This window comes from Ovis canadensis, chromosome 10 (genome assembly GCF_042477335.2).
Source record: "Ovis canadensis isolate MfBH-ARS-UI-01 breed Bighorn chromosome 10, ARS-UI_OviCan_v2, whole genome shotgun sequence".
Taxonomy (NCBI): Eukaryota; Metazoa; Chordata; class Mammalia; order Artiodactyla; family Bovidae; genus Ovis; species Ovis canadensis.
The window spans coordinates 100,177,202-100,409,009 of record NC_091254.1 but is presented as its reverse complement, the minus strand read 5'-3'; the positions used below and the strand labels follow the sequence as shown (position 1 = coordinate 100,409,009).

At 58.3% G+C, this 231,808-nt stretch overlaps 4 protein-coding genes, 3 long non-coding RNA genes and 1 pseudogene across 15 annotated transcripts; 3 read left to right on the top strand and 5 right to left on the bottom strand.

Annotated features, from left to right (window-relative positions):
• Window positions 1-10,079: 10,079 nt before the first annotated feature.
• LOC138446966 (large ribosomal subunit protein eL22-like) lies at window positions 10,080-10,641 on the bottom strand (annotated as a pseudogene).
• CFAP97D2 (CFAP97 domain containing 2) lies at window positions 10,080-32,214 on the bottom strand. The gene is made up of 7 exons (XM_069602470.1): window positions 30,930-32,214; window positions 25,308-26,518; window positions 20,217-20,987; window positions 18,020-18,100; window positions 17,036-17,154; window positions 16,516-16,696; window positions 10,080-10,922 (listed from the first exon to the last, which is right to left on the bottom strand). The coding sequence occupies exons 3-7, from the start codon at window positions 20,304-20,306 to the stop codon at window positions 10,800-10,802; spliced, it is 594 nt and encodes a 197-aa protein (XP_069458571.1). The 5' UTR covers window positions 20,307-20,987; window positions 25,308-26,518; window positions 30,930-32,214; the 3' UTR covers window positions 10,080-10,799.
• A 9,604-nt stretch (window positions 32,215-41,818) lies between these two features.
• On the top strand, window positions 41,819-122,614 carry RASA3 (RAS p21 protein activator 3). Of its 9 annotated transcripts, none has more exons than XR_011259630.1 (24): window positions 41,821-42,001; window positions 73,063-73,180; window positions 82,012-82,115; window positions 91,429-91,523; window positions 94,711-94,787; window positions 98,634-98,714; window positions 99,030-99,102; window positions 100,135-100,211; window positions 103,588-103,692; window positions 104,518-104,674; window positions 105,097-105,245; window positions 105,783-105,897; window positions 106,285-106,359; window positions 106,743-106,866; window positions 107,441-107,547; window positions 108,532-108,609; window positions 110,569-110,646; window positions 110,998-111,071; window positions 111,787-111,893; window positions 112,196-112,278; window positions 115,633-115,841; window positions 115,970-116,073; window positions 118,605-120,278; window positions 121,203-122,614. XR_011259630.1 is itself a non-coding variant. In XM_069602461.1 (24 exons), exons 1-24 carry the CDS (start codon window positions 41,947-41,949, stop codon window positions 121,276-121,278), a joined length of 2,505 nt encoding a protein of 834 aa, XP_069458562.1. In that variant the 5' UTR covers window positions 41,821-41,946; the 3' UTR covers window positions 121,279-122,614. The 9 variants fall into 9 exon arrangements, 8 of the variants coding, with proteins under 8 accessions (XP_069458568.1, XP_069458562.1, XP_069458565.1 ...); XM_069602461.1 differs by having other exon boundaries at window positions 120,095-120,278; XM_069602465.1 differs by having other exon boundaries at window positions 41,844-42,001; window positions 104,518-104,658; window positions 120,095-120,278.
• A 1,339-nt stretch (window positions 122,615-123,953) lies between these two features.
• Window positions 123,954-135,064, top strand: C10H13orf46 (chromosome 10 C13orf46 homolog). Its single transcript, XM_069602101.1, has 8 exons — window positions 123,954-124,134; window positions 129,392-129,443; window positions 129,905-130,049; window positions 130,134-130,181; window positions 131,200-131,247; window positions 132,331-132,398; window positions 134,634-134,710; window positions 134,854-135,064. Exons 1-8 carry the CDS (start codon window positions 123,954-123,956, stop codon window positions 134,868-134,870), a joined length of 636 nt encoding a protein of 211 aa, XP_069458202.1. The 3' UTR covers window positions 134,871-135,064.
• A 1,507-nt stretch (window positions 135,065-136,571) lies between these two features.
• On the bottom strand, window positions 136,572-146,725 carry LOC138446746 (uncharacterized). The gene is made up of 2 exons (XR_011259547.1): window positions 141,228-146,725; window positions 136,572-140,648 (listed from the first exon to the last, which is right to left on the bottom strand). It is a non-coding gene; the product is annotated as an uncharacterized lncRNA (long non-coding RNA).
• Window positions 146,726-175,321: 28,596 nt separating this feature from the next.
• On the bottom strand, window positions 175,322-178,315 carry LOC138446962 (uncharacterized). Its single transcript, XR_011259628.1, has 3 exons — window positions 177,799-178,315; window positions 176,222-176,281; window positions 175,322-175,827 (listed from the first exon to the last, which is right to left on the bottom strand). It is a non-coding gene; the product is annotated as an uncharacterized lncRNA (long non-coding RNA).
• A 17,325-nt stretch (window positions 178,316-195,640) lies between these two features.
• On the top strand, window positions 195,641-227,540 carry GAS6 (growth arrest specific 6). The gene is made up of 15 exons (XM_069602459.1): window positions 195,641-196,217; window positions 196,380-196,546; window positions 209,628-209,652; window positions 210,861-210,923; window positions 212,996-213,118; window positions 213,809-213,931; window positions 217,494-217,616; window positions 219,157-219,278; window positions 219,361-219,479; window positions 219,723-219,912; window positions 221,620-221,784; window positions 222,748-222,916; window positions 225,059-225,231; window positions 226,152-226,380; window positions 227,107-227,540. Exons 1-15 carry the CDS (start codon window positions 196,145-196,147, stop codon window positions 227,256-227,258), a joined length of 2,016 nt encoding a protein of 671 aa, XP_069458560.1. The 5' UTR covers window positions 195,641-196,144; the 3' UTR covers window positions 227,259-227,540.
• LOC138446963 (uncharacterized) lies at window positions 214,380-217,941 on the bottom strand. Its single transcript, XR_011259629.1, has 2 exons — window positions 217,361-217,941; window positions 214,380-217,158 (listed from the first exon to the last, which is right to left on the bottom strand). It is a non-coding gene; the product is annotated as an uncharacterized lncRNA (long non-coding RNA).
• Window positions 227,541-231,808: the final 4,268 nt, after the last annotated feature.

Below are 231,808 nucleotides of genomic sequence, written 5' to 3'. Positions count from 1 at the left end.
CCATTGTTTCTCCATCTGTTTGCCATGAAGTGATAGAACCCGATGCCATGATCTTTGTTTTCTGAATGTTGAGCTTTAAGCCAGCTTTTTCACTCTCCTCTTTCACTTTCATCAAGAGGCTTTTTAGTTCCTCTTTGCATTCTGCCATAAGGGTGGTGTCATATGCATACCTGAGGTTATTGATGTTTCTCCCAGCATTCTTGATTCCAGCTTGTGCTTCATCCAGCCTGTCATTACACGTGATATACTCTGCATATAAGTTAAATAAGCAGGGTGACTATATAGCTTGATATACTCCTTTTCCAGTGTGGAACCAGTTCATTGTTCCATGTCCAGTTCTAACTGTTACTTCTTGACCTATATACAGATTTCTCAGGAGCCAGGTCAGGTGGTCTGGTATTCCCATCTCTTGAAGAATTTTCCACAGTTTGGTGTGATTTGCAGTCAAAGGCTTTGGTATAGTCAATGAAGCAGAAGTAGATGTTTTCCTGGGATTTTCTTGCTTTTTATATGATCCAACACATGTTTGCAATGTGATCTCTGGTTCCTCTGTGTTTTCCAAATCCAGCTTGAACATCTGGAAGTTCTCGGTTCATGCCCTGTTGAAGCCTGGCTTTGAGAATTTTAAGCATTGCTTTGCTAGTGTGTGAGATGAGGGCAATAGAGCAGTAGTTTGAAGATTACACATCTTTTAATTCATTCCGTGAGGCCAGATTCTCCAAATGTCTGCAGGCATTAAAAGCTTCACTGCAAAAGGATTTAATAAAGTAAACACATACTCTTGAAATACGCAATCTCATACACATCTAACACTTGTTTCCAGTACATTCTTTCTTGCTCTTGATGGCAGCTCCAGAACCGTCTCCGTTTCACACGATCAAGATGATCAGGTGGCATTCGACTACGTTATGAATCTAAACGTTGAGAAAGTTTAATGTCAAAGTCACAAGAATCCTGAAGCAACAACCAATATCCAGATGAGATTTCCCAACTTTCAAAGCACCCTCCCCTGGTGGCTCAGTGCTAAAGAATTCGCCTGCCAATGCAGGAGACACGGGTTCAATCCCTGGGTCAGGAAGCTCCCCTGGAGGAGGAAATGGCACCCCACTCCAGTCCTCTTGCCTAGAAAATTCCATGTACAGAGGAGCCTGGCGGGCTGCAGTCCCTGCAGTCACAAGAAGAGTCAACACGCCTGAGCACACATGCATGCCCGTGCAGCGGTCACGCCTGAGCACACGTGCACATGCCCTCACCTCCTCCGGGGCTGTGGCAGGGTCACCTCCTTTCAGACCAGGGGTCTGAGTCCCGACGGAGCGACTGACACTTAACACGCCTCCCTCAGGACCATGTCTACCCAGCAGCTCCAGGCCAGTCTCAGCCTGGCCAAAGGGCAACCTCCTCAGTCAAGCGGCGCCATCCCACTCCTCCGCCCTTCCGCTTCTCCTCCTCCTGCCTTTCCCTCCCTTCCTTCCGTGGCCGTGGTGGCCTTGAGAAGGTGGCATGGCCTCTCTCGCCTCAGATGAGGTAGCCATTGTTCTGTAGCCAGGTGACCAGCCCTGTGCCTTTAAGGGGCCTTGATACCAAGGCCTGGCCAGCTATAGCAGGCCAGGTTGACTGCCCTGGGCTTCTCCCTTGGAAAGAGCAGCACTCTTTTCTTTCTGGAGTAGCAGCTTGGTCTGGACTTGGATTTGCTTTCCCTGCCTGTCATGTCCTCGCAGACCCTGGGACTGCTGCCTTAGTCCTCAGGTTCTAACCAGGGGTGTGAAGGGAAAGCACAGCCAGCGGTCATGCCATCTCCAGCAGCAGCAACCTCACTACAATGAGGTGTGCACGACTGTCCGCCAACTCGCCCCCTCACACCTGCGACATAAAGGCTCCAGTCAGAGGCAATAGCTCAGGGATCTGAGGGGTGGTCCCTCAAACTGCCTGCTGTTTCTGCAGGGCTCACTTCCATTGCCCTCGAAGTGGGACAATGAAGAATCACACATGGAAAGAAAACAGGACCCTGATACCATCAGTCACGTCATGAATTACATTAGACAGCAACACAACTTCCTCCAAGGGGCTCCAAACCCCTAGTTGAGGGATTCCTGGCGTGTGAACTTGTCTGAAGCCAGCAAGATACTGCGCAACAGCTGCTCACTGATGCTCTTATGCAGCGCTAAGCTCTGTGAAATCGCACACACGCGAGTCTCTGTTTTGCTGTTTCTCTGATGAGTCCCTCCTAAAATAGTCCGTGAAACACAGTCAGGAAAACACGGCGCGGATTTTCAGTCTGACCAGAACGCTGAGCATCCCAAGGGGCTTCTTAAGAAATTAAATTACTCAGAAACAAAAAGAGAGCCATCCTGCTCACTGGAGAGAGGACGGCTGTGATCACGCCGTGGCAGGAGGGCCATTTAAGAAACGCTGGACTGGCTCCAAATCAGGAGAGGGGTACATCAAGGCTGTATATTGTCACCCTGTTTATTTAACTTCTGTCCAGAGTACATCATGCAAAATACCAGGCTGGATGGAGCACAAGCTGGAATCAAGATTGCTGGGAGAAACGTCAATAACCTCAGGCAAGCAGATGACTCCACCCTTACGGCAGAAAACAAAGAGGAACAGAAGAGCCTCTTGATTAAAGTGAAAGAGGAGAGTGAAAAAGCTGGCTTAAAGCTCAACATTCAGAAAACAAAGATCATGGCATCGAGTCCCATCACTTCATGGCAAACAGATGGAGAAACAATGGAAACAGTGACAGATTCTATTTTCTTGGGCTCCAGAATCACTGCAGATGGTGACTGCAGCCATGAAATTAAAAGACGCTTGCTCCTTGGAAGAAAAGCTATGACCAACCTAGACAGCATATTAAAAAGTAGAGACGTTACTTTGCCAACAGAGGTCCCTCTAGTCAAAGCTATGGTTTTTCCAGTAATCATATATGGATGTGAGAGTTGGACTATAAAGAAAGCTGAGCGCCAAAGAATTGATGCTTTTGAAGTGTGGTGTTGGAGAAGACTCTTGAGAGTCCCCTGGACTACAAGGAGATCAAACCAGTCCATCCGAAAGGAAATCAATCCTGAATATTCATTGGAAGGACTGATGCGATACCTTGGCCCCCTGATGTGAAGAACTGAGTCATTGGAAAAGACCCTGATGCTGGGAAAGATTGAAGGCGGGAGGAGAAGGGGACGACAGAGGATGAGACGGTTGGAGGGCACCACCAACTCGATGGACGTGAGTTTGTGCAAGCTCCGGCAGCTGCTGAAGGACAGGTGCCGGGAGCCAGCAGAGGAGATCCCACCCACGACAAGCGGGGTCTCCCGTGCTGGCGGCCGGGTGCCCTGGCGAGCCCCCTCCCCCTCTACGCAGACAGGGATGCTGGGATGCTGCCATCCACGGTGTCTCAGAGAGTCAGACATGACTGAGCAACGAAAACAAAGGACTCTAATTGGCTAAAGTTGAAAAGAAAGTGAAAATCAAGTGGCTCAGTCGTGTCCAACTCTGTGCGACCCGTGGACTGTAGCCCACCAAGCTCCTCCATCCATGGGATTCTCCAGGCAAGAATACTGGAGTGGGTCACCATTTCCTTCTCCAGGGGATCTTCCCGACCCACGGATAGAACCCAGGTCTCCCACATTGCAGGCAGACGCTTTAACCTCTGCACCACCAGGGAAGCGTAATTCTTAAGAAGATAGTGATTCTCAGACATTCTGTTGTCATTTTACAATGACAGTTCTACAAATTTGGGACTCACCTCTGTCCAAACACCAGATCTGTCTCACACAGCCTTCCCCATGTCCCACTGTGTTCACTACAGACAGGCTCCGAGGGTTGCAGCTAATACCCACTTGGAAACCGGTGCTTGTGTCCCTGGTTCACCCCCAGCCATGGCCCCACGGGTTACTGCCCTGATGGACACAGATCCTTGAAGGCAGGTCTTACCCCTGCTGCTTCTACGCATGACTCTGTTAAAATTCTTGGGGAATCCATTATCTTCCCGAATTGGATTTCATGACTTGGAGACTTGTTATAAAACAGCCCATAAAATCATGCTGAAGATCTGGGCACAGGGAGCAGGTGGTGATTGTGGTGGTGGTGGTTTAGCTGCTCAGTCGTGTCTGACTCTTGCAACCCCATGGACTGTAGCCAGCCAGGCTCCTGTGTACATGTGATTTCCTGGCAAGAATACTAGAGTGAGTAGCCATTTCCATCTCCAGGGGAATCTTCCTGACCCAGGGATCAAATCCAGGTCTCTTGAACTGCAGGCAGATTCTTCCTGAGCCACCAGGGAAGCACCTGGGGTGAATGGATTCACTCATTCTTCTTGATCAGGCCTGAGTATTTTGGGTGACGTGAACTTCCAGATGTTCAAGCTGGATTTAGAAAAGGCAGAGGAACCAGAGATCAAATTGCCAGCATCCACTGGATCATGGAAAAAGCAAGAGAGTTCCAGAAAAACATCTATTTCTGCTTTATTGACTATGCCAAAGCCTTTGACTGTGTGATCACAATAAACTGTAGAAAATTCTGAAAGAGATGGGAATACCAGACCACCTGACCTGCCTCTTGAGAAACCTATACGCAGGTCAGGAAGCAACAGTTGGAACTGGACATGGAACAACAGACTGGTTCCAAATAGGAAAAGGAGTACGTCAAGGCTATATATTGTCACCCTGCTTATTTAACTTCTATGCCGAGTACATCATGAGAAACGCTGGACTGGAAGAAGCACAAGCTGGAATCAAGATTGCCGGGAGAAATATCAATAACCTCAGATATGCAGATGACACCACCCTTATGGCAGAAAGTGAAGAGGAGCTAAAAAGCCTCTTGATGAAAGTGAAAGAGGAGAGTGAAAAAGTTGGCTTAAAACTCAACATTCAGAAAACGAAGATCTTGGCATCTGGTCCCATCACTTCATGGGAAATAGATGGGGAAACAGTGGAAACAGTGTCAGACTTTATTTTGAGGGGCCTCCAAAATCACTGCAGATGGTGACTGCAGCCATGAAATTAAAAGACTCTTACTCCTTGGAAGAAAAGTTATGACCAACCTAGACAGCATATTGAAAAGCAGAGACATTACTTTACCAACAAAGGTCCATGTAGTCAAGGCTCTGGTTTTTCCAGTGGTCATGTATGGATGTGAGAGTTGGACTGTGAAGAAGGCTGAGCGCTGAAGAATGGATGCTTTTGAACTGTGGTGTTGGAGAAGACTCTTGAGAGTCCCTTGGACTGCAAGGAGGTCCAACCAGTCCATTCTGAAGGAAATCAGCCCTGGGATTTCTTTGGAAGGAATGATGCTAAAGCTGAAGCTCCAGTACTTTGGCCACCTCATGCGAAGAGTTGACTCATTGGAAAAGACTCCGATGCTGGGAGGGATTGGGGACAGGAGGATAAGGGGACAACCGAGGATGAGATGGCTGGATGGCATCACGGACTTGATGGATGTGAATCTGAGTGAACTCCGGGAGATGGTGATGGACAGGGAAGCCTGGCGTGCTGCGATTCATGGGGTTGCAAAGAGTCGGACACGACCGAGCGACTGAGCTGAACTGAACTGGACTGAACTGAACTGAACTGGACTGGACTGAACTAGTACATATTCGTTGAGAACAACTGATTACTTTGCTACAATTTACAATTTGATGAAGATGTTGGAAACAGCCTGAGAGAAAGAGCGTAACTAGGCGAGCTGGAGTTGTGGGCTCCTGGCCTTTCTCTTCAAACGGCAGGAAGGGACAGAAGCCTTGAGTTGGGCAGCTGGGGGCTCTGCGGTCCCACCCACATGGCAGCCTCTGAGCTGGGCTGCAGCCCCAGGGGCCAACACCAGAGGGCGCGCCCCCGCCGGCTCCTCCAGGCCCTGCAGAGGCTGCCGGCCAGTCAGTTCTGCCGATGCCTTGAACCGGACCTGGGCCAGGTCAGGCGAAGGGCCTGGAGAGGCCGGACCCTGAGGATCACGGAGGCCTTGTCCGTTTCGGCCAGTGTTTCCAGGGTCAGTTTGTTTTGTGGTTTCCCCAACCTGCTTCTGGGTTAATGCAGGTGACACTGGGTGGATCTCTGGGTAGGGAAGACCCCCTGGAGGAGGGCATGGCAACCCACTCAGTATTCTTGCCTGGGGAATTCCACGGACAGAGGAGCCTGGTGGGCTACCGTCCACGGAGTCGCAAAGAGTCGGACACAGCTGAGCACACAGTACATTAGTGAATACAGGTAGTTGAGTAATTGTTTCAAAACTCAACAGATAACAAGTTTGCTTGTTCGTTTTTTTGCTAAAAATAAGACATTTTTGGACAACTTTATCATGTATAACAACTCTTTTTTTTCCCCTCTGTGTGCAACCAAGCTTCTTTTGCATTTTGGAGTTGAGCACCAAGGAGCCTCAAACATCAGAAACACATTGAGTAAATTCACTGCACTGGGACTTTTCAGGGTGAAGTTGCAGAGACCAGCTACTAAAACTCACCTCTGGGAGTAAAGTGGTCACTAGGGTGGGGACAAAGGCGAGACGAACACTGGCTGTAGTTGGGACGGGCAGATGTCAACCCTAAGTAGCCACAGTTATGCAAGAGGCGCAGGTGTGACGGCTCCTAAACCAAGCATTCAATTGCTACTGGAGGGCTTTTCCTGGCAATCTGGCACTGAGCTCAAGATTCTTGACACAGTACTATGCCCGGTTTGAGGCTTCTGGACAGGGAAGGGGTGTGGACAGCTTGCAGGGGTTCTGAGGATTCCCCCTAACATAAGGAAGGCCAAATTAGCCTTGGGCCAGGTTCTGGCACCAGCTCTCTCTGCCGACAGGGGTTCAGAGAGGCGGAGTAATCTTCTCACAGTCACTCAGCGAATCCTCTGAAGGGTCAAAACTCACATCCAGGTCTGTCTGACTCCAGGCCTATGATTTTAAACACCGTCATTGAAGCGCCTGCGTGCTGGGAGCAGGGAAGAACCTGGGTAATTCCACGTGGACCTGGAAGCCTGAGAGGAGACGGGCTGTGGATCTTCAAGCGTTCGTGCAGGAAAGGGCGATGTGAGCTCCTAGCCCTCTCCTTTTATTTCAGGGGAGAATCCACCCTAAACCTGCAGTATGAGCTAAATACAGCTAAGTGTTACACACCATGGTGCTTGTGGGGGTCCAGCTCTGTGAAGCGGGACCATGTCTGGAGCCTCAGGCCTCTCCCAGGGCCTGGCACACACACACATGCACAGGCCTCTAACCGAGACCTACTGAGTCCTCTTACTTCTTAGGTTCTGTATCTTGGGACCTGGGTATAATTTCATCATATTGAGTAGGTTTAATCTGATTTATTTCTATATTTGTTAAAGTAATAATCACAGACATTTAAGGCAAATTATACAAACACATCTGAAAATTATAAACAAATCCACAACAACAGGAAATATGGGAACAGAGTATGTGTTCCTAACTAGAGAGAAAGACCCAGTTCAAAAGCCTTTAGCTCCCAGTGTTACTCTGCATAAGCTGTTTTCAGCTATCAGCCCCAGAAGCACAGAAAATAGTTTTGCTCCATCATCTGCTCAGACATCCTGTGATCACACACAGTTGGGATGCTGACTCACACGCGTGTGGCTGCCCCTGCGTGATAAGGGGAGGAGGCCTGGCCAGGGTGGGAGGCAGCGTCCCGGAGGACGGGGACTGCCCCAGGAGGCTGTGGCAGCCTTGCCGTTTGTCCACCGCTGCTTCTGGCGCGCCTTCTCCTCCTCCTCTGTTCTGAGTCCTCCCCTCCGCTCCGTCTTTTGGGTCCAGGAGGTGGCCTTGCTGAACTTCAGCTTCAGTTCCCATGGGGTCAAAAGTGCATGTTGGGAACAAACACTTTTCTTAGGTAAAGACGGTAAAATGCCAGTTTTCTAGAGCACTTGGGAAATGAAGTATTTAAATTCATTGACAATTCTACTTTATTTAGAATTAATTATATAACCTTAAAAAAAAAAAAAAAAACAGCCTTGTACGCATGCTAAGTTGCTTCAGTCATGTCTGACTCTGTGTGACCATATGGACTGCGGCCAGCCAGGCTTTTCTGTCCATGCGGATTCTCCAGGCAAGAAAAGAGTACTGGAGTGGGCTGCCATGCCCTCCTCCAGGGGATCTTCCTGGCCCTCTTTAAAAAAATAACAGCCTTATTGAGACACAACTGTAAACGTGAACTTCACCGTTTCAAGCTGTATTTTCAGTGGCTTTGCCACATTGTGCAGTCGGCCCCAAGTCCAATTTTAGGGAAACTTTCGTCATTCTGACCCAAAGGGCCGCATGCAGCCATGGCTCCCAGTTCTGCCCCCCAGCCCTTGGCGCCCACTAACCTACCTTGTGTCTCTACGGACTGGCCATTCGGGGCGTTTCATAGAGATGGAATCATGCGCTGTGTGGCCATTTGTATTGGGCCTCTCTCACTGAGCAGAACGTCTCAATGTTTATCTGCAGTGCAGCATGTGGTGAACTTATTCCCAGGTCTCCTGCATTGCAGGCAAGTTCTTCACTGTCTGAGCCACCGGGGAAGTCCCCTATCGCTTTTTATGGTTGCATAATATTCTATAGTATGGTTGTATCCTATCTTGCTCATTTGTTCATCAGCTGATGGAACATTCTCGTATGATTTTTGTGTGGACATGTGTTTCTAGTCCTCTTGGGTGTACACCAAAGGGTGGAACTGTTGAGTGGAATGGCAAATCTGTGCTTAACTTTAGAGGCCAGACTGTTTCCTAGGTTGGCTGCACAATTTCACAGCCCACCTCAACTCCTGTCTTCTGTGTTTTGATTTTAGTCACCTGGTGGGTGTGGAGTGAGTTCTCATTGTGGTTTTGACTTGCATTCCCCTAATTGTATTGAGCATCTTCTCATGGGTTTCTTAGCCATTTGCCCTTATTCTTTGGAGAAATATCTAAATAATCAGATGATCTTCTGCTATGTCAATTGTATTGTTGAAAATCTTTCTGAAATGAGTCAAAGTACTTTTATACTAGACTGGTACTTCCACAATTTCCCTTTGAACCATCTGGTTTGTTGGTGTTGGAAGGTGCCGGGCCTTCAGAAAGTCAGCCACATCCCAGAAGTTTTCTTTTTTCTGTTATTTCCCTCATCCCTCCCTGAAAGACTGTGGTGGGAACTGCCCTTGGATAGAGACTGTGGCAATGGGACCTAGTCGTCCAGGTCTCTAAGGGAAAGGGTAGATGAGAGCTGCTTTCTCTGCTGTGGACGCGGCAGGACTCGGAAGAGGAGAGAATGAAGGCTGTCACGCATGTCCTGCCCTGGAGCGTGTCTGCTTACCCCAGCCTTGCATGCTGCGTGTGTCGGGGGACCACACAGTGCAAAGCAAAGTCTCACGTGAAATACTAGGAGTTGAATTCTTACAGCTTTTATTTGCACGATATGGTTCAGGAGTAATCAGGCACCCAAGGCATCAAGGGATAGGCTGCATTGATCACAAGATATTCCCAAAACGTACTGGCAGGTGGAAGAGCCACCTCAGTCAACACATTGATGGACTCCTGCAGCTTAGAATAAGCAGAGGGGGATGGGGTGGAAGGTGGGAAGGAAGCTCAAGAGGGAGGGGACATATGTGCACCTATGACTCATCCATGTTGGTGTGTGGCAGAAGCCAACACAGTATTGTAATTATCCTTCAGTTGAAAATAAATTTTTAAAAAGCCACGCTGTTTTTTCCCCATTTTCTTAAATGGCTAAAACCTTTCACTAGAACCTATTGTTTGCTCTTTCGCCTTTACCTATAAGCCTAAAATAATAAACCCCTATTGGATGCTGAATGCTTGGTAAGTAACTGTGGCTCCAGGGCGTGTGGGATCTTCCTGGGCCAGGAGTCGAGCCTCTGTCTCCTCCATTGACAGGCAGGTTCTTTACCCTTGAGCTGCCAAAGCAGCTCCTCTTCATGTGCTCCTAATTAAGGGTTTTAGATAAATGGGATTTGGGATTTGCGTAATGTCAAAGGCCCATAAAACACATTGAATGATAATACAAGACTATTTAATAATTAAATTCAGTCACCTATGTAAAAATGTCACCCAGTTCCTAGTTCAATATTCTCATGTAAGTATTGAAATAATCTTAATGACAGCATCTCCTAATGTTTCATCATTCATTTATTTCCAGTACACACACACACACACACCAAGATTATAAAATCCTTGAAGTGGGCAAATATCTTAAAGTACCACTTGCCCATCATGTGTTCTTTTAGAAAAATTTTGGGGGGGTTGATAAATTCTATTTAAGGACTTATACAAACATTCTAGATTGAGTTTTAATTCTCACCTTCCTCCTCTTCGTCTTGATTAATCTGAAAGCAACACAGCTTATGACTTTCTTTGCTGTTAGCAACTCTGCGTAACCAATCATGTAGATTATTCTTCTTCAAATATTATTTGTAAGATATTTCGAATATCTTTTGGGAAAGGGCCCCAGAAGTTACAGTGACCCTGCCTTTGCTTCTTTCTGACTGTTGCGGCGCCGCAGCCCAGATTGCAGCCGTTTCCACTCACCTGGATCCTCTCCTGAAGAAATGGCGCGGTCTTGGCAGCATCCGTGACCGGCGTCTTCTGCAGGATGGGCCTGGTCCACAGTGCGCTTCAGGACTGGCTTCTTTTTTGGCCCCGCCTTCGCCAGAAGCTTTTTCCCCGGCACCATGGCGGCAGCAGAGGCAGGAGGGGTAAGTTTCACACACGCATCGTGGCTGCACTGGGCCTCCACAGCTGCGCGGGCTTGCTCTCTGGCTGTGGGGAGCGGGGGCTGCTCTCAGGTGCACGGACTTCTCACTGCGGTGGCCTTTCTGGTGGAGCACAGGCTCAGTAGCTGTGGCTCCAGGGCGTGTGGGATCTTCCTGGGCCAGGAGTCGAGCCTCTGTCTCCTCCATTGACAGGCAGGTTCTTTACCCTTGAGCTGCCAAAGCAGCTCCTCTTCATGTGCTCCTAATTAAGGGTTTTAGATAAACGGGATTTGGGGTTTGCGTAATGTCAAAGGCTCTGTCTTACTTTGCTAAGCTTTTTGACCCTCCTGACCCATGCCTCCCACCATCCACCCCCACCTCTGGCAACCACCAATCTGTTCCCTGTATCTATGAGTCCGTTATTATTATTATATTTTGCATAAAAGACAGATTGCACAGGGTTTGTCCTTCTCTGTCTGTCTGACTGATTTTTCTCAGCGTAATGCCCAAGAGGTCCATTTGTGTTTTCTCAAATGGCAAGATTTCGTTCTTTTTGGTGACTGGATAGTGTCTGTATGCGCAACCATACATCTTGTGCTTTCTCTACCCCTTCCTCCGCTGATGGGCACGTGGGTTGGTTCCATGCCTTGGCTGCTCCAAACAGTGCTGCTGTGAACATGGGGGGCATGTACACCTTTCAAGTTAGCACTTTTTTTGGTTAGTGTTTTCATCCTGTGTGGCAGATGCATACAGTAAAGAAGGAAACAAATAATATTTCGTGATTTCATGCTTGCCAAGCAAACGCCAGGTGCTGTGGTAGCCGTCTTTGCAAACATTTGACCCTGACGTGAGCTCTGGACAGGGTTCTCTTTACAAAGGGGCGATGGGAGCTCGTGGGGGCCGAGCGAGCGCGGGGTCAGGCTCGGGGCTGCAGGGACGCTGCGCGGCTGCTCTTCAGGGTCACTGTGTTTGCTCTGCTTTCGTTTCCTTCTCACGCATGTCGGTTATCTGGGGCTGGGGCACTAGGTTACAATAATACACACTTCCAGGGACTGCAGGCTCCAGCAAACTCAGGGTGCCTAGTGGGCTTTATCGGTTGATCTTTTAGAAGTCTTATCCTCCCTCAGTAAAAAGTTATCAAATCAGTTAAGTGATTTCTCACTTTGGAGTTAGGGATAAGTGAGGATTTGAAAGTGTAAGGAAGATGAAAGGTTGAAACCTTTCCTTCAAAATATTTGAGATACTTTGCAAGTCAATATCTAAACTAGCAAAAACTACAGAAAGATGGAGGAGACACTGCTCTGGTGAAGGAATCAGGGCGCCGGAGGAAGGGCTGTTTTTTCTGCCAAGCCAATGAGCATATTTTCTGGAATTTTAACTGTAAACTGCAGCATATCCTGTCGGTGCCTGACCAGCGAAGGCCCCAGGCTTAGCTGACCGGACGTTGGGTAGGGCATATCAGTCTTCAGACAGCTGGTCAGGGGTAGCTCCTGGGCTTTCTTTGGACCATCTTCCAACTTTCTGGTCCTATAACAGAGTTCTCTCCTCCCTAAACCTGCAGTTTTCAAATGGCTTGGTTTTTTTGTTGCGACCCCTACTCCCCCCTGGTTGCTGACCAAGTCCCTGTGTTTCCAAGGATAGAGGCCAGGGGCGTGTCAAGGGAAAGTCCTGCGGGTTCCAGGCAGGGAAGGGGACCCTCGGCAGGGGAGTTCTGCGGCGCGGCGTCCGTCCCTCTGTCCTGCGCCTGTCCCCACCCTCGTCCTGCACAGAAGCTGAGGTTGGAAACTCCACACCGGGTGTGACGGCCACTTGGGAGGGAGCTGCCTTGGGGTCTGGGCTGTGACACTCAGGTCCCATTTCTGACCTGGGATCAGAGGCAATGAGCCGGCAGTTGCCTCCTTGTGCTTTCCATGGCTGTCTTTTCACAAAGGAGCACGGAGCAGCGATGACCTCGCTGGGAGCCCAGCACTGGGACGCCTGCCCGCCGGCTCCCTGGGGTCTGGTCTTTGTCAAAACTGGGAGCTCTTCCCCCCTTCGGTTGCTGTCCTATCCTGGCAGCCCCTTGGCCCCACACTTAAACACTCGGCGCAGCTGGTGGCACTTCGAATAAAGGGCGGGGAGCCCTGCTGCGAGGCGCTTCTCTTCTCCCTTTCTTTGTGTGGCCTTAACACCTCCCTTTGCTCGTGGGCTTTATCTGCTTCCTGTTTTGTAAAAGGAGGGTTTCAGGGGAGTCAAAGCAAAGAAGTGAAGAGTGGATCCGAAGCACAGGACCCAAGCATTTTCTTGACATTTGCTGAACAAGGCGATAAACGGGGAAAAGTAAGGAAACATAAACAAGCAAAAACCAGAACTGAGAGCGAACACGACGCAATCCTTAAGGCGATGAATACAGATGGGCTAGACGGGGGGGGGGGGGGGCCGCTCAGGCTAGACTATGACGCAGAGCCACAGAGTCCACCTGGAAGACGCAAGTCTGATGTAAAGTGACACGGAAATATTGCGAATTAAATGATGTGAAAAACAAACAGATTACTCCTCTTGTGAACCCGAGGAGCAAACACGTGGCACCCCAATGGAAAAGGCCCGGCACCCACGTGAGGGGCATGCAGGGTGACCCTCCTCCATCCGGGAGGACCCAGCAGCCTTTGTGCTCTAGGGTGCGAGCCTGTAACCCTCTGCAAAGTAGTCTGTGTCAAGTATGGAAAGCTTCTGATATAATACACTGGTATTTTTTAAGCAATAAATTTGGGGGAAATTTTTCTCACACTATGAACAAAAATTTCATGTTTTTTAAATTCTATATCAACTAAAGATTTAAAGTGAATCAGGAAAACTATGAAACATTAAGGATAACAGAATATTTTTCCAATCTTAGCTTGAAAGCCCTTTCTATGTACAGCAGAAGAACCAGATGCCAAGAAGGAAAAGAGTCACAGGTCTGATGACTTAGAAATAAACTAGGTGAAATGATAACTAATAATGGGGAAATATTTGTGACACCGATGATAGAAAAATCAAATATTGAGAATGCATGTTAAAAACTAAAGGAGACACATCAGTGTAGGAGGAAACAGACAGAACAGGCTCCGTCTTGAAAGCAGGACTGCATCTTGGGCCGGACTGTGGACTTGGAGCTCTATGCCCAGTATCTATGGAAACGACATGCCAACTGGAAAACCAGGCCCCCCAGACGGAAGAACCCCAGGGCTCATACCTAGACTCTCCATCGCCTGAAAGAATGCCCTAATTATCTGTGTGACCGAACAGAATCATAAGTTCTATTATGCTTATTGGGGTGTGACCACAGGCCTATTGATAACTGTCCACTGTTAACGACCTAGGCTTCGGGCATGTGAATCACAGGTTAGCTTTGATTGTATCTTTCTCTTCGTTTGTTCAGACTAGTTTCAGAGAATTCGGGGAGGTGGGTTTGGGCACGTGCACTTAGGGTGTATAAGATTTTCACAATAACTGGTTGGGGTCCTTGGCTGAGAGAAGACTCTGCCTCGGGCCCTTCGGTGTAATCAGCTGCACTCCGCTATCTGCACTGTCCTTCTGAGTGAGTTTGTTTTCCGGAACGCGTGGCTACAACACCAGTAGGAAGTTGACCAAAGGTAGGCGCAGACAGTTACTCTGCAGAAGAAATCCGGAGGCCAGAGTGCGAGGGGACAGGAGTTTCAGGAGCAGCCGTCACCAGGAGACGTGCGCGTTGCTGGGTGCGTCTCGAGGGCAGCTTGGTAGCGTCAGAAAATTAAGTGTGCACCTTCAGATTGAGTGATCTCACTTCTGGGGCTATAAGCTGCAAAACTGACATGGGCTAGGATGGTTATCACAGATTCACGTGGAATAGCGAGCACCTGGGAACAACCGACATTTCTATAGATGGGGCTGATGGAATAAATTAGGGCGCAGCTGTGCAAAACCACTTTGTAACTGCTAGAGAGGGATGGAGATCTTTATGCACTGCTGTGAAACTGTCTTCACGATACGCTGTTGGATGAAATGAACACCTGATAGAAACTACGTAGGGTGTGGTGCTGTTTCTGTTTAAACAGGCGACTCCACACAGGAGACAAGTCAGAGCTCCGAGCAAGACGTTGGCAACGACCGCTTCCAGAGAGTTCACACTGGGAGAAGCCCACCGTTTACCTGCCCACTCTGTCCTGTTTACACTTCATTTTTTACACTGAACAAGTATTAGTTTTATAATTAGAAACAAAGGTTCGTGATGAACTGTTCATGTTTCCAATGTAAACTGCAAGCTAGATTTTCTGAGTGCTTCAGCACCTTGCTTACTGCGTTCCACAGACGCTGCGTGTCTCCCGAGCGGAAGGTCCGGGGCGGCCCTATGTCCGCACGTCCATCGGTGCCGCTTTTCCAACAGCATTTGCTCACCTTGTGTATTTGTGTCACACTTTGGTAACTGTCACCATATTTTAAAGGTTCTCGTTGTTATTATATTTGTTAAGTGACCTGCTATGTCATTACTATGGCTCGCTGAAGGCTCAGACGGCTGGCATTTTCTAGCAATAGAGTGTTGCGGTTTTTTAAATTAAGGAATGCACTTTTTAAAGACACAGTCCTACTGCACCTTAATAGACTACAGTATAGTGTAAACACAGCTTTCGCACGTGCTGGGAAACCGGAACACACCTGACTCCCTTTCCTGTGGCCTTCACTATGCTGTGGTGTTCTGGAACGGGGCCGAGCAGGTGCGCCTGTTATTAGTAATTACTTGTAAGTTACTTATCTTTGTGAAATGTATGTGTTCTTTCTGTGCCTCCGGATTCTGCAAGAAGTGTCCAAGGCAAGTAGGCAGGAAGGTGGGGGCTTCTCAACACTCCCCCCAAGTGAGGAGAGAGGCATTAGCAGAGCCAAGCCCACTCACATGCCTGCAGGCTCAGAAGGCACCTCACAGGGCTGGGCCCCTGCAGGGCTCTGGGTCAGGCTGCGGGGCGCGGGGGGAAGGGGGAGACTGGGCACCAAGTGCTCACTTAAACTTCGATATCTAGAGTCGTTCCCCATGATGGGCTGTACTTCAAGGGAAAGCAAGTCCCCGAAATACCAGAGCCGTGTCTGCAGATGGGGCGAGTGAAGGCTTTACAGCCCTTTAATTGGATTCATTGGGACATTCATAAACAGGATAATTAAGGTCAAAAGTAAAATCATTTTTTCATTCAGAATTATGGTTTTGCCAATAACTAGGACGAGACGAAAAGGGAGAGTATACAGTCCAAAGTATCTGGCAAGCATGCTCAGATCGCTAATTTCCTTCACCTCTCTGGGCGCAGCGTCATGGGACCACTATTTCAGGACTATCACAGAACTTCCCACTGAGGAAGGCTTTTCACCAAACGTTTCTCCTACAAGCTATAATTGATCAACTGAGGTCATTTTTATCTCCTTATAATTTTTCAAGGACGTTTCTTTGGTGGCTCAGATGTTTACCTGCAATGTGGGAGACCCAGGTTCAATCCCGGAGTCAGGAAGATGCCCTGGAGAAGGCAACCCATTCCAGTATTCAGCAACCTACTCCAGTATTCTTGCCTGGAGAATTCCATGGACAGAGGGGCCTGGCAGGCTACAGTCCATAGTGAGGGAGGGGTGGACAGACCCCTCAGGCAACTAACACACACACACACACACACACACGTCATTTTCAGTGAGGGAGGGGTGGGCGGACCCCTCAGCTGAGTCGCTGCTCTGCGTCTTCCGTTACTAAGCTACGACCGCTCGGCACACGTTTGCTGACAATAGAGTAGCAGAGTCTGTGTGTCCACGCAGGTGATGAATCTGATGAAGGGGATGGGAAACTCAGACAGCTCTGGGCTGGAAAGAGTAGGAAGGTGAGGTACCTCCTCTGCTGGCGGGTCTGCATTCCACAGGGTGTGTGGCGAGCGGGTCCTGAGCTGAGTGTGTGGCCCTCTCCCGAGCAGGTTTTCCGTGTGTGGCGAGCGGGTCCTGAGCTCAGTGTGTGGCCCTCTCCAGAGCAGGTTTTTCTCTCTCAGGCTGCAGAGTTCCTGCTCTCTTTTCTCCCTGTTTAGACTCCAAAAAACCGCAAGCTGTTGAAACACGGAGAGAGCTGAAGCCTGTGGTGGCATCAACTCTCATCCTCATTTCGAGAGAAGGAGCTGGGAGCCTCCTGGGCAGGAAGGTTTCCTGAGCAGGAGTGTCCCCTCTCGCGCACGGTGAAGTGAACGGGCTTGGCAGAGCCCGTGTGGACCGGGGCCTGCGACCGTGAGAGCTGCTGCTTGCGTCCAGGTGCGGCTGACGGTGGGAACCCGCCTGACTCTGGAGGCACTCGCTCTCTTTCTGCAGGGGGTGCAGGCGCCTGGCCTGCCCAGTCCGGTCCCGCCCGTGGGTGGGGCCCCTCACCTCCTATGCGCACAGGTGCCTCCGCTGCGGGTCTGCCCCCCGGGCCTCAGGATGCGGGACAGCTTCTCCAGCAGCAGACGGTTGTCCCTGTCGATGACGGCCAGCCGGCCCTCCTCCAGCTGCGCAGACACACCGGCCGTGCCAGCGCCGTGCCAGGGCCGCCCCGCGCGCAGCCCTGCCCAGGGGGCCTGCAGCCCCGCCCCTGGGCCTCAGGGCCTCCTTGCCCCTGCGCGTGTTGCTGCGGCCACTCCCTGGGCAGCTGGTGGGCTCCTGTGTCCTAACTGGGATACCCGAGTGCGGGGCGGAATTTCACAGACTTGGAGTAGAAGTAACAGTGAGGGAGAAAGAAATTAGGTCACTCCTCAAAACCTCTGAGCTGTGTCAGTGAAATACAAAGGAAATCACTTTATATTTTAAGAGGGAGATTTTATACTGCTCAGAAGAAGAGAAGGTTTGAGGCCAGAGGAAATGAAAGCCCTCCTGCTGTACTTAGGGTTTTGAACCGACTGATCTGCCAATTTGCTCCTCTGTGTTTGGCCTGGTTAGGCTGACACTGGGGGCACAGGAAGCTCGCAGCATTTGCTCTGGGAGATGTCAGGATCAGCACAGCCATGCAATGCTGACTCACCAGATGGCTTCAACTCCAAGAAACAGAAATTTCGAGGGGGTCCTGGAAGGGTCTGGTTTACAGGGACAATGCTAATTAATTACTCTAGATCTGTGCTGAATAAATTGCCGTCGTGGGTCCCCTCTGCCCCCTCCCCACTTCTGGATCCCTGCCAGGTCGGCAGGGAGACTAGAGGAAGATTTCCGGTTCAGTCGTCACCAGCTCCATTCCAGGCAAGACAGGCTTAGCTGGCCACTTAGAGGCATTTTAGTTTTGATACGTGACTTGTTTACTCCCTGTGAGCCTGCTTCTTTCATTCTCCTGGGTTTTTGTGCTGTGTAGGCTGTGACAGTAAGTGGGGCAGGACTGAAACTCACCTTGAGTTTGCCGAGCTTCAGGCGGAGGTGACTGAGGGTCAGCGGGGCGTGGCTGTCCACCACCGGCCGGGCCTCCTGCACCTGCGCAGAGCGGGCAGTGTGACCCACGCACCCTCACCAGTCAATCACCCTGAGTTTTCGCTGGGCAGCTTCTGCTCTGTGGGCCCTGGAAATACATGCAGGTTCTTTCTTGCAGCGCCGGAGATATCAAGTTGGCCTGGGCAGAAAGTTCTTGATTCAGAACCTGAGCATCCCCGGGAGGGGAACAGGCAGCCCTCAGACATGGCCCAAAACGGTCATCGTCAAGGAGAGAATCGAGTGTGTGTGGGATGAGGTCTCATCAAACAGAACTACCCGCCGACGTTTCCACTCTGCACTGCCAGGCTTTGAGACAGTGAATTACGTCCCCAAGTCCACTGGACTTAATTTCTGAGCCTCCAGCAGTATTTTCAGCATTAGCATCTTAGCCATTGATTAAGTGCAAAATGATCCATGCAGAGTTTCACATCAGAAATCATACAAACAAGGGAAGAGTTTGTATTTTAAAATGTGATGGATGAAATGCCCGAGGGCCATTAAGTGTCACACTCGCAATAAGCGGAAACCCCCATATTCTAGCCGCTTGCTCACAGACCCCCAGCTGCTGAGACCTCTGATCTGGTCACCTGGAAGTGGCAGCTCCCCGGCTGCGTCTTTCCAGTGTGAGGACCTGAGCTCCGGGCATCTGGGACCCGAACCCACGGAGCCAAGTGGTGACGGAGCAGGCGTCTTCGCAGAGAGCCAGGAGCTGGCCAGGGGTCTTGGAAAACATGCTCGGGAACCAGCACTTGTGCCCTGAAGTAAGGGGACCCCAGAAGGACAGGCAAGAAAGGGACATGGCCAGATGAGGCTGGACAGTCCGCACTGCCCCATCACCCAGGGCGTGGGAGCGGGCAGAGGTGAGCCAGACTCATGCCCTCTTGCCGTGGTGCAAGCCTGTTAGGGTGGGGTCAGAGGAAGGTGGAGGCGCTGCGGGCTTTTGTTAAGGAAATATCAGCAGCAATTTCTGTTTTATTAAGGTAATTTTCTTAGCATGAATGGGTGAGAGGAGGTTCTGAGACAAGACGGGCCCTGCCCAGACATGGGGAGGGGCCTCTCTCTGGGAGTGCTGTCGGCTGGGGGAGGGGCCCAGTCATCCTAAAACTGCACTGAGTCCCTTCCTACCCTCAGGAGTTCTCAGCCCAGCAGTGAGGAGAACTGAACCCACTTGAGTACAGAAGAGGAACCACAGGGATACCGGGGTGAGTCCTTCCCACCCACAGCTCTTTAGTGCTCCGACGTGCTCTGGGCAACCAGAGCGGCCACCCTCCCGGATGGGGGAGGTGAGGAGCGGGACAGGGAGGCTGCATGCCCGTCCTTGTTCTCAGGGAGCAGGGGTCGCAGGGAGGGAGGTGAACCGAGGTGAAGCCAAGAGGCTCCTAGGGGCTCCCACAGGGATGCAGGTGCAAGGCCAGGTGACGAGGCACCGTGCAAACCTTGTGCCCAGGCGGGCGGTGCCCCGGGAGGAGCGGGGGCCTTGGGTTCACACCTTCAGATCACTCCAGGGCGCCCTGATTCCCACACAGCCGCTTCTTTGTTTGGCCAGCCAGCACCCTGCGCCTGGATGGCTCTGAGAGGTCTCGAGGGCAGAAGACTGCCCAGCCAGTCAGGACCACAGGGCCGCCGTTTCAAATGAGACCCACGTTTGCGTCAGATAGATGGAAATAATAATATATCTCTTAACAGAAACAAAAGTCCATTCCTAGTCCCCTCAGACATGACTGAGCGACTTCACTTTCACTTTTCACTTTCATGCATTGGAGAAGGAAATGGCAACCCACTTCAGCGTTCTTGCCTGGAGAATCCCAGAGGCGGGGGAGCCTGAGGGGCTGCCGTCTGTGGGGTCGCACAGAGTCGGACACTGAAGTGACTTAGCAGCAACAGCAGCAGCAGTCCCCTCTGGAGTTTGTTGTTTCGATAGGGGATATATGCCATGATGAGAAAGGCTGGTCCTAAAGCATGGCGCTTGGAAGCCACAGTCTATCTAATGGAATTATTGCATGGCACGGCACGGCCTGCCTTTTAAGGCTTTGCCGTCTCACCTGTTCCATCTCCGAAAGGAAAATTCGCCTCTGGCTTCCAGGGGAGATGTGTCTTCCACTCTGCCCACCCGCCTTACCTTTCTCCTGTGATCCTGGTAGGCTTTCTCCCACGTGCCCTGCAGGTACCCCCTGCCATGGGAAAGGGTCAGTCGGGGGCCTCCAAGCATCTCGGAGAAGACAGAGAGTGGACACCTGTCCGGTGCAGCCCCGGTCGACTGTGTTTATTGGGTCACATGACGGTCTCCATGGCACCCAAGCTCTGGGAAGGGAGGAGACCACAGAGTGGCCTCTGTGCTTGGCAGAAGGAGCTGAATGCCCCTCCCTCCAGGGGCATCTTCTCGGTGATGCCGCTCTGAGGCGCGCACCGCAGCGCGCCACACTCGGGAACAAGGGGAAGATGTTCTCCCCCAACCGACCCCTTCCATCTCCCCTCCTCTCCTTCCCTGCGCCCTCCCCTCCCCTTCCCTCCTCAGTCCCGCCTCTTCTGCCTTTGAACTTTACGATAACTTGGGCAATTCCAAAGATTTTCATCTGCAGCTTCAGTAACTTTTTCTCCAGTGGACTTGAAGACAGAGAGGCTCAGCCGCCCCTCTCTCCCCAGCTTTTTCTGTTAGCGGCGGGCTTTCTGTGAGACCAAGGAAACAGAGTGAGGGCAGCATTGCCCTTTGAGTCATTTTTCTCTGCCAGGATCGTATGCAGAGTTTTGAGGGTGGCCTACTTGGAGGAACAGGTTAATGGCAGAATGGCAGTGCTACTTTCACTTCGGAATCCTGGTCTTCACCACATTACAGCATCCATTTCAAAGCTCTGCAGCGCAGGGTTAGTGAACGGGAGCTCACCACGCCGCTCTGTGGGAAGGGGCACATCATGAGGAACTGGGTTCCGCACAGTAGAAGATAGATGTAAGAACTGCTGCCTAAAAATAGTCAGTCCTTTAAGTCTCCCTTAAAATTTCTTAGCCTATAAAGCCTGCACGTCATAGTCAAAAGATTTCTGTGAAGTTATTTTTGTTTACCTGCTTACAGGCACTGATCAAGTGCGCAGTCCGCGGTGCTTAGTGGATATCTGCCGTTAGCAATGATGGAACACAGGACTGATGTGCCTGAGGCCGCAGCTGGGAATCTGAGACTTTCCATTCAATCGTGGGTCTACACGACTGTCTTTTCCTGGAGCCTACTGGCCACACAGGCTAGAGGTTTTTGATGGCCTCAGCCTCTTGCCAGGTGCCTGGGGCAGAAGCCGCCCTGTCCAGTCGGCTCACACTGTGTGGACAGCCCGGCATGGAGGGCAGAGCAGAGACTGGCCAAGTCACAGGGCGCTTGAGGGCCTTGAACGCGCAGCTTTGCTGCACTCGCCCTTCCAGCTGCGTGCTGACCGTCCACCTGGGCTTGCTCTCCCCCGACCACTCGATTCGCGTTTGCTATTTGATTGACTTGATGGTGGGGCCCAGGGCAGGGGACCTGGAGAAACTGGACCTGCCCCAGGAACAGAGAGGTCACCATCAGCTGCCTGGTCTGGCTCCCATTAGCCCGTCCACCCCGGCTGGAGCTGAGTTTCAGCTGCTAGGACCTTCTCAACAAGATTCGAGCAGAAAAGTCTGCTGGTCCGGAGCTCCTCAGGGCTTCTGCTGAGCGAAGAGTCTGGAACACTGGCAAGGACTCGCACGCACTGAGAAATCACTCACAGAAGTGAAGGCTCGGAAGGCCTGGAGTCCAGTTTGTAGCGAGAGACAGTGCTGGTTTCCACTGACGTTCTTTTCTGTCCAAGACCCGACCCATGGCACCATTCTGCATTCTGTGAACTTTTAAGCAGCGAATTTTTCCATAGTTCTAGATTTGAATGTTTAATATTAAAAGTTTCTACCTAGGTTCTGCAGAAAATAAACACCAGGGCCTTTTTTGATTTGCTCATTCACATGATGACTGTGTGTTTGGCTCAGCCTTAATCAGTGTTTTGGTCCAATACTGGCTTGAAAACTGAGGTCATTAGCAAGGCCTCGAGGTGTCACCAGCGATACTGCAGCCACGTGAAGCCGTGCACACGCTCGATTGTGATGTGTGCGCAGGGTCGAGCGTCTGTGGTGCAGTGCTTTGATGCAATAGCCCGTGTGGCCAACAGGCTCCAGGAAAAGACGGGCGACAGTCACGTAGACCCACGATCGAATGGGAAGTCTCAGATTCCCAGCTGCGGCCTCAGGCACGTCAGTCCTGTGTTCCATCGCTGCGTCACAGATTGGTTAGACCCTTGATGTTTGTGAGTCCCTTCTTGAGCTCTGGCCCTCTGCCTTTCCACAAGGGCAGTGTGAGCAACAGGCTCCATCCTTATTTTGCAGGAATCTCAAATTGCCTCAAAATTATTCCCTTTTGGAGGGAAACTGGCTCACAGATGTCTGTTCTGAGAAATAGGGAGGTGCCCCGGTGGCCTCTGGTGACTAGGGTCATGGGCGGCCTTGATGGGGACACTGGGCACCTCTGTCCAGTCCAGGCTGCCTCTCCTCCGGCCCGAGGCTCCTGAAAGCACAGAGAGCATCTTAACGCGCCGAGGGGCTGACTCAGGCTCAGCAGCTTCAAAGCTGCGGGGCTGCAGTCAGAGCAGGCACAGTCCTGAGCCAGCAAGGAGGAGGCTCTTCCTGGGGGCACTCCAAGCACCGGAAATTGAGGTCTCTGAGAGACACATGGGGGCCACACAGGACCACCCTGGGGGACTAGAAACAAGCTCTAAAAGCAGTTTCCAGGCTCCTGCAGGGCAGGGACAGAGTGGGGAGTCCCTGCCCCTAGCTCCTGCGCCTGGGCAGCCAAACGCTCTCACTCCACGGGACTGGCTGAGGCAGCCGGGGTTGGAGACATCCCAAGACACCAAAAAAGAGCGACGGTCTCCATCCAAGGCGCAAAACCTGCCCAGTGTCTCCAGGGCATGAGCGTCTTGCAAAGTGAGGCGACATGAATAGAACCAGTAGAGACCTCAGAACTGACTCCCAGAGACAACAGCTGCTGCAATCATGAGGCGATTAGAGGACAGCGGTGCTCCCTGTGTTCTAGATGGAAAAAAGGACGAAACTGGAAATATCTTCAGGGAGCCGGAAACCACAAAATTTTCAACACATGAGGAACACTTACAAAACTGGCAAAATTTGACCATATGCTGAGCCGTGAAAAGTCTCCACAAGTTTCAAAGAACCACGGTCATACAGACAATGAGGCAGCGTGGGGATTAAGCTGAGGATTAAGCAGAGGGACAGCTGAGAATCACCTGTATCTGGATGAGCTCCAAGGTCAACAACAAGACAGGGCGTTCCTGCAGCCGGTGAGTGCGCTTTTAGGGCACATCTGATATACTTGTCGGGTGTTTTGAAACCAGGGAGTTTTAGTTGCCAGTAATTAGTGGGTTATCTGTAGCCTCAGTCATGCAGTCACTTTCCAGGGATGTCAGTCCTGAGAAGGTTCACTTACATCTGTTAATCCTGCTCTGGAGATATTCATAGGGAGTTAATCTGGAAGAAGAGAAGAGGTTTGAACACAAATGACGAATTTCCATGTTTCCAGCGTCACTGCTGGTGGGGCGGTGCGCCTGCAGTGTCCTCCAGGGGCAGGGCACCTGCCATATCCACATGGGGTGCAGAGACCGGAAATGCGCTGGAACGAAGGGTCCTGGCCTCTGTGTGGAAGGCGGTCTGGGGGGCACTCGCTTCCCCGTCTGTGTGCCTGTGTGACCCTCACTGTGGAGGCAGCTGGCCCTGCCTGTTGTTGGGTGGCCATGTCTCGGTCCTGTGTGCGGCGGTAGTGGGGAGGTGGAGCCTTCTCGCTGGCCAGGTTAGCATAAGTAGTTACGTGTGTGGTCTCTCTGCTTTTAGACTCTGCCCTACCATCCTCACGTCGCTAAAATAAGCAGATGAGTTCTTGCAGCTTGTTTCTTCCAGGACAAAATTGAACATAAATGTCAGAAAGTGTCTTAGAGTCACCTTGTCCTGGGTCCAGAGGCACTCTTGAGCTACTTAACTTTTAATAATGGAAGTGATGCTGTGGAAACGGCCCCAGACTCAATGGATAGCAATAATACGTGTTTCAACCTCACAGGGCAGGCCTGGCTGGAGCGCAGACAGAGCTGGGTTCGGAAGCTCTGACCGTGGGTTAGGGATGTTTCCCTCTGCCTCGGCCTCAGCATCTGCCGTGCCTTGGTGAAACGACCTACCTTCTGCAGACATCACAGTAGGCGTCTTGGTGCAAAAGACACGCGAGGCAGCAGGTTTGACCGGGTCTTCAGCTGAAGATGAGCTGCTGCTTGCCTTGAGGTCATGGGGTGCAGGCGAAGCAGTTTCCCTCTGCGGCATCACTGACTGGGGGGGGGGGGCGGGGCCAGGCTAGGGGGAGCCGCGGTGTCCGACCTCCTTCGCCGGTTCACCGTCTCCCACCAGTGGTGTCCTTTGCTGTGTGAACTTCTGGGACACTTTCAGTCAGGTTTCTGATCTCAAACCTTCATGGAGACCTCACCGATCAAAATTTCTGACATCTTACTTGCTCGTTGCCAAACCCGAAGATTCCGTTCTGACCCTGACCTCGCCTTGCTTCTGCCCCGCCCGCCTCTCTCCCACTGGCCTCTCTGCAGGAGAAATGCAGATTCGCCCAGAAGCCAAAGAGCTGGAGTCCAGAGCCACCCCCCCTCCCCCCTCCACTGCACCCAAGGCCTTGGGAAGGCGCGAGCGGCCTTGCCTTCATGGCCCTAGCCCTTCCCTTTTCGAGAGACAACCCCTCCCCCGCAGCCGGCCACCCCTCCTCCAAGACCTGCTGCTGCTCCGGCCTCTTCCTTTTCTGCAGGCCCTCCCTGCTCCCGTGTCCCCTGCTGGCTGCACACCTCCAGGGGGTGGTCGCTGGGTCACCAGAGGGCGTGAGGCCGAGATGGCAGGACCCCAAGAGCCTTCCACACTCAACCAGACAGACTCTACCTGGACACATTCAATATTTGATTTTGCATTTTTGTGTGAAGAAAACTTCCTGGAACTCAGAGAAACTATGAAAAGCAAAGTAATCCATGGCTGGAATCCTAAATGTTAAAGCTAATAACTAATACACAGGGTGTAATACTTCGCCCTTGAACATGGAATAGCAATTTGCTGTGAAACCTAGTTTTAAAAGCTGTCAGTGAATTGGGCAATGAGTCAGCACAATTCTTACCAATTCAGTGGGGCAACACTGAGGTGAACCATGCAGGCACGTAGAGAACTCAGCCGGTAGACACCGCCTCCTCTCTTCACACTTGAGTCCAGTCCAGTTCAGTGCAGCTCAGTCGCTCAGGCGTGTCCGACTCTCTGCGACCCCATGAACCGCAGCGTGCCAGGCCTCCCTGTCCATCACCATCTCCCGGAGTTCACTCAGACTCGCATCCATCGAGTCCGTGATGCCATCCAGCCATCTCATCCTCGGTCAGCCCCTTCTCCTGCTGCCCCCAATCCCTCCCAGCATCAGAGTCTTTTCCAATGAGTCAGCTCTTCGCATGAGGTGGCCAAAGTACTGGAGCTCAGCTTCAGCATCATTCCTTCCAAAGAAATCCCAGGGCTGATTTCCTTCAGAATGGACTGGTTGGATCTCCTTGCAGTCCAAGGGACTCTCAAGAGTCTTCTCCAACACCACAGTTCAAAAGCATCCATTCTTCGGCACTCAGCCTTCTTCACAGTCCAACTCTCACATCCATACATGACCACAGGAAAAACCATAGCCTTGACTAGACGGACTTAGTCGGCAAAGTAATGTCTCTGCTTTTGAATATATGATCTAGGTTGGTCATAACTTTTCTTCCAAGGAGTAAGAGTCTTTTAATTTCATGGCTGTAGTCACCATCTGCAGTGATTTTGGAGCCCCCTCAAAATAAAGTCTGACCCTGTTTCCACTGCTTCCCCATCTATTTCCCATGAAGTGGACCAGATGCCATGATCTTCATTTTCTGAATGTTGAGCTTTAAGCCAACTTTTTCGCTCTCCTCTTTCACTTTCATCAAGAGGCTTTTTAGCTCCTCTTCTCTTTCTGCCATAAGGGTGGTGTCTTCTGCATATCTGAGGTTATTGATATTTCTCCCAGCAATCTTGATTCCAGCTTGTGTTTCTTCCAGTCCAGCGTTTCTCATGATGTACTCTGCATAGAAGTTAAATAAGCAGGGTGACAATATACAGCCTTGACATACTCCTTTTCCTATTTGGAACCAGTCTGTTGTTCCATGTCCAGTTCTAAGTGTTGCTTCCTGACCTGCATACAGCTCTCTCAAGAGGCAGGCCAGGTGGTCTGGTGGTCTAGAGTTTAGGGGTCTGGCCTATTAGTGAACCCAGAGGATTGTCACTCTTGCTGCAAAGCATCCTCACAGAGATGAGCTGACATGACCTTGGAGCAGACAGCTACATAAAAAAAAAAAAAAAAGAAAGAAAATTAAAGGTCAAATTACTGTCCTCAGAAACATTTCAGAAAATAGTGCATATCCATCATGTAAGAACAGGATGCTATCTTTTAACAGGCAGAAAACAGGAAAGAAATTAAAATATGGGCATACTGAACTTAAATCCCACGAAGAGCTGTCAGCCAGGACGAAGCTCAAACATAGAGATGGGGAGACCCCCGAGAAGGGCTGGAGCTGGTCTGTGGTCAGCTTGGGAGTGAAGTGTCTGAATACTGGGGTTTCAGAGAGACAGAAGGATGAGCGACCACAGGGCATAACAGGAAAACTTCCTGAGCGGCTCAGTCTCGGACCTTAGTCGGCAAAGTAATGTCCCTGCTTTTGAATATAAGATCTAGGTTGGGCATAACAGCCCCACAAGGCTGAGGACACTGGAAGTGAGACCAGCAACCCACTGCCCTTAAATAAGTTCAACTCACTTTCTGAAAAAGACTGTTCGGTTGAATCACAAAGCTGGAACTGGCCCAAAGCAGAGGGAGTCAGAGCGTGTGCGGTGGGGGCGCTGGCGGAGCCGCACCAGGCAGACGACCCTGAAGAGAGCACGCACACGGGGCTGCAGGTCCTTTTAACCAGGGAAGGCGAAGCAGCACAGACAGCCGCAGAAACGCCTGCGGAAGAAGACGCACGGTGGCAGCGCAGTGCTGGTCCTCAGGCAGACCGACGAACAAGCTAGCAAACCCAGAAACACAAGTGCACACAGGCATCTACTGACAAAGATGCCATTTCAGAGAATCAGGGAAAGGATCAGCCACACGCGGTCTGAGAGGACTAAAGGGCCATTTGAAAAATTAGCTTCAATCCACACCTTACATCTTAAAATAAATTCAAGACAAATCAAAATTTAACTGGAGGCAAAGAAAGCATGAAAGTAGTAAATGAAAAGAAGAATGATTTTAAAAATAATGTAAGAGGGAACGTTCTTTCTACAGTGTGATATGAAACTCCAGAAGACGAAAGTTGATAAAAAATAATTTAAAAAAAATAGCACAGCATAGCATCACATCACTGGAAGAATCTTCCAATAATATATGGGATCTGAGCCCTAATGAAAACAATTTTAAAATAAAAATGTTGAAAAATCAAATAAAGGTCTTTGGATTAGCTGATTTAAAACTATATTAAAAATAAATCTACCAATAAATGTCATTACAGAAAAATAAACTGTATCTTTCACAAAACACAAGCCAAAGACACAAACCCAGAGGTTTTTGCACACTATAAGCTAAGAAAGAGAGTCATTTTTTTAATGAATGAAGACGCCAACAAGTCAATACAAAAGACCACAGGCCCAACAGAAAAGTGAGCAGTAATGATGAACAGACGTTTCACAGCGAAAGAAGCGCCCTGGCCTCAAAACTGAAAAGATTCATGACCCGGAGAAGCACAAGCAAGCGTAGCCAGGAGCTGTGTGGGGGGCTGCGGAGGCCCCCACCCTCAAGGGTTTTCATGCTTCTTCAGAGCCAGCCACACCGCCTACCTCTTACGGAGCATCCTTAAACAGTCTTAATGCAGACCACAGGAATCAGGAATCGTGACCTTACACGGCGCGAGTGATGACCGGGCTGCATCCCTGCCCAGAGGGGACGGTGCCTTCAGTCATCACGGGAGCCGCCGCGGCAGCCACAGCCCTGCCGTGTGCGTGGGCCGGTCCAGCCTCAGCCGGAACCTTCCCCATCAGAGCGCCGGACAGCCCTGGGCGCCTCCCAGCCGCGACGGCCCCTGCCGATGCGGGGACCGGGCTTCCGGCTCACAGGCTGAACACAGGCGGCCGCGGTCTCTGTCTGCTGAGGGCGACCTTGGACCCTAGAACTGGGGTTGTGCTGGGGGCCTGGCTAATCGGCCTGAGGACCTGGAACTGGGCCTGCCTGTCAGCACGCACTTGGGGGAGCGCTCTGCGGGTTAGCGCTCTGCTGGTTAGCGCTCTGCCGGTTAGTGCTCTGCTGGTTAGCGCTCTGCTAGTTAGCGCTCTGCTGGTTAGCGCTCTGCCGGTTAGCGCTCTGTGAGTTAGCGCTTTTCTGGTTAGCGCTCTGTGAGTTAGCGCTCTGCCGGTTAGTGCTCTGTGAGTTAGTGCTCTGCTGGTTAGCACTCTGCTGGTTAGCGCTCTTTGAGTTAGCGCTCTGCTGGTTAGCGCTCTGCCGGTTAGCGCTCTGTGAGTTAGCGCTCTGCCGGTTAGCGCTCTGCCGGTTAGTGCTCTGAGTTAGCGCTCTGCTGGTTAGCACTCTGCTGGTTAGCGCTCTGCTGGTTAGTGCTCTGTGAGTTAGCGCTCTGCTGGTTAGTGCTCTGTAAGTTAGTGTTCTGCTGGTTAGCACTCTGCTGGTTAGTGCACTGTGAGTTAGCGCTCTGCTGGTTAGTGGCATGCTGGTTAGCACTCTGCTGGTTAGCGCTCTGTGAGTTACTGTTCTGCTGGTTAGTGGTCTGCTGGTTAGCACTCTGCTGGTTAGCACTCTGCTGCTTAGTGGCATGTGGGTTAGCACTCTGTTGCTTAGAGCTCTCCCTGTTAACCCTCAGCCAGTTAGTGCTCTGGTAGTAAGTCTTTTCCTTTCTCACAAGTTGCTTTGAAAGACAATTCAGAAATGAAGTTTTCTTTAAGAGAAACAGAGATTGTGGCAAGTAATCCGCAATTCTTTGTCTGCCTGAGACAAAAGGTAAAAGGTCCGTTTCCACGCTGCTTCTAGGCTTGGCCATGTAAATTGGTTTGACCACTGGGATACAAGCAGGGGCTTGAAATGTGCACAGATCCTGGAGTTTGCTGCTCATGGTATGGGAAACACCTTGGTGCTGAGTTAACAAGGCTTGTTTGCTGCCGTGAGAACGACTGATCAAATGTGGGGAGATGTAGCCACCCCTGCGCTGGCAAACGAGGCCACCCTAGATGGGAGAACTGCCCACCAACCCCAGAACCAGAGGGTGGTGCCACTTTCAGCCACAAGGTGTTTGTTTGATGTTTGCTATATAACTGACAGAGATTTCACTAAAATGTTAGTAGATGTAGCTAAAGCTGCTTCGTGCATAAAATGAAGATGTGGAAATGAACCTATGCACAGACATTAGAAAAGAATATAATACTTTATAAAGTCCAGCGCTGAGACCTAAAGAGGTGAAGTATATAAAATCCATCTTTAGTTTAGATGCACAGTGGCTGAAAGTTTTTTCACCTATTTGAATGTTTACTTCTTTCAAAGTTCCTCTCTACAAGAGAAAACTTCTTGTAAACAAATCCAGATTCGGTACTGAGGCTTGTTCTGTGCTCTTGCTGGTGCATTTGTGCCTCAGGAGGACGTCTGCCAGGGACACACCACATGCTAGTGATAGAACTCCGCTGCTGGGGAGGTTGGTCGGGGACACAGAGGGCCACCACAGGCCTCCCCGGACACTCCAGTCTTAACTGAGGTCCCATGTCCTAAGAACCCCCTTTGTCTAGGGCAGGCTGGGGCTGCTGGCCACTCTTTTCCAGAAACAACAGTGCAGCACCCTTCAGGATCAGAGGAAAGGCCAGTTCAGGGCCTGCCCTGGACCTGCTGAGCCAGAACCTCAGGATGGGTCCAGCGGCTTTTACCTGGCCCCTCAGGTCATGCGGATGGTATGAACCGGCTCTGGGAGGGGCTGAGGCCCAGGTTTGTCTGGTGGGGGCCCAGAGAGGCTTGTTTAACAGAGGAACCTCAGGATCCCAGTGGCTGGGGAAGATCTGGAGGAAGTCCAGTCAGCGGAGGACCTATGGTCTGACCACCGACCCTCAGCCCCACACACAGGCTCCTGGGTTTGCCTGATGGCTCCAGGCCACGTTCCAGGAGTCCTTGCCACTTGGGGACATTGTCGATGTTTCCAGCAGGTGGTACATGCTAATCACCCAATCAGAAATCTGAGTAAACCCAGCAGTTGACTTAGCTGCTGAGTCAGGCGTCTCCATTCGCAATGCAGGAGCTGTCAATCACGCCATCAGCAGTGATAAAGAGAAACGTGTAGTTGGCGTTATTAAGCACTTCAGCATTGTTGTGTGTGATAAAAAAGAACACTCTTTCGGCTCTAGTCAGGCTGAGGTTGGTAAGCACAGACTTCTAAGGAAAAAGAATAAAGGGTGATGTTCTGAATTTCAGCCCCTGTTCACTTAAACACAGCTTAGCTTTTACTGCGCTTTCACAGTGCGATGTGGCAACGCTGCCCAGTTCTGTTAAAAATCTAAGGGAGAGAAGAAAGTAAGATGGTTTAGCAATGTGTGTGACCAAGGGTGCAATCACTTTTTTATTTCCTAAGGAGGAAGTTAGGCAGAGATAATAGCTTATAAGTTTCTGTACTGTCCCCATTGCTCCACAGTTGGCTTAAAATAAAAATCATCTGGGGTAGGTTATTTCTGTTACCTGAGAAATGGCCCCAGGTCACAGCGATTCTGGTGGCTGATGTCTACATGTGGTTGTCTGCCGTCTTGGCGTGGCACCCCCTGCCACGGCCGCAGAGGACATGATTGTGGGGTGCTCTGAGCAGGACCTGAGCCCTGAACCTGCGGCCCCGCCACGGCCGGCAGAGGAAACTTGGTGGGCCCCAGCAGCCCACTGGGGCCACAGTAGAGACGTGGCTGAGAAACTCAGTGACGTGTGTGCACGGAAGATTCTGGAAGAAAAGTTAGCTTTGGCGTCAGCAGTGACATCGGCCTTCTGAGTTTTGAGTAGACAGTCTGGTGAGCTAAGCAGGGATCGAGCATCTCAGCACGGTGCTGAGGAGGCAGATGTGGCTGGCGACGCTTGATGTTCTGGGCTGAGCTGGGCTCTGTGGACTGGCTCTGAAAGGCTCAGAGAGAAATCAAGCCGCCAAGAGCATTACGCACAAGCCAGGAGTTGGTAAAAATTTGTTAGCCAAAAGCCTCTGAATATCTGAGTCCGTCTTGAGAGAGCCTCGTGCTGGTGATTACGCAACGGTCTCTGTCTATATATAGAGCAGATACTGGCATTCGGTTCAGAGAACAGAAAGCTGTGAAAACAAAGATGAAACAAAAGTACAAGATCCCTCCCAAAAAGAAGAACAGAACACAGCCTTTCAAACGAGAATTTCGAAATACCATGCAGCCATCTTTTCTTGTTTGTTTTTGCATTTCTGATTATTCTATGGGGAGACTGATACACATGTGAAGTTCACACACACCCAGCAGCTGAGGCTAAAGCCAAGAGTCAGCGGGTTAAAGCTAGATGCTCATCGTGAGCTGGAGCAGTTGTGTCTGCCTCCTTTTCTCAACTCTTTGCCTTAACCCCACTTGAGAGTTAAAGAAATTAGATCTGTGTGTGCTTCTGGCCCTGGGACTTCTCAGCTGCCTTTATAAACTCAGCATTGAGGGCTAGAAAGGAATTCGGGGAAACCCACAGACAAGGCGCACTGGCTTGCTTGGCGGTCCAGAAGTCCTGCTGGCCGTTTCCCATCTGGACACCTGACGGGGCCCAGCAAACCTCAACTCCTGGGTCCTTGAGAGTCAGAACAGCAGCCACATCAGAAACACCTTCAGTTACAACAACAGAGATGCTGATGCCACAGATCTTACTTCTCTTGTTAATCCACCTTTTAAATTCCCTCTGGGCCGAGTAACGCATGTGTGAGGGGAGCTCGGACTAGGGCACAGGCCATATGCCCAGCAGGAGACCTGGTCACGGGCTGTGTGGGCTGTGGGGAGCTGGCAGCAATGATTCTCGCCTTCTTGTGGGAAGGCCTCCTCCAGGAGCAGGAAGGAAGTGACTGGTGGGGAGTGAGTCACCGACTGCGGCTGAGAATCCTCTGGCAAGAGCGTGGATTAGCTCTGGAGGCTGGACAGATTCGACCACCCCTGGGCCTCAGCCCCCACCCCCCAGCCATCATCAGATGTAACGCACACAGTTTAGACACAGCAGTGGATGGGGTTCGGGGTGCCCAACAGACACTCGAGGCGCCGGATTAGCCGATTCCTGGGGTGCTGCCTGGCCTGCTCCCACTGGGACATTAGCTGTGAAATGAACAAGTGAGTCTTAGGAGAGGCCCTTTTAAAAGGTAAATTTCCATCTTACCTGTTACCAATTGGGGTGAGGTATAGCGCGGTTGCTGAGGTCCCCCTGAATGAACACCTGTTCCTCACCTGGCCACGAGAGCCACCCCCTGGAAGCGGACTCGTCACCGCTGTTCTGAGCAGACCCTGGGCCAGGGGCCCCGTCGTCTCAGGCCCCGTGTGGTCAGGTGCTGTTCTCGCTGCTCTGGCCTCCGGTCTCCTAGTTCTTCCATCCAGCAGCCACATATATTGTGTTCTGAGTCCTTTCCACCAAGTGAGCTGGAATTATGAGACCAGACCAGCTGGGAGCGGCGTGGCTCCCTGCCTCCCTGGCCCCAAACCTGGAGCTTCAGCCCAAAGGCCCTGCCAGTCCCCGGTTCTCCTGCCGCCTCCCCTTCCTTCTGCCTTGGGAAGCTGCTCTGCTCTATGGCGGGCGGGGGGCGGGGGGCACGGACAGTGAAGGCGGGGACTTCGGGGCCCTCTGGGAGGCTGGGGGCTCGCTGGCAATCAGGTCCAGGGCCGTGTGGGTCCCTCCTGCTGCCTTGTCATGTGCGCAGACCCGCCACCCCCTTCCCTGACCCCTGACGACCACGGTCGCTTCCATCTCTACAGTTTCTTGTTTTTAAGTCCTGTGAGTGGCCTCGTGAGGTGAGCATGGCAGGCTCTCCTCCTTCTCAAGGTCGCCCGTTTCTGGCACCAGGTCGGCCATCTGCTCCTTTTTGCTGCTGAGCTGTGTCGGTTTAAGATCCACCCGCGGAAGGATGGGTGGAGGTTGTCTCTGGTTTGGGTGTCAGTGAACAGTGTGGTTTTGTGAGCGTCCTGTATTCTGAAGATTTCTTCCTCCAGGGGAGGGTCTGGGGTGAGTGTGAGGCCTTCCTCTGCACTGGATGCAAGCACATCCTGGGAGGCAGCGGCAGGGAGAGCTGACTCCTAGGGGGTGGGTACCTGCAGGGGCCGCAGGTTGCAGGGTGGAGTGGCTGACTGCCTGCCCCAGGTCTCCCAGGTCTGATGCAGGTGCTACAGGACGGCAGGTGTCTCCCAGGTGCTGGGGGGCGGGGGTGGGGTGAGAGGAAAGTGCCCCACCCTCAACCAGAAACCACTGAATTGTCCTGAGCACCAAATGCCAGCAGAGCACCTCGCAGTCCTCAGAGCCTCTCTCTGGGAGGGCACTGCTGGCCCATTTTCACAGACCAAGACACTTAGAGACAACAAGGGGAGAAGAGTTCTGTTCACATCAAACCATTTGGAAGGGATGGAAGGTACCGAAGTGGGTGTCAGGGGCCCACGTTAATAAAAGCAGCACCCGCCCCTCACGGTCACACGCAAAGTTGACGGACTTGCATTCGTGCTCCCAGATGCCATGCTTGCGCCTGACCCACCTGGTCTCCCTGCCTCCGTGGGATGCCTGGTCCGGCCAGTGGCCCCCGTCCACTCCCTTTCTGCAGCCCTGAAGCTGGGAGCAACGGCCTCTATGAGGGGTGAGAGGCAGTCCTGGCTGGGCCGGCCACCGAGCCAGAGCGACCTTGGAAATGGGCTTCCGGTCTTCACCAAGTGCCGCCACTGTGTTCACAGCTTCGAGGCTGTGTCCACCTCCAGGATCATCTCCTCTGCTTGCTTCCCCCACCTCTCCAGGCCGAGCCTGCCCGAGGGGTGCCCAAGACAGCGGGCAGCCGCCTGCCTGAGGCGACAGGAATACCATAGTCGTGGTACTCCCACGGGATCCACAGCCTCCGGACACGTGCCCTGTGCCCAGCAAAGCAATATCTAAACAGCAAATACTCGTGCAAGCCTGCACAGCACCGTGGAAGACTGCCTATAAATAATAGCCACACCATGAAGGAAGTGTAACGGGCACACAGGGCCCATTTGCTCCTTTCACGTTCCTGTACTACGATGTTGCATCTCCCAGTCCAGCGTTTCACAAAAGCTCCTCCTGGCCACAGAAGAAGTCTGTTTTGCTCAATTGTTAACAACCTACAGAGCAGTTTGGGCCAAGGCAGCTTTATCGCTGGGTCTCTGCAGCCCAGGACTCTACAGAGGAAGAGTCTGTGGTCAGAGGCAGGGGTTTCCAGAGCTCCTGGGATCTCTCCTTTGAAGCCTGTGCTGTGATTCTATGGTGAGGAAACAGCGACAGCAAGTCTCTGCCCCAAGTGGTCTGTGCCAGGTAGCCACGCCTCTCCTTCTAGCTTCTTCTGGGATGCTTTGATGAAGACTTTAGAGGAAAAAACGCATACCCTCCTGCTATAACTAAGAAGGCAAGGCTTGGGGCCTAGTTAGCTGCTGATTTCAGGGGTATCCTCAAAGAATCTCTTGATATTTGGCAAATTAGGTAAAAAAATAAAAAGTTAAACTTTTCATGATAAAAACATAGATATCTTGAGCAAATATTCTTCATCATAAGCAATCATGACATTACCTAACTCTACATAACAGGTAAATCTGTTAGATGCCTGCAATCACACTTCGCTGTTACTCAGATTGACAGGCGCATTCTACTGATCAAAGGCATCCCACGTAAACTCTTAGGGTTTCTGCTCGTGAGGCTGGGCCAGGCCTGGGCTGCCCCTGCTGCTGCTGCTGCTGCTGCTCAGTCGCATCAGTTGTGTCCGACTCTGTGCGACCCCATAGACTGCAGCCTACCAGGCTCCACCGTCCCTGGTGATCCCTAAACCTCGCTGGCTTTACGCAGCAGGTGATGTTTCCCACAGCTGCTCACCACGGCGGCTCCAGGGCGGCTGTCTCCCCACAGGGATCGGCAGCCCTGGGCGCTTCCATCTTATGTCTGAGTCTCAAAGTGAGGCCTCCCGCTCACTGCGGATGGAGAAGAGAGGGACGGAGCTGACCGGCGGATTTTCCCAGCTTCCAAAAGAGGTGCTGTGGCTTACTGGGCACTGGACTCTGTGACGAGCTGCCAGGAGGGGAAGCAGCATGGACCCCCTTCCCAGGAGCAGCTCCCGGGCCGGCAGTGGCCCAGCCCCAGTCTCCTCACAGGCCACCGAGCCGGGCCTCCCCTCCACCAGCAGCTCAGAACACCTGGGCTTCGAGCATCTGACAGGAAGCTCAGTACAGACACCTATGCTTAAGGCTGTTCTCCTCGGTGTGGGGCAAACAACGAATACTGGAGGAAGGTTATTCAGGGGTGTTATTCCTCTTCTCTCTGGATTCTCCGAATGCTTTCTCTTGCACCTATCGGGCCACCAGAGACACCTCCTTTGACTCCTAAGAGCCCAAGTAAACCGCCAGAGAACTAGGCTGAACTTTATGAAACGGAAAGCTCGGCAGTGGCCACAGGGCTGGAAAAGGCCAGCTTTCATTCCAATCCCAAAGACAGGCAATGCCAAAAATGTTCAGACTACTGCACAATTGGACTCATCTCACACACTAGCAAAGCAATGCTCAAAATTCTCCAAGCCAGGCTTCAACAGGATGTGAACTCCCAGATGTTCAAGCTGAACTTAGAAAAGGCAGAGGAACCAGAGATCAAATTGCCAATATCTGTTGGATCATCAAAAAAGCAAGAGAATCCCAGGAAAACATATACTTCTGTTTTATTGATTACACTAAAGCCTTCAACTGTGTGGATCACAACTGTGGAAAATTCTTCAAGAGATGGGAATACCAGACCACCTGACCTGCCTCCTGAGAAATCTGTATGCAGGTCAAGAAGCAACAGTTAGAACTGGACATGGAACAATGAACTGGTTCCAAATTGGGAAAGGAGTACGTCAAGGCTGTATATTGTCACCCTGCTTATTTAACTTCTATGCAGAGTACATCATGCAAAATGCTGGGCTGGATGAAGCACAAGCAGGAATCAAGGTTGCCGGGAGAAACATCAATAACCTCAGGTATGCAGATGGCACCACCCTTATGGCAGAAAGTGAAGAGGAACTAAAAAGCCTCTTGATGAAAGTGAAAGAGGAGAGCGAAAAAGCTGGCTTAAAGCTCAACATCCAGAAAACGAAGATCATGGCATCCAGTCCCATCACTTCATGGCAAACAGATGGGGAAACAATGGAAACAGTGACAGACTTTATTTTCTTGGGCTCCAAAATCACTGCAGATAGTGACTGCAGCCATAAAATTAAAAGACACTTGCTCCTTGGAAGAAAAGCTATGACCACCCTAGACAGCATATTAAAAAAGCAAAGACGTTACTTTGCCAACAAAGGTCCACCTAGTCAAACTTCTGGTTTTTCCAGTGGTCGTGTATGGATGTGAGAGTTAGACTATAAGCTGGACTATAAGAAAGCTGAGCACCAAAGAACTGATGCTTTTGAACTGTGGTGTTGGAGAAGACTCTTGAGAGTCACTTGGACTGCAAGGAGAGCCAACGAGTCCATCCGAAAGGAAATCAATCCTGAATATTCATTGGAAGGATTGATGCTGAAGTTGAAGCTCCAAGATGTTGGCCCCCTGATGTGAAGAGCTGACTCATTAGAAAAGACCCTGATGCTGGGAAAGATTGAAGGAGGAAGGAGAAGGGGACAACAGAGGATGAGATGGTTGGATGGCATCAACAACTCAATGGACAAGAGTTTGAGCAAGCTCTGGGAGATGCTGAAGGACAGAGAAGCCTGGTGTGCTGCAGTCCATAGGGTTGCAAAGAGTTGGACATGACTGAGCAACTGAACAACAAATTATGTTCCCAATTTTTTTTCATGTGACAGTGGAAAGAACTATTACAGTCATTCAACAAGGACCAGCTGAGCTTTTACTATGCTCCAGACACTGTTATGAGCAGAGCAGCAAACCCCACTGTTAAAGATGGGAAGTCACTCCCTGACTCACTGAATATCCCTTATGGAAAAAGATTATCTTAAAAATTCCTCCAAAATATTGTCTTTTCTGAAACATGAGCACACTTCCCTTCACTAGGCAATGACGTATATGAGACAGTGTGTTCCATCTTCCCCTTCTCACCTTGACTGCCAGGAAACTCAGAGCTGACTTCTGTGTCCATTGCAGTAGCTGCCTTCACTACACAAGTTAGAAGCAACAATTTCTTCCTTCAACATATTTTTGATATGCTTTTAATTATGCATTGTCTGTTGGTCATTTATTTCATGTCACTTCAAATCCTTTGAAAGTAGATTGAGCAGATATGAAAAAAATTACTTATGCTATTGTGTGTGTGTTAGTCACTCAGGCATGTCTGACTCTTCGTGACCCCATAGACTGTGGCCCGCCAGCCTCCTCTGTCCATGGGATTCTCCAGGCAAGAATACTAGAGTGAGTAGCCACTCCCTTCTCCAGAGGATCTTCCTGACCCAGGGATCGAACCGAGGTCTCCTGCCTTGCAGGCAGATTCTTCACCATCTGAGCTACAGGGAAGGTCCACAATGCTATTTTAGCCATACACAAATATCCATTTGTTGGTAGATTGGTGCTTCTCAATAAATATTTTGGTCAGGTGCAATAGAGGATTCTATGGAAGAGGGAACATGGTAACTGTGAGTTATAAACAAAAAAGAGTACAGGTGTTTTCTGCGAGTCATCACTTTTCCCTTTGATCCCTCTCTGTCTTCTTGTCTCTTACAATCACAGGTATAAGGGAACAGATTCTGGTTTAGGAAAGAAGGATCAATCCCTTTGAGCAGAACACAGATCTGGGGAGGCATGGTACTTGCATGGTCTGTGGGGGTGAGTCTTCTCAGAGAAGGAGTCAAAAAGGGTGCTGTATGCATCTCCGTGCTTCTCGGATGGAAAGCGAGGTGCTCAACAACATCTGGCCCCACTGATGTGGGAACCCTTGTGTCTCCGTGAACTTATGTCTGACTCTCTGAGCGCATGTGTCTCAGAGCACACATATCTTCTCAGACCCTCTGATGAACTGCCAGCTTCTTGCTCCTCCGATCTGATTAAAGTGATGTCATCAGTATGGCAAACCAAACTGATGCTCTGCAGCCCGTCCAGATCTCTTTTGGCTGTGTTACAACAGAGAGCAGGAAAGCCTGAGGGTACGGAGACGTTCTGGGGTCTGCTAGAGTCTGTGCCATGTGGTATAGCCTGCTTCTGATTCTCCCCCTTGTGTGGGGTCAGAAGAGGGCGTCCCCAGCCCCGTGGCCACACACCACAGTTCAGAGGTCTGGCTGTGCACCGCCTCTGGCCCGGCAGCTGCAACCACGTGGGGGGACCCTACGCTAGAGACCTTGGGGGTTCAGTGTCATTGTCTGGAACCTGTCTGGCTTCAGACATGGGGCTGTGAACTAAACCACCGTCAGGCCCTTCCTCCGTGTCTCGATCTCCATGTTCCCTCCAGCACGCGTCATCCTTTTTGATCTCCCATCTCGGCCTTCCTTGCTGGGATGGCTCTTCACCCGCACAACAAGGGACCAAGGTGGGTGCTCTGCAGCCATCGCAGGCGTCGCTACCAGTCCCCCACCTGCAGTGCAGGGAAGTGATAGCCCGGGGGCTCACTGCGAGTTGCTCCTGGCCCCGAGCCCCATGTTCTTCTGGACCTCACAGGGTTCACGCTAAGAGGGGCATGACGATCCTTCAACTCAGAACCCGGCTCAGCGGCTCTTCAGACGTCTAGGTGTTTCCCTTTCCAAGTGGAATGACCTGCGTAAATGGCCACAGGCCCCTCTGGGGGAGGCCCCAGGGAATGTAGTCCTCTCCTCCGGTGGGCAGTCCCTGGGATGAGAGCTGGCTCACGCCTGGAAACTGGGTAAGGGGCTGTGACATTCTACTGAAGCAACTTTCCTGGGCCCCCGAGTCCTGTCTTCAGCTTTCTTTGGCTGCATAAACTGAGTAGCTCTCCTGCTGGCTGGCTTCTGTCCTGCCCGACGCCACGCTAGCCTGACCATCGCTGCAGCTCTCCCAGCTCGGCACATCGGGGCCGCCGCAGCCTTGCTGCACGGCAACTGCTCCCAGTGACTTCCGGGGCTAGACGCCACCGTCTGGCCTCTATCATGCCACCGCCTCGTCATGCCCACCGCGAGCCCAGGGCTCCCTGTAACGAAGCCTCGGCCCTCCACCCAGTCCTGCACAGCCAGCACATCCCTCATTGCGTTTGGAAATGGAGCGTCTCCTGGGCTTTCCTAGGCGCTGACCAGGTTTCCTGGGCTCCTGGAGCTTATTTCCGCTCCTGTCCTCAGGATGCTGTCCTCAGCTGTCTGCCACAACCACTGGGCATTTCCACTTCAATTCATGTGGACTGCTGCTTCTTACAAGCTTCCAAAGGCCCTACAAGGGGTGTGGAGTCCCGGCCAGGGTGCTGAATCCCGGTCATGGTCCAGTGACGCTGTGTCAGGGGACTCTAACCTGGTCCCCCGTGATGGCAGTCCTCTCCTGGGCCCAGCGCTCTTTGGCTCTGCTCCTGACTTTGCTCCCCCGGTCCTTCCAGCACATTTCCCGCATGTGCAGATCCAGCACTTTCCCAGCTGGGAGAGGCTGCTGTGCTGGGGAGGGGAGATGCGCGCAGGGCACAGCGCCCTCCCCCAGCATCCGTAAGCACAGAGGGTGCGTGTGCCTGCGCCAGGGGAAGGGGCACACCTCTGCAAGGGCAAAAAGTCTAGGAAGGCTGGGGTTCAAGGTTCTGAGTGCCTTAGTCCAGAGGACGCTCCCTCAAGCCTCTGGGTCACAGCAGCCTTCCTCGGGCTGGGCCAGCAGGTGGCCCTGGGGCGCTGGGACTTTCGTGATTAAGCCCTCACTCTGACCCACAGCTTTTTGGTTTCTCTGGTTGTAGGAGAGTTACATGGTGACAAAGAAACCTTTTTGTCACATTTTCCTTAAATGGGTGATCTTCTCATTGCCTCACCCTCAGCAAGAACCCTCTGGTTCCAAAGCCAGGTGATTCCTGCTTTTCCCAGCCTCCCTAGTGCCTGAAACGCTGCACTGTACTGTGCCTCCCCCATGCTCAGCTCAGATGCAGTCACTGGCAGGTAGGGGGCTCCTAGCTCTCAAACCCCATCACAGAGGCCACTCCTAGAACACTCCTGCCCCCAACTGTCTTATGCTGGTTTCTCTGGAAACAGACTCCGAAGCAGAGATCGGAGTGTGCAGGCCTTTTTTGGAAGTGTTCTCAGAAGGGGAGTCCTGAGAGGGGGCGAGGGAAGGAAGACTGCCCTGGAGAGCAGCTGGTCAACAAGGCACCGGCTCCCAGGGCTCAAGCAGATCCTCTGAGAAACTTGGGAGCTGGGGGTGCTTTCCAGTTCCCCAGATGGAGGCAGAGCCCTCCCAGTTCAGATCAAAGGAAGCCTGGCTTACTGCAGGAGCCCCCAAGGTCTGCAGTAGGGTGCAGCAGCTCTCACTGGGGCCTGGACCAGGGAGGGCTGCTGCCCTAACCTTCCTGTTAAACCCCAGTAAACACCTCCTGTGAAGCTCTTGAGCAGATAACCTCCAAGAGATGACTGAGGGCCTGGAAGGAGGCTCAAGTAGTCTGGGTAAAGAGGATCATTAACTTTTCTCAACACATACGTTAACATCTCTTTAAGGACGTGAGGAAAAGTAACAAAGAGAACAGGCCTCTCTCTTTATTATGCTTGTATTCTGGTGTGTGTGTGTGAGAGTGTGTGTGTGCTTGTGAAGCCAGAGGAGGGGAAGAGGATGTGAAGTCAGTAGATACAGAAAATGCTCTGAGGATGGTAGCCTGGGGGCAGGGAGGACAGACTGGAGTGCACTTGGCCTTGTGAGAAGCTAGGAGCCAGGGTGGCCCGAGGCCCGGGCCGGGCAGGTTGGCAGCTGGAGGGATCCGGTCTCACCAGGACTGCCCGTTGCTCCAGATCCCAGGTGGCCTGCAGCGCCTACTCTGAGGGGGTGAGCTGGGCCGCGGAATTCTTTCCCGTTTCCATCTTTAGATTTGCGTTTCTTAAATCCCTGTGCATGTGTCTTCCCTCCCACGCCCCCGACTGGTCCCCACACCCAGCGACACTCGCCGCCCCCCGCACACCCGGCTGCTCAGCCTGTTTCCCCGGCAGCAACCAGCCCGGTCGCCCCTCCGGCTGCTTCCCACTGCACCCCCGTCCTGCTCTCGCCGCCGGCCTGTACTCCGCACTCCCCGCTGCCCGGCCAGGATTCCAGTGTGGTTCCTGGGATGCTTCGGGGATACAGAACCAGCCCCTCGGGCCTGGGATGCGGGCTGAGCCTCCCCGCCCCGCCTCCTCGCCCTCAACCAATGAGCGGCTGGGATCGCTCCGTTGGCCGGACGGTGACGCCTCCGCCCCGCGGCGGGCTTTGAGCGACCGGGGCAGGGGGCGTGGCATCTCCGCCCCCGCCCGCGTCCCCGGCCAATGGGCGGCGTGTGGGCGGGGCAGGAGGCGGAGCGAGCGGGCGCGCGGGCGCGGGGTCTAGTCCGGACCGCCGGGACTGCGCCGCCGCTCGGGCTCCGGCTGCTCCGCGGGACTCGGCTCGCGGATCCCGGCGGACCCAGCATGGCGGTGGAGGAAGAGGGGCTCCGGGTCTTCCAGAGCGTGAAGATCAAGATCGGTGAGTTCGCAGGAGCAGGCGGGGCGGCGGAGTCTTCGGGGGGCTCGCGGCGGCCCCGCCGGTCCCCAGCCCCTTCGCTGGGGTCCACGGCCCTGGCGCCTTCCAGCGATGCGCGCTCCCCGGTTGCGGCCCCCTCCTCACCCCGAGAGAGCGTAGCCGCGGCCCCCTCCCCAGCACCAGAGACGCCCAGCAGCGGCTCTCTCCCCGCCTGCCCCGAGGGCGGGCTGGGCCGAGGGGGCCGGTGGCCCTGGGGGACGCAGCGCCCCGCCGCTGGCGTCCCCTAGTCCCCGGAGGCAGGGTCGACTGCAGCGGGGGGAGGTGCTCCGCCGGACCTGGGTCTGGTCCCCAGGGACTGCGTCTCTGCGTGTGCACGAGCGCGCGCTCGGGGGCTCTCCGGATGTGAGAATTTTAGGTGCTAGAAACACCCAGCTTGGGGTTCCGCGCCTCGCCGAGTGCGACACCCGGACACTTCCTTTGCTGGGGACGTGGGAGCTCTTGCTCCTTCCCTCCGGGACGAGGGGCCGAGCGGGTGGCTGACAGGAGCCTGGGCGTGCGGGTGGCGGTGTAGGTGGATGTGTCTGTGTGTGTGCCGGGGCTCTGGCCCAGGGCTCGCTCGGGGCAGGGCGCCAGGACAGCCACCCTTCCCCCTTCCATTGAGGACTGGCGGAGGGAGCTCTTGGCCACCAGGGCCTGTCATTCAGGTCGTGTCCCCACAGGCGCCTGCCGCTCTCACTGGACCCAGGAGCTGGGGGAGGGGCTGGGCGGCAGTGTCTGGACTTCCTGGGTTTATGTGGAGAGACTTGCTTTTTCCCACTTCTGACTGGGAAGGGTGATGTACGAGTTCCCCCGAAATAAGACTGGCACCTGGAGTGACCGTTACCCGCCACTGCCATTGGCGTGCCGGCTGAGAGGACAGCTCCTGCTGGAGAGGGCTTCTAAGGCCCGCGAGAGTTGCCCTCTCAGGGTCCTTGCTCACTGAGCCCCCGGTCCTCCACATTCCCATGTGGAAAGGGCCTCTGGGAACCATGCCAGGCCCCCAGTGACTGCTGGAGCGTCAGCTGCTGATGACGTCTCATGCTGCTCGGGAATTCCAGCCACCCCAAATCAGTGTGTTGTTCCCTGTCTGCTTTATTTTGGTTTATGGATCATCGCTGAGACGCTGTTGATATTTGGCTCAGAAGCACCGCAGATAGGATGGGGGCCGCACTTCAGCCCTGAGGAGCTTGCCTGGAGAGGGTTTCTCTTGTTTACTTGGTTGGAATCTGCTGTCACTTTCTGCCGAGAGGTTCAGCACGGCCCTCCACCTGAAGTGAGGCAGGGAAAGTGCCTCTCAGCCCCAGGGCCAGTGAGCATGAAGGGGATCCACACCAGAGGCCTTGAGCTGCTTCCTTAATCAAGGGACAGGAAGGGGTGGGGCGTGGCCGCGGGGGGTGTGCCGAGCTTCTGGGTGCAGCCGGCAGGAGGGGGTCTGGGGATTTTGGAGTTCGAGCCCCACACGGCCAGCCTGGACTTGTATCAGGAAGCCGAGAAAATTGATTTCTTTCCAGAGTGGCCCAGTCCAAGAAGCAGAGGGCGAGGAGGCCCCCACAGGTCCAGGAGAGGAACTCTGCTGGCCTGGCAGGACGCCCTCGGGAAGACTCTGGACCCACACAGATGGCCCGGGCCTGGAGGGAGAGGGCTTGGAGATGCTGCTTGGTTAGGCTTTCTCTCTTTCGTGTGTGTCGCTTTAAACGAGTGAGAGGAGCGCCCGGCTCAGTGGGGGATTAGAGCAGCCACTGAACATCTGCTGCCCCAGCCCCGCGTGGGGACGGGTATTATTAGAGCCGTTGGAGACCCCCTCCCTGTTGTGTGGGGACTGCAGCAGAGAGGATGAGCAGAAACGCCTGTCCATCGTGGCCCAGCTCCCTGGCATGGTTCCAGCTCTCAGAAGCCCCGGTCTCCTCCCGCTGTGCGGGGTTGTCCCGTCCTTGTCGCTGGGGCTTGCAGGGAGCAAGGGCCTCCGCAAAGCACAGGTAGGGCCTCCTCCTGTGCTGGAGCAAAGAGGCGGCCTGAGCCTTGCTGCTGACTTCGAACCTGGGCCCGGCCCCAGAGGCAGAAGGCGGGAGCCAGTGAAGGGGCTTGTTCTTGTTCCACTGTGAGTAGGAGGGCCTGGTGGGTGGTGCCCCGAGCTTTCCACTTTTCTCCTCCTTCCTCTGCTGTGGCCAGGCTTGACTCTGACTTGCCTGAGTGCTGGCCCATGGAGGCAGGCCAGTGAGGAGGGACACCAGCACTGGCCCGGAGGAGGGGCGGCTGCACAGGCGGCACACCCACCTCCCGGCCCCGGGAGACCCTGGCCGGTCGGCCATTCGCACTGAGCCCTGTCTCGGGGCTGGCTGGCAGCATGCCCGTGTCTGCTGGTGGCCCGGCTGGAAGACACAGGGTAAGCAACCCCGCCTTCATGGCCTCGTTTTTCCATTTGCAAAATGCCGGCAGTCATTGTCTACTGCATCCTGTGGGAGCTTCCCTACCCGCCCCCCGCCCCCAGAAAGAGACAGAGGAGCTCTCCCTCCAGTTATGCCCTCAGCAGCATCACTGTCTCTAGCGCGGGGAGGAAAGGCAGCATGTTTTGGGGAGCTGAGAGTCCTCTGGGGTGGGGCTGTAGTCCTCAGTCTGAAACGTGTGGTGGTACTTGGTCATTGAGAGGCTAACGCAGGGGAAAATGGGAAGAATCTCTTCCTTTTTTTCCTCTTCCCCTTTCTTTTTCCTTCCACCTTTTGCAAATGAGATAATACATAAGAAAGTGCTGGGGAAAAGTAAGGTATTTTTATTGTAACTATTTCGAGTCCTTGTCTTAAAGAACCTGTGTCTTTCCCCACTTAAATCTCGCAGTTATTTTGAATGGTTCTTCTGCACGCTTGGCTATCTTACCCGTGGTCTATCTTTGGTAACAGCAGTGTCTCATGTCAAGCGAGGCTGAGCACACTTCCTATGAGGCCACTTTGAGGAAGTGTGCTCCTCTGACTTTCCGTGAGTCAGGGCTTTAGCCCTGGGAGGGGCGCGACTGCAGACGCGATGGGTACAGACCCCCAGCGGGAGCCCCCTGCCCCGCGCTCTCGTTTGGGCCGGACACTCTTCTGGGACTTGGGGCACGGCTGTGCTTTCCAGTGATGTTTCCCTTTTCCGTGACAGTTACTCCCTGTTTTTAAAAGTGTCGTCTCAATAAATGTGTTCAGTTAAGAGCAATACAGAGGGGTTTCTCTCAAGCTAAAAAACAGAAAATCCTAGCCTTGCACTTGAGAATAAGAAAAGCTTCCTTAGCCCGGCCTGTAGTTGGACTGCTGTCAGGTTTGAGGGCATCTGGGATCTGTGCTGAGCCCTGAGTGAGGCCACAGGGAGGCCTTCCTTCTTGGGTCCAGAAGTGGCCCCCCTCTCCCCAGCGCTCAGAGCAACCGCCCCCTTCCTTCTCCATCAGCTGAGACTCTGCCATCGCCAAGGGCGAGGGCGGCCTGGGTGCAGCCCGCACAGTAGCAGGGAACGTCCCCGTCTCCTTGGCGGCTGTGGGCCTGCCCACTGGCAAATGCATCCTCCCAGAAGCAGGAGGCCCCTCTGGCTGGGAGGGAGCGGGGAGGGACCCTGGGCAGCCTGGCAAAGAAGCCCTGGACTTCAGGGGTTGAGAGTTCAGGATTCCAGGTCTGAGAATGACTTTTGACCTGATTTCCACTGTGGGGAGCGGTGGTGTGCCCAACACAGGGTCTACGAGGCTCAGATGAAGGCTTGTAAGTTGAAATGGTTTTTAATAGAACGGCTTAGCAGGGCTCAGTTGGAGGACATGGTCTGTGAACATGACGGGTGTTGTCACAGAGTGTGTGTGTGGGCGTTTGTGTGTGCACGCGCACCGGTGTGTGTGTGCGTGCGTGCGTGTGTGTGCATGCGCATGGGCTGTGTGTGTGTGCGCGTGCGCGTGGGGGCGTGTATATGTGCGCGCACGGGCGCGTGTGTGTGTGCGCGCGCATGCACGCAGGCGTGTGTGTGTGCGTGCACGCTCGGGCGTGTGTGTGTGTGTGTGCACGCTCGGGCGTGTGTGTGTGCACGCACGTGTGTGTACGTGGGCGTGTGTGCACGCGGGCGTGTGTGTGCACGCTCGGGCGTGTGTGTGCGCGCGCGCGTGTGTGTACGTGGGTGTGTGTGCGCGCGGGCGTGTGTGTGCGCGTGTGCGTGCACGTGGGCGTGTGTGTGTGTCTCTGTGTGTGTGTGTGTGTGTGTGAGAGAGAGAGAGAGAGAGACAGTGGGAGGAGGGGCTGTGCTGGCCACACACGGTTCTTGGCATCGGGGGTTTTATATTCTCCCCAGCGCTCCGATTCTAAAATTAACCTGGATATTCTATTAACCGAGCTAGGCTCTCAAGCTATTTTCGGCCCCTGAGGACCAGTGTGCAGGCTGGCTCTGCCTGGGGCAGTGAGGTCGGTCCTAGCCCAGCTCTGGCTTCACCTGCGTCCTCACAGCCTGCGGTGTTGCTGTCACCATCCAGGGAGGGCGGTGAGGGCACCCGCCCCAGCCCTGCCTGCCAGCTAGTGGGGTCCCGTGCTGCCTCCTCGCCATGCCGTGAGCCTGGGCGGCAGCAGCCACCTGTCCCCCTGGAGAGGACAGGCCTGTGTGAGGATGGGGCACGAGGTCCCCGGGCACAGGCACTGGGACACAGGTGGGGGCACAGAGCTCGTGCAGGTGGCATTGGACAGGAGCAGGGACCGAGCTGGCTGCCCCCACGGAGCCCGGCTCGCAGGGAGCAGGCCCTCAGGGGCAGGGCCTGGGGCACGGGGTCGGCACTTGGCAGGAAATGTCTGGACTTCTCTCAAGCTTGCGAGGCGAGTGCTCGAGTCCATACTCACACCTCCTGAGGGCGTTTGGGAGTCAGCGCGTCACGCGTCACACTGTGGAGACACCCCGAGTGGGAGCAAAGCTGAGAAGCGGCGCTTGGAAGTCACACCTGAAAGTGGAGGCTGCGGGCACCCCTCCTGCTTCCGGGGGAGGGGGGCCCACTGGGCTCTGGGCGCTCAGGACGGGCGGGGGCCTGAGGCGGAGTCCTGGGCAATTGCTGGCTGACTGCAGCTTCAGGCTCGGCCAGGCGGCTCGGCCTCAGCCTGGTCTGTTGCAGGGAGAGGAGGAGCGGGCCCAGCCCCAGGCACGGCGGAGCCCTGGAGGCCCTTTGTGTGCGGCTCCGTGAGCCGTGTGAACAAAGGCGCTGCGGTGCTCCAGCCTTGGTGTTAGCTGGTGCAGTTGGAAGCTGCTTGTGCAGTTAGTCCTGTAACAGGCTAGGGCTCCTGCTGAGTCGGGAGAGGGAGGTGAGGTGGGGAGGTGGGGTCGGATGCCTGTCCTCTGCACCCCACTGCCAGGATGGGGGCCCGTGTTTCTGCTGTCGGGCGCTGGTCGTGCCCAGGAATGCTCAGAGGACTGGGAAATGCCAGCTGAAGGGGGGACTGCACAGTGGCAGCCCTGCAGCCGGGAGGGCTCTGCAGCTCTCAGAGAGACGAGCGGGAGCCCAGCCAGGCCGCGTGGCCTGCAGGCAGCCACGGGTGTGACTGAAAAGACAGTGGTGTGAAGAGCCTGCTCGCCTCCGACGGTCCCCAATACGAGCAGGGAGACAGACACGCATGGAAACGACCCCACGCACGTCTTTCCGCGGGACCCCAGCTGGGGAGTGTGGAGACACTTGTGTAGGAAGAGAAAACGGATCTGTTGGAAGAAGCAGGACCATTACTGTTGTGTATATAGATGGCTAAATGAGGAGTTAAAGATCACAGCCGCTTAAAATGTGAACGGAACCGTGCTCTGCGGAGGATACCGGGGCCCAGGAAGACTATTTCCTGGACCGCAGAGGCTCAGGCAGGCATGACGAGTGGGGGGCAGCCACCCAGCGCAGGGTGAGGGAGGCGGGGGCCTCGAATGGACGCGGATACGCGGACGTCTTGGGCTGCAGCCCTGTGGCCATGAAGCTCTAGCCCAGATGACGGGGAACTTAGAGTCCCGCCATCCGCACAGAGGACCCGGTGCTTTTCTTTAAGTGTGAGGCAGCTTCCAAATTCAAACAGCTTACACGTTCAGATTGCAGTGTAATCGCGCTGTCTGTGGTCAAGTTTCCATGTGCAGCTCGCGCCGCGGGCTGGACCTCTGTGTGTTCCCACACGGCGCTGCTGGGGGGCTCAGAGCCGCTCAGCGTCAGTGTCCAGGACGCCTCTCTGCTGGATGTGATGGGTCAACAGGAGCCTGGGGACCAGGTGGTGGCCTTAGTCCTCCGAGTGTCTGCAAGCCCTCCTGTGTTTCTGTACACAGGTGGGTCCTGGCTGGCCGGGTCTGTCCTAGGATGTGGCCTTGTCCGTTGTGGTTTTCGAGCAAGCTTGCAGCCCGTAGTAGGGATGGTCAGTATCCCACAAGGACCCGTCCAGTAAGGCCGTGTGTCCACCCTGAGGCCTGCCCGCTGCGGGGGGCTGGACCCCCCTCAGGCTCGATCTGCATGTGCCCCTGACCCCTAAGTCAGACCAGGAGTGTCTCTGGGGCCTGTGTCCTCATCTCGGCATAGTTTCTGCTCCTGTTATCCGGATGGCTTCCGAAGCGAAAGAAGTGGCTGTCCCAGCCCCATTGCCAGCAGGATGGGACCCGAAGGTAGAAAGTCGTGGCAGATGACTCGGGGTGCCTCGGCGTCTGGAGCTGCAGCCAGTCGGGCTGTGCTCCGCTAGCCTTGTTGCCCTGTCGCTGCTCCAGAGACAGTCCCTCTCGCTTGGTGCCCACTGGTGCCTCCACAGGACCAGGACCAGGGCCTGGACGCCAGCCTCTCCTGGGACTGGTTCCCCCTCAGCCACTCTCCAGAGCTGGTGGATCCCAGGAAGGGGCCTGGGCTTCTGGATTTTGGGGACATTTAAGTGAGGGATGCTGACAATTAACCTTGTCTGGAGATTTGTTTTGAACTTGACAGTGGATCCAGTCGGGTATGATCTGTGTGCAGAGTCAGTTAAGTTCAGTTCATTTCAGTCGCTCAGTCATGTCCTACTCTTTGCGACCCCATGGACGGCAGCGCACCAGGTCTCCCTGTCCCTCACCAACTCCCGGAGCTCGCTCAAACTCATTTCCATTGAGTCAATGATGCCATTCAACCATCTCATCCTCTGTCGCCCCCTTCTCCCCCCACCTTCAATCTTTCCCCACATCAGGGTCTTTTCCAATGACTCAGTTCTTCACATCAGGTGGCCAAAGTGTTGGAGTTTCAGCTTTAGCATCAGTCCTTCCAATGAATATTCAGGACTGATTTCCTTTAGGATGGACTGGTTGGATCTCCTTGCAGTAAGGGACTCTCAAGAGTCTTCTCCAACACCACAGTTCAAAAGCATCAATTCTTCGGTGCTCAGCCTTCTTCACAGTCCAACTCTCACATCCATACATGACCACTGGAAAAACCATAGCCTTGACTAGGTGGACCTTTGTTGGCAAAGTAATGTCTCTGCTTTTTAATATGCTATCTAGGTTGGTCATAACTTTTCTTCCAAGAAGCAAGTGTCTTTTAATTTCATGGCTGCAGTCACCACCTGCAGTGATTTTAGAGCCCCCAAAAATAAAGTCTCTTGGTGTTTCTATTGTTTCCCCATCTATTTCCCATGAAGTGATGGGACCGGATGCCATGATCTTTGTTTTTTGAATGTTGAGTTTTAAGCCAACTTTTTCACTCTCCTCTTTAACTTTCATCAAGAGGCTCTTTAGCTCCTCTTCACTTTCTGCCATACGGGTGGTGTCATCTGCATATCTGAGGTTATTGATGTTTCTCCCGGCAATCTTGATTCCAGCTTGTGCTTCATCCAGTCCAGCATTTCGCATGATGTATTATGCATGTAAGTTAAATAAGCAGGGTGACAATATACAACCTTGATATACTCCTTTCCCAATTTAGAACCAGTTTGTTGTTCCATGTCCAGTTCTAACTGTTGTTTCCTGACCTGCATATGGGTTTCTCAAGAGGCAGGTCAGGCGGTCTGGTGTCCCCATCTCTTTCAGAATTTTCCACAGTTTGTTGTGATCCACACAGTTAAAGGCTTTGGCGTAGTCCATAAAGCAGAAGTAGATGTTTTTCTGGAACTCTTGCTTTTTCGATGATCCAGCGGATGCTGGCAGTTTGATCTCTGGTTCCTCTGCCTTTTCTGAAACCAGCTTGAACATCTGGAAGTTCACAGTTCACATGCTGTTGAAGCCTGGCCTGGAGAATTCTGAGCTTTACTTTGATAGCGTGTGAGATGAGTGCAGTTGTGCTGTAGTTTGAGCATTCCTTGGCATTGCCTGTCTTTGGGATTGGGATGAAAACTCACCTTTTCCAGTCCTGTGGCCACTGTTGAGTTTTCCAAATTTGCTGAAATATTGAGTGCAGCACCTTCACAGCACAGTCAGGGCCTTTATTTCTTTCTGTGCGACTCTCCTTTCCAGAGGTCACACAGAGTGGTTCCCTGGGACCTCACGTTCCAAGCCCCTCCTCACACCGGTGACTGAGGACAGCTGCTGGTGCCCCTGGGTCTTCTCTGTAGCTTTGTCTCGTGTTTCTTTCTTTTAAGGAAAAGATGTCCTTTTCCTTTTTCACTCTGTTGGAGGGACTGGAACTGCCAGTTGACCTGAGTTTGTGCTCCGGCCTTTTTCACTCCACTGGACCTGCCTGCAGGGCCCCAGACACGCCGGGGAGCGAAGGCGTCCCTGCGGACGCGGTAGTGTCTGAGTCTGGTCACGATTCTGTGCCGTGTGCAGGCATGTGTTTTCACCGGCCCCTCCCCCGAGGCTCAGAGCAGCCAGGCCACTTTCCCAAAGTCACACAGCGAGAGAGGTGGCCACCTCAGGAGTCTTGTGATGAACTTGTAATTACCCAGGCCAGTGAGGAGCAGCCTCTAGGGTGTGTGGTCAGGTCACTTCCTCAGCAGACAGCTGACTTCCCTCCAGGCACCCCGCTTCCCTGAGAATCTCGGAGAGAGCATTTGGGGACATTCTCAGCCAAGCGACACCTGTGAGGTCAGGACAACGAGGTCAGGGCCTGCTGACCACCTCCCAGCCAAGGTTCTTGAGCTGCTGGACAACTGAGCAACTTCACCTGAGATCACACTTCAGATGCGGGACTGGGGTCCACGTGGACAGAGCCGAGGGGCTGGGCTCTGAGTGGACAGAGCCGGGGGCTAGGCTCCACGTGGACAGAGTTGGGGGCTAAGCTCCCCATGGACAGAGCCGGGGGGCTGGGCTCCGTGTGGACAGAGTGGGAGGCTGGGCTCCCCGTGGACAGACCTGGGGGCTGGGCTCCATGTGGACAGAGTTGGGGGCTGGGCTCCCCGTGGACAGAGCCGGGGGCTGGGCTCCGTGTGGACAGAGTGGGAGGCTGGGCTCCCCGTGGACAGAGCCGGACTGGGCTCTGAGTGGAGAGAGCTGGGGGGCTAGGCTCCATGTGGACAGAGTCGGGGGGCTGGGCTCCCCGTGGACAGAGCCGGGGGGCTGGGCTCTGAGTGGACAGAGCCGGGGGCTAGGCTCCATGTGGACAGAGTTGGGGGCTAAGCTCCCCATGGACAGAGCGGGGGGGCTGGGCTCCGTGTGGACAGAGTGGGAGGCTGGGCTCCCCGTGGACAGACCTGGGGGCTAGGCTCCATGTGGACAGACCTGGGGGCTGGGCTCTGCATGGACAGAGCTGGGGATCTGGGCTCTGAGTGGAGAGAGCTGGGGGGCTAGGCTCCATGTGGACAGAGTCGGGGGGCTGGGCTCCCCGTGGACAGAGCCGGGGGGCTGGGCTCTGAGTGGACAGAGCCGGGGGCTAGGCTCCATGTGGACAGAGTTGGGGGCTAAGCTCCCCATGGACAGAGCGGGGGGGCTGGGCTCCGTGTGGACAGAGTGGGAGGCTGGGCTCCCCGTGGACAGACCTGGGGGCTGGGCTCCATGTGGACAGAGTTGGGGGCTGGGCTCCCCGTGGACAGAGCCGGGGGGCTGGGCTGTGAGTGGACAGAGCCAGGGGGCTAGGCTCCATGTGGACAGAGTTGGGGGCTAAGCTCCCCATGGACAGAGCGGGGGGGCTGGGCTCCGTGTGGACAGAGTGGGAGGCTGGGCTCCCCGTGGACAGACCTGGGGGCTAGGCTCCATGTGGACAGACCTGGGGGCTGGGCTCTGCATGGACAGAGCTGGGGATCTGGGCTCTGAGTGGACAGAGCCGGGGGGCTAGCCTCCATGTGGACAGAGTCGGGGGCTGGGCTCCCCGTGGACAGAGCTGGGGGCTGGGCTCCAAGTGGACAGAGCTGGGGACTGGGCTCCCCGTGGACAGAGCCGGGGGCTGGGCTCTGTGTGGACAGCCTGCAGGCTGCTGTTTGGTAAGAGCAGCGTTGTCTCTCCCTGACGCCTGCCCTCTGGCTTCTGACCATCCCTTCCTCCTGCTGGCCCCGGGGTTGCCTTATACAGGAAAAGCTCCCAGACTCGGCAGGCAACAAGTGGTGGGGGGGGGGGGGAGTGGGGCTGTTGAACTTGGGGGTGGGGGTGGGGGAGGATACTCGGTCCCAGCCCCAAGCCACTGGGCCTCTGGTTGGGCCCAGCTCACTGGGGGCTTTCCAGGGCGAGCTCAGATGGGGCACAGAGCTGTCAGCAGAAATGCAGGAGCAGGAACTGGTTCCAGGAATCCCATCAGTATGCAGACCCCAGGGGCCGCCGCCACACAGGCTCCTTGTCGAGGGCTGCAGTGGGCTGCTGTGATGGGTGGGTTTTCCCATGGCCTCTGGGGTGAGGGCGGGCTGGGGATTTCCAGATTGTTCAGGCCTGTGGCTGGCAAGCTCAGCCTTCTCCGGTGGCCCTGCTGGCCTGTCGTGGGGCTGACCGCCATAAACAGTTTTTAAGTTGCGATCAGACGATTGCGTATTTTGTCTGCTTTGTAGGGGTGACTTTCAAGGGCAGGAACTCTTCGTATATGATGCTCACATAGAGGACACACCCCACCCGGGTGCGGTATGTCCAGGGCCTTCTGGCAGGATGCAGGGTCCCCAGGCTCCCCCAGAGAGGGCTGCACCCTCGAGGCTAAGGGGTTGGCTGGGAGCAGGAATCGTTTGCCTGCAGCACCTCAGGGGGCTCCTCTTGTCAGAGCATGGTTGTGTGTGCACACACGCCCGGGGGCAGTCTCGGGGCAGCGGAGCGCTGTGCGGTGATGGGAGGGGGGCCGGCTGGCGGGACCTGCGGCGTCAGAGAACCAGCCTTGTCTGTGCAGCAGGTGCGCGAAGTTTAGAAACGGTTCCAGTTCCTCAAGCAGTTCTCACTCCATTTCTTCTGCTGGGCGCGGTGGAGGCTGCAGACACACTGCAGAATCACAGGGCTCATGTGGGCCAATCCCGGGGGTTGTGGGGGTGTGTTTGGGGCACCTGCCATCTGAGAGCCCTGAGGGTAGCCTGGCCAGGTCCTAACCTGTTGGGGCCTCGCTGCTGGGACAGCTGCCTTCGCAGTTTCTGTGACTTGAGCGTTTTTTCTGCAGTTGTTTTTGATTTCTTCATGTTTTGTATGGTGTCAGAAACCATTGGCATTTTTGGTCCACAAGCCAGGCTCTTCCTGTAGCTTCTTTTCCTGCCTGTGTCCAGCTGCTCTCTCTCCTGGCTGTGCTCAGGTGGGAGCCCCCAGCCTTTGATGAGTTCCTAGGACCCTGGGCAGGGCCGGACTGCCAGGAGACCACAGGGACAAGTGAGAGGACGTTGGTTGAGGCGAGGGAAGCACTGTGAGCAGGGCGCATGAGCCGAGGCGGGTGGGGAGCCGGGGCCCCTGAGTGTGAGGCTGTTTCCTGCCCGCCTGCCCTGGTGCGGAGCCCAGCTCCCTGGAAGCGGCACACTGCCTGGTGGGACCTGAGTCCCGAGCTGGGTGGGCTGCAGCTGCCTGACCACCCCAGCTCTCCAGGCTGTGCCCTGAGACCTGGCGACTCCTCGGTGATGCCTCCCAGACGTCAGGAGGGGCGGCCAGAGGACCCCGCGCCTCCTGAGCCCAGCTGGCCCCATCCATCTGGAGTCCCTGGCGTTCCTGTCTCTGTTCATCACTTCCTGCTCTGCTCGGCTCCGCCTCCATATCTGGAGAAGGAGTTTCTCAGCGTTTGGACCCAAGCATGTGTTTGTGCACATCCTGACCGGAAGGAAAGGGTCTTGGAGGCAGAAAATCCCTGTGTCCATGGTTTTTTGTTCAGTCTCCTGACTTTCTGTTTGCTCACTTCGTGGCGGGTGTTCCGGCCTGCTCCGCAGGGCCTTTCCCTCTTGGCCGGCGTCTTTCCCGACAGGCAGGCCTTCCCGGCAGGAGTGAAGAGGAGGGGCAGGCTGGGCTGCCCGAGTAGAGGCTTCTAAGTCTTTTTTACCTGCGCCCGATTCAGTGTGATTGGTAACAATTAGGGTCTGTTTGTTCCGAAACGGCTCCTGCCGGCTGAACTGGCTTTGCTACCGCTAGCTGGGTTAGGACCCCCAGTGTGGTGAATATAAGAATGTCGGTTTCCTGAAGTAGAGTTTCTGCAGCCAGTAGGGGCTGATGGCTGTGGGTGTTGGCCCGAGCACGTGGAGCTCTTCAGCCCCCTCGTGCTGGAGGCCAGTCTGGATTTAGTCCAGAGTTAGTATCAGGGGGCTTGAAAGTGGTCAAGGCACCCTTTTGGACAGAAGGTATCAGAACAGCTGGGAAGTTTCTGCATGTCTCATCTGGGACGTGTTAGAGTTCTGAGTCAGGGGTGGGTGGGCAGCGTGTGGAGGTCAGTATAAGGGACCTGGCTTTTCAGGGTCATTCCCAGGCAGCAGCGGGAACTTTCAAGTTGGCCTAATGTGATCACAAGGACTGGTTGCGGGAAAATTAGTTTTCAGAATCTCTTTTCCCTGCACATGGTGCTCGGAGGCCATCCCAGGGGTGATTCTGAACCCCCTGGACTGGCCCAAGGGTGGGGTGGCAGTTGCCTCCCTGGTTGTCCCGTGGCAGCTGGACGCCACCTTCACAAAGGCCTGTGGACTGATAGACCGGGCGTTCCTCGGGCCTTGCCTTCCAAGGGTTTACAGACTGATTGGCAAATCGACGCACCCGTCTGACACTCACACGTCATGGGAGTAACAGTAAGCGGGGTTCTCAGGCCTTGGGGGCCGCTGAGGAAGGCTGGGGGGGTCTGTCTGCTCCTCCCGCTCCCCCGGGAACAGGCACCCAGGTGTGCACACTCGTGCACGAGCGCACACACAGACGCGTGCAGACGTGCACACGGCACGCTCTGCACACAGCGTGCTTTCCAAACCTGGGGAACTCTCAGGAATGGCAGAAACTGTGCACAGAGATTCCTAAAGGCAGTGACCCCCGTGGAGCAGGAGCAGTGCCCGCTCTTGTCGTCAAGAACACGCCAACGGTCAGCACACCTTTTCTGTTCTAAGGCGTGGCTTGTCCGAAGGTGCCCCGGTGAGGGGGGTGCAGGGCTCTCACCACGCCGCTTGCTGGACACTGCTCCCACTCTCACCAGCAGACGACAGCGCTGTCTCGTCCCGAAGGTGTCTGAGGCCCCTTGCAGAGCAGAGGCGGGAGGGCGGCGGGCAGGACGCTGCTTGTGGGTCCCCGTTAGTGTTTCCAAGGTGCGAACCTCCTCAGGTAAAGCAGGGCCCTGGATGCGGAGCCTGCTCGGGGCCCGGCTGTGGTCCCACACTTTGGTCTCTTCCTCCTCAGGGTCCCTCGTCACCTGTGGGGTCCTCATAGCGAGGGCGCAGGGTGGGGGACAGAAGGGGAGCAGCCGTGGAGGACACAAGTTGCAGGTGAGGCTCTGGATGGTGGTGACATGAGGGAGCATCTTCTGGGAGGTCCCCTGCCCGGCGTCTCCTGGCTCTGGGAGCTGAATGACTCAGACGACACCCCAGGAGCCGTGTGGAACCAGCGGGAGGCCCACTTGTTCCTGCCTCGAGAGCAGACATCTGGGGTGGGCGACAGCCTCCCCATGGTGCTCCAAGGGGCTGCTGCAGGCTCATGGTCCCCACGAGTGCCTGGGCAAGTGTGTCCAGACCTTTTGCTTTCCTTCAGAGCCCAGTTCTAGCCAGGGAACCACCCCATGGGGGCAGGTGGTTATGCTCAGGGACTTTTTGTTTGTCACGCTGGTGGACCTGGTGGGTGGAGACCCTCCCCTGCAGCTCAGCGCCTAACTGTGCACAGGTGTGTCCAGGAGAGGGGGCTGCGGTGGACCCTCATGAACACCTGATGGGTCCTTCACACTCTCCGCCTCGCCTCAGGAGTCTGGGGGCAAGGAGTAGCTAGGTCCCGTGTTTGCCTGATGGAGAGATGCCCATGGTTGGACCAGCAGGTACTGCGTGACGGCTTGGGGTGTGGGTGAGGAGGGCAGGACCCCGGGGCAGGGACCCTGTGGCCAGGCGGCTGGGGACACCTCGACTCTGTATCCTGGGGCGAGTCATGACCTCTGTGCGCCTTGGCTTCAGTGTAAAATGAGGGCACTGAGAGCTATTCCGCAGGGTCGCTACAGGGTTGAGTGTGACTGTCACCTCTTTCCCCTCCCTCCCTTCCCTGGGAGGAGAGAGGGCTTAGAAGGGCTCAGACCTGCTGTGGTCACAGCGTTCGGTCCTTGAGCCAAAGGTGCTTTTGTGAGCAGTAGGTCCAGGGCTGGGCTGCGGATTCTAGGGGCAGATGCGGCCGTGTTGGGAGGGCCAGGCTCGTGTCCGCACAGGGTTCTGGCCATACCTCCCTGGCCCCGCTGCCTAAGCGGCATCACCACCCCCGCGAGGGAACCCCAGGGTGTGTCAGCTCCTGGGCCCGTGCGTTCTCTTTGGAGCGCGGGTGCTTCTGTGGGCAGCCGACTGTGACTTCAAGGCGAAGCGCCCACCGAGAAACTCAAGCTCACAATCGGTGCAGACCTGCAGAAGCAGATGCTGCGGCGTCACCAGGAGGAGGTTTCCCGAGGCGGCAGCGGCCAGAGGAAGCGGGGTCAGCTTCTGACTTCCGAGCGTGTCCTGGGGCACTTGGCGTGGTCGGGAGGTTCACACGAGGCTGTGTGTGTTTGGGGAGAAACAGGAAGAACAGCCCCCGTTAGGCACTTTAGGTGACAGTTGACGTTATTTACCATGTGTTGAATTCTGTGACTATTTTTCCGGATCAGTCTGTGGTTTTCTCTGTGGCTCGATGTCCTCATGACGAGAAGTGGGCGTTACTGGCCCAGTCAGATATTTTGTAAACCTGGGGTGCTGTCTGCGGTCTCTGCAGCCCCCGCTGGGTGGGGACGGCGGCCCCTGTGCTGACTTTGCCTGGAGATGCTGGGGCGCCGCCCGGTCTCTTGTCTTGCACTGGGACGAAGTGTGAAGGTCACCCACCAGCGAGGGGCGCCCTCGGCGGGCCGAGGCATCTTGCTGTAGCTGAACCCCTGCAACCACGGCCTCTCTCCGGGCCGGGCTGCTCTCTGGATGTGGACACCGGCCGAGGGGGTGTTCTGCTCCAGCCTCCGATCCCCGGGGAGTGGGGCTGCTCACAGATGACTTCAGGGGGTCTGTGTCTCTTGCACAGGGAAATGGGGCTACTGAAGAGTCAACGCCAGGCGGGGTTGGAGGACATGTTCAACCCACTCTCAGGCTCATTCTAGAAACTTGCCCCAACTTTATTAATGGATAAGAGAAAACAAAGGCTGGTGAAGAGTGAAGAAAAACAAGTTGCTTTGATACATACAATCAAATATATAATAAGGTTCCACTCATCTGGCCCGTGAAGTTTGAAGACCAACCAAGACTAAGGCGTTTCCAAGATGGGCTGAGGCCCTGGCAGCTCTGTGGCCCTGCCCTGAGGGCCCCAAAGTGTGGTTAGAGGCCACTTTGGAAGGAACGTGTCACGAATGTACTTGAAGTGACGAGTCTTTTTATGGTGCTGCTGGGAGGCCGGTCCAGCGTGTGGGCCTGGGGGCGGGCCGTACAGCCACACCTTTCCTGGAGACACCAGTGCCCTGGAATTTTCCCCAGGCACTTCGGTGGCAACCGCAGCGTTCTGTAGCTCTAGCTGTTCCACCTGGAGCAGCTGTAAGTGGGGACGGTGTCAGCCCCATGTCCTGGGCCCACGCACCTTGAGGTTGAGAGTCAGTGAGGAGCCCCGTGCAGACAGGCTGAGCTCTGAGAGAGTCGCTGAGACAGAGGTGGCCGTGAACGGGCCGTGAGCGCCTGGCCCAGTGTCTGGGCTAATGGGAGGAGCCCGTGATGAGCGGAGTGGGGCAGTGGACCGAGAGCAAGGTGGTGGCACCGCAGAGCACCCGCTGCCCTCCGAGGCCCCGGCACCAGAGCGCCCGCTTCTCCCCGAGGCCCTGGCACCGCAGGGCACCCTCTGCCTTCTGAGGCCTCAGCGCTGGAGGTTTGGACAAAAGAGAAGCCGCCAGACGTCCTGCGGCCACTCGCAAAGTCATGAGTCCAGCCGGCTGTGGGCTCCACAGAGGTGTGTTCCTGGGAGACCCCTGGGATTCTGACCCTGTCAGGCCTGGGGCACCGTGCTCTGCGTCTGGATCTGGGTCTGCCCTGACCGTTCACGCAGCTGGAGCCTCCTTCCTGCAGCTCTGCAGGGAGTGCTGACCTGCCCGCTTGCTGCTGGTTCGGTGTGCTGGACACCTCCCTGTGAGGGAGCGGGCCTTCCCTGTGATTCCTGTGGCACGAGGGCTTTGTGGAACGGCTCTGACTTGCACGGGGCCTTTGGGGTGGCTCAGGAGTGCCCGCGCTGAAGGGCTTTCACTGTCACTGGGGGCCGTGACACCCGCTGTGGACCCAGACCCCGCGTGAGGCTGTGGGCCCGGGGGGAGTGGACGCTCGGCAGGCGCCCCTCCCCGAGGCTCCAGCCCCCGGAGAGCCATGGTGTGGTGGCCCTGTCGGACCCTGCGTTGGGAGGGCTGAGCGGGAGCAGGAGGGTCAGGAGCCAGCGCCTCACGGGCGGCGTGTGCTGGCTTTCCCGACGGGGGCACAGGGTGGCAGGGAGGTCACTGGCCCCAGCTTGGACAGAGCAGCTGCCCGAGCTCTGACTTCCCAGGAGGGCGAGGGTGGGGCCTCCAGGGACAGGAGTGGGGACGCTTCCGCAGGCAGCACGGGCTGGGAGGTGGCACCACACACGCGGGGAGGGGGCACGGGACAAACCGCCAGGCCTGCCGGGCCCCGCTCGGGGCACTCGGGGTGCTAGGGCCGCAGGCTTCTGCTCCTCTCGCCCCCTTTTTCCGTGTTTCAGGAGTTCTGGGTGGCCGTTCCGCTGTTGTGACAGCACGCGCCGTGCTAGCTGCTTCCTGCGTTGCTGATCCAGGGACGGTCCCTTTGCCTTTTGCCTCCTCCTCTGACCCCTCTGCACTCTGCCCTCTGACTTCCCGGCCTTCATCCCCATTTCCCTGCCTGGCCTGACCTCCACCCTCTCTGATATTCTCGCCCGGTCCCCAGACCTCAGGGTCGCTCCTCCACCCCCAGCCCCGTGGCTGAAAGCACCCACCTCCCTCAGAAGCGTTGGTGGGTGTCAGGCAGGGCTTTTCTGTGAATGCAAGTCATTTCAATTCATGAAAAGTGGTGAATTGGGCCATGGTTGATAAACAAACAGGCAGGCTAGGCCAGCCGAGGGCTCAGATTCTGGAGCTAAAAATGTGAGTGCCGAGAGGAGGAGGTGCTCCCGGGAGGCCGCGAGTCCCGGGGTGGGGGGCGGGGGCAGGGGGGCGGTGCTCGGGCCGCGCGTCCCAGAGCCGGGGGCAGCGCTCGGGCCCAGATGGCGCGTGGCCAGAGGGATCTTCGTAAAGCCCCGTGCTTCGCTCGGGAGCAGTGCGCTGTGAGTGGGCAGTGGGTGGTTTAGTTCAGACAAGAATAAATACAGAGTAAATGTGGAGTGTTCAGCTCACTAGCTGCCGTGGGATTTAAGCCGGGAAAGATTCTGTAGGAGGTGAAGGGCTGTGTGCCCGCTGTCTGTGTGGCGGCGTGTCACCCCCTGGGGTGGGGAAGCTATGTGTGGAGGCGTGTCGTGACAGTGTTGTCCCCTTGGGTGGACGAGGGGTGGGAGTGTTAGCTTGCATAAGTGTCACCGTTAGTGGACAGACGTGGTCGACTCTTTAAAATGTCGGGTAGGTTTTCCCAGGTCCCTGACAGACAGACAGTATCTCAGAGGATATGGAGCAGATCAGAACACATGTGAGCACCTAACTCACAACAGACGCACCGTGGTTCCCTGGAGAATATGATGATGCCTTCCTTGGCCGTGTGGCTTGCAAGAAGTTACATCCTAACTCTAACCATAATAGACGAATTCCGGGTGGATTGGGTGGATTGTAAGGCTGCTGTGGGTCCAGGCGCGACATGGCCGTCCTCCACGGAGTGTGCGCCTGCTCCACTTGGGCGCAGGGCCGAGGACTCACCCCACAGCCCGCCCCCGCCTCCCAGCTGCCGGGGGAGAGGAACATTTTGGAAACTGCTGTGAATAACCTGCGGAATGCGGGAAGACTTCTAAGCTGTCAGTGAACTAAACAAGCGGCGGATCTGATTATGTGAGAGCACGGATCTCCGTCTGAGTGACGGCCCTCGCTGCCAGGGGGCGCAGCCACGCCGCCCTCTGGCCTGGAACCTGCTCTCGCCCTTGGCTGCGCTCTCTGGGAGTGCGTGAGGAAGGAGAAGCCAAAGGCTGAATGTTACTGTTTCCTCCCGCCCTAAAGCTGCCACGAAGACTCAGACCCAGTGGCTGGCGTGGGCTTGGCTGGCGGTTCTCTGCAGGCAGCAGGTTACAGGCTGTCTCTGCAGGTGGGCCGCTGGAGTGGGCCCGGCACTCCCGGAGGCTGCCGGCATCCCCGACGGGCAAGGTCCGGGGAGGCACTCCTGTGGGGCTCGCAGCCTGTGCTGGGCGGGGGCAGCAGGTGGACCGCAGTGCTCTGAGGCTGCCCTGGCGGGGGGGGGGGGGGGGGGGGGGGCTCCGGGCCCGTCTTGGCTGCACGTGGCAGGAGCTCATCCCCAGGGTTGGGTCCGTGAGCCCAGCTCCTGTCAGAGAAGCGAGGTCTTTGGGACAGACCTACTAGGCCTGGGTCCTGGGATTCTCCGTGCTTCTTGGCGCCTGCAGGCCTCTCCGACCCTCATACTCTGATGGGACGAGAACCACCCGGAGGAGGCCTCAGTTCTGGACACACCCCCACCCAGCACTCCGCCTGCAGCCCTGCTGGTTCCCGGCAACAACACAGGGGCCGCGACCTGGGGCCTGGGGCCTGCTGTGCTTGCTGGTCAGCCTGCTGTGCGCCTGCTGGCCCCCGCAGCTGTGGACACACTGATCCCTGAGCTCCAAGGGGCCCCAACCCGGCCGCTGCTCTGGGCAGTGCCGTTGACCCGAGAGGACCCGAAGCCGCACACACCTTCCGGGCAGTCAGCCCACAGCCTTGCCCTCTGCTGTTTGTGTGTTGCTCGGGACCGCTAATCATTCCTAGAGACCCTGCTTCCTGAACCAAAAGGGACGACAACGGGGCTTCTTGGGGGAGTGGCTGTGCCAGGCCTCCAGGGCGCTGCGCGGAGCGCTAAGGGCAAGAATGAAGGTGAGTCCCCGGCAGGCCCTGTGCCTGCTCCGGCCAGCACCCGTCTGTCCCCAGTGACTGGCAAACCTGCAGCGGGAGTGATGTCTTGGGAGCCCCACCACGGAGGCTCGTGCCGGCACGGAGCTCAGCATCCTGGCTTGGAGGCCTGCCCCGCTGGCCGGGGGTGCCGCCGGGATCGGAACCATCCTGGGTCTCGCTTCGGTGGCCTCCCGTGGCCCGGGGCCGCACGCTGCGCTCTTTCTCGGGGAGCCTCCACCACCCGGCGAGCAGCCGTTGTCAGAGGAATGGAGTCATGTCGGAAAGCCCTGGCCTGCAGCCGCTACCCAGAGGACGCTGAGTACCCAGGCTTCCAGCTCCAAAGGAGGTGGACTCAGCCCGCGTCTCAGACGCGCGGCCTTCTGACCAAGAGGCACCTGCAACGTGGGCAGCGGCCCAGACACCCCTTGGTCCAGATCTGTTTGGTGCCTCTGGGCCTCGGTTCCCCAGGAAGTGGGTGTTGGGAGGCTGCGTCCGGAGAGACCGCGAGGTGGGCAGTGGTGATCAGGTCATTTGACTCTGCAGGTCAGTGATAGGCCTTCCATCCCTCAAGGCACACGGGCCCCCTTCCCCACCCTGAGGGCACACGTGCACTCACCCCCTCCCCTCCCCCCAGGGGATGCGTGGCCCCGGCCAGCGGGTGGGTCTGGGGCCCTGCTGCTGCCCTCCTGCCCAGGAGGCGCTTCCTGCCCAGGAGACGGTCGTGTGGGCGAATTGCGGCTGAGTGCACAGCCCGCAGCCCTTCAGAAGGAGCTCTGAAGCTCTCATCTCTCCATTCTGCGAGCCTCAGCGAGGCCCCACCTCCCCCACTGGCCGGTGTGCCTCCAGCTGCTTCTCTTCCTGTGGCCGCAGGCACAGTGAAGCCTGTGTTCTGGAACGTTCCCTGGGGTGTCCCCCCTCCTCTGGCTCCATCCAGCCTCCAGCCTCTCCTGGCCTGCCCCTCCTGCGCCCCTCGCTGCCTGCAGGGGGTCCCCTAGCCACCACCTCCGGGGCACCCTCTGCCTCCCAGCCTGCCCCACCCCCGTGTCTCCAAGGAGCTGCCCCCTGGTCTCCGGGTGTGAAGCCCCAGCTGCAGTCCAGCAGCCTCTTCCTGCCTTCAGGGTGCCCCCTTCCGCCTCCTGATTTCCTCTGCGAGGTAGTGCTGGCTGTGGGGTTTCTGCTCATCTGAGAAAAGACGCTTGATGAGCCCAAGGTCCCCTGCAGGCCTAGGCCCCCCTGCAGGCCAGGCCCCCTGACCTCTGAGCGGGCCCATTAGTGCCAAGCATATTCCTTGCTCGCCTGCTTACTGAGAGTCGCCTGGCGTCTTGAACAAGGGGTGGGGGGAGCTGGCACCGCGGGCGCAGCTGACCTTTGCGAAATGGCAGGGGCTTGAGGACCAGGGCTGTGGGCCTCAGGGGGTCTTCAGGGGCCCAGCTGAGGGCCAGGCCTCGTCGCGGCAGGTTTGCCGGGAGACCGAGGCGCTTGCCAGGGTTCCAGTCAGTGCTGCTCCTACAGAGCTGCCGCGGCCGGCCTGCAGCACCCCCGTGCTCACACAGGCCACGTGCTCACACAGGCCACGCGTGCTCGCACAGGCCACGTGCTCACACAGGCCACGCGTGCTCGCACAGGCCACGCACTCTCGCACAGGCCACCACTCACACAGGCCACGCGTGCTCGCACAGGCCACGCGCTCACACAGGCCACGCGCTCACACAGGCCACGCGCTCACACAGGCCACGTGTGCTCACACAGGCCACGCACTCTCGCACAGGCCACCGCTCACACAGGCCACGCGTGCTCGCACAGGCCGTGTGTGCCCGCTGGAGGCCACGCGAGTGAGCAGACCAGCTGTGTCGTGGCTGCCCTCCCTCCGGGAGACACCCCGACTCAGAACAGGAGCTGCTGAGGATGTGGGGGTGGAGTGTTCTGAGTGCAGAGGGTGCGGGGGTTCAGGCCCCCCACGGCCCCCACACTCCAGAGGTAGGCATGGAGACAGCTGCCCTGGGTGAGGCCTGGTCGGGGTCTCGGACCTCAGGGTCCCCCCGTCTGCAGGGGTCTGGGCAGTGGCTCAAAGGAACACTGCGCACTTAAACTATTTCCGAAACTTCGTGTTTTGCACCAGATGTACCGGTGCAGGTTCTGAATTTTATAAGAAAAGGTTTTTTCGAATTTTCTGTTAACAGCTAAGAACTTTTTTTTCTCAACTTCAAGCCACGACTATTTCAGAGAAAGATGTGGGAAAAAAGAAGGAAAAGCAAGCATAGCGCCAGAGCAGACACGGTGGGGCCATCTTCGGTTTGTTTCTGGAAAACGAACCCGGATCCTCCCTCTGCAGATGGAGGCCAGGCGCCCGCCCCTGCTCACCGAGCCTGGTGGGGCCCACGGCCACAGTGCCCTTGGCGACTTTCCCCAGAATCATATTTTCCAGATTGTCTTCCCTCCTGGAATCCGAAATAACACTAGTGCCAACCTTTAGGAATGTTCTGCTGTCAGAATCCAGGACCCTGCACTGTTGCAGCCCTCGCCCCGGCTGGCCCACCACCGGCAGCTTCTGACCGCAGAGGGCTTCAGCCCGTCGGGCCGCACCCCACGGGCTGTTGGAGAGGAGCTAGCCAGGAGCGTAGGTGCACACACGCTTGGAAGGGTCAGAACTCGACGGCCAAGATCTTAGCTCCCTGCACCTCATCGTCACGGTTCCGTCAGAATGGGGGTGCCAGCCTCCGCAGGGCAGGTGTGGGGGACCTTGTCCTGCCAAGGACGGGGAAGACGGACAGGAGAGAGGCTGGGAGCGGCCTTAAGTCCCGAATAAGTGGAACGGAGTCAGCTCTACAGTAAGGGCCTTTTGTAGCAAATCGACAGCGGAGCGCGGAGCACGTCTGCCTCTCAGACTGGAAAGGTGCAGGGCTCAACGACCCGGTTCCAGCAGGGGTCCGGGGAGGAGCGTTTCTAATGCGGCAATCGGCTTGGCAGTGCAATGGATGTGTGTGAAAGCTGCAAGCTGTGGACCAGTGAACACACTTGAGCAGTGAAGGTGGGACGGGACCTGCAGGCGTGAGGGGGGGACCTGAACCCTGACTGACACCCAGTCAGACCACATGGGCACCCTGGGCAGAACAAGGCTGCCTGGACCCGGGTAGGGGGAGGATGGGGGTGTGGGGGGCGACGTGCTTAGTTGCTCAGTCGTGTCTGACTCTTTGCGACCCCATGGACTGTTGTCCACCAGGCTTCTCTGTCCATGGGATTCTTTCTGCAGGCAAGAATGCTGGAATGGGTTGCATGCCCTAATCCAGGGGATCTCCCCAACGCAGGGATCGAACCCAGGTCTCCTACATCACAGGCAGCTTCTTTACTGTCTGAGCCACCAGGGAAGCCCAGGAATACTGCAGTGGGTAGCCTGTCCCTTCTCCAGGGCATCTTCCCGACCCAGAAATGGAACCAGGGTCTCCTGCGTATCTGGGGGGTTCTTTACCAGCCGAGCCACCAGGGAAGCCCATGAGGGGTGATGGCTGCACACAGCCTGTGAATGTGCTGGGAACACTGAATTGTTCCTTTTAAATGGGTGAATTTTGTGGTCTGCTGACCCTATCTCAATAAATTTTTCTGCTGAAAAACAAAAATCAAGACGTGAACATACACCCTGGAGACCCCGCACCTGTGCGGTGGCTGAGGGGGCAGCCAGTGGGGGGCATCTCGCCCGTGCCCACTGCCAGGCGTCGGCCCAGCTGTGCCCCGTCCCTGGCTCTTCCTGGGCCTGCTCCCCTGTCTGAGGTCCCACAGGCGCGTCCTCTGCCTCGCCCGTGTCCCGGCGCCTCCTGGCCCTGCCCAGAGGCTCAGGGCCTCCGGGGTGGCCTCCCTGCCCGTGGGGAGCTCAGATCCAGGAGGCCTCATTCTTCAGCAGTCTCCCTGCTGCCTCCCCTTAGCTTGTTGCAGCAAAACAGCACCGTGTGACACCCCTGCCACCTCTTTGATCTCCTTCCCCCTCTCAGCTACCCCACGCCCTTTCCTGATAACCTCCTGGAAATCCCCACGTAGTTAGCAGCGCACAAAGGGCTGGCGGGCTGAGAGTCTGTGGAGCCGAGCTGGGGGGCCTTGACTTGGGGTGAGACTCCAACAGTCTGCCTTCAGCTCCTGTTATAGCTGGGATGGTGCCTCACATGAGGGCATTCTCGACCCTACTGACTTCTTAAGTAGTTTTCCAGAAGCCTCTTTTTGAGTTTGGCATGTGAAAATCTATTGGGGAATCTGCAGTTTACAGATGCGTTCAGGCCTGTCGAAGCAGGCGGTCACAGGATGCGGTTGCTGGGAGGACGCCCAGCTGTTGCTGTCCCTGCTCCATCTTTGAGGGGCCCAGATGAGGCATGGGTGCCGGGAACACCAGTGAGGGGTGTTGCTCGTTGAGGCTGGTCCAGGCCGGCGTGTGAGCAGAGGCCCCAGTGTGACCCCACGCCTGTCAGGTGGGCCGGCTGTGGGCGCCTGTGGCTGTGCTGTTGCCTGCCTGAGCCCTCTCCCACGTGCCCGGCCCCCGAGGGACCCTGAAGGGAGGGGCCCACGTGCCCCCACACCCCCACACACCTGCTGGGTGCCTGGTGCCCAACAGCAGGTGCAGCTCCAGGTCCCATCATCCGGGCAGGCTTGTCAGGGGGCTGCTCAGGTGTGTCCCCAGGAGCCCTCAGCTTCCGAGCCAGCAGGAAAGCCGCTGGGGACACAGCCGTAAATACCCTCCTCCTTTCTGGTCTCAGCAGCCCTTAGAAATGCAGCATTAGGTGAAAAAGTATTTCCTAAACAGAGGCACAAAATTTCAGTTTCCAAGGAATCAGAAATACCTGTTCACAACGTTATAAAATAAAGGAGACGCGTGGTTTCTTTTTCCCTTGACTTCACAGCTTTTATTTTAAGATTGAGTTGTTGTCCAAGAACACTATTTCTATCTCTGGCTTAATTAGAAAAGCAGAAGCGAATAATAGCATACGCTTTTCTCCGTTGGGAAAAGACGGGCACCCACGTGAGGGCAAAGTCGCCCAGCATTTTGTGTGTCTCAGGCGCTGAATGTGTGGAATCCAGTTCAGACAGAAGATCTAAGTGATTCTGGGGGTGTTGTCCACAGACCTGGGCTGAGCGTGCCCCCCACCCAGCTGCTTTGTGCCTGTGGCTCGTCTCCCCTGGGAGCCTCAGCGACACTTGTCTCTTGACCCCTCGGCCCCTTTGCCGGCAGCGCAGACAGAGGAGCGCTCCGGGTGGGCAGGTGGTCTGCAGGCTCTTCGGGAGCGGCTGCGTGAGGTGCAGCGAGGGGCAGCCAGGGTGGGGGGCCCTCACCTGCCCCTGCAGCCCCTGCTTTCCCTCTGGCTCGGAAGCTGAGGGCTCCTGTGGGTGTGGGCGCACCGGGCCCAGGAAGCCTGGAGGGTGCTGCCTGCCCCTCGTCCTGCACTTGCAGGGGTGCTATGGACCTGTGCCCCAGATTCCCCTCCCTCAGCCCCACAGGACCATTTGTTTATTCAGCCGGAGATGCCCAGCACTCAAGGTGACCCGTGCCTGGGCCCTGGGGGAAACAGAAGCTTCTGGGGTGGGAGGAGGCCTCAGGCAGGAGGGGACCCCCCGCGTGGCCCGGCTCCTGTTTGTATGTGGGTGATGCTTCTGCAAGGCCTGGGTGGTGACGAGATAAACTCTGACAGTCTCAGCGCAGGAGGGCAGGCAGGACCCCTGGGCGGGGCCGCCCTGACCTGGCCGGTGACCATCATGGTGGAGACGAGGCCCAGCACGACTGACCCTCTGAGTTCGCAAAAGGCGTGAGAGTTCTGAGTTAGAAGCGTGTGAAACCACCAGTGTTGAGTGGTGTCAGGTGATTCAGGATTGAAAAGTCACCGCATGGGGACAGCCGACCCAAGGGTCGTCCACTGCCATGCGCCCTGTGCCCTCCCCCAGCTGCCGAAGGCCCTGCCGGAGCCCTAGCCTGCCTGCCGCAGGCCGTCGCACATCATCATTCTCGAGTCGGAGGGCCTTTGTGTCAGAGTCAGATGCACCAGGGGCGCAGGGGTGCAGGGTCTTCTCAGCCGGGGGGACGCCTAGGACCTCCTGGGTGCTCTGTAGCCGGGTGCATCGCACCTTTGGGTCGTCACCGTGGGTGGGGAGGCACCTCTTTGCCCAAGCACCTGAGCGTCTGAGTGCTGCGCCGTCGCCTCTCAGGACATCGGGACAGGGATACAGGCTGGACGTGCAGCTGGGCGGGAGCTCTGGTGGGCAGCTGGTGGGCAGGCTGCCCTGCGGGCACTTGAGGCTTCTGTCACCGTGTGGGGCGCTGGAAAGCCAGGCTGGCCAGGGCCTCCTGGGTCACCTGCATGGTAGCGGGCCTGGCCTGTGGCTCCGCACACAGAGCACCAGTGTCCAGCGGCCAGCGTGGAGGCTCATGGCTGCAACCTCCCACAGGAAACCCTGCAGTTGCCCCTGGTCACTCAGGGCCTGGAGGCCAGCCCAGACCAGAGGGAGGGACGTGGGAGACCCCCGGGAGGGGCGGCAAGGAGCTCTGACGCCCCGCGCTGTGTGTTTGGGGAGAGGCTGCCGCGCGGTCAGTGCCCAGCAGACCATGTCGTCACAGGCTCGCTCCTTGACTCCCTGGAACACAGGTTTCGGGAGTGCCCACCGTCGGCCCAGCACTGCTGGATGCAGAGAGGAAGAGGGAGCAGGCGTGACTGTGGGTCACGGCGAGGAGGGGGTGACCGGAGGCTCTGGGGTCCCTCTGCCTTGCGGCCCCAGAGTCTGAGGGGCGACCCTGCGGTGTCCATGTGGGGAGCAGGGCCCGGTCGGTCTCCTCCCGGGGCTCCTGGCTGCCTGCGGGGCTCGGCCCATCAGGGGCCCCTCGCGTGCTGCGTGCTCGGCACAGGGCGTCAGAGAAGAGCTCCGGAGGGCGTTTCTGCACCTTCTGCAGCGGTGTCTCGGAAGACATGCCTGACTGTCTTTTCATAGTGTTTCCGCCTGGAGAGCTAGTGTGTTTCACTTTTAGGGAAGTCGCGAGAATTGTGCGTTCTGCCGTTTCCACGTGTTCATCGGCTCCTGGGGCCTCGGCGCCTGGGTGTGCCGCTTGCAGTGGGCTGGAAGGTTAGCACTCCTCCCTCCTACCGTATGTTGGACTCAGTCTCCTTCTAGCAGACTTCCTGCATTCTCACCTTTCACGTTGTCACCTGTTCTCCTTGGAAACTGGGGGAGGCCTGAGATATACGTCTGCGAGTCCTCCCGAGCCCTAGGTGTGCCCCCACCCCAGTGCCTGGAGCGGACCTTGGCTGCTCTGGGCCAGGCAGCTCAGCCCAGAGGCCTCCTGGCTTGTAAACTGGCCTGCAGGAGAGGAGGCTGCCTGCGGCGTGATTCAGAAGCCCAACCTCATCCGATTGTGGGGGTGCTCGGTCGCTCAGTCGTCCGACTCTTTTCGACACCCTGGACTGTGGGCTGCCAGGCTCCTCTGTCCATGGAATGTCCCAGGCAGGGATACTGGAGCGGGGGCCACTTCCTCCTCCAGGGCGTCTTCCCGGCCCAGGGACCAGCCTGCGTCTGTCCTGTGTGTCTGCTGCTTTGGGAGGCGGGGTCTTTTTACCCGTGAGCCATCTGAGAAGCTGTTCTATTTAATATCAAGTGTTAAAAGAAAATAGCAAGGCAGTCGAAAACATATTCAAGGAAAGAGAATGTTTTCATCATGAAACTGATCTCCAGTGGGAAATGGGCTTTTATGGAGCTACAAGGAGCTACACTGGCCACCAGACTCCGTAGCCCTGTAGGCACTTGGAGAGAGCACACGGGAGCCTGGGGGCTGTGGCCCCCTCACCAGGTCCTGCTCCTGTGCGCGGGGAGGGCTGGGGAGGGCTGTCTCTGCAGGACGAGGGTCGGGGGCTCCTGCAGTTGGTCACGTGTGGTTAGAGTTTGGCCTGTAGCTGAGCTGAGGACCAGCCTACATAGTAGGGCAGAGCGGAGGTCCCGCGCTTCATGGACACGGCAAAGCTGAGGCCCTGGTTCACCGCTGGCGTCTTCCCAGGGGCAGGTGAGGGCAGCAGCAGAGGTCAGAGCCTCTCAGGGGCGAGCCCATGGACGTGGGGGCTGGGCCAGCTGGACCAGCGATGGCCTCTTGGGGTGCAGACTACACTGCTTGCCCTGCAGGGCGGTGGGCTTCCTGGTCTGGGCTGAAGCTGGTGGAGCTGAGGAGACCACCCACCGCCCTCAGGAGGCCTGCCCCTCTGCCGGGTCAGGCTGGAGACCAGCCCTCTGTGGGGCTGGGTCTTTCTGGCTGTGATCGCCTGGAGTGTGCGTGGAGTGTGGCCAGCGGCGGCCAGAAACCACGGCCTGATGCGTTAATTAGAGACAGGTTTGCTGCCTGGGAGAGCCTGGTGGGCTGCCGTCTATGGGGTCGCACAGAGTTGGGCACGACTGAAGTTACTTAGCAGCAGCAGCTGCTGCTTCAGCGCTGATTTGTCACGGGTAAATTCAGCATTCAGAGATGATACTTGGCGCAAACTTGCTGTCTGGATCAGTCCACCAGCAGACAGGCACTCTGGGTGGACAGTATACATTTTGGAGTTGTGGTTAACAGGAGGGACACATTTGATAATGTGACTTATTTGGCTCTTAGAATGAAACCAGAGTTTACTTTCCTTTTTCTTTGCAGGCATTTATCCATCCATTCGTTTATCAAATGATCAGCACCTACCAAATACCGGGCATGATTTTGCCTTCTTAGGGAAACAGCTCCACACATGAGAAGAAAGAACACATCTCTTTTCTCTCTTGAGGGACGAAAAGGCCCCATAATCTGTGGTCAGGAGGAAACCGACCTCCAGCCCTGGGCATAAGTGACGGACGTGGAAGAGACGCCATCTGCTCTGGGGTGGCTGGGACCTGCCCTGCCCCCGCGGCCACGGCAGGGCCCCCAGCTGCAGGGCCCGGCAGACGACGTGGCCGGAGTGGGTGCCGGCCTCCTCCCTTCCCCCGGCCTGAGTCACTTGTTAGCACTGGCTCCGGGGCCTGGCTGGTCTCGGGTGCTGCCATCGCCATAGCAACCAGGACGGTTCTGTAGCCACGGGGGTGGGGCGGGGGGTGGGAGGCCACGTTCATCGCCTCACAGTTTTAACTGGTTGTTCAGAGAAGGCATTTCCATCTCTTCTGTTCTGGAAGAGAAGTGTCAACTGCTGCTGCTTGTGTTTTGAGGTTCTTAGGAGAACAAACAGGAAAAATCCCTATCCTGTGTTTTCTACTAAAGGCCATCTCCAGTAAGACTTCAAAAAAAAAAAAAATTTAATACTACTTTTAAGAAACACAGGCACTTTTGCAGCCAAATATCTCATTTCTTGCAAAAAAAAAAAAATTCCAACAGGAAGTGCAGTCACATCCTAGCAGTGTCATCAGGGAAGTCGGGGTGCCTTCGGGGGAAGGCTGTGAGCATCCGTTCGGGAAGCGGGCAGGAAGTCGATGGGCCCTTCGGATGCGGTTCGGCACGGTCTTCGTGCACCTGCGTGAGTACACGTGAGTGCTTGCGTCTGCCAGGAGCGCCTGGAAAATCTGTCTCTAGACACTTCATGGAATCACGTGCCCCTTTCAGCTTGTCTGTCTCTATGCCCAGCTCCCCCGGAGTGGCCTGGGGTCCCAGCGATGGTGTGGCAGGTTCCCGGAGTGCAGCAGGCGTGCGTGTTCAGGTTGCAGCCGGCGCTGCTGGGAAGCCTCAGAACACTCGATTCATTGGCACAGAAAACATCCACTCGGTTATTGCTCTCCTCCATCCCAAGTGATGACGTTAATGAAGAGCTTGAAAGAGAGGCTTCGGGCTCACAGACTCGCCTCTGCCCTTGAGAGGCTGCGGCAGGAAGCTGCAAACGGCGTGTTTCCCCGAGAGCAGAGTCAAGCATGTCCCTGGGGTGGAGGTGTGCCCGTTCTGGGTGCCGAGCTCTGAGGAACTTCTGCTCTGGTTTCAGTTTGGTCTTTGTTGTTGTTGTTTTTCCTTCAGCTTTAACCAGGGGCAGGGGTGTGGCTCTGGGTGGTACTGGCAGGTGTCGCGGAGCCGGGACTGCTCCGGCGGTGCTGGGTGCTCAGACTCAGCCCCTCCCTGGCCCTGCGTCTGGGGCCCTCAGACACCCAGCTGGGGAACAAGAGGCCCCTGGGAGGCAGGAGCTCCTTGAGGGGGCTCCTTCCTTCTGACCTGGGAGGAGACCAAGTGGGACCTCTGCTCCCACTTGGTCCACAAGCAGCGGGGCCGCGGTGGCCTGCAGCGAGCTTGCCCTGGCTCCTGGCAGAGGGCCCAGCAACTGTGGCTTTGCCGGTGGTCTCCAGTCAGACCCGGGGTCACAGGCGCCGTGGGCTGGTGGCACCAGGCTGCCTGCAGCTCGTGCCCTTTCTCCCAGCACGCGGGGGGAGGCACGGGCGTAGCTGGCCCCTGGACTCTTCCTCACTGGTGTTTGTGCGTGCGTGCCGAGCCACTTCAGTCGTTTCCGACTCTTTGTGACCCTTGGTATTGCCCCAACTTTGACCTAATACTAGCAAATTAATCAAAATAAAAAGAGAGCTGGGGATTAATAGATAAGCAAGTGTCAGCCTCGGGAAAGAAGGGGATGCTGCTTCAGGCCAGGGCATGGGTGAGCCTTGAGGACACAGCATTGAGCAACATAAGCCAGGCCCAGAATGACAAGCACAGTGACCCCACTCCTGCAAGGCCCCTGGGGTCACCAGGGCCATAGAGCCCAAAGCTGGAAGCGGGCTGCGGGAGCAGAAATGGGGCTTGCTGCCTCCTGGGTGGAGAGCCTCGGTGTTCTGAGATGGAAGGGTTCCTGAGGTTGATTGTGCAAGTGTGCTGCAGTTAACGGAGGGTGCCGCTGAGCTTGCGCTTAAAGGGGAGTGAGAGGGTAGTTCGAGTTTCTGTGTATCTTACCATAATTTAAGGTCTTCCCTGGTGGCTTATTGGCAAAGAATCTGCCTGCAATGCAGGAGACGCGGGTTCCATCCCTGGGTTGGGAAGCTCCCCTGGAGGAGGAAATGGCAGCCCACTCCAGTGTTCTTGCCTGGAGAATCCCACGGACAGAGGAGCCTGGCGGGCTACAGGCCATGCAGTCGCAAAGAGTCAGACACGACTGAGTGATTAACACACACCATGATTTAAACAGTGGAAATATTAAAGGGACTAATCACTGACTCAATGACATGAGTTTGAGTGGACTCCGGGAACTGGTGATGGACAGGGAGGCCTGGCGTGCTGCAGTCTGTGGCATTGCAGAGAGCTGGACACGACTGAGCAGCTGAACTGCGCTGACTGAATGTGGGTTAAAGGAAGCAACCCTTAATCTCCAGGCTGCTGGACCCCCACTTTCACAGGAACCCACGGTTTAGAGGTTAGCGTGTGTCACCCGCGTGCAGCAGTGCAGATGGTGTTTCCTTCAGCACTTTGACTGGTGGAAACAAGAAAACGTGCAGGATATACAGAAGTGAGCAGGTGCCTTGCCGCGGAATGAACGCATTGTTGGGAAAGATGTCTGAGACTAACTAGGAGAGTAAACAATTCCATGCGAAACTGATGGTTTACGTTTGCCTTTAGGTGAAGCCAAAAACCTTCCCACATACCCGGGGCCAAACAAGATGCGTGATTGTTACTGCACAGTGAACCTCGACCAGGAGGAGGTTTTCAGGACCAAAGTCGTGGAGAAATCACTCTGGTATGTCCGCTGCTGCCCTGTTTGAGGCTGATGATCCCTGGCCTTCCATCTCCGTGTCTCTTGGCTCACTGGGCAGTTATGAGCTGATGGTCCCTGAATGCCCCTCGTGTCCAGGACTGGGTGGGAGGGCAGAGCAGAGGCCGTCTGTGTGCTGGGAGGTGCTTGGGAACTTCCCAAGCCCAGAGGAGCGGGTGCAGCAAGAGTGCAGATCACAGGTCTCAGAGCGTGGACGTTTGGGAAGCGTTTCCACCATCTCCCTTTTCCTGAAGAGGCTCAAGGTGAGTGTGGGAGTCACTGTCCTCAGAGGTCAGAGGCCTCGAAAGCGAGTGCCGATGGAGTTAGAGGTGGGGGAGCAGATGGGAAAGGGAGAGTTCAGGCCTGGAGACAGAGGAGTTTGCAGCAGGAGAGGCAGGTCAGCTTGTGTAGAAATCCCCCGAGAGCCTGTTCAAGCCCGGTTGGTTCTGATGGGCTGTGATTCGCATTTCCCACCAGCTCCAGGCCCACTGGCCCCGACCCCACCCTAGGGACCCCACCCTAGGGTGGGGACTGTAGCACCTGTGGTCGCTGCATGCGGGGGGCGGTGCCTTGCTGCCCAGCAGGTTGGGGGGGGGGCCAGGGTGTGGGTCTGGAAGTAACACGGGGCCGGATGGGGTCTCGACCAGCACAAGCGAGGTTCTGGCTGCGGCCCCGCCCTCGGGCTTAGGACTGTGGGTTGTGTGGGTCCATCCACAGAGCTATTTGGGGCTTGAGAACATTTTTAGCGGATGAATTATATCCTTGCTTATTGCTGCTTCTAAGTGGGAACAAACAGCACCTTCTGATGACTTAATGAACTGAAGTTTTAGAAACCGTTAAGATCTCCTGCCCCCGAAACGTGGAGACACTTCCCTTTACCATCTGCCCTGTCGCTGCCCACACTCGCAGGGCGGTTCCCGAGGCCCTGTTATTTCAGTCCACACTCAGCATCCTCTGAAGTGATTTGCTGAAGCAAAACGAGCAGATTGAGGAGTTTGTCAAGAGTCGAGTGTGGCTTTGGGACAACCAGCAAGGCTATTTTCTGTGAGCGCCCCGGGAGAGGAGCCCTTCTGTGTTTAAATGGTCCCTGTTAGAGGGTCATAAACCTGGAGAGTCAGCACCGGCCCCTGTGAAGCTGGGCTCCCTGCAGGCCTGCTGGGTGAGGGTCTCTGAGAAGTGACTCTTGAGGAGCCTCTGCCTCAGGTGAGGGCAAGAAGTGAGGACCATTCCTAAAAATATTTCTCGCGAGTTTAGAAATAGAAACCATACTTTCTGGTTTTGGTGGCACAAGACACTGTACTCTGGGGGCAGGGAGGGGAGACTGTGGGCTGCACATAAGCTGGGGTGTAGTGATGTCGGGCGGGGGAGGACTCCCTGTGATATAGTCAGAACCAGAGCACCCCGGAAGCTGTCCCAGGGGCCAGCCACGGGGGGGGCCGGGTAACTCTAGGGGGGCCGGGTAGCTCCAGGGGGGCCGGGTAGCTCCGGGGGGGCCGGGTAACTCCGGGGGGGCCGGGTAACTCCAGGAGGGCCCGGGTAACTCCGGGGGGGCCGGGTAGCTCCGGGGGGGCCCAGGTAACTCCGGGGGGGGCGGGTAACTCTGGGGGCCCAGGTAACTCCAGGGGGGCCGGGTAGCTCCAGGGGGGCCGGGTAGCTCCAGGGGGCCCGGGTAGCTCCAGGGGGCCGGGTAGCTCCATGGGGGCCAGGTAGCTCCAGGGTGGCCGGGTAACTCCAGGGGGGCCGGGTAACTCTGGGGGGCCCAGGTAACTCAGGAGGGCCCAGAACACATGCTCCTTCTGACCCTCACTCCCCATCATGCTTTCCGCACAGGCAGTGTTAATATGCTACCTTTTAAGGCTAATGTATTCATTAGCTCAACTAATATTTATTGAGTGCTTATCTAATATACAAGATAAGGCCAGGAGTGCTGAAAGCAGAAAGTTAAAGCTGACAGCAAATAGACAAATTTACACAAAATAATTCCGAGAACCTACAAAAATACGAAACAGTACGCAGATGGGACCTAGCTAAATGTAAACACTTTTGCATCGTTTTTGTTTCCTTTAAGGAAACCATAAAATGGAAAGACAGCGTATGGAATTAGAGCAGGTGTTTGCAGATGACACTGACAAATGGTCAATGTCCAAAGTATGTAAATAACTCATGCAGCTTAATACCAGAAAACCAAACAGCCCAATCAGAAAATGGGCAGAAGACCCATGCATTTCTCCAAAGACACGCAGAGGCCAGCAGGCCCATGGGAAGATGCCCAACAGCCAGTTAGGGGAAAGCAGATAAAAACTAAACTGTGCAAGACGCACGGTTTTTAGTTAGAAAACCGAAAACAGAGCTGCTGTAGGACCCAGGAGCCCCGAGTCCTGAGTGTGCACGCAGAGAAAGCCGCGGGCCAGTAAGACGCAAGCACGCCAGGGTGCACGGCAGCGCTATTTACAACGGCAGAAACACCCAACAACCAGACTGTGCATCAGCAGGTAGACGGATGAATGGGCACACGATGAAACGCCACTTGGCCGTGAAGAGGAATGAGACGGTGCCGTGTGCAGAAACACAGGTGGACCTAGAGATTGTCACACTGAGTGAAGTAAGTCAGACAGAAATCAAGTATCGTACGGTATCGCTGACATGTGGGATCTAAAAAACAGATACAAATGGACTTGCTTACAAATAAGAAATAGACAGACATAGAAAACAAACTGATGGTTGCCAAAGGGCACAGTGGGGGAGGGGAGAGAGACCAACAGATGCACCCACTATATGTAGCACAGATGAACAGCAGAGGCCTCTCGTAAGCACAGAGAGCTATACTCAGTATCTTGCAATAGCCTATAATGGAAGAAAATCTGAGAAAGAGTGCGTGTGTGTGAGTGTGTGTATGTGTGTATGTGAGTGTGTGTGTATGTGAGTGTGTGTGTCAGTGTATGTGTGTGTGCGCGTGTGTGAGTGTATGTGTGTGTGTATGTGTGAGTGTGGGTGTCAGTGTATGTGTGTGAGTGTACGTGTGTGTATGTGTGTGTATGTGAGTGTGTATGTGTGTGTATGTGTGAGTGTGTGTGGGTGTACGTGTGTGTGAGTGTGTGTATGTGTGTGAGTGTGCGTGTGTATGTGAGTGTGTGTGTAAGTGTGTGTATGTGTGAGTGTGTGTGTGAGTGTACGTGTGCGTGTGAGTGTGTGAGTATGTGAGTGTGTGTATGTGTGAGTGTGTGTGTATGTGTGTGTGAGTGTATGTGTGTGTATGTGTGAGTGTGGGTGTCAGTGTATGTGTGTGAGTATATGTGTGTGTATGTGAGTGTGTGTGTGTGTGTATGTGTGAGTGTGTGTGGGTGTACGTGTATGTGTGTGAGTGTGCGTGTATGTGTGTGTAAGTGTGTGTATGTGTGAGTGTGTGTGTGAGTGTACATGTGCGTGTGTATGTGAGTGTGTGTGAGTGTGTGTATGTGTGTGTGTCAGTGTGTGTGTCAGTGTGTGTATGTGTGAGTGTGTGTGAGTGTACATGTGCGTGTGTATGTGAGTGTGTGTGTGTGTCAGTGTGTGTCAGTGTGTGTATGTGTGAGTGTGTGTGTGTGTGAGTGTGTGTGTACCACTTTGCTGTGAGCCTGAAACTAACACATTGTCAGCTAAGTATACGTCAGTTTCAAAAATGGTTTATAATATGACTATGTTTAGAATTGAGGCAAAAACTGTATTCACACTGGGGGGTCCTCGCTGTCTCCCCAGACCTTGACTCTACAGTGTGGGGGTGAAAGCAAGGAGCCCGCCTGTAAGAGAAGTCAGCAAGGGAGGCGGCCTCCACTCGTCGCCAAACGCTCGCAAGCAGAGCCGGCTCTTGTGAGTGTGCAGCCTGGATCCGTACCACACTCTGCAGTCTAGAAACCACAGTCCAGGCACATGTATTAGCAGTCCAGGGTTAGTGGTTTGTAACACCCATGGAGGCAACGATGAGCCAGTGGAAAGCCATCCAGTCTTCTTCGCTCTAGCTCTCGGGGTCTCCAGTACAGCACTCGAGGGAACCTGTGCTCGAGGAGGAAATGCGCAGAGAACACAGGAGTAAATCATCGTGTGTGTTTCCCAAGATGCACAGTAGACGGCAGGTCAGACTTGCAGGGTTCGCAGGGTGTCAGCTAACAAGGTTCGGTGAACACGGAGTAGTGAGACAAGACTATAAACAGCAGCAGGGCAAGAAACTCTGAAGAATGCCTGAACCGACTTGGAAAATTCAAATAGAGTTTCCAGAAAGGAAGATCCCAGAAATGTACATGAAAAACTCAGTGAATGAGTTAGACAGCTGATTAGATGTAGCTGAACGGAAACTTGGTAAACTGAAGGTATTACATTTCAATGATACCCAGAGACACAGGGGGGTGAGAGGGGAGAGAGGGTTAGAGACACAGAAGGTGGAGGGGTCGCTGGACACTTCCCGTGGGAATTCCTAAGGCCAGAAGCCACTGAAAGGTCACAGGAAGGAGGCGGCGTCTTGATGCCACTCAGTCCTCGAGGGGCCACACCTGGGCGAAGGCCCAGACTCAGACGGCGGCTGCGAGGGAGGGGAGGGCGCCCGGGAGGCCAGGAGGGCGTCGCCCCCAGGACAGGCCACTGACGCGGACGGGCTCTGGGGCTTAGCCTTGCCCCCCGAGGTGGCTGCATGCCTTGCTGTGTCGTGGCCCTGACTCCCAAATTTCCTCCAGTAACCACGTTGGTGTTTCGTTGCTTGTTTGATAAAGTTGCTGTAGAATCAAAGAGCCCTCGTCTGATCTTAACCCGACAGCCCGCAGGGTCTGGCGCCCCATCCAGGGGACGTATCAGAGGGAGCTCGGCCGCCTGGGCGGGTCAGCCCACCCAGTGAGCTCTGTCCTTCCACAGCCTGATGTGCAGCTGGAGCGTGAGGAGCAGAGCAAAGACACTCACCCCTTCCCTCCTTCCCCCGGTTTCAGGCTGGGCCTGCCTGTGCGGGAGTCCCCACCCCCTGGGGCTGCTGGACGCTGCGCACCCACGCGCTGGCTCACGGCTGCTGCCTTCCCTCCTGCGCGTCTGGTGCAGGACCCATGCTCACAGGCCCTCGGGGACTCGTAGGGTCAGGTGCCGCAGGGAGAACCAGCCTCTGTCCACCCCAGGCCGCCTCCAGCAGGTGGTTTGGGAATGGCTTCCACCCTCCCAAGAGCAGCATCTTCCTGATGCTGCGTTCAATCGTTTAAATGACAAGTCGTCACTTCTTTACCTTTAATCTAAATGTTAAGGCTCTGTGAACCTGGGTTATCAGGGTTGGGGCTGGATGGCTCCCTGCTCCGGGCCATGGTGTGCCTGCAGAGGCATCCTGGGGTCCCCGGGCTGAGGCAGATGGGGCTGAAGGCTGCCCGTGGAGGAGCCCATCACCCTACCCAGTAGAAGGAGCAGGTTGGCGCCACGGGCACACACACACACAGAAAGGGAAACAGAGCTCTTGAGGGGCTTCCCTCGTGGCTCAGTTGGTAAATAGTCCACCTGCAATGCGGGAGGCCTGGGTCTGATGCCTGGGAAGCTCCCCTGGAGAAGCAAAGGCAGCCCGCTCCAGTATTCTGGCCTGGAGAGCTCCGCGAACTGTGTAGTCCACAGGGTTGCAAAGAGTCGGCCGCGATTGGGCGACTTTGACTTTGACTCCAGTGCTGGGTTGGTCCAGTCTCTGCAGGAGTACTGCGCGCGGTAGCCGTTCTTCATGTCCATCGGTCCACGTGCATGATCATTTTGAGGATGACGCTGTCTGCTTCTGCCTGGGGCGGGTCGGAAGGGGCTCCTGCTCCGACCCTCGCCTCCCCAGGGGCGGCTGTGCTCGGTGCGCTGTGCCTCCTTCCTGGACGCCCCCATCCCTCCAGGCCTCGGCTGTGTGACTGTTTGGCCCTGCAGCCCTGACCCGGGGCCCTGCGGAGTGCAAGGCAGGCACATCCTGCCCCCTTGTTTGGTTGCGTCTGTCAAGCAAGGAAGGCAGGTTACAAAGCTGCGTTCAGAGTAAGATGCCTTTTTGCTTAAACCTTGGGATGCTCTAAAAACGGCCTGGAATGTGAGGACCTAAAGGCTGGTGTGGTAGTTATTTCTGAGCAGTGAGGTCACAGTGGTGCTTTGCTCTTTTATTTGTAGGTAATGTCCTTTTGTGTGATTAGAAGTTACTTAAATAACCGCTTTCTGGACCGCAGGGAGGAGGGGCTAGCGCATCGACCGGGCTGTAATTACAGACTCTCAGTCTGCCGCTCTTGCCAAGATCTCTCCCGAATGAAAGGCTGTTCCCTAGCGGGTGGGCGCGAGCTTCCGGTTTGCAGTCAGAGGGAGCATGAGGGTCAGTGACTTGAGAGGGTCCTTCTGTTTGTTCCGAGAGATGCAAATTGCTCAGAAAATAGAGCTTTGTGTGATGGGAGTGACTAGACCCAGAAGGGCCTCCGCAGTCTTCTGAGGGAGAAGCTGTTTGGGGTTAGGGTGTGACGGGGGAGAGGAAGTCTGTGGTTTGAGGGGAAAGACGTCATTTTCTCAGATGTTTTTAATGAAAACCAAGTTGTTGACTAGAAAACACCAGCTGGCATTATGAGACTGTACAAACAGCATCTTCTTTGGCATTTCTCTCTCTAATTTCTCAAGTTAAAGCTTGAAATATTTTTGACATAAATGCAGGTCTCAGGTCAAAGTCGGTGTACCCCCTACGGTCCCGGGAGCTCTGAGGGGACCCTCCCCCACAGTCCCGGGGGCTCTGAGGGGACTCTCCCCCACAGTCCTGGGTGTTTTGAGAGGATCCTCCCCACAGTCCTGGGGGCTCTGAGGGGGGCCCCTCCCCCTGTAGTCCCGGGGCTGTCTGGTCCAGGGCAGGCCTGCAGCTCAGAGCATCCCCCCAGCACCTGTCTCCATCCTCCCTGAGCCCGAGTCTGAGGGTGGGGGGCTTCTCTCTGAGCTCCCAGATGCCCTGCTGACCACGGTGTCCAGGCCCTGGCCAGGCCGGGGCCCTGCAGGAGAGACCATGGGTGGACCCCGTCCACCCCTCTGGGGGGTCAGTCCATCCCTGCGGGCCTGCAGGCTGGGCTGTCTGGGAGTCAGGTTAATGGGACCCCCTGGGTTCCCCCAGGGCCCCCAGGCTGCTGCCCCCTCGCCCCCAGGGGTCTCCCCGACACCCTCCTTCCCTCAGGCCTTTCTGAAGCTTTTGGGATCTGGTGGCTTCAGTTGCTTCAGGAAGTGTGGCCTAAAAGGACCATCCAGGTGTGACTTGTTGGTGAGGACACATGATTTCCCTGGGGGTTGTGGGGGCCCTGTGTGGGGTGTGAGCCGGGTGGTGAACCCCACGTGAGCAGGGGCTTCCAGGCGGGAAGACAGTCCGGGAGGGGAGAGGAGCTGCCCGGGCCACGGGCCCTGCCCACAGTCTCGTGCAGATGTGAGTGGCGGCTGGAGGGGTGCGGCTGACTGTCCACATCCTCGTGTGGATGGAGCGGCTTTCTCTCCGGAAGCCAGCCCGCCCTGTGCTCCGGCCGTGACCCCCGGCTGGGGGAGCCTGAGCTTCTGGAGAGGGTCTGGGAGCCTCAAACAGAAGCCGTCGTAATGCACACTCGCAGGCGCCGAGGGCCATGCTGCCTGGCGACTTTAAAGGAGTTTAAAACCATTTAGAGGAAGTGCAAGAGGGACTCCAAAGAAGCTAGAAGGGGTTTCTGCTGCCTCTGGGAGCTGAGCGAGACCATGCCCGGGGTGGGCGGGCCTCGCAGCACTGGGGCGGGGGGTGGGCGGGCCTCCCAGCACTGGGGCGGCGGGTGGGCGGGCCTCGCAGCACTGGGGCGGCCTGCGTCGGGTGAGACCACCCCCCGTAGCACTGGCCCTGTGGCTGCCATCACCTGGATCCTTGACTCTTCTCCTGTGGATGCTTGGATACGGTGTTTGGCTTAATGAATTTCACTCCAGGTTTCAGGGGATGTCTAATCAGTGTGTGATTATCAGCCAGACGCTGAGCTGTTCAGTCTGGCCGGTGCCTTTTCTGGACGCCTGGCCCTGCCTGCCTGGCTTCCGGCTCTCTGCTCTTTCGGGCGGTCCCGAGCCCCCTCCTGGGCCCCTGGGCTCCATGTGGGCTGCCCTGGGGCTCATCTGTGGCTCACAAGAGGCTCCCCTCTATTCCGTGGCCCCCGCCACGCCCCTGCCTCAGACCTGGGAAACGGGTGCCCATGTTTGGACATAGGGCAGCACGAAAGGGGGACAGTGGGTTCTTTTTTGAGGCTGGCTCTGGTGGGGGTGGGGCGGTGCCAGCCTGGCGCAGTGTTGAGGGGTGGGGGGTGGGGAATGACTCTGCTGGCAGAGGGAGATGGTTGCTCCTCTGGGCTCAGGGAAAGGGGAACGGGCTTTTGAACTTCTCCCTATAATTAGCAAGGAAGGCACTCTGGCCTTCCTCAGGGCTGCCGGTATTAAACCCTCATCATACAGTGGTGGCTCAGGCCAGCTCGTCTCTGGGCTGCAGGCTCCCTTTATCTGGAGAAGCCTGCGACCGTGCCTCTATGACCCGTGTGCAGAGATGCCTGGGCAAGGGTGCCAACCGGGGGGCTGGGGCTGTGTGGCCCTCTGCGTCCCCCAGAAAGGAGAGACAGTCTGACCCTGCTCCCCACCATCCACAGCTGCCTTTATTTTGGAAGAATGCTTCCAACTCTGTCCCCACGAAGAGACACTGTGGGCTTCCCCTTGACCAAGAGGCAGTGGCCTGGACTCACCCCTGAGGACTGACACCCCAGGACTGACGACGCCCCAGCCCCAGTCCCCCCGGGGCTGGGGGCGTGGCTCGCAGGGTCTAACACTGTCGCTCTGTCTCCGTCTAGCCCTTTCTATGGAGAGGACTTCTACTGCGAGATTCCGCGGAGCTTCCGTCACCTGTCCTTTTACATTTTTGATCGAGATGTTTTCCGGAGGGATTCCATCATAGGTAGGTCCCGACCAACCAAACAGGTGTGTTCTCCGTTTTCTCTGCCTCTTCTGAACGGGGACTTGTTCTGGAGGAACTGAGCCATCTCTTGGACACCCCATCTGAGCCAGCGAACTGTACCAGCGTCTCGCCTGCCCTTGCTGGCTGTCCCAGGCTGGCCATCAGCGGGTGCGGGGCAATGCCCCACGAGCTCATGGAAACACGTGGGAGCCGTCCATCAGGGCTAGAGTGGGGCCCCTGGACCTGCCCCCAAATGACTCCCAAGGGCTCCTCCAAGCACCCCAGCCCCTGCCTATCCCTAACGCCCAGCACCCACCTATGGGGGAGGCTGTTCTCAAGGTGTTGGGTGCTCTCAGAGGGGTTGAGGTACTCTCAGAGTTGTTGGGATGCTCTTATGAGTGTTGGGGTACTCTCAGAGGTGTTGGGGTGCTCTCAGGGGTGTTGGGTGCTCTCAGGGGTGTTGGGTGCTCTCAGGGGTGTTGAGTACTCTCAGGGGTGTTGGGTGCTCTCAGGGGTGTTGGGTGCTCTCAGGGGTGTTGGGTGCTCTCAGGGGTGGGTGCTCTCAGGGGTGTTGGGTGCTCTCAGGGATGAGTACTCTCAGGGGTGTTGGGTGCTCTCAGGGGTGTTGGGTGCTCTCAGGGGTGGGTGCTCTCAGGGGTGTTGGGTGCTCTCAGGGGTGTTGGGTGCTCTCAGGGATGAGTACTCTCAGGGGTGTTGGGTGCTCTCAGGGGTGAGTGCTCTCAGGGGTGTTGGGTGCTCTCAGGGGTGAGTGCTCTCAGGGGTGTTGGGTGCTCTCAGGGGTGTTGGGTGCTCTCAGGGGTGTTGGGTGCTCTCAGGGGTGAGTGCTCTCAGGGGTATTGGGTGCTCTCAGGGGTGTTGGGTGCTCTCAGGGGTGTTGAGGTGCTCTCAGGGGTGTTGGGGACTCTCAGAGATGTTCAGGGGCTCTCAGAGGTGTCAGGGTCCCAGATGCACCAGCATCCTGGAGACAGCAAGGCCCACCTTAAATGCAGAGCAGCCCAGAGCTGCCCGTTTGGTGGCTGCGTCTTTGTCCCAGGAAAGCCCCATCAGTTCCCTTGGCCCCAGAATTAGACCCGAGCCCCCACAACATGGGCTCAGCTGTAGCCTCGGGATCCAGCTGATGGTTGGTGGCCTGGCTGCTCCTGGCAGGCGTAGTCTCAGTGCTTGCTCTGGGGCAGAGCAGTTGGCTCTGACAGCCCCTGACCCTGCAGTCTCCCGCCCACTCCTGGGGCGCCCGGCTAGCTCCACTTACCACCCACATGTGACCAGTTGAGGGTGTTTGTGTCCAGGCCAGTGGCCCTCAGCAAAGGTCTGAAGGCAGTGCTGGCGCTGAGGTCCTTTAAGGAAGCGTCTAGCAGAGTTCCCAGCACACGGGTCAGAGCTTCTCACACTTGTCTAGATGCAGACGCTGGTTACTGGGTCTGGCCAACCAGTCGCATTCTTGGAAGCTGCTGAGTTTGAAGTAAAGGTCACCAGGGTTTGTTTGACAAGTGCACGGCCTGGATCACGCAGGAACTCAGGCAATTCATAGCTCGACTTGTTTAAGATGGAGCTCTGTTGGGCTGCCAGCAGGACCTTTAACTCTCGATCCGGAAGGTTTTTGATGTGGGGGAGGCGGGAGGCACTTTCATGCCGCTCACCTTATAGGCCTGGCCACCTTTGCCCTCAGGATGGTGCCCAAACGAACCCTTAGCAGCTGTCAAGCCCTGGTGGTTCCTCCTTGAGGCCAGACATGGGCTCCAGCCTCTACTGAGAGGTGCCTTTGTCTGGTGCCTCCTGGCCTGGAGCCCCCCTCAGGCCCTTCCCCGGTGCCCACGTGGCCACCACCATTGGCCAAGACCCTGGTCAGCAAGGGGCTGCCCCTCGGCGCCGGCTGCGTCCCCTGCCACTGTGGGAGCGGCTCTTTTGTGTCCGCCAGCCCTCACTTCCCGTGGCCTTGGGCTCCCTGCGCGGTGCCGGGGTGTCTCTGTCCAGCTGCTGCTGGACACACCAGGGTTTGTTCAAGGAGGAAAGGGAACAGCGCGGTGGGTTTGGAATATGATGTGTTACCTGAGGGAGCAAAATGCCAGGCTGAATGAAGCACAAGCTGGAATCAAGTTTACTGGGAGAAACATCAATAACCTCAGGTATGCAGATAACACCACCCTTATTCCAGAAAGTAAAGAGGAACCAGAGTGCCTCTTAATGAAAGTGAAAGAGGAGAGTGAAAAAGCTGGCCTAAAATTCAGCAAATTCAAAAAACGAAGATCCTGGCATCAGGTTCCATCACTTCATGGGAAATAGATGGGCAGACTTTGACAGTGGCAGGGTCAGACTTTATTTTCTGGGCTCCAGAATCACCGCAGACGGCGACTGCAGCCATGAAATTAAAAGACGCTTACTCCTTGGAAGAAAAGTCATGACCAACCTATACAGCATATTAAAAAGCAGAGACATTACTTTGCCAACAAAGTCCCATCTAGTCAAAGCTATGGATTTTCCTGTAGTCATGTATGGGTGTGAGAGTTGGACCATAAAGAAGGTTGCACACCAGAGAATTGATGCTTTTGAACTGTGGTGTTGGAGAAGACTCTTGAGAGTCCCTTGGACTGCAAGGAGATCCAACCAGTCCATCTGAAAGGAAATCAGTCCAGAATATTCATTGGAGGGACTGATGCTGAAGCAGAAACTCCAATACTTTGGTCACCTGATCTGCAGAACTGACTCAGTGGGAAAGACCCTGATGCTGGGAAAGATTGAAGGCAGGAGAGGAAAGGAACAACAGAGGATGAGATGGTTGGATGGCATCACCAACTCGATGGACACGAGCTTGAGCAAGCTCCGGGAGATGGTGAAGGACAGGGAAGCCTGGCTTGCTGCCGTCCATGGCGTCACAGAGTCAGACATGACTGAGCGAGCTGAACAACAAAGATGTTTATTAATCATTCTGTTTAAGGCACCTGCTATTTTTAAAGATAACTAGCAAAATCGTGGTTTAGCAATTCCTGGTGGCTTTAAAATTAGGATGTATCAGGGTGCAACCAGATTTAGAGTTTTCAAAATCTTTCTCACAACCATAAAAATAAGAGGCTGTCTGATCTCCAGGGGTAATTTAAAGTTATGACTAGCAATTATGTTGTTACCGGGATGAGAAACCACAGTCTAGGGTATAAATTTGTGTCACAGAAACGAGCACAGTGTCAGCGGCTTCTCGCGTCTGCCATGTGATCTGAGGGCACGGTGCCTGGTTCTGCCTGTGCAGCCCCGTGTGGCCCCGCCGCGGGCCGGGTCCCGGGTGCCCCAGGGAGGGTGCAGAGATGCTCGTGTGAGCGTGGTGGAGGTCATGGCGGGTCAGGGCGGCCGGCTCTGGGAGGGTGGCTGGTGGGGCCCCTCCCACCGGCTCCCACCTTTGTCGGGGGGAGGGCCGTCCTGCAGCTTCTCTGTGAAAGGCAGGGGTTTGCTGTGAGAGCCTGGCCCCCTGGTCCGTAGGCCAGCTCGTTGAGCTGTAGGGTGCACTGTGCCCGGCACAGGGAAGGCCGCTTCCGCCCACTCATCACCAGATGGGGGTGGGGCTGTGTCCAGTGTTTTGTGACTGTGAACAAAGCTGCCCTAAATTTTCTTGCCTAGGTCTTTGTTGACAAATGGTTTTATTTCCCTTAGAAAATACCTAGGAGTGAGAGTGCTGGGGCATTCTGTAGGCCTTAGAAGACGGCAGAATTTGCCATCCCGAATAGGCCACTTTGGCATGAGGAATTGTTCGAGCTGAAGGCAGTTGAGAAGAAGCAGACACATGGAAATCTCTCTGCCTTGCAACCCGGAACAAGTCCAGATCCCGATCAGCCTGGAGGTGCCCCCCGAGGCGCCCACGTAGCGAGCCCTCTGAGCCTCTAGTCCCCCTGAAACTCGGACTCCCTGCAGCCCCTCCTTTGTGTCATCACTCCTCTGAAAACCCCTGACTGTTTCAGGTGGGGATGCTCCGAGCTGCTGCCGCCTCCTGGAGTTACTCATCGCCAGGCTTCCCCTCACATATCTGAGATGCATGCTAATAAACATGTCTGGTTTCCCTCGTTTTCTTTCTTTTGTTGCAGAGGCCAGAGAACCTGCAAGAGCAGGAGGATGCTTTTTCTCCCCGCGGTGTGTCTTCGCCTCGGCAGAAACTGGCGCCGCTCCCCTCCTGCCCCGTTTGGACTCTGCCCCAGCGCCTGTGTCAGCTTCTTTTATTCTCAGCTCATTTTCATTCTGGCACGTGGGCAGTATCTTACTGTAGTTTTTCCTGCTTTTTCACAATGAAGAGCTATTTGGGCATCTTCTTGTGTGCTTGTTTGCCCTCCGTCTCTGCTTTGGTGACTTGTTGAATCCTCTGCGCTTTCAGTCAGGCTGTCTTGTTGAGATTCCCAGGTCTAAGCTGTGCTCTGGTGCGGACCCTTTTCCGGACTTGCGCTTGCAGGCATTCCCCTCTCGCTTCTGACTTGTCTTCCCATTTTCTAACTAGTGTCTTCTGGAGAGCAAAAGGTTTAACTTTTATAAACTCCAATTTATAAAGACCTTTTTATAGTTTGTATTTTTGGTGTCATGTCTAAGAATTCTTTTCCTACTCCAGGGTTGTGAAGATCTTCTCTTTTTTTCTTCTAGAAAGTTTTTGGTTTTAGTTCTTACATTTAGATCTATTTTAAGTATACTTTACACATAGCAAGACTTGTTTTTCTCCTTATAGATGTCCAGTTGAAGTTCCTTAGCGTCTTCGGAGACTCGATTGACTTTACACGCATGGGTCCAGCTGTGGCTTCTGTGTTCTGTTCCCCTGATGCGCACTCCTTTCCTCACACCAACACCACACTGCCTCAGTTCCTTTATCTTCACAGTAAGTCTTAAATCAGTCCTGTGAGCTCATCAGCTCTGTCCTTTTTCAGACTTGTTTTGCTATTTTAGGTCTTTTGAATTGTTATTTACATTTTTGATCCACTTCTCAATTTCCAAAATAATTGAGATTACATTGATCTGTAGATTAATTTGGGGAGAATTAACACTTTAAGAAAATTGAGTCTCAGACCCTCCAGCATGGTATGTCTCTCCACATCCTTAGGTCTTTAATTTCTTTCATCAGGGTTTTGTGATGTGTTCTCAGCATACACATCTTGCAGGCACACACACACTTATGTGTGGGGAGTGCGTGTGTGCGCGCGCGTGTGTGTACGCACACGTGTGTGTACATGTGTGTACACGTGTGCACACGCATGCGTGTACGTGCATGTGCGTGTGCACACGTGTGTGTGTGCGTGTGTGTGTTTATATGTACATCTGTCCCTCTGCTCATGGTTTTGGCGCTGTAGACAGGTTTCCCACGCAGCACGACACAGGCTCAAGCCATGAGGCCACCGTTTTATGGGTGTGTCGTGCCTTTTCAGTTTTGGGCTCCACTGTCATCGCTTCTGTGCACAGATATGCTTGATTTTTACGTGCTGACTTTGTATCTGGGGTTTTGCTGAACACAGCCGCTCTAGTAGCTTTTCCTGTAGATTCTGTAAGTAGAGGCTTCTTTCTTCCCTTCAAGTCTGCAGACCCCTTTCCTCTCTCTGCCTCCACGCGCCTGCTCGACACCAGGGGAACAGGAGTGCGAGAGTGTCTCTGCCCCCGCCTGTCTTGGGACGCGTCCAGCTGTCCCTCCTCAGCTGCCGTCCTGAAGGAGCCACCCTTGGCTGCCCGCCTTCCTGCGCCCCCTGCACCGTGCCTGTCCCCTTGTCACATGCCCCTTCTTGAACTACCTGGCATGCTTCTCTCTTCAGAACAGACCCCAGCAGGTATAGTGCCACCAGAAGAAGTAACACACGGGCTTTAGTGGTGGAAAGGCCGTTGGGGCTTTAGTGGTGGAAAGGCCGTTCGCCTTTCCTCCTCAGTGGGTCCTGAGTCTGTCCTCCTGAGTGGGTGAGGCCCAGGGGATACAGTGACCTGATGTCACCCAGATCAATCAGGGAAGCTATGGATTTGACCCATTGGGCACATTTAAGCGGTTTGCAGGTCGGTGCTCCCCAGGACAGCCTGTGGAAGCACTGCCTCTGACATGCACAGAGTGCACGCCCACGTGTTCTTGACATGGTCAGCCTCTAGAAGGACAGGCTGGCAGCTGGTGACAGAGGTGACCGCAAGGTGGAACCTGTGTCGCAGGGGAGAGACAAGCTGCTTCTTGGCTCTATTTTATATCCTTTTGGATGTTTCAGATTTTATTTTGTGTTTCTATAATACCCACTTAAATCTGAATTAAGCACTTCCAAAAATAAAGAGTAGCACCGATGTGTAAGTCGTAGAAGTCATTTGAGTATTAAATATGTGGCTCCTCCCTACTCCAGTAAAAAAAACCATGAAAACACTGTGGCTACTTAAAATCTCAAACTTCAAATGTAGCCCTCCTACCCAGCTGAACTAATCATGGAATCTGAGCGTTCCTTTATCCCCTTTCAATGAAATGTGTTGCCCAATTCAGTTCCAAGAAATGTTTGTTTCTTGTGGCTTCATGCCTGCAAGACTCAAAGTCATATTCCCATCGGGGAGAAGGGTAGAGTTTTGTAGGAGCCAAGCAGAGACGTAGCAGTCTTCTCCTGGGGGCTCTGCCTGCTGACAGGAGTCAGAGGAGGGGGAGCTCACGTCAGGCCCTGGCGAGATGCCCCCCAAAACCAGGCGAGGTGGTGGGGGAGGAGCCTGAGGTGGGCTGCTGATGCTGACTGGAGGAAGGCCCTCCTTGCCGTGACTTGCGCCCTCGGCTCTCCTGCGGCCTGCCCCCTGCGGCAGCCTCTGCGGCTGTGTACCTGTGTCCTCTGCCCCCTCGCTGGCATGGGCTCCTCATCTGACTCTGAGTGCCGTGGCCTCAGTGCCCTGTGAGGCCTGTGGGGGGCAGGATCCGGCTCGCGTGGCCAGAGCTGAGCCAGCAAGGTCAACGTGAGCAGGGATCGGTGCTGACCCTCGGAGCCAGGTGTGCTGCGTCCACGGTGCAGGTGGACAGAGGGCTGGCCTTGAGCCACCGCATGTGATGGTGGGAGGTGAGCGGAGGTCCGTGGTGGACGTGCTGACATGCTGCGGGGACAGTGGGCAAGGGGACGGAGGTGAGGCAGGGGACGGCGCCGCAGCCCCCGGCTCTTGGGACGGCATGTCCCTGTTTCATTTCTGACTTCCTGCCTGTGCCCGGCAGGGGCATCTGTCGATGTCTGGAGTCCAGAGTGTGAAAACTGCGGGGCAGAAACCTTGTCTCACCTACCTGGGTACTCTGAGTGCCCTTGCAAAACTAGACAGAAGATAGACTAGCAAGAAGAAGCAAGCATTTTCGACTCCTCTTAGAGCGCATATGGCGGGGAGGCTCCTCAGCGATGAGGAGGAGCTGGAGACGCGGGCTAGCAGCGCACCCTAGGGAAGGGACAGCGGGTTTCGGAGGAGGGTCGAGACAAAGGAGGGCTGCAGGTGCAGAGTGTGCGGGACCCTCTGGGGCTGACGCCTCCTCTCTGCCCTGGCTCTGTTACCGCCTCCTGTATTGTGGGTGCATCCCTGAGCCCCCAAGCCCAGCAGCAGGGCGTCCTCCGCAAACCTCCCCCTCCTGGCAGATGGGACCAGGCCCCAGCGAGGCCACCTACAGCTCCCAGGGGAGCCAGAGAGCAGGGCGCATCATGGGAGAGCCTGGTGGGACGGTGTCTGGGAGAAGCACGAGGCAGAAAGATGGGAAGGCAAGGCACCTGACGAGGCAGGAGGCCCGGAGCCTCGCAGGACAGGCCGCCTGTTCAGGGACCAGGCCGCATCAGCAACCTGCCGCCTGCCCCCAGACAGCTGCTGGACGAAGCAAGGGGACAGCAGGTCTGGGGACCGCGAGGCAGCCTCCCTGTGAGGCCGCCAATGCTCCTGTCTCATGAGAGCCAGTGTGTATCTTCGCGGAAGCCCGAGATGGGGCCCTCCTCCTTGGAGAGGAGGACTGCGTGTCCTGGGTGAGGGCAGGGCTGGCCCGCCAGCTCCAGGCTCTTCAGTCGTGCTGTCTTTAGTGACGAGACTGGTCCTGAGTTAGGCTGTGTGTCCTGAGCTCCGAAAGGAAGCAACTGAATTTTTAAAACGTTTAATTTTATGTTGTCCTCTATTGTTCCTGTTTCCGTGTGTGATTTACCGCGTATTTGGGACATGTGTGCACATGTGGGCGTGTGCACACACACGTGTAACAGGGTGCTCACGTGGCCAGGCTCCCCCCTCCCCTGCTGGACAGTGCGGTCCCTGCACTCGAGGCCACGGAGTGTGGGGAGGTGGGCAGCCTGGTGCCCTCTGTCACTCCACGCTGTGGGCACGCGTCTGCTAACTGCCCCTGTGCTTTCCTGGAAAGAAAAAGTGACTGAACAATGCGTGACGGTTGTAGACAAATATTTAAATACTGCGATCCTGGACCAGGTAGTACACGTCACACACGCGTGTTTATGTGTGCGTTTTCCTGACGTTCTGACTCCTCAGTACCAAGCCTGTGTCAAGAACGTAAAGCTGTTGAGAGTGGGCATCCTCAAACTTTGGGACCCTAGGAGTTTCCTGCAGACTTTGTGGAAATGCAGATTCCAGGAGGAATTCCTCTGGAGATTCCTCCACCCCGGAGGCTGCTTTTTCTTCTGGAACAAGCCCGGGAACTTGCATTAGAAAGCCCTGCAGCTGTTTGGATGCAGGGGGCCCATGATCACACGTCGAGAGACACTGGTTCGTAGACCCAGGCAGGTGATAACCGGCTCATTCCGCAGGCCTGACGGGAACACATGTGCACACACTGTGAGCCGACTGTGCATGCTCCCATGAGCTGGGTGTGCACACGCGTGAGTTCTCAGCCATGGCTCATGCGAGCTCACACATTTCCGGGGTACCTGCGGCAAAGTCCTCAGTAGACACCACCCACCACGTGCCACAGCATGGATGTTGGGGCAGGAGGGGCTGTGACATGGCTGCCTTGAGTTCCTGCCCCCTCACCCCATCCCACACCCCGCTGCGGGCCCGGGCAGCACCCCTGGCAGAGCTGCCCCCCGATCTGTCAGATCCCCCAGGTGCCCTGAGCCACAGTCTGGGTGACATGGGAGGAGGAGCCCGCCCAGCCCCAGGCTGTGGACGCCATGGCAATGACGGGGTGTGTCCGGGTGGACGTGGCACTTCCGAGACAAAACGTGGCCTCTGTGACCTTACCGCACTGTCCGTCTCCCAGCGCTTCATCCTGAGTTTCGGTCTGAGATGACTGACACTGAGGGTGGAGATGCTGCTGGCCGGGCAGCCGGGCGGGCAGGTCAGCCCCTCATGACTGGGCTCCTCTGCTTGGGTCTTCCAGGAAAGGTGGCCATCCAGAAGGAAGACCTGCAGAGGTACCACAACAGGGACACGTGGTTCCAGCTGCAGCATGTGGACGCTGACTCTGAAGTGCAGGTGAGGCTCAGGGAGCCCACGGGCGCAGGTGCCTCGGGGCGGCGGAGGCCTGACTGTGGCCTGACTGCGGCAGCATTCTGGTCTTCAGCGGGAAGGGCAGCAGGCTGTCCCCGGGTGTGTCCTCCTGGGTGGCTCGTTTTGTTTATTCCATCGGTCGCTGTCAGACTTAGTTGTGCAGCTTAAAAATGTAAAATGCAAAAGAACGTAACAGGTAATGGAAGATAAAAAGAGAGTAAGGTGAGAAGACCTAAGGCTGTGGGCCTCTGTCTACCGGAGGTGCCCACGTGTGTCCTGGCTCCCTGCCCCATGAAGGCCCTGTGGCCTGAGCATCCCCAGGGCCCACCCGGTGCCCCAGCCATATGTTAACTGGGAGTGCCACCTTGACCAGGCCCGGGGCTTCCCCCCAGCAGGGCCGCGGCCTGGGCCGAGGGTCCAGGAGACGCTCGTTGCGGGGCCTGCTTGCATCTTCTCTTCCCTGGTGACCCTGCCTGTGCTCCTGGTCAGCCTGTCCCCTAGCCCAGGCTGCGCCTGGTTCCAAGACCAGAGCCTCTGCCAGCAGCAGCGCGGTAGCCCCAGTCTGCGCTGAGCTTGGCCTGCACTGAGCTCAGCGGAGCGTGGCCCTGGTGCTCTGGGCCTCGGCTTCCTCCCCATCACATGAGGTTTTATAAGCAGCAGGGTTATGGACCGAATCCTCTGGGGGCCCCACGAGGCCTTCCCAGGGGTCAAACAGCAGGATCACAGACCGAATCCTCTGGGGGCCCCAGGAGGCCTTCCCGGGCTCCTGGCTCAGTGTCCACATGCCTCCTCGTGGACCCGGGGCCTCCACTGAGCTTGGAGCTGTGTGCTGGGGCTCAGGATTTCTGCTGTGGACGCCTCATGACCACTGGGGCCATGCCCAGACTGTGACAGAGAGATGGCACAGGGGTGCGTTGAGATGCCCAGGATGTGGTGAGGGTGCTCACGCTTGGTCGACTCTGACCGAGGCCCCACGTGCTGCGGGAGGCAGTGGGGCCTGTGATCACTCAGAGCGAGGGGCGGTGACGAGTCCCGACTGGCGCCGACGCTGCAGGATGACAGCCGCTGCTGCTGCTCGGTGGCCGGGCGGCCCCTCCTCGGGAGGCGGTCAGACACGTGTGCCGCGTGCGCTTTACGCCCGTCCCCGCTGCCTCCGCCCGCACTTTCCCGTCACTGCTGTTCCCGAGAGACTCCGCCTGCAGCCGCAGCTGACCCGCTGCTCAGCCCCCAGATTTAGACGCCGCGCTGGTGGCAAGCACAGGGCTCTCTTGCTCTTGCCTTTTTGAAAAAGCTTAGCTTTTAGTTCTGAAGTCGTTATCGAGTCATTGGAAGTCACAGGAAAGGCTTCCCAGGGCGTGCTGGTTAGCCTGTTCACACTCAGAGACGCATGGGGTCTGGGCCCTGTCCCTCCCCGGACCCCGCCTGCCAACAGCCGTGCACCTGGGCAGGGCCCCCGACACCACCCAGGCCCCGCCAGGCCCCGGAGTGCCTGCATGTGCCCTTGTGGGCTGATGCAAGCGCGCGTGGCCCCCTGGGGCTCTCAGCCACGCTGTCAGAACCACAGCTGCTTTCCTGGAGCCGGCAGCAATGCCTCGCTTTCATTTCTGGTTTTAGTAACGTGTGTCCTCTTTCTCCTTTTTAGCATGCTTAGAAGTTTACCAATTTTACTGTTGTTTTTTAAAATAGCTTGGGTTTATGTGTTTTCTCTGTTGATTTCCTGTTTTGGTTTCATTGATTTCCGCTTTGACTCCAGTCATTTGTTTTCTTCTGGCACTTTAGACTTCGTTTCTCTTTGGCGAGTTTCCTGAGGTGGAAGCTTAGATTACTGACTCTTAGACCTTCCATCTTTTCCAATATCTGGGTTCACTGCTTTGAATTTCCCTCTAAATGTTGCTTTGGCTGCATCTCATAAATCTTGATGCTTAATTTCATGTCAACTTAGGAAAAGAAACAAATTCAAAGTTTTTATCCCTGAAACTTCTGCCTTGGCCCCCTTGTTATTTGGGAATGTGTTGTTTAATCTCCGTATATTTTGTTATTTTTAGCTTTCTGCCTGTCACTGAGCTCTAGTTCAGTTTCCAGCGTGGCCTGAGAGTGGCTGCGATGCTTTCTAGACCTGCTGACGTGTATTTGAAGCCAGGCTGGTCTGTCGCAGTGGATGTTCCGTGTGACCGGGTCTGTGATGCTCTTCAGTCATCATCCCCCTTAAATAAGACGGGGAAGTCTATGAAGTCAGCATTTTCAGTGCTCTGCCCCGAGTCTCTCTTCTCTCAGACCAGCGTAATGCAAGAGTGAGACCTTGGCAGTCTCACTACATCTTGCCTGGGCTCACAGCTAATGAGCAAGGTTCAGCTGACCCTCCTGTGGGAAGGGGACCACCCCAGCCCTCAGCCTGGCAGGGGTTCTGGAGCCACCTCCCTGGAGAGGTCAGGGCATGGCTCCCTTTGGGGTCAGAGCAAGCCCAGGGGACACTTATGTGTGCAGCCAAGCAGCCAATGGCCTTTGTGTCCATGGGAGGTTTCGGAAAGGAACTTGGAGACAGTGACCCAGTGCCGCTCCGTTCTGAGGAAAGTCAGTCCAGTTTAACGTCACGCTCACTCACAGAAGCACCCGCACCGTGCTCCTCCTGTTGTGCTTTTGGGGGCTGGTCTTCCCCGCTCTGTTTGCAGCCCCGATAATGCCCTGGCTGTGTCCACCTGTCCGTCCTGCCCACTTGCTGTCCTCAGCCAGGGGCCCTTTGCACACACAGCCCCAGTCCAGCTGTGTTCCTCCAGCCCTGCCCCCTTCTCCCAGAGCATCCATGAGCACTGACTTCCTTCCTGAAGAGCAGGGCTGAGGCTCCTGACCTCCGACCAGCCTCATGGCGGACACAGAGACACCAAGTGTGCCCGAGGCCCCCAGCGTGCAGTGAGCTTAGCCCAAGCAGCAGCCAGACGTGCTGCAGACACTGCCCTCAGGGCCTTTTCCTTTTCTTTCTTCTGACGCAGCACTTGCGTTAACATCCTGCCCAGCGTGAAGCAGGAGGGCTGAAGACAGAAACCCTGGGATCTGAGCTGGGCAGGGAGACGGGCCGTGGGTGCCACGCAGGGTCAGGTGTCACCAGTCCTTGATGGGAGCCCGTGAGCCCCCGCTGCTCATGGCCCCCGTGACCCCTTGTCCTTGTGCCTTCCAGGGCAAGGTCCACCTGGAGCTGAGGCTGAGTGAGGTCATCACCGATTCAGGCGCCATCTGCCACAAACTAGCCACGCGGTAAGACCCGGGACGGCCCCACCGCCGGTCTGCTTGGCCCTGAACCTGACCCCAGGCAGTGGGCAGGTCATGATTTGTAAACAGATGAGTCAGGATTCCCAGAAGCGGGGCCTCCCCAGAGATGGTCTGAACATCCTCGTGAGGCACACGCTCACCCCGGAGGTGGCATGTTTGGTTTTTGCAAGTAACCAGTCACTCAGGGTGACGGTTACCAGAGGTTGGGGTCACGCCCCTGGCTTTATGCTCAAGGAAATGGTGAGTTGGGGTTTGACCTCTGACCTCAACCCCCAAATCTCAGCTGCTTCTACCCATAATGCTTGGTGAGTGTGCATGTGTGCACCACTTTGTGTGCAGGTAAGAATGAGTGTGCACACCTGTGTGACGTGTGCACGCAAGTGTGGAGTGAGTGTGCGCTTGTCAGTGTGTGCTTGCAGGTGTGTGTACACGTGTGAAGGAGTGTACCCCTGTGGCTCTGTGCCTGCATGTCTGTAGGGGTGAGTGTGCATGTGTGTGTGCAAGTGTGCAGGAATGAGTGTGCCCCTGTGGGTGTGTACCTGCAGGTCTGCTAGGGTGAGTGTGCACCTGTGGGTGTGTCTGCAGGGGTGAGTGTGCACCTGTGAGTGTGGCTGCAGGTGTGCAGGGGTGAGTGTGCACCTGTGTGAGTGTGGCTGCAGGTGTGCAGGGGTGAGTGTGCGCCTGTGTGAGTGAATCTGCAGGTGTGCAGGGGTGAGTGTGCGCCTGTGTGAGTGAATCTGCAGGTGTGCAGGGGTGAGTGTGCGCCTGTGTGAGTGAATCTGCAGGTGTGCAGGGGTGAGTGTGCGCCTGTGTGAGTGAATCTGCAGGTGTGCAGGGGTGAGTGTGTGCCTGTGTGAGTGAATCTGCAGGTGTGCAGGGGTGAGTGTGCACCTGTGTGAGTGTGGCTGCAGGTGTGCAGGGGTGAGTGTGCGCCTGTGTGAGTGTGGCTGCAGGTGTGCAGGGGTGAGTGTGCACCTGAGTGTACCTGCAGGTCTGCAAGGGTGAGTTTACACAGGTGTGAGTGTGCCTGCAGGTCTGCAGGAGTGAGTGTGCACTGTTTCTGTGAGTTCAGCTTGGGTTGTGCCTTTCCCACTGAGACGGGCTCTGGGCAGACAGCTCTGAACAGGCTCAAGGGCCAGGTTGTGCAGCTGGTGCAGCGACGTCCCTGGGAGGAGGCTGATGAGCCCAGAATGGGTCTCCCATGTGCAACCTAGGAGGCAGCATGTCGGGTTTCCTTTTCTCTGAGATGTTTGGGTGGCTGCAGTCATGCTGTCCCCTTGCCGCTCGGAGCCTTCCGAGTGCTGGTCGGTGAGGAGGGGCGGTGCCAGCCGGCAGGTGGCTGTCTGGCAGGTGGCTGGCCCCACGTCCAGGCACGCCTCTGAGACGCCAGGTGCATGAGGAGCTGCTCCCCGACTAAGCTACTGCCAGGACACCGTTGTCCCGGAGGCTCCAGAGTGAGCCCACCCTCCTGCCTTCTTCCTGATTCACAACTGGATGTGATCAGAATCCTTTAGCCTTGAACTTGGGCCTTTGGCACAGTGTGGGGCAAGTGAGTCCCTCCTCCTGCTTCTAGCCCCAGGGCCGCAGCTTCCTGCCCCCCGACTGAGGACCTCCTCCCACCCGGCGGGTCACCCTGTGTGTTCCTCCCGGGGAGATCCACCCACTGTCCCACTGTGGCTGCTGGGCTACCAAGCCCCTGGGCCTCTCAGGGTGCCACCTTCACACAAACCCCTCTCCAGGACTCTCGGGGTGTCAGCCCCTCACACAAGCCCCCTCCTTGGGTCCCTCGGGGTGTCTGCCCCTCCCTGGGCCCCTCACAGGAGCCCTTGGCTAGCTCACGGCTCCATGCCCATCCCTGGAAATGTGCCCAAGATTCTTGTTTAGTGAGAAGTTAGTTCACAGAGGGAGGAGCATGACCCCAGACCGGATCTGTAGTAGGGAGAGAAGGGCGACATTCCAGAAAGAAGGGTGGAAGGGAAAGACATTCGCTGACATTACTGAAGCCCACCCCGTCCAGTGGGCACAGAAACGGAGAGAGGGTCGCCCACTCGAAGAGCGGGAGCAACGGAGCTCTGCCTGGAGAGAGGAGGTCCCGTGAAGGGCCAGGACCGCCAGGCCCCTCGAGGGGCAGAAGCCAACCAGGTGCCCGTCTGCAGGCGTGAACGGGACCTCGGTCTCCCCAAAGCAGGAAGGCGGGACACTCAGACCCTCGGCGTCTGAGTGGGGTTAGGGCTCCGCTTCCAGCCAGGATGGGACAGTGGGACACGTGCCCTCCCTCACCTCAAAGACCCAAGACGAGCTGACGCCGTCTGCAGCAGCCATGCGGATGGGGTTGGCCCCCACGGGAGGAAGCAGACGACGTCACCGCAGGCCCACTTTTGTCCCGGACGTGCGTTGGTGCCAGCCAGCGAGCTCCCCCAGCGGAGCCCAGGGCAAGTGAGGAGAGACACGGAGCCGGGCATCCTCTGCGGGCGGCACACTCGGCGGCACTCCCTGTACCTGCACGAATGGGCAGGGTGGAGCCCCGCAGGGCGGGGTGAGCAAGAGGGCTGAGGGCAAAGGGGCCGCAGAGGTGGGGGCCGTTCGAGTCTCCCCCAGCCCAGCGGAGAGCACGCGCTCACTCGGACACCCAGCAGACCACACTGTCCCCACACGAGGCCGCCAGCACCTCCCGGACAGAGCTGCGGAGCAGTCTCTTCAGACAAGAGACCACAGCCTCTGATGGCACAGAGGAGCCCAGAACCCAGGCACCAACAATGTGAGGCTCACAGCACCCAGCCAGGAGTTCAAGCAGGAGCAAGGCCTGTCCAGCAACAGACCAGGGCGCCAGGTGATGGACAAGGGCAGTCCAAGAGCTGGTGGACCACGATCCAGACCCAAAGGGAGCCAGGAGCCAGGGCCGTGGATGGAGCAAAGCCTGAGATGGGGTTTCCCTGCCTGAGGCACACGTTGGAAGCAGCGCACAGGCCAGGGCTGGAAGCCCCTGCAGTGCTGGGCCCTCAGGCCCCCGAGAGCACAGACCGAGTCCCGCCTCCTGCCCGACCGGGCTGCGTAGACCTCCCTCAAGCTCCTGGGGTCGGAAGGCAGGGGCTTTGCTCTGGAAACTCTGCACTGCCGACAGAGGACGTCACCTGCCGTGTCATAAACAGAGGGTGTTGCGCCTCCAAGCCAGCAGCCAGTGCAGCCGCCCCCAGCAGCGCCTTCCTCCAACGGTCTCAGGGTGGACAGCCCAGGACTCTGGCCTCAAAGAGCGGAGATGCCCATCAGAGGAATGATCTCAGTGAGCCCAGACTCCTGCCCGTATCTTCCCATGTGTGGAAAAGCACTAGACTCCTCAACCCGAGATGCCTAGGTCTGATCAACCAACCCGAGGTGCCTAGGTCTGATCAACCAACCCGAGGTGCCTGGGTCTGATCAACCAACCCGAGGTGCCTGGGTCTAATTAACAGCGACCTTTTGACGTTCTGACCTCCTGGTCTTTGTCACAGGTGCTCCTTGTACCCTGGCGCTCTCACCTGTTCAAGGCCGTCTGAGAGACTGCCTCCTGGGCTAGGTCCTCAGAAAGTCCACCACGTAGACACGACCCTCAGCTCCTGTGCTTTGGTTTCAGCCAACACTGGAAACGTGTCTGTCCTTCCCGTGGGCGCACACAGGTGCTTGCTGCCCGCTGACAGAGTGTCCATCTCTGTTTACTAGATGGGAGCCTGGGAGGTGCTTTGCAGGGGCTTGTGGCTCTTGGCCTGAGCTGTTGAGACATCTGCCCTCCCAGACTTCAGGGTGGCTGTGAGAGACGGCCCCAGACGCCCTCCTGACCTCCACTTCTCCCCTCAGCATCCTCGAGTGCCAAGGCCTCCCCATCGTGAACGGGCAGTGTGATCCCTACGCCACTGTGACCCTGGCAGGGCCGTGCAGGCAAGTACAGCCTCGGCTGCAGTGGGCGAGGCCGCCAGGGTGGGGCTCCCTCCCGAAGGCAGGAGGGCCAGGCAGGCTGCGTAGGCCTCACTTCCTTCTGCTTCCTTCATGGCCTGAAGTCTGTAAGAAGAAAGCCTTCCTGTTCTTCACGTGGGTGTTTCTGGCTCAGTAAAGGGTCCCGATTTGCATGCCATCTGGTGCTGGAGACACAACCGCTGGTGGTTGAGGCCGGGTGGTCTGTGCCCTGGAGGGCCGGGTGGCCCAGCCTTGGTGGAATCCAAGTGTTTTCCATCCGATCCTTCCCCTCGAATGCAGGTCAGAAGCGAAGAAGACGAAGGTGAAGAAGAAGACCAACAACCCCCAGTTTGACGAAGTGTTTTATTTCGAGGTCGGTGTTTCGGTGGCCCAAACACAGTCGACACCCACACCCCAGGGTCCTTGGCAGAAGGGCCCTTGGCCACTGCTGCGGAGAGCCCCGGGGTGCTGTCCCACACCTGGAGTCCCTCCCACCCTGCAGCGTGAGCCCCAGGAGCGCCTTCCTTCCCTGGGCAGAAAGGCTGCTCGCTGCTTCCAGCTGGACCCGGGTTTGTGTTGGATGCTGTCAGATCAGCGCTTCCCGAACGACCAAGACTTTGGGCTTTGGCTGGCTGGGTTTGGGTTTTTTGCTCCACCCAGTCTCCCCTGAGCAGCAGAGGGAGGCTTGTTTCACCACAAATAGTGAGGGTTTCGGGGGTGGAGGCAGTGCATTCAAACGAGAGCCCCCGACTGCCCCTTAGAACCAGAACCACCAGTTGGCTGGTGGGTGAGGGCCAGCCTGGCACAGAACTGCCAACCACTGCTCAGAGGTGCCAGCCCCAGTAACGCTCGAGAGGCCATTGTCCCCCCACAAAGGCCACCACAGGCGAGCGTGAGGGTCTCCCTCCCATCTCCATGGTTCACTGCCCAGCGCGGGGAGGGCGGAGCAGCCATGCCCGTGTGGCGGCCATGCCATCGGGGCTCCCAGAGCAGAGTAGGTGCGCCGCCTCCAGGGGGCAGTGGGCGGGGCTTCTGGAGTGGGGCTGGAAGGTGTGTGCACGGAGTGCTGGAGCTGCAGGAAACGGAGTGCCAGGGTGGAAAGCTGTCAGGGGACTTTGCAAACGAACTCGGAGGGGTGGGTCAGGATGTGCGGGGGGTCACTGGCCTCTTCCGCCTGGGCCCTCCAAAGGATGGGCAACGGTGGCCTCATCGGGCGGCTGTGGAGGCCTGGAGGCACAGCCTGAGAGCCTGGGTGAAGAACCTGTGCCGCCCTGGGATGTGCTCATTGTAGCCAGGAGGAAAAGGTGGCCAGCCCTCCCTCACGGGGTGCACCTGCAGGGCTGTGCGGGAGTGAGCCAGCGGCCAGGGCCGGCGGAGGCGTGACGCTCGCTCTCCATGCCCACAGGTGACCAGGCCCTGCAGCTACAGCCGCAAGTCCCACTTTGACTTCGAGGACGAGGGCGTGGACAAGCTGGAGATCCGGTGCGTGAGGGCGTCCGGGGTGAAGATCCCCAGGCAGTGCTAGACCCTTGCGCTGTGCTTGGAAACTGGGCGCCATCCGTGAAGCTTACGGTGAACGGTGTTGGAGCGTGACCTCCAAAGATTTAGCTTCAGGACCGGGGACCAGGCTTGACCACTCAGAGCTTTTGTCTGGCAGAAGTTTTATTACAGTGAAAAAGGAGAGAGAAGTCTTCTGACACAGACATCAGAAGGGGGGTGGGGAGTGCCCCTCGCTAGTCTGATCGAGGCTTTTAGCACTTCTGCCAGACCCCCTCGCACAGCATGCTCTTAAGAGCAAGGTCAGTCAGAAGGGTCCCGTTAAGAGGAAGAAGCGTCCTTGAGCAAGATATTGTTTTCATATAATCATTAGTACAGAGCTTAGGGAAAACACACCTTTGAGCAAGATGAATTGTTCTGTATTGTTGTGTAAAAAGTTAGTCTTAAAGATTGTTGTCATAACAACTCAGAGTTTAAGAAAAAATGTCTTATGTGACTAAGACAAAGCAATGTAGAAAAACATTTTTCCCTTTCTCCTCCTCGAGGCCCGTTTATCCTTCTCTCCTCCTCAAGGCCCGTTTGTCCCTTCCTCCTCCTCGAGGGCCCCGGAGTCCTTACCAGCCTGCCTAAGATGTAACTGTCTCATCCACAGACAGGAGCCTCAGTTTTCTGGATCATTTTAGCACGAGGATGCTGGGAGGTGGCTAGAGGCCACTTTGCAGTGTCTTCCCGGGTGCAGTGCAAAAGTTCCAAACCCCTCTGTGTGTGAGGCCTGGCCAGGCACACGGCTCCACTGCTTCAGGGCCCCGCGGCGGTGCCTCTAGCAAGGCCAGGCATCCCTCTGGGCCTCGCCAGCCCTCTTGCCTCCCTGGCTGCAGCTCCGCCCCTGTGTCTGGGGACAGATCGTAAGCCTGAGTCTGGGGCAGCCACAGTGGGTCTGACTACCATGCTCGTGAGAACTGTAGGGCTTCTCCAGATTTGACACCGTTTGAGAGCTGTAGGGCTTCTCCAGATTTGACACCGTTTGAGAGCTGTAGGGCTTCTCCAGGTTTGACACCGTTTGAGAGCTGTAGGGCTTCTCCAGGTTTGACACCGTTTGAGAGCTGTAGGGCTTCTCCAGGTTTGACACCGTTTGAGAGCTGTAGGGCTTCTCCAGGTTTGACACCGTTTGAGAGCTGTAGGGCTTCTCCAGGTTTGACACCGTTTGAGAGCTGTAGGGCTTCTCCAGGTTTGACACCGTTTGAGAGCTGTAGGGCTTCTCCAGGTTTGACACCGTTTGAGAGCTGTAGGGCTTCTCCAGGTTTGACACCGTTTGAGAGCTGTAGGGCTTCTCCAGGTTTGACACCGTTTGAGAGCTGTAGGGCTTCTCCAGGTTTGACACCGTTTGAGAGCTGTAGGGCTTCTCCAGGTTTGACACCGTTTGAGAGCTGTAGGGCTTCTCCAGGTTTGACACCGTTTGAGAGCTGTAGGGCTTCTCCAGGTTTGACACCGTTTGAGAGCTGTAGGGCTTCTCCAGATTTGACACCGTTTGAGAGCTGTAGGGCTTCTCCAGGTTTGACACCGTTTGAGAGCTGTAGGGCTTCTCCAGGTTTGACACCGTTTGAGAGCTGTAGGGCTTCTCCAGGTTTGACACCGTTTGAGAGCTGTAGGGCTTCTCCAGGTTTGACACCGTTTGAGAGCTGTAGGGCTTCTCCAGGTTTGACACCGTTTGAGAGCTGTAGGGCTTCTCCAGGTTTGACACCGTTTGAGAGCTGTAGGGCTTCTCCAGGTTTGACACCGTTTGAGAGCTGTAGGGCTTCTCCAGGTTTGACACCGTTTGAGAGCTGTAGGGCTTCTCCAGGTTTGACACCGTTTGAGAGCTGTAGGGCTTCTCCAGGTTTGACACCGTTTGAGAGCTGTAGGGCTTCTCCAGGTTTGACACCGTTTGAGAGCTGTAGGGCTTCTCCAGGTTTGACACCGTTTGAGAGCTGTAGGGCTTCTCCAGGTTTGACACCGTTTGAGAGCTGTAGGGCTTCTCCAGGTTTGACACCGTTTGAGAGCTGTAGGGCTTCTCCAGGTTTGACACCGTTTGAGAGCTGTAGGGCTTCTCCAGGTTTGACACCGTTTGAGAGCTGTAGGGCTTCTCCAGGTTTGACACCGTTTGAGAGCTGTAGGGCTTCTCCAGGTTTGACACCGTTTGAGAGCTGTAGGGCTTCTCCAGGTTTGACACCGTTTGAGAGCTGTAGGGCTTCTCCAGGTTTGACACCGTTTGAGAGCTGTAGGGCTTCTCCAGGTTTGACACCGTTTGAGAGCTGTAGGGCTTCTCCAGGTTTGACACCGTTTGAGAGCTGTAGGGCTTCTCCAGGTTTGACACCGTTTGAGAGCTGTAGGGCTTCTCCAGGTTTGACACCGTTTGAGAGCTGTAGGGCTTCTCCAGGTTTGACACCGTTTGAGAGCTGTAGGGCTTCTCCAGGTTTGACACCGTTTGAGAGCTGTAGGGCTTCTCCAGGTTTGACACCGTTTGAGAGCTGTAGGGCTTCTCCAGGTTTGACACCGTTTGAGAGCTGTAGGGCTTCTCCAGGTTTGACACCGTTTGAGAGCTGTAGGGCTTCTCCAGGTTTGACACCGTTTGAGAGCTGTAGGGCTTCTCCAGGTTTGACACCGTTTGAGAGCTGTAGGGCTTCTCCAGGTTTGACACCGTTTGAGAGCTGTAGGGCTTCTCCAGGTTTGACACCGTTTGAGAGCTGTAGGGCTTCTCCAGGTTTGACACCGTTTGAGAGCTGTAGGGCTTCTCCAGGTTTGACACCGTTTGAGAGCTGTAGGGCTTCTCCAGATTTGACACCGTTTGAGAGCTGTAGGGCTTCTCCAGATTTGACACCGTTTGAGAGCTGTAGGGCTTCTCCAGGTTTGACACCGTTTGAGAGCTGTAGGGCTTCTCCAGGTTTGACACCGTTTGAGAGCTGTAGGGCTTCTCCAGATTTGACACCGTTTGAGAGCTGTAGGGCTTCTCCAGATTTGACACCGTTTGAGAACTGTAGGGCTTCTCCAGATTTGACACCGTTTGAGAACTGTAGGGCTTCTCCAGATTTGACACCATTTCAGTTTGCGTTCCTGTGGGTCAGGATTTCCCTTGAAGCCTGGGGTTCTGACACTCAGTTGGGGGCAGGCTGGGGTCTATCCTGCAAGCCCAGCCTCCACGTAGCGACAGGCCATGGGCTGGGGCTCTGGGTGAGCCACTCTTCCTCCAAGGGCCTGAGCGCTTGGACCTCAGGCTTCAGCTGTGCTCAGAGTAGCCTGCGGGCCTGTCCTGCCCCAGCTCTGGGCTTCGAGGTTCCCATTGCCTGGCTACCCGGTAAGAGGCCCCATGCCTTCTGCCTTCCAGGGTGGACCTGTGGAACGCCAGCAACCTGAAGTTCGGGGACGAGTTCCTGGGGGAGCTGAGGGTCCCACTGAAGGTGCTGCGGCAGTCCAGCCCCCACGAAGCCTGGTGAGGCCCCCACAGCCCGGCAGCCCCGATAGTGGCTTTACCACCCTGTCCCACCTCTGGGGTGGCAGGTGCAGATCACTTGCCTCACGCCTCACCCCAGAGCCCACTCACTTGTGAACATGCGGGCAGACGGTGCTGTGCCCCAGGGAGCGTCCATCCCAGGAAACTGGAATCCCTGTTTCTGTTCCCAGGTGGCCCTGCTTGACCAACAGCCTGGCCTTGGGACAGGGCTGGACGGGAGGCCTGCAGGTGGCCAGTGCCTCAGCCGCTTCGCACCTCAGGCTGCCTGGCAGGGGTGCTCAGGGCAGCTGGGTGCTGCAAGGCCGTGGGTGGGCCAGGAGGACGAGGGTGTCCGTCAGGAGCACCGCTGCGTGCCCCTGTGTCTGGGGCCACCCAGCCCACAGTATGAGCCCTCCCTCCCCACTAATGTCCGTTTCTGAGGGTCTTTCCACCCGGGGCTGCTCAGTCTCCAGGGAAAACGGTTTTACTGCAGTCTCCTACACTGCTCACAGCCCTGCCCGTCCCCCCCACTCCCACACCCCCCTCCTGAGTCTGTGGCTCTGTGATCAGCCCAGAGAGAGCGACCATGGGGGCTGCCCCCCTGCAAGCTCCGTGGGGGCCAGGTGGGGGACCCTCCCAGGGCAGGGACTCTGTGGGCGGGGGCGGGGGGCGGCCACTGAAGGGTGGGGCTGCGCAGGGGGTGTCCCGCAGAGTGTCCCCGAGTCCCCTAACCTCACGCTGACCAGCCTGTGTCAGGAGGGCCCCTGCAGCAGGGTCCCTGGGGAGCGGCGGCCTCATGCTGCCTGTCCGTGGGTCCCGCCCCAGGTACTTCCTCCAGCCTCGGGACAACGGCAGCAAGAGCTTGAAGCCAGGGGATCTGGGCTCCCTGCGCTTGAACGTGGTCTACACGGAGGACCATGTGTTCTCCTCCGACTACTACAGCCCCCTGCGGGACCTGCTGCTGAGGTCGGCGGACGTGGAGGTGCCTGCCCGCCCCCCAGGGCCCTGCCCCCTCCACCCGGCACCTGGCAGCCTCACCCCACCCCCGCCCCTCAGCCTGGACCTCCCAGCCTGCCTAGTGCTCGGGGCGATCTGTGTCTCTCTTTCCTGGGGGTGGGGACCCCACAGCCCACAGGAGAGCCACGGGAACCCCACACCCCCACACAAGAGCCACAGAAACCCCATACCCCCACACGGGAGCCACAGACCCCACACCCCACACGGGAACCCCACCCTCCACACCAGAGCCACGGGAACCCAGTAGGCCCGGGACTTGCGGTTTCTCTGACTGCGACCCCAGGGTCGGGGGCGGGCCCTCTGCTCAGCGGCTTGTGCTGCGTGAGTGGTGGGCGTGGCTCCTGGAGCGGCGGGCGGGCAGGGGCTCACTTCCCGCCCCTGCGCCAGCCTGTCTCCGCGTCGGCGGCCCACATCCTGGGCGAGGTCTGCAGGGAGAAGCAGGAGGCGGCCATCCCGCTGGTGCGGCTCTTCCTGCACTACGGCCGGGTGGTGCCCTTCATCAGTGCCATCGCCAGCGCCGAGGTCCGCAGGACCCAGTGAGTGCCGGCTGGGCCTGAGACCCTCTGGGGTCCTGGCCTGCCGAGGGGCTGGGCGGGGGCCCAGGCAGTTGGAGGCAGCCACACAGACTTCACCAACACGCTGGCTCCTTCACTACTATGCCTCTCCTCCTGGAAACAAGGTGGGCGGTGGGCGAGCAGGGAGCTGGGTGCCCGGGGGCAGCTAGGTTCCGAGGTCGAGGCTGTGGGGTCAGCAAGAAACTGGCATCAGGGGCCGGGTCCCTGCTCCTCAGGGCCTGCCACTGTTCTGGGAGGTGGGCTTTGCTGGGACCAACAGCTCAGAAAGATCCATAGGAGTCTGTGCAGATGTGGCGAGGCCACCCTTTGCCCCGGGGCTGTCCTGAGACCCTGAAGACCAGATGCGGCTCTTGGAGCGCAGGGCCCTGGGGGCCCCGCGGTGGCTGTAGTGGTGGGGGGTGGTCCAGGCAGGCCTGGGCCCCTGGCTGCTGCAAGGCGTCCGTTGGCCAGGGCTGCCCCCCACTCCCTGGACACCTCCCTACCCACGCTGCTCCCTAGGGACCCCAACACGATCTTCCGAGGGAACTCGCTGACATCCAAGTGCATTGACGAGACGATGAAGCTGGCAGGCATGCAGTATCTGCACGTCACCCTGAAGCCCGCCATAGAGGAGGTGAGGGCCCGCGGGGGGGCCGGGCGCCCCGGGGCCCGGAGCCGCCGCCACCGCCGCCCAGCCTCCCGAGCGGCCTCCGAGCGCCCCAAGTCTCCCTCGCTTCCGCTCAGACAGGAGGACCTGGGGAGGACGCCGCGCCCCCCCCCCCTCCGTCCCGGGTCCTGGAGGCCGTGCCTCCGGGTCCCCTTCCTGGGAGGGGCGTTTCCGCAGAACATTTCACAGGGAGCGGGTCCTCTGCAGTTGGGAGGGCTGAGGCTAGATCCCTATTTGCTCTGTGAACCGAGCCCTGAGATGTTCCATGAGTGACCCCGTGGAAGCTCACAGGGCCTCCGCCCACCGGGGCCCCAGCTCAGCTCACGTGTGGCTTGTCCCTAACGCTCTCTGTAGATTTGCCAGAGTCATAAGCCCTGTGAGATCGACCCCGTGAGGCTGAAGGACGGCGAGAGCCTGGAGAGCAACATGGTGAGACCCACGCGCCCTGCCGCGCTCGGGACGGGCAGGGCTGTGGCACCCCGGGCACCTGAACTGCAGCGCTGTGGGGGCCACCGGGCACCAGCCACCACACTCGGCCCAGGCAGATCACACTGTCTGTGCCTCTAAAGAGCCCAGAGGGGTCCTGGCCTTCTGAGGTCACATCCCGTGGTGCCATCTACGGGCCTTTGGTTGGCAGGGGCAGGGCCACAAAGTGCCCCTACGCCCTCCCTGGTTGGGTGTGGGGTCTGGACTCCACCGCACGCTGGTCCTGACCTGTGGTGGGAAGTCTCGCCCAGGGGCCCTGGGTGAGCGACCGGCTCCGCAGCCCCGGGACAGCTGGGTTCAGCCGGCACTGCCCTCCGCCTTTGCAGGAGAACCTGCGGCAGTTTGTGGACCGCGTGTTCAGCGTCATCACCAAGTCGGGAGTGAGCTGCCCCACCGTCATGTGTGACATCTTCTTCTCCCTGCGGGAGGCGGCCGCCAAGCGCTTCCAGGGTGAGTGCCCGTGGGCGCCTTGTGGAGAGGCCTCCAGGCCGCAGGGGACTCGCAGCTCCCATCAGGGTCAGGGCTCCAGCTGTTGCTGCTGGGAGGGGTCAGCCTCCAGTGCGGAGGGCTCCCTGTCTGCCCCTCCCCCGTCTACACTCCACTGTCTACGCCCGCCCCTGGGGGAGCCCGGCCCTGCCCGCCCCTGGGGGAGCCCGGCCCTGCCCGCCCCTGGGGGAGCCCGGCCCTGCCCGCCCCTGGGGGAGCCCGGCCCTGCCCGCCCCTGGGGGAGCCCGGCCCTGCCCGCCCCTGCGGGAGCCCGGCCCTGCCCGCCCCTGCGGGAGCCCGGCCCTGCCCGCCCCTGCGGGAGCCCGGCCCTGCCCGCCCCTGCGGGAGCCCGGCCCTGCCCGCCCCTGCGGGAGCCAGGCCCTGCCCGCCCCTGCGGGAGCCAGGCCCTGCCTGCGGAATCGCAGCTCGCAGCCGAACTTCGTCCCAGTGGCTCCCGTTTTCTTCCCGGGCTCGGTTTCTCCCTGTGGCTCCGGAGGCCAGACGAGGCTGTCTGTCTGTCTGTCTGTCTGCACCACAGATGACCTGGACGTGCGGTACACAGCTGTGAGCAGCTTCATTTTCCTGCGGTTCTTCGCTCCAGCCATCCTGTCCCCCAACCTCTTCCAGCTCACGCCCCACCACACGGTGAGTGAACCTCAAACACAGCGCTCGAGAACTAGTCAGCCAGACCCGGCCAGCCCTCCTGCCCGGTCCTCCCTCCGGCCCCGCCCAGCGCTCCGGCCCCGCCCAGCGCTCCGGCCCCGCCCAGCACCCCGGCCCCGCCCAGCGCTCCCACCCCGCCCAGCGCTCCGGCCCCGCCCAGCGCTCCGGCCCCGCCCAGCGCTCCGGCCCCGCCCAGCGCTCCGGCCCCGCCCAGCGCTCCGGCCCCGCCCAGCGCTCCGGCCCCGCCCAGCCGCCCTGCCGCACCCAGCCCCTCCTGACCCGTCCCGCCCCACGGACCAGCGGAGGTTAGGGAAGGTGCTTCTAGCCGAGTAGGGGAAGGTGCAGACAGCTCCATGTGATGACTGGGTTATGGATGAGCCACGGGCCCTCAAGTCCTTATCTCGGGGAGGCGCTGAGACATTCTGATCTAAGTCACGTCATTAAAACCGTCGGATGGTGTGACCAGGGCTTCAGCTGAGGGCTGACGCCACTCTGCCCCCCAGGGGAAGACAGAGTGTCCCTGACTTTGGGTGGTCAGCATGGACTTCTGAACTCCCTCCATGACCGTGAGCGAGGCCCACGCCCTCATGGACAAAGTGCCAGGCGGCCCCCTTGCTTGGTGGAAAGCCCAGGGTGATGGCCCGTTCCTGGGTTTGAGTCCAGCCTGTGAGCAGTGTCGGGGGCGAGGGGCCCCTGGGCAGGGTCCTGGGAGACGTGGCCAGAGATCCCCTTGGTTGGTAGCACTGGGTGTGGGTGGCCCGAGGGCTCGCCTCTTCAGCAGTTCCCAGACCGGACAGGCAGAGGGTCCACAGGGACCTGAGAACCCAGCACTTCTGGGTTTAGCTGCTCCCCACAGATGACACTCGCGACGGGACAGCTTTTAGGGGTGCCCTTCCTTTTGTTGGTGGCAGTTCTGGGCTCAGTCACAGCTCGTCTGAGAGAATGTCACCTTCTCGTCTCTGGCAGGACCCACAGACATCGAGGACGCTGACCCTTGTTTCGAAGACCATTCAGACTCTAGGCAGTCTGTCCAAGTCCAAGTCTGTGAGTCACTGACTCTAATTCTCCTTTCGGCACGAAGGAGGGCATGAAGTAATAGGATGAGGAGAGTCGCAGTCTGGCCTCCCCATATAAGGCTGTAAGAGCGCCCTTGGGAGGAACAGGGTAACAGCAGGTGGCAGTGGCATCCCCTGAAGGTGTGACGTCCCTGTGGGCAGTGAAGTCACGTCACCTATACACAGTGACCATCCTGTTGGGCAGTGAGTTCACCTGTGCATGGTGACTGTCCTGCAGGTGGTGATGTCCCCTGTGGGCGCTGACGTCACCTGTACGGGGTGACTGTCCTGCAGATGGTGACATCCCCATGGGTGGTGACATCCCCGTGCGTGGTGACATCACCTGCCTGTAGCGACTGTTCTGCAGGTGGTGACGTCCCTGTGGGCTGTGATGTCACCTGTGCGTGGTGACTCCCTGCCGGTGGGACGTCTCCCATGGGTGGTGACATCACCTGTACGGGGTGACTGTCCTGCAGGTGGTGACATCCCCCGTGGGCTGTGACGTCACCTGTGCGTGGTGACTGTCCTGCAGGTGGTGACTGTCCCTGCAGGTGGTACATCACCTGTGCTTGGTGAGTGTCCTGCAGGTGGTGACGTCACCCTTGGGTGGTGACATCACCTGTGCTTGGTGAGTGTCCTGCAGGTGGTGACGTCACCCTTGGGTGGTGACATCACCTGTGCTTGGTGAGTGTCCTGCAGGTGGTGACGTCCCCCGTGGGCGGTGCCATTACCTGTGCGTGGTGACGTCCCCTGTAAGTGGCTGGCACTCCCATTGCTGTGTGGATCCACAGATGTATGCCCTTAGCGCAGACACTGCCCAGCCGCACTGCACAGCTGGGCGTTCTCAGCCTGAGCGTTTTAAGGAAGTTGGGGTGCCGCCCAGTGACCAAAGCCTTGTTCACGCACAGCTAGAGGCAGCCGCTCTTTCCCCAGGCCCAAGCTCACCTGTCTCCCTTTCACAGGGCTTGCTCCCTCGAGACTGGCGTGTGGGGCCGGGAAATCTGTACGTGAGGGCGGCGGTGTAGGGGCCAGTGGCACGGCCACCCTTCAGAGGCGGGTCCGTTGGGCTCTGCTGGGAAAGGGTTGAGCTGTGACTCACAGGGCCCCTGCCCCTGCCCTTCTACTGAGTTCACGGCCCTGCGTGCCCCCGGCCCTGTAGACAGCAGCCCTGCCCTTCTCCTGTGTCCGCAGCCCCACGTACTCTACCCCCACCCCAGGCCCTGCAGACAGCAGCCCCTGCCGTTCTCCTGAGTTCATAGTCCCGCGTGCCCACAGCCTCTGGCCCTGCAGAGAGCAGCCCCTGCCGTTCTCCTGAGTTCATAGTCCCGCGTGCCCCCAGCCCCCAGCCCTGCAGACAGCAGCCCTGCCCTTCTCCTGAGTTCATAGTCCCGCGTGGCCCCAGCCCCCAGCCCTGCAGACAGCAGCCCCTGCAGGCCAGTCAGCTTTCTGGGAACCTAAGTGACACACACAGAAGCAGACTGAAGCCCCACACTCCGTCCGTCTGTCAGCCCAGCAGCTGTCAGCTGAAGCAGTGAGCGGGCCCCTGCCAGGCTGAGGCCCGCACAGACCCCCTTATAATCAAGTGACTCGTGTGGACAGAGGCCCCCAGGTTCCTCCTGCTGTTGACCTGACTCCTGAAACTGAGGACCTCCCCATCCCAGCAATGCATCTGGGAGCCACATGCCCATGAAGGGTGTTCAGTCGTGCGTGACAGGTCTCACCCAGGACCAGGACCCCGCGTATTGGCATTTTAAGCACAGCTTGAGTGGAGCCCCTCCTGTGGTGTGCGGCAGGCCTCTGCGGCAGGGGGTGTCTGCGCTCCGCGCTGCTGGGGAGAGAGGCCGGCCTCTTGTGGCCCTGAGCTGAGCTTGTCGCGGCCAAGCTCCAGGTCTTTCGGGTTTGGGCCAAGCGACCTCAGGCTTCGTTTAAGTGACCTTTTCTTTCTTAGGCCAGTTTTAAGGAGTCCTACATGGCTGCGTTCTACGAATTCTTCAACGAGCAGAAGTACGCTGACGCGGTGAAAAACGTAAGTCGCAGCATCAGTTACCCAGACTGACAGAGGCTGAGGTGGGTGACTCGTGGGAGGCTGAACTGAGCAGGGTGGGAGGGAGCCGGGGCGGCTTCGAGCTCCGGGAGAGGTGGGGGGAACCTCCCCCGAGTCGCCTGGCGGCTCTAGGGAGCAGCAGCAGCTCTGGGTGCAGAGACCTTCCCGGGAGGGGTGGGCTCAGGGGAGGGGCCGGCCTCCGTGGCTCCCTGAGGGGCCCTGCCTGTACCCGCGCCCAAACCCGCCTCTTCTCTGGCTGCAGGAGGAGATGCAGGGCGCCCCGGACAGTTCTCACAGCCTCCCCTTAACTGTTTGCTTTCTGTCCCACCTCAGTTCCTGGATTTGATCTCATCCTCCGGGAGGAGAGACCCCAAGAGCGTGCAGCAGCCCATCCTGCTTAAGGAAGGGTGAGGTGGTGGGAGGGAGGCTCGGGGCCAGGGGGCCTGCCCACGGGGCCAGGGGCGTCCAGAGCTGCCTGGGGCCTCGCGCTGTGGCTCTGAGACGCCTCGGGGCTGCTCCCCTGCGCTCCTCTGCGGAGGCTGCGAGGCAGGGAATGCCTGTCTGCAGGCGGGGGCGGGGGGAGACTGAACGGCCCCCGAGTAGTCAGAGGCTTCTGCCCGGTGGCTCCCTCACCAGAGTCTGAGGGCCCGGCCTTCCATCAGCCCCCAGGCAGAAGCGTCCCCCGCCGGGGCTCAGAGCACAGGCTGCAGCCCGCAGCAGCTGGCTTTCTGCTGTCTTTGCCTCCAGAGCACGCTTGTGGGGCCGGGACCTACTGCCGCACCGGCTCTGGGAGCACCTTCAGTCCACGGTTCAGGGCGGGAGGTGGGGGCTCCTTGGTGGAGCTCTGGCAGGCCAGGGCTGTCAGCAGCCCGCAACCTGAGGCTGGCAGTTGGCCCCAGCACAGGGGCTAAGCTTTGCAAAAGGAGAGGCCTTCACCTTTTGATTCTTCAGTCCTGTCCCTTGGAAATAAGATACTGAAACCCCGTAGTCTGCGTCAAATGGCACAGGAGTGGAAGTGGTGAGCTGTTCTGATTTGTGACTTTGGCCTGCGGGGGCGAGCAGGCAGGTGCCCTGGCCCCAGCCTTCGGCCACTTACCCAACAGACTGTCCTGTTCACGACAGGTTCATGATTAAGAGGGCGCAAGGGAGAAAACGATTTGGGATGAAGAATTTTAAGAAAAGATGGTTCCGCCTGACAAACCATGAATTTACCTACCAGAAAAGCAAAGGTAGGAAGGCAAGGGACCAGAGCCTCATCTTGGGCCCCGTGGGGTCCAGGTTGCTTTTGGGGTGAGCACTCCCTTACACGGGAGGCAGGGGCTCCAAGAGGGTGGCCTGGGTGGCGTGCGGAGCGGTTGGCCCTCGTGGCTGAGCGTGGCGGTCAGGGTCTTGGGGCAGACGCTCTTGTCCCGTGTGGGTGGCCTGGTCTGGATGGTGGGCATCCCCAGGGGCCTCGAGGCCCGTGGGAGCCTGCGGGGAAACCTGCAGGGAGGCCGGCCCCTCCTGGCGCTCACAGTGTGCTCTGCCGCAGGGGACCCGCCTCTCTGCAGCATCCCCATCGAGAACATCCTGGCCGTGGAGCCGCTGGAGGAGGAGTCCTTCAAGATGAAGAACGTGAGTCCCAGCCCCTACCCACCCCCCGACCCCCTGTCCCGGGTCCTGGTCTGCTCCTGGACCTGTGAAGCAGAGAGCCCACCCTGCCTGTTGGCCAGGACCCGAGGGGGTTCCCTCAAAGTCAGCTTCGGGTGGAAGCTGTGGGGCCCCCCATCCTGATGGGCCTCCCCGAGGTCCGCCTCTGCTGACCATCCGGACGCTGGCAAACAGCTGGGGACCCCTGCTTTGCCTCTGCTCCCCCGACGCCGTGGGGACCATGGGGGTGGGGGATAGTGCCCGAGTTCTGCCTGGTGAGCCCCTCCTCACGCTGGGGAGGAGGAAACGCGCGCCCACCCCCGCCACATGGTCACCGCGTCCCTCCTGTGCCCCTGCGAGGCGCCGAGGGGGGCACAGGGTCCGCACTGGGTGCCAGGACGACCCGCTCTCCAAGAGGCCCCTGCAGCCTCATGCGGGCACTGTGGGGTCCTGGCCCTGAGTCCCGCCTCCCTCAGCTGTCTTCCCAGAGCCTGATCCTAGGGCTTTTCTGGGTTGTGTGTTTTCCTCGGAAGACCTGCGCGCTCAGGCCCTGTCTGTCCTGTCTGCTCCCATCTCTCTTCTCTAATTCTGCTCCTAATTTTTAAAACAGTTTTTCTATTTTTTCAGTTCCATTAGATGCGTCTTGTGTAAGTCAAGTGCAGCCTTTTTGAAGGCAGATGGGGTATAAATACTAACAGATAAAACTTGAAATCCTACACACGATTCGCTGATCTTCCTAAGAGACCCTGAGTGTGACTGGGAGGGTGGCGGACAGCGTGGGCCCCGCCATACAGCCGTCAGTGGGCAGAGCCCCCTCGAGAGTGTAGGCATCTGCTCGGCAGCCCCAGCCTGAGCCTCTCTTCTGAGGCTTGTCTCTGTGTCCCAAGGGCTGGGGGAATGAGAGACGGCGCCACTGGGGTCTCCCTGAGGAAGGTGGTGGCCAGGACGCCCGTTCATCGGGTGGATGGAGCGGGCAGGGACCACCTGGCTGGGCGGTCAGCACCTGCGCCCTCCTCTGCAGACGATGGTCATCCTCAGGGTGGTCACAGGCCAAGCAAACGGCAAGCGGAGCTCAGCAAGGGGCTCCACGTAGTCGGTTCCCCTTATTTGTTGAGTTGTCGTGGTTTGTGGTTTGGGGGACAGTCTGGTTGAGCAGGACCCTGGGAATCCTGACCGAGGAGGGTCATCTGGAGCCCTTTGCACAAAGGACACTCCCGTGAGGAGGGGTTTCGTTTCAGCGTTCAGACACGTTGCCTCCCGTGCCCTTCGGGGCACTGCTGGGGCCTCAGTGGGCTCAGTGGGGCGCCCTCTAGGCTCTAGGCGTCTGCGTCCTCCGAGGTCACTGAGCACCCTGGTGTCTCGAGACCACTCCCCCATGACCATCCCAAGGAAGAGGGCCTGGATCTGGCCAGGAGCTCACCCCCTCACATGGGGGTGGCGCCGGCCTGGGCCGCCTGTGGGGCCCCAGACCCGCCTCCGCGTCTTCACGCCACTGCCCCGAGCGGCTGCCGTAAGCCCCTCCAGGCCGAGCGCCCAGTGTCCCCCAGCCCCTCTCCCGGCTCGCAGACCCCAGCCAAGCCTGGTTGGCCCACCCCGCACCTTTCTGTCCCCCGCGCTGGCCCCTGCAGGAGGTCTGGCTCGCACAGCTGCGTCCAGCCGCACAGGGTGGGTCCGCCTGGCCTCTGTCTGGTCTGAGGCTGACCCCGCGGCCGCAGAGGCTTCGTTGCTGGCTAGACGGGTGGTCAGAGGCAGGTGCCCTCGTCCTGCGCTGGCTCCTCACCTTGGCTTCCTGCCCCGCCCCCAGGGCGATCTGAGGCGATTTCTTGGGCAGGGAGGCGGCCTTGTGGCAGGTGCAAGGGTGTCTGTGGGCCTGAGGGAGGTCAGCGCCCTGGACCTGCCCTGTGTGTCTGCACGGCATCGCAGCCCCTCCCAGGCCAGTGGCAGGTCCCCCCAGGATGCATCCAGGGAGGGACGCGGTGTGGAGCCGCGCCCTGGAGCAGCCAGAGCTGCTCATTCCCTCAGGGTTAGAGGTTCCTTAGTGAGGATGACTACAAGAAGTGTCAGGAGAAACACTGGAGGAAGTCCCTAACTTCAGCGCCCTTTTCCCTGCTGCCTCCGCAGAGCTGGTTCCCACGGGCTAACTGTAGGCCAACGTCCTCCTCCATTTGAGAGACGTTTTCGCAGGCTTGTGGTGTGCAGGCCCTATCGGAGGGTCCAGCCCATGAGGATGCTCGGAACTGAGTGCCTTCCTCCAGGGTGCTGCCTCTGTCAGGGATGGAGCTGTGAACAGATTGTGCAGTCTGTGGCCTGTGCGACGGTGCTTGTGTGGGTAGGGCCGGCCAGAGGAGCCTTGGCTCTTCACTCAGGAACCTGAACTCCAGCTCCTCTGGGAATTGTTCAAATCCTGTTCTGTCTTTCCTCACTGGGCACACCTCCCCGGCTTGCAAAGGCCACCTTGGACTTTGATATTCTAACTCTTGGCCCCCTGTGCCCTCTGACAAGTCCAGCCTGACAGCCCTCCTGGGGTCAAGCCTGCCGACCTCCCTGCCCTTCTGTGGGCAGCATGGCTGTGTCTGCTGGGAGGTCCCAGCCCTTGCTGCCCCAGGGGCCTTTGTCCCTGCCGCTCACCGGCCCCACTCAGCTCAGCTAACTCCCAGCGGCCTGTCCGACCGCAGCTGGAGGGCCGTTTACCCAGAGGGTCCCTCCTGACTCTCGCTAGGTCTCCTCCTCCATGCAGCCCAGGTGCTCTGAGTTCACTCTTGTCTTTCTGGCTGGCTGGACGCTCACAAGAGCGGAAACTCTGGGCCACTGAGTCCCCAGAACTTTGGACAATGCCTTGAACTTAGGATTGTTTGTTGAGTGAATAATAAACAGCAGAGGCAGCGGAAGCTCTGAGAAGCCTCAGGAGGCACATAACATCTGCCTGGAGGGCGGGGAGGGGCCCCTAGAGCGGCAGGCTGGGAGGGGCCCCTCTCAGATGGACAACAGCGTGTGCACCGGTCCCGAAGCCGGTCTGGGGACGCAGATGGGAGGATGGACAGGTCTGCTGGGGCATGTCTTGCACAAAGCCCGTCTCACTCAAGGAAGGAGGAGGCCCAAGGAAGCTGGCACTCTTGTGTAACGACCACATCCACTTCAGCCATCCCGGGGGCAGGCGGCAGTGCACCTGGTCCCCAGGAAAGGCAGCACCTGGCCCAGCTGAGCAGGGCTGAGCCAGCCAAGCCTCGCTGCCTCACCTTGCTCCCACGCGACCTGGGCAGGTTGGCCCGGCCGGCCGCGGCCCTCGCGGTCCAGGCGGGGGCTCTGCCCTGCACTCCCCTGAGCCCTCCTTGCTCTCAGATGTTCCAGGTCGTCCAGCCCGAGCGGGCGCTGTACATCCAGGCCAACAACTGCGTGGAGGCCAAGGCCTGGATCGACATCCTCACCAAGGTGAGCCAGTGCAACCAGAAACGCCTGGCCGTCTACCACCCGTCCGCCTACCTGAACGGCCACTGGCTGTGCTGCAGGGCCTCCTCAGACACGGCCACTGGCTGCTCCCCCTGCACCGGGTAGGTCGTGGCTGGCTGGTGCCCCAGCCCCGGCAGGGACCAGTGAGGGGCCGGGCCCTCCATCTTTAGGGGCCGCTAAATGACCAACATCACAGCTGACCCTCCTCCTCTCCACTGGCTCTCGGCAGTGGCCTCCCAGCAAACATCCAGCTGGACATCGACGGGGACCGAGAGACCGAGCGCATCTACTCTCTCTTCAGCTCATACATGAGCAAACTCGAGAAGATGCAAGGTGAGGCAGGGCTGGGGGCGTCACAACGCTGGAGCGGAAGAGGCTTCTGCAAGCTGGGTGGTGTTCTGGGGGAGTTACTTTAGTAACAGTTTCTGCCTGTGGCCTCTGAACTGCCAAATTCTTGAGAAGAGCCTGTCTTAGTAACTCCCACACCCCCAGAGGGCTTCATTCCTCTGTGTTTTCCAGGGAGCCGTGAGCGTGTGTGTGGACCCGTGTGAGTGTGTGTGCATGAGTGTGGACCCGGGCATGAGCGTGTGTGAGTGTGGACCTGTGTGTGAGTGTGTATACATGTTTGTGGACCCTTGTGTGTGTGCGTGAGTGTGGACCCATGTGTGAGCTTGTGTGTACAAGTGTGTACCTGGATATATGTGTGTGCATGAGTGTGGACCTGTGTGTGTACATAAGTGTGGGCCTATATGAGTGTGTGCATGAGTGTGGACCTTGTATGTTGTGTGCGTGTGGACCTGTGTGTGTGTGTGCATGAGTGTGGACCCATGTGAGTGTGTGTGCGTGAGTGTGGACCCATGTGTGAGCGTGTGTGCCTGCCCAGCAGCTCCAGGCGTGTCGACGCAGCTTCGTCTCTCTGGGTGCTCACTGCTCTTCTTTCCTACTGAACTAAGCAGTAGGAGGGACAAGTCAGGAGGCCTGGGGGCTTGGTTGGGCTGCATCGCGAGAGGCAGACGCAGGACAGATCCCCCAGCCGTGCCCTGGGGCCGGCACTCTCAGAGCTGGGGTCAGACAGTCTGCAGTAGGCCTTGAGGCCCCGGAAGGAGCCTGGAAACAAGGCTGTCAGACTCTTCCTTCTCATCCCCTGGTCCAGCCTGGAAGTGTCCGTGTGGCCCGAGGCCTGGAGGGAGCCTTACCCTGCTTTGACAGGCACGCAGCTGCCTGTCCTTGAGCTCCGCCCACTGTTCTCAGGCCCGCCTCCCTCTGTGCCCAGCACCACGCTGCAGACCCCTGCGCCCTTACCCCTGACGCACCCCCAGTCTAACGCCCCCATGGCCTGTGGGCTCCCCTCCCCCCGACAGCCTGTGCTCGTCTATCCCTTCGATGAGCGTCGTCTCAGAGCGCTTCACCTGTGATGCACGTGGGCCTTGAGAGAGGCTGGTGTGCCTCATCCCTGTGCCCGGCACACAGGAGGCGCTCGGTACCTGCTTGCTGGACGGGTGGATGGACGGACGGTCAGACGGCAAGGGGTCTTAAGCACCCCGCCTCCCTCCTGGGCAGCACTGATCTTGACAAGCAGGGTTCACAGGATGTCAGTAGGATCAGGGACCCTGCCCCCCACTTCACGAAGGCACCGAAGCACTAAGTCACTTTCTACGGTCTTCAGGCCTCTGCCTGGAACCTCGGTGCCTTCTTGAGGCCGATAGTCTGCCTTCAGAGGCTCTCATCCCTTTGGGACCTTGTCTGTGTTCGCCAGACTGCCCCGAGCGCTCAGCCTGTGGGCTCGTGGCGTTCCAAGGCCGCTGCCCTGGAGAAGCAGCCTCTCGGGGCTTGGAGGTGGCTGCGTCGCTGTCACCCATCCCCCTCACAGCACGGACCCCGGGCAGTGCTCCCCTGGAGCTCGGTGATGGTGCAGCCGGTGCCTTGGGCAGGCAGGCCCAGTGCAGAGCTGGCAGGATCCCTGCAGAGGCGCTGGCGCGGGGCCCAGGCTGCTGGTCAGAGCCGTGCAGCCGGGGTCCTGGTGATGGGGATGGTGACCGGCCGCCCCTGCTGTGCCCCAGGCACAGACCCAGCCATCGGGGCCTGGGGAGGGCTCAGGGTGACTCCAGACACAAAGCAGCGCTGCCCACAGGCCCAGGGCCGCTGTCTGCCCAGAGACCAGGGCGGGCCTGACCTTCCGTCTCGGGGCGCAGACACTGCCCCGTGGCCGGGCCTGTGGGTCTTGGTGTCCTGCGCCACCTGGCTGTTGGGTGTCCCCCCGACTTTGAGTCTCTGACCCCCGTTGTCACCTGGCAGAGTCCACCTCGCCGCCCTCTGGGCCTCAGGATGTGGCTGGCCCGCCGGCAGGTCTGCCTGTTGGCCTGTCCCGCGTCTGCCCTGTGCTTCTCCTGGAGCTGTTTCATGAAGCCATGCCCGCCACCGGCAGGCCTCAGTGCACAACCCAGCACTGCCAGGCTCGGTTTTGGGAGCCTGTTAAAGAGGAGCGGGTGAGCTCCCCGGCCTCCAGATGCTCAGGGTCTGTTTTCGGTCCAGTCACGAGTCTTGTGTGTGACACTGGGCTCAGAATTAAGACCTGCTCCCCAGCCTAGTCTTGGGGCCTCCTTGCAGCCTCTCCCCACGCCCTCCCATCACCCTGCCCGCCCCCCCATCACCCTGGCCGCGCCCCCATCGCCCGGGGGCAGCACAATGTTGCTGCTGCTCAGGCACTCAGTCAGGTCCAACTCTGGGCAGCCCTATGGACTGCAGCCCCCCAGGACCCTCTGTCAGTGGGATTCTCTAGGCAAGAGTACTGGACTAGGCTGCCATGCCCTCCTCCAGGGAGTCCTCCTGACCCAGGGGTCGAACCTGAGTCTTCTGCATTGCAGGCAGGTTCTTTATCACTGAGCCGCCGGGGGAGCCCCGATGCACAGACTAATTCAGAGCCACGGGGGTGTCCCCTGTGAGACCAGCGGGCAAGTCACCCACCGTGCACCGCCGACTTCCGCCTCCAGGAACCGACCCCACCGATTAGGCTGCTCCAAGGGCTGCATAAAGTCACCTTGTGGGGCGGTTCATGTAGCCCCCATCCTAAGGTGGCCTGGGCCTCCCTGCCTGTGTCCTGTGCCCACCCCCGTCCATCTCCCCCGTTGGCCCTTCCATGACTCCCATCCTGCTCTCAGCAGCCCCATCCCCCAGCAGGGCTCACTGAGGCTCGGCGCTACAGCGACTCGCTCAAGGCCGAGCAGCTGGCCCCGCAGGGCCTTGGGGAGGAGATGCAGGCCCAGCGGGCGCAGGCGCGCAGCCGCTGTGTCCCCCTGACGGGGCCCCCAGGCCCCTGCTTCTCTCTCCCTTACGCGGGGAGCCCTCATCCTCGTCACACCATGCTCCCTTTCCCCTCGAAATTTCAAATCTTCTCAGTTTCTCTTTGCACAGACTCGTGGTTTTTCAGTAAGAATTAGGAGATTCCTTCCGAGTTAGTAAAGGCGGCGAAGCTTTCTGTGACGGTGGTGGTGATGGAGGTGATGGGGTGGTGCTGACGACGAGGGTTACGGCGGCCAAGGCAGTGGTGGTGGTGATGGAGGTGATGGGGTGGTGCTGACGACGAGGGTTACGGCGGCCAAGGCAGTGGTGGTGGTGATGGTGGTGATGTTGATGAGGCGGTGATGGTGATGTCAAGGGTGGTGGTGGGGGTGGTGATGGTGAGAATGTTGGTGATGGAGGTGATGGGGTGGTGCTGACGATGAGGGTTATGAGGTGATATCAGTGGTGATGATGATGGTGGTGGTGATGCTCTGCTTCACGGACCAGGGTGAGGGACCTGATGCTGGGCCACCTGGGCCAGGCGCCAGGAGCACAGGGCTTGCCTCAGGGGTCTGGGGTCAGATGGGGTCCTGGAGGCCATAGTGTGGTCTGCAGCAACAGCGAGGTGGTCTCCGGAGCAGCTGCCTGCTGAGCAGGTGAGGCAGTGTGTGCTAGAAAGCTGCCGGTACAGTCTGGCCAGCAGAAGGCTTTCCTGACCCCGTGCGCACCCCTTGCAGGGCACCCCGTGCGCACCCCTTGCAGGGCACCCCATGAAAGTGGATGGTCCCAGCGCCCCTTCTCAGGTGGGGTTTCCCTGAGCACAGCTCCCCAGGCTGACTGACCCTGCCTGACCCAGGCTCTAGGAGGGTCTGGGGCCTGGTGCTCAGCGTCGGACCCCCAGGCTGAGGTGCTCGGCGGCTTCCAGCCTCGCGGGCGTCTCTGCAGTCCAGGGGCGGCTCACTCTTAGTGGCTCTGTTTTGTGCGCATTTGCACGAGCGGTTGGTCCTTCCTGGTGTGCTCCGGGGCGGCCTGTCTGGGCCCCCGACGCTGACCTCAGCCCTCCCTGGCGCTGCAGAGGCCTGCGGAAGCCGATCCGTGTATGACGGGCCGGAGCAGGAGGAGTACTCCACCTTCATCATCGACGACCCCCAGGAGACCTACAAGACGCTGAAGCAGGTGGTCGCCGGGGTCGGGGCCCTGGAGCAGGAGCATGCCCAGTACAAAAGGGACAAGTTCAGGAGGACCAAGTACGGAAGCCAGTGAGTATGGGGCCTCGGCGGCACGGGAAGCCGGGGGGGCTGCCTCGGACCCCCTTCCTGCCTCCTTCAGAGCACATCCCTCTGGACTGTGTCCTGGAACAGCGCCTTCCACCCCTACCCCCAGACCCTCAGACCCCCAAGCTCCCTGCCTCCAGGGAGGCATCCCAGCCTCTCTCCAGGCTGGCCGTGGACCCCACCTGGGAGGGACGGATGGCAGAGACACAGACAGACCCAGCCGCCTGGCTCCACGCCCCTGGCTGCAGGCGTCTCAGCCAAGGGCCCCTGTCCTCCTGCTCTGAGCGTGGGGCGGTGAGAGTCCTGGAGCAGCTGGAGCGCACAGACCCATGCAGAGCTCGCCCAGCACACACCTGGTGGGGACCCTCCCCCGTCCCTGCTCCCCCTTCCTTCCAGGGAGCGCGTGGGTTTGGTTTGGGAAGGGAAGGGAGCCTCTGGAAGAGATCCCAACTCTGGCCAGGCTGCAAGGGTGCCCAGCATCTCCAGGGATGCCAACTGTGTCTGCTCCCAGCTCCACAGACACTCACATCACCTTCCAGACCCTCTAACACCCTCTGTCAGAGCCCACGTAAGCTGTGTGAAGATGCTGCCTTTTCCTAAACGTGGCAGACCGCCTTGTTGGAAACAGCCGTGACTCACGGCTGTGCCAGCATCCATAGCCAACGGGGCGTGGCACCATGGTGCCTGCTCCTGAGCTCACGATCTGCACACGCCTGCACGACGAGCCTCACCCGCTGGATCGGGGCTCGTGGCGGGCACTTCCCTGGGTGGCTTCAGGCTGCCTTCCCTTCCTGGCCTGCCTTTTTCGTGTGTGTTACGAGGGCTGTGCTTCACAAGCCAAGGTAGGAGTGAGCAGTGAGAGCGAGCCGAGCGAGCCCACGCTCACGCTCCTGTCCCCGCACTCTGTAGGGAGCACCCCATTGGAGACAAGAGCTTCCAGAGCTACATCAGGCAACAGTCTGAGACCCCTGCCCATTCCATGTGAAGTCTCTGCACACGCTCTCTCAGGATGGCAGCCTGAGCTGGGGGAGGAAGAGCCCCTGCTGGGGGAGGAGAGAACCAGACCAGAGGGCAGCTCCTCGGACGTCCGGCTCCCGAGCTCCTGAGGCTCCTGTGCCACCTGCGGGCAGCCATGCACTTGGTTGTGCCGGTGGCAGATGAGCGGGCCTCCCGGAACACGGTGCTGCACCACCACAGCCTGTAAGGCATGCGCCCACGTCACACGCACATTTGTCTCCGCGGCACGAAGGCTCTGCTTCACCGGAGCGGGCACGTCCTGAGCATCCCTCTCCTGTGAGCCTGCCCTCCAGGCGGCCGCCGGTACAAGGCCTCCGGTTTCAGCCTTGACGTTGGTGCCACCCCTGGCCGGAGGGTCAGAGCCACACGGAGATCCCGGCTGGAGGATGGCCTGGATCTTCCGGGGCAGGGGTCCTCTTGCAGAGATTTCCTCGAGGTCCAAGCCTTCATCCCCTCTGTGCTGCTGAAACGCGTCCGCCCGGCTGCCACGTCAAGGAAGGCTGTGTTGTTTGCTGTCGGTGGGGCTTAAAGTGGAGCGCCACCTGGTGGGCGTCTGGGGAAGTTTGTAAAAATGGAACTGTGTGCCATCTTCAAGCTGTTTTTCTTAATGTTTTTAAAGAACCATTTTTAATTAGCTCTTTGATATAAAGTGTTAATAACCTGGAACATCCAAGCCTCTACCACTCAAGGGAGGTGCCACCTTAGGGCAGAAAAGGGCATGGGCGTGTCTCATGGGTGACAGGGCCTCAACACAAGGCCTCCGGTTTCAGCCTTGGCGTTGGTCACCCCTGGTCGGAGGGTCAGAGCCACACGGAGATCCCGGCTTGAGGGCGGCCTCGATCTTTGGGGGCAGGGGCCTCTTGCAGGGATTTGGTGACAAAGGGTGACTGAAAAGGGAATGGGCGTGTCTCACGTCAGCAAGTCGAGTCCCCAAGAGAAAAGGGAGGGGGACCACTGGGCCCGCGCTGGGTAGCCTCGGGAGCAGACGCCGGACCCAGGCAGAGCTGCTGACTCTGACACCCTGAGGTCAGCCAGGCTGAGCCTGAATTTGGAAAGCCCCATTCGGACCCCTAGGACCCGGTACCCTGTGCCGTCTGTCACTGGAGATCCAGATAGCAGATAGAAATGTTACCAGCTGTCACAAATGGTGAAAGAAAATGTCACAAAAAAGAAACGCATCACACAACTGTTAGGCTGCTCCAAACTGCAATTTTTAACATGAATTTGTAACAGTGTTTCTAAGATACTAATGATGTGCGATGTATTTTACTGGCTAATTAAAACAGACCTTTTATTCCTTCTGAGACTGACTTGGTTTCCCAGGAGCACCCACCGACGATACGCACCTGTGGAGACGGGGGTGGGTGGTGGAGCGGGGCAGGAAAGGGGTCTGACGACAGGTGATGGCAGGTGAGGCTCCCCTGATGGCCGGTGGGGGCCTCACGATGACGGGTGGGATCCTTCTCATGACGGGTGAGGCGCCTCTGAGGACGGAGGAGGCCCCCTGAGGACAGGTGAGGTTTTTCTGATGACAGGTGAGGCTCCCCGAGGACAGGTGGGGTCCCTTGAGGACAGGCGAGGCCCCCTTGAGGACAGGACAGGCGGGGTTGGCTGGGGGGGTCCCAGGCCTCCTGTGGGCTACGGTGTTGTGAGACGTTTAGGGATGGGTGTGGGAATGGGGACCAGTCAGTGTGGCCTCATTCTGAACACTGACAGCACACAGCGCCGTCAGCCAGGTGCTCAAGGAACCTCTGCTGGGACCTGTCCCCATGGTCCCAGAGGAGAAGAAAAGTCTGTACTGAATAGATCATCAGAGCCTTTCTGTCAGGCTGTGTTATAGGCTGACTATGCCCCGCACGACGTGAAGCCCTGACCCCCGGGACCTCAGAGAGTGCCTGCATTTGAGACGGGCCTTTAGAGAGGAGACGAAGGCTACCTGAGGTCCCTCGGGGGCCCTGGTCCAGTCTGACTGGTGTCCTTTTAAGAAGAGGCCATTAAGACCGAGACACACACAGGGGCGACCCCGTGAGGACGTGGTGAGGAGACGGCGTCCACACTCAAGGAAAGAGGCCTCCAGAGAGCAGCCCACCCTGCGCCTGCACTGCTGACCCCGGGCTCCAGACCCACAGCGTCTGCTGTGGACACTGCCCAAGCCCCGCTTACAGACACGCCAGCAAAAGGCCCCACTTAAAAGGCAGGGAAATGTTTCGTCAGTGCGGTTCTGAGGGGCCTGTCCCCAGGTGGCCCCTGCCCCCTCGACGGCACATTTGAGCGAATCTCCCCTCGTCTGGCGTGGGGAGGATGCAGGAGGCCACCAGGGCCCAAACCGCCCCCTGAGTCCTTCATCCCTGCGAAGAGCCAAAGGGCTCACTGAAGGCTCCACAGGCACGGCGCCAGGGGCCCCGGAGCCGCGTGCCGGCCCCGACCATGCTCTGCTGCGGCCGGGGGCCCGGGGAGGCCGCTTGGAGCTGCACCTGGGGCCGGGCACCCGCTGGCCTCTGCGCCTGCGGTGATGTCACAGGAGCCACCTAGCAACAGGGCCGGCGCCTGTGGGCAGCTCCCTGCCGGGCAGAAGCCATGTGCTCCGGCTGAGGGCCCCTCGGGAACGCCGCCCCACTCTGCTGTGACCGGAAGGCGGGGAGGATGGACAAGGACGGCACGGCCACCCACCGAAGGCACCGGCCTGGCCCCGGCGCCCCTCCCTTGGGCGTGGGCCCTGCACACCTCAAGGCGGCCAGCGAGGTGCAGCGGAGCCGAAGTGTGGGCGGCCTGCTCCAGAAGGGGGACCCGCCAAGCTGCATCAAGAGGCTGTGCAAGGAGCCAGGTGGGGGCAGGCGGCTCACCCCGAGCTAACTCGGGCTCCAAATCCCCGCACGTGGGGCCGAGGGGGCCATCCTGGAGACTGGGGGCTGCGGGGCCCATCCTAGGGGCTGGGGGCCTCGGGGGCCCATCCTAAGGACCTGGGGGCTGTGGGGCCCATCCTAAGGGCCCGGGGGCCTCGGGGAACCCATCCTAAGGGCCCGGGGGCCGCGGGGGCCCATCCTAAGGGCCCGGGGGCTGCGGGGGCCCATCCTAAGGGCCTGGGGGCTGCGGGGGCCCATCCTGAGGGCCTGGGGGCTGTGGGGCCCATCCTGAGGGCCTGGGGGCTGCGGGGGCCCATCCTAAGGGCCCGGGGGCCGCGGGGAACCCATCCCAAGGGCCCAGGGGCCGCGGGGAACCCATCCTAAGGGCCCGGGGGCCGTGGGGAACCCATCCTAAGGGCCCGGGGGCCGTGGGGAACCCATCCTAAGGGCCCGGGGGCTGTGGGGCCCATCCTAAGGGGCCAGGGGCCTCAGGGCCCATCCTAAGGGCCCGGGGGCCTCGGGGGCCCATCCTAAGGGCCCGGGGGCCTCGGGGAGCCCATCCTAAGGACCCGGGGGCTGTGGGGCCCATCCTAAGGGCCCGGGGGCCTCGGGGAACCCATCCTAAGGGCCCGGGGGCTGCGGGGGCCCATCCTAAGGGCCCGGGGGCCGCGGGGGCCCATCCTGGGGGCTGGGGGCCGCGGGGGCCCATCCTAAGGGCCCGGGGGCCTCGGGGAACCCATCCTAAGGGCCCGGGGGCCGCGGGGGCCCATCCTAAGGGCCCGGGGGCCGCGGGGGCCCATCCTGGGGGCTGGGGGCCGCGGGGGCCCATCCTAAGGGCCCGGGGGCCTCGGGGAACCCATCCTAAGGGCCCGGGGGCCGCGGGGGCCCATCCTAAGGGCCCGGGGGCCTCGGGGAACCCATCCTAAGGGCCCGGGGGCTGCGGGGGCCCATCCTGAGGGCCTGGGGGCTGCGGGCCCATCCTAATGGCCCGGGGGCTGTGGGGGCCATCCTAAGGGCCTGGGGGCTGTGGGGGCCATCCTAATGGCCCGGGGGCTGCGGGGCCCATCCTAAGGGCCCGGGGGCTGCGGGGGCCCATCCTGAGGGCCTGGGGGCTGCGGGGCCCATCCTAATGGCCCGGGGGCTGTGGGGGCCATCCTAAGGGCCCGGGGGCTGCGGGGGCCCATCCTAAGGGCCTGGGGGCTGCGGGGCCCATCCTAAGGGCCCGGGGGCTGCGGGGCCCATCCTAAGGGCCTGGGGGCTGCGGGGGCCCATCCTAAGGGCCTGGGGGCTGCGGGGCCCATCCTAAGGGCCCGGGGGCTGCGGGAGCCCATCCTGAGGGCCTGGGGGCTGCGGGGGCCCATCCTAAGGACCCGGGGGCTGTGGGGCCCATCCTAAGGGGCCAGGGGCCTCAGGGCCCATCCTAAGGGCCCGGGGGCCGCGGGGGCCCATCCTAAGGGCCCGGGGGCCACGGGGGCCCATCCTGGAGACTGGGGGCTGTGGGGCCCATCCTGGAGGCCGAGGGCTGCGGGGCCCATCCTAAGGGCCCGGGGGCCGCGGGGGCCCATCCTGGGGGCTGGCCCAGGGCTTCGGGGGGCCTGCTGTAAGCTCTGGTGAGGGCAGGAGAAAGGGGTGACAGAGACCTGGGCCTGTGGGAACCCCTCTGGCTCTTGAGGTGGCGCGAAAGTGTCTTGGGTTCATAGTGAGGCCCCAGGGCGAGCCTCGATTCCGCTGTGGAAAGCAGGGGCCTCACGGGGCAGCGGGGAACCCGTGGGGCTGGAGCCGCCCACCACACACGGCGTGGCGTTTGCACACTGCGTCGTCTGTGTTCCCCACTCCAGCGGGTTTCTAACCCACAAGTGGGCAGCAGTGTGCCCAAGGTGGGCACGAGTGCTCAAAACACGCTGGTGCTGAGGGTCAGCACCAGGCAGCGCACTGGCTCGAGGGTCAGCCACCCCGGGGCCCAGGCCCTGAGCTGGTGGGGAGAAGGGCGGGTTGCCACTCATCGGCCGGGCTCCCAGGTCACGGTTCTCCTAAGAAGGCCATGCCAGCAAGCACCCTTTGCCAAGACTGTCATTCAGGCCAAGGAAAAGAAACAGTGAGCAGGAATGCGATTTGCTTGTCAAGCCCTAGGAGTGCCTGTAAGAGGTCGTGGTGTATGAATACTTGTTTTCCCAGCTGAAAAATCCAAAGCTGTATCGGAGGAGGAGGTCACAGCACAGAGACCACTCTGTCTCCCCCACCTCCCACCATTAACATCCGAGCACATGTCAGGCTCTCAGGAGGGCTGTGTCCCCGAAAGGAAACCAACCCATAACCTGCTCAGAAACACTTTAGGTGGCCGTGGCGTCTCCCCAGTGACGCTGGCCTCAGACCTTCCCGTCCAGCACCGTGGAGTTTCCTGAGGCTGGACGGCCGGGAGCACCGAGCTGAGCCTCGTCTTGCCCTGTGCCCACCCGCCCCGAGGCCCCAGGCCCAGGAGGCCCCGGGCAGCACAGAGGGGCTGGAACACAGAGCGGGCCTCGCTGTCCACGTGGTCAAATAGAACAAGACGTGGCCGCCTGAGGGAGCACTAGAGACCCTCCTGGCCTCGATGCTCGCACACAGGGATCACAAGGGAGGAGGCTGGTGCTGCCTGGCCTGCGGCTGTTGAGACCATGAGGTCGCAGACAGGGGGCCGCGGACACACCAGCCCGGAGGCGCAGGAGCCGCTGGAAGCCTCGGAGCCCTAATCAGCCCCTGCCCCCGACAGCCCTCCTGCAGGGCGTGTCCAGGAGGAGGAGGGCCGTTCCGAGGGTGGGCTCTGGGCCTCGGGCTGCTCCGCGTGGTGGGACCTGCTGAGATCCACGGGCCGGAGGAGGCTCTCCTGCTGTGGAGGGAGTGAGTGGCACCCTGCCTGCAAGGCAGCGTCGGTGAGGTTGTGCAGAGAGTTCTGCGATGTCAGCCCCCCGTCACCTGGCCTGCCCACCCTCCGCACTCATTCCAGACCTACAGGGGCATCTCAGTCTCGGACAGTGACCTGTGAGTGGTGTGAGGGTCGCTTAGAGCCCAGCTGAAAGGAAGCAGCAAAGGGGGTGCTCTACCTCCAGGCCGACCCCTGACCCCCTGCACCCCCTCCTGAGGCTGCTCGCTGGGCCCAGGGGAGCAGCCCTCCGTCTCGCTGGAGATCACTGCAGACCCTGCAGACATGCCCAGAACGCGGGTGAGTGCAGGGTCGTCCTCAGAAGGCAGACGGGGGACCCACCAGCACGAGAGTCTCCCTTTCTGATGACGGTGCGCTGGAGGAAAAGGCATCTGCGGCAGAGCGGAGAAGAGCCAGCTCTTCCTGCTGACGCTTCCCCCCGTCAGTCCACGCAGGAGGAGGGAGCAGGGGAGAGCACGCGGCCAGCCCACGCACAGACACGTGCGCACACACTCACACACATAGGGTTCGGGCGCTAGCACACACGCTGTACACTCGCATACACAGGGACACATGTGCCAACACACACGTGCACATGCTCGCACACCCATAGACATGCACTAGAACGTGCTCACACACAGGCACACGTGGCAGCTCACACACCTGCAAACTTGTGCTCACACAGACACGTGCACCAGTACACAGGCACACACACAGGCACACGCGGCAGCTCACACACCTGCAAACGTGCACACACAGACATGTGCCCCAGTATACATGCTCACACACAGGCACACGCGGCAGCTCACACACCTGCAAACTTGTGCTCACACAGACATGTGCCCCAGTATACATGCTCACACACAGGCACACGCGGCAGCTCACACACGTGCAAACTTGTGCTCACACAGACACGTGCACCAGCACGCGGGCACACACGTGCACATGCAGGCTCAGGGCTGCTAAAGATTTTCCAGAAGTCACCTTGGAGCACTGCCTGCGAACAGCGGCTCCTGACCCCCTGGGCCCTTCCTGCTGAGAGCGGTCAAGCTCTGAAATGTGCTCTGAAGGCCCACTGCGGCTGAGCCCTTGGCCTTCAGGACTTTGTCTGTGGGTGCACAGGGCCTGCCTGGGGACAGCACAGCGCAGGTCAGCAGGGGCCCTGGAGCCCGTGCGGGTGCTGGAAATGGAGGAGGACGCCCAGCACCCAGTTCTCACCTGCAGGGAACCCAGCCTGAGGCGAGGGAATGACCCAGCCCAGGGCGCCTGGCAGAAAACTCCCTCCGCGGAAGGCCACTTAACCCCGGGCAGGGGGCCCAGGTCCCCCTGAAGGATGGCACTGGAGGATGTCAGGAGCCGGGGACACAGGCTCGGGGCCAGGGGAAGGACAGAGAATGAAGAGGCGCAGCTGGCAGGGCGCCCACAGGGGGCTGGCCCTGACCGCCTCCCTGGTGGTGCCCCCAGGCCCGAGGCCTGCGAGCTGAGAAGACCCTGAGTGGCTAGCTGACCTGGCCAGCAGATTCTGTAGGAAACCCTCCAGGACCGTGGCCGCCAGAGGCGTCCTGCCAGGCATCCTGCCGAAAGCGTTCTTTAAAGCTGGGGGCCTCCCGAGGCTGCGCTGGCTGCAGGGCCAGGGCCCAGGGTGTGTGTGTGGGGCTGGGGGTGGGAACCAGGCCACTGGGGGGGTTCTGGAGCAGCCAAGGGGCACCTCAGGCTCAAAGGGGCTGCAAGGTTGTGGGGCTGGAGTATGGAAGCTTGGGGCCCTTCTGAGGGTCCTCTGGGGCCCCAGGGCCTGTGGGAACCCCACTGTGACCTCCGAGCTCTGGAGCGAGTAGCCTGCATCTCACCAGGAAGCCACGGCCTCCCACTCAGAACTCAGGACTCATGCTGCCAGCCCCACGAGGCCCTGAGACGCGGCCCCCCTGCTCCCCGTGTGTGAGGCGCCGTGCTCTGTTCACGGAGAGACCCCCCCCCCAGTCAAAAACCCGCCCCTGAAGCGCCTCGGGGCGACTGCGGCTCAGATGCCACCTCCAGAGGGGTGGCACAGCCCACTGGCTGCAGGCCGAGCGTCCCCTGTCCCCACTCCGCTGCCTCCAGGAGAACACAGCAACACCATAGGCCCCCCTAAGTTCCACCGAGGGGACGAGGCCCCACGGGGACCCCCTCAGCCCAGCTACAATACTAGCCTGCAAAATACTGATGGGGACGTCAGGGCTGGTGGCCTCCCGGGCGAGGATGCCGGGGGACTTGGATGCACACAGGGGCAGCAGACCTGGGCTCCCCACGGGTGGCCATCAGCATCCTTACAGGCTGACCACAGCTCTGCTGCCCCTCCTCAGAGTCCGAAGACCCGGGGAAGGACGTCAGGAGCGAAGCAGAAGATGCCAGCTGGTGAGCAGCCTTGGCACAGCGGAGGCAGCGGTGCAGACGCTTGCGGGGACGTGGGAGGCAGGGCGGGAGTGAGGCCTGAAGGCCCTGATGGAGGGTGACAGGGTCCAGGGAGGCTCAGAGGGGCTGGTCACCCCGCAAACAGCAGCGCAGCTTGGCTTGGCCCAGCACCTCGGCCCTGGAACCTGTCTCTGCAGTCCTTCCCCAGGATCTCAGGAAGAAAGCTTGCTGCCCGGGAGGCTGCTGGGGCCCTGGGCAACCCTCGTGCTGGGCAGGTCTGGGTCGGAATGGGCCCCTCGGAGCCATGCGTCCCTCATGCCTCTGCACCTCCTCTCCCCCTGGGCCTGCCTTGCCCACCGCCCCCGGCCCTCTGCCGATGCAGGGGCACCGCACGGGCTCCCAGGGTCAGGGTTAGGGTTAGGGTTAGCATGAAGCCATCTCCCAACTCTCTCCACGCCCTGCAGCCAGGCCAGCCTGGAGGACAAGCAGGACGGGGGCCAGGATGCCTGTGGGCAGGCGCCGGAGGACGCGAAGGTGGAGGAGGCCAGCACCCGCCGTGAGCAGCCAGCTGGAGGGGAGGACGGGGACGAGTGCACCCCGGAGGACAAGGTGGGCCGGGCCCCCGGCCTGGGCGGCCACCCCCTGGCTCAGCCCTGCCCCGTTTACCCAGTCTGTCCCGCCGCCTCCTTACAGGAACAGGAGCCTGAGTCCCTCAAGCTAGACGACCTTCTGGAGAAAGAGGCAAGAGAGTCTCGCTTCAGTGGCGGATTAGGCGGGAAGGCTGCAGGGCGCGGTTCTGCTGTGGACGCCGGTCGGTCCCCCGCCGGAGCTGGGCTTGTGGGCTGGACCAGCCCCTAGCTCCCTCGGCACCGGGCCTGTGTCTGCCCAGGGGCGCCTTAACCCCAGCTCCCAAAGCAGCGCTGTGCTCAGGGGGCCAGGCAGCAGGGGTCCTGACTGAGGCTCCCTCAGCTCAGCTGTGACGGGGAGGCCCAGCCCGGCCCGCAGCCTGGGGCACAGCCCTCCCTGGACACCGCCCGCCCCCAGGAGGGGCCTTCCTTCCCCCATGCTCACGGGGGTGGAGAGGAGCTGGGTGGTCATGCCAGGGTTTACAACGGAGGCCCTGGGCCTATGTCCGGGGGTTCTGGGGTTCCCTCCACTCCCAGGAACACTTCTCCCGGTGTCGACCCAGGCACTCCCACAGGAAGCTCTTTCGGGGCTGAGCCTGAGACGCGGGGCGGCCCCCACACAGCCCCCAGGCCCCCGGCCCTGTGTGCGGCTGCGCACCAGGCGGAGGGGCGCCTGCAGCGGGGCCCGGGGGCACATGTGGGAATGCTGCGGGGCCCGCGGGCGCATGTGGGCCTGCAGCGGGGCCCGCGGGCGCATGTGGGCCTGCAGCGGGGCCCGCGGGCGCATGTGGGCCTGCAGCAGCCGCCCAGATCTCGGCGCGCCTGCTCACCCAGGCTCTGGTTCTCAGCAGGTAAAGGCGGGGGCCCCTCTGGGTCCTCAGGGGCCCCGATACGAGGTGCCCGAGGGTGTGGGGGAGGCCAGACCTCCCCACCCTCTGCCAGGGCTGCCGTGGAGGCCTCGCCAGCCCCATTGCCAACAGCTCCCACCACGCACAGCCAAGAACAGAGACCCCGGGGCGACGAATGCCCAGACCTGAGCACCGCGGGACTCGAGCCCACGCCCCTCCCAGGAAGCTGCACTCCCCCGGCTCAGCCACGCCCGTCATCCACGAGTCTCTGATTTCCCTCCACAGAAACCATCTGTGTTTGTGGAGATTGACCTGGGAGACCGTGCTGAGGAGGTAAGTGCCAGAGCTGAGCAAGCCCGGCCACCCACAGGAAGCGGCGTGCTCAGGGCCCACAGCAGTCCCGGGACCCCACCCAAGCAGGGTGTGCTGGCCGCGGAGGAGAGACGGGACCCGGGCTCTGAGGACTGGCCTAGGGACCAGAGGGCGCCTGGTCTCTTTCTCAGTCCCTCACGCCAACTCACACGCATTCCTGCACCACCAGAGACCCCAGGGCCTGGGTCAACACTCGAGGTGCCCGGGGGCCTCAAGAACCTCTTGTGGGATTGTGCTGGGGTGGTGAGTGGGTCCAAGCCAGGAGCTGGAAGACTTAGTCTCCACACGCAGGGAAGGCTCACACAAGTCACCATGCCTTTCCATGCCTCAGTTTTATCATCTGCAAAATGGGACTCTCAATACCGCAGCCCAGCGTTGTTCTGTCATGCCCTCAGAACACTGCCTGGCGCCCGGAGAGCCCCAGCATCAGGTACTACCCTCACCACCGCCGCCATCGTCCCTGTCTCCACCATCATCAAACTACCACCCCACTCACTGTCTCCATCAGCGTCAGCATCGCCGTCACCACCCTCAACACCACCACCGTTGCAGCACCACTCTCTGTAAACAGAAGTGGTTGACCCAGTGGTCAACCTTGATTGGCCTTTCCAACACAAATATTCTGTTTCTGTTGTAGTGAGTAGCCGCCTCTTTGGACACTCTCTCTAATTCTCTCTTGGCAAAAGTAAGCCCCTGCCTCGGGGGCTGCTCCTTTCCAGGCGGTACTTCCTAGCTCTTTGCCCTCAGAACAGGATGCATGCTGAAGAGAGTTGGTTGCTGACTCATCCCAAGGTTACCGAGGGGACAGGGTTCAAGGACTCAAGAAGGTTCAGCCAGCGCAGAGCTGGACTGAGGGACCAGGCCTTCTGACTTGCATTCCAGGGTCAAGGGCATGGCTCCTTGGTCTTGGTCCCCTAGTTAGAAACCCCCGCCTGACGGAACCCCGCCACATGGGAGGATGCTCGGGGCCGTCCCCACATCCCGTCTTGTTCTCGGCGGGCCCAGCAGGTCCAGCCTCGGTCCCTAATGCCTCCCGCCCCGCAGGTGGTCTCGTGCATCACGAAAGAAGAGAAGCGGTCCCAGAAGGACATGGGGGATGTGTCGGAGGACGAGTGAGTGAGGCGTCCACTCAGGGGAGCCTGGGGGGCAGGGGGTGTTTGTGCCAACGCCTCCACCCTCCGGGGTGGAGATCGTGAGGCTCTGAAGCCAGCAGGAGGTGCGACATGCGCCCAAGGGCTGTGGGTCAGTGGCACTTTAAATGATACAGAGAAGAAAACAGCAGCTCATCCGCTCTTCATCTGAATTGACCAAATTAATACCTTGGGTGATTTGCTTGCACAGTTTTAAAAAGAAGAATTTCTCTGTTCACTTTGTAAACTGATAGTCGTTTAAAATAAATGGAGCCACATGAAGTGGCACAGCAGAGAGGGAAGGTTTAAAATACCCACGTGCCACCAACTGGAGGCAGTGGGGGCGTCTGGGAGCCTGGGCCCTGAGGGGCCGGGAGCAGAGGCTGGAGCATGGGTGAGCTGCGGGCAGGGGACCCCCCGGCCACGCTCCTGCGCCTCCAGACGCGCTTGGCCGCAGTGTCCCGGCCCTTTGCAACTTGGCGGTGGCTGTCACTGCCTCTCCCCGGGTTGGGTTCCGGGGGGACAGTGTCCCTGTGAGGAAGTGTCACCCCCAAGCCTGTGCTGATCTCTGCTCACACGGCCAGGCACACAGCTTCTACCAGGGTGTCAGGACTGCCTGGCACAGCCTCGGAGCTAGGCTTGCTGGGAAAGTCTTATGCTAGCATCTGCTTTTCTCGTCATTTCTTACTGGATGCGGTGATGGACTGGGTCAAAGCCTGGCAGCTCCTTTTCTGCCCCAGGCCAGGCAGGCTCAGGCCCACCTCTCAGCCTCTGGGTCTGGCTCCCACACTCTGCTCAGCTGCCCCAGAGAACCTGTGGAGGGGCCAGGCCTAGGAACCAGGCCTCGGCGGCTGGCAACTCCTTGGCGAACAGGACAGAGTCTGCTCGTGGTGGGGGGGCGGGGGGGGTGCCTAGATGCGTGCCAGGGAGGCGGGGTCACCTGCCTGCTCACCTGCAGCCTCAGTCCGTTCAGTCGGCCCTCTCAGGCACTGAGGTGCCTGTCAGGGGCCCGTTGGGACACTGGCCCAGAGCCAAGGAGGTCCCTGTGAAGAGGAGCCGTCTGACCCCAGAGAGAGCCTTGGTTGGGAGTGGAACCCCCAGAGTCCCCCCAACAGGAATAGGCACAGGCCGCAGTCCTCTGCAAACACTGATTGGGCTGGGGTGGACACTGTCCACCTGCGACGCCTCTTCACGGCTGGGCTGTGGGTGGACGGGGCGTCACGCTCAGCGGGCCTTCAAGGCCTCTCTGGTTCAAGGGGCTCCTGTTGGGATGGAGAAGCCGAGGCAAGAGAGGGGAGGGCCCCAGAGGGGCCTGGGAGCCGTCTCTGGCTGGCGAGCTTATGCACACTGAGCTGGTGGGAGGGGGTAGGGTGCCTCTCGCCCTTTCCCTTGGCCTCCAGGTCCAGGACCAGGACCCACGCTGAGCTGGTGGGAGGGTGGGGTGCCTCTCGCCCCTTCCCTTGGCCTCCAGGTCCAGGACCAGGACCCACGCTGAGCTGGTGGGAGGGGGTAGGGTGCCTCTCGCCCCTTCCCTTGGCCTCCAGGTCCAGGACCAGGACCCACGCTGAGCTGGTGGGAGGGTGGGGTGCCTCTCGCCCTTTCCCTTGGCCTCCAGGTCCAGGACCAGGACCCACACTCACGCTGAGCTGGTGGGAGGGGTGGGGTGCCTCTCGCCCCTTCCCTTGGCCTCCAGGTCCAGGACCAGGACCCACACTCACGCTGAGCTGGTGGGAGGGTGGGGTGCCTCTCACCCCTTCCCTTGGCCTCCAGGTCCAGGACCAGGACCCACGCTGAGCTGGTGGGAGGGGTGGGGTGCCTCTCACCCCTTCCCTTGGCCTCCAGGTCCAGGACCAGGACCCACGCTGAGCTGGTGGGAGGGGTGGGGTGCCTCTCACCCCTTCCCTTGGCCTCCAGGTCCAGGACCAGGACCCACACTCACGCTGAGCTGGTGGGAGGGTGGCGTGCCTCTCACCCCTTCCCTTGGCCTCCAGGTCCAGGACCAGGACCCACGCTGAGCTGGTGGGAGGGGTGGGGTGCCTCTCGCCCCTTCCCTTGGCCTCCAGGTCCAGGACCAGGACCCACACTCACGCTGAGCTGGTGGGAGGGTGGGGTGCCTCTCACCCCTTCCCTTGGCCTCCAGGTCCAGGACCAGGACCCACACTCACGCTGAGCTGGTGGGAGGGTGGCGTGCCTCTCACCCCTTCCCTTGGCCTCCAGGTCCAGGACCAGCTGGGTATGCTGCATCCCGTACTCCACCAGAAAGAAGGTGAAGCAGAGTGGGCAGCCTGGAGAAGGTGATTCAGGCTCGGGGAGGGAGCAGGCTGAGGGAGGGGCAGAGCATGGCGTGGGGCGGGCGGAGGGCAGGCTGCCTCCCGGGTCCTACCCCAGACCTGCCCCTCTGGCCAGTAACCGGGCCTCCACTTGGCTCCTGGGCCAGCTGCCAGGGAGGGGTGAGGACGCAGACAGCTGTCCTGAGACACCAGAGGAGCCTGCTTCAGAGGCGCCATGACCGCTCCAACAGGATGCTCCGCCCCGGGAAGCGATGAGGCCATCTTCGAAACACGCAATAAAAAGTGAACGAAAGGGGTTGCACCTCTCCAGGGCCCCACCCCTTCTTGCCACAGACCTTGTCCCAGGAAATGTACATCAGGGAGGGCAGGCAGCTCAGGGCCTCATCTCCCAGGTCAGGGGGTCACACCTCCCCTCCCGGGTCACGGGGTCATGCAGCACCTCACGTAGCCCCAGACCCCCAGGGGCCTGGCCCCAACCACAGCTGCCACCAGGGCACTGAGGGGCGTGGGCATTCGTCCCCAAAGGACCAGGGGCGGGCATTCCTACAGCTGGACTGGGAGCCCTGAGGACCCCACGGGGGAGAGGCAGCCACAGGGAGACGCTGCCTACGGCGGGGGAGGCAGGGCCTGAAGGGGAGCCCCCCAGGGGGACCCCGCGAGGCCTGCGGCTCTTTTGTCCGGGTAACCAGCTGGGGCTTGGCAGCCCGCCTCCGGCCACGTGTCTGGCTCAGCCCGAGACGGAGGACACAGCATTACAGCGCCTCCTGAGGACGGCCCACGGCCTCCACCAGTAGGCACAGCCTCCCAAGCAAGTGTCCCCTCGTCCTTGCCCCTGAGTGGCAGCTCCCTGTCCTGGCACCCAGCCACCAAGATGGCCACTGAGAGAAGCTTCCGGAGAATCGGCCAGAGGAGGCCACAGGCCAGGAGTGTGACTGGTCCGCAGCCGGTAACTTCCCTGTCCGTCCCTGGCCACCACAGGCAGCTGGCCTTGTTCAGAGCCACGGAAGGGCCCCGTGCAGGGCAGCCCTCACCTCCCGGGTCAGCCGGGGTGCCTGCAGGGAGCCAGTCGGGGCGGCTCGTGAGAACCAGCAGACGGTGGGGGGTGGGAGTGGTGGAGCCCACAGGCCAGGCTCTAGAAAGGCAGGTGGACGCGGCCTGAGAGCCTTCGACCTGGCCCCCCAGGCCCGCTGAGGCCACAGAGAGACCCCTACCTGGGGAGCTGGGCCACAGCCGGCAGAGACGACACCGTGACCCGGACCTGCAGGGTACGAAGAGCTGACAGCCTCGCCGAGAGCGAGCCCTAAGGTCCCTGCTGGCGGCGAGATCGCTCACCCCCGAGCAGGAGGGAGGCTGAGCACCGACCCTTGCCGCCCCGCGGGCTGTGGAGCTGTCTGTCCATCTCAGTGCTTGGAGGCCAGCCCTTGCGGACTGCAGGCGGGAGGGGGGCATTTACCTCCAGGAGGACCCCATTCCTCAGGGCCCCCAACTTAGCCTGCGAGGCTGGCCCCCCGGCCTGACCCAGCTCCCTCCCCAGCCCCTGCAGGCCCATAGCTGCTCAGACCAGTGAATTCAAGGCCGCAGGGCCCCCAGGACAGGCCCAGCCCAGTGGCTCTGGTGGACACAGCCTCCCCACCCCAAGGCCTGTCCCTGCTGCCAGCCTGTTCCTCTCAGCATTGTTAGTCTCCCCTGAATCGCACGTGCACTTTCATTGTGGGCTACGTGGGAACTGGCAGAAAGCGTGTAACCTGTCCCCTTGAGACCTTCATACCACCACTGGCAGGATTTCTGTTTCTGCTTCAAATATGTAGAGACAGCTGTCTATGGAGATAGGTAAACACAGCTTTTCTACAAAACTGACACCACATTGCACTAGTCTTGGGGGTGTTTTATTTTCTTGTTTTGTTTTATTTACGATGTTTCCTTTTATCCTCATAAACACTTGCCCACCATCGACGTGTGTTGGCTGAAAGCCTGCCTTGCGCCAGGTGATACTCCGGGGAAACATGGTGGTTGAACAAACCCTGACCTCTCAAGCCTCCAGTCTGCGGGGAGACAAGCGTGGACGCCCAGCGCGTCCTGACTTACTGCTCGTTGCCCAACAGACATCGCCTCCCTTCTTGGGGGAGACAAGCGTGGACGCCCAGCGCGTCCTGACTTTCTGCTCGTTGCCCAGCAGACATCGCCTCCCTTCTTGGGGGAGACAAGCGTGGACGCCCAGCGCGTCCTGACTTTCTGCTCGTTGCCCAGCAGACATCGCCTCCCTTCTTGGGGGAGACAAGCGTGGACGCCCAGCGCGTCCTGACTTTCTGCTCGTTGCCCAGCAGACATCAGCTGCATCCCCTGGGAAGCGGTGCTTCTGGGCTGCCCCGCCCGGAGCAGCCACCTGCCGCCAGGCTGACAGATTAGGAGGAAACGCGGGTGGTGGGCTGGGCGGGGAAGGGGCCTGGGGAAGGCGGGCTGAGGGCGGCGCTCGTGGCCACAGCGGCGGGCCCTCAAGGGCGGGGCTTGCCCTGCACCCCGCCGCCCGCCCTGCAGGGACTGGCATCCTTCCCGTCCACACTGCGGGCCCAGTTATTCCCCCTGCTTTTGCAGCAGGAAGGCGGGGTGGCGGGTGGCGGTGAGGGGTCACTAGCAGGGCAGCCCGCACCCAGGCAGCTGCCCTCGGGGGCCACGGTGCCCGAGCGTCAGCTGGTCTCTTCCTGCAGCTCCAAGGAAACGGATGAGCAAGGGCCGAGTCCGCGGCCTTCTCTGAGCTCCCGCCGGGAGGCTGGAGCGCCCCCTGGTGGCGGGCCCGCCCTCCGGCCTCCCGCTGACGTCCAGCCGGAGCCACCAGGAGGCGGCGGCCTGACATCTCCTCACCCTACAGACCGCACTCTCCTCTGCTCACTAACAAGCATCCAGAAGGAGGCTGTGCTGGTGGCGAGCGGCGGGCGGACGGAGGGGCCTGACCCAGGCCTGTGCGGAGCAGCCCTGCTCTTGCCTCCAGGGCGCAGAGGTCAAGGGTCCTGGATCCCGGCCCTGCCTGTGCCGTGACCTCGAGTCCTGGGAGGATGGACAGACAGACCTGCCCTCTGTCTAGAGTCCTGCACACCTCCAGGGGTGGACGACACTTGGCCCGTGTGAAACCCAGGCCCCAAAGAGAGGCTCCCCGTGATCTTCTGACGCACTTCACGTGACATAAAATGCAGAGCTCACGCACAGGGCGCCGCGCTTAGAGCCCCGTGCCCAGTGTCCCCACGGTGCCCCTGGGTGCCCCCAGGTGCCCCCAGTGCCCCGGCAGTGCCCCCATACCCCATGTCCCCAGGTGCCCCCAGGTGCCCCCAGGTGCCCCCAGGTGCCCCCATACCCCATGTCCCCAGGTGCCCCCAGGTGCCCCCAGGTGCCCCCATACCCCATGTGCCCAGTGCCCCCTTGATGTCCCCAGGCGCCCCCGCATCCCCAGTGTCCCCACGGTGCCCCCGGTGCCCTGAGCCTGGGGCCACAGCTCCAGACACCCTGCTGTCCAGGCGGGAGGGACGAGCATGGTGCTGAGGAAGGCCAGCCTGGCCGCAGTGGGGTGCTACTGAGGCCTTGGGAGGTGAGGGGCTCACCAGGGCCAACAGGCCCCTGGGGCGACCCTCAGAGGTGGTGGGGAACAGCAGCCCAGGCCACGCGAGGGCAAGAACCCCTTCCATCCGTGAGTTGTCCTTCCCCGAGCACAGCCCCAGGACTCCACCAAGGCCTCACCTGGAGCACCCCAAGCCCGGCCCAGGGCTGATGCCACTTTCTGGGGCATCCCGGGTCCCAGGGCCTGACATGGGTTCCTGGACAGGGCAGGACAGCGGTCAGTGCTGGCAGTCAGAATCGCAGGCCAGGGAGTGGGCCAGGAAAATGCGAAGCGTCCCCGCCTGCCCCTCCCCAGGCAGAAAGCAGGGCAAGCGCCAAGGGGCTGTCCAGGGCAGGGGAAGACAGACCCAAGACCCCCAGGGCAACAGCACCACCTACCTGCCCATCTGCCTGACCAGGGGCTGCTCCTCTCAGCCACAAACTCCCTCCATGGGCCTGAGACGCAGGAGCCTCCTGAGCCTCGTTTGTGGGCCGGGGTCCTGGGCCCACAGGTGCAGGGTGCTGGGGCAGAGAGCTGCGGCTTCCAGCTTCTCCGGGCCTGGCCCCTGCCGGCTGCTCCCAGGCCCTCCCTGGCTACAGGCAGCTGCCCTCGCCTCAGTCCTCACCCTCGCACGTCCTGGACTCCATGCCCTTCGGAGAGCCGACAGGGCCCTCAGACCTGGGCCCCTGCTTCCCGAGGAGCCTGGCGATCACGTGGGTTAGGAGGAAGACTCTGGCTTCTTCAGTGACCAGCACTGCCCGCCACCCCGGTGCTGCACTGCTGGGCCCCACCCCAGCCCGTGCGCGAGCCCTGCTCGGGGTCCACGGCCGCCGGCGCCTGCCCTAGAAGCAGGCCTGCCTCCCAGTTCTCCCGGAATGAAAGGGTCTCACCCAGACCCTCCTCCAAGCGTGGGGCTCTGACCTCATTTCCCGCGGCTTCTGGGGATGTGCGCCCCAGTCAGCGTCCACTGGCCTGGGGACCTCCAGCCTGGTCTGTGCCCCCCAAACCAGGGACTTCCCTGGCCTGGAACACCAGCCCTGGCTCCTCCGTTTTCATCGCAATAGGTGAGGGTCCTGCCGGGGCAGCTCTGGCATCACCCGGGCCACTGAGTGGCAGGCAGGGAGGGGCACTGGATGTCGGTCTGACAAGTCCCAGGACAGCCTGCAGCGCAGCTGCTGACACACGCGGTCTGACAGGACAGGGCAGGACGAAGCAGGGCAGCTCAGACGCCGCGGCCCCTGCAGGGGCGCTCACTTAACCTGGAGCGGACTCAGCTGACTACCTGACCCCGCTAATAAGCTAACACACCTTACTTCTCAGTCCAGCTGACCGCCTACCCAGCTGACCACGCTCGATACCTACTACCTAGCCCTTCTAACTACTCAACCCAGCTGACTACCGATCCAGCTCACCAGCTGCCCAGCTGACCATCTGCCCAGTCCCTCTAGACCAGTGGCTGGCTCCCTGGGGGAGGGTTCTGCTTGTCACAGGGACAGTCCTTGGGCAGCCCCCAGCATGCTCAGACACCCACCCCCACCCCGCACCCCGCCCCGTGGAGAACAAGCTGGCTGCACTGTGGACATGAAGATAGAGCCGTGGAGCCTCACTGACGCTGAGGCGACTCCAGAGAGGCGTGCAAGGCTCTGCGTGCCTCCGGACGTCTGTCCTCCTGCTCCGTGACCCTCCGCAGCTGGAGCGGGCTCACGCAGGCGCCCTGCTCTTTCCCCCTCTCCCTGTCACTTGTCGAGGGAACGTTTCCCGAAAGCAGCGCTGCTCTCGTCCCTGTTGGTTTGTTTACACAAGCGGCTGTTTCCACCGGCCCGGCTCGCACACACGTGTCACTCTGGGTAACAATACGCCAGCCTGAGTCTGTGGCTGCTGGCAGCACTCCCAGGGTGTGCCCTGCATCTGCTACAAGCTCTAACTTTCCTAATTAATTAAATTGGGGAACATTTCCTGGCTTTCTGGCCCCACAAGATATTCCAGGCTCAGCTTGTGTTTTCCCTGACCCAGTCAGGAGTGGGACAGGTTGGGGGCACCCATTGAAAAATGAGAGCTCACAGGGGAGATTCCAGGCGTCACTGAGAAAGCTACAAAGGGGTTCTATAGGAACACTGATATCACGGTCGAGAGTAAGGGCACCCTCTCCCCAGGGAGGAGCCGGGGGCCTCCAGGCCAGCCAGCAGAGCAGCTGCGCGTCCAGGTGGGGGACACCATTGTGACCCCAAGGAAGGAAGGAAGGGCAGGCAAGCTTCCAGGGGCCTGAGGCTCCAGCTCAGTCTTCCCCTCACACGGGGAGTAGATGGGCAGCAGGCCCTGTATCCCAAGTCTGCCGAGTCCTCGGCTCATGGGTGCCTGGGAGAGTCCAGAACATACAGTCACTTGCCTGGAAGGCGGCCCTCCCCCTAGAGCCTGAAAACACTCTTCCTGAGAAGCTCGGGCCGGCCTCCCGTACCTGGCCTCCCATGCCTGGCCTCCTCTGCCTGGCCTCCCACACCTGGCCCCCAACACCTGGCCTCTCATACCTGGCCTCCTCTGCCTGGCCTCCAACACCTGGCCTCCCACACCTGACCGTCCACACCTGGCCTCCTCTGCCTGGCTTTCCACACTTGGCCTCTCACACCTGGCCTTCCATACCTGGCCTCCTCTGCCTGGCCTCCGACATCTGGCCTCCCACACCTGACCGCCCACACCTGGCCTCCTACACCTGGCCTCCCCTGCCTGGCCTCCCATTCCTGGCCTCCCCTGCCTGGCCTCCCCTGCCTGGCCTCCCATTCCTGGCTTCCCCCACCTGGCCTCCCCTGCCTGGCCTCCCCTGCCTGGCTTCCCCCACCTGGCCTCTCACACCTGGCCTCCCCTGCCTGGCCTCCCCGCCTGACACCTGCTCCTTGAGACCCTGGCCCCTCCTCACAATGGCTCCACCCCAGCACTCACCAGCTCCTCGGTGGATGACCCATTCGGCGCTGTGTGACTCTTCTGGAATAGGCACTGTTATTCGCTCTGTGCTGTCCACGGCCGGGGCCACGGAGAGGTCAGCACACTGGCCGGGGCCACGCAGCACACGAGCTGGCCAGCAGCTGTGAGGTTGGTCGGGGCCTGACCCTGCCTCCTGCGCTTGTGCCCATTCCCAGCTTGGGAAACTGAGACAGCCTCCAGGCCTCTCACCAGGGCCTGCGGAGACCCTGGTCCCGCCTCCCTCAGGGGTGTCCCCGCCCCACTCTGGGAGGTCACCCTGTCTTGGGCACACAGGCGCAAGGCCAAGGCTGGTGCTGTGTTCAGGAAGTCTCCACTGTGGGGCAGCTGAGCATCCAGAAGGGACGGGGTGGCAGGTGAGGGCCACCAGGGAGGTGCTGGCCGTGGGGCTGGCTGAGCCAGGGCGGAGATAGGAGGGGAGACTGCATTCCGGGAGCGAGTGTCCAGGTGGGCCGCGTGGAGACCGCTCCCCCAAGGCACCTGTGTCTGAACTCCTGGACCAAGGGGGACATCACCTCACAGGGGACAAGGACTTGGCAGGTGGGATTAAGGCGGGACTCCTGTTCTGTGGAAGTGGGCCACTGTACCAGCTAGGTCAAAGGAAGGCAAGGGAAGGCTGGGCTTGGAGGCAAGCAGGGCTGGAGATGCTGTGCTGTTGGGTTTGGGCCCCGAGGTCAGGCCACCCGTGCTGGGAAGAGGATCCCCGGAGGTGGCCCTGCAGCTCTCGGAGCCCAGCACAGCCTCAACTGACCCCCAGCTACTGACAGGCAGGCACTGAGCCGACGGGGTCTTGAGCTGTGAAGGGGGGCTGAGCCGTCACCCTGGGGCCTGACCGGCTACGAGGAGAATGCAGAGGCCAGGGCCACAGTCCAAGCCAGGACCCTGGAGCCTGCCTGGCGGCTCAGGGCTGAGACACGCTGGACTCTGGCCTGGACAAACATGGGCTCTGCGAGCGGCGGGGGCTGAGCGCAGGACAGGGAGTCCCTGCCGAGAATCCTGCTTGCCTCCCCGCTCACCGTCCCCCGCCCTCGCCCGGCTCACCGCCCCCCACAGCCCCCGCTCCCCGCTCCCCGCCCCCGCTCCCTGCTCACCGCGCCCCCCCACTCCCCGCCCCCACAGCCCCCACGCCCCGCCCCCTACTGAGGGCTGGTCTCTGAGGGACCCACACTTCCTGGCACTTGTGTTGTGCTTTCCAACTCTGAGCTCTTGAAAGATCCTCTGGACCTGGTGAAAACCTATTGCGGGTCAATGTCTTTTCCGCAAGCACTAAGGAGCTTCACGCTGGCTGCCGCCCTGCCTTCACCAGCTCAGTCCTACACAGCCCTTTTGGGTTTTAGGAAGCTAGTCATTTTTGCAAATTCCGTGCAGCAAGGGGCTTTTCCGATTGTGATCGCAGTTTGCAAAGTTGCTGAGTTTCAGCTGACCTTTGGCACTGGCCCTGGTGTGGAGAGGGCACTCCACAGCTGTGCACGCTTGTGAAGCTGAGGCGTAGCTTCTCTGTGCCAGGCACTTCTCCGGGGGAGCAAAGAGAAGACGTAAAAACAAAGGCACGTCCAGGCCTCCAGCAGCTCACGGCCAAAAGGAGCCCCAAGCCTCCTGAGTGCAGTTTACCGCAAACAGCAGTTGCCACAGCAACAGGAAGCAGGCGGCGGGGCCAACAGCACCCCCAGTTTGGCTGCTGTGAGACAGATGTCTGGGAGATCAGGCTGCCACCCCTTCCCTCGCTAAAGGGGAAGAAGCTGGGTCTTCTGGGAGAGATTTAAGGGGACAGTCTGAAATCCAGCAAAAGCAAGGGCTGCGGAGAGAGGCGGGCTGCTGGGCCAGCAGCCAGCCCCCCAAGGCTCTGTTTGTTCTGGCCTCGGTCAGGCTGCGCTTCGCAGCAGGCAGACAGCGGCCAAACCTTTCCTGGTCAAACAGCACATGGGGGCCAAGTTTGCTAGGAGAGAAAACAGTGGCCCGGGGCCAAAGGCGGCTTTTGGGAGCTGTTTTCCACTTTTCCTCCAAGCAGCTGGAGGTCCTGGGGCGGAGGCTCCTGGAGGCATCGTGCCTAAGGACTGGGTCCTGACCTGGAGTTGAGACCCCAGGGAGGCAAGGACAGGCCTTCCCATACTAGGACCCCGGGCAAGGCTGGGCATTCGGGTCAGGGGAGAGGCAGGCCCACTGACTTCTGTGAGCAGGTGGAGAGGCGAGCCGGGCGCCAGGCCCTCCCGGGATGCTCCTCCACGGCCTTTACCTGCCCAGACCCAGCGGCCCCTCCCGCAGCAGATGGTGGGTCTCGTACCTTCGCTCCAGATGGCTGCAGGAGACCCTCCACCAAGGTGCCTGGCCAAGGGCACCGCGGCACCAAGCAGCCAGCACTTCGCATGTGGCCTATCGGAGCCGTGAGCTTGACCAGGCCGTCTGAAGCAGGGCCGCCGCACAGAGGCACAGGCCATGGTCCCCAGGACCTTGTGAGGGCTGCCCGGGTGCTGTGACGGGTGAGGGCCAGGCCTGCACACCTCAGCCAGAGCTGGCCGGGCCGAGACCCCAGGGAGCTGAAAAGATTGGGCTGAAAGGCCAGGTTGGCCCCGGGTTCCAGACAAGCAGGAGCAAGCCTCTCCACGCTGCATGGGGGTGGGTGGGTGGAGTGGGTGGTGTGCGGACGTCTGAGGACGGAGCCCAGCACACGTCCAGGTGGCCGCCCACAGCCCTGCGGGGATGCTCCTGTCCAGGCAGACCCCACAGGACAAGGTGGGCCGGCGGGCCTGGCCCTGAGCCATCGGTTGCTGTTTACTTGCTCAGTCGTGTCCACCTCCTTGTGACCCCACGGGCTGCAGCACGCCGGGCTCCCCTGTCCTTCACCATCTCTCGGAGCTTGCTCAAACTCATGTCCGTTGAGTCAGGGATGCCACCCAACCATCTCATCCTCTGCCGCCCTCTTTTCTTCCTGGGTTCAATCTTTCACAGCATCAAGGTGTCTTCCAGTGATTTGGCTCTTTGCATCAGGTGGCCAAAGTATTGGAGCTTCAGCATCAGTCCTTCCAGTGAATATTCAGGGTTGATTTCCTTTTGGATTGACTACTTTGATCTCCTTGCAGTCCAAGTGACTCTCAAGAGTCTTCTCCAGGACCACAGTTGGAAAGCATCAGCCTTCCTCACGGTCCAACTCTCACTTTTGTACAACTACTAGAAAAACCAGTTTGACTGTACGGACCTTTGTCAGTACCTACTCACATTTTTTTAAGTATTTTTTTCGTTGGTGTAAGATTATCAAATTAAAACTAGAGAGCAATAAGCTGAATGCACCTGAAGTGTGTAATTAGGTTTGGGTGTGTGTTTGAATCCAGAAACCTCACTGTGTCCATCACACCTCTCCAGGACATCCCAGAAGCCAGCTGTCTGCCTGTGCCTACAAATTTTGTACGATCGGAACCACACACGTGGGCTCTTTTCAGCCCGGCTTCTTTCACTCGGCTTTGTGACTTTGAGACTCACCTGTCCTTCCGTGTGTTTCTTCCCTTTTTATTTCTGAGCAGCCCTGTGCTCCGTGAGGCAGACGTGTCACCAGAGGGGAGACATGTGGTCTGCTCATGGCTTCAGCGATTCTGAAGGAAGCTTCTTGTTCACACCTTGGTGTGGACACACGTTTTGTTTCCTGAGTAAACATCAAAGGGTGGGATGGCTGGGTGTCAGGGCTGCGTAGGTTTCTGTCCTTTGTCTTTTTCTTAATAGGAGGAGTTTTTAATAGCAACGAAGCCCAATTGATCAATTTTTATGATTATTTCATGCTTTCTGTGTTCTAAGAAATCTTTGCCTGCCCCAAGCGAAAGGCTGTCTCCCGTGTTTCCTTGAAGAAGGTTCACAGGTTTAGAATTTACGTTTATGTCTAACCCATCTGAGCTGTGTGTGTGTGTGCTGTATGAGAGAAAGGACATGTTTTTCTCCCTATAAGGACATTCAGTGGATCCAACAGTATTTGTTGAAAAAGCTTTCTTTTCCCTTTGCATTGTCTTGGCACCTTTGTTGAAAATTGATTTACCATATATAGTAGGTCTATTTCTTTACAAATGGATTTTTGAAAGGAAAATTCCAAGACTCTTTTCCCTAAATTTGGTCCTACGTCCTCCCGCCCCCGCCCTCCCCCGCCACATTTGACTCACCTCCATCCATTCTGTTTGTCTCAAAGTTTCCTTAAAAAGTTAAATATATATCTACCATACAACCCACAACTGCTCTCCGGGGTTATCCTGGAGAAACAAAAATTTGCATTCACAAAAAAGTCTATACTCAAACGTTCACAGCAGCCTTACCTGTGACAGCTACAGCCCAGAAACACCTGCGTGTCCTCCGTGGTTAGACAAGCCCTGGCCCATCCTGGAACCAGTGCACTGCAGTTACGCTCTGCTCCTGAAATGACTGATCATCGTGATGGAGGAGAAGCCAAGGGCTGGGGAGAACAACATGAAGAGTCCTCTGCGGGGATGTAAGCTTCACGTCCTGAACACGGCTTCAGGGTCCACACGTCGTGGGGTCCCTGCACGAGACACCCCAAAGGAGCGCGACCCTGCCAAGGCCGGCGGCCCCGTGAGCCCCGTAGTCTCGCAGCTGTGCGGGCTGTGCTAGCCGGTCTGGTTAACGGTGCTGACTGTCCTAAATAGCCTAGCAACCGCGTCGACTAGTCTATTTAATGGTGTTGCCTGTGCTAACTAGTCCAGTTAACGGTGCTAACTGGTATAGTTACTGGTGTTACCTGTACTAACTAGTCTAGTTAACAGTGCTAACTACATAAAGCTCCTGGTTTTGAACAGTTACTCTTGTCAAGTAAGCTCCCACCACCTGCGGACACCCAGCAGCGGGTGTGTGGGACCTCTCGGCACCCCTGCGCAGCATCTTATGAAGCGGCAACTCGTTCAAAGGACAAAACTAGACACATCGATGCTTAGAAATAAACCTGACAAAAGGCACACACAAGACCCATAGGCGTAGAGTGCAGAGACATTGCTGAGAGATATTAAATGAGAGCCAGGTGAATAAAGGAACACTGAGGCCACGGAGTGGAGCCTCTGTATTGTCAGAATCATCAAGAGGCCGATCCCCCCCAGCCAACCTGCAGAATCAGCACAGTCCCAGTCAAACCCCTAAAATGGTTTCAGTAGAAATGAGCATTCAAGCTAATTCTAAAATTTGTATAGAAATGTATAGGACTTATCCAGAGCAAGCAGGGAAACGAACAAGGGTGGAGAATTTCTACTGCATGATTCCAAGATCATTTCAAGTAACGCTGATCAAGAGTGATATATCATGGCTATAACAGACCAACAGATGAACTGCAAAGAGTAGATTCCAGAAACAGACCTGCTCAGGTGCAGTCAGCTGGCTTGACAAAGGTGCTGATGCAATTCAAGGGGGAAAAAATACTCTTTCCAGAAATGACTCTGGGTCACCTGGATGTTCATCTGCAATAAAACAAAGAAAGTCCCTTAAAACTCTTGCCTCATTCCAAAAAAATTTAATACAAAAATTCACATGAAATTAACAAATTTCCTAGAGGGGGTGGCAGGGCGGAAGGGAGGCAGATGGGATGCAGACGGGGAGGCGGACAGGGAGGCGGACGGGGAGGCGGACAGGGAGGCGGATGGCGGGACGGCAGGGGGCGGACGGCAGGGAGGACGAGATGCGGACAGCGAGGTGGAGATGCAGAAGGGCCTGCCTGCCCCCAGGAAGGAAAGCAGGTCTCCTCCGGGCACTCGCGAGGTGACTCTTTAGGAGATGACATTTCTTTCCCAATCCTGTAAGGAGTTGCAACGACCCACCACTCGCCTTGCTGGACGATGTGAATCGTTAATATGTGACTTTGACGCAAGACCCTTTGCCTCACTTATCTAGCTGTACTTTGACCTCTGAGGGGCAGAATGTCCTCAGAGATTCTGAAAGACTGTCTGCTGAGTTATAATCCTCAGGTTGGCTCAGATAAAATTTTCCACCTCTTTTTTAGATTGACCACTGATTAGGGGAGCAGGGCCTGCTGGCCAGGGCCCCAAGCATCTCTGCAGTCCGGGAGGACTGAACGTCTCTCTTGGCTGAGACGCTGCTGCTGGCGCTGCCTGCTGGAGCCCCTCCACCCAACTAGTGTGGCCAGGGCTTAGATTCTTCTGATCTTGGCCCAAACCCCGGCCTCCCAAGGTAGGGCTCTGGACATCTCCCTAATCAAACACAGCCGTCTCCTTGGCCTCGGGCCCTTTTCCTTCCTGGACAGAACAGTGGGGCACGGTGACCCAGGGGCGTGACAGTCAGCACCAGCACCAGAGGTCCCAGAGCAAAGTGGACCTGGGGCCCTCAAGGGTCAGCTGGGCGTTGGGGCTCCCAAGGAAGGCAGGAGTGGAGCTCATAACCACATCCTGGGGTCACGACCCTTGGGGGTGCACAGGCTGTCTGTGTCCGTCACAGGCGTGGAGGCCCAGAGCCTGCCCGGTCCCCCTGGCCTCCACCCCCCGGTCCCCCTCCTCCTGGGGACTCGGCTCCAGGCTCCACCCTCAGCTCCAGCCTCTGTTCTCACTCAGCGGGACCCCCACCCCCAGATGGATGGCACCCTGGCCCAGGCCACTCCCCCTGCCTGATGAACCCCCTCCCCGGCTCAGTCCCTTGAACAAGCCCGTGGAAGCCCCCCCCACAGGTCAGGGATGTGACCTTCCTCCCTGCGGTCTGCCCGGGATGCCGTTCCATGAGGCCTTCTGGCTGGGAAGACGAGACACATGGTCAGCGAGTAAGAGGATACACAGAAATTCCACTTTTACTCTGACTGCTGGGCCACATTTGGAGCGAGGCTTTCACAACAGCTGGAGGAACGCGGTGCCTCCTGTTCCGGGGCCTCCAGGGTCTTGTGGGTTCTACCGCAGTCAGACATCCTTTTACCAGGAAGAGGGGGTCTGTGTGGACATGCCAAGGGCCGCCCAGGCCAGGGGTCAGTCTCCAGGATGCTCGCTGGGGACCCAGCCTGGGATGCTGACAAAGCTGGGCTTGGAAGTGGCCGCGTGTTGGGCGTGGAAGGCCGCTGCCCACCAGAAATGAGGACAGAGGGCCGAGGGCTGGCGCCCAGGTCTGCTTGGCTGGGGTCAGCATGTGGTGGTGAGCTTGGCCTCAGGGACTGGAAACTCTGGCAAACACAGACGTGACTGAATCTCCTTAGTCATCCCATGGTTGCTGCGGTCTCACTGAAGCAGGGACAGCCACCGGGCAGGAGTGCTCCCCAAGGAGTGCTCCCCAGCATGAGTGCTCCCCAGTGAGTGCTCCCCCACTAGCACAGCCCAGCATTAGTGCTCCCCAGTGAGTGCTCCCCAATGAGTGCTCCCCCACAAAGTGTGGCCCAGCATGAGTCCTCCCCCAACTAGTGCTCCCCAGCATGAGTGCTCCCCCACGACAAGTGCAGCCCAGAATTAGTGCAGCCCAGAATTAGTGCTCCCCAGTGAGTGCTCCCCAGCATGAGTGCTCCCGCCCAATGAGTGCTCCCCGGTACGAATGCACCCCCAACAAGCGGGCGACCACCCTGCACAAGAGGGCCACCTGTCACGGGATGGAGGGCTTCCTCCAAGCCGGATTGCTGGGGGTGGAGTAGGAGGGGGTCTGGGAGAGAATGCCCAGCTCTTGTCCTGGAGCTTAACTCCAGATTCAAGAAACCCAACCCTGAGAAGGGAAGGGAAAGGAAGGGAAGGGTGCAGGCAGGTGGGGCGGAGGGACTGGAGTCTGGAGAAAGCTGGTGGTTTCCTGCCGAGCCTCTGGTAGGCCAGAGCCCTTGCCCCACCCTTCGGCCTGCATGGCAGGCTGCCCATGATGCCTCTGAGGCCCACTCAAGGACTCAGAGCCCCCTTCTTGAGTGAAGCCCCAGGGGACGGTCACCCCACAGGTGCAGAGAGTGCAGCAGTCACCAGCCACGACGGCCAGGTGAAGCAGAGTGAGCTCTGACCTTGCTCTGACCATGTCCCAGGAGGCCGGAGGCTCAGAGGCAACTCCTGGGGAGAATCCATGTGCTCTTCAGACTCGTAGGAGCAGATTCCACAGGCAGCGTCTGCAAGAGCCTCAGCCTCTGGGCCGATCTGGTCCCCAAAGACCCTGACATGGCAGCAAAACAAGAGCGAGGGCCAAACCAGATTTTATCTGTTAACTGAAAACCTCAGTAACTGCCACAGTGAGAGGATGGGCTTGCTCAGAAATACAACTCTCTTTCACATGTATTTTACTGATGTAAAATGTACCTAGCACACAATTAACTACTTTAAAGTGTATCAGTTCAGTTCAGTTCAGTCGCTCAGTCGTGTCCGACTCTTTGCGACCCCATGAATCGCAGCACACCACGCCTCCTTGTCCATCACCAACTCCCAGAGTTCACTCAGACTCATGTCCATCGAGTCAGTGATGCCACTCAGCCATCTTATCCTCTGTCGTCCCCTTCTCCTCCTGCCCCAAATCCCTCCCAGCATCGAAGTCTTTTCCAATGAGTCAACTCTTCACATGAGGTGGCCAGAGTATTGGAGTTTCAGCTTTACCATCAGTCCTTCCAATGAACATCCAGGGCTGGTCTCCTCTAGGCTGGACTGGCTGGGCCTCCTGCAGTCCATAATCCAGTAGCATTTGGTGCATTTTCAATGTCTATAGCCACTACTTCTCTCCACTTCTCTCTGGTTCTAAAATTTTTTCAAAATGTTCACCCCAGAAAAATACCCCCAAACCATTAAGTAACCCCTGCGCCTCCCACTTGCCAGCCCCAGGGACCACCAGGCTGCGTCCATCTCTAAGGTCTTTCCGCCTCTGGACGTTTCATGTAAAAGGAAGCTTGCGCCTTGTGACATTCGTGTCTAAGCCCTCTCACTGAGCGCACTGCTCTCGGGTTCACACAGCGGCACTGCTTGCATGTCCAGTGGAAACTGCTCTCTGAGTTTTGAGTCTGACCTTCTCTGGGCTGGCGATGGTGGGCTCTTGATGCTGGGCAGGGGCGGACGCCCCATTTCCCCGAGGTCACAAGGGCAAATGGCCTGCACACTTGCAGTCACCCTGTACAGACGGCCACTCTGATTTTCACTTTCAGTACGGTGTTCAATAAATCATGTGAACTCTTCAACACTTTGTTATGAAATAGACTTTAGTGTCCTGAGCATGTTTGAGGTGTATTAAATGCATTTTTGACTTAAATATTTTCATTCATGATAGGTTTACTGGGACACAATCCCCACTGTAAGTCAAGGAACAGCTGTCTAAATACACACACACATACGCCGCATTCCTTTATCCGTCCATCTAATGAGAAGCATTTAAAAGGTTTTCATGTGTTGGGTGTTTTAAATATGTTTCAATGAACATGGAGTTTCTTCTGAAATAGCCGTACTTTCTCAGCGTAGGTGTTTGCAGCTAATGAATTTCCCTCTGAGCACTGTCACTGCTGCGCCCCTTAAGCTCAGACATATTGTGTTTCCCTTCCAATTCTTGTCTAAGTATTTCCTTTCCAATACTTTGGCCACCTGATGCAAAACGCTGACTCCTTGGAAAAGACCCTGATGCTGGGAAAGGTTGAGGGCAGGAGGAGAAGGGGAAAAAGAGAATGAGATGGTTGAATAGCATCACTGACTCAGTGGACATGAGTTTGAGAAACTCCAGGAGATAATGAAGGACAGGGAAGCCTGGCGTTCTGCAGTCCACGGGGTTGCCAACGGTCTGACATGACTGAGTGACTGGGCAACAGGTATCTTCTCAGAGGGATTTCCAGTTTCCCTCATGGCTTCTTCTTCGATGCATTGACTGTTCACGTTATTCACTTCCTATGTGTTTGCAAATATTCCTGTTTCCTCTGTTGTTGATTTACAGTTTCATTCCATTGTGACCAGAGAAGGTAGTGTGTGTGAGCTCAATGTTTCAAAACGTCCTGAGAATCGTCTTGGGGCCTGACGTGTCTCTCCTGCGGACCGTCTCACCTGCGGCCTGTGTCTCCCCTGGGGACCGTCTCACGTGCGGCCTGTCTCTCCTGGGGACCGTCTCACCTGCGGCCTGTGTCTCCTGGGGACCGTCTCACCTGCGGCCTGTGTCTCCCCTGGGGACCGTCTCACCTGCGGCCTGTGTCTCTCCTGGGGACCGTCTCACCTGCGGCCTGTGTGTCTCCTGGTTCTCTGAGGGCGCCTGTGGTCTGGTCCAGCTGGTTGAAAGTGTGGTCCTCTGTTTCTTTCTTGGCCCTCTTTCCAGTGTTCCTTCTATTATTGAAAGGGAATAATACTCTTCATCTCTTTAACAGATGTTTGTTCATCAAACAGTTATCAATTCAGTGAATGAATTCACAGTCAGTCACATGTATGGTCAATGCAACATTCAGAGAGCAACTATTGACTCATCCACGTAACAATGCCTGTTGTCCACAATATATTCCGCAGGAAACGCAAAAACAGACGGCCTGCGGCTCAGGCCAGCCAGTAGAGATGACCTGTCTGCTGGCAGCCTTGGCACAAGGCACAAGGTCCTAAGGGCTGTGAGATGCGCAGATGACCAGCACTGCAAGTTTAAGGATCTTTCGAACCCAGCAAGGGATCCCTGTGGTCGGGAGCAGATTCAGCTGAGAACTGGCCCTGAGCTGACGGCGGACAGTCTACACGGATGTCAAGGACGGGCCCACACTGGCGACGGAGGGCAGCGGTGCGGCTGAAGGGAAGCCCAGGGGACAGGGAGCTTTGCCGAGGCCTGCGGCTCCCCTCTGTTCCCGGGTTAGTCTCGCCTCCTGGAGGAGAGGGCAAGAACACACAGAAGCAGCGCGGCATGGTGACCGCAGGCTCCCCGGCGAGAGCAGCTTCCCCGGAAGCTGCCGCTTGCTCGGGGCTTGAGGCGCCAACGCCGCGGTCAGGCGGGTCCCTGCAGGCGGCGGCCTCTCCACCGACGCAGAGCCCGCCCCGCCTCTCCCTGGATAGCCGGCTGCTGCCTCCTCGGTTCCCGGTTCCCGATCAGAGGCGCCGGGGCGGACCTGGGCCCACCTTGGTGCCCGCAGCCCGGCCCAGCTGCGGCAGGGCAGTGGCCCCAGCCTCCCGCCCGGCGACACCTCCGGCACAGCAGGCGGCGGCCCTGCGGATGGAGCCGCTCGGGGTGAAGGGCGTGTGTGACCGCGGGGCCGCTCAGGGTCAGGGTGTGTGGCTCACGACAGCAGGGCAGCCACGGGAACAAAGGGCCCAGTGTCCCGAGGGAATTAGGAGGCCTAATCCTGCCACATCCACCTGAGAATTAGCCCTTCGTTGCTCACAGGGGTGGCCACACGGGGCCGTGAAAGAGGCCGCTTGTTCCCGCACGCTAGTAACTCGCCTCCGGAGAACCCAGCTACCAACCCTCAGAGCAAGTTTGATAAGATGTTCCGAACCTGACTGCATAACATAGGCTGAAATTACATAACTGTTTCCAGACAAATCTTAAGAAAAGCCTCCAAGCCCGTTTTAAGAGCTCTAGAAGGAAATTTGCTGGGCACGGCTCTGTGTATGAAGGCCACTCGGAGCAGCTCAAACACGCGCCCAGAGCAGTCTCGGCGGGTGCTGCGCACAGCGCCCAGGCGCGGGCCGGCGCCTGCCCTCGCTGACGTCGCGGGCCAGGGGCCAGCAGGACCAGCCGTGGGAAGTGACGCAGGGCCGCATCCAGAGGCGAGCGAGAGCAAGCGCGCAAGCAGCTCCGAGTGAGCTTCTCGGCCCCGCTGCGGTTTGCGCTGGGCGGTGCCTTGTGTACGAGACTGTTTTAGCTAAAAACATGATGAGATAATTGCGCTTTCCTGGTGGCTCGAGTGGTGAAGTAGTGCCTGTCACGTGAGAGACCCAGGTTTGATCCCTGGGTCGGGAAGATCCCCTGGAGAAGGAAATGGCAGCCCACTCCAGTGTTCTTGCCAGGAGAATCCCACGGACAGAGGAGCTCGGTGGGCTAGTCCATGGGGCCATGAAGAGCCTGACACCAGTGAATAACTCATGCACTAATGAAGATGATGTAACTCTTCCCAGTCCCCCGCCAGTGGTGTTCTCACCCAGAAGGTAGGTCTTGCTCCAGCCTGGCGAGCCTGCACTGAGGGGAGGGTGCTGGGTCATCCCTGATCACAAAGGGCTGACGTGAAAAATTCCAGGGGCACACACAGCAGCCTGTGCAGGGAGGACCAGGTCCTACAGAGGAACCCCACGATGAGCTCGGGATTGTTGCCTGCGACCCTGGAAATGCACAAGAAGCCGGGCACTGCTCTACTTCCGGTCAACGGTTTAAACCGAGGACTTGGGGCCAGGAACTGAGGGGCAGTGTGTGGCAGGAGACGCTGGGACAGTGGGCCTCCTTCCCGCTCTGGGAAGGCAAGCTGGCAAGATGTGAGGAGGGATGTGAAAACTCATCACACATCAAACCTCTCGACACGTCACACCCCATAAGGAAGCGACAGGGGACAAATGACAGAGCCGCACGTTTGCAAACAGAAAGCCACCCAAGTGTCCAGAGCAACAGGCAGCGCAAGGCCCACCTTATGGCTCATTATCACGGACAACTGGTAACGTGTCCGTCTGTAAAGACACGTGTGAACACCTTATCTGGAGAAAGTCGGAACACTAGTGCACGAGCAAGACCGAAACTGTAGATGCGTGTGCATACGTGTGCATACGTGGTTAACTGTGTGAGAAACAGGGAGCTCCCAAAATAGGTGACTGCCAAGTCGCTTCAGGCGTGTCCGACTCTGTGCGACCCATAGACGGCAGCCCACCAGGCTCCCCCCGTCCCTGGGACTCTCCAGGCAAGAGCACTGGAGTGGGCTGCCATTTCATTCTCCAATGTATGAAAGTGAAAAGTGAAAGTGAAGTCGCTCAGTCGTGTCCGACTCTTGGCGACCCCATGGACTGCAGCCTACCAGGCTCCTCCGTCCAGGCAAGAGTACTGGAGTGGGGTGCCATCGCCTTCTCCACAAAATAGGTAAGGCTGGTTTTAAAAAGTAAGTGACACTGTGTCTTTCAATATTTTCATAATAAAATAAAATAATCTTTTTTTGACTTACAAGGTTAAAGCCAACGTTCACTTCATCTAGTCAATAATCACATTTTTTAGAAGAGGAAACGTGTAGCTCAGACCACAGATGAATGAGCCAGAGTGAAAACTCACGTCTGTGACTCAGCACCTTGACCGACTTACCAAGCACAGAAAGCACGCCCGTCTGCACTCCCCGGGCCGAGGCCAGGCTCTGCTCGTTCAAGCTTCCCCCACTGTTTCAAATCCTGAAAGATGATGCTGTGAAAGTGCTGCACTCAATATGACAGCACATTTGGAAAACTCAGCAGTGGCCACAGGACTGGAAAAGGTCAGTTTTCATTCCAGTTCCAAAGAAAGGGAATGCAAAAGAATGCTCAAACTACGGCACAATTGCACTCATCTCACACGCTAGTAAAGTAATGCTCAAAATTCTCCAAGCCAGGCTTCAGCAATACGTAAACTGTGAACTCCCTGATGTTCAAGCTGGTTTTAGAAAAGGCAGAGGAACCAGAGATTAAATTGCCAACATCCACTGGATCGTGGAAAAAGCAAGAGAGTTCCAGAAAAAACATCTATTTCTGCTTTATTGACTATGCCAAAGCCTTTGACTGTGTGGATCACAATAAACTGTGGAAAATTCTGAAAGAGATGGGAATACCAGACCACCTGACCTGCCTCTTGAGAAACCTGTATGCAGGTCAGGAAGAAACAGTTAGAACTGGACATGGAACAACAGACTGGTTCCAAATAGGAAAAGGAGTACGTCAAGGCTGTATATTGTCACCCTGCTTATTTAACTTCTATGCAGAGTACATCATGAGAAATGCTGGACTGGAAGAAACACAAGCTGGAATCAAGATTGCTGGGAGAAATATCAATAACCTCAGATATGCAGATGACACCACCCTTATGGCAGAAAGTGAAGAGGAGCTAAAAAGCCTCTTGATGAAAGTGAAAGAGGAGAGTGAAAAAGTTGGCTTAAAGCTCAACATTCAGAAAACGAAGATCATGGCATCCGGTCCCATCACTTCATGGGAAATAGATGGAACCAGTGTATTTTGGGGGTGGGCTCCAAAATCACTGCAGATGGTGACTGCAGCCATGAAATTAAAAGACTCTTACTCCTTGGAAGAAAAGTTGTGACCAACCTAGATAGCATACTGAAAAGCAGAGACATTACTTTGCCTGTCTAGTCTGTCTAGTCAAGGCTATGGTTTTTCCAGGGGTCATGTATGGATGTGAGAGTTGAACTGTGAAGAAAGCTGAGCACTGAAGAATTGATGCTTTTGAACTGTGGTGTTGGAGAAGACTCTTGAGAGTCCCTTGGACTGCAAGGAGATCCAACCAGTCCATTCTGAAGGAGATCAGCCCTGGGATTTCTTTGGAAAGAATGATGCTAAAGCTGAAACTCCAGTACTGTGGCCACCTCATGCGAAGAGTTGACTCATTGGAAAAGACTCTGATGCTGGGAGGGACTGGGAGCAGGAGGAGAAGGGGACGACCAAGGATGAGATGGCTGGATGGCATCACGGACTCGATGGACGTGAGTCTGAGTGAACTCCGGGAGATGGTGATGGACAGGGAGGCCTGGCGTGCTGTGATTCATGGGGTCGCAAAGAGTCGGACACGACTGAGCGACTGAACTGAACTGAACTGAACCCGTAGCAACAGACACAGAGCGTCACCTCCTGCAGCAGTGGCTGAGCTCCTGACTGTGCCACCCTCGTGGAACCGAGCCTGGTGTGGGGAAGAGGAAGAAGCCGGGGGGCGGGGGGGGGGAGGCGAGGCTGTAGGTAGGGCCAATTCTAACCACAAGGCCTCCCTGCCCTGGCCTCTCTGCAGCAGAGTCACACCCCAAAACAGGGGAGGGACAGGTGGGTGAACGAGGTGGACAGGTGAGTGGACAGAGTTGACAAGGGGCAGACAGGAGCGGACAGGTGAGTGGACAGAGTGGACAGCCAGGTGGACAGGGGGGTGGTCGGTGGTGGACAGCTGGGTGGATGGAAGGGGCAAGGGTGGATGAGGTGGACAGCTGGGTGGACAGAGTGGACAGCTGGGTGGACAGGACTGGACGGGCAGTGGATGGGGTGGACAGCTGGGTGGACAGAGTGGACAGCTGGGTGGACAGGAGTGGATGGGTAGTGGACGGGGTGGACAGGTGGGTGGATGGAAGGGGCAAGGGTGGACGGGGTGGACAGCTGGGTGGACAGAGTGGACAGCTGGGTGGACAGGACTGGACGGGCAGTGGACGGGGTGGACAGCTGGGTGCACAGCCGGGTGCGCAGAGTGCTGCCTGCGGGCAGAGGCCCCTGCTCCTTCCTCCGTCTCCCTCGGATCCCGTGCCTGCATCACCCCCACCTCCCTTGCAGGAGGGAGAAACCCAGCACCTGCTACCATCGAGCGGTCGGTCAGTGGGTATCAGTGGGTGGAATTCCACACTCACTCAATAAAGACAGTGACAAAACATCGAGTGAATTTGCCAGTCCAGGCTGATCCTCTCTTGGTGAACTCTATTAGCAGGCTGGCTGACCACTGGCCTCGAGAGGTGGTGGTCACACAAAAGCGGCCACACGGGGACCTTAACAGACAGCGAGTGCGGAGCAGGCAGTCCCAGCCGGGCTGCAGAGGAGGCAGGGCCAGGCTCCTCCATGAGGCTTCCTGGAGGAGGTGGCTGAGAGAGTTGAGGGGAGACTCACATTGCATTTGGGGTATTTTTCCTTTAAAGCAGTAAAAACTAAAGGAGAAAATCTCTCATGTCCGCACTTTAAAGTTTAATCAGATAAAGCCTTTACTGAGCTGCAGCTGCACAGCTCCGCCCTTTGGAGTAGGGTCGGGAGCGAAGGAGAAGCAGGGGACGGGGACCCTGTGGAGACAGGGCTGCCCCACAGTCAGCAAAAGTGCAGGCCTCCAGTCTGCTCACCTGGGGCCAGAGGGGGTGCAGGGTGAACGCGGTGACACCACTTCCAGGCGGGAGGGCACCGGCTCGGCCGCCGTTGGGCGGAGGGTCAGTCAGCTCAGTCGCTCGGTCGCGTAGGACTCTGCGACCCCATGAACCGCAGCATGCCAGGCCTCCCTGTCCATCACCAACTCCTGGAGTCCACCCAAACTCATGTCCACTGAGTCGGTGATGCCATCCAGCCATCTCATCCTCTGCCGTCCCCTTCTCCTCCTGCCCCTAATCCCTCCCAGCATCAGAGTCTTTTCCAGTGAGTCAGCCGTTCGCATCAGGAGGCCAGACTACTGGAGTTTCAGCCTCAGCATCAGTCCTTCCAATGAATACTCAGGACTGGTTTCCTTTAGGATGGCCTGGTTGGATCTCCTTGCTGCCCCAGGGACTCTCAGGAGTCTTCTGCAACAGGGGCAGGGGCAGGGTCAGCCTCAGTCAAGGCCTGGACACAGGCGCTTACCAGCTGTGCGGTTTCCGTCTGGTTGCCCACCCACCACTGAGGGCTGCTCGCAGCTTGGCCAGGGACCCCAGGCCTCCCCAGGACAGGTGGAAAGGGCTTCTCTGACCTATAGGGGTCAGCTCCCAGGCCCAAGTTTAAGCCAAGGCGGAGCCGGGATTGCTGCAGAGGCTCCAAGATGGACCGGATGCAGTTTCAAACACTCGGCTTCAGCAGCGCTAGAAATATTTGGGACGATCTCTGAAACTTATCAAGCACTTGCTGCGAGCCAGGAACTAAATAAACACATTCCACACGCTGCTCTGCTGGGCCACGACGACCTTGCAGAGCTCAGGAGGCCAGGGTGCATACTCCACCCTCCTTGGTCAGGAAAGGTGAGCTGACAAGGACCCTGCAGAGCTCAGGAGGTCCGGGCGCGTCCTCCAAGCCACGGCCAGAGTGGGTGCTGACCCGGGGGCTTGGGGGCCACCGTCTCTCAGGGCTCAGAGATGACCCTCTAGGAGGAGAAGGAGCGAGCTCAGGGTGGCCCTCGAAGGTCCGCGTGAGGGTTAGTGACAAGGCAGCCCAGCCTGAACCGCATGACAGGCAGTGGGCCGGACCGCACACGCCTCTGAGCGCCGCGCTGAGGCCCTGGGCAGCTGGGCCTCCAGGTCTGGGCAAAAGCCAGTCTGCTCCAGCCTGGGGCCAAGAACTTCCTTCCACACGCTTTCCTAGGATGGGCTTCTGCAGAGCTTCTGTCCTCAGGACACTCTGGGTGGAAGGTTCTCACCGCTGTGATTTCGGGACCCTCCTGTGTTCAGAGCCCGTTTCCTGCCTGAATCCGAGCTGTGTCGACTGGGCCCTCTCCCCGCCCTGCTGGGCCCCAGGGCCATGCCGGTGGTCACACTCCCAGTCACGGCCACAGCGGCTTCCGCAGAGAAGGCCGGCAGCTGCTGCGCTGGCCTGAGCTGCTTGCTCGGGGAGAACCTCCTCGGGACCACCCACGGGTGACGCCCACACGTACTTGTCCCCCAGGTGGCGGGACGATGCCCACCAGCCCCTGCTGCCCCTCCAGTCTCGCATCTTACTGGCTCCCTTTCCTTCTCCTCCTCTTTCACCCCACGTGCTGGGGCATCACTGCAGGGTGAGGTCCACGTGGCCATCTGGTTCCTGGGGCAGCGGGGCGGAGAGACGGAACCAGGGTCAGCCTTGGCCACCATGCCGCTAGAGGCAACAGATGGAGCGGTCGTGTCCCCTGCCCTCAAGTCGGAGCGCGGCGGCCTCTCGATCCCTGTCTCAGGAACAGCACAGCCCTCAGGCCATCGTGCTCACTCAGTGAGTGAGGCTCCCCCGGGGCTCAGCGGGCCAAGAGTCCTCCTGCGACGCAGCAGACACAGGTGACGGATCCCTGGGTCGGGAAGATCCCCCGGAGAAGGAAATGGCAGCCCACTCCAGCATTCCCACCTGGAGAATCCCATGGACGGAGGAGCCTGGCGGGCTGCAGTCCGTGGGGTCGCAAGAGTCAGACATGATCGAGCAGCCATGCGCGGAGTCACAGTTGAGACGCTTTTCGGTGACTGCGTCCAGAGGAGGAAGCAAAGCCCGGATTCGGAACCTCCATCTGCGTGGTCCGCCAGGCTCAGGCGGACTCAGGCATGCCTGTCCTGAAGTCCTCCCCTGGGGACACAATCCTGCCGCCTGCCTGGCTCTGCCCTCCAGAGACATCCCGAGCATGACCGATGCAGCTGTGAGCTCTGCTGCGCAGTGTCCTGGTTTCACAAGCGCTGTCTCTGCACCGCCAGGAGGGTGTTGAGAGAGCTGGCCGTGCGGCATCGCCACCCCTCCAGTACCTGCATTAACGAACCTCAGCACACGCCCGAACCTCCCGGACGGTGGCCCCCCACCCACATCTACCCACCGACGGCCCCCACAGCCTTCCGTCTCCTGGGATTTTACCTCCTAGGAAACCGCTGTCTATGATTTGGAACCACAGTTGCAGAGGAAAGTCACAGAAACACAGCAGGATTCTCTAATTTGCTTGCCAAGAACACGCTTCTTCTAAAATCCTCTTGTAGTTTTCTGCAAGCCAGTCACGGGCCAAAATGTCAACGTCCGTCTGGACAGTCTGAGAAGGACAGACTGGTGGGGACTTGCAGCTGTCGCTCTGCGCGGCCAGCTTTGTGGCACTCTGAACCGGGAAGGACTGAGAGTGTGGTTAGGACACAGGACCCGCTCTGAGCAGAGATGCTCTGAGCTGCGCTTTCACGGGAGCGGGGCCTCTGATCACGGGAGGGCTCAGGCAGACGGCTCCCGAGATGCAGCCACAATACGGACCTGACTTCTAATCAGCCAGGAAGTCACTGCCCAGCACACGCGCAGGCGTTCCAGACGCCGCTGGCACTGCCGGGCGCCAGGACCGAAGGCCAGCCCACTTGCGAGGGTCACGTGGGCAGCCGCCCCTGCCGCCCCTGTCTCCTCCAGCCTTCCCTCCGGCTCCTTCACCCACCGCAGGACAGCATTCTTTCCAACTTCAGCGTCTGCTCGAGCCAAGCACGAGTTCTCCTTCCACTGAGCACATCACGTGGAACCAGGTACAGACACAGTGAGAGGGATTAAGAAAACATGCTGTGCTTACGTCGTGGGTCCGGAGGGGACGCCTTTGGCCCTCTGTGAGCCGGGAGTCCCAGGCTGGCGGGAGAGGAAGGCTGACCTGCTGTCTCACCCACCCGCCGCCCGTGGCCACGTCCCTGCCGGGCAGAGCAGGGCCCGAGGCTTCTCGCCGCCTCCGCTGGCTGGGGGCACAGAGCGCAGCACTGAGGCCTGGGCCGGAGGCAGGCTGGCCCCGCGGTTCCTGCGCCCAGCCCTCGTCAGGACACAAGCTCAGGTGAGGCCATCGTGGGCGTTTCCCCGTCTGTGCACGCGCCCTGAGGGGACACACGCGGGTCGTCGGGTGCCTGTCGCCTCCGCCACTGTGTGTGTCCTGGTCGTCCCAGGAACAGCCTGAGTCTGAGAAATGAAGCCACATAGAGAGACTGCCTTGTGAACCTGAGCAGACATCAGGGGACCGACCGCCACCCCGGGGCTGGCTGGCAGCCTGTCTGTGTCCAGGGAAGCAGGGGCAGTGTGCTGGGCGGGTAGCTGTGGCCCCGTGACGACCCAGCCCCCTGCACGCCCACCTGATCCTGGCGCGGGAGGCTGGGCCGGACTCAACCCGTCCTCCCGGCGTCTGACCATGCTCCCTGGGTCCTGAGACCTGCTCCCTGGGGCCCAGAGAGACAGCTCCCAACTGGCATCCAGACTAGCTGGGCAGATGGCTCTCCTGGAAGGAGGGACTGAAATAAGAAAAACCCGAATGGACTGGCTCAGAAAAATGGAGGAGACAGAGGGAAGAATCAGTGACCGGAAAGCTGAGCCGATAAGAACCACCAAGTCTGAGCAACAGAGAGAAATCAGACCGAAAACCAAACCTCTCAGAACGCTAGGGACTGCAGGGCCACGGCTTCACCTCGCAGGGTCCTGGAGGAGACGGGCGTGAAGACAGAGCTGGAAATGCTAAAGAAAACACAAATAAGGACAGGGACAGCTGAGATTCTGCAAAAGGCCTTAAACCCACAGAATTAAGCTGGAAAAAAGAATTCCAAAAAGGGGAAATCCACACCAAAAAAAACCAGCAAAGTCAAACTTCCGAAAGCTGAGGACAAAATGAAATGATGTTTTACACATTTAAATCAACAAATTCAGAAAACCACTCACATTACAACATTGTCTCATGAGAAAGGAAGAAAGCCTAAAGGACAGAGCCTGGCGTTTTCAGACGCTAAAGGAAGGGTCGGCCTCGAGGCCTGTGTCCGCCAGAACGGCTTCAGGTTGAGGGGAAGTCAGACCATCTCAGCTGAAGGGAAGCTAAGAAGACACGATGCAGAAATCCTTCACAAGCATTAGCAGAGCCCAGCAACACGTGGGGCACATTACGCCAGGAATAACCGAAGTTCACCCTCGGGATGCGAGGCTGCTTCAGTGTTTTTAAATTATCCAGTGCAATTCACCGTATTAACGGACCGAGGAAGAAAAACTACATGGTCCTATCGGTAGGGGACACACACAGAAAACCATCTGACAAAAATCGGCTCCTATTCATGCATGCTAAGACAAGCACCAGGAGAAACATCATGAATTGGGCAGGGTGGCATGAGTCAAGCCCAACATAAAAAAATCAACTGTCTTTATGTCTTACTATAAATACACCCACATGTATATGGCCAAGTCATTCCAACTCATTGAAAACAGGAATGCCTTTCAGCAACTGTTGCTACGACAGCTGGATATTCACGTGGAGAAAAAAAAATCAGCATTGACCCTTACCACACTGCACGCAAAAACTAACTCAAAATGGATCTTAGCCCCAAATGTTAAATGAAAACTATGCAGGATTTCCAGGAGGAAAACGCGTAGTTTGGATTTTCACAAAGATCGCTTTGGACCCTAAATGCACGGGCCATGAGAGAAACTTGATAAACTGGGCTTCACCGAAACTCCAACACCTGCGCCTTCAGAAAAGCAACACTGAGGAAGCAAAAAGGAAGTAGATCAGAAAAGGAATGTTTGTTTTTTCCCCTACCCTGAGAAGGCATTGATGTGATTTAGCAACACTATCTGATGAAAAAACGTTGACAACGGAAATAAAAGGCAACACCCTTAGCGTGTTTTTGCCTTTCACTTCGGTGGGAAAGTCTCTTGAACATGTGCTGCTTGCCAGGTTCATTCTCCTCTCTCGGCTACCAGTCTGAGCTCATAAATCCTCTCCGCGAAGATAAGCCTGCCTCTACCTGGAAGCTGCCCAGATGTTTTTGCCCAACACATTTCAACATGTCTTTAGACTTAGAGATAAGCAAGGAGAAGGGGGTGGGGAGGAAAGTCTTACCGCATCATCAGGCTAACTGCCCAGGGCAAATCCTTCCGCTGGGGTGGGTGGGTGGAGGGAGGCAGGGAGAGGTGGAGACCCCCAGGCAGAGAGGGGTAACGCGCAGGGTGGACCCAGACAGGGGTCCCAGACCCTGAGCCCAGCTGGTCCTGGAGACCACTGTGGGCTTGTGCTGAGCGAGCTCACACTGAGGGGCTTACTGCTGAACATCCGACCCACAGGGCACCGAGCCCAGGTCAGGCTCCCAGACTGCGGCGCGTGCGCACTAAAGCAGCTCAGGCTTCAAGTCCAGGGCAGGAGACGACTGTGGACTTGGAGGGGCTGCTGACGGGAGCTGAAGCAGGGACAGAGCGGGGTCTCCGGGTGAAGCACACTTCCTGGTGCCGCCAGGGCCCTGGCCGGAAGCCTCTCTGTGTCCACTGTGCTCAGCGGCCTGGAAGTCCCACCTGATGCAGGAAGGCCAAAACAGAAATAAATGAGAGCTGGGACACCAGAAGACGAAGGGAGGGGTGGAGAAAGGAAACAAAGCTGTCATCACTCCGTGTGGCTTCTCTAAGAATGTCTGGTCACGGTCTCACACACAGTCGGGGCCCTGGGAGGCCCCTGTACTAACATTGTACAGACAAGGAGCCGAGGCTTCAGAAGGTAATGAGCAGCCCTGGGGAAGCTGAATACCCACATGCAGAAGAATGAGACTGGACCCCTGTCATAACACCAACATTAACTCAAACTGGATAAAAACTGTAGAACTCCTAGAAAAAAACACAGAGGGACAGCTAGATGCCGGTCGTGGCAAAGGTCTGGGATTTGATACCTAAAGCGCAAATGACAAAAGCGAAAGTAAATCAGGTTACATCAAAGTAAAACCTTCTGCGCAGAACAGAATGGCAGCCTACCGCGCGGCAGAGGAGCCCATCATCAGAACAGAAAGGCAGCCTACCGCGCGGGGGCAGTGCTTGCGAGTCACGCATTTGGTAAGGGATATTGCTGTAAGGAACTCATACAACTCAACAGCAAGGCAGGTAATTTGATTTAAAAATGGGCAAAGGACCTAAATATACATTGTCCAGTGGTCAACAGGCCGTGGAAACATGCTCAGCACCATTAATCACCAGTGAAACGCAAGTCAAAACCACAGAGAGATAGCTCCTCACACTGTCAGAGTGGGTATCGTGAAAAAGGCAAGTAGCAAGCGCTGGTGAGGGTGTGGAGAAAGGGAAGCCTCCTGCATTGTTGCTGGGAATGCCACTGACGAGACGTGGAAACAGCTCAGGTGTCTGCCGCCAGGTGAGCATCACGTCACGGCTGTGAGTGCTGTGCGCTGTAACGCACACACACACGCATGCTTATCACACGCGCCGCATCTGATTCACCCGTGATTATCATAAGTACACACACGTGTATATTGGATGATTACGCACGTGTGAACTGGATGATCATTCAGTCACATCCACACGGACAGCAGCCGTCCAGGCTCCTCTCTCCATGGAATTCTCCAGGCAAAAGCACTGGAGTGGGTTCCCATTCTCTCCTCCAGGGGATCTTCCCAACCCAGGGATTGGACCTGGGTCTCCATTGCAGGCAGACTGTTTATCATCTGAGGAGGACTGATGCTGAAGCTCCATTACTTTGGCCACCTGATGCGAAGAGCTGATTCACTGGAAAAGCCCCTGATGCTGGGAAAGATTGAGGGCGGGAGGACAAAGGGGGTAACAGAGGATGAGACGGTTGGACGGCATCACTGACTCAATGGACCTGAGACTGAGCAAGCTCCGGGAGCTGGTGGTGGACAGGGAGGCCTGGCGTGCTGCCGTCCACGGGGTCGCAGAGAGTCGGATACGACAGTGCCTGAACAGCAAACTGGATAACAGTTATGCAGCCGTGAAGAAGAGGCAAATTCTGCCATTTTCCACAACATGGATAAAACCTGAGACCATGAGACCACTATGCCAAGTAAAGTAAGTCAGAGAAGGGAAAACACAGTATGATCTCACCTGTTTGTGCAGTTCTCAAGCATCCAGCTCGCAGCAACGGAGAGTGGAGCGGCTTCCCCACAGGGGCTGGGCTTTCAGGAGATGTTGGTCACAGGATACAAGCTTTCCGTTTTAAGATGGATAAGTTCCGAGGGTCTGATGGGCAGCCCACAGCAGCACCCGCAGTTAACAACACTGTGCTGAATATGTGAAGTCTGCTGAGAGCAGATGGTAAATGTTCTTAGCACATCTGGAACAATGTGCTCACTCTGTGAGGCGGCGCAGACCTCACAGAGCTGACCTTCGTGGTGATCATTTTACGGTAGATGCATGCCTTGAATCACCAAGCTGTACACCTTAAACTTACACGTTGTTGTTGATCTTGATAAAGCTCGGGGGCAAAAGGCCTGAATCCAGCAAAGGGTGTGTTAGGAATGTAAACACAGGTCTGGCTGATTCCAGAATCAGAGCTTCAAGTCAAAAAACTTTCCCAAACACCCAAAGGAATGGGCTCACAATTAGCAAAACAAAAATGAAGTGGCAAGGATGGGCGATAAAATGACGGTACAGACCCAACAGCCTTTCCAGACGCTGGACAGAACCAGTTAGCCAGGAATGGTGAGGGCAGAGGATCCATTTAAAATAGCAACACAGCCTATTAAACCTCAGGATGAATTAGGTCCAGGAACATGACAAATCCTATGCTGAGGAAACAACAGACTTGCCAGGGAGAGACTCGAGCGGCGAGAGATGCGGACGCAGCACCGGACGCGGGGCCAGAGACGGGGAACGGCAGGCCCCAGCGCCAAGAGAAAAGACGCCTGCGAACAGGAGCGCCCGCGGTGCGCATGTGTGCGGAGCAGGTGGAACGCGGGCTCCACCGCAGGGCGTGAGGCAGAGCGCATCTGAGAGACACCGCGTGCTCTTGGAGCCCTTTCGTTGGTTGTAATGTTCGGTCTGATAAGTGAAAAGCGTGGGGGAAGCGGGGAGCCGTGATGGTGCTATCCCACCACAAATGCTCCGTTTTGGCCAAATGGGCACCGCAGCTCATGCGTGTCCGGGCGTCTGTGCCTGACGTGAAGCCTGCAGTGAACGGGTGCCCAGTTGTAGCTGCCCATGGTCTGGTACCAGCCAGATCGGTTCTCATTTCCACTTCGGAAATACCATGAAGCCTTTAGGATAATACTTCAGAGGAGTTTTTAGGAAACTTGAAAAGTGCTAACATTATTGCAAAGTAGAAAAAGCATGTTGCAGAATCAAGTGGATAGCCCAAACACTTTTTTTGCGAAATGTACATGTTCATATGGGGTTTCCTGGGTGGCTCAGTGGTACAGAATCCCCCTGCCAATGCAGGAGACGCAGGTTTGAGCCCTGGATTGGGAAGATCCCCTCAGCAGGAAATGGTAACCCACCTGTCTTCTTGCCTGGAAAATCCCACGGACAGAGGAGCCTAGCGGGCTGTAGTCTGTGGGGTCACAGAACTGGACATGCCTGAGCGTGCACACAAGGGTCGGTGCGTGCATATGTTGGCGTGACACGCATAGTCAGGCATCTAAACATGTGTTAAGACACCAAGTATGCGTGAAAGCCTCAACAGTGGTGATCTCTCAATGATTTTATTTCGTTCTTTGTATTTTTCTTGTGTTTTTCAAATGGTGTGCAGTGCTCACGAATTTGGATGGCATCACCGACTCAATGGACCTGAGTTTGAGCAAATTCTGGGAGACAGTGAAGGACAGGGGATCCAGCCGTGTTGGAGTCCATGGGGTCACAAAGATTCGGATACGACTTAGCGACTGAACAACATTCCCTGTATCAGATGTGCCCATCAGAACCCTATTACTGCAAACGTGTACTTGGGATAAGAGATTACCTACTAGAGCCAGCTGTCCTTCCCAAGATTTTCACTGGGACTTGCCTGTATTTTTCTGATCGATGATTTTCCTACCAAAATGAGGAGGATGACACCAGCGTGGCGGTACTGCAGCGGAGTTTCTGTCCGGGGGGCGGGGGCAGGGGCAGGGGATTTCCTCTGTGACTGCCCTCGGCTACGCACCCCGCTCTTCTCGTTCTGTCCTACCGCCCCTTTCCAGAGGAAGGCAGTGACCCATCTCCTCCCGTCTCAGTGTGGAGGAAGTCTACCAGGAGTTTGAGATGGTCTGCAGATGGATACGTTTTATTTTAAAAGCTGCTAATTATTTCAGGGTATTGTAGAAAAAACATGCAGCACGTACCAGGAAGCTGATTTTATAGATATGTTTTCAGGTGGCACGGGATGTATTTAAAATTTTAACCTACTAAAGGCGCATGAAGTAAATACTAAAAGTATTATTATTTTTTAGATATGGCAGATACTCAGATATGGCAAAACTTTGGAATTAGCATGCAAAAGACTGAAATCTGAGAAACACTTCTGTGTGAACTAACGCTTGGGCTCATGTTATAAATACCGCTGTGTTGCATCTGCGTTTTCATTGCTTGTAAATATCTTGAAATACCTTTGCACACTGCTTTCTATATATGCACCACTTGCTCTGAAACAGAATAAAACCCCACCTCAGCAACATAAGTGGGTTCCAGGGAATCCAAACAGGCAGATCGTGGACTATGCTTCTGTGAGGTCGAATGACCAGGGCAAGCTGGGACAAGCCTCTGGCTACACCTGACCAGATGCCAGCTCCTGGTGACGGTCCATCTGGCTCCGGCTTCATATCTAAGTGGACGGCTCTTATGGTTACTGGGACTTCTAGTCAGAAATTCCTTTTCCAAGGAGGTTGGGCTGGGAGGAGCTGGGCACCCGAGTGAGTGGAGCTCTGAGGGCAGAAGCGGGGAAGGTGAGGGCCCGGGAGGGTCTGACAGGGAGAAGCGAGAGCGATGCCTCAGACGTGTCCCTTTGAGGCTCCAGCCGGGGACATACAGCAGAGAGGGACCCGCGGCAGAGAGGGACGCACTGGAAGTGCTTACTTGATATCCCCCAAGCATTTTCGATTCAGAAGTCTGGCGGGGGGCGGTGAGGGCTCAGACAGCCCCTCTCACTTCCTCCTGGGTGTGTCTATGATCCTTTCTCCTTTCTTCAAACATACACTTTGACGAATAGGTGCCTGGGGTTGCAGATGGGGGTGGAGTCTTCCCTTCAACATTGCTTTTGGGCAAGGCTGGCTGTAGTATCCTTGCCAAGGTTTACTTTCCGAAAGTTTCTGGAACTAGCTTCTGAGTCGGTTTCCACATTGCTGGTAAGGGCTTGAAAGTCATGTGTGGGCTGCCACGTGGATCTGACTGCTTGTTAACTATCTGGTCTTGTGCAAGACACCCAGTTGCTGGATGCCTCCGTCTCCTTATTTGTGCACTTGATACGAGACGCCTCTCCCGGAGGCTTGCTGTGGGCTTAAACAAGACAGCATGCGCGTCACATCCTGTCAGTTCAGCTCAGTCGCATCCAACTCTCTGTGACCCCATGGACGGCAGCACACCAGGCTCCCTGTCCTTCACCAGCTCCCGGAGCTCACCCAAACTCATGTCCATTGAGTCGGTGATGCCATCCAGCCATCTCATCCTCGGTCGTCCCCTTCTCCTCCTGCCCTCAATCTTTCCCAGCATCAGGGTCTTTTCCAATGAGTCAGCTCTTCACATCAGGTGGCCAGAATATTGGAGTTTCAGCTTCAGCATCAGTCCTTCTGATGAACACCCGGGACTGGTCTCCTTCAGGATGGGCTGGTTGGATCTCCTTGCAGTCCAAGGGACTCTCGAGAGTCTTCTCCAACAGCATAGTTCAGAAGCATCCGTTCTTCTGTGCTCAGGTTTCTCTATGGCCCCACTCTCACATCCATACACTGGGGAAACCACAGCCTGACCAGACGGACCTTTGTCGGCAAAGTGGTGTGACAGCGCCCCGTAGACAGCAGCTGTTGCCGCGGCCATTTTGTTATTCTGGCTCCTCCACCGCGACTGCCCTCAAATCTACGGGTGAAAACCTTCAGATTCTACCGGCTCCTTTGGGGACATCACCTTTCCGTACTTCTCCGTGCTTCTGGAGTATTATCAACCCTGCATTTTTGCTTGCTCTCTTAAAACATCGATTGCAATTTTAAGCATGGTATTTGAATACCAGTGACCTGTCTCACGTTTCTAAACCTTGACTTTTCTCTCCCTTTAAAATAGTGTAAATTCATCACAGCTTGAGAGACAGCATGAGTTTGGAGGCCTCCTGCTCAGCACATGGTCTCCGTGAAGATTCTGTCCTTCCTTCCCCCAGGTTCTCCCGCCTCAGCTCTTGGTAACTGGACAGGGACAGTTTTTTCCTCCAAATGCCTCAGTTTTGGAGAGTCTCGTGCTGGACTTTCATTCTTTTTATTGAGGGCAGTATTATCGGGGCCTCCCTGGTGGCTCAGACGGTACAGCATCTGCCCGCAGTGCTGGAGACCCGGGTTCCATCCCTGGGTCAGGGAGACCCCCTGGAGGAGGAAATGGCACCCCACTCCAGTGCTCTTGCCTGGAAAATCCCATGGACAGAGGAGCCTGGTGGGCCACCGTCCATGAGGTCGCAAAGAGTCGGACACGACTGAGCGACTTCACTTATTTATTATTACTATTGGTGGTTTCATAGTTGGCTCAGTGGTAAAGAATCCACGCGCCAACACAGGAGACATGAGTTTGACCCCGGGGTCAGGAAGATCCCTGGAGGAGGAAATGGCAACCCACTCCAGTACTCTTGCCTGGAAAATCCCATGGACAGAGGAGCCTGGTGGGCTGCAGTCCACGGGGTGGCAAAGAGTCAGACCCGACTGACATGCGATGAGCGTGCCCGCACACATGTGGGGTATTAATTATCCTGGCTCCATCTGAGCATTTCCCCAAGACCAGCTCTCCTTCTGGCCGTTTTCCTGGGTCTGTTTCAGAAAATGCTCCAATAAGGCACTGATAACCCAAGTCACCAACACAGGTCCTCTGCCTTTGCCAGGAGGCTTATTTGGGGAAAGTGAGCACAAAGCCACGTGTGCACTTGCCCAGAGAGGCAGACACTGAGACACTCGGACAGACTGTCTTTGGAGACTCCCAAGCCCTGCGGCGGCAGGCTGCCGGGCCACCAGCGGCAACCTCACAGGGAAGGCATGCGGCGAGACAATGGAGCTGTGAGCGAATGATTCACGCCTCTTCCAGGAACACAGTAATTCCCCCGTGAAGGCTGCACTGGGAGGCCGCGACGTGCCAGCACTGCGTGCCTTCCCGCCTGTTTCCGAATCCGCCTGGGGGTGGGGCGGCGGGGGGAGGCGGCCCGCCCGCAGGCCCCGCCCACTCCCCCCCAGGTGCGGCGAGTCAGCTCCAGGAACTTCCCGCAGGCGAACGGGCCACAACAGCAGTCACGTGTACAGAGCAGAGAACACTCACTACCTGAAGCCATCGTAAAATGCTCATCACAGGGAAAGCAAAAAAAAAACAAATGAAAAAAGGAAGAAATTACCCGGGAAAACGGCAGTGAACGTTTCTGCCCCATTTTCTTTGAGAGATTTTATATCACAGCGTTGCTGTTTAGTTGCTAACTCGAGTGTGACTCTTTGCGGCCCCATGGACTAAAGCCCACCAGGCTCCTCTGTCCATGGGATTCTCCAGGCAAGAATGATAGAATGGGTTGCCATTTCCTCCTCCAGGAAATCTTCCCAATCCTGGGACCAAACTGGTGCTTCCTGCATTGGCAGGTGGATTCTTTATTGCTGAGCCACCAAAGATGCCCATCACAGTTCAAGAAAAATACAGTTGTTCCCATGCATCACAGGTACCACTTTATTGTGACACAGAACGCGTGACCGTCCCTCGTGCATGAACAGGCGGATGCCATTAACTCTGGACCAGCACCAGGGTTCACTGCTTTAACTCATCCATCCACAGGACCCACCAAGGGCCGACTAATAACCTCCCACTTGGACACTTGAGTTGTTTGTATTTTTCACAATCATCCATCATGCTGTCCTGTAATGACTATCTCGGGGCACAAAGAAATAAACGTCTTTACGACTTTCGATGTCTGTTTCTTGATTGGCCTTACACTGAACTGGTGTTTTTAATTAAACAAAATCTATTTGAATATTGAAACACTGGCACTTTGTTGGAGAGTTTTGGAGAAAAGTTTATTTTTCTACCTTGAGGAGCTGTGCAAAACATGTTAAAGCATGCATTACCTAGAGTTTAAGAAGAGTCCACCAAGAGAGTTACGATTTTTCCCTATTCATGCAGTACCTGCTATTTTAGCCAGGATCCTGGGTGCTGGAAAATGTGCGCAGGAAGCTTGGAGCCCTCAGTGAGTGTGAAGTCCTCCCCTGGAAGTCGGAGCCCACGAGCGGGGGTGGGGACCCGTCCTGAAGAGGCACCTGCTGGGTGGGGGGCGGGGGCCTGCAGAGGCGAGGTCCCGGGGCGGGGAAAGCTCCCGCCGCGTAGGGAACAGAGCACTCACAGGGCATGTGGCAGCATTCTCATCTCTTTCTTGGAAACTTGCCTCTAATTATTGATTTTTCATTGCTTCCCGCACAGCTTGATATATTTTCTTCCTGAAACCACCCTGCAGGTTCCACAGGCAGGAAGAAAGAGAGGCCGCCACCAAGGGTGGGGTGCGAGGCTGTGGGGGCAGCCGGGCATCTGGTCACGAGACGCTGAGACCTTCGGGGCCAACTCGGCCGGAGGGGCGGCTCTGCCTGTGGTCCCTAAACTCAGAGCACTGTTTTCATCTTCCTTCAGTCTGTGGGTGGTTATGATAAACCTTATTTCTGCTTTGTTGGAGCCTGAGATCCAATTAGCAATGATGTATTCTTACTCCACACCCTTTCAAGTTTGAAATAAGACCCTCAGGCCCACGGGAGCCAAAAGCCTCTGTTGTGTTGACAGTTCAGAGAATCTAAGCTCCTGTTGTGCTGTACGGAAAAGGGCATCTCAGCGACAGGAATCTGCTTCTAGACCCGGCCAGGGGATTTGGAGCATCCTGCAGCTGTTTCCGGAGCTTCCGCCTGGGACCCCGGCCTGTCTGGTGACTCTGACCCTGGCCACCATCAGCCGTGGGTGGACCTCGTGAGCGAGCCTGAGGCTCCCCCGTGTCCCGTGTTCTCCGCATTCGCTGGGAACCACCTGCTGTCCCTTTGTGTGAGCGCTGCTGGGGTCCCCCCCACCCTAGCCCCTCCCCAGGGAACCGAGGACTCATCCACACGTGGCCCAATAACAGAAGCACAGAGTCCCCACCCAGGTGACCTGAAAGGGGAGGGCGGTGGCTCGGCACCCCTTCCCTCCTGAGCCAGGACGACGAGGATGGCTCCACAGGCGGGGGCCACACTCAGCACGCGCCCACACTCGCCAGGTTCGAGAGCAGACCCGTGCCTGCGAAGGAAGCAGCAGGACCCTTGCTCCCCAGTGGGCTGTGGGGAGTCACTGAAAGGGGTGAAGGCGACACTGCTGCTGTGGCCCAGTCGCTAAGCGGTGTGGGGCTCTTTTGCAGCCCCGTGGACTGTAGCCCTCCAGGCTCCTCTGTCCATGGGATTTCCCAGGCAACAATGCTGGAGTGGGTTGCCATCTCTTTCTCCAGGGGATCTTCTCCACCCAGGGATCGAACCCTAGTCTCCTGCATTTACAGGTGGATTCTTTACCACTGAACTATCGGGTAAACCTGAAGGCTACATAGGATGATCAATTTTTCCATGCTTGCTGCTGCTGCTAAGTTGCGTCAGGCGTGACCGACTCTGTGCGACCCCATAGACGGCAGCCCACCAGGCTCCCCCGTCCCTGGGATTCTCCAAGCAAGAGCACTGGAGTGGGTGCCATCGCCTTCTCCGATCAATGCTTTATAATCCATGGTATGCAAATCTTACCTCCCAATTCTCCACACCCATCAGGATGCACGGTCCAGGAGCAGTGTCCTGACTGGGCTTAACCAAACTGCCAAGAGGACCTGGCTAAGGGCGTGGACTCTCTTCTCTGGTTGGCTCTCTCATCCAAAACCAGGTTCTGCTCAAAGTTCCAAATCGCCAGAGTTATTCTTCGGGATGATCTCCCTCCACACAGCCTCTTCCTCAGCCTCTTTGCTTTACTTCTGCCCCAACTCCTAATAGTTAAAATGTCTGATAACCTCGAAAATAACTTTTCCAGCCAAATAAATCTCTAAACCTTCAATCACTGCTGTTTGCATGTTTGAAGACTGCCACCGGCAAAGGCCCCGCAAGGTGCATCGGGGTGGAGCCTTTGACTTTGTCCCAGTGGACAGGCCCCACCAGCCAGGACCCCAGCTCCTTAACCAACAGGCTCACCTCCCACACAGCGAAGAGCAGCTAGCGTCATTTTTGCAGGTCCTTCACTGAGTGGGCAGCAGCTGAGTCTGCATTCCCACGTCTACTGTGTTGGAATCCATGAGTGAGCTGGCGGCTGTCTGCTCCCGTGCAGCGGGTGATGGTCCTGCATCTCCCAGTTAGCTGCATGCCTTGCGCTTGGGTCAGGCACCACAGCCAGCCAGCTGCCACAGACGGGGACCCGACTCATGCTGACCCTCTGGGGCGCCGGCGCTGTGAGGAGCAGCGCTCCCCGGCTCCACCCGTCGGCCAGGCCGACTGCTCTCTACCTCTCAGCACAGCACCCTTCTCCCACCACAAAGCGCAGGTAAAGGGAAGGAGCGTCCTCACTGCCAGCCACCCCTTCGCGCCTGTCTCTAAGGCAGGAGTCGTCCCACTTCTTCCAACTTTTCCATCTGAATCCAATTGGTGCATCTCAGATGGTAATACATGATTCCGCAATCAATTCCAGAGTCTTGTCAGGGTGTCCTGAAGCCAAATCTGGTGAAGGATGACCTGCCTTGGGTCATCCAAGGACGCTCAGCTGTCTCAGGCCACAAGGACACTCCTGTGAGAACAGTGCCTCCTGCAAGGCAGATCAGACCCGAAACCACAGGCGTCTGTGCTGCCGGCAGCTATTCTAAACCAGTCGCCCGGGAGATGGGGTCCAGAGGACCCACGGAGCTCTGACGTCAGACAGGGTTTTCAGCTAGAAGAGGGGACGAGGGTGACCTTGGAGCCTGCAAACCTGATTTGACTCTGGCTCCACAAAGTTTTTAGCCCTGAGACCTTGAATAACTTATTTAACTTGATCTCAGATACCTCATCTGTGAAACAGGTATAGCAACACTTGAAAGAAAAGGCTAACACTGAGTCAAAATAAGATATTTAAGTAGTAAACCATTCAATAAACTATCCATCTGGGGAAAGCAAAATTCCTGCACTTTATTCTTCACCCCGCGTATTAGAATACATTTCAGGTGAAGCAAGGGTTTACATTTGAAAGAAGAAAGGAAAGAAGAAAAGCAATAGATGGACACGATTTTTCTGCTGCCACATGTTTCCACAGCTTTACCGTCTCGAAGGGGAAAAAGGCTGCTCTAAGGGAAACCTGGTCATCTCTCTGGATACAAAATCCAGAGAACTGGAGAAAAGGCTAATAAAATTAACAGCATCATTTTAAACTCTGTCAGATGATACCCTTACAGCCGGGGGCTTCCCAGGTTGTGCTAGTTGTAAACAGCCTGCCTGCCAACGAAGGACACAGAAGAGACGCGGGTCCCAGCCCTGGGTCGGGAAGGTCCCCTGGGGAAGCGAACAGCAACCCTCACCAGCATCCTCACCTGGGGAATCCCAAGGAGAGAGGACCTCGGTGGGCTAGAGTCTGTGGGGACCCACAGAGTCAGACACGATTGAAGCAACTTAGCGCACACACATGCATCCTTCAGTTCAGTTCAGTCGCTCAGTCTGTCTGACTCTGCGACCCCGTGAATCGCAGCACACCAGGCCTCCCTGTCCATCACCGACTCCCGGAGTTCACTCAGACTCACGTCCATCGAGTCCGTGATGCCATCCAGCCATCTCATCCTCAGTCGTCCCCTTCTCCTCCTGCCCCCAATCCCTCCCAGCATCAGAGTCTTTTCCAATGAGTCACCTCTTCGCATGAGGTGGCCAAAGTACTGGAGTTTCAGCTTTAGCATCATTCCTTCCAAAGAAATCCCAGGGCTGATCTTTAGAATGGACTGGTTGGATCTCCTTGCAGTCCAAGGGACTCTCAAGAGTCTTCTCCAACACCACAGTTCAAAAGCGTCAATTCTTCAGTGCTCAGCTTTCTTCACAGTCCAACTCTCACATCCATACATGACCACTGGAAAAACCATAGCCTTGACTAGACGGACCTTAGTCGGCAAAGTAATGTCTCTGCTTTTGAACATGCTGTCTAGGTTGGTCATCACTTTCCTTCCAAGGAGTAAGCGTCTTTTAATTTCATGGCTGCAGTCGCCGTCTGCAGGGATTCTGGAGCCCTTACAACCCAACAATAATAACTCACATTTGTTACACGTATGGACAGAACCCTTTCACACACAAACAGCCTTTTGAAATAAACATAATAAAGAAAAACGGGGTAAGTTCTCTGTACACTTGACCAAAGAGCAGTCGTTTCCTTCGAGCATAAAAGGTACAGAGAAGAAGAGTCCCCACTTCATGCAGTAGCTCCCCATGAACCCGTCTTTCCAAACATAAAAAGTGTAAATTCCAGACACAACATAAAACCAAGTGCTTGCAGGTACCGGAGCCTGACTGAAGGCAGGCGCCTGCTGGACCCTCGTGAAGACGGAGCTGTTCTCTGGCTCTGCCGCCCCCGGCGCCCCAGCCCCTGCTGGCCTCTGCCGCCCTCCGCGCCCCGGCTGCGACTCTGTCCACAGTGCTACTGCTGGAGGGGAATGCAGAAGAGGGCACAGCAGTCTCTCTGCTTTACTGTTTACAACTGAGCCTGAATCTTCAATTACCTCAAAGATTAAAATTTTAATTAAAAATCCATTTCTGTTGTTTACAGTATTATAGAAAAAATTAATCCATACAGTCATTGAGATGTGTGGAGACACATGTACAGAGAGCCTTTGACAAAATTCAACATTCGTGACTTTAAAAACCCAGCAAACTAGATAAACCCGCATTAGAAGAGCACAGCGGAACAGAGGGTGATTGCTTCAGCTGATGAAGGGCATTTAAAGGACCTACATTTAATATACTGATTACGGTGAAACAGCAAACAGCTTTCTCTTCAGATGGGGAACAAAGCAAGATGGCCGCTCCCTAACTCCCCAGCACGCGGTGGAGGGGTGGCTGGTGCAATTTTCAAGAAAGATGACAAGCATCTCAGCAAACGCCAGAGGTCAGCGGTCCATTCATCTCAGCTCCTCAAGCTGACATACCAATTCTAGCGGTCCTCAAGTCCGAAGCAGATAAAGGGCTGGGCTAGTGGGTGCTTGTCCTACGAGGTCCCTTCCCCTGAAACATGAAAGGGTTTGGTGAGCAGAGCTCCTGCGTGCCGCACTGGCCCTCCAGCCAGTGAACCGGCTGGCAGCAAGCTTGTCCTGCTGACGACCCCCTCGTCCTCAGCCGAGGCCCTCGCCGTGACCGTGTGGCCGGCGCGCCCACGGGCTGTGGCTGGGCTCCACTGCTCACGGGGTTAGCCAGTCCCACTCAGACTTGCCTCTGGGCAAGTCACCTCAGAGACGCCCGAGGTCTCCCCAGACCCCTGCCTCCAGCCCCGGCCTCAGTCCCCACTCAGGGTACGTGCCCCATGCATCCTCGCAGATGGAGCCCCCCCCCCCAGGCTCATCTCGTCCCCCAGGCCCACCCCAGGTGGGAGGAAGCCACCTCCCCCAGAGCCACCTCTCACCTCACTGTCAGGACCCACACTCCAGGTGCCATCTGGACAATTTATTGGTTGAGATCTGCCCTATTAAAGAAAGTAAGTTCTTTGCAAAAGGCTCTATATTTAAATTTTTAATTGATTTCGTGCCTCTCGTCTCCACATCTCCATGGTTCCTGGAGGACGCTGATGTGAATCTGGTAAATAGTCATCAACTCATGGATGCAAGAATGGATGCGAGAACCTCGGGAGAGGGTCCTGGTGAGGACGGGTGGGGCTGCAGGCCTCGGGGGCACAACTGACCGGCCCTGAGCCTCTCACACGTGATCCCCCAGGGAGAGGCGGCGGCAGCTGCACCATGACGCTGGCCCCGACGTCTGGAGCACGGGGGGGATCCAGGGCCCAGAATCCCGTCGCTAGATGGCCACGGGTGCGGGGCAGCCCCAGCTCAGGGATGTCTGTGTCTGAAAGGCCACTTCTCACAGGAACTACGGCTGCATGTCTTGTCAACAGCTGACGACACAACTGTTGATCAGGACATCTCTTCAAACCATTCATGCTGGCCCAGAATCTCAGCAAAACTGCCTGATGGAGCCTGGGAGCCGCGGAGTCCAGGGGCACCCTGGGGAGGTGTCTGCTCACTTGGGGCAAAGCTGTTCGTGTAGGCGGCGGTAACGCCCCCCCCCAACCCACCCCTGATCTGCGAATGTGCCCTTGTGGCCGACGGGACTGTGGACGCGGAGGCTCTGAGACGGGCGACGGTACCAATGGCCCCGGGGCGAGTGCAACCTCAGAGTCCTGACGAGCGAAGGAGGGGAGGAGGGAGGCCAGCAGGGCGGAGTCAGGGAGGCCTCAGGGCTGCAGGGAGCTGACCCTGACTGCAGACTCTACCGGCGCCCGGAGATCCTGTGGTTCTACCCCCTCACACCCGGGACGAGGACGGTGAGCCTGGGGGTCAGGGACTCAGGAGCAGAACGGCGGTCACAGCCGCACGCACGTTCAGAGCTGAGCTTCAGGACTTCCTGCCAACACAAGGTGCTCCCTCGGGGGGCTGATGGGCGAGGGGCTTGGGGGTCAGGGGTCACTGCAGAACCCTGGGAAGGAAGGCTCCCGGGTAGCCAGCTCGCATGAACACTTCACGTGCCTGTAGCCTCGATCAAGTTCATCCAGGGGAGCTGTCGTGGCCCCAGCCCGGGGTCCCAGCCCACCTCTCCATCCGGCCTCTGCACCCTCCACACACCCGCCTCCACTCTTGGGCGCAGACACTCCCCTGGGCGGAGGGCGGCCAAGTTCCTGACGGTTTGGGCCCCATACTCTGGCCCCAGTGCACAGGAATGTGCCCCAAGCTGCCCTGGGCCACGCCTGACCCCTCCCCGCGCCCAGCCCAGAGCCTGGTCTGGCCTGGACCAGAAGATGGCAAAAGAGCCGCTGAAACAGTGAGAAACTGCAGGAGACACAGCTGGGGAAGCAGCCGGGGAGATCCGCTATCTGATGACGGGGAGGAATCACTGTCAACCTATTTTCATTGTAAAATACGAGTTGTGGTTTCCTGGGGTGTTTTTAGTTCTTATCTAGCTTTTAGAAATACTTTCTGAAATACTCACAGATAAAATGCTGTGACGTCCAGGACTGGCTTAAAATAACCCTATGAGGAAGTACGTGGGGTGTAGACAAAGCAAGGCCTTGGCGGCTGGGTCCTTGCGGTGGGGGTGGGCTGGCTGCGCGCGGTCCCAGCGCGTGTGGAGCCCCCTCCGCCACACGGACCGCTCCGAGGGGCGGGCTCTGCCCTCGGGAAGGGCGCACAGCCTCCACCTGGGTGGATGAGGGGCCCTCGAGGCCGCTCACTCACAACAATCTGGGGGGAACACACCTGGGCTGCGCACACGCCGCCTCCTCCGCTGCCCTCCTGGCCCGCCTCCCGCCAGGCACCACGTTGCAGGCGGCTCCAAGTGGGAAGGCCAGCTGGTGAAGGGCCTCCCCTTGCCCAGCCCACCGTGTCCCTGACCCAGTGTCCTCACAGTCCAAGCCCCAAGCCGCCCGTCCGTCCAGACCAGGGGCAGAGGGCCCCCTCCTCCGACACCGGGCTTTCGCTACGGCCACTCACACCTCCCCGCCTTGTGTAACACAGGAAGTGGCCTGTTTTGATAAGACGGAGCAACAAGCTGGGAAATTAGATAAGCTGGGCTGCACAAAAGCGTTTCCTCTGCCGCATTCCAGCCCTAGAGACGAGTCTGAAAGACCGGGGGCGCGTCGGGGGCTGCATGGGTGGCCTGCCACCCCTCGGGGCTCCTTCACTACTGGGGGGGTGGCGGCGCTGGGCTGGGCCACGTGCCAGACAGGCCGTGGGACCTGCAGCCACTTCCCGCTTAAACACGCTGCAACGCTTCCTTTCAGGTCCCTGGCGTGTCAGCGAGGTCAAACAGTCTTTCAGCCACTCGCTCTTCGGCCTTTGGCCCAAATCTCAGAACCAGAAACAGGAAGTCAGCTGGAGACTTGGGTCAGGCGGAACCCCAATTTCTGCAGCCCCAGCCAAACGGCAAGACCTCAGGTAAACAGCAGCCCCCAGGGCCTCGGGGCCCAGGAGGCCGAGTGGTCTGGGAACAGGTTGCCTGAGTTGTGGCTGGACGCTGGCACCGCTGGGGACAGAGGCCACGGGCCCCAGGGACAGCCTGTGGCTGCCGGGTGCCCAGGGCTGGAGTGCCAGGAGGGGGGCCGGGCTGTTCGGGCCAAGACCGCGTGAAAGCTGAGCCACAGGACAGAGGCGTGGGGCGAAAGACGGCACCATGGTGCCCATAGCCCACATCACCGCCAAGCCACTGGGGCCCAGCACCAAGCTCACACAGCCAAGCTTCCTGCAGGCGCTTCCTTCAGAGTCAAGAAGACACCTGTGGGCCCTGGCGGAAACCAGTTATTGGTAATTACCATGGTGACGATGATGCTTTGCTTCCTCCCACCCCCGGTGCCCCCAGGACCAGACAGTGAGAGCCCGCAGGGACACCCCGGGGCCTAAGACAGAAGCAAGAACAGGCACCTCTGCACGTGTGCATTTATGTGTGTGTTTAGCAGTTTTTCTGGAACAGGAGAAGTCTGAGAAAGATACTGAAAACCTGAAAAGCAAGTACATTGAAACTCACAATATTATGTTTAAATATTTCATTTATATCAAAAAAATTTATGTAATTTAACCATATTGAATTTAATGGAATGGAAATAAGGGCACTGATAATATTTTCAAAATGCACTTCTGAAACAATTAACCGTAGCTGAAAAATGACACAGCCGTGTTTATGGGAACACGCAGGAAGTACGAGGGACACAGCAAACACACCAACATTCACACCAGCATCACTCACAGCAGCCGAAGAGCAGACACACCCCAGGTGCCCCTCAGCTGGAGAAGCTGCGAACAGGACGTAGGCCGCACGCTCGGGGAACAACTGCTTTCTAAAGGTGTCACACGGAGAGCAGGCGACCTCAGCACTGAGCGGACAACGTGGACCCGTCAGGAACAGGTCCCCAGCAGAGACACGGCGATGTCTCCCAACACGAGAGATGGCAGGAGCTCATCCACGCCCTCCCCCACGGCCCTGGGGTCACCGCGAGACCAGAGCGACGCTGAACCGGACTCCAGCTCAGCTCAACCGCGTCTGCCTCTGACACCAGGCGAGATGCTCAACCTCTCTGAGCCTCACACCCCCGTCTGCAAAACGGGAATGAAAGCAAAATAGTGTGATGAAAGTGCTCAAAACGCAACTCTCAAGAGGTGGCTGGGCCCCCCACCGCCCCCGGGAACACCGCAGCCCTCAGACACCACAGACCTGGGATTTCCAGCACCGTCACGACGCTCAGTGATTATCAAGTCCTCTCCAGTTTACAAAGATGACCTCGATCCGCACACAGGGCCCTGCAGCCCATCTGGGCTGTTCACCCGTGAGGCCCCTGCGCAACGCCGTGGTCCCCGACCTGCAGGCAGCAGATGGGGGTGCCAGCCTCCCGTGGGGAGCCTGCCAGGTGGAGGGAGGGCAGCAGCGTGGAGAAGGGGGCAGCAGCTCCGGCCCGCGTCCGCCTCTGGGTCCCCCCAACACTGCAGCAGTGCCAGGCCGCCCACTCACACTTGGAAACCGCACGTGCGTTGAGCACAAGGGCAGCCAGTCATCTGCTCTGTTAAATCCCTGGACGGCATGAGCTCATTCTCGGCACCAGAACACCGGCCTCCACGGCTCGGGGGCCGAGGGACGGAGGGCGTCCAGGCCGGGCTCGGCTCTGTCCTCCATGACCACAGAGCGTCTGGCAGCAGCAGTAGCCGTAACTAATCGGTGGCTTGCCCTGCCTCTCTCGATAAAGAGCAGGAGAAGATGTGACTTCACGTGGAGCACGACTCACACACGTCCCAGAGCCCAGCACCCTGGCTGGGAGGAAGGCCCGCGCCGTATTCTGGAGAGAGTGCCGCCCCCACTGAGCGCAGACCCTTGTCCTCACTCACCCGGGACGGTCACCTGGAAGCCGGCTGTTTGGAGACCAGTTACCCCACCCTGCTCAGCTCCCGGGAAATGTCCTCATCAAGCAAACAGGCTGCTTGCAACCTTGGGCTTCACGAGTTGCAGCGGGGAAGGGTGGGGGGTCGGCAGCTAAGTAAGTACCAGGGTGTTACCCGGCACACATGCCCAGGACAGAGGACAGACGGGCCTCCTCAGGGGACACAGCGCTACCTGTGAAGACGGGGGTGGCTGGCCTGTACCACGGAGTCACCCCCACGTCCAAGCCCCAAGACCCTCGTGACTTTCAGGGAGGGGAGCAGACACGAGGCTCCCCTCCTGCTCGCAGACGGCCAAGACAGGTGTGGGGAGCGTGTGCAGCCTCACGTCCCCGGCCAGTACCCACCTGCCCTGATTGGGAGGGCCCGCCTCCAGGTCTGAGGGTCCCTGAGCACCAAACAACAGCAAATCCCACAGCACCCCACCAGGGATGGAGCTGCCAAGGTGGGCGCCACAGCCTGTGGGGTCTGAGAATGGGACCAGACTCACCACCTGGAATCCGCCTTATAGGTGCAACAGCCTACAGTCTATTCTTGGCTTTCAAACAGAAACTCCAGCAGGAGGCTCACTCTCCACTAAGCGTCAGATAAAGTACTGTTCGGGAAGCAGGCCCGCTCTGAGGATGGGTGGTCCTCAGGGGCACCTGCAGGCCCCTCCGCCAGGTGTCCAGGGTGGGCACTGACCCCAGGGGGCTCACGAGGGGATCAGGCCTGTGAGCCAGCTTCCCCGTTACCTGGAGTCACGGCTCCAGTCACCAGCCAAAGCAGGCTAAACGCTACCTGAGGACACACCATGTTGTCTGATAGTACGGTGGCCTCTTCTCAGAGAGGATAGCACCATCTGTGTTGAAAAAAATACCCCAGACTTGGAGATCTGGCCAGAGAGCGTGAGGTGAGACCCCACCGTCAGCCTGTCCCTTTGCCCAGCCCCTCAGGCCTTCACCTGGGCCCAGCGCCCTGTGGGTCACAGAGTCGGGCTGCAGAGTCACTGTGGGCTCAGAGCTTTACTGGCAAAGGGGCAAATAACTTCCTCCCACAAGACACCGAGGGACACACACCAGCTTTGTGTCCAGCCCTGCAGCCCTGCACACATACCCCTCAGCGGCTGTGGACACCAGGTCCTTAAAAAGCTCTTGGAAAACTTAACTCTCTGATTCCCTCGTTAATGAGAGCATAAATATTTGACACTTGTTCATTCTGCATCTGCGTGAGAGTCAGGTTTTAAAATTTTTTAAACTACAGTATGTCACGCCCACAGAGAGACAAACTGCACTGCAGCCTGGGGTCGGGAGCCTGCAGAGATGGGCCTTCTGGCTCTGCTGACCTCAGGAGATGAGCCCAAGTCCACGTGCTAGTGTCTTGGCTGGGGACGGCCTCACAGGTCATTGCTCACCTGGCCTGTCCTTGAAGCTGAAACCAACGCCACAAGTGTTAAAGCAGCTGGTCAACCCCAGGGGCTCCCGCGGCTACTGGGAACGCTTTTGATCCTCCTCAGAGGAGGATTTCTAGGTGTCTTCAAGCTCTCACCAATCCAGGCTTTTTGCACTAACGAAAGCAAAGTTTACCAGTTTGTTTAAAGCTCAAGGCTCAGACCAGCTCATCTAGGAAACAATCCTCTGTTTACGCCTCACCTGTGTTCATAATCCCAGATTCAGTTTCTGTCAGCAGGTGGTGGGTTCAAAACTGAGGCTGCACACGACTCCGGGGTCCCCAGGCAGCCTCCCCCGTGGCGCTGTTAGACGAGCCTTGGAAGGCAGATCCGGCCGAGACGCCCGAGCGTCGCCCTTCCCGCTTCCTACAGGTGCACACGTTCTGGCCACGAAGGACCGACCCAGCTCCCCACAGGGGGTGCCGCTGGCATGAGTCGGGAGGCGGCTCGGGCTGCAGCTCATCACACGGGCAGCAGGGAGGAGCCACCCGGAGCCCCGCCTGGCCCACCCGCCGGGGCACTGAGGGCACCCGTCACCAAACAGGGGGACGAGCTTGGGGGATGCCACTGCTGTCTTGTCATGACCCCTCCTTTCTGTCAGCTGGACAATCAGTGACACAGCAGGCCTGGCACCTGGCCAGGAGCCCACCCCTGGCCTCAGCAGAGACCAGGTCATTTGACTCTTCAAAGAGCCTGACGGCTGTTACAGACAGAACCACCCAGTGAGTCGCCCAACAGACAGGCAGCACTGAGCACCTCTGAGGCTGGGCGGCCCTGAGCACCTCTGAGGCTGGGCGGCTCTGAGCACCTCTGAGCACCTCTGAGGCTGGGCAGCTCTAAGCACCTCTGAGCACCTCTGAGGCTGGGCAGCTCTGAGCACCTCTGAGGCTGGGCGGCCCTGAGCACCTCTGAGGCTGGGCGGCCCTGAGCACCTCTGAGGCTGGGCGGCCCTGAGCACCTCTGAGGCTGGGCAGCTCTGAGCACCTCTGAGGCTGGGCGGCCCTGAGCACCTCTGAGCACCTCTGAGGCTGGGCGGCTCTGAGCACCTCTGAGGCTGGGCGGCCCTGAGCACCTCTGAGCACCTCTGAGGCTGGGCGGCCCTGAGCACCTCTGAGCACCTCTGAGGCTGGGCGGCCCTGAGCACCTCTGAGGCTGGGCGGCCCTGAGCACCTCTGAGGCTGGGCGGCCCTGAGCACCTCTGAGGCTGGGCGGCCCTGAGCACCTCTGAGGCTGGGCGGCCCTGAGCACCTCTGAGGCTGGGCGGCCCTGAGCACCTCTGAGGCTGGGCAGCTCTGAGCACCTCTGAGGCTGGGCGGCCCTGAGCACCTCTGAGGCTGGGCGGCCCTGAGCACCTCTGAGGCTGGGCGCGGCTGGCCGGAGACACGGGCTCAGGCAGCACCACACGCTCAGCCTCCTCGACACCAGGGGAGGCGCCTCCTCCAAGCACGAAGCCTGGGAGGGTCTCACAGCCTGGCCTCTGCATCTACAGAGGCCCCTCGCTCTGCGCCCGGGCCTCCCCACCGGCAGGGGCTCCAACATTCGATACTCACGGGCTTGTTGCAGCAATAACTCGTGCTTGCTGCAAAAGACAGAACCGGCGCCGAGATGCAAGAACACAGTGAAAGGGCCCACCCCCTGCACCCTCCACGGGTGGCTGCTCTCAGCCACATGGCCCCAGGCATGTGGCAGCCCTCAGGCCCATGGAGGCCGCATCCCCTCCCCCGCGGGCTCCGTGCCGCTGCAGCTGTGTGTGTGCATTCAGTGACCTGGGCAGCAAGCGGAGGTCAGGCCACCACGCATCACTACACTCCAGGGAGGTGCCAGCTCCAAGGCCTGCTGCCCAGCGTGCTGAAAGCTGTGGGAACCCTGATGTTTCAGCAAATGGCAACTGATGGTCAGTCTTACACGGAGACTTGGGGAGTCACAGAAGCAGAAGGTGGGAGGCTAACGGGGAGGGTCCTGGGCCCCGCAGAGCCCGCGACTCAGCCCCGATGGAAGGGGCTCTGTGTCCACAGCTCAGCCCCAATGGAGGGGGCTCTGTGTCTACAGCTCAGCCCCCTTGGAGGGGGCCCTGTGCCCGATAGAGGGAGCTCTGTGTCCCCAGCTCAGCACTGATGGAGAGGGCTCTGTGTCCTTAGCTGACTCTCAGCGCCTCACGCCTGCGCCCACCTCCCTTGCCTCTTCCTACCCCGTCCAGGCCCTTCCTGGTGGCTGCTTCCCGCCGGAAGAAGCCACCACTAACCCTCCCAGGAACAGTCTCCTCGCGGTTGCTCTGCCTCAACTTAAAATCAGCTTGCAGTGTGTTCAGACCTACTTGGCTAAGAAAATCTGCTTGGAAGATGAGGAGATATGAAAAGGAGACTTCCATTCAGGCTTTGCAAAACCCGAGTCTTTGTCCCAGTGATAAGGTTCAAAGCCCGCCTGGAGCTTCGCGGGGCGGCGTGCAGGGGCTCTGCCCTGGCCCCCGAGCCCCACGGCCCTGCCAGTGCCAGCGCCTGAGAAGGGAGCCCCGTGAACTGTGACTTCACAAGGAGGCCGCTCCAGGAAAGGGAGGCTTCGCGTCTGGGTTTCAGATCTTTAGAATGCAGTCTAAGCCAGCTTACGTAGTTTTCTAACAAACACTTTATCAGCCAGAAAGGGAAAACAATGTTCTAAATAGAAGCTGGTGACCCGCAAATTCTAAAAATGTAAACCTTCCTGTTGTGGCGTGTTTATCTCCGCCTCCGGTAAACCGGCTCTTCTGTGAACGGACACAAGGGGCGTCTGTGGCATTCCGTCTGCCCAGCAACCTTGCCCTTTCAGGGGGCTCTGCAAGCCTGCAGGGCAGCTGAGCACACAGTGCCAGGGCCGCCCAGGCCACGCAGATGCACCCCTGGGGCTCCGGCCAGGCCCCTCAGAACCGCACGGCTCTTCGGGTCTCAGGACAGCACCGCCTCACTGCTCCAGGACAACATGTCACCGGCTGGCACCAGGGCGTCCGGCACCGCCAGAGCGTGAGGTCAGCACCAGCAGGACTTCTCAGTCGCCCAACCAATGGGCCCCACACGCAGCCACACTGGCCCTGGTGGACACGCCTCTGAATCCGGGAGTCCCGGCAGTTGGCCCAGGGGGCCGCCCCGGGCCCACGCTGCATCCCAAACAGGCGCAGAGCCTGTGCTCCAGCCCGCAAGGCCTGCAGGTCGGGGAGCTGCGTCCTGCCTGAGCACAGCAAGGTCACCTGCCCGGTCGTCCTCCGAGAGCCACGGCCTCCGCATACCCAGCCCCACGAGGTGCCTCTGGAGAGCGACCCCCACGCGGCTCTTGTGCTAGAGCTGAGTGTGCGGACGCCCCGGGCCGAACCAGCGTCTGCTGAGCAGCAGCAGACCCTGCAGCCAGATACACCGGCAAGGCGACCGCAGTACCTTCTCTCCCACGCCCCTTACCTGTGCTGCGTCCCAGGTAAGGAAACGGGTGGAGAAAGGTGACCACAGAGGCAGCCTGGGGGTGTGAACTGCACCTGGGCCCAGGCCCCCCACCCCCGTGTGCCCTCGCCAGGCCCAGCCTCAGGCCGAGGCACTAGTCTCAGACAAGCAGGGTTGACCAGGCTACTTCAGCAGCCTCGCCTGGGGATGGCTGTTGTTTCCAGCAAGACCCTAGAGCATTCCACGAAACCACACAGAGTTCGGCACAAGACCACTTGTAAGTCACAGGCTGCCGGGGAACCCCCAATGGGGCAGAGTTGGGAAGCGACCACCCTGGTCGGCCTGGGGGTCCTGGGACCCAGGGCTAAGCTGCGAGCAGCCCAGGAAACCCTGAAGGGCCTTCACAGCAGCACTCACCTCCGTGGGGCTGGGCCACATCGACTCACGATGGTAAGCGGCATCTTTCAAACTTTTGGACCATAACCCACAGCAATAAATGCATTTTACATCAGGATCCAGCACGTACTCTGAGAAACACAGTGGAAATAAAAACTCACATCTGATAAGACTCTGCTACCCTCTACCCTCAGTTCAGTTCAGTTCAATTCAGTCACTCAGTCGTGTCCGACTCTCCGCGACCCCATGAATCGCAGCACGCCAGGCCTCCCTGTCCATCACCAACTTCCGGAGTTCACCCAAACTCATGTGCATCAAGTCGGTGATGCCATCCAGCCATCTCATCCTCTGCCGTCCCCTTCTCCTGCTGCCCCCAATCCCTCCGAGCATCAGAGTCTTTTCCATTGAGTCAACTCTTCACATGAGGTGGCCAAAGTACTGGAGTTTCAGCCTCAGCATCAGTCCTTCCAATGAACATCCAGGAGTGGTCTGGTTGGATAACCTTGCAGTTCAAGGGGCTCTCAAGAGTCTTCTCCAGCACCACAGTTCAAAAGCATCAATTCTTCAGCGCTCAGCTTTCTTCACAGTCCAATTCTCACATCCATACATGACCACTGGAAAAACCATTGCCTTGACTAGATGGACCTTTGTTGGAAAAGTAATATCTTTGCCTTTTAATATGCTATCTAGGTTGGCCATAACTTTTCTTCCAAGGAGTAAGCGTCTTTTAATTTCATGGCTGCAGTCACCATCTGCAGTGATTCTGGAGCCCCCGCAAAATAAAGTCTGACACTGTTTCCACTGTGTCCCCATCTATTTCCCAGGAAGTGATGGGACCGGATGCCATGATCTTCGTTTTCTGAATGTTGAGCTTTAAGCCAACTTTTTCACTCTCCTCTTTCACTTTCATCAAGAGGCTTTTGAGTTCCTCTTCACTTTCTGCCATAAGGGTGGTGTCATCTGCATATCTGAGGTTATTGATATTTCTCCCAGCAGTCTTGATTCCAGCTTGTGTTTCTTCCAGCCCAGCGTTTCTCATGATGTACTCTGCATAGAAGTTAAATAAGCAGGGTGACAGTATACAGCCTTGACGTACTCCTTTTCTTATTTCTACCCTATATCGTTAAAAACTGCAGGTTAACAAAACACTGAAGCTAGGGCCTGAACGCAGGTCTCCTGAGTTGCAGGCAGATTCTCTACCACCTGAGCCACCAGGGAAGCCCCAAGTACCTACCAGTGGGTGGGAAACACGGTTTGGGAAAAAAAAAAAAAAAACCTTCATTAAACTACGTCTGGACGGTTCTGTTCTGGATAAGACAGTGTTATGTGGCCCAGACTCAACTTTCTGTCTGATTTACCAGGCAGAGTCTGAAACAACTGCAGAACCAGACAAATCTAGGAAATGACAGTATTCCAGACAACGCCATCAGGCAGTGAGAGTGAGCCTGCGGGACAGAACTCAGGTGAGGGGGCCCAGACCTCTCCGGCTGCACTGAGGGGGCCCCAGCCACCTGCTCCCTCCCAGGAGACCGTGGCCCAAAGATGGAGCTTCTGAGACCTCTGTGGCTGAATTGCTACAATCTCAGGAAGACTCCAAGATTGGGAAAGAGCCACCAGAAATGATCAGAGGCGCCAACCCCAAGGTTCTCACAAGGCCTGGAGGGTTCCAGTCCCTTCCGCCAGAGTGGGACTCTTCCGCTCACGGGCTTTGGAGAGTCCCGTCCAGGGGTCGCGCCGCGGGGCTGCAGCAGGAGGGCATCTAGCTCTGCTCCTGCCCGGAAAGGCTTCAGGCAAAGCTCCAGAAACAGAGACAAATGTCGGAGATGAAGACGACCCTGCGTGGACGGATGGATAAGATGCTGCAAAAGGAGAGACTGGGGGACTTGAGGGCCCAGCAACAGAAAATAGCAAGATCATTCAGAGAGAAATGCGAGCAAGAGCATTTAGTAAGTGCTGGTGAAGGAGGAAACAGACAGAGCAGGCTGCATCTTGAAAGCAGGACTGCATCTTGGGCCGGACTGTGGACTTGGAGCTCTATGCCCAGTATCTACGGAAACGACATGCCAACTGGAAAACCAGACTCCCCACCCCCTCAACCATGGAAGAGCCCCAGGGCTCATACGTAGACTCTCCATCGCCTAAAAGAATGCCCTAATTATCTGTGTAACCGAATAGAATCATAAATTCTATTATGCTTATTGGGGTACGACCACAGGCCTATTGATAACTGTCCACTGTTAACTACCTAGGGTTAAGGCATAGAATCACGGGTTAACTTTGATTGTATCTTTCTCTTCGTTTGTTCAGACTAGTTTCAGGGAATTGGGGGAGGTGGGTTTGGGCACGTGCACTTAGGGTATATAAAGTTTTCAGAAAAGCTGGTCGAGGTCCTTGGCTGAGAGGAGACTCTGCCTCGGGCCCGACGGTGTAATGAACTGCACTCCGCTATCTGCACTGTCCTTCTGAGTGAGTTTGTTTCCCAGAATGCACGGCTACAACATTAGGTGCACGGGCCGGGAAACTCCTCACTTTGAGGAGACAAGTCCCATTTGGGAATATTCCGAAGCCTTGAGGCTGGAATCTTCTAGAGGGGGGAAGGCGCCTTGCCCTTCTGGAAGGATTCTGCTTCTCAATGCCTGGAGCTTTCACGTTAGCAGGTAGTGGACGGCAGCAGGGGAACTGAGTGCTCAGGTGAGGAGGAACCCACCCAGTAGGGTGGAAGAGGGGGCCTGGTCACCCCCTGGGAGGGATTAGAAGGGGCACAGACCCACAGGAGCCTGGATTAAGCAGGTGGCAACGATTGCTTGGTACAGAGGTTGACAAGCATGTTAGCACTTAGGAAGGAAATTTGTGAAGGTCATTTAGGAGACGGTGTCCACGTCGTCTTGGGGAAAATCATTACCAAGCAATTGCCAGGGGATTTTAGGAGAAGAAACTTGGTTTCTGTGTGCTCGTATTCTGCCCTCCCCCAGGAGGTGTCCCGTCTGCTGTGAAATTCTTGACCCCCTCGGAATTTTTAGGCTAAAGGAGGGGGATACATAGTTCAGTTCAGTTCAGTTCAGTTCAGCTCAGTCGCTCAGTCGTGTCCAACTCTGCGACCCCATGAATCGCAGCACGCCAGGCCTCCCTGTCCATCACCATCTCCTGGAGTTCACTCAAACTCATGTCCATCGAGTCCGTGATGCCACTCAGCCATCTCATCCTCTGTCATCCCCTTCTCCTCCTGCCCCCAATCTCTCCCAGCATCAGAGTCTTTTCCAATGAGTCGACTCTTGGCATGAGGTGGCCAAAGTACTGGAGTTTCAGCTTTAGCATCATTCCTTCCAAAAAAATCTCAGGGCTGATCTCCTTCAGAATGGACTGGTTGGATCTCCTTGCAGTCCAAGGGACCCTCAAGAGTCTTCTCGAACACCACAGTTCAAAAGCATCAATTCTTCGGCACTCAGCCTTCTTCACAGTCCAACTCTCACATCCATACATGACCACAGGAAAAACCATAGCCTTGACTAGACGGACTTAGTCGGCAAAGTAACGTCTCTGCTTTTGAACATACTATCTAGGTTGGTCATAACTTTTCTTCCAAGGAGTAAGCGTCTTTTAACTTCACGGCTGCAGTGATACATAAGTGAGTATGAATTGGCTTTCCTGAAGATGGCCTGGGATGTGGGATATTTAACCCATCTGTGTTTTCATCCACACCTGATCAAGCCCACCAAGGCAGAATGGACTTTGAAAGTTAAGGGAGAAACAGTCTTGGACCACGTGGTGTTCTGGTTCAGCTGTGCTGACTGGCAGGTGAAGACACGCCGATCCCCCTTCTCCCTCTGGGATCTGGCAGGTGAGGCTCTTCTCACCCCAGTTAGGAAGGAGGCAGATGGCAATTTAAGTGTCACTGAGTGGAAATATCAGAAGTACATAGGGTGCTGAGAACTTCGTAGAAAGACGAAAAGGAAAAGCAGAAGAAGGTCGGAGAAGGGAAGCAAGATGGGGGGAAGTGAATCCAAGGCAACTGTATTGGAACGCAGGGTCAAAGTTTAAAGAAGGGACTTGGAGGAGACCATGGGGTAAAGGGCAGCGGGAGGAGATACCCCTCATCCAAGGTAAGGAGCAGTGGCTGTGCTTTGCTGGAGCAGCCGTGAAGAGATACCCCACGCCCAAGGTGAGAGAAACCCAAGTAAGATGGTAGGTGCTGCAAGAGGGCATCAGAGGGCAGACACACTGAAACCATAATCACAGAAACTAGTCAGTCTAATCACACGAGGACCACAGCCTCGTCTAACTCAATGAAACCAAGCCATGCCTGCGGGGCCACCCAAGACGGGCGGGTCATGGTGGAGAGGTCTGACAGAGTGTGGTCCACTGGAGAAGGGAATGGCAAGCCACTTCAGTATTCTTGCCTTGAGAACCCCATGAACAGTATGAAAAGGCAAAACGATAGGATACTGAAAGAGGAACTCTCCAGGTCGGTAGGTGCCCAACACGCTACTGGAGGTCAGTGGAGAAATAACTCCAGAAAGAAGGAAGGGATGGAGCCAAAGCAAAAACAGTACCCAGCCGTGGATGTGACTGGTGATACAAGCAAGATCCGATGCTGTAAAGAGCAATATTGCATAGAAACCTGGAATGTCAGGTCCATGAATCAAAGCAAATTGGAAGTGGTCAAACAAGAGATGGTAAGAGTGAATGTCAACGTTCTAGGAATCAGCAGACTAAGATGGACTGGAATGGGTGAATTTAACTCAGATGACCATTATATCTACTACTGCGGGCAGGAATCCCTCAGAAGAAATGGACTAGCCATCATGGTCAACAGAAGAGTCTGAAATGCAGTACTTGGATGCAGTCTCAAAAATGACAGAATGATCTCTTCCTTTCCAAGCCAAACCATTCAATATCAGAGTTATCCAAGTCTATGCCCCAACCAGTAACAATGAAGAAGCTGAAGTTGAATGGTTCTATGAAGACCTACAAGACCTTGTGGAACGAACACCCCAAAGAGATGTCCTTTTCATTATAGGGGACTGGAATGCAAAAGTAGGAAGTCAAGAAACACCTGGAGTAACGGGAAAATTTGGCCTTGGAATGTGGAATGAAGCAGGGCAAAGAGTTTTACCAAGAAAATGCACTGGTCATAGCAAACACCCTCTTCCAACAACACAAGAGAAGACTCTACACATGGACATCACCAGATGGTCAACACCGAAATCAGATTGATTATATTCTTTGCAGCCAAAGATGGAGAAGCTCTATACAGTCAACAAAAACAAGACCGGGAGCTGACTGTGGCTCAGATCATGAACTCCTTATTGCCAAATTCAGACTCAAATTGAAGAAAGTAGGGATAACCGCTAGACCATTCAGGTATGACCTAAATCAAATTCCTTATAATTATACAGTAGAAGTGAGAAATAGATTTAAGGGCCTAGATCTGATAGAGTGCCTGATGAACTATGGAATGAGGTTCGTGACATTGTACAGGAGACAGGAATCAAGACCATCCCCATGGAAAAGAAATGCAAAAAAGCAAAATGGCTGTCTGGGGAGGCCTAACAAACAGCTGTGAAAAGAAGAGAGGCGAAAAGCAAAGGAGAAAAGGAAAGATATAAGCATCTGAATGCAGAGTTCCAGAGAATAGCAAGGAGAGATAAGAAAGCCTTCTTCGGTGATCAATGCAAAGAAATAGAGGAAAAGAACAGAATGGGAAAGACTAGAGATCTCTTCAAGAAAATTAGAGATACCAAGGGAACATTTCATGCAAAGACAGGCTCGATAAAGGACAGAAATGGTATGGACCTAACAGAAGCAGAAGATATTAAGAAGAGGTGGCAAGAATACACAGAAGAACTGTACAAAAAAGATCTTCACGACCCAGATAATCACAATGGTGTGATCACTCATCTAGAGCCAGACATCCTGGAATGTGAAGTCAAGTGGGCCTTAGAAAGCTTCACTACGAACAAAGCTGGTGGAGGTGATGGAATTTCAGTGGAGCTGTTTCAAATCCTGAAAGATGATGCTGTGAAAGTGCTGCACTCAATATGCCGGCAAATCTGGAAAACTCAGCAGTGGCCACAGGACTCGAAAAGTCATTTTTCATTCCAATCCCAAAGAAAGGCAATGCCAAAGAATGCTCAAACTACCACACAATTACACTCATCTCACATGCTAGTAAAGTAATGCTCAAAATTCTCCAAGCCAGGCTTCAGCAATATGTGAACCGTGAACTTCCAGATGTTCAAGCTGGTTTTAGAAAAGACAGAGGAACCAGAGATCAAATTGTCAGCATCCGCTGGATCATCGAAAAAGCAAGAGAGTTCCAGAAAAACATCTATTTCTGCTTTATTGACTATGCCAAAGCCTTTGACTGTGTGGATCACAATAAACTGGAAAATTCTGAAAGAGATGGGAATACCAGACCACCTAACCTGCCTCTTGAGAAATCTGTATGCAGGTCAGGAAGCAACAGTTAGAACTGGACATGGAACAACAGACTGGTTCCAAATAGGAAAAGGAGTATGTCAAGGCTGTATATTGTCACCCTGCTTATTTAACTTATATGCAGAGTACATCATGAGAAACGCTGGGCTGGAAGAAACACAAGCTGGAATCAAGATTGCTGGGAGAAATATCAATAACCTCAGATATGCAGATGACACCACCCTTATGGCAGAAAGTGAAGAGGAACTAAAAAGCCTCTTGATGAAAGTGAAAGAGGAGAGTGAAAAAGTTGGCTTAAAGCTCAACATTCAGAAAACGAAGATCATGGCATCTGGTCCCATCACTTCATGGGAAATAGATGGGGACACAGTGGAAACAGTGTCAGACTTTATTTTTCTGGGCTCCAAAATCACTGCAGATGGTGATTGCAGCCAGGAAATTAAAAGACACATACTCCTTGGAAGAAAAGTTATGACCAACCTAGACAGCATATTCAAAAGCAGAGACATTACTTTGCCGACTAAGGTCCATCTAGTCAAGGCTATGGTTTTTCCTGTGGTCATGTATGGATGTGAGAGTTGGACCGTGAAGAAGGCTGAGTGCCAAAGAATTGATGCGTTTGAACCGTGGTGTTGAAGAAGACACCTGAGGGTCCCTTGGACTACAAGGAGATCCAACCAGTCCATTCTGAAGGAGATCAACCCTGGGATTTCTTTGGAGGGAATGATGCTAAAGCTGAAACTCCAGTACTTTGGCCACCTCATGCGAAGAGTTGACTCATTGGAAAAGACTCTGATGCTGGGAGGGATTGGGGGCAGCAGGAGAAGGGGACGACCGAGGATGAGATGGCTGGATGGCATCACGGACTCGATGGACGTGAGTCTGAGTGAGCTCCAGGAGATGGTGATGGACAGGGAGGCCTGGCGTGCTGTGATTCATGGGGTCGCAAAGAGTCAGACACAACTGAGCGACTGAACTGAACTGAACTGAACTGAAGTTTGTACAAGAAAGGGTGCCATTCCCCCTTGGGGAACAGATTCACAAATTTGTGCCTGGGGATCAGGTGTGGTCGAGGACCGGAAGCTCGCCTCCTTGGCCCCACACTGCAAGGGCCCGCATGCTGTTGTTCTCAGCCGCGCGACTGCAGTTGAGTTGCAGGAGTCACTCCCTGGATCCACCACTCAAGGGTGAGGAGACCATACCAGCAGACCCGGAGGACGCCGGGCGGACTACACCAAAGGACCCCACTGATCCCCGGAAACCAAGGTCATCTTAAAGAAGAAGCAGAGGTGAAGCTCTGCAATCCGCTGCTGCTGCAAGGACTTGCTGGTCTCATCTTGAGACGAGCCATAGTTTCAGGACAAAGACAGGCCTGTGCTATAATCAAAGTTGAACGCTGTGTGTATAACCCTGATTTATCTCGCTGCATGTCAGCCACCCTAGATGACAGGAAAGGTCAGGTAAAAGTTACATCTGATGAAAATCTTCCCTTTTGGACCTCGGTCCTGTCTTGGGTGAAGGGTGATTGGTGGAAAACCACATCCACCATTGTTACAGTTGCCCTGACAGTTCTGCTTTGTGGACCCTTACCTCACACTGTGTTATGAACTTGGTAACCGACCCAAAGGTTGATGTCGCTCTCCCAGATTGGAGGTCGGAGAGTCAGGGTGCAGTATGTCCCTAAGAACGATGCTCATATTAGGAGTTAAAAGCATCAGGAGGGGGGAATGAAGGAGGAAACAGACAGAGCAGGCTGCATCTTGAAAGCAGGACTCCATCTAGGGCCAGACAGTGGACTCTGAGCTCTATGCCCAGTATCTACGGAAACGACATGCCAACTGGAAAACCAGGCCCCCTGGATGGAAGAGCCCCAGGGCTCATACCTAGACTCCCCATCGCCTAAAAGAATGCCCTAATTATCTGTGTGACCGAATAGAATCTTAAGTTCTATTATGCTTATTGGGGTGTGACCACAGGCCTATTGATAACTGTCCACTGTTACTGACCTAGGCTTTGGGCATGTGAATCACGGGTTGACTTTGATTGTATCTTTCTTTTCTTCTCTTCAGACTAGTTTCAGGGAATCGGGGGAGGTGGGTTTGGGCACGTGCACTTAGGGTATATAAAGTTTTCAGAAAAGCTGGTTGGGGTCCCTGGCTGAGAGGAGACTCTGCCCCGGGCCCTAATGAACTGCACTCCGCTATCTGCACTGTCCTTCTGAGTGAGTTTGTTTCCCGGAACGCGTGGCTGCAACACTGGGAAAATTTAAGTAGCCATACGTCTGTGCCACTGGAATTCCCAGGAGAGAGGAGAGGTTTGAGGGACACGAAACAGCATCTGAAAAATAATGGCAAAATATTTTTCCAAATTCGATGAAAACTGTAAGCTCACAGATCCAAGAAGCTCTGGGACCTCCAATAACAGAATGCCACCAGCTGATTAAAGATCTGGTGTAAATCACGACTGAAGGATTTTCCGCCTCACCCAGATTTTTGACAGCAGCGCTTCTCCTCAGGACAAGCAGGAAGATCAACATGGTCAATATTCTGTGTAAGCGCCTGCCGTTCCAAGCCGGCTTTGAGTCACTGCTCCTGGAGTCCCGGCTGACGTGGGAGGCTAGGAACAGAGTGCAGACACAGAGGCCGACGTGCGGGCTATTCAAGTGTTAATCCTCTCTGTAGAGGTTGGAGGAGCGTCCCTTTCGCTGATATTCACGTTCACCATGCCGCCTTCAGACCTTTGACCTCAAGACACCTGCCACCAGCGGCGCTCATGTCCCGCCAGGGAAGGTGGGGTGGGCGCAGGTGCGGACTGGAGGTCGGGGTGGAGGTCGGTCGCGGGCGCGTGCTCCGGTCTGGACCCCCGAGGCGGCGCCCGCCGGTTGCCCGCCCCGGTTCCCCGAGGGGGCTGCTCTGCTTCGGTGTTGCTTGTGTGTGTGTGTTTATTGTGACTTTGCGAAATATTCCAGGACGAGAGACAGAAAGTCGTGGTCTCCCAGAACGAGAGAACGCTGCTTTCGGTTGAAACAGCTACTGGGAGCCCCCGAGGTCTTCCAGCGTCATCGCCGTGAAAACAGAAAGTACGGAAGCACATCATCTAATCTCGCTCCCTGGACCCCAGTGGGGCTCGCCTTGACTTCAGTTTCTCCCTCCTTTGGTGGGTGCATAGTCTTGAGAGTACGTGCCCCGGAATGAAGTCTTCGGAAAGGACGCGGAGATCTGGGGCGCGGCTGGGGAACGGGGCGGGGAGAGGGTGGAAGCTGGTGAATGTCCGTCTGTACCTGACAGGCTGGACTCGCGTGACCTCGTCTCCGCGCCTGCACCGCCCGGTTACATAAACTTAACCCGCGACTGGGGCGAAGCTCCCGGGCGCGGGCGCGGGGGAAGGGGGCACTCCCCGCCTTCGTCCGGAAGACCCGCTGCCCCTCGGGGCTTTGATCTTCCCGAGGAAACCGGCTCGGCCCGCCGGAGAGGCCGGCGCGCCCCGCCCGCCCCGCGCGGCCCCGAGGCCGGTCCTGCCGCGCGCCCCGCCCCCGCCGCCGCCCTCGCCCAGCCCCGCGCGAGCGCCGCGGTGCCGCCGCCGGGATGTGACCTTCAGAGCCGCCCGCTCAGGATGCCCGGAGCCACGGCCCCTCGGCGCCCGAGCCTCGCCACCGCCCCCCGGGCGCTCTGACCGCGCGCGCCCGGCCCCCCGGCCCCGGTCTCAGTGCTGGCCCTCGGCCCCGGCCCCGGCGCGCCCCGCCCCGCCGCGCCATGCCGCCCGGACCCGCCGCCGCCCTGGGCACCGCGCTGCTGCTGCTCCTGCTGGCCTCCGAGTCGGCGCACAGTGAGTACCGCGCGGGCCCGGGGCGCGCCGGGGCCGGGAGACCCCCCCCCCCGAGGGCGAGGGGAGCCTCGGCGTCCGCACCCCGCGCGCCCCGGGCCCCGGCGCCGCCGCGCTGACGGCGCGTCTCCGCTCTCTCCCCGCTCCTCCCGCCCGCCCGGGAAGCCGTGATGCTGCGGGCGCGCGAGGCGGCGCAGTTCCTGCGGCCCAGGCAGCGCCGCGCCTACCAGGTCTTCGAGGAGGCCAAGCAGGGCCACCTGGAGAGAGAGTGCGTGGAGGAGATGTGCAGCCGGGAGGAGGCCCGCGAGGTGTTCGAGAACGACCCCGAGACGGTGAGCGCGGGGCCGCGCGGGGCGGCGAGGAGTGCGCCCCGGGCCTTGGGGCCGCGAGCGGGGCGCCGGGGCAGGCGTGTCCCCTGGAGCCGCGCTCCCGCGGCACCACCCTTCAGGGGACCCCCGTCTGCGCGCGCACGGGCGGGAGCCGGGGGTCTGCGGCAAACCCTCCTGCGGGCACACCGACCCTTATGCAGGGAGGAGGGCAGCGGCGGCGGAGGGGCAGGGCGCTGTGCGCCGCCCCGGCCACCCTCAGGTCTCCTCCTTTCGAGCCGCTGTTCGCCCGGTGATGCCAGGTGCCCCTCCGTGGAGGAGGGGCGGCCGATGCCCGCGGGGAGTCCTGTGGACGCCCGCAGCCTCTTACCGCGGCAGGCCTCGGAAGGCAGCCGCCTTGAGGGAAACTGCAACTCTGACAGCTCAGCCAGAAAGCAGTAGGGTCCGGCTTAACGTAAACGAAATAAATGGTTGGAGAGCAGGAACAGCTTCCTGCCTCCCTGCCCCCTTGGCCAGATTAGAGGAGGGGGTGGGGCTGTCCACAGTTCCCTATCTAGCTAGAGGCGGGAGCCTTAGCTTCAAAGACGGAGGGCTGGAGTGCCGGAAGGCAGCAGGTCCCGGGCAGGGAGGACGGGGAGGGCGGAGCAGGGCTGGCACACGCGGGAGGGCGGGCCAGGCGGCCGCAAGGTGCGCCCTGGGAACCGCGGAGACTGCAGGAGCCTAAGGTGCTGGCTCAGGACAAGCTTCTATTAATAATGTCGTGAAGAACGTGGGGCGACAGGCAGCCGGCCTCGGGGAGTGGCCCTGGGTGCCCTGTGCCATCTTAGGTGGGGCAGAGGCTGGGGTGTGTGCCTGGGAGCCCCCCGCAGGGAAGCTGCTAGAGGGGTGGGCTCACCCTGCCGCGCTTCGCACCCTGAGGTCAGGATGATTTCACAGCTGTCTTTGGCTCTACTGGAATATTTCTTTTAAAGAATTCTTCTGGGGTGGAATAAGCATCTCGTGCAGCAAGCAAATCAGTGTGAAGGCTGCAGGCTTTCACGTTCCTGACTGGCTGGCTTGACCCACCCCGTGGTCCCCTCTGTGAAACAAGCTTGATGGCGATGGCCGAGCTGTGCCCTTCCTTGGCCTTGGCACAGCCCGCAGCTGCAGGGCTGAGCTGTGACCAGTGGCTCTCGGTCAGCAGTGGTGTGCGTCGGCCGGTGGTGAGCAGCAGTTCTGCCCCGACCCGTCTCTTCTGCCTGTCCTGCTGGCCCCGGGGAGCTTGCTCCGCGGAGCGTTTCTGAAGGTCCCATGCGGGCTGTGTGCTGGCTGCCTGGGTTGCTGCCTGGCTACGGGGTGTGTGATAAGTGTGTTCCTGCCAGTCACAGGCCCAGCCTGGAGCGCTGGCTCCTACAGAGCACAGGATGGGGCTTGCAGGTGACCGGGCTTGCAGGTGACCGGGCTTGCAGGTGACCGGGCGGTGAGGCCGCCTCCCCCACCAGCGCTGCTCCTGCAGGACAGAGAGGCCTTGGGCTGGACACACTGCACGCTGGCCACCGTACCCTCCCCAGAGCCTGCCCCGCCCCGCTGGAGCTGTTCTCAGGCTTGTTACAACCGTGTCTGCGCTTCGTCGCTCAGTCTTGTCTGACTGCAGTCCCGTGGACTGCAGCCCCCCAGGCTCCTCTGCCCATGGGGGATCTCCAGGCAGGAAGACGGGAGTGGGTGGCCACGCTCTGCTCAGGAACCTCCTCTGCAGTGGGTGAAACGAGGGCAAGGACAGCGGCGGCTTTCACGCAGGGCCTTGCGCTCCCCCGGCGTCCTGCCCTCCCTTCCCGGGGGAGCTGCCTCCCACACCCGCCCCATCCACCCCGTCAGGAACGCGTGGGCTCCTTGTACATCAAAGCCGCCTGTGGTTTTTCAGAACCCTGTCCTGCTTCCTGACCCGTCCCCAAATCGCAGTCACACCTTTCCCCTTATCACCAGCTTCCCGGGTGGACCGGCGCCTTCTGCATTCACTGAGGGGCAGTGGCTTCCGGAGGAGCCAGTTCGGGTTGGGGGTTGGGGCTGGTGCTTAGGGGACTTCCTCATGTCCGGTTCTGCTCTGGTCAACCAGATGCCCCGCCAGGGGTCCACGCCATTTTTTCCCTCACATTGAAGAAGTTCTGGATCCCAGGACAGGGGGACACCCTGCAAACACAACTCACTGCTAATAAGCCTTTGGAAAAGCAGCACGTCGAGTGAGGCAGCCCTGTGGCCTCGCCCATGGGCCCCGGCTCCTGAAAGTCTGGTCTCTCCTGAGGAGCATCGCTTCCTGGCCCTCAGACTCCAGGCTCTTTGTGATCGTGTGTGAGTGTGACCCCAACGAAGTTCAGGAAGTTGCGGGAGCCCCGTGCATCCTGACGTGTGACAGGGAGGCCACGGCCTCTGGGCTGAGAGCGCTGCCAGCTCAAGGGGCCGCTGCCAGGACAGCCCGTCCTCACCCGCCAGCTGCAGCAGGACGTCCTCCTCCGTCCCAAGTCTCCAGGGCTGCGGGCGGGGCAGAAGGTGGGGGCGGGCACCCTGTGCCTGGGCTGGGTGGGGGCTCCAGCACCTGGAGTGGGCTCTCTGGGCCACGTGCCCGCCCTGGAATCCATGGAGGCGGTGCCCTCTGTGCTGGGTGTGTTCTGGGTGCTTCCTGCCCAGGCATATTGTTCCACCCTGGGCCGCCTTCCTCTCTGTGGACGGGCCCCCCCTCTGAGCAGGTAGCTGTGGGTACCTTCCTGATTCCAGGGGCTGTGGGGCCCTGGAGAGGGTGTTTGCTATGACCAGTGCATTTTCTTGGCAAAACTCTATTAGTCTTTGCCCTGCTTCATTCCGCATTCCAAGGCCAAATTTGCCTGTTACTCCAGGTGTTTCTTGACTTCCTACTTTTGCATTCCAGTCCCCTATAATGAAAAGGACATCTTTTTGGGGTGTTAGTTCTAAAAGATCTTGTAGGTCTTCATAGAACCATTCAACTTCAGCTTCTTCAGCGTTACTGGTTGGGGCATAGACTTGGTTTACCGTGATATTGAATGGTTTCCCTTGGAAACGAACAGAGATCATTCTGTCATTTTTGAGATTGCACCCAAGTACTGCATTTCAGACTCTTCTGTTGACCATGATGGCTAGTCCATTTCTTCTGAGGGATTCCTGCCCGCAGTAGTAGATATAATGGTCATCTGAGTTAAATTCACCCATTCCAGTCCATTTTAGTTCACTGATTACCAGAATGTCGACGTTCACTCTTGCCATCTCTTGTATGACCACTTCCAATTTGCCTTGATTCATGGACCTGACATTCCAGGTTTCTATGCAATATTGCTCTTTACAGCATCGGATCTTGCTTGTATCACCAGTCACATCCACGGCTGGGTATTGTTTTTGCTTTGGCTCCATCCCTTCCTTCTTTCTGGAGTTATTTCTCCACTGACCTCCAGTAGCGTGTTGGGCCCCTACCGACCTGGAGAGTTCCTCTTTCAGTATCCTATCGTTTTGCCTTTTCATACTGTCCATGGGGTTCTCAAGGCAAGAATACTGAATTGGCTTGCCATTCCCTTCTCCAGTGGACCACACTCTGTCAGACCTCTCCACCATGACCTGCCCGTCTTGGGTGGCCCCGCGGGCATGGCTTGATTTCACTGAGTTAGACGAGGCTGTGGTCCTCGTGTGATTAGACTGACTAGTTTCTGTGAGTATGGTTTCAGTGTGTCTGCCCTCTGATGCCCTCTTGCAGCACCTACCATCTTACTTGGGTTTCTCTTACGTTGGGCGTGGGGTATCTCTTCACGGCTGCTCCAGCAAAGCGCAGCCACTGCTCCTTACCTTGGACGAAGGGTATCTCCTCACCGCCACCCTTCCTGACCTTCAACATGGGATAGCTCCTCTAAGCCCTCCTGGGCCCACACAGCCAAAGATGGAGAAGCTCTATACAGTCAACAAAAACAAGACCAGGAGCTGACTGGCTCAGATCATGAACTCCTTATTGCCAAGTTCAGACTTAAATTGAAGAAAGTAGGGAAAACCACTGGACCATTCAGGTATGACCTAAATCAAATCCCTGATGATTATACAGTGGAAGTGAGAAATAGATTTAAGGGCCTACATCTGATAGATAGAGTGCCTGATGAACTATGGAATGAGGTTCGTGACATTGTACAGGAGACAGGAATCAAGACCATCCCCATGGAAAAGAAATGCAAAAAAGCAAAATGGCTGTCTGGGGAGGCCTTACAAATAGCTGTGAAAAGAAGAGAAGTGAAAAGCAAAGGAGAAAAGGAAAGATATAAGCATCTGAATGCAGAGTTCCAAAGAATAGCAAGAAGAGATAAGAAAGCCTTCTTCGGTGATCAATGCAAAGAAATAGAGGAAAAGAACAGAATGGGAAAGACTAGAGATCTCTTCAAGAAAATTAGAGATACCAAGGGAACATTTCATGCAAAGACAGGCTCGATAAAGGACAGAAATGGTATGGACCTAACAGAAGCAGAAGATATTAAGAAGAGGTGGCAAGAATACACAGAAGAACTGTACAAAAAAGATCTTCACGACCCAGATAATCACAATGGTGTGATCACTCATCTAGAGCCAGACATCTTGGAATGTGAAGTCAAGTGGGCCTTAGAAAGCTTCACTACGAACAAAGCTAGTGGAGGTGATGGAATTCCAGTTGAGCTATTTCAAATTCTGAAAGATGATGCTGTGAAAGTGCTGCACTCAATATGCCAGCAAATTTGGAAAACTCAGCAGTGGCCACAGGACTGGAAAAGGTCATTTTTCATTCCAATCCCAAAGAAAGGCAATGCCAAAGAATGCTCAAACTACAACACAGTTGTACTCATCTCACACGCTAGTAAAGTAATGCTCAAAATTCTCCAAGGCAGGCTTCAGCAATATGTGAACCGTGAACTTCCTGATGTTCAAGCTGGTTTTAGAAAAGGCAGAGGAACCAGAGATCAAATTGCCAACATCCCCTGGATCATGGAAAAAGCAAGAGAGTTCCAGAAAAATATCTATTTCTGCTTTATTGACTATGCCAAAGCCTTTGACTGTGTGGATCACAATAAACTGTGGAAAATTCTGAAAGAGATGGGAATACCAGACCACCTGACCAGCCTCTTGAGAAATCTGTATGCAGGCCAGGAAGCAACAGTTAGAACTGGACATGGAACAACAGACTGGTTCCAAATAGGAAAAGGAGTACGTCAAGGCTGTATATTGTCACCCTGCTTATTTAACTTCTATGCAGAGTACATCATGAGAAACGCTGGGCTGGAAGAAACACAAGCTGGAATCAAGATTGCCGGGAGAAATATCAATAACCTCAGATATGCAGATGACACCACCCTTATGGCAGAAAGTGAAGAGGAACTAAAGAGCCTCTTGATGAAAGTGAAAGAGGAGAGTGAAAAAGTTGGCTTAAAGCTCAACATTCAGAAAACGAAGATCATGGCATCCGGTCCCATCACTTCATGGGAAATAGATTGGGAAACAGTGGAAACAGTGTCAGACTTTATTTTTCTGGGCTCCAAAATCACTGCAGATGGTGACTGCAGCCATGAAATTAAAAGACGCTTACTCCTTGAAAGAAAAGTTATGACCAACCTAGATAGCATATTCAAAGGCAGAGACATTACTTTGCGGACTGAGGTCCGCCTAGTCAAGGCTATGGTTTTTCCTGTGGTCATGTATGGATGTGAGAGTTGGACTGCGAAGAAAGCTGAGTGCTGAAGAATTGATGCTTTTGAACTGTGGTGTTGGAGAAGACTCTTGAGAGCCCCTTGGGCTGCGGGGAGATCCAACCAGTCCATTCTGAAGGAGATCAGCCCTAGGAATTTTTTGGAGGGAATGATGCTAAAGCTGAAACTCCAGTACTTTGGCCACCTCATGCGAAGAGTTGACTCATTGGAAAAGACCCAGATGCTGGGAGGGACTGGGAGCAGGAGGAGAAGGGGACGACCGAGGATGAGATGGCTGGATGGCATCACGGACTTGACGGACATGAGTCTGAGTGAACTCCGGGAGTTGGTGATGGACAGGGAGGCCTGGCGTGGTGCGATTCATGGGGTCGCAGAGAGTCGGACACGCCTGAGCGACTGCGCTGAGCTGGCCTGCGCTGAGCTGGCCTGCACTGAGCTGGCCTGCACTGCACTGGCGCCCTAGAGAGGGAGGAGCCTGGGGCCTTCCTGTGCATCCAGCACTTCCCAGGCTTCCCTCCAGGGAGGAATAGTCTCCTCCACGTTCTCTCAGCCTCAGGAGTGTCCACCCCGCCCGCCCCTGCAGCTCTGTTATTAGACTCCCTTCTTATCTTGTTTCCTTTTCTTGCTACTCTCTCTTGCCAGCACCGTCCTCCTCCTGGGGTCTTGTTCAGAGAACTCTGGGTGCCGGGCGCCCTGCTGGCCTCCTCGAGTTCTCCCGAAAGTTTCCAGCCCAGCACAGTCACCTTCCTACGTAGGTCCTTCAAGGCAAGAGGGCACCAGAGCCCGTACCATTGCCCTTGGCTTCAGGAAAGGATTCTGGATGAAAGACTCACCCAGCCTGACCCGTGGCCCAGGCCCGGTTCACCACCTCCCGGCACAGGGGCCACCTGAGGCCTGCAGGTCAGAGGGGGCTCCAGGTCTTGGTCCTCCATCCCCTTGTCTGTTTGAGATGAAGACAGCGATGCTCACACATCCACAGACTCGGCGCTCACACACACACAGACTTGGTCCTCACACATCCACAGGCAGCGATGCTCACATATCCACAGACAGCGATGCTCACACGTTCACAGACTCAGCGCTCACACGCCCACAGGCTCGGTCCTCACATGTCCGCAGACAGTGATGCTGACACGTCCACAGACGCGGCGCTCACACGTCTGCAGACTCAGAGCTCACACATCCACAGGCTAGGCGCTCACAGGCCCACAGACTCAGTCCTCACACGTCTGCAGACAGTGATTTTGACACGTCCATAGACACGGTGCTCACATGTCCACAGACGCGGTGCTCACACGTCTGCAGACTCGGTGCTCACAGGTCCACAGACTCGGTCCTCACATGTCTGCAGTCATTTTGACAAGTCCACAGACACGGTGCTCACACGTCCGCAGACAGTGATGCTTGAGCGTCCGCAGACTCGGTGCTCGCGCGTCCGCAGCTCGCCCAGGGTCACCCCCAGAGTCTGCCAGCGCCTGGCGCTGCCGGAGCCTGACTGCTGGCCTCACGCCCCTCCGTCTCTGTCTCTCCGTCTCTCTGTCTCCGTCTGGCAGCGTCTGTCTCTGTCCCTCTCCACCCGCCTCCACCCCTGACTCCCCCTCAGATGTAGGGGCTCTGTGGTGGGGAAGTTCCCCACCAGGAGGGTTTTCTGGGTGCAGTGGGTTTCAGAGCCCTGCGAGCTGCTGGTCTTCTCTTGAGCTGTGTGACTGTCCAAGGACACCTGTCTCCTACGATCCCAGCATCTTAGGGACAGCTTGGGGGGGACACCCTGGAGGAGGGGAAGACCCCTCCCTCAAGTCTTGCCTTGTTGCAGTGGCCTAAGGGGTCTCAGGGGCACAGAAATGGGGTCCCAGCAGGAGGGATGGAGGACCTTGTCACCCCCAGTGACCTCCAGGACACCCAAGGCCCACCTGCCCCCACGCCCCGCCCCACCGTGACGGCAGCTCCCTAACATTCACTCACTCAGATGCTGAGACACACTCCGCTCTGCCCCCTGAGGGTCCATCAAGGATGGGACCAGGCCCCACTGGTGCAGACTCAGCCCCAGCTCCTGTCTGTCCAGGAAGCCCCCTGCTCACTGCGGCCAGGCGTCCCCCAGGGCCCAGTCCCTCCCAGGTTTCCTCCACTGAAGCCAGCTGGGCGGCTTCTCTGAGTTGCCTGGCCCATTGCGTTTTCTCTGGAGCTGACTCCGCACGACCCAGAGGCCTGCAGACTGCTGGTTAGACGGGTGGCGCACGAGCCCACACGCGGGCCAGCCTCTTCCCCGGTGGCCTTGGGGGAGGGACAGCTCTGTCTGGCCCCTGTTTGCTGCCCCTGAGCCCTCGTACACGCTACTCTCAGGGGGTCAGCCCAGTGTGGAGCTGGGCCCTGCTGCCTAATGACAGGGCAGGCCCCTAAATGACGCGTCGTCCTGCCCGTGGGCTCAGCGTCTGTGGAAAACCTAAAGACATTCTGAAGGACACTGCAGGTCTGCCTATGGGACTTAGAAAGAAATGCCCTTTAAGAAGCGGATGCTCACAGCCTGGTTTCTGAGATTCCGAGCGGCTGGGCTGGGACGCTGTGAACCCAGCGAGGCTGTTGCTGTACGGTGCGCGCGGGATGTGCTTGCGCTCTGTCCGCTGGCTCAGAGGTCGGAGCTGTTTTGGGCTGCAGGCTTCGCTGCGGTTTGAGGGTTAGCATAGATATTGGGGTTCCTGGCCCTGTGGTGGTGCCTTCAGTCCAGCGATCTCACTGCCGTCCACGTGTGTACACCTGGAATTGTGACCCTGGCAGAGTGCAGGTCGTTACGTTTTAAAGTAATTTTTAAGGAGGGGTTGGGTGTGGGATGACCCCCACGCCCTCACACACTGTGCCCTCGCCCAGCTCCTGAGACAGCGAGGCCTCACCCCTGCGCAGCCGTCTCTGCTGGCTCCTGCCCTGCCCTTCTGCTCTGTGGGCTCCCGGTGGAGGCCCCCTGCTCACCAGGTACTGGTGGGCATGTCTCTGTTGGCAGCAGCTGGGCAGCATTCTCCCTGCCCCCGTCCCATGCTGTCCAAGAGCCCCAAGGCCCGCCAGCATGTGTGGGCAGGGACAGCTCGGGGGGCAGGAGCGGCGCTCAGAGTTCCCTGTCGCTCTGTAAAGTGTCAGCTGGAGCTGCCCTTCTGGGGCCCAGGAGGTTCCACGCCTGCTTTTTTCCGCTCCTGCCAGCATATCCACAGCTTCCAGGAAGAGCACCTGGCCAACAGTGGGGGCACTCCCTTGCCACCAGAGGGTGTGGCAAGGCCCGGCCCCCAGGGAGGCTCAGGACGGCCCCCGGGGAGGCTCAGGACCTGGAGAAGCTTAGGACCCAGGGCAGCCCAGTGGCTTCCTGTCCTGCTGGTGGGCACCCCAGCTGCGCAGGTGAGCATCGGAGCTGCATTTGGCCTTGAGAACAAAGGCCTCTCCGAGCAAAGCTGTGGATAATCAGCAGCACCGTGCAGGGGATGTGCCTACCACCCTGGGAGGCCTCTGCCAGGAGAGCGCAGGAGAAGGGGAGAAAGCCCTTCGTGCTGCCCAGTTCCCAGGGCGTTCTCACTGACTCATGAAATCTTCGCTTTGCAGGCCGTGCACACCTTTTTGCGCTCATTTTTCGAGTTCAGGTAGCCTGGTACTTTGGCCTCATCCAGTTCAGCTCAGTTCAGTCGCTCAGTCGTGTCCGACTCTGCGACCCCATGAATCGCAGCACGCCAGGCCTCCCTGTCCCTCACCATCTCCCGGAGTTCACTCAGACTCATATCCATCGAGTCCGTGATGCCATCCAGCCATCTCATCCTCGGTCGTCCCCTTCTCCTCCTGCCCCCAGTCCCTCCCAGCATCAGGGTCTTTTCCAACGAGTCAACTCTTCGCATGAGGTGGCCAAAGTACTGGAGCTTCAGCTTCAGCATCAGTCCTTCCAGTGAACACCCAGGACTCATCTCCTTTAGGATGGACTGGTTGTCCTCATCAGAGTGGCTTAAACAAGACAGTGTGTTTCTCTCTCACGTGAAAGGTGGCGGGCAGGCTGCCCAGGGCTGCTCAGCGGTGGGGGCCCCGGGACTTACACCATCTGTTTGTGCCCCGCGGCACGAGTGCGTGGCCTTTGTCCCCCAGGCCTCCTCGCACAGTGGGCAAGATGCTGGAGAACCAGCCATCACATCTGCATTCCAGCAAGGAGGCCAGAGAACCAAGGTACCGATCTCTGCCTTTACCCTGTCTTGCGCCCTGTGTGTCCCATTGGCCAGGACTTAGCCACATGGCCACGCCCAGTTGCAAGGGCCGCTGGGACGTGTAGTCCTGCGGCTGGCTGCACTCTTGCTCTAACTGAATCCAGAGTTCTGTTACTGGGGATGAAGGGAGAATTGGATGCTGGACAGCAGCTACAAATCTCTGCTGTGGGGGAGCAGTATTTGGAAACAAACCTGTTTTATGAGGTCTATTTCCAAGAGTATTTTCATGCCTGGCAGGAGACACGGTACTGAGCCATGCCAGGAGGCTTTGCACAACACGCCTCGCACGCAGGCCTTCCAGCTGCACTCTCACAACCTGTGCTGGGAGGGACCAGCCCCCTCCAGTCCCTGGCTCGTGCCCCACCCTGGGCCTCGGGTCTCCCATCCGCTGGAGCCTGCAGCTGCCTCAGGGCCCCGCGGACGCCGGGCTTGCCAGCAGCTGGGATGCCGCGGGTCCCCGGGGCAGTGGGGACTCGTAGGGGGTGGTGCGGAGGGATGTGCCAGGGGCAGAAGGGGACTGTGGGAGAGCTCTCAGTAGCGACGGGCGCTGGGACCTCCATGCCCCAGCAGTCACTGCCACCTGCCCCAGGCCCTGAACATAGCATCCAGGGCAGCTCGTCCTGACACTGGTGTGACTGGGACCCAGAGAACCCTTCCAGGCCCCTGCCGCGTGGGGGCAGGCTGGGTGGGAGGGGATGGCTGTGGGGGTGGAGGGGTGTTGCAGCCCCGGCTGTCTCACACACACACGGACACGCGTGTGCGGAGCTGCCGCGGGCCCCAGGCCACCTGTGCCTCTGGCTGGTGACGTCAGGGCTTAGTTCCAGGACCTCCCTGCAGCCTGCGCGTCAGTGTCTGAGGACGGAGGGGACGCAGTGCCCGCACTGGGTGCCCGGGGGCCCACCTGGGGTCCTCCGGGAGAGCAGGGCCTAGGGCATCCGGGAGGCCCGTGGCCTGAGAAGTAGCGTCCGCGTTTCCTTCGGTCTCATAGAGTCCTCCGCACCTAGTTGGGAGAATCTCAGGAGAGGAATTAGGGGAAGGAAGGGAAGAATGCTTTTGTCCGAACCCTGCCAGGAAGATGTGTGGAGCCCTGCGGGGTCAGCGGGCACCAAGGGAGTCTGGGCGTCTGCCTGCAGGAGGGGCTGTGCTGAGCTTCATGCTCTCAGGGCCCAGCGCCTGGGCAACAGCAGCCTCCAGACGAGACTAGGGTGCTGGCCTGGCCGGGCCCTGGCAGGCCCTCCCCCCCCCGGCTCCCGGGGAGAACACCTGTGTCCGCCCTGTCGATAAGCAAACTATTGTGACACCCAGCCTGCTTTCACAAAGAGTAGAGATCTTTGGAACTAAAATTGTGGACAGCTGCGGGTTAAAGGAAGCAATAAGCTCTCAGCTCACTGTTTGAGAAACAGCTGCATTTGTTGCAGTGTGGTGTGAGCGCCCTGCCACGTTGTGTGACCCAGGTAAAGGTCCCAGACACTCTGGACAAAAGCACTCAGGCACCACTGACACGCTGTGTCTGGAGGGCAGCGTCCGCAGAGCTCAGCGGAGCTGGGGGTGGGTGTCCCCAGCTCGTCTGCGCTCAGGGTGGGGAGCATGCGTGGCCGCGTGGGGGCGGAGCCCCAGCCTCACCTGGGCCCCGCGGGGCGTGAACGGCTCTCCTCTCCCCTTCGGGGGATGGCTTATAGGAGCGGAAGGAGAGGAGGGGCTCGAGTGTGCTGTGCCGTGGCGCGTGACACGGCCAGAGCCCACGGCAGCCCCGCTGCAGACCTGGGCGGGCCCCGCGGCCTTGGGTCAGCTGCTTGAAGGGGCTTTGGCCACGTGCTCCCGCTCTTACTCCTCCAGGAGAGGGCTTTTTCACAGCCGCAGGGTCGGTATTAAAACGTGTCGCGTTACCATCACCTCGTCCTGATTTGGGGACGTGGAGTGCACCCTTCTGCAAAGCTGCAGCCTCGCGGCTGCCTGTGAGAGGCAGGCACCCACCCTGCAGCCTCCCTCCTGCCCGGCCCTGGTCCAACCCCTGACTTCCTTGCCCTGAGCAGGCCCTGCCCACCCCCGCCCTGACTTCTCTTTCGGAACCAAGCCCCTCCCTGCATAACAAAGCCCGGTGCCCTCTGCTCTCCTGCCAACCCCAGACAGATGCCACGACCCACAGATCCCGGGGGCCCCCGAGAGTGCTCACCCCAGGGCCCCAAACCCGCCTGTCTGTCTGCTCCCAGAGCCCACTGGTGCAGGACTGAAACTGGGAGGAGAAAACGCAGCATGGTTTGCAGGGAGCAGGTCTGGGAGCCAAGGGGGGCAGGCCCCTCCCCCCAGCCCTGCACGGATCCCACCTTCTCCAGTGCTTGAGAAGCCCTGGACTTGGACTTGCTTTTAAGATAACATTTTTATAAGAAGCACCCCTGCCAGAAGGTTATTTCTAAAAGCATGAGCTGACCGCATCTGCCCAGGGCGCCCCCACCCAGCCCCCAGGCCCAGGGGCCCAGCCCAGTGATGGAGTCATGGGGAAGCCGGGCTGCGGCTGGCCTGGAGTCTCAGCTTACTCATCTGTGATAATGGGCTCAGGAGAGCGACCTTCCTGGGAGGGTGGTCAGGAGGGTTGGACACCAGCAAGCTGTGGGGGTCCCTTGGTTTCCTTGGGGAGGGGATTTAGGACCAAACGGCTCTGCCGTCAGCCCTGAGGGGTGGCAGAGGCAGGGGTAGGCTGCTGGGACCCCGCCCCCTGGCAGCTGGAGACCAGCTCCAACCTTGCAATTCGCTGAAAGGACGTGCCCTTCACTCCCTGTGTCCTCTTCTGGCCTGGTTTACAAACACAGTAGCTGCTGGGAGTCCTCCCACCGGAGTCTGAGGCTGGGCTCTTTCCGGCATGTTTCTCATCCTCCTGAAGGACACTTTACCCACATGGGATAGCTGCTGTTGGTGGCACTGGGCTGCTGGTTACACCGGTCTGTCTCAGCACACAAGCACCCTGCAGAAGCCCTGGGCCTCTTGGGCCTGCCCTCCCCCTCCCTGCCATCTTAGAGGCAGAAAGCAGCTTTCTGGACCATCCTTGCCCTCGCGCTCTGCAAGCACCTGCCTCCCAGGGGGAGGGGGAGGTTCCTAGCCCAGCGGCCGTGGGGGTGCTCAGACGCCAGGCACTGCCAGTTAACCGCTGCCTTTCTTTTTCTCTTTCCACAGGAGTACTTTTATCCAAGGTACTTGGGTAAGTTGAAATCATGGCCTCCTTTAGTCGGGGAGACATGTTACGTGTTGGAGGAGAGGTTGCTCAGACCTCACCACCGAGTCTTTCCTGCAGGGACAGAGCTCTGTGACGGTGAGGTGGGGCCTCCCAGGCTCCCGGAGCAGAGCCTGGTCTGCGTCCCTCCCACCGTGGTGACCGCTAGTGTTGCCGGCAGCCAGTGTCGCTCCACTCTGACCCCCAGCCTAGCTGCTTAGCGGGGAATATGGTTGGCTTAGTCTCAGGACTCCCCCCTGTGACGTTACTAAAGACCCTGTGGAGCTCTTGTCTGTGTGGGCTGTAGCTATTGACACCATAAGACTAAAGCTGAGAACATTAGAGATGATTTTGCTTAACTTGGACGACGAGATTGTGCAAGCAGCCGCCTTAGCTGTCAAACAGCGACGTCTCTGTGAGTGTTAGGGGGAGGGGGGCTGGAAAGCCCCCTGGACTCTGGGGGGAGCGAGAGGAAGGCGGCCCGTCTCTCCAGGGCGATCTGGAAGTCCCCACGGAGCTGCTCCTCGGTCAGTGCTGTCCAGAGGGCTGCTGGGATGTCTGCACTTACAGTGAGAGAGGCATTCGGGGCTCTCCCTTCCAATGGGTCAAGGGCATTTGGGTCACTTTCCCGCTGGCCTTGCAGCCTCGTAGAGCTGCTTCTCTGGGGCACACGTCTGGTGGCAAGCAGGGTGGACTGTGGCCGGCCCTGAGCAGCCCAGCCCGCGCCCCGTGTGGCCTTGCTCCTGGGTGTGCGGGTTTGTTTCCTCAGGAGGGGTGACGGTGGTCCCCTGGGTCGCCTCATGCCCATGTCCTTCACATCTGCTTGAGCAGCAGCGACCTCCCAAAAGGCCAGTGAAGTGCTCAGCACCCATTGTGCCCAGATGCACGTGGTCGCTCCCCAGCGCCGGCCCCGTGTGGAGGCCCAGTCGACTGTGTAGGAGGGAGGAGGAGCTTGGTCTCCATCAAACCCAGGGCGCTGTTCCAAACAGGGTCAGGTTGAGATGGAGCTCAGGTCTCTGCCACGGTCAGAGAGCCTCCTGAGGGCCACCAGAGAGCCTTCTGTGCAATCGCAGGAGCCTCCTCCTCAAGGTTACAGGGGCCGGCGCCCCGTGGACAGAGCTCTGCCCGATGGAGGCGCCTGGGCGCATCAGCATGAGCACGTCTGTCCAGGGTGACGCCCTCTCCGTGTCTTGCAGAATGCATCAATGAACATGGATCTCCATACAGAAAGAACCCAGCTTTCGTCACCTGTGTGCAGAGTAAGTGCACTCCTGCCTCACAGCCCGAGCCTGGGATCTTGGGGTCTCGCAGTCATTCCCAGGGGCCCCAAGTGTCCCTGTGGCCTTCGGAGCCACAGCCTGAGGTCAGCCCTCTCAGCCCTGAGCCAAAGTGTGTGTGGCATGAAATGCATACCTCTGCGAGGTGGAGGGAGGGCCTGTCTGGGCCTGCCTCCTGGTCAGTCAAGTCCCGTTCACCACGGTCCCCGGTTCTGAGAATGTTCCCAGCCCACTTGGTGGGCAGCATGCTGGGTAAGCAAGGCACACTGGCAGACTCTGGGGCTCTGTCCAGTTTTTTATTATAACAAACAAGCCAGAGTGGCCTCCTTGCCTCCCTGAGCACCTCTGAGCTCCTAGGAGTGGAAGTACGAAGGGAAAGCTGTGTCCTTTCCCGGTTTTGACGCAGACCTGGCCCATTATCCCTACAGAGGGCGGGAGTGCCCCCCAATACTTGCACCAACCAAATGTACTTCTTTTTACTTTATATCTCTTCCAGTAGAAAAGTGAGGAAATGACCCTCAATCCGTTCAGCTTAGTTTTTCTTACTCATGAGTGAAGCCAAGCTTCGTGTATTTCTTTCTCTGCAAATGGCTTGTTCATATTCTTTGCCTACCTTTCTCAGTTTGTAGGAGTTGACAATAGATTTTGCAAGTTAGCCGTTTGTAGTAAAGGTGCAAGATTCCCCCCCCCCACCCCCCAGCTCACCACGCATCTTCATTATTACTATTACTTTAAATCATCAGACGATAACACTGACATTTCTCGTGTCTGGTCACATGGCTTTCAATCCACACATACACACGTCTCAGCTGAGCCTGACTCCAGGCCTGGCTCTGGCCTGAGTCCCATGGAGCAGACACGTTCTCTCTGCCCCCTCAGCCTCTGGTGCAGCTGTCTGTGACCCGACTGTCCCCACAAGGGCAGTGTCTCGGTGCTTGCCCTTCTGAGCACGCCCTGCCCAGGTCGTAACTTGCCGTTGCCCTCACATTTCTGGAAGGAGGAGCAGAAGCCTCGAGACTGGCCTCCACTGACCGTGGCAGATGCCTAGCATTCCAGTGCACAGGGCGGCATCCCCCTGCACCCTCCCCCTGCACCCTCCCCCTGCACCCTCCCGCTGCACCCCCCCCCCCCCCCCCCCCCCCCCGCCGCCGACAGCGGGCAGATAACCACTCACCTCCCTCCTGTGGGGCCTGGATCAGGACTCAGCCCAGAGCCTGTCCACGGGCTGCCTGCGTCCACCAAATTCCTCAGAAGCTTGGGACACCCGCAAGCACGCTCCTCACCCTGCCCCAGAGATGAGCTTCCCAACGAGGCAGCAAAGGAAAGCGGGTGGAATTCTTCCTGCTGGGAGTTGTCCGCCCCCAGGAGAAGGCGGGGTTGCCCTCCCGGCCTGGGGACCCTGAGATTTGTAAAGGGGGGTGTGGGGCATTCTGGGCGAATTCCAGGCGAAGGTAATGAACTCGGGCTCGTCTGCAGTAACTTAAGTCTAACCGAGTGTGTCGCGTGGGGACACACCCTTGTGCAGCTGCCTCCCATGGGGCCCCTGACGTGCTGGGTGCTGTGGAGGGACGGTGGGACCGTCCGGGTCGGGAGCTGCCTGGCCCTGCGCATGTCCCCAGCTGCCAGGGGTCCTGGGCATGCTCCGAGCGAGCTGGACGCGGGGCTGCTGAGCGCTCAGGGAGCAGGGGCCACTGCTCGAGTCTTGGGGAAAGCCGGACAGTGCGGTGGGGACCTGTACCTGCCTCCTGTGCCTACCGGGGCCCTGTGACCTGCTCCCTGGGAGGTCTGGCTCTGGGACCCTGCCTGGCCTGGCCTCTCCCCCGCTTCCCCAGGGTGCAGCCCCAGCCTCTAGCTTGCTGGGTGGGTGGCCGCTCCCTCCAAGATGACCTGAGTTTCCTGGGATCAGTTGGGGCCTAGCCGGCCTGGTCTGTGAGCCCCTCTGGGGAAGGTGGGAATCGGTATGGCCAGCCAGGGCCAGCAGGGCGACCTCAGTGCCCCGGACCTGCCTCCGCGCTCTCCCAGCTCAGGGCCCCTTCTCTTTGCTCTCCACTCAGAGCTGCCTGACCAGTGCTCTCCAGACCCCTGTGACAAGGAAGGGACCCACGTCTGCCAGGACCTCATGGGCAACTTCTATTGCCAATGCAGAGACGGCTGGGCAGGGCGGCTTTGCAGCAGAGGTGAGGCTGCATCGCCTGGGGAGACGGGGCCACCCCTCGGGGCCGCCCCGGGGCCTGGGCTGGTGGGGGACACAGCCACACCAGCCTGTCCAGCTGCAACAGGAGTGAGGAGACTTTGGGGGGCTGCCAGCTGTGTGGGGGCACAGGACCCTCGCTGGTCGGCTCTCAAGGGGCAGATGGGTGGGCGGGACCCGCAGCCTCTCAAGCCTCCCGGGGGCCTGGACATCTGGGCAGCGGGCGTCCTGCCGCTGCCCCGGGCAGGGCTCCGTCCAGCTTGAAAAGCCACCGTGCTGAGCCCCCAGCAGTGCCCGAGCCAGGCCAGCTCTTCCAGGGCGCCGGGGGGTGGGGGAGGGGGCACGCCCTCCCTGAGGCAGGCTACCCCACTGTCTCGGCCCCCACCGATCGGAAGGGAGTCGAGAGCAGGTTCACCTCTGCCCTCCTTGAGTCCACAGTGTGCTGGGTCAGCAGAGAAGCTGCAGGAGACCCCTGGGACCTGGTTAGAACCCTCGGGCACTCCTTCACTGCAGAGGGAGCCCTGAGCCCCTCAGAGCCTGCCATCCAGCCACGGAACTGGATCCCTGTGCCCCCCACCCAGGACCTGAGGGTGGATTCCACGGGGCTGGGGCTGCAGACACTGCCGAGTGTTCCAGGCGGGTGTGGGTCACCTCTGGCTCCGTGTGCTGTTCCCAGATGTCAATGAGTGCAGCCAGCAGAACGGGGGTTGCAGCCAAATATGCCACAACCAGCCGGGCAGCTTCCAGTGTGCCTGCCACGGGGGCTACATGCTCTCCCCAGACCGTCGGACCTGCCACGGTGAGTCTGAACCGGGACCCCCAGCCTCTGTGCTCACCCGTTCACTTTTGCCGTTGCCAGAAGCCGGCAGGCTGAAGCCTCAGTCGCTTGGCTCCTCTGCACGAGGCTGAGGCTGTGGCTGGCTCCTTGGCTCTGGAGGGAGGGCAGGAGGACGTCCCGCAGACACAGCACATGCCCAGGCTTGTCCGTGGCCACGGGCCCCAGAGCCGGGACACAGGCTGATTCATGCAGACCTGTGGACGGAGCCAGCCCAGCTGGGGAGGCCTGCCTGCTCGGGGCGGTGGGGGGGGGGGGGGTGGGGCGGGGGGGGTCGCCAGGCCTCCTTCCCGGCCACAGAGCTGCAGACGCTCCTGTGATGTCAGGGCCCCGGATGCCTTGTGGGGAGGTGCGGGCAGGACGCCTGGGGCCCCACTGCTCGCTGCTACAGGATCAGAGCTCACAAACGGTAGAGAGGGAAGGTGCCTTTAATCAGAGTGCTGGCAATCTGGGGAGATGGTGGGCTCAGCAGCCCCCAAAACCACCTCCGAAGCCTCAGCTAGGCCTTGAGCACTTTTAAAGGGATGCAGAAAGGAGTCTCATTAGCCACTGAGACGGGGTGTCAGCGCCCTGCTCCCCGCACAGTGTGCAGGCCGCTCAGCTCTCCTCACAGCCCCTCCAGGCGCGGTCTCACTGCTCGGTCACGCAGTTTGCTCTTGAGGTTGCTGAAGGGGAAGCCGGGGGAGAGATCTGGTCATCTGCTGTTTGTTTCTGGTTCTTCGGTCCGCAGAAAGAACCATGAAGTTAAGCAAGGTGCTGTGTGAAGGTGTACTTGGGCCAGAGATGGGCGAGCAGGGCGGGGCCTGGTTAAAAGCTGGTTACAACACAGCTTTGCTAAAGTGGCGAGAAAGGGGGCCTCCTGCTGAGGGCAGAGTCCTGCAAAGGGCTGCTCATAAGTCCACACTTGCCAGAACATCACTGCATCTCTGAGGGGTTGAGCTGAAGGTCTGTCTTCTGTAACCTTCCTGCTGACACGGGTGCCACGCTCTCAGAGGGAACGAGGTCTGTGTAGGCCTGGAGCATCTCTTTGCTGACGGTTCCAGTTGCCTCCTTACACATACGGGCAGAACGAACGATTCCGATGCCCACAGAGACACAGGCTGTCGGGAGCGACAGTGTGAATCCCATCCTCTCAAGGCCACAGGCTTAGTTCTGCTCAAGACGAGCCACTTCCGGCACCTGCAGCCTGCGCTTCGCGCAGTCTGCCCCTCGCCTCTGGCGGCAGTCACAGCCTCTGTAAACCTCCTCAGAAATGCTCATCCGACTCTGAGTGTGACTGTGGTCCTTCCTGAACAGAACTGCTCAGTTTCATACTTGGGGGTGGGGGGTGCCTGCAGGGTTCTGCTCGACGCCTCCAGGGTCCTACCTTACCACCCCCGCCCCACTGGCTTCCCAAGGCCCCAGTCACCAGCCTTCCTCTGAGAAAGGTCTGCTCTGGAGTGAAGCAGAAGGCAGCTACCCTGCCCCCCCCAACTTCTTCAGTCAGTCTGGGGCTCCCCACAGCCAGCACCCGGGGCACCCCAAGAAACCGCTGCAAGCTGCCCGCTCCCCAGAGGCACCCCTCTCTCATCCCACTCTCCAGAGGCACCTCGCCTGCCTGCCTCCCTCTCGCTATGAATTCCCATCTGTCGCGGCATCACGAGGGGTCAGGGCCCGGGGTCTGGGAGCCCCAGAGGCGCCCCGAGCACAGACACGGGTTGGCTCTCTTATCTGGAGAAACCGCTTCCAGTCCATGCACTTCGGTGCCTCCCGGGCCTGACGAGACGCGGGAGGCCTCCACGTGTCCCGGTGGCGGTTCCCATCCCTGCCCTTCACAGCCGTCTGCCTCCCCGAGAACACGCTTCCAGGCAGGCCGTGTCGCAGGGCAGTCACTGTGGGGCGTCAGGAACCCAAGGGCTTCTCCCCCGCTTCTCCCGGAGCCCTTCTCTACTCTGGCTCAGCCTCTCCTGTGCCCGCAGCTTCCAGGGCAGTCCCGCGGGCCGGCCCGGACTGCAGGGCTCAGACTCTAGGGGAGCCCTGTGCTGTGCGTGTGGTGCCTCAGGCACTGGCGCCGCCCTGAGAAGGCGCCCTCTTCGGGAAACCCCGAGGGGTGGCTTTGAACCTCTGCTCGGCCTCGCAGACCACCCAGGGGTGAGGCAACCTCTGGCTCTGAGTGAACCCCAGCATCCCGCATCCCTGCTGCCCTGCGCCTTGGCGTCACTGATTCCTTAGGATCCCTGCAGTGAGGCACCTTCCCATCATGTCCTCTGTGGTCAGCCCTGAGATGCTGAGCGCGAGGGGGTGGGGACCCTGCGCCTGCGGGCTGGGCTCCTGGGGTCTGCTCTGAAGTGCTGCCCAGCCCTTGCAGACGAGTCTCTGGGCACTTTCTCGGCTGCCGATGGGACCACCCAGAGGCCATCATCGCTCGTCGTGAGCTTCCATGGAGCCAGTTAGGTTGAGCAAGACCGCTGGGTGGGCTGCAAGCTTTCCCTACGACTGTGGTGAAGTTTGGCAGCTGACGGCACGGTGTGGGGTACCTGTCCATGGCCCCCAGTGTGAGCGTGGTGCCTACCCGCCTGGGGACTCCGCTTGGCACCTCCCGCCCCTGAATAGCTGGGGCTGGTCTGGACCTGGACCCACTGCCAGCCCTGCCCACGTGGGCTCGGCCCAGCCTGGCTCCTACAGTGCCTGTGGGCTGGGCAGCTCAGTGCAGATCAGCCCTGACAGTGGGGGCCCCGCAGGTTCACAGGCTCCCTGCAGGGAGCACGTGGATCACTCCCGCTGTCTCTGGGAGGAACCTTAGTTTCCACGTCTGAAAGCCCATGTTTGCCGAGCTGCGCTTGTGACAGAGTTGGGAGCCGCTCTGAGTCTTTGCGGGCAGCTCTTATTCGAAGTGCCAGCTGCACTTTCTAGAAATCCCGTCTCCTTGGGAACCAGCTCTTGGCTGCAGGCTTCTCCTGTTGACGCTGGTCTGCCCATGCGGCAGAGGGGAAGGAGCCTGAGTGACCCCGGACAGCCACTGATTGCGTCTGTGGTGCTGGCTCTCCTCGGGCAGACCTCAGTGTGAGGCCCGCGCAGTCAGCCTGGCGGTCGGGGGGCTCTGGGGGTGCGGGCTGGGGCTTCAGCTTAAAGGGCCCCGGAGGCGCCGTTTTACCTTCCTGGCCTGTCATTTGGATTCGGCAACAACTCTGTGCACCGGCCCAGCCAGCACTCTGCAGCGACAGGAGTCAGCCTTCTCAGCCAGGCCCCCGATCAGAAGCTCCCCACCCGCCCCCAGCCCTGCTTCTGGGCTGGGGCTGAAAACCCAATGGTTAGAAGGAAGGGAAGAGACAGCAGAGGAGGGGGGGAGGGGGAGGGGAGAGGATGGACGGTGGGAGGGGGAGGAGAGGAGGGGGAGGAGGACGCGGCACTGACTCTGCCAGGCAAGGCTGGGCTCCTCCCGCAGAGCTGGCCGCCCCTCCACAGTTCCTGGCCAGCAGGCAGCAGCTCCTTCCAGGCCGGCCGCCAGTACGCCTGGTGGACCTGACGCAGCTGGTTTTTCCTGCAGACGTAGACGAATGTGTGGACGCGGGCGCCTGCGGGGCGGCGCGGTGCCAGAATCTGCCGGGCTCCTACTCCTGCATCTGCGACGAGGGCTACGTGTTCAGCTCGCAGGAGAAGGGCTGCCGAGGTACCCACCTGAGGCCACACGGGACACACACCCACGCACAGGGCACCACGCTCCAGGGAGCACTGTGTGCTGCGTGCTCCCCAGAGGATCTGAGCACCTGCACGCGCGTGACATAGTCCCTGCCTCACCTGCACGCGACGTGGCCCCTGACTCACCACACACACGGCGTGGCCCCTGACTCACCTGCACACACGCGGCGTGGCCCCTGCCTCAGCTGCACACACGCAGCGTGGCCCCTGCCTCACCTGCACGCGCGCGACGTGGCCCCCGCCTCACCTGCACACGACGTGGCTCCTGCCTCACCTACACACACGCGGCGTGGCCCATGACTCACCTACACGCGCGCGACGTGGCCCCTGCCTCACCTGCACGCGCATGACATAGTCCCTGCCTCACCTGCACGCGGCGTGGCCCCTGACTCACCTGCACACGCGCGATGTGGCCCATGACTCACCTGCACACGCGCGGCGTGGCCCATGACTCACCTACACGCGCGCGACGTGGCCCCTGCCTCACCTGCACGTGCGTGACATAGTCCCTGCCTCACCTGCACGCGGCGTGGCCCCTGACTCACCTGCACACGCGCGATGTGGCCCATGACTCACCTGCACACGCGCGGCGTGGCCCATGACTCACCTACACGCGCGCGACGTGGCCCCTGCCTCACCTGCACGCGCGTGACATAGTCCCTGCCTCACCTGCACGCGGCGTGGCCCCTGACTCACCTGCACGCGCGTGACATAGTCCCTGCCTCACCTGCACGCGACGTGGCCCATGACTCACCTGCACGCGCACGACGTGGCCCCTGCCTCACCACACACGCGACGTGGCCCATGACTCACCACACACGACGTGGCCCCCGCCTCACCTGCACACATGCGACGTGGCCCCTGACTCACCTGCACGCGGCGTGGCCCGACTCACCTGCACACACGTGACGTGGCCCCTGACTCACCTTCACGCGACGTGGCCCCTGACTCACCTGCACACGACGTGGCCCCCGCCTCACCATACATGCGCTGTGGCCCCTGCTGCACCTGCACGTGTGTGACGTGACGCCTGCCTCTTGTGCGACTGGCCCCTCCCCAGAGACACAGGGAGGCGGCAGGCGGGGCCCCGGCTCTTGGGCAGCTGCCTTCTCTCCTGCCCCCAGTGCGCCTGGCCCAGCCACGTCCAGGGGCCCAGACAGCCACGCTGCCTCCCACCACCTCCCCGCCTGGGGCCTGTGGCTGCCCCTCTACGAGGAAGGAGATGGGTGGTCCCAGCCTGCCTCCCCAACCCCCCAGGCCCTCCCGGCTCCCCCACGCTGGCCACTGTCCTGGGCAAAAACCCACGCCTGAGCCGTGAGCCTGGCGGCCTGTGCGTGCCGACCTGGCCGTGCTGAGGGCTACCATCCAAGCGCACAGCTGTGTCCCCAGGAAGGAGCCGGGTGGGAGCCGTGGGCCACGCGGGGCTCCACCCTGGGCCTTGCATCCGCCGAGGTGCCATGGGGGCAGGTTCTGGCGGCCCTGCGGGCTCAGGGGCTCCCTTGTGGTCGCAGATATGGACGAGTGCGCGGAGCAGCGCTGTGAGCAGGCCTGCGTCAACTCCCCCGGGAGCTACACCTGCCACTGCGACGGGCGCGGGGGCCTGAAGCTGTCCCGGGACATGAGCACGTGCGAGGTAGCCCTGCGTGGCGGGCGGGGCGGCAGGGCCCCGGGGTTTCGGTGCCCCCGCCTGACGGCCGCGACCCCCGCCCCGACAGGACATCCTGCCCTGCGTCCCCTTCAACGTGGCCAAGAGCGTGAACTCCCTGTACCTGGGCCGCATGTTCAGTGCGATGCCCGTGATCAAACTGCTCTTCAAACGGCTGCAGCCCACGAGGTGAGAGGGTGGGAGGGCATCCAGCCCCGAGGGGACATGGGCACGAGGCTGCCCGGTCGGGGCACCTGCCGCCCAGTGCAGCCACGTGGGTCTCAAGGCTGGTGTCGGCCTTCCCTGCCCAGCGACTCACTGCCAGCATCAGCGTGCCGACGGCTCCCAGCCTGCCCACCTGGCGCTTCCTGAGGCAGGGCAGGGACACAGGCCACAGCTTACGGTGACCCTTTTGCTCCCGCCGGCCTGCAGACTGGTGGCTGAGTTCGACTTCAGGACCTTCGACCCCGAGGGCATCCTGTTCTTCGCTGGAGGCCACCAGGACAGCACCTGGATCGTGCTGGGCCTGCGGGCTGGCCAGCTGGAGCTGCAGCTCCGCTACCAGGGCGTGGGCCGCGTCACCAGCAGCGGGCCCGTCATCAACCATGGCTCATGGCAGACGGTGAGTGGGGCCCCCGCAGCCCTGCCCAGGACCCCGCGACGCTCACGTACACTCCCTCAACGGTCAGCAGGCACGGCCCCAGCAGGGCGGCTCCGGCAGGAAGCCTGTACCCTGACGGGCGTTATCTCATCGCAGAAGCTGAGCTGGGCTCTCACTGCCGGGACGGCAGTCCTCAGTGGACCAGCTCCACGGGGGCCACCTGGCTCTGTCTGGAGACGCTTCTGTTTGTCACAACTATGGGTGGGGGCTCCGGGCCGCTGGATTGAGGCCAGGAGGGCCACTGGGCCCCTGCAGCACACAGGGCTCCCGTTCCCAAGGACCCTCCAGTTCAGACCATCAGCTGCCCCAAGGCTGAGAACGGGCTGAGGTCTGGGTGCCTGCCCCGCCGCCTCATGCTGTCAGTGGGGGTCAGGGTCGGCCGTGACTCACAACACCATCCCGGGCTCTGCCTCTGGGCCCGCTCCCATCCTGCTGACCTCCAAGGCTCACACTTGGCTGCCCCTCGATGGAGGCGCCCTGATCGCCCAGGGCCTGGCCTTCGGCCGTCGGCTCTGTCGGTACCACGATGCTTGGAGCAAAGTGGCCTGTGACACGCAGGCTTCCTTCCAAACTGTTAGCACTGGGCTTTTGGAAGTAAGTGCTTGAAAGAGAAATGAGAAAAGCATTCTTTTTTCCTTTCTAAGCAAAGATAAAATGGAAAAAGTTGCCCTGGCCTCCACGAATAAAAGCACTGTAGACGTTTGCTAGTGTTTCCATCCCATTAATGGGTCCAGCTCCTCCTCTCCTAGACTCTTAAACCCCAGGCACCGTCACAACAGCAGGAGGCGGCCTTCCGCAAAGGGGCAGATAAGACAGTCGCTCTGCCGGGAAGCTGTCCCCGGGGTTGAGGACACTCCACGCGTGGGGGCCCGCTACTCCGAGCTCGAGGCGCACATGGAGGCTGAGCGCCGCCGGGACTCTGCCGGGGAGTGGGGCTGGGGGAGGCACGGCCAGCGGGTGCGTGGCCCCAGCACCCCGCCCACCCCAAGACACACCTGGCTCCAAGACAATCTGCCTGCTCTCTGGCGCCCGCCAGACCCCCCGCCCCCGACTTTGCCTCCTCAGCAAACTCAGACCCCGCACCTGGATGTTTCTCCACTGGAGCCGAAAAGAAAGCCAGGGGCTACTGGGGCTGAGGAAGACGCACTGAACACAGAGTGATCGGCTTTAAACTCTCCTACAAGGAGAGCAGGGGAGAGGGGGCAGTTTTACAGAGAATTCAGGTGCTCACTCAGCATCCGGTCTGCGCCAGGCACTGCCCCACTGCAGGAAATGCCCAGTTAGAAGCTATGCTCCCGCCTAAACATGCTCAGCTGAGGGCAGACAGGTGAAGGGCCAGGGTGGAGCAGAGAACCCCGGGCTGATGCGCAGGGGCAGTGACCCCAGGCTCCTGAAGCAGCTCCCTGGCTAAGGCTTGAGATGGCTAAGGGCCAGAGATGGGGAGGGGAGGCTCCCTCGCAGGAAGGGGCACGAGGCAGTGGAGCGGCCCCCTGGGGGAGTTGGCGGGGTCTGAGCCACACCGTGGATGCCAGGGAGGTGGTGTAGGTGGTGAACCTGGACCCCCGAGGCTGGGGCTCTCCTGGCCCAGGTGGTGATGGGAGTTGGTACGCCAGCTTGGGCCCCACTTCAGGAGCTGCACGCCCGCCTCATGGCGCCTGTGCTCCTCAGATCTCTGTTGAGGAGCTCGAGCGGAACCTGGTAATCAAGGTGAACAAGGACGATGTAATGAAGATCGCCGTGGCCGGGGACCTGTTCCAGCTGGACAGAGGACTGTACCATCTGAACCTGACCGTGGGGGGCATCCCCTTCCAGGAGAAAGACCTCGTGCATCCTGTAAGCATTCCCCTTCATCCCTGGGGTCTGAGCCCAGGGGGCTGCGGAGGACAGAGACCACATCCTCAGTCCCCGGGATCCGAGCCCTGGGTGAGGGAGGAGGACAGACAGTTAGCACGCTGACCAGGTCTGGCAAAGGATCCGGGAAAAGGTGGACATCTCTAGAATGTAACGAGCCGCAGGTGCAGCCATCCCACCTACCTTGCTGTTTCTTTCTACGAGACTCATTTGCGGTTTCGTCTGAATCGATAATGAAAACGTCTGTTTTGGAGAGGAGATAAATCACAATATTACTCTCTCACAAAAAGAACAATGAACTTATTTTTTTAACACTTTTTGTGGGCAGTCCCCAAGAACATTTTGGGTTGTTGATGCTGTTGGGGTTCCCGTAGGGGAAGTAAGACCTGATGAGAGGTCGGTGTTGGTCGTTTCTCAGAGTCTTGTCCCTTTTCACCCCCAGCAAGCCCCTGGCTCCGAGTTGGGTTTCCACAGCAGGCAGGAGACAAGAGTCCACACGCTGAGGCTCCGAGTTGGGGCAATGTCGCAGCATGTCCCCCCACCCCGAGGGCTGAGGGCTGTCCACACCCTGGAGGCCCTCCTGGTTTTCCAGACGAGGCTGGGCTGGCCCGACCTGCTCAGAGCTGTGGCAGGTGCGGCTGAGCTGGAGCCGTGCTCCGGGGGCCTGGCGTGAGCACAGGCGTGAGCACGTCCCCTCGCCCGTCCTTCCAGGTGGTAGGCGGCACCCCGCGCCGGCCAGCTGAGGGGGGACCGGGCGCCCCGTGCCTGCCAGCCGAGGGGGACCGGGCACAGGCGGGGGTGGGGACAGCCCTGAATGGGTCCAGGGCAGAATGGCTGCCCTCAGCAGAGTCCATTCCCGCGGGCGGCAGATCGCCACGTGCGTGACCAGCAGGGCGCCGTAGGACGGGCGGCACCAGGGAGCTGCCGGGGTCTCTGTCTCACCAGATGAACCCACGTCTGGACGGCTGCCTGAGGAGCTGGCACTGGCTGGATGGTGAGGACACCGCCGTCCAGGACACGGTCAAGGCGAACGCCAAGATGCAATGCTTCTCCGCGGCCGAGAGGGGGTCCTTCTTCCCCGGGAGCGGGTTTGCCTTCTTCCACCTGGATTACGGTGAGTCTCTGCTCCTGCCAGGGGATGGCTGTGCTCAGCCTTCTGGCCCAAATTCCCCGAAACAGCAGCAGCGCCCAGTGCCCCCCAGGCAAGCACCTGAGGGATGGCCGGCCCGGGCGCTGGGTTGCAGGGAGAATGAGACGGCGGAGGGCCTGTGGCTGAGACGGGGGACGCTGGGCTTGAAGCGGGAGCTTCCAGGAAGGTTCTGAGACGGAACACGCTTGAGCGCATCTGCAGTCACAGCGCTGTGGGCCATGGGGAGGGGCTGAACCACCAGGAGTCCAGTGCTCCAGCCTCAGCAGGAAGAGATGGGGAGAGGCCCCTGACGGAAGGGCCCAAGGCCCCAGCTGCAGCTGTGCCTCAGAGAACTGAGGCTTTTCCAGCACCTGCAGAAGCTATAGAGGAGCTTTTCTGTGACCCCAGTAAGAGGGGGGCAGGCAGGGCGGGCAGCCAGGGGTCAGGGTGGCTGCAAGGGATGGCGGTTTTCCCAGAGTCCCTCCCGCTTCTGTAAAGCAGGGCCTTTAATTCCTACGACCTCTTCCCCTTTAGTATTAAGCAACAGTTTAAATCAGTCATCCTCGCACGCTGACGAGTGGGCACCTAGATGTCAGCTTTATGTGAAATGAGCGAATGTTCCAGTTTGGAACTGTGGCCGCGTCTGCCCTGAGGGGTTGGCCTGCATGGTGTGGACCGTGGGGGTGGGGGGCACAGCAGTTCTGTTTGAGTCTGGCCTCAGAATTTCCCCAGATTTCCTCCAGCAGGGCCAGAGCTAACCTCTGCCCCCAGGAGGCAGCGCTGTGCCCAGAGGCATCGCTGTGCCCAGGCTCGTGGCCTTGGTGGCCTTTGACGTGAGGATGTTGGGCAGCTGTGTGTCACGGCCTGGGAGACACGGCACACGGACCCGTGAGCCTCTTTCCTCGGGGCGGCAAGGTGTGCCTCACCCCCCGCCCGGCATGCCCCAACGCCTCTGCTTCCAGACTCCGAGCCTGTCATGGTTGAAGGTGCACACGCGACCCTCACCGCCCTGCGTGGCCCAAGTGTAGGGACGGTCTGTCCAGGGCAGAGATGGGACCTGCTCCCCCATCCCCATCTCTTCTTGGCTTTACCGGTCATGAGCGCCACCAGGTTGCCCAAGCAGAACCCTTCACTCCTGACAGCAGCTCGTTCGGAGCGCACACCGCCCCTCCAGCCCTCGCTTCTGTGCGCGCAGACCGGGGGCGTCCTTGTGGTGGTCAGCGTCAGGCGCAACACACTTGTGGCACAGCCCCACTGCCCGTGTGCCCGCTTGGCTGCGGGGCTCAGATCTGCAGGCTATGAGAGCCACTCGGCAGTCGGGCTGGGCCGTCCTGTCCTCCTGACGACACACGAGGGACGTGTCAGGAGTTACAGGCACCGTTCTCGGCGGCAGGCCGAAGATCTGGGCTCAGCGGGTCTTAAAGCCCCAGAAGCCACTGGGCAAGGGGCACGCGGGTAACCCCCTGGCACCCGAGGAAACCTCCCAGGGGAGCTGAGGCGCTGGGCCCTCAAACACGCTTCTGGCAGCCAGGCCCCTCTCCCCACCTCCGCCGGGGACCCTGCAGAGATCGCGACGTGGTGTTCGCGTCTGAGCCCCGGACCCAGCACGGCTACCAAGGCCGCCCCGGATGACATCCATGACCCGCGCAGGCGGCTTGTCGCGCGCACACATGCCTACCGTGTCCTGTAACGCGTGTCGTGCAGGTGGCGCCGGCCCCGCGGAGCGTCGATTAGAGCGGAAAGGCGTGGCTCGGGGAGGAAGACTGGACGCGGTGTCCAGCCGTCTTCACTGCCTTCCCAGCCCTTCCCCGTCCTTCCGTTTGTGGGGCTGAGCCTGCGCGGCGGGTGGGAGGGCTGAGCCCCGCCCCATTCCTGCCCTGGGGGCGGGGAGTCTGGCGCCCAGGGGTTGGGCCTGGCCGGACTGGGTGGGGCGGCCGGTGGCCGCTCAAACGGGTTCTTGGGGAGTGGCCAGGTGGCCATTCTCGGCGGGCTGGGGCCTCAGGAGTCCGGCGCCGGGCCCCCTGCCAGTTCCTGACGGCCGGGCCACTGAGCCCCGACGTACCGGCTTCCCGCCGCCTCTCCGCCGCGCCGTCTGGACCGCCTGGTGATGCGCGGCCTTCCTTGCAGCGCGGACGTCCCCGGCCGGTGGGATGAAGACCACGTGGGCAGTGGAGGCCGTGGCTCGGGTCCGCCCCGCCGCGGACACCGGGGTGCTGTTCGCGCTGGTGGGCGACCGCCAGGCCGTAGCCCTCTCCGTGGCGCTGGTCGACTACCACTCCACCAAGAAGCTCAAGAAGCAGGTACCGCTGGCTGCTGCCCGCCGCCCCCCCACCCCCCTCGCTCTGAGGCGGAGCCGCCGCGAAGCTCAGCACCACCTCTTGCCCTCGAGCTTCCAGCGCCCACCTCTCAGCAGCGTCTCAATGGCCTCTGGTGGCTCAGGGACGGTGCTGGAGTCCCGCAGGCTGGCTGTGCAGTGGGGAGACCGTCCTGCCCCCCCAGCGGTGTAATTTGAATTAATCGCTTGTATTTAAGCCGAATGATTTTGCTCATAAATGATGTGTGTGAGTGTGCAAACAGGCCCACACCCTCACCGGCCACCCCTGGAGGCAGGCAGTGCTCTGAGTATCCGCCCCTGGCCAGGCCGCCGTCACCTCCAAACAGTCCCCACCCCACCCCCGACTGTCACTCGTCACTGTGCTGGCTGCCTTCTCAGAGACCAGGCAAGAGCAGTGGAAATGGGTTTATTCCCCCGCCTCTGTCCCAAGAGGGGTGTGTTCTCCACGTCAGCCCACCTGCAGGAGCCGTCAGCTCCCCTCTTACTGTGGCTGCGAGCTGACGGGCACGGACCCAGGCTTGGCCCCTCTCTGCTGCTTCTGTGGCAGCGCCATGTGCAAGGGGCAGCTCTGCCCGGAGTCCCGGCCGCAGACACGGTGGAAGCCCCGGTCACCTCTGCCCAGGCCGATGCATGTGTGGCCCTGTGGCCAGAGCGTGTTTCCTCCACGCCCCACCTGGGGCCACGCAGCTCTGTATGTTGGTCCTCAATCACGTTGGAGGGGGTCCAGCTCCCGTCATTCACACGTGTAGAAACCGTGTTCTTGTCATGTTCTGGTCATAAGTGACCCTACCCACGGGAGACCCATGGGCCTCGTCAGGACAGGAGGGCCCACGGGCACGTGGCCACCAGCCCATCCGCCCCAGCCAGCCATGCCTTTCCCCACAGCTGGTCGTCCTGGCTGTGGAGGGCGTCACCTTGGTCCTGATGGAGATCAAGGTCTGCGACGGCCAGGAGCACGTGGTGACCATCTCTGTGGATAAGGACAGAGCCACGCTGGAGGTGGACGGTACCCAGGGCCAGAGTGAAGTGAGCCCAGCCGGGCTGCAGGAGCAGCTGGCCGTCCTCGGGAGACACCTGGAGGGCTCCGTGCGCACCTTCATCGGGGGGCTGCCAGGTAGGGGCCCTGACTTGCTCCCCCAGGCAGGGCCGGGCGCTGTGTAGGGAAGGGAGGCGGGCGGAGCCAGCCTGTGGCAGCATCGCCTGCGCGCGTCGGCCCCGGCCCAGCTGCTCTGGGGTCAGGCTGACAGCACACTCGGGGACAAACATCGGCCTGAAGCTGTCCCCCACCCCACACCTTCCAGGAATACCCCGCATGGGAATCAGATGGTGGGCCTGGCCAAGGCCGGCGGGGAGGGCCAGCCCATGGCCACAGGGGGAGCCGGGGCTCCAGTGCCTGCCCCCGAGGCCTGGTGTCCAGCTGCCCGGGCAGCAGCCCGGGTGAGCCTGCCCCCGCCGCATCTGGAGGTGGCATCCCAGCAGCGCAGGGGAGGTGGGAGAGGCTGGGCCTCCCTCCGCTCCGGCGGGCCTCCACGTGTCTCGGCCGCCAGACTCCAACCGCATTTAGTTTTAGTAAACAGCTTTGAAGAGGATAAGAGAGCCTGGAAGCCCTAGGCATGACTCATTCGGGACGAGGAGATAATATTTAATGGATGCGACTATCTGTGTGCCCTCCTGTGGGGTCGGGGTGCCGTGGTGCCGTGCCAAGCCTGGTGGCAGGCGCCTGCTGCCCGCCGGCTCGTGGCTGAGCTGCGCGGTGACGCTCTGCCGGAGACGCGGCGGGGCGCCCAGACTCCGGGCGGCTCACCCGCTAAGACGCGCTTGCTCTCTCCCCGCGGCCCAGATGTGCCCGTGACCTCGGCTCCGGTCACGGCCTTCTACCGCGGCTGCATGACGCTGGAGGTCAACCGGAAGGCGCTGGACCTGGACGAAGCCGCCTACAAGCACAGCGACATCACGTCCCACTCCTGCCCTCCCGTCGAGCCCGCCGCCTAGGCTTCCGGGCCGCAGACGCCCCGCCGCGCGCCCGCCGCGGCCTCCGCTAGACCGGGAAGGTCGGCGCCCGCGCCCGCGCCCGCGCCCGCGCCGGAGACACTGAACCCTCGCCCGCCGAGCCCCTCGGGGCCTCCCTGCCCGCCTGTAACATACGTGTACATAGAGGACTAACCTCAGCGCCGCCTGAGCGGACCCGGGAAAAGAATTCTGTTATTTTTATCACCAGCTGCTGCTTTCTGACTTAAAACTATGGAAAAATAAAATATTTACAGAACCTTTCTAGCTCTGTGTTGGCGGTGTCCGCTCCTTGCTGCTTCGCTGCTGCTGCCCCAGGTCCCGCCGGTGGGGACGAGCCGCTTCACTGGAAGAGGCCGCGCCAGCGCCCGCCGGCGGGGCTGGAAGTAGGCAGGTCAGCGCCGCCGGCTCCCGGACACGCCCCCCAGCCTCGGCTCCCCGGTTAAACCGGCCCGTTGCCTCATTTTGAGGGGCCGGGCAGTGAGCCGTGTCTGCAGGAGGTAAAGTGGGTGGGGCCTCGCGCTCTGGCTCCGGGAGTAGGGGGCGGGGTGGGGGGGGGCGGCCCTGGGGAACGCGTGGGACCAGCCGCAGCAGGACACGCCCAGGACCGTGGGCACCATCACAGCATGGGCTGCAGGGGGCGTCTCCAGCACCTGCTGGCTTGATTCCATCCCCAAAGTGGATTCTGTTTTTATAATAGACAGACTTTCTTCTCGAAAGTAAGATTGTTTATTTTTTCAGACACCAAACCCCAAAGTGCGTCCTGAAGCTGGTAGGCAGGCAGCCAAGTGTCGGGGTGCCCTCTGCTCAGGTCTCGCCCGCCACCCACGGCCTCCTGGAGCTGGCCAGCACGGCTCTGAGAAATAGGGGGCAAGCACAGTCCTGCCCACGCTCCACAGGGGACCCCCTGTTGCTCACCATCTGACCACAGGCCGCCTCGGGAGCCCAAAGCCACTCGGGCTGAGCCACCTCTCAGCCCTGGCACCACAGCATTCCCGCCGAGCGCTCTGGTTTTCATCTGCTCTGGAGACGGCTCTGGAATGTTCTTCTGGAATGTTCCCCCAGTCAGCTGGGAGCCTGCACCTGGCCGCCCCCTCTCTCACAGAGGCCAGGACGGCCAGAGAGCAGACAGGACACACGCTGAGCTCCAGGACAAGACTCCACAGACACAGGTGGGGGCCAGCTCTTGGCCACCGCGGGTTCATCTTCCCTCCAGGGAGAGCGAGGCCCAGTCTGTTTCCTAATGCGGTTTACACAGACTTCCACTGGGCGCCAAGGGTTGTTCTAACTATGGCCAAGAAAAAGCTTACAGCCAGCTCAGAGCCACAGGCTGCAAGACACCTCCCAGCTGTGCTGGCCAGGCTGGGGGCCTTGCTGCTACCAGCTCCAGGGCCAGACTGCACACGAGCCTGGGACAGACACGGAGCTGCGTGACTCCTCACTGTGCTCTAGGACAGGGAGGCAGCGTAAGGCTGACTATGGTTCTGACTGTGCTCCGTGGGGAGGAGCGGGGTGGGTCTGACTGTTCTTCTTGGAGGAGGAGCCGGGGTGGGTCTGACTATGCTCCATGGAAGAGCTGGGGTGGGCCTGACGGTGCTCCATGGGGAGGAGCGGGGTGGGGAGGAGCGGGGTGGGCCTGGCCGTGCTCCGTGGGGAGGAGCGGGGTGGGCCTGGCCGTGCTCCGTGGGGAGGAGCGGGGTGGGCCTGGCAGAAGCGTCTCTTACACTGGAGCACATGCCCTGGGGCAGTCACCCCGTGCCACCTCTGCACTACAGAGGTGGGGAATCCGACTCCAGCTCACACAGCACATGCTATTAGCTCCAACAGAGCACATGTTTGAATCTAAAGGTGATCTATAAAGCATTTAGAAGATAGGCGACACTCTAGGCAGTGGGCCCACTGTGATGCGCCTCTGCTCTTGTCAATAAAGCTTTATTGGCACACATTTCTGCCCACTAACTTCCAATCCTCTACAGCTTCTCTGCTGCTCTAGCCAGGACTCAGCGGTGGGTTCTCAGCTACGGGCCCTCCAAACCTGTCCCTTTACAGAGGAACTGTGCTGACCCCTTTGATAGAAGACTGTTTTCATGAACTAGGATTTTTAAAACATATTTCTTTAAAATATATAATAAAACAAAATACTCTCATGATAAAAAAAATATTTAAAAATTGGGCTGTGTTAAAATCAAGAACTTGAAGAAAGGAAAGTTGCAGGAAGCTAGCCACCTTCAAGACTGTGAAGCTGCGGCAGTCATATGGCCTGGTGTTGCCAAAGAAGTGAGTGATGGATCACTGGACAGACAGAGAGCCCGGAAACGGACCCCCAGAAACAGTGGCCTGGTCTTCGACAGAGGAGTGCAGGTGGCACCGCGGATGCGGCTGCACTGTGGAGGCCTCTGCACCTTCCTGGCGATTCTGCTACGATCCCAAAACTGCTCTAGATAATAAAGTCCACTTCAAACAAACCAGCCAACCATCAAGAACACCTGTTCATCAGGGCCCCATAAGGAGCGGAACAAGACCAGCTGAGAAGAGGAAACATCGGGAACCACGGTGACCGATTAACGTGGGGTAACCGTGTTAGCCAAGAAAGGGTAGAGCTCCTCCTGCAAATCAGCGAGAGTGATGACCCAACAGAAGGCCGGACGGCGCTGGACAGGACAGGAAGTGCCAGTGGCCAAGGCGTCTGTCCACGGGGCCAGCTTCATCGATAAGGCGGAAATGCGGGCGTGGGCGGCACAGGAAGGAAGCCCTGCGCCCACCGCTGTGAAGGGTTCTCGCACTGAGTAGGACCCGGTCTTGGCAGCCTGGAGCTGAGACTGGTCTGGGCTGACCCGAGGGCCGGGGCTGGGTGTTTTCCAGCAGAGTCCAAGTCGCCCATGCATCCTAAATCCACACCGGGAGCGCCACATACACACAGGAACCCCAAGACCAGCCAAGGCCACCCACAGCCCGAGGGGCAGTCACGGGTCCCCGTCTCGGGGCGGAGCCCCACAGTCTGTCGCAGGTGTGCGGCTCAGCAGAGGACAAGTCACGCACAGCAGAACCGCAGGCAGGTGGGCCCAGGATGGGGGGGCAGCCCCGGCCTCGGTGACGGCCCTGCTCCGCGTAGCTGCCACTCACACCGGGGTTCTCAGCGCGCTTTCTGCTCAATTTATAGTAGTCATTCAGTTTTGGGATTAAAGAGTTTGAGCAAAGAGGAAAGGGAAAGAGGCAGGTGCCACCCACGAGCTGCTAAGGAGTGAGGCCCTGCCCGCTCCTCTCGGAGCACCGGAAGGGCATGCTTGCTCCCACCAGCTCAGTGTGCCCTCCCCACGCCCCGAGGGGGCAAAGGACTATCAGAACAGGAGGGCAGGGCTAGGGGGCGCTGGTGACTGCAGGCTCCCAGCGCTGCTGCTAAGGGGTGTCTTGCTAACTGAGCACGCTCTGTCCCCTGACCACGCGCAAAGAGCGTGTCCTCTGTGATCCAGCTCGCACACCGGAATGACCACTCGCCAGCAGTGTGCAACCCAGCAGGTTTCACACCTTCACAGGGCTGTGCAGCCAGCACTTGGGTCCAGTTCTAGAACATTCCATCGTGGCAGCAGGGAACCCTGTTCCCACCAACAGCCTCCCTGGCCATCCCACGCTCAGCCTCCAGCCCGCCTCCTCATCTGTGACCGAGGATGAGGCAGGTCACTCAGCAGAGGGAGGCCCGCCCCGTGGTGGTGCCCGGAGGCACAGCAGCCACACCCCACGGGCATCAGGCCCAGGGAGAGCCTTCTGGGCTGGGGAGGCCTTGGCGGAAATGGTCCCCGGGAGGGGCGCCTGGAGCACGCTGAGGCCAGGCCGGGGCAGGTGCTGTGTGCCAGGCGGGGGAGCTGCCCTGCAGCCTGGAGGCAGGAGGGGGCACACGGGGTGTGCAGAGGAGGGAGTCCCAGGGGCCGGGGAGAGGGCTGAATTGTTCACATTCTTTATGGCTAGGCTGCGGGATAGAGACGTTTTTGTGGCAAGAGCAAAATTGCTGGCTTTGGCGTTTGATACTTTTTGTTAGCTCCAGGCGAGATGGAAATACCTGGCAGGGCAGACAGCACAGGCGGGAGACGCAGGTGTGGACAGCCTGGGGAAATGCTGAACCCGCTGACCCCACCCGGGGTCGTGTCCGAGGTCAAAGGTCAGCCCACGACCTGGGGCGCAGGTTTGCTGCAGGGCTGCAACCGCCCTGCTGCTTGCTCCAGCGGCTGCGCCTTCGCCCCCTGCAGCCCCGGACCAAGGTCTTCCCTGTCCAGCCACGTGTGCATCTAGGAACCACTGCGTGGACCGCAGACCCCTGGCTGCGCTGAACACTTCGGTTCTTAAACTCTGGGTGGATGAGGCTCTTGCTGTGGAGCCCCGGATGGGTCCGCAGGGCCGGTGGACATCCTGACCTCGGGCAGCGCAAGGGGTGAGCCCTGGTCAGACCCCAGCAGAGGCCTGCGCTGAGCTCTGCCGTTACCCACTGAGGAAGCCAGAGGCCTGGGAGTCAGCGGTGGGATTTCTGGCTCCAGGACACCCCT

Excerpts from the sequence above, each read along its gene's own strand:
- CFAP97D2 (XM_069602470.1), bottom strand. The coding sequence starts at position 20,306 with ATGCTTGGAGGCCCCCGACTGACCCTTTCCCATGGCAGGGGGTACCTG. Across the intron at positions 18,101-20,216 it reads ACCAGGATCACAGGAGAAAG|GTGCAGGAGGCCCGGCCGGT; the intron begins GTAAGGCGGGTG and ends CGCTCTGCGCAG. Across the intron at positions 17,155-18,019 it reads TGAAGCTCGGCAAACTCAAG|CTGGAGGAGGGCCGGCTGGC; the intron begins GTGAGTTTCAGT and ends GTGTCTGCGCAG.
- RASA3 (XM_069602461.1), top strand. The coding sequence starts at position 41,947 with ATGGCGGTGGAGGAAGAGGGGCTCCGGGTCTTCCAGAGCGTGAAGATC. Across the intron at positions 105,898-106,284 it reads TGAAGCCCGCCATAGAGGAG|ATTTGCCAGAGTCATAAGCC; the intron begins GTGAGGGCCCGC and ends CGCTCTCTGTAG. Across the intron at positions 120,279-121,202 it reads AGGACCAAGTACGGAAGCCA|GGAGCACCCCATTGGAGACA; the intron begins GTGAGTATGGGG and ends CGCACTCTGTAG.
- C10H13orf46 (XM_069602101.1), top strand. The coding sequence starts at position 123,954 with ATGGACAAGGACGGCACGGCCACCCACCGAAGGCACCGGCCTGGCCCC. Across the intron at positions 130,050-130,133 it reads AGTGCACCCCGGAGGACAAG|GAACAGGAGCCTGAGTCCCT; the intron begins GTGGGCCGGGCC and ends GCCTCCTTACAG. Across the intron at positions 132,399-134,633 it reads GGGGATGTGTCGGAGGACGA|GTCCAGGACCAGCTGGGTAT; the intron begins GTGAGTGAGGCG and ends CTTGGCCTCCAG.
- GAS6 (XM_069602459.1), top strand. The coding sequence starts at position 196,145 with ATGCCGCCCGGACCCGCCGCCGCCCTGGGCACCGCGCTGCTGCTGCTC. Across the intron at positions 196,218-196,379 it reads GGCCTCCGAGTCGGCGCACA|CCGTGATGCTGCGGGCGCGC; the intron begins GTGAGTACCGCG and ends CCGCCCGGGAAG. Across the intron at positions 217,617-219,156 it reads GCAGGAGAAGGGCTGCCGAG|ATATGGACGAGTGCGCGGAG; the intron begins GTACCCACCTGA and ends TTGTGGTCGCAG.